This window comes from Tursiops truncatus, chromosome 7 (assembly GCF_011762595.2).
Source record: "Tursiops truncatus isolate mTurTru1 chromosome 7, mTurTru1.mat.Y, whole genome shotgun sequence".
Lineage (NCBI taxonomy): Eukaryota > Metazoa > Chordata > Mammalia > Artiodactyla > Delphinidae > Tursiops > Tursiops truncatus.
The window spans coordinates 26,056,039-26,282,175 of record NC_047040.1 but is presented as its reverse complement, the minus strand read 5'-3'; the positions used below and the strand labels follow the sequence as shown (position 1 = coordinate 26,282,175).

General features: G+C 37.2%; 1 protein-coding gene across 1 annotated transcript; it reads left to right on the top strand.

Annotated features, from left to right (window-relative positions):
- The first annotated feature begins 8,142 nt into the window (after positions 1-8,142).
- Positions 8,143-223,194, top strand: CPS1 (carbamoyl-phosphate synthase 1). The gene is made up of 40 exons (XM_019938868.3): positions 8,143-8,294; positions 18,162-18,333; positions 80,941-81,087; positions 100,077-100,186; positions 103,369-103,513; positions 104,626-104,715; positions 107,011-107,067; positions 119,373-119,465; positions 121,804-121,893; positions 124,064-124,192; positions 124,723-124,829; positions 125,696-125,834; positions 126,471-126,548; positions 128,516-128,614; positions 130,260-130,355; positions 133,292-133,481; positions 134,486-134,643; positions 136,289-136,417; positions 146,512-146,656; positions 148,362-148,572; positions 149,942-150,140; positions 152,185-152,361; positions 155,715-155,833; positions 174,488-174,629; positions 175,970-176,035; positions 176,485-176,548; positions 178,239-178,420; positions 184,795-184,989; positions 185,410-185,477; positions 187,130-187,205; positions 192,851-192,928; positions 195,357-195,464; positions 204,607-204,696; positions 206,152-206,322; positions 209,001-209,075; positions 211,808-211,906; positions 216,852-216,911; positions 217,650-217,762; positions 221,210-221,339; positions 222,067-223,194. Exons 2-40 carry the CDS (start codon positions 18,202-18,204, stop codon positions 222,163-222,165), a joined length of 4,656 nt encoding a protein of 1,551 aa, XP_019794427.3. The 5' UTR covers positions 8,143-8,294; positions 18,162-18,201; the 3' UTR covers positions 222,166-223,194.
- The last annotated feature ends 2,943 nt before the right edge of the window (positions 223,195-226,137 follow it).

Sequence of the window (226,137 nt, the reverse complement as noted above, 5' to 3'; positions counted from 1 at the left end):
TCAGTATAACTCATGGGTCCATACAGGGGACCTGTGGGAAACCTTTGGACTTGAAACTAAGTGAATCTACATTGAAATGGCCTTTTTCTTTCTTTATTAGATATCTGATTTGCTCGACAACCTTTTACTTTGGCTTGCTTGCATTATTCTTTTTTGGCTGCACAAGTTGGCTATTCTCCAAGGTTAAAAGAGAAGAAAGAAAAAGAAAAGAAAAAATTGGGGCTAAATCATACTGTTTGTTAGATCACAGGTAGACCCTTTCCTTTCGTGTTGGACGAAAAGACACACCTCCTCTGGTTTAGATGGGAGACGAACTAGTTTTCAATACAAAGAGTTATTATAATGTCTCCAGTGCCATAGTGGAAGCAGAAACATCCTTTCTATTTGAAAAGTGAGGAAGGATGACAACATATATCTGGGCCCATCATCCTCATTCAGAAAAACCCTGCTCTGATTGCAGGCTGAATTGCTCATGACCACATTTCTTTTCCAGGGCTTGACAAACTGTGCTTTTTCTAAGTCTCATTATTAGCGTGCTGCCTGTTCCTTCTGTCCACTCCTGCTGCCCTGCTGTGGTAGTGATTGTTTTGTGTGTATAGGTACTATTGCCCTCAGAGCTTAAGGGTGCATTGTGAGCAGAAATAAACCAACGGATCTATTAGTGACTGTACAAATTCTACCCACCTTTTGGACAATAACTGAAAGATCTCTTCTTGGGAAAGTTAACGTTTCCTTTGGGAATTGGGAGTTAAAACTTGTGTTTACAACTGTGCCTACATCCCCTTTCCCACTCCCTCATCCCTTTTACTTTTTATTTATAATAGCAATTAATAGCCAGAAAAATCATGGAACGTTTAATTTTTTTTTATGTTCTATAGGGAAAAAAAGGTGAAAAAATTTGCCCAAGTACGTTTACTGAGATTTTCTTAGCAAATCTAGAAGAAATCTTAGTGGACTGCAGGTTCACACTTTTCACATATATCCCTCTAATCCTTACTTTCATACAAATCTAGGAAATTAAAGATGCAGCAGATTATTAAGAAATATTGCTATTTGTTCATTAGAGAGCTTGGTAAGAAACATTATTTTAACATTTGACAAATTGTGTGGTCTAGACTGCAAATTTATAGAATGATGGGGAAGTTTGGAGGAGGCCTGGATCCGTGCAAGCAGCCCTAGAAGAAAATCTTTAGTTTGATTTACCTTTTAGGACTGAAGAATATTTATTCCAGGATTTAAAGGGAAAGGGGTCCTCCTTTCCCTCTTTGCACCCAGGGTTGGTTTGACTTGAGGGGTGAGGTATTCAACTGCTGTTGACTTTGCTTTGAATTTCTGGCTACAGAACTTCCAGAAGACAGAGTACATCTCTTGTTGGGTGCAGTATAGGTGGGTGTGTGTTGGCACTGGTTCACTCCCGGCATATCTCAGGAAGGAACACTTTCCTCCCTGCACATGGACTCCACACCAGTGGAGCGACCCAGAAAGAAGGCTGCTCCACTTCACGTGTGCGCAGGAGAGAAACTTCCCTTCCCTGGCATACTTATCTGCTAGCACTTTGATATTTCCATTGTGGAGGTCATAGGAGCAAGTAAATAAATATTAGATAAGGAACAATCAAAGATATGGAAATCTAGCTTAAGTCACACATCATAAAATGGCGAGACAGAGCCATAAACCAGTCACAGAACCTTGGTCGTACTTTCTTTTCCTTATACTATCCTATGAGTGAAAGAGAGGAAGGATGGAAAGAGGGAAGGGAGGAAGGAAGATAGCAAGAAAGGAAGAAGAAAGAGAAAGAGAGAAAGAAAGTTCAACTTTATATATAGCCTTGCTTCAGTTAGTGGTTCAGCTGTTATCAGCATTCTCTGGGTTGTGTTATCAGCACATAACAGTGTTACAGCACATAACAGTGTTATCAGCATTGTTCTGCTTCTCTGAATAGCATTTAGGAAATCTCGTAGAACTGGAGCCTTGTTGCTAGCAGTAATATTCTCAGAGATATATATAGACTTACCTCTGACCCACAAACTGTCCCCAGTATAGATTATAATTGTGCATAAACCCTTCTTTCCTTTCCTGCGCAGCCATGATGGGTTTCTCTATATGGGTTTATGTGACTTTGGTAGATCAGTCTTAGCATTGGTTGTAAAAAATAATCTTGCACCTACTATATGCATACGACTTTAATAAGTAAATGGAGAATTATGTCCTAAGTGATTGTACAATAGCATTTTTATTGCAGAATTGAAAAATTTTAAATGATGCATGTTAACATCTGAATTTGCCACTGCAGCTTGAACTCCTCTTCTGCTTGTGGAGTTAGGCGCACTGTGTCTGCAGAGATAGGATTTCAGAGTACTTGTGGAAGGTAGTGGGGATTAGGGCATTTATTGGCCTAATTAATGGTGACAGGGTATATCAAAAGTGAGAAGAAAGGCTCTCTTCTTTCAGTGGTGAGCCATGGCTATAATCAACAAAAGCTGGATTTCTTGGAAAATTAAAAGTGGGTTAGTCCAATTCTTGTACCATCAAACTGTCATCTAAAATGCGGACCACACAATACATGTGTACACAGTGAACTTCTTGGTCTGTTAATGTAATTCTTAAAAAGCTCAGTTTATATTTTTTCCTGTGTGTCTGAAATAGCAATATAATCCACAGAGCCCAACTTGAGATTCCAGTTATGTTTCTACCTCAAGAGTCTGTGGTCTCAGAGGAGTCCCTTAAAACTCCTTGGTTGCTGGATTGCTCATCTATAAGATGCAGAATATTGTGGGGCAAAGTTGGAAACCCCTCTTGAGGGCTGTGATGCTCTGGACTGGTACATCTTACAGTGCTTCCAGAGAGCTATTTCTAGAGACGATTAGTTGGTTTATAAACAAATTCTTTTGATGTGAAGGTTTAAACTGTGTATTGGCAGCAGTTGTTTGAATAGTTGACTTGAATGAGTTTAATTGGTTATAAGAGAGTGTTTTGTTTCTCCGGATGATGTAATTACTGCCTGTGTTGAGTTCCTGCAGGAATGATTTAAATGTTGGATGTATTTGAATTGCATCGGTTGTACAAGTGTGCATTTGATATCTGTGGGTTTATTTAGTTCCCCTTGGTGTTCTGAGTGTCCTGTGACAGTAGGCAGTTACCATCTCGCCACCACCATTAAGGCACCAGGTATCCACCAATTCCCTCATAAAAAGAGATGTGGGATCACCTCTAGCAGATCTAACAGCCCTGGGGAGTTGTGGATGGCTCCCTCCTAAGAGGAATCTTCTGCAAGGGGGGGGGGCCTTTTCCTCTTGGAGGACCAGGCCTTCCCTCAAGCCTATTAACCTGAGGAATAGTCATGTCGTTCCACTCAGTTCTTCCTCCTTAACTCAGCAGGGGCTTCAGTGGAGATTTAGCGGTGGTAGTAGCAGAGCTGGTGACAGTGCAACGGAGCCATTGGCAGCAACCAACGCTGTGGTATCGCGAGTTGCTGGTAATGAAGAACCTTGTGGTAGGACTGAAGCCAACAAAGTTGACTGCTACAAATTTAGGTTGAAGCCAACCCAACATGCCAATTGACGAGAGTTAGGCTTCACTATCCTTCCAGAATTCTTTTTCTGTGCTATAGCGTGTTATGATTGTATAACATTCATCATCTGGAATTCTCAAAATATGTTATAAGCAATAGCAGCATTTGATGGCTAGAGAATGCTTTAGACATAGTTATATAGTTTAATGACCTACAGCTTTTTGCTTTTTACACATAGAGAAGTAGAAGTTCCAGAAGGTTAAATTAATTGATGTAGTCCTCTAGCAAGTCACTATAGAATTCAGAAATAGGATAACTACCATGAATGGGTAGTGGACAATTTCTTTTCTTTTATAAGAAATGCAAGGAAGAGCACTTCCTATCGTCGAAGTTTGGTCATCTGCAAAAGATAACTTTAATGTGATATTTGGAATGGAGCATAGAGGTTATCTGCCTTCCTTACCCCACCATGAAGCCAAGAGGGCTAGCCCAGAGGGTAGCAAAGAATCTAGTAGAGAATATTTTGCTTCTTGTCTGCCTTGCTGATAGGAATTTTAGGATTACACACTTGGGATACATGGTAAGAGTACACAAAAGTCTAATTACAATGAAAGGAGAGGTTTATTTCAGGGGTTCTTAAATTTTTTTGTGTTGTGACTGCTTTGGCAGTCTGGTGAAGCTTGTCACTCCTCCTCAGAATAATTTTGAAATGCACAATATAAAGTACAAAGGCTTCAAGGAAAACACATCACACTGAACTAGTTATCAAAATAATTTTTAAATTGTCATAGAGTCATATGTGTGCTTCGTATGCATTAAGTAACAGAATTTAATGGCTGGCCTAGTAATCGTCATAAATCCAAGGTGGTGACATATACAGGATTTCAGTATGTCTGTAAAGACTGTAACAAGAAATAGAAATATCAGTATATTCTATCTACAACAAAGTGACATGTACTGCTGATACTACGGGGGTTTGGTACCTGCATTTATATTTGAATGAAACAGTAAATTTCAGTTAGATGTTAGTGAAAATAAGTGATGTCATTTAATTTAAGAAATTCAAGTTCACGGATCCTTTGAATTCCATCCCTGGGCCCTTCTCTGGGGGTCAAAATGAAGAACCTCTGGGTTTCTAAGTCATCTTTTTTCACCTGCTTCTCTGGGATGGTGTTCAAATAGGGATTCCCAATAAGTTTTCAAATAGGGGGCATACTGGTGGCTTCACTGGAGGAGAACTGAGTGGAGTTAGCAGAGGATTGCAGTAAGAGCACAGGCTAGATGAATCCTAGATCGAATTATAAAGTAATAAGGTTTTTTTTTCCTGCCCATTCACTGTTCTTTCTACATAATCTTCCTCGAAGTCAGGTGCTCCGTGCTTCTGAGTGACATGAACCATTCAGTTAGACGTAATTGTTAGTGGCAATGCTCTAGCTTTTACACGGGCATATTAAGTACGTATGTTTACATGTGGTCTACAGGGAGAAGGCGCTATTTATTCCAAAGGAATCCAGTGCCGGTGATGGATTCTTGGATTCTTCCGCACCTGGGGAGGTGGGTAAAGGGATACTTTTGGCCGTTACTGATACCTTTCAGCCGCTTCCTGCTTGACTATTTCTCTTGCCTACTCATAAGGCAGGTGCACTTTGGCAAACAGAAGGAAGTAGTTCTTTTGCAGCTTGCTCTTGGTTTTACTTATCCTGGCAGTAACATTTCCCTAGGGGCAGGCAAATACTTCTAGTTGAACATCTCATTTGCAGTGCTGTCATTTGAGGTGATAGCCATTTGTAGTTTGTAGAGGAATGATTCCATTCCTGTGAGTGAACAGATGGGTTAATAAAGCTGTCTGAGGTTGTAACCTGGTTTACAACCTATTTTCAGGGCATCATGGTGTCATGATCCTGAATTTTGAACCACCAATAGTCTGTTAGATTATAAGCACCTTGAAAACCAGGGTTAAACCTCACGTAAACCAGGGCCATATCAACGCGGTAGAGAGGTATGCTTCACCTCTAGGCTTTAAGAGGTAAAGGTGGTGTGGTGTATGTTGCTGTCATGTAGCACAGAGAAAATATTTACGCTCTGACAATACATTAACTTCATAAAAAAGAACTAAAATGAGTCTTGTGCTATTTTATTCTAAATATGTTTTCTTTATTGCCTAACTTGTCTAACTATAAAATGACTTTGGCATCTTGAAAGAAATGATCACATAAGTGCAAGCACGTTTTTTAAGGAATTGACGCTTTATGAGCCTTAGATGAAGGCATTCTTTTAAATTTGTTGTTTTAATTATGTTCTCAAGCTCTCCTACTTTTTGTAGTGAGCTTGGTTTTGTTTTATGGTTCACAGCAGTGTGCACTGAGACTTGTTTTGAAGCCACGTAAGAGGGAAGATGGGGAAGACAGTGGGGGCAAGCCACCGTTCTGCTGGACCTCTGCTAGGCTCAACTGTCAAGAGTGTACACTGCAGGCACCATTGATGCTTAATAGCATAAGGCAGAGGTTTTCAGTCCTGGCCGCATGTTAGAATAATGTGAGGAGCTTTTAAAACATACCAATTAAGTCAGAACCCCTGGTGGTGGGGCTCTGTCTTTGGTATGTATTAAAACACACCAGGCGATTCTCATGTGCAGCCATAGTTGAGAATTATTGGTATAATGGGTGTGAATATCAGTCTACGAATGCAAATGGGCAAGAAACTGAACTCAAACTATTTTTTATTCCTAACCTCAAGTTCGCTATTAACCTCAATCTTTCTTATGGTTTACTTAACCCCCCCCAATAGTTCAAAGTTGTTACATAATGCAAAGTTTGGGGGGTCAGAGGTGCCTCTTTATTTGTAGGTCATCTGCCCTCTGAGGTTACCATTGTGTGTCCACCCTCCCATTAGGATGGCACTTGGGGTCTAGTGGTGTAGGACGCTTGGAGCACTTGTGTCTTTCTGTGTTGTGCTTCACCAAGTCACCAGGACTAGGGCTAAGGGGGTGCCACAAAATTCAGTTACCACACAAGTCATATTTTAATGCAAAATTCACAAATTCTAAATTAATGCAAAAAATTCACGATGAACAATATCAGAATTTTAAAGAAAGATAGGATCTGTATATCCTTCACCATCAAGCATTTTTTTTTGGTGGGAATTACAGCCTCTCTAGCAACACAGGATTTTCTTCCCGCCTTCTAGTTGAAGAAATCTCATTTAATCCAAGGAAACTCCTTTTGGCATCACGACTGCATATTTGGCTTGCATATTTGATCTCTTCAGGAGTATTTCCTCTTAGCGCTTTCCCCAAAATGGTCTTAGACTTATGGAAGCAAAATATATGAAGAAAGGTATTTAGTGGACAACTTTGAATTTTCTTCCATTTGCCACACCTCTCTCTGTCACTGAGCAGTGAACTTACTACCTGAGGTATGTGTGAGTGTGTGTGTGTGTAGTTTGTGTGTGTGTACATGTGTATATGGGGGAATAGGGTACCATAAGTTAATTTTCCTCTTTCTTTCTTCCTCCCGCCCTCCCTCCTTCCTCCCTCCCTCTCTCCTTCCTTTCTCCCTCCCTCCCTCCCTCCCTCTCCCTTCCTTCCTTCCTTCCTTCCTTCCTTCCTTCCTTCCTTCCTTCCTTCCTCCCTGCCTTCCTCCCTCCCTCTCTCTCCCTTCCTTCCTTCCTTCCTTTCTTTTTCTTTCTTTCTTTCTTTCTTTCTTTCTTTCTTTCTTTCTTTCTTTCTTTCTTTCTTTCTTTCTTTCTTTCTTTCTTTCTTTCTTTCTTTTCTTTCCTTTTTCTTTCTTTTCTTTCTTTCTTCTTTCAGGCTATTTGATGGGGAACACCAAACATTTATTTTTCAAAACTTCAGTTCCTTGTCATCAAAATGCCCTGTCTCTGATACCGAGTATTTCTTTGAGTATGTCTTATATAGGTTCCTCACCAAAAATTTCAACCCAGCAGGGCACTGCCAATGCACTAGAAGTGTCTATGGCATCTGCTGCCCCCTTAGATGCTGTGATGTACATGAGAGAATACTCAACTTTCCCACTCCACATTTTACTATTTGAAGAATTAAAAAACCTGTGTATGTCTGTGTCTCCAGGGCAGTTTGGGGAAACAAGTCCTCCATCCATCTCTCAGAAGAATTTTGTGGTTCCTGCCTCTGTTCCCTGGGTGTTTGTGAATAAAATATTCCTCCTCCTCTGGCCACGTGGGAATTAAGAGCCACACAGGAGTTAACTCATGCAAACTGAGTCTTCTCAAGGAGCCCCTGGGCAGGAATGTCCAAACATCAGAAGCTCATCTATCTCGGCTTTAAGTTTCACTCTTCTCATTCTCATGCACTCCATCTACACCTCCTCCATAAAACTTAACTCTAACTCAGGATGTATCCAGAATCCTTTCAGTTTTCAACAGCTCACCTGTCATGGCCCTGGTCCTGGTCAGCACGACCTTCCCCCTGGGAAACTGCAGTAGCTTCCTAACTGGTTGCGGGCAGGAGCTGCTAATGCTCATGTAGGTGCCTATTCTTCCTTTCTTGGTTGGCACAGCACTTGGCAAATTGGCATCCAGGGAGAGCTGTATGACTGGTTCTCATCATGGGTGTGAACCTAGATGTGGAGGCACCAGCCTCCTCAGGTGGAGGCGTGTGTGCCCTCCCCACACTCTTTCTCTTTCCACATTCTCCAGCTAAATGCGGAGAAGAACACTGAGGACCTGGGGGACAGATAGACCACAAGATGGAAAAGACCCTGAATTACCATGTACCCTGAATTACTATATGGATCACAATCATCATGTGAGTAAAAAATAAACCTATTGTGCTGGTAGATGCTTGACTCCATGCCTTGTCTTCTCAGCAACACCTTTCCTGGCCACCCCATTTAATTTATGTAATTTGTTTATTTTGTTTACTTGGTTATCTTTTTTTGAACATCTTTATTGGAGTATAATTGCTTTACAAAGGTGTGTTAGTTTCTGCTTTATAACAAAGTAAGTCAGCTATACATATATACATATACATATATATACATATATATATATATATATCTCCCCATATCTCCTCCCTCTTGTGTCTCCCTCCCACCCTCCCTATCCCACCCCTCTAGGTGGACACAAAGCACGGAGCTGATCTCCCTGTGCTATGCAGCTGCTTCCCACTAGCTATTTTACATTTGGTAGTGTATATATGTCCATGCCATTCTCTCACTTTGTCCCAGCTTACCTTTCCCCCTCCCCGTATCCTCAAGTCCATTCTCTATGTCTGCATCTTTATTCCTGTCCTGCCCCTAGGTTCTTCACGACCATTTTTTTTTTTCTTAGATTCCATATATATGTGTCAGCATATGGTATTTGTTTTTCTGTTTCTGACTTACTTCACTCTGTATGACAGACTCTAGGTCCATCCACCTCACTACAAATAACTCAATTACGTTTCTTTTTATGGCTGAGTGATATTCCATTGTATCTATGTGCCACATCTTCTTTAACCATTCATCTATTGATGGAAATGTAGGTTGCTTCCATGACCTGGCTATTGTAAATAGAGCTGCAATGAACATTTTGGTACATGACTCTTTTTGAATTATGGTTTTCTCAGGGTATATGCCCAGTAGTGGGATTGCTGGGTCGTATGGTAGTTCTATTTTTAGTTTTTTAGGGAACCTCCATACTGTTCTCCATAGTGGCTGTATCAATTTACATTCCCACCAACAGTGCAAGAGGGTTCCCTTTTCTCCACACCCTCTCCAGCATCTATTGTTTGTAGATTTTTTGATGATGGCCACTCTGACTGGTGTGAGATGATATCTCATTGTAGTTTTGTTTTGCATTTCTCTAATGATTAATGCTGTTGAGCATTCTTTCATGTGTTTGTTGGCAACCTGTATACCTTCTTTGGAGAAATGTCTGTTTAGGTCTTCTGCCCATTTTTGGATTGGGTTGTTTGTTTTTTTGATACTGAGCTGCATTAGCTGCCTGTAAATTTTGGAGATTAATCCTTTGTCAGTGGCTTTATTTGCAAATACCTTCTCCCATTCTGAGGGTTGTCTTTTTGTCTTTTTTATGGTTTCCTTGGCTGTACAAGAGCTTTTAAGTTTCAGTAAGTCCCATTTGTTTATTTTTGTTTTTATTTCCATTTCTCTAGGAGGTGGGTCAAAAAGGATCTTGCTGTGATTTATGTCATAGAGTGTTCTGCCTGTGTTTTCCTCTAAGAGTTTATAGTGTCTGGCCTTATATTTAGGTCTTTAATCCATTTTGAGTTTATTTTTGTGTATGGTGTTAGGGAGTGTTCTAGTTTCATTCTTTTACATGTAGCTGCCCAGTTTTCCCAGCACCACTTATTGAAGAGGCTGTCTTTTCTCCATTCTATATTCTTGCCTCCTTTTTCAAAAATAAGGTGACCATATGTGCATGGGTTTATCTTTGGGCTTTCTATCCTGTTCCATTCATCTCTTTCTGTTTTTGTGCCAGTACCATACTGTCTTGATTACTGTAGCTTTGTAGTGTGAAGTCAGGGAGCCTGATTCCTCTAGGTCAGTTTTTCTTTCTCAGGATTGCTTTGGCTATTCAGGGTCTTTTGTGTTTCAATACAAATTATGAAATTTTTTGTTCTAATTCTGTGAAAAATGCCATTGATAATTTGATAGGGATTGCACTGAATCTGTAGATTGCTTTGGGTAGTAGAGTCATTTTCACCATGTTGATTCTTCCAATCCAAGAACGTGGTATATCTCTCCATCTATTTGTATCATCTTTAATTTCTTTCATCAGCCAAACACTAATATATACTTTTAAAAAGCTCTCTAGGGCTTCCCTGGTGGCGCAGTGGTTGAGAGTCCGCCTGCCGATGCAGGGGACACTGGGTTCGTGCCCCGGTCCGGGAAGATCCCACATGCCACGGAGCGGCTGGGCCCATGAGCCATGGCCGCTGAGCCTGCACGTCCGGAGCCTGTGCTCCACAACAGGAGAGGCCACAACAGTGAGAGGCCCGCGTACCGCAAAAAAAAAAAAAAAAAAAAAAAGCACTCCATATGATTCTTTTGTGCAGCCACAGCCTAGACCATTGGTCTTGCTAATGTCCCTCCCAGCATTGACATCTTGTGACTGGGTGGATAATTTAGGTCTTTCTAATTCTATGGAAAATAAAGTCAGAATCACTAGTGATTTCCCGTGATAACTTCTTGGAGGTTATGTTACATGCTGCCACTAGATGGTAGTGGCAACTCCTGGGATGGAGGTGATTCTAGTTATTTGGGATTTTTCCCTTCCCTGTGTAAGATACTTGAGACACCTAGCTTAGGAAGCTTTGTGGGGACTTGACAATTTAGTTCCTTTCCCTGAGCCAGAGGCCCAGAAGTGCAGCTGTTTTTCTTGACAAGCTGATAGTGACTCATTAAATAAACCTTCTATCGTCTGAAGGGAGAAAGTGAACCCCTGCATAGATATTAGCTCACATTTCTCTTATTATTTCCAGCAGGTGTATGCTCCTTCCTTGTTCTCTGTATTCTTCTCTCCCTTTTTCTGTCAATGGCTTCTCTTTTCCTTTCTTTCTCTTTTTTCTTGGTTTCTACCTCTAACCCCTATGTATAATTTGGTTATAATAACTAATGAGAGAATACATTTTATTTTGCTACCTTTGTGGTTGATAAAAATTTCAGGAATCTAAAAATGATTCAGACCCAGCATCCTTAGAAGGGTGAACGTATCCAGGTTACAATGGGGAAATTCTTATTCAGGGGACTTCTTCTGTAACAGCTGTGGCAGCACCAGCCAAATCTAGGAAGAAAGGAAGAATTTTATGTGCCTATCAGAGAAAAACAGGCAAAATCCTCTTCTTTCTACAGCACAATTCGGGTGAGGGCCAAAGCTCTGGGTGTTCATGTAAGTAGGGGTTTTGTACAATAATAGGGTGTGCTTCTCCAATGCTTTTCATCCCAAGATCTCAAAGCACACTTGCTGCTTTATTCTGTATAGCTGCCTGTTTTCCCTGGGCTGTCAAAATAGGAAGATGTGCTGTGATTTTTTTTTTTTTTCCCCAAAGAGATTGCATTCCTTCCCTGGCTTTGTTCCAGCCCAGCTGCTTGTTGTTCAGGGAGATGCTGTGCTGTTGGTGCCAGTATACCACTGAGCTTTCTTCTTCCCTGAGTGACATATTCTGATGGGTCATTGCCTGGAACAGTGGAGCAAAGCATAGTGTGTGTCCATCTGTGAAGAGCTCTTCTTGTTTACTATTCTCTTATTTCCTTCTGGCAGCATCAGATACCAATCTTCATTAAAAAAACAAAACAAAACAATCAACCAACCAACTAAAAAAAAACAAAAAGAACCCACCAAACAATGCAAAAAACAAAAAATACTTTAAAAATCCTTTCTTTAAATTAATAGTTAATGTTTATTGAGTGCCTACTCTATGCCAGGTACTGTTTTAAACACTTGACACATATCCTATCATTTAATCCTCACATCAATGTCATGATCTAGGGTCTATTATTATCCCCAATTTACAGATGAGGAAACTGAGTAAAAGCAGGGGTAAGGAAATTGCTCAGTGCCACACAGCTGATACATAGATGAGCCAAACTCTGAGCTCAGGCAACCTGACACCAGAGGTTATGGTCACTTAACCCTACATGTAGACTCTAAGGGTTGGGTATTAGAGTCCTACTGAAATAAAGGATACGTTCTCCAATTGAATAGTCATTAGGAAAGGGTGTATTTCCTGTTAACATAACTATATTTTCTTTGGTGTAAGATTGAATAGATGCTCCAAACCCAGTCTTTCCCCATTCTGGAGGAACTAAGTGCGTTCTGGTATTCCCACTTCTTATTGGTTAGGCAATCAAAAGGAGGGAAACTTCTTTCTTAATTGTGATTGGCATGATTCAGTGGGTCTACACAATCTTAAATAAGTTTGAGAAACAAGCAACTGGGAACGTGATCCTTGTTTGGATTTTGGTGACTTACTTCTGCATTACCTGAGAGGGGGCAGAGATAGGGACAATATATATAAAACTCTAACAGATGGCATTTGGAAGCTTTCCCTGCTAGCCATACACTAACTGCTTTAGGTCGGAAGAATTCAAGAGGAGAGACACAACCACAGCCTAGGAGAGTGCATTCTTAGTGTAATTCATGTGATTTGGGGCATGAAGAGAGCAGACAGTAGTACTTCTCTGAATGAGTGACTTTTGGGGGCATATAATAGTATTATAAATGGAGAATCTAGAAGGAAGAAAATCATGATCTTTGGGGTTTTGAAATCCCTTCAATCAACATATCATGAAGAAACTAGCTACTAAAAAGAGGAAAAGAGCACAGTCCCTGCTGTAGAATAATAATGGTCTCAATAGAAGAATCCAAGAGCCAGCATCACTGTGCAGACATCCAAGGGAGCTGCTAGAGACTCAGTATTCAAGGACCTTCATGACTCCATAAGCAAAGATCGAGGCTTAGAAATAAGCTTACGTCACACTGCTAGTTTAGCCACATGGGACAAGGGCAATATGCTGTATGTCTAGAACAACATGGAAAGGCTTTTAGAGCGGCTGTTACCTGAGCCACACTGATTGAGGGTCAATACCAATTCCTTAGTGAGAAAGGACTAGACGAAACTCAAAAGTGACTGACACTTTTACTGTTAGGGGCATATTTTTTTCATTTATACGTTGCAGTTTTGAGGCTTCTCAACAAACTTATGTCAGTATAATTCTCTAGTTAAAAAATTTCTCTCAGTTTTGTTCTGTGTGAGTCTCTGCATCATGAATTATACTGTTTCCGATTCACAATGAATTGTCCCCTGACCACCCTAATCAAAACTAAACTCACCATCTTTCCCCTAGGCCTCTTAATTTTCCTGGAAACCATATTTCAGAGAACGACAAAACCAGCTACCTTGTTGCTCGAACCCAGAATGTGGTTGGTAGCTTCTTAATGCTACTCTCACCCCTTCATCCAGTCAATCTACAAGTCCTGTAGTTTCCATCTCTTAATGCCTCTTGAATCTATCTTCTTTTCCTCTTTAAGTGCCTTTAAGTTCAAGATCTCATTGCTTCTCATTTGTATTATTGATCTTTGTTTCTCCTCTTTGACTACATTCCTGTGTATCCTTCTCTTTGGTTTAATGACTTTTTAAAAAAATGCATATCTGATCATGTTACTTCTCTGCTTAAACTCCAGCAGTTCCATAGAGCTTTCAGCATAAAGTAAACTCTGCCTTAGTAAATGGAGCCCTTGAAGATTTGAACACTGGCCTCCTCTCTACCTTTATACCCCCGCTTCACCCTTGCATGCAGTTTGTCAGATAAGTTGCTGTGGCACATCTGTCTTCACACATGCTGTCCCTCTATCAGCGCCTACTTTTCCCTCAAAAGTCAGCTTATGCCTCCTCCTCCAGAAAGCCTTTAAATGATAGACCTCACCTGTACAGTTAAGACTTCAATTTTTCTTTTTTTCTCCAATATTTTTCATTCCTTTCTTTATCATTTCCTTGGTGTCAGGCTTTTCTTCTTTTTTTCAGTTACTTATTAAAATATTAAGTTCCTTTCTTTCTACTATTCTTTTATTGATCTCTCTCTTCTTTACCTTTATGCATAGATTAATATATACTAAGTTTTGGTCTACTCTTTTCTGTGTCCTTACTTTATTTCTGTACATATTTGCCCTATAATCTTTTGTGAAAAAGGAACTATTTTACAAAGGAATTTTTAGTCCTGCTTTATCAATGACATTAACCTAAGGAAAACCCAGGAAGAAACACATTGAACTTTTCTACCTAATTCCTTTAAATTAGTCCTCTTACTGTAATAATACTGTTCCCAGCAGTTAAAGGTTTGTCTGTATCAAATATTAATACAGTTTATTGTTGTATAATCTTCAAAGAGAGTCTTAAGGTCTACAAACCTTAAGACTAGAGCGAGGATGGGTCAGAAGTCCAGGGTGCACTCATGTGTGTGACTTATGGCAAGGTAAAGGTTTCCATTTGTCAGTGATAAGATGGGTAGGCCAAGAGCAGCCCCTTTCATAAATTTGGTCTGGGTCAAATCCAATTCATAGATATTCAGCCAACAGAAGTATGAGTTGCAATTTTTCGTGGCCTTGAACTGCCCCACCTCGGATCCTGGGAAATCAATGTGGTTTTGTTCAGCAGTGACTGCCTGAAAGGACCATAAATCAGGAGCTTCCATACAAAACTTTTATTGTCAAAGTAATGGCAAAGAAAAATGATAGCAGTTATTACACTTGCACAGTTTAGCCTTTTTTCTTTCTCATTGATGTTTCTTTCCAATTTTCTTTCCTTTTTTTTTTTTAATCTGACTGATAAGAGCATGTAGATTTTGAATTTTTTCTAGAGGACTATGTGATACAAAACAGCACACAGTTCAGAGGGATGTCTTAAATAATTTTATTTGTTGAAACTCATTCTGGTTATGCTTCATTTTGAACTTGTCCACCAAGTGATTATCCAAAATGAGAGTTTTTCATTTTTGATAACTGCAAGCCATCTTTTGCAATTTTGTATCATAATTATATATCAGACTCAGAACATTATACATGCTATCCATGGGATTTGTTCATCTGCCACTATACAAAGTGATTAGTAACTTCATATGGTGGTGCTGTGACAGTTTAACCACCATCAATGAGGTTCTGTGTACTCGTGATGCCCTGACAAGTTGATATGTTGAAATCTGTTGTGTCTTACAAGTAATTGGTCACTAAAGATTGTTAAGATACCCAAGATTGTGAATGATTTTGTTTTATAATTAGATTGGATTCACAGTGATTCTTATGATGATGCTGTTACTGCCACTTTTTTTAGTGGAAGAAATAATAGTGCTAGAGCCATTTGTCCTAGGTTTTTTTTTTTTTTTTTTGCAGTACGCGGGCCTCTCACTGTTGTGGCCTCTCCCATTGCGGAGCACAGGCTCTGGACGCGCAGGCTCAGCGGCCATGGCTCACGGGCCCAGCCACTCCGCGGCATGTGGGATCTTCCCGGACCGGGGCACGAACCTGTGTCCCCTGCATCGGCAGGCGGACTCTCAAACACTGCGCCACCAGGGAAGCCCTCTGTCCTAGTTTTTTATGCTAAGTGCTAATTACTACCCAATATCTGTTCACTTCCTTTCCTTAAAGAAGCCATGATTTTTAGCTGAGTACATGGGTGGTTAGAATAAAGACCATATATCCCAGCCATTCTTGTAGATAGGTGTAGCCATTGACTAAATTCTGGCCAATGGAATGAAAGTAGAAGTGGTATGTGCAATTTATAGGAAGTGTCTCTAAAGGAAGGGGGCATGCTCTTTTGTCTTCTTTCACTTTTCTGTTGATTGGACTATGGATATGATGGCTGAAGCTCCAGCAACCTTCTTGAGCCACAAGATAACTTTGGGAAAGGAAGTCACTTAAGAAAAGGAACTGGGTGCCTGATTCTGTGGAGCCTTCTACCAGACCAACTTCTGGACTTATTGGATAGGAAAGAGAACCATGTTTCTAATTTGTTAAACTTCCACTATTTCTTTTTTTCTGAACCTAATTCTCATTATAATAAATTCCAAACAAAATAAATGTTGAGAATTGAAGTAATGAGTCCATGATTCCTAAATTCCAGACCAAAACTTCTGATTTCTGAACCTTTCCATGTGGATGACCCAAATTTAACTTATTAGTTTCTTCTCCAGATTCACTCCTATTGTGTTTTTCTTACCTCTGTTCATTCTAAACTAAACCTTGAAAACATCTTTAGTTCCTTTCCTTCTCATGCTATTATGAGAGAATCTACCACAGTCAAGAAGATTTTCTCCCTGAAATGGTCTTGAAAAATCAGAATACATTCTTCACTGAGTTTCCTGATCAGTTTCCATAGAAAAGTAAATTTACTTATTAAGTTGTGCCAAGTTGTTACTTGTGATTTGTATATGTACACCATTTTTTTCCTGCATCGTAAATTAATTCTGCCTAACCAGGCAGAGTTGCTATTTAATACTTTAATTCAGTGTCTGGAGACCTGATTTCATTTTGCCCAAGGTGTGACCACTGCTTTCTGAAATTACAAATAAGTTACATGAAAATCCCTGAAAGATGTAAAGAACTTATGCATCTAAGTTATTCTATTTCATATTTTTGATGCAATTCTGAAAGTAAAACTTTTATCCATCTCTCTAGCATCACTTATAAGCATTAAATTAAGAAGAGTGTTATATCTAAAGTTTGAAGTATTGAAATTTACAAAATTTTCTTTTTAGAAAGTGATGTTTAACAAAATGTTAGTAGTTTGGCTGGGGTCTAATCTGAATAATAATTGTAGTGGACATCCATCGTTATTTATAGCTGCCCATTATTTTCTAAACAGCTTTTCTGTCTATGGAAAAACTAATGCATCAAAAGCATTTCCTATTCTAGTTGGATTTTGAACTCTAATTCCCAGCCTTACATGTAGCTGAGTACCAAACATGTGACCCAGGCCTCACCATCAGGTGAACCTGAATAAGACTTCAGTTCAAAAATGGGCACTACGAGGCATCAGTGGAGTTTACACTTTTCTGATTCAAGTATTGGCAGCAGTATTTGGCTTTAGGAAGGGGCAGTGAGTTTTGGAAAAATTCCTTATGAAAAAGTAGCATTGGTTCTAGTGGTTATAGTGATATTGTCAGAGACAAGTTTCAGTGTGCAGTGTTCAGAGGCAGCAGTTACAGCTGTGGTTTCCTCACTAGCCCAAGTCTCTGTTATGTTCCTGGAAGCATAGCCACATGTTTATTTTTATTTTTATATCCTTCAAAACAGTTCTGAGGACTACAAATTATTATTTATTTAGTTATTTATATTTTATCAGTTTTAGAATTTATTCTTTTATCCTAGTTCATGCTAAGATGCTAAGATGGTGATATACGCTTTGGTATGGATTTTGGCTAAACTTATGAGTTTAAAATACTGATATATACATATAAAACATATATATATATTTATTAAACACATTTATTGAGATATAATTGATATCTAATAAACTATATTTAAAAAGTATTTAATTTGACATATGTTTACATATGTGTAACTGTAACTGCAATCAAGATAATGAATATATCCATCACCCCCAGTTTCCTCACACCCTTTTGTAATTCCTCCTTCCCACCTATCTTCCCAGTCAAATCCTGATCTGTTTCAGTCACTATAGATTCATTTGCATTTCTAGAGTTTTACATGAATTTAATATGACTGTCTAGCTTCTTTCACCAAACATAATTATTTTGAGATTCATCCATGTTGTGGTGTGTATCAATAGTTCATTTCTATTCATTGTTGTGTTTGAGTATTGTTGGGCTTATTTGATCTATGGGTTTATAATTTTATCAAATTCAGAAAATTTCAACCATTATTTTTCAAATGTTTTTCTGTCCCTATGGTTCTCTCCTTTGAGGACTCCAACTACTTATATGTTAGACCACTAGAAGTTGTCCAACATCTCATTAATGCTTTATCTGTTAAAAAAATGGTTTTTCCTTCCATGTTTCATTTTAGAAAGTTTCTGTTGCTATCTTCAAGTTCGTTGATCTCTTCTTCTGCAATATCTAGTTTGGTGTTATCATCTAGTGGATTTTTAATATCATTCTGTTTTGTTTTTTTTTTTTTGCGGTACGCGGGCCTCTCACTGTTGTGGCCTCTCCCATTGCAGAGCATAGGCTCCGGACGCGCAGGCTCAGCGGCCATGGCTCATGGGCCCAGCCGCTCCGCGGCATGTGGGATCTTCCCAGACCAGGGCACAAACCCGTGTCCCCTGCATCGGCAGGCAGACTCTCAACCACTGCGCCACCAGGGAAACCCCTGACATTGTGATTTTCATCTCCGTAAGTCAATTTCTGTTTTTTAAAAATATCTCTCATGTCTCTACTCAACTATTTGAACATATGAAATATAGTTATGATAATTGTTTTAATTTATTTACTGCTAATTCTAATATCTTTGTGAGTCCTGGATCAATTTTAGTTGATTCATTTTATTTTCTCTACATTATGGGTCAATTTTCATGCCTCTTAGTATGCCTGGTAATTTTTGATTGGATAGCCGACATTGTAATTTTACCTTATTGGGTTCTGGAGATCTTATAATTCCTATAAATATTCCTGAGCTTTGTTTTAGAACACAGCTAAGGTACTTGGTAACAGTTTGATACTTTTGGCTCTTGCTCTTATGATTTCTTAGGTGGAACCAGACCTGTGTTTAGTCTAGGGCTAATTATCCCCTCCCCTCCCCACCCCATTAAAGCAAGACCCTTATGACACTACCCAATGCACTGTGAATTCTGAATATTTTTAGTCTAGCTATTCTCTCTGATCTTTTCAGGTCGTTCTTCTCCTGGCCTTAGGTAATTTCTTTGCATACCCATGCTGAGTACTAGAGAGAGACCCTTTGTAGAGCTCCAAAGTTCTCTCTTTGTATGTCTCACTCCTCTCTGACACTCCATACTGAGAACTATAGCTGTATTTATCTCCCCAGCCTCAGCTTCATGTCCTTAGAGACAGGGAGTCCACTGGACTCCCTGAACCAAAACCTGAAAAGTCTTCAAGACAGTAAGCTAAGGCAATCACAGGGCTCATTTTTATCCAGTCTGTCTGAGACCCCCTGATCTTGACTACTTTTTTCCTTAATGGTGAAAGAGAGTTGTTTCATACATACTGTTTGTTTTTGATTGTTTCATGTGGAAGGGTGTATCTAGTTCCTCTTACTCCATCTTAACCAAAAAAGAAAGCCTTCAAAGGGAATTCTGGTTATAATTTTTTTTTAATTTAATTTAATTTTATTTTATTTAATACAGCAGGTTTTTATTAGTTATCCATTTTATACATATTGGTGTAAATATGTCAATCCCAAACTCCCAGTTCATCCACCCACCCCCCAACTTTCCCCCCTTGGTGTTCATATGTTTATTCTCTACATTTGTGTCTCTAATTCTGCCTTGCAAACTGGTTCATCTGTACCATTTTTCTAGATTCCACATAAATGTGTTAATATATGATATTTGTTTTTCTCTTTCTGACTTATTTCACTCTGTAGGACGGTCTCTAGGTCCATCCACGTCTCTACAAATGACTCAAATTCATTGCTTTTTGTGGCTGAGTAATATTCCATTGTATATATGTACCACATCATATTTATCCATTCATCTGTTGATGGGCATTTAGGTTGCTTCCATGACCTGGCTATTGTAAATAGAGCTGCAATGAACTTTGGGCTGCATGTATCTTTTTGAATTATGGTTTACTCTGGGTATATGCACAGTAGTGAAATTGCTGGGTCATATGGTAATTCTATTTTCAGTTTTTTAAGGAACCTCCCTACTGGCTGTATCAATAGTGGCAGTATCAATTTACATTCCCACCAACAGTGCAGGAGGATTCCCTTTCCTCCACACCCTCTCCAGCATTTATTGTTTGTAGATTTTCTGATGATGGCCATTCTGACCAGTGTGAGGTGATACCTAATTGTAGTTCTGATTTGCATTTCTCTAATAATTAGTGATGTTGAGCATCTTTTCATGTGTTTGTTGGCAAGCTGTATATCTTCTTTGGAGAAATGTCTGTTTAGGTCTTCTGCCCATTTTTGGATTGGGTTGTTTGTTTTTTTGATATTGAGCTGCATTAGCTGTTTATATATTTTGGAGATGAATCCTTTGTCAACTGCTTCATTTGAAAATATTTTCTCCCATTCTGAGGGTTGTTTTTTCATCTGGTTTATGGTTTCCTTTGCTGTGCAAAAGCTTTTAAGTTTCATTAGGTCCCAGTTGTTTATTTTTGTTTTTATTTCCACTGCTGTAGGAGGTGGGTCAAAAAAGATCTTGCTGTGATTTATGTCATAGAGTGTTCTGCCTCTGTTTTCCTCTAAGAGTTTTACAGTGTCTGGCCTTACATTTAGGTCTTTAAACCATTTTGAGTTTATTTTTGTGTATGCTGTTAGGGAGTGTTCTAATCTCATTCTTTTATATGTAGCTGTACACTTTTCCCAGCACCACTTATTTTCTCCAGTGACTGTCTTTTATGCATTTTATATCCTTGCCTCCTTTGTCATAGATTAGTTGACCATAGGTGCGTGGGTTTATCTCTGGGCTTGCTATCCTGTTCCATTGATCTATATTTCTGTTTTGGTGCCAGTACTATATTGTCTTGATGACGGTAGCTTTGTAGTATAATCTGATGTCAGGGAGTCTGATTCCTCCAGATCTGTTTTTTTCCCTCAAGATTGCTTTGACTATGTGGGGTCTTTTGTGTCTCCATACAAATTAAAAATTTTTTTGTTTTAGGTCTATAAAAAATGCTGTTTGTAATTTGATAGGGATTGCATTGAATCTGTAGATTGCATTGGGTAGTATAGTCATTTTCACAATATTGATTCTTCCAATCCAAGATCATGGTATATCTCTCCATCTGTTTGTGTCATCTTTGATTTCTTTCATTCTGTGTCTTACAGTTTTCTGAGGACAGGTCTTTTACCTCCTTAGGTAGGTTTATTCCTAGGTACTTTATTCTTTTTGTTGCAATGATGAATGGGATTCTTTCCTTAATTTCTCTTGCTCGTCTTTCATTGTCAGTGTATAGGAATGCAAGAGATTTCTGTGCATTAATTTTGTATTTTGCAGTTTTACCAGATTCATTGATTAGCTCTAGTAGTTTTCTGGTGGCATCTTTAGGATTTTCTATGTATAGTATCATGTCATCTGCAAACAGTGACAGTTGTGCTTCTTTTCCAATTTGTATTCCTTTTATTTCTTTTTCACCTCTGATGGCTCTGGCTAGGACTTCCAATACTAGGTTGAATGATAGTGATGAGAGTGGACATCCTTGTCTTTTTCCTGATGTTAGAGGAAATGATTTCAGTTTTTCACCATTGAGAATGCTGTTTGCTGTGGGTTTGTTGTATACAGCCATTACTATGTTGAGGAAACTATTCCCTCTATGCCCACTTTCTGGAGGGTTTTTATCATAAATGGGTGTTGAATTTTGTCAAAAGCTTTTTCTGCATCTATTGAGATGATCATATGGTTTTATTCTACAATTTGTTAATATGGTGTATCACAATAATTGATTGGTGTATATTGAAAAATCCTTGCATCCCTGGGATAAGTAGTACTTGATCATAATGTATGATCATTTTAATATGTTGTTGGATTCTGTTTGCTAGCATTTGTTGAAGATTTTTTGCATCTATGTTCATCAGTGATATTGGTCTGTAATTTTCTTTTCTTGTAGTGTATTTGTCTGGTTTTGGTATCAGGGTGATGGTGGCCTCGTTGAATGAGTTTGGGAGTTTTCCTTCCTCTGCAATTTTTTGGAAGAGTTTGAGAAGGATGGGTGTTAGCTCTTCTCTAAATGTTTGATAGAATTCACCTGTGAGGCCATCTGGTCCTGGACTTTCGTTTGTTGGAAGATTTTTAATCACAGTCTCAATTTCATTATTTGTGATTGGTCTGTTCATATTTTCTATTTCTCCTAATTCAGTCTTGGAATGTTATACCTAAGAATTTGTCCATGTATTCCAGATTGTCCAATTTATTGGCACAGAATTGCTTGTAGTAGATTCTTTTTTTAAAAATGTTTATATATTTATTTTCTTTTTAGTCATCCATTTTATACACATCAGTGGAAAAATGTCGATCCCAATCTCCCAGTTCATCACACCACAACCCCCACCCTCTGCCGCATTCCCCCCTTGGTGTCCATACGTTTGTTCTCTACTTATGTGTCTCAATTTCTGCTCTGCAAACCGGTTCATCTGTACCATTTTCGAGGTTCACATATATGCGTTAATATACGATATTTGTTTTCCTCTTTCTGACTTACTTCACTCTGTATGATGGTTTCTAGATGCGTACACGTATCTACAAATGACCCAGTTTCATTCCTTTTTATGGATGAGTAATATTTCATTGTATATATGTACCACATCTTCTTTATCCATTCGTTTGTTGATGGGCCTTTAGGTTGCTTCCATGATGAAATTTGGGGTGCATGTGTCTTTTGTTTTTTCTTCTTTTTTTTTTTTTTTTTTTTCGGTACGTGGGCCTCTCACAGTTGTGGCCTCTCCCATTGCGGAGTACACAGGCTCTGGACGCGCAGGCTTAGCGGCCATGGATCATGGGCCCAGCCGCTCCGTGGCATGTGCGACCTTCCTGGACCGGGGCATGAACCTGTGTCGCCTGCATCTCAACCACTGTGCCACCAGGGAAGTTCCAGCCCATTTTTTGATTGGGTTGTTTGCTTTTTTAATATTGAGCAGTTTATATATTTTGGAGGTAAATCCTTTGATGATTCATTTGCAAGTATTTTTTCCCATTCTGAGGGTTGTCTTTTTGTCTTGTTTATAGTTTCCTTTGTTGTGCAGAAGCTTTAAAGTTTCATTAGGTCCCATTAGTTTATCATTACTCGAAGAGGTGGATCAAAAAATATCGTGCTGTGATTTATGTCAAAGAGTGTTCTTCCTATGTTTTTCTCTAAGAATTTTATAGTATCCGGTCTTATATTTAGGTCTCTAATCCATTTTGAGTTTATTTTTGTGTATGGTGTTAGGGAGTATTCTAATTTCATTCTTTTACATGTAGCTGCTCAGTTGTCCCAGCACCAGTTACTGAAGAGTCTGTCTTTTCTCCATTTTATATCCTTGCCTCGTTTGTCATAGATTAGTTGGCCATAGGTGCATGGGTTTATCTCTGGGCTTTCTATCCTGTTCCATTGATCCATATTTCAGTTTTTGTGCCAGTACCATACTGTCTTGATTACTGTAGCTTTTTAGTATAGTCTGAAGTCAGGGAGCCTGATTCCTCCAGCTCTGTTTTTTTCCCTCATGACTGCTTTGGCTATTCGGGGTCTATTGTGTCTCCATACACATTTTAAGATTTTTCATTCTATTTCTGTAAAAAATGCCATTGGTAATTTGATAGGAATTGCATTGAATCTGTAGATTGCTTTGGGTAGTAGAGTCATTTTCACAATATTGATTCTTCCAATCCAAGAACATGGTATATCTCTCCATCTGTTGGTATCATTTTTAATTTCTTCCATCAGTGTCTTATACTTTTCTGCATACAGGCCTTTTTGTCTCCCTAGGTAGGTTTATTCCTAGGTATTTTATTCTTTTTGCTGCAATGGTAAATAGGAGTGTTTCTTTAATTTCTCTTTCAGATTTTTCATCATTAGTGTATAGGAATGCCAGAGATTTCTGTGCATTAATTTTGTATCCTGCAACTTTACCAAATTCATTGATTAGCTCCAGTAGTTTTCTGGTGGCATCTTTAGGATTCTCTATGTATAGTGTCATGTGATTTGCAAACAGTGACAGTTTTACTTCTTCCTTTCCAATTTGTATTGCTTTTATTCCTTTTTCTTCTCTGACTGCGTGGCTAGGACTTCCAAAACTGTGTTGAATAATAGTGGTGAGAGTGGACATCCTTGTCTCATTCCTGATCTTAGAGGAAATGCTTTCAGTTTTGCATCATTGAGAATGATGTTTGCTCGGGGTTTGTCATATATGGTCTATATTATGTTGAGGTAGGTTCCCTCTATGCCCACTTTCTGGAGAGTTTTTATCATATATGGGTGTTGAATTTTGTCAAAAGATTTTTCTGCATCTGTTGAGATGATAATATGGTTTTTATTCCTCAATTTGTTAATTAGGTGTATCACATTGATTGATTTGCATATATTGAAGAATCCTTGCATCCCTGGCTTAAATCCCACTTGATCAATGCATATGATCCCTTTAACGTATTGTTGGATTCTGTTTGCTAGTGTTTTGTTGAGGATATTTGTATCTATATTCATCAGTGACATTGGTCTGTAATTTTCTTTTTTGTAGTAGCTTTCTCTGGTTTTGTTATCAGGGTGATGGTGGCCTCATGCAATGAGTTCGTGAGTGTTCCTTCCTCTGCAATGTTTTGGAAGAGTTTGAGAAGTATGGGTGTTAGCTCTTCTCTAAATGTTTGATAGAATTCACCTGTGAAGCCATCTGGTCCTGGAATTTGGTTTGTTGGAAGATTTTTAATCACAGTTTCAATTTCATTACTTGTGATTGGTCTGTTCATATTTTCTATTTCTTCCTGGTTCAGTCTTGGAAGGTGATACCTTTCTAAGATTTAGTCCATTCTTCCAGGTTTTCCATTTTATTGGCATAAAGTTGCTTGTAATAGTCTCTTAGGATGCTTTGTATTTCTGAGGTGTCTGTTGTAACTTCTTTTTCATTTCTAATTTTATTGATTTGAGTCCTCTCCCTCTTTTTCTTGATGAGTCTGGCTAATGGATGATCAATTTTGTTTATCTTCTCAAAGAACAAGCTTGTAGTTTTATTGATCTTTGCTATTGTTTTCTTTGTTTCTTTTTCATTTCTTTCTTCTCTGATCTTTATGATTTCTTTCCTTCTGCTCACACTGGAGTTTTTTTGTTCTTTGTTTTCTGGTTCCTTTAGATGTAAGGTTAGATGGTTTATTTGAGATTTTTCTTGTTTCTTGAGGTAGGCTTGTATAGCTATAAACTTCCCTCTTAGAACTGCTTTTGCTGCATCCCATAGGTTTTGGATGGTAGTGTTTTCATTGTCATTTGTCTCTAGGTATTTTCTGATTTCCTCTTTGATTTCTTCAGTGATCTCTCGGTTGTTTAGTAAAGTATTATGCAGCCTCCATGTGTTTGTGTTTTTCATGTTTTTTTTCCCTGTAATTGATTTCCAATGTGATAGCTTTGTGGTCAGAAAAGATGCTTGGTAAGATTTCAAGTTTCTGAAATTTACTGAGGCTTGATTTGTGACCCAAGATGTGACCTATGCTGGAGAATGTTCCGTGCGCACTTGAGAAAAAGTGTAATCTGCTGTTTGTGGATGGAATGTCCTATAAATATCAAGTAAATCTATCCGGTCTATTGTATCATTTAAAGCTTGTGTTTCCTTATTAATTTTATGTTTGGATGATCTGTCCATTGGTGTAAGTGAGGTGTTAAAGTTCCCCACTATTATTGTGTTACTTTCGATTTCCTCTTTTATAGCTGTTAGCAGTTGCCTTATGTATTGAGGTGCTCCTATGTTCGGTGCATATATATTTATAATTGTTATATCTTCTTCTTGGATTGATCCCTTGATCATTACATAGTGACCTTCCTTGTCTCTTGTAACATTCTTTATTTTAAAATCTATTTTATCTGTTATGAGTATTGCTTCTCCAGGTTTCTTTTCATTTCCATTTTCATGGAATATCTTTTTCCATGCCCTCACTTTCAGTCTGTATGTGTCCTTAGGTCTGATGTGGGTCTCTTATAGATAGTATATATATGGGTCTTGTTTTTGTATCCATTCAATGTGCCTGTGTCTTTTGGTTGGAGCATTAACGCATTCACATTTAAGGTAATTATCGATTTGTATGTTCCTATTACCATTTTCTTAATTTTGGGCGGTTTGTTTTTGTAGGTCCTTTTCTTCTCTTGTGTTTCCCACTTAGAGAAGTTCCTTTAGCATTTTTTTTAGAGGTCATTTGGTTGTGCTGAATTCTCTTAGCTTTTGCTTCTCTGTAACGCTTTTGATTTCTCCATCGAATCTGAATGAGATCCTTACTGGTGAGAGTAATCTTGGTTGTAGGTTCTTCCCTTTCATCACTTTAAGTATATCATTCCACTGCCTTCTGGCTTTTAGAGTTTCTGCTGAGAAATCAGCTGTTAACCTTATGGGAGTTCCCTTGTTTGTTATTTGTCATTTTTCCCTTGCTGCTTTCAATAATTTTTCCTTGTGTTTAATTTTTGCCAATTTGACTACTATGTGTCTCGGCATGTTTCTCCTTGGGTTTTCCTGTATGGGACTCTCTGTGCTTACTTAACTTGGGTGGCTATTTCCTTTCCCATGTTAGGGAAGTTTTCGACTATAATCTCTTCAAATATTTTCTTGGGACTTTTCTCTCTCTCTTCTCCTTCTCAGACCCCTATAATTCGAATGTTGTTGCACTTAATGTTGTCCCAGAGGTCTCTTAGGCTGTCTTCATTTCTTTTCATCCTTTTTTCTTTATTCTGTTCTGCAGCAGTCAATTACACCATCTGTCTTCCAGGTCCCTTATCCGTTCTTCTGCCTCAGTTATTCTGCTATTGATTCCTTCTAGTGTATTTTACCTCTCAGTTATTGTATTGTTCATCGTTTGTTTGTTCTTTAATTTTTCTAGATGTTTGTTTTTTAATTTTTCTAGGTCTTTGTTAAACATTTCTTGCATCTGCTCGTTCTTTGCCTCCATTCTTTTTCCGAGGTCCTGGATCATCTTCACTATCATTATTCTGAATTCTTTTTCTGGAAGGTTGCCTATCTCCATTTCATTTAGTTGTTTTTCTGGGCTTTTATCTTGTTCCTTCATCTGATACATATCCCTCTGCCTTTACATCTTGTCTATCTTTCTCTGAATGTGGTTTTTGTTCAACAGGCTGCAGGATTGTATTTCTTCTTACTTCTGCTGTCTGCCCTCTGGTGGATGAGGCTACCTAAGAGGCTTGTGGTAATTTCCTGATGGTTGGGATTGGTGGAGGGTAGAGCTGGCTGTTGCTCTCTGTAGTAGACTCCTATGATGCCTTTTATTTCTGCAGTGTTCATTGTAACTTCTCCTTTTTCATTTCTAATTTTATTGATTTGAGTCCTCTCCCTCTTTTCCTTAATGAGTCTCACTAAAGGTTTATCAATTTTGTTTATCTTCTCAAAGAACCAGCTTTTAGTTTTATTGACCTTTGCTATGGTTTTCTTTGTTTCTGTTTCATTGATATATGCTCTGATCTTTAGGATTTCTTTCTTTCTACTAACTTTGGGTTTTGCTTGTTCTTTTTTCTCTAGTTCCTTTAGATGTAAGCTTAGATTGTTTATTTGAGATTTTTCTTGTTTATTGAGGTAGGATTATATTGCTGTAAACTTCCCTCTTAGAGCTGCTTTTGCTTCATCCCGTAGGTTTTGGTTCATCGTGTTTTCATTGTCATTTGTCTCTAGGTATGTTTTGATTTAACCTTTGATTTCTTCAGTGATCTCTTGTTTATTTAATAATGTATTGTTTAGCCTTCATGTGTTTGTGTTTTTTATGATTTTTTCCCTGTAATTGATTTCTAATCTCATAATGTTGTGGTCGTAAAAGATGCTTCATATGATTTCAGTTTTCTTAAATTCCCTGAGGCTTTGTTTGTGACCCAAGATGTGATCTATCCTGGAGAATGTTCCATGTGCACTTGAGAAGAAAGTGTAATCTGCTGTTTTCAGATGGAATGTCCTATAAATATCAAGTAAATCTATTTGGTCTATTGTGTCATTTAAAGCTTGTGTTTCCTTATTAGTTTTCTGTCTGGATGATCTGTCCATTGTTGTAAGTGAGGTATTAAAGTCCCCCACTATTAGTGTGTTAATGTCGATTTCCTCTTTTTTAGCTGTTAGCATTTGCCTTATGTATTGAGGTGCTCCTATGTTGGGTGCATATATATGTGTAATTTTTATATCTTCTTCTTGAATTGATCCCTTGATCATTATGTAGTGTCCTTCCTTGTCTCTTGTAACATTCTTTATTTTAAAGTCTATTTTATCTGATATGAGTATTGCTACTCCAGCTTTGTTTTGATTTCCATTTTCATGGAATATCTTCTTCCATCCTCTCACTTTCAGTCTGTTTGTGTTCCTAGGTCTGAAGTGGGTCTCTTGTAGATAGTATATATATGGGTCTTGTTTTTGTATCCATTCAATGTGCCTGTGTCTTTTGGTTGGAGCATTAATGCATTCACATTTAAAGTAATTATTGATATGTATGTTCCTATTACCATTTTCTTAATTCTTTTGCATTTGTTTTTGTAGGTCCTTTCCTTCTCTTTTGTTTCCTGCCTAGAGAAGTTCCTTTAGCATTTGTTGTAAAGCTGGTTTGGTGGTGCTGAATTCTCTTAGCTTTTGCTTGTCTGTAAAGCTTTTGATTTATCTGTCAAATGTGAATGAGATCCTTTCCATGTAGAGTAATCTTGGCTGTAGGTTTTTCCTTTTCATCACTTTAATTATATCATGCCACTCCCTTCTGGCTTGTAGAGTTTCTGCTGAGAAATCAGCTGTTAAACTTACAGGAATTCCCTTTTACATTATTTGTCATTTTTCCCTTGTTGCTTTTAATAATTTTTCTTTGTCTTTAATTTTTGTCAATTTGATTACTATATGTCTTGGTGTGTTTCTTCTTGGGTTTATCCTGCCTGGGACTCTCTGCTGTTCCTCGCGTTGGGTACCTATTTCCTTTCCCATGTTAGGGAAGTTTTCTACTATAATCTCTTCAAATATTTTCTCAAGTCCTTTCTCTCTCTCTTCTCCTTCTGGGATCACTATAATGCAAATGTTGGTGCCTTAAATGTTGTCCCAGAAATCTCTTAGGCTGTCTTCATTTCTTTTCATTCTTTTTTCTTTATTCTGTTCGGTGGCAGTGAATTCCACCATTCTGTCTTCCAGGTCCCTTATCCATTCTTCTGCCTCAGTTATTCTGCTATTGATTCCTTCTAGTGTATTTTTCCTTTCAGTTATTGTATTGTTCATCTCTGTTTGTTTGTTCTTTAATTCTTCTAGGTGTTTGTTAAACATTTCTTGCATCTACTCGTTCTTTGCCTCCATTCTTTTTCAAGGTCCTGGATCATCTTCACGATCATTATTCTGCACTCTTTTCCTGGAAGTTTGCCTGTCTCCACTTCATTTAGTTGTTTTTCTGGGGTTTTGTCTTGTTCCTTCATCTGGTACATAGCCCTCTGTGTTTTCATTTTGTCTGTCTTTCTGTGAATGTGGTTTTTATTCCACAGGCTGCAGAACTGTAGTTCTTCTTGCTTGTTCTGGCCGCCTTCTGGTTGATGAGGCTATCTAAATGCTTGTGCAAGCTTCCTGATGGGAGGGATTGGTGGTGGGTGGAGCTGAGTGTTTCTCTGGTGCGCAGAGCTCAGTAAAATTTTAATCTGGTTTTCTGCTGGTGGGTGAGGCTGGGTTCCCCCCGTTGGTTGTTTGGCCTGTGGTGACCCAGAATTGGAATCTATAGACTCTTTGTGGGGCTAATGGCGGACTCCTGAATGGCTCACGCCAAGGAGTACTTCCCAGAACTTCTGCTGTCAGTGTCCATGTCCCCGCGGTGAGCCACAGCCACCCCCTGCCTTTGCAGGAGACCCTCTAACACTAGCAAGTAGGTATGATTCAATCTTCCATGGGGTCACTGCTCCTTTCCCCTGGGTCCTGATATGAACACTACTTTGTGTGTGCCCTCCAAGAGTGGAGGCTCTGTTTCTTCCAGTCCTGTCAAAGTCCTGCAATCCTTTACCGCTAGCCTTCAAAGTCTGATTCTCTGGGAATTCCTCCTCCCATTGCCAAATCACCAGGTTGGGAAGCCTGATGTGAGGCTCAGAACCTTCACTCCAGTGGGTGGACATCTGTGGTATAATTGTTCTCCAATTTGTGAGTCACCCACCCAGTGGTTATGGGATTTGATTTTATTGTGATTGTGCCCCTCATACCATCTCACTGTAGCTTCTCCTTTGTCTTTGGATGTAGCATATCTTTTTTGGTGAGTTCCAGTGTCTTCCTCTCAATGATTGTTCAGCAGTTCTATAAGTTATAATTTAATTTCCATAAAGTTCACCCATTTTAAATGGTGTACAATCATCATCAATATCTAGTTTTAGAACTTTTCCATCACTTCAAAAAGATATCATATCCATTTGCAATCAATCATCTTTGTTTCCACCACCAGTTCAGAAAACTGCTAATCTTTATTCTGTCTCAAAGTATTACCTTTCCTGGATGTTTACATAATGGAATTAGACAACATTTGCATTGGTTTCCTTTAGTTAAAATGAGTGGTTTGAGGCATAGCCATGTAATAGCATTTATCAGTAGTTTGTTCTTTTCTTTTTTTTAATTAATTTATTTATTTATGGCTGTTTTGGGTCTTTGTTTCTGTGCAAGGGCTTCCTCGAGTTGCGGCGAGCGGGGGCCACTCTTCATCGCAGCGCACGGGCCTCTCTTGTTGCGGAGGACAGGCTCCTGACGCGCAGGCTCAGTAGTTGTGGCTCATGGGCCCATTTGCTCCACGGCATGTGGGATCTTCCCAGACCAGGGCTCGAACCCGTGTCCCCTGCACTTGCAGGCAGATTTTCAACCACTGCACCACCAGGGAAGTCCAGTTTGTTCTTTTTTAATGACTGAATAGTATCTTCTTGGATGCATATAGCACATCTTATTTATCCAATTAATGGGCACTTGGATTGTCTCCACTTTTAGGCTATTGTGAATAATGTTTCTGTGACTATCAATATGTTTTTGTGTGGGTAAATGTTTTCATTTCATTTTTCCTGAGTATATATTTAGGAGGGTTATTGTTGAGTCTTATACTAAATTTGTGTTTAAGTGTCTAGGAAATCAGTAAAATGATTTCAAAGCCACTGTACTATTTCACATTCCCACAGGCAATATGTGAAGTTTCCAGTTTCTCTGCATTTACATTGTTTTTACATCTTTATTGGAGTATAATTGCTTTACAATGGTGTGTTAGTTTCTGCATTATAACAAAGTGAATCAGCTATACATATACCTATATCCCCATATCTCCTCTCTCTTGCATCTCCCTCCCAACCTCCCTATCCCAGCCCTCTAGGTGGTCACAAACCACCGAGCTGATCTCCCTGTGCTATGCAGCTGCTTCTCGCTAGCTATTTTTTTTTTTTTTTGATAGTGTATATATGTCCATGCCACTCTCTCACTTCGTCCCAGCTTACCCTTCCCACTCCCGGTGTCCTCAAGTCCATTCTCTACATCTGCATCTTTATTCCTCCCTTGACCCTAGGTTCTTCAGAACCAATTTTTTTCTTCTTTTTTTTAGATTCTATATTTATGTGTTAGCATATGGTATTTGTTTTTCTCTTTCTGACTTACTTCACTCTGTATGACAGACTCAACGTCCATCCACCTAACTACAAATAACTCAATTTCGTTTCTATTAATGGCTGAGTAATATTCCATTGTATAAATGTGCCACATCTTCTTTATCCATTCATCTGTCGATGGACACTTAGGTTGCTTCCATGTCCTGGCTCTTGTAAATAGAGCTGCAAGGAACATTGCAGTACATGATTCTTTTTGAATTATGGCTTTCATGGGGTTTATGCCCAGTAGTGGGATTGTTGGGTCGTATGGTAGTTCTATTTTTAGTTTTTTAAGGAACCTCCATACTGTTCTCCATAGTGGCTGTATCAATATACATTCCCACCAATAGTGTAAGACAGTTACCTTTCTCCACACCCTCTCCAGCATTTATTGTTTGTAGATTTTTTGATGATGGCCATTCTGACTGGTGTGAGGTGATACTTCATTGTAGTTTTGATTTGCATTTCTCTAATGATTAGTGATGTTGAGCATTGTTTCATGTGTTTGTTGGCAATCTGTATATCTTCTTTGGAGAAATGTCTATTTATGTCTTCAGCCCTTTTTTGGATTGGGTTGTGTGTTTTTTTGACATTGAGCTGCATGAGCTGCTTGTAAATTTTGGAGATTAATCCTTTGTCAGTTGTTTCATTTGCAGATATTTTCTTCCGTTCTGAAGGTTGTCTTTCTGTCTTGTTTAAGGTTTCCTTTGCTGTGCAAAAGATTTAAGTTTCATTATGTCCCATTTGTTTATTTTTGCTTTTATTTCCATTTCTCTAGGAGGTGGGTCAAAAAGGATCTTGCTGTGATTTATGTCAAAGAGTGTTCTGCCTATATTTTCCTGTAAGGATTTTATAGTGTCTGGCCTTACATTTAGGTCTTTAATCCATTTTGAGTTTATTTTTGTGTATGGTGTTAGAGAGTGTTCTACTTTCATTCTTTTACATGTATCTGTCCAGTTTTCCAACACCACTTATTGAAGAGGCTCTCTTTTCTCCATTGTATATTCTTGCCTGCATTATCAAAAATAAGGTGACCATATGTGCATGGGTTTATCTCTGGGCTTTCTATCCTGTTCCATTGATCTATATTTCTGTTTTTATGCCAGTACCATACTGTCTTGATTACTGTAGCTTTGTAGTATAGGCTGAAGTCAGGGAGCCCGATTTCTCCAGCTCTGTTTTTCTTTCTGATGATTGCTTTGGCTATTCGGAGTCTTTTGATTTTCCATACAAATTGTGGAATTTTTTGTTCTAGTTCTATGAAAAATGCCATTGGTAGTTTGATAGGGATTGCATTGAATCTGTAGATTGCTTTGCATAGTATAGTCATTTTCACAGTGTTGATTTTTCCAATCCAAGGACATGGTATATCTCTCCATTTGTTTGTGTCATCTTTAATTTCTTTCATCAGTGTCTTTTACTTTTCTGCATACAGCTCTTGTCTCCTTAGATAGGTTTACTCCTAGATGTTTTACTTTTCTTGTTGCAATGGTAAATGGGAGTGTTTCCTTAATTTCACTTTCAGATTTTCATCATTAGTGTATAGGAATGCAAGAGATTTCTGTGCATTAATTTTGTCTCTTGTTACTTTACCACATTCATTGATTAGCTCCAGTAGTTTTCTGGTAGCACCTTTAGGATTCTCTATGTATACTATTATGTCATCTGCAAACAGTGACAACTTTATCTCTTCTTTTCTGTTATGTATTCCTTTTATTTCATTTTGTTCTCTGATTGCTGTGGCTAAAACTTCCAAAGCTATGTTGAATAATATTGGTGAGAGTGGAAAACATTGTCATGTTGCTGATCTTAGAGGAAATGTTTTCAGTTTCTCACCACTTAGTTGGTGAAGTTGGCTGTGGGTTTGTCATATATGGCCTTTATTATGTTGAGGTAAGCTCCCTCTATGCCTACTTACTGGAGGGTTTTCATCATAAATACGTGGTGAATTTTGTTGAAAGCTTTTTCTGCATCTATTGAGATGATCATATAGTTTTTTCTCCTTCAGATTGTTAATAAGTTTTATCACATTGATTGATTTGCATATATTGAAGAATCCTTGTATTCCTGGGATAAACCCCACTTGATCATAGTGTATGATCCTTTTAATGTGTTATTGGATTCTGTTTGCTAGTATTTTGTTGAGGATTTTTGCATCTATGTTCATCAGTGATATTGGCCTGTAGTTTTCTTTCTTCGTGATATCTTTGTCTGGTTTTGGTGTCAGGATGATGGTGGCCTCCTAGAATGAGTTTGGGAGTGTTCCTCCCTCTGCTATATTTTGGAAGAGTTTGAGAAGGATAGGTGTTAGCTATTCTCTAAATGTTTGATAGATTTCATCTGTGAAGCCGTCCAGTCCTGGACTTTTGTTTGTTGGAAGATTTTTAATCACAGTCTCAATTTCAGTCCTTGTGATTGGCCTATTTATATTTCCTATTTCTTCCCAGTTGAGTCTGTCAAGATTGTGCTTTTCTAAGAATTTTTCCATTTCTTCCAGGTTGTCCATTTTATTGGCATATAGTTGCTTGTAGTAATCTCCCATGATCTTTTGTATTTCTGCAGTGTCAGTTGTTACTTCTTTTTCATTTCTATTTCTATTGATTTGAGCTTTCTCTATTTTTTCTTAATGAGTCTGGCTAATAGATTGTCAATTTTGTTTATCCTTTCAGAGAACCAGCTTCTAGTTTTATTGATCTTTGCTATTGTTTCCTTCTTTTCCTTTTTATTTATTTCTAATCTGATCATTATGATTTCTTTTCTTCTGCTAACTTAGAGGGTTTTTTGTTCTTATTTCTCTAATTGCTTTAGGTGTAAGGTTAGGTTGTTTATTTGAGATGTTTCTTGAGGTAGGATGGTATTGCTATAATCTTCCCTCTTAGAACTGCTTTTGCTGCATCCCATAGGTTTTGGGTCATTGTTTTTTCATTGTCATGTGTTTCCAGGTATTTTTTGATTTACTCTTTGATTTCTTCTGTGATCCCTTCATTATTTAGTAGTGTATTGTTTAGCCTACCTGAATTTGTATTTTTTACAGATAATATTCTGTAATTGATATCTAGTCTCATGGCGTTATCATCGGAAGAGATAGTTGATATGATATGAGCTATTTTCTTAAATTTACCAAGACATGTTTTTTGACCCAAGATATGATCTATCCTGGAGAATGGTCCATGAGCTCTTGAGAAGAAAGTGTATTCTGTTGTTTTTGAATGGAATGTCCTATAAATATCAAGTTCTTCTTGTTTAATGTATCATTTAAAACTTTTGTTTCCTTATTTATTTTCATTTTTGTTGATCTGTCCATTGGTGAAAGTGGGATGTTAAAGTCCCCTACTATGATTGTGTTACTCTCGATTTCCCCTTTTATGGCTGTTAGGATTTGCCTTATGTATAGAAGTGCTCCTATGTTGGGTGCATAAATATTTACAATTGTTATATCTTCTTCTTGGATTGATCCCTTGATCATTATGTAATGTCCTTCTTTGTCTCTTGTAATAGTTTTTATTTTAAAGTCTCTTTTGTCTGATATGAGTATTGCTACTCCAGCTTTTGTTTGATTTCCATTTGCATGGAATATGTTTTTCCATCACCTCACTTTCAGTGTGTATGTGTCCTGAGGTCTGAATTTGGTCTCTTATAGGCAGCATATATATGGGTCTTGTTTTTGTACCCATTCAGCCAGTGTATATCTTTTGGTTGGAGCATTGAATCCATTTACATATAAGGTAGTTATCAATATGTATGTTCTTATTACTATTTTCTTAATTGTTTTGGGTTTGTTATTGTAGATCTTTTATTTCTCTTGTGTTTCCTTCCTAGAGAAGTTCCTTTAATATTTGTTGTAAAGCTGGTTTAGTGGTGCTGAATTGTCTTAGCTTTTACTTGTTTGTAAAGGTTTTAATTTCTCTGTTGAATCTGAATGTGGTCCTTGCTGGTAGAGTAATCTTGGTTGTAGGTTTTTCCCTTTCATCACTTTAAATATGTCCTTCCACTCCCTTCTGGCTTGCATAGTTTCTGCTGAAAGATCAGCTGTTAAGCTTATTGGAATTCCCTTGTATATTATGTGTTGTTTTTCCCTTTCTTTTAATATTTTTTCTTTGTATTTAATTTTTGATGTTTTGAGTAATATGTGTCTTGGCATGTTTCTCCTTGGATTTTTCCTGTATGGGACTCTCTGTGCTTCCTGGACTTGATTAACTATTTCCTTTCCCATATTAGGGAAGTTTTCAACCATAATCTCTTCAAATATTTTCTCAGTACCTTTCTTTTTCTCTTCTTCTTCTGGGACCCCTACAAATTGAATGTTGGTGCATTTAATGTTGTCCCAGAAGTCTCACACTTTCCTCAATTTTTTGCATTCTTTTACTTTATTGTGCTCTGCAGTAGTTATTTCCACTCTTTTATCTTCCGGGTCACTTATCTGTTCTTCTGCCTCAGTTATTCTGCTATTGATTCCTTCTAGAGAAGTTTAATTTATTGTGTAGTTCATCATTGTTTGTTTGCTCTTTATTTCTTCTAGGTCCTTGTTAAATGTTTCTTGTATTTTGTGCATACTGTTTCCAAGATTTTTGATCTTCTTTACTATCATTACTCTGAATTATTATTTTTTTCTTTTTTTGTGGTACGCGGGCCTCTCATTCTTGTGGCCTCTCCCGTTGCGGAGCACAGGCTCCAGACGTGCAGGCTCAGCAGCCATTGCTTACAGACGCAGCCACTCCGCGGCATGTGGGATCCTCCCGGACCAGGGCACGAACCCGTGTCCCCTGCATCAGCAGGCGGACTCTCAGCCACTGCGCCACCAGGGAAGCCCACTCTGAATTATTTTTTAGACTGCCTATTTCCTCTTCATTTGTTTCGTCTGGTGGGTTTTTACCTTGCTCCTTCATCTGCTGTGTGTTTCTCTGTCTTCTCATTTTGCTTATGTTACTGTGCTTTGTGTCTCCTTTTCACAGCCTGCATGTTCACAGTTCCCTGCAGTGTCTGCCCCCAGTGGCTAAGCTTGGTTCAGTGGGTTGTGTAGGCTTCTTCTTAGAGGGGACTTGTGCCTGTGTTCTGGTGGATGAGGCTGGATCTTGTCTTCCTGGTGGGCAGGACCGCGTCCAGTGGTGTGTTTTATGGTGTCTGTGACCTCAATATGATTTTAGGCAGCCTCTCTGCTAATGGGTTGGGTTGTGTTCCTGCCTTCCTAGTTGTTTGGCGTACGGTGTCCAGCACTGTAGCTTGTGGTCATTGAGTGGAGCTTTGTCTTAGCATTGAGACGGAGATTTCTGGGAGAGCTTTGCCATCTGATATTACGTGGAGCCACGAGGTCTCTGATGGACCACTGTCCTGAACTCGGCTCTCCCACCTCAGAGGCACAGGCCTGACACGTGGCCAGAGCATCAAGACCCAGTGAGCCACATGGGTCAGAAGGAAAAGGAGAAAAAAAGAAAGAAACAAAGAAAAAAATAAAATAAGTTATTAAAATAAAAGAATTATTAAAAATTAAAAAGTCGTATCATAAAGAAGACAGTAACCAAACAAAATAAAGAAATCCACCAATGATAACCAGCGCTAAAAACTATACTAAAAAAATAAATAAAAATGGACAGACAGGGCCCTAGGTCAAATGGTAAAAGCAAAGCTATAAAGACAACATCACACAATGAAGCATACCGATACACACTCACAAAAAGAGAAAAAGGAAAAAAGTGTATATCTATATAGAAAGAAAAAAGAAGGAGAAGAGCAACCAAATCAGTAAACAGATCTGCCAATGATAATAATTTCTAAATACTAAACTTAAATAAACATAAAACCAATAACAAATTAGATGCAGAAAGGAAACCCCAACTCTACAGTTGCTCCCAATGTCCACCACCTCACTTTTGGAATGATTCGTTGTCTGTTCAGGTATTCCTAAGATGCAGGGTACATCAAGTTGATTGTGGATATTTAATCCACTGCTCCTGAGGCTGCTGGGAGAGATTTTCCTTTCTCTTCTGTCCGCACAGCTCCTGGGGTTCAGCCTTGGATTTGGCCCTGCCTGTGCATGTAGGTCACCTGAGGGCATCTATTCATCGCTCAGACAGGACAGGGTTAAAGTAGCAGCTGATTGGGGGGCTCTGGCTCACTCAGGCCCGAGGGAGGAAGGGGTACAGAATGCAGGGCGAGCCTGCAGCAGCAGAAGCCAGCGTGATGTTGCAACAGCCGGATGCATGCCATGTGTTCTCCCGGGGAAGTTGTCCCTGGATCACAGGACCCAGGCAGTGGTGCGCTGCACAGTCTTCTGGGAGGGGAGGTGTGTATAGTGACCTGTGCTTGCCAACAGGCTCCTTGTTGGCTGCAGAAGCAGCCTTAGCATCTCACACCCATCTGTGGTGTCCCTACTTTTAGCTGGGGCTCACGCCCGTCTCTGGAGGTCATTTAGGTGGCGCTCTGAATCCCCTATCCTCGTGCACCCCGAAACAATGGTCTCTTGCCTCTTAGGCCGTTCCAGACTTTCTCCTGGGCTCCCTTCCAGCTAGCTGTGGCACACTAGCCCCCTTCAGGCTGTGTTCACACAGCCAACCCCAGTCCTTTCCCTGGGATTTGACCTCCGAAGCCAGAGCCTCAGCTCCCAGCCCCCACCCGCCCTGTCGCGTTAGTAGACAAGCCTCTCGGGCTGGTGAGTGCCGGTTGGCCCTGATCCTCTGTGCAGGAATCTCTATGCTGTGCCTTCTGCACCCCTGTTGCTGTGCTCTCCTTTGTGGCTCCAAATCTTCCCACCCCCCCCCCACCCCCGTCTCTGCCCATGAAGGGGTTTCCTAGTGTGTGGAAACTTTTCCTCCTTCACAGCTCCCTCCCCGAGGTGCAGGTCCCTTCCCTATTCTTTTGTCTCGTTTTTTTTTTTTTCTTTTGCCCTACCCAGGTACGTGGGGGGTTTCTTGCCTTTTGGGAGGTCTGAGGTCTTCTGCCAGCGTTCAGTAGGTGTTCTGTAGGAGCTGTTCCACATGTAGATGTATTTCTGATGTATTTGTAGGGAGGAAGGTGATCTCCACCTCTTACTCCTCTGCCATCTTGAAGGTCTCTGTCTTCTCTGCATTTTCATCAACACTCTTATTGCCTCTCTTTTTGTTTATATCTTATCTAGTGGGCATCAAGTGGTATCTCATTGTGGTTTTAATTTGCATTTTCCTAGTGACCACTGATGTTGAGCATTTTTTCATGTGCATATTAGTCATTGTATATCGTCTTTGGTGAAACATCTATACAAATATTTTTATCCATTTTAAACCAGACTATTTGTCTTATTATTGAGGTGTAGCTGTTCTTAATATTTTCTGGGTACAAGGCCTTTACCAATAATATGATTTACAAATATTTTCCTCCAGTCTGTATCTTATCTTTTCACTTTCTTAATGGTAACTTTTTTTTTCATGTTTTATTCTTTATAAGTGTGGTTTTATTTTTTTTAATTTTTGGCTCTGACCAATTTTAATTTTTATTTATTTATTTATGTTTAACATCTTTATTGGAGTATAATTGCTTTACAGTGGTGTGTTACTTTCTGCTTTATGTTACTTTCTGCTTTATAACAAAGTGAATCAGCTATATATATACATATATCCCCATATCTCCTCCCTCTTGCATCTCCCTCCCACTGTCCCTTATCCCACCGCTCTAGGTGGTCACAAAGCATTGAACTGATCTCCCTGTGCTATGTGGCTGCTTCCCACTGGCTATCTATTTTACTACAAAGCTACTGTAATTAATGGTAACTTTGTAGTGCAAATGTTTTTAATTCTGATGAAGTCCAATTAATCATTTTAAAGTTTTATCATCATGTTTTGGTGTAGCTGAAATTTTAAGAATTTTAAGAAATTAGTTTTCTATTTAAACTAGTCAGAGTAGATTTTATTGTTTATATCTAAGAAAACTGACTGACATGATAATTTAGAAAGGAGACCAAAAGAATTATATTCCTAATCCAGAGATTTTGCTTCCAGGGCGCAAGCTAGTGTGGAATCATAAAACTTTAATTGGACAGTTATAATTTTTCTTGCTTGCCTTTGCTGCTGTCAACCAGAGAGAGCTATAGGCTCATGTACCAAGGGGTAGTTAAATTTTTTTAAAAAATTGAACTATAGCTGATTGACAATGTTGTGTTAGTTTCAGATGTATAGTAGTGATTCAGTTATACAAACATATATATCTATTTTTTTCAGATTCTTTTCCTTTATAGGTTATTACAGAATATTGTGTATAGTTTCCTCTGCTATACAGTGGGTCCTTGTTGGTTATCTATTTTATATATAGTAGTGTGTATATGTTAAGCCCAAACTCCTAATTTATCCCTCCCCCCTTCTTGCCCCTTTGGTAACCATCAGTTTATTTTTTATATCTGTGGGTCTGTTTCTGTTTTGTATATACATTCATTTGTATTATTTTTTTTCTTTTAGATTCCACATATAAGCAATATCATATAATATTGTCTTTCTCTGTGTGGCTTACTTCACTTAGTATGATAATATCTAGGTGCATCCATGTTGCTGCAAATGGCATTATTTCATTCTTTTTTATGACTGGGTAATATTCCATTATATAAATATACCACATTTTCTTTATCCATTCATGTGTCAGTAGACGTTTGGGTTTCTTCCATGTCTTGGCTATTGTAAACAGTACTGTGATGAACATCAGGGTGCATGTATCTTTTCAAACCATGATTTTCTCCGGATATAACTCAGGAGTGGGATTGCAGGATTATATGGTAGCTCTAATTTTAGTTTTTAAAGGAACCTCCATACTGTTCTCCATAGTGGCTGTCCAAATTTACATTCCCACTGACAGTGTAGGAGGGTTTCATTTTCTGCATACCCTCTCCAGCATTTACTATTTGTAGACTTTTTATATTGGCCATTCTGACTGGTGTGAGGTGATACCTCATTGTATTTTAGATTTACATTTCTCTAATAATTAGCGATGTTGAGCGTCTTTTCATGTGCCTCTTGGCCATCTGTACGTCTTCTTTGGAGAAATGTCTATTTAGTTCTTCTGCCCATTTTTTGATTGGGTTGTTGTTTGTGTTTTTTTTGGATATTGAATTGTATGAGCCGTTTGTATATTTTGAAGATTAATCCCTTGTCAGTCACATGATTGGCAAATATTTTCTCCCATTCTGTATGTTGTCTTTTTGTTTTGTTTATGGTTTCTTTGTTGTGCAAAAGCTTTTAAGTTTCATTAGCTCCCATTGGTTTACTTTTGTTTTTATTTCCATTACTCTAGGAGACCGATCCAAAGAGATATTGCTGAGATTTATGTCAAAGAGTGTTCTGCCTATGTTTTTCTCTAGGAGTTTTATAGTATCCTGTCTTACATTTAGGTCTTTAATCCATTTTGAGTTTACTTTTGTGTGTGGTATTAGAGAATGTTCTAATTTCATTCCTTTACATGTGGCTGTCCAGTTTTCCCAGCACCACTTACTGAAAAGACTCTCTTTTCCCCATTTTATATTCTTGCCTCCTTTGTCATAAATTAATTGACCTTAGGTGCATGGGTTTATTTCTGAGCTTTATATCCTGTTCCACTGATATATATTTCTGTTTTCTGCAGTAGCATACTGTCTTGATTACTGTTGCTTTGTAGTATAGTCTGAAGTCAGAGACTCTGATTCCTCCAGCTCTGTTTTTCTTTCTCAAGATGACTTTGGCTACTCAGGGTCTTTTGTGTTTCCATACAAATTTTTAAATTTTCTGTTCTAGTTCTGTGAAAAATGCCGTTAATAATTTAGTAGGGATTGCATTGAATCTATTGATTGCCTTACCAAGGGATATTTTTATCTAAATGGTTGAAGTTGTTTTGATCTAAAACACTCTAGAGATCATAGTGGACATTTTATGTTACTTCTTGGATCCATGGATCTCATCATATTCATAGATAATTAGGAAGAAAGAGCATATCATGTTGGTGAGGCCTCAAATGGAAAAATAGCACCTCCAAGTTAAAACCTCTTATGATAAACCCATGATTTTTGTCCCCATGGTTCTTAGGAGAAGCTAGTGCTCTGTTTTATTGGGTAAAATTTGGATTGAGAAAAACAGTTCTGGGAGACAGAGGTGAATAATTTAAGCAAGTGTAAAAATACTATTTAATAAACAATTAAGGTAGTTAATCTACCACTTTTTATTGTAAACAACTTAAAGCCACCATGGAATCTCAATGTCTGAGCAAACTTCAGTGAAGTAAGATAAGAACTGCATTATGAGATGGGAGACCCACGTTCAAGGCCTCAACCCAAGGCTAACTAGCTTTGAGATATTGAACAACTCACTTTTCTTATCTGAGCCTCTGTTTTGTCATCTCCAGCATGGACTAGATATTGCAGAGTTCTTTAGGCTTATAACTGTCTATAGATAATCGTCTGGAAACATTTTCTTTTCTACCTCAAAACAGCAGTCTTTATTTTAAGACAGAGTGACCTGGATTTTTTCCACTTTAGGTCCTAGAGTAGAATGAAGTTCCTAAAAAGGTGAGCTGACTAATGTCTGCACACATTTAAGGAGAGATGCTTATGTAAACATGGGTATCATATGCTTGGTGTTATTTCCTGCAGTGGGTGTGGTTGAGAGTGGGGCAGAGATGGGCTGGAAAATTGTTGTTGTTCTAACCTGTGATGTTGATCCTTTGCTGTTTATTGGAGACAAGGGCCCCATTGTGCAAAACGAATATGTACTTAGTGGAGGTCAAAAGCTAGCCATACACACAATTATGAAGTAACTAAATTTGCATTCTGCAGTGGTTATTATTTGTATATTCCCTAACGTTTTGGTCATCATATTTAGTGAGACACATATGTAAAACTGCCTGCCACGATAGCTGTCAGAAAGTAGGCATTCAATGAATATTACTTTCCTACCTCATCTTTCCTATGCCTTGTCCCACAACATGTACTATGCTATTTATCTTTCATTAATATTGTTCTCTGTTTATCCATGTTTCTCAATTAAAATCTGCCTCAGGCTTTGATTCTTTTTTAAACTTTTGCTTTTACTCCAAATTTACCACTGTATATATTTTTGCTTCTTGGACACACTAGGTAACTAGCTAATAGAACCAAAGGGCAATTTATTTAGAGACAAGGTATTAATTTAACACATACTTATTGAGTGCTTACCATATGGTAGGTAATATTCTAGTGATGAAGATACCTTTGAGAACAATGCAAATAACAGGTTATGTCTCCATGGAGCTTACATTCTAAACAGTGAAAAGTAGGGATATGAACCAGTAATAGATATGTCACTTTTGCTGTCCCCATGTCCATTTATCTATTTTCTTATTTCATGGTAACTGCACCTCAATATTTCTATGGAGAACTTGTCATCTTCCTTTGATTTAAAATCTTAGTGGAACTGACTCTCAAGTTACTCCAATCTCCCTTAGCCAATTTGTGGACACATGGCAATGTTGGACCAATCAGATGCTCCATCAGTTTTAGTAACAAAAGGACTGAAAATTACTGGAGTGAATTCAGCTCACAGATGGCACTCCGACAAAGGCCATTGTTTCCTGTTATCTAGAACTTCAGATCTTGACTAATTCCTGTTGGTTGCAAAAGCCTTATTTTTTGACTATTCCTTCCGTGCAATTCTCCTTCAATATTTCTTGTTTAAGTTATTGAGTTTTGTGTTGCTTAGAACCCTGTAAGCCTAACTATACTAAATTGGTTAAGTAAGAAGTATTACATTTCTTTACCTCTCTTTATTAACTTAAGTTCAACTCTGTCTCATCCACTGTGTTGGCAGGAAATTAATTTTTATTAGTGGGTCCTCCTTCCCTTTAGGGATAAGAACTCAGGAGGTTCCTGTTTTCTTCAGTCACTTGTCTGCATGGGTCACTGTTGAAATATCCACTATCCCAGCATCTGTGCAATACCAGGGGTAAGAAAATCTTTGATGTGGCTGGACACCTTGAGTTAGGGTTCAGTTTCTATAGGTGCACCATGTAAAACTTAGTATATGAAATAGATATAATTTTTCTGAAACTTTGTACTCTCCAGCTAATTATTCTGGTGCAAAACCTCCCTCAGACAGTTAACTTATCTGAGAGTCTATGCAATCTTCTAAGAGCAGAGGGCAAGCTATCATGTTCATTCTGTCTTGTTCACTCACCTGTCTTCTTTTAATGACCTTGAGTTTGTGTACTGAACTCTAGGGAACAATTCAATTATGTATTCATTTAGCATGCATTTATTAAGTTTCTGCTCTGTCCCAGGCCCTCTATGAGGCTCTGGAATTACAAAGAATAATTTATTACAGTTTCTGCTTGACAATGACTCACAGTCAGGGGAAGGGAAGTTGGTTAGCAGTGGCGTGGTGGCTAAATAAGCAAATAATTATGGCAGTGATAAGTGCCACAATAGAGGTATAAAAACAGACATGATGGGAACACAAAGGAAGGTCTTGAATCTGACTGGAGATGTCCAAGGATGGTGTGCAGAAAGAGAGAACAATTGGGTGAGTCTTAGGGAGCAAATAGAAGTTTGATTAATATACAGGTAGAATAGGAGTAGTACATTCCAAACAAAGTAAAAGAGAGAGAGGGAGAGAGAGAGAGAGAGAGAGAGAGAGAGAGAGATGGAGGAGGAAGAAGAGGAGGAGCTTGGGAAGGGGAGATGGGGTGAAAGGAAAAGTAGCCTGTGCTAGAAAATGCAGGTAGTCCAATATGACTGATATGACGGGAGTGAAGAATTCACTGGGGGACTCGTGGAAAATGAGCCTGGAAAGGTAGGCAGACGACAAAGCATAGTGTGTAAAAGACGTGTTTTGTAATTAAGATATCCTACGTGAAAATTCAAGTTCTGCCCCTTTGATACTGTCAAATCAATAAAGTCACTTAACCTAGAGTCCTTATCTGTAAAAGGGAGAAGGTAGCAGTACCTCTTTTTTAACATTGTTGTAAGGATTACATGGATTCATGAATGTAAAGTACTTAGAATGGTGTCTGCCATGTAGCAGAATTCAAGAAATCTTTCTTTCTCACCCACCCCCCACCCACCTTGAAATTTATCACAAAAGCCATAAAAGCTGAAGGTTACTGATAAAAAGTGCTTGGTGGATGCATTTGGAAAGTAGTGAAAAATTGATTGAAGAGAGAGGATGAAGCTGGCTTAAAGAGAACCTTTGAAGCTGAGTAGAAGCTTTTGTGAGCTAAAGTCACAAGCTTAAACATTACTTAATTGCAAGCTTAGTATTAAAAATGAAAACAGAAACCAATGATACAAATTGCTACAATCTTGTCAGCTAATCAATCAATACTGTCATTTATCCCTGATATTTCTATTTGGTAAAGACCAAAATTCTACTATTTTCAACTTTTACTCTTTTGTACAAATAATATAGATGGGATATTTACATTTGAAGTTTTACTTAAAATTAAGCCATGATATTTTTCAGTTACTCGATAGCCATTTTTCTTCTTTATTTTTTCCTACTTTCTTCCTTCTCCTTAGGAAATCATTGGTAACAACTTGATGTATTTCCCTCCCATATATTTCTCTATGTTCGTAAAACTGTATACAAACAAAAACACCTATACTAAACTGTTGTTATTTTCCTAAAAATGGAATAACAATATACATTTCTTTGTTACTTACTTTTATTACATAAAAATACATCAGAGACATCCCGTTAACTGCAGGACTCCCATAATGTGGAACATTATGCACATATTGAAAAATACTTATAGAATCTTTAGATCCGTAATAGACCTTAGAGATCACCTAGCTTAGTAACTCGCAAAGATATGTCTCCCCAGTTTAATTATTTTCCTAGTGGGCAGAGATTTTGAACATAAGAGAAGCGTGGAAACCTCTATTAGAGATTACTCTGGCAGTGGTGGGGAAAAACAGTTTGAAGGGATGAATCTGAGACCATCTTTCAGGACACAACTCTAATGGTATTTCCCTTGGGGAAGTGTTCCCTGATAACCCCGACTAAGATAAGTCACCCTCTTATATGTCCACATAGAATTTCTATTTGTTATTTGTTGCATAATATTAGTAAATTATTACTTATTAATAAGCTACTTACTGTCTATCTTTTATGCCCGCTGTATATTTATTACCTAATACAGTGCTTGAAAGATTAAAAAAAGACTCAGAAATGAATGAATGAGCAGGGCAATTTTTTCAGGGGTGGCAATTATGCAGATGTTGAAATTTGATACAGCAGAGCAGAAGTGAGGGATGAGCGTCCGTGACAAGAAGGTTGCATCAAAGACTCAGACACTGATATTTTCCTTGTGAGTTCATGGCAGTTAAAGTTATGTTCCTTACTGTTTTAGAGATATATGCTAGTCTTTATTGGTCCACTCAGAAATAATTTGACTCTTAGAGACTCACAGTAACCAAATGCATAGAGGCAGCGTTCATTTAAAATAGGAGCTGTCCCTTTAAAGTGCTTACATTCTCAACACAGGTTAGGTCACCCTGTTGCCAGTGCTGAGGTATGTGGGGACTTTAAATCCTATTCAGCTGATTGTTTAGTGGAGAAAAGAGAGGTGATGATTTTGAGGCCTATTTTATGTGGGTTGTTTTACCTGACTACAGTCTCTCTGATGTACACAGTGCTACTTTAGTCCCCTTAAATGTTTCAACACTGGCTTCCACTTAACATTCATGCTTTTTTTGTGTCAAAAGTATCAATTAGGGCTTCCCTGGTGGTGCAGTGGTTGAGAGTCCGCCTGCCGATGCAGGGGACACGGGTTCGTGCCCCGGTCCGGGAAGATCCCACATGTCGCGGAGCGGCTGGGCCCGTGAGCCATGGCCGCTGAGCCTGCGCGTCCGCAATGGGAGAGGCCACAACAGTGAGAGGCCCGCATAACGCAAAAAAAAAAAAAAAAAGTATCAATTAAGTTATAGCAAAATATTATGGATCTGGAAGACATTCTATCTCTTCTTATTGTTTGTTGATTTAATACATTTAACTCTCAATCTTATTTCCCTTTTTATTGGTTACACTTCTGGTTGCAAGCAACAGAAATCATTCAATTAAAAAAAGGTAATTTATTGGAAATATACCAAGGTAGCTCAAAGGGGAGGATGAACCAAATAATGGTGCCTCAGGAAAGGCAGGAATGATGTTGACCTCAGTGGTGAAACTTGTGAAGCCATTCCAGCTGCGTCTACTACATTTTTATTCATTTAATTTCAAGTTCATGGGTGTGAGGCAAGTCCCTGTCAAGCCATGACTATAATAGACAAAGGTCAAGGGAACTTGAATTAAGGCTCAGTTAGTAGTAGGATTGACAGAAAAATATTGTTATGAGGTAAATTCCTCAGGAAAATTTGACAGGACACAGTGGCTAATTGAATATGGGATAGGAAAGAAAAGAATGAATTTTAAAAAATGTTAACATTTACAGTCTGGGGTGATTGGGAAAATAGTGGTGCCAAGAGAGAAGTTAAAATGTAGAGGGATTTTTATGGGAGGAGGACAGAGGGAATTATTATATGTTTGGCTTCATACATATTTGAATTTATCATGATGGTGACATGTCCAAATTAAGATTTTTAAAGGGAGTTATGGTGAAGATAAGGAATGGAATGGATAAAGAAGATGTGGTACATATATACAATGGAATATTGCTCAGCCATTAAAAAGCATGAAATAATGCCATTTGCAGCAACATGGATGGACCTGGTGATTATCATACTAAATGAAATATTCAGACAGAGAAAGAGAAATATCGTATGATATTGCTTATATGTGAAATCTAAAAAAATGATACAAATGAACTTATTTACAAAACAGAAACAGATTCACAGACAGAGAATGAACTTATTGTTACAAGGGGGGAGGGGTGGGGAGGAGGGCTAGATTGGGAATTTGGGATTGACATGTACATACTGCTATATTTAAAATAGGTAACTAACAAGTACCTACTGTAGAAAAAAAAATACTGGAAACATAAAGTCAGGTGTTGGTGTAGCCATGAGATCAGAACACTCCACTTCCTGGAGTGAAGTCTGTGCATCTCTGATTCTTCTAGTTTCCTTGAACATAGGAAACATGCCTTAGCAATCTTTCAGTTTGCTAAGGCTTAGCACTTAGTAGGTGCAAGAGAAGTCATTCTGACAATAAATGTAATTAAAGTTTAGAGGGGAAAGAGCGGAGTGCTAAGGAATTTCCACTTTCTCCTGGAACTGGTTCAAAATTTCACCTTCATTTTTTAAGGCTCAGCCAGCATAAACCTATTTTAAAGGCTACCTTTTTCGATAAACAGAGAGTCCATTTACACCATTTATTTCCTCCTGTCAGATATATATGACTAGGGAAGGATTTTTTTCATTTGCCTTCTCTTGGTTGCTGGGTTTATTGCATTACAGATGCTTAAGCCCTAAACATTAGCATCTTGAGAGAAAACAATGAGAAGCATTGAAGTCTGAGTTTTCCTTTGATTCTGAAAAAAAGATCTGGAAAGATAGTATTCCAGAATATTTTTGCTTACTCTTCACTACTTAATCAATACTTCCACCAGCAGCAGGAGACAGGATGTTTTCCTTCACAGTGAAAGTAGAAACTAAGTTAGACACCATGATAATAAGCAACAGTATTGTGGAGATGAATGGGGAGGGATAAAATATGGATTTTATTTGGTTTCATCTTAACTACATTTGTTCTATCTACATTTTATTGCCCACTCATTGCTCCATGTCAGTTCAATTCTATTCTATTTTAACTTGAGATATACACGCAATATAATGCTAGGCACTTTCACTCAAAAACATTTTCCGATCTTGTCACCAGCTAAATTCTCTTCCTATGGATTTCAAGTTTCCTGTAATGAGTTAGGGATTTTAAGCTCCTATTTTTTAAACTTGTAGACTTTAAACATTTTATTAAAAGTGTATTACTATAATATCTTGGTAAGGGTTACCACTTTATAATTATTTCCATGATAGTTGATATTAAAGGCAATTTAGGGACTTGCATAAAGGATGAGGTCACTTATCTAAAAGTTGTACAAAATTATCAAATTCCTATACAAAATCAGTTGTTATACTATTAAATGAAATACAGATTTTGATGAGTGGAGTTACTAGGCTCTTTAAATGAGTTTGACTCTTCTGGAATCATGTTTTTGGAAAATGACAACAATTTGCTTTCCTAAATGCCATTGATTCTTAATAAGGTAATTTGCATCATCTTTTCTTCTACCCTTACCTATAAAATTATTCACTCTTCTCCATCACATTCCCTTTCATATGTTGCAATAATAGCAAAATGATTGCGCATTGACTAGAACTCTGCTAATCATTTTACATGAGATAGGTACTCATTATGCTGGTTTTACAGAGGAAGAAACCAAGGCCCATAATTGTTCATTAATTTGCTCAAATAAGCAGTAGCATTAACATTCAAATTCAGATGGTTTAACTATAGAATCAGCGTTTTTGACCACTGTTGTCTCCCATTTCTGAGACAGCTGTCTTTGATGTACACATGAACGTGAAAGACATAAGGATGTACATCACAGTTCCTAAAGCAAAGATTTTTTTTTTTTCTGGCCTGCTGTGAAGGGTGTTCAATTTGATTGATAGTAGCTATCTTTTATCGAGTGTTTTCAGTACTGTAAAGCCATCCTTACAATAGTGCTATGAGGTAGGTATTAGTGTTTTTAATTCCTCAGATGAGGAAACCGAGCCTAAGGAGAGTGAATAGCTTAACCTAAGGAAGTAGTTGTGACTGGTGATGGTAAAGTCTGTAGAAAGCCAAGTTTCAGAATCTCCATTCAGCATCACAAATACTATTTGTTTTGACTTCAACCTCCCTTCATACTCTAGTTCTGGTGATGTATGTGTAGCTGACAACCACCTACTTCAGTGTCAACTGGGGTGCTGGTTAAAAAAGCAGCTCCCAGTTCCAACTGTAGCCATTCAGATTCAGTAGATCCTGTGAGTGGCCCAATAATTTGTATTTTAAACTATTATTCCTTGCCCTTTTTATGCACAATAAGCTTGGAGAACAGCAGCCTTATTTAATATCAGGAAAACGTTCATGAGAGAGATAATGGCTTTTTAATCTTGATTGTTACTTAACTCTTACGTATGCATTTTGAAAAATAAGTGGTAATATTGTACTGAAAACTCTTGCCATGTCACCAGTTAAATAAAACTACAAGGCTTGAAAACTCTCTAAGACCTGACTTAAAATTTCTGGTTTCTGATATAGGAAAAATGATGACAGGAGGAACAACTTGTATGCCAGTTGAAAGATCATGGCCTTGGGGCTGAAAGCCCCAGGGAATTAATTTTAGCCAGAATGGGCAAAGACAGGGAAAAAAAGTATGAACTCTGCAGAACAGATAATTCTATGTTCAGTTTGAATTTTGAATAGAACTCTTCTGCCAGCCGTTAGCACCTGTGGTTTTTATTTAGCATTGTGTAATAGTCTCTCAGTTGTCCAGTGATTTACCAGTTATTTTAGGATTCCTATTTCTTTGGTACTTATCATCCCTACCTACTGAAAAAAGTGAACAATAAGAGTAATCAATTGGGAACATTTTAATAAGGCAATCCAACTCGAAGCTTTGCATTCAAGTATTTGTACAAGTTTGAGGAAGTTATGCCTCCAGCTCTGTTTAACTTGGCCTAATGAATGAGAAAAGATAAAATGATTGGAGAATTTTTGGTAACTTTGAGCAGCAAAAAAAAGTCGTTTATGGGGAGGAGTTTATAGTAGAATGCTCTATGAACAGATGGTTGGTTTAAATTGTTTACGGTGCACTACCAAAAAGGACATGGGAACAGGATTATAATTTGGTCTTGATATGAGGTGAGATTTTAGTCATGTTGTAGAATGTCCTGAATGTTAAGATTTAAGCACAAATGGATGATTATAACCCTATTTTTCTGTTCTTCTGCGTGGTACATGGTTTTCTAGACTGCATTGTTCTCGTGAGGTGGAGACTCTGAATATAATTTTCCCTATTTAATTGCTGGAAAAATGTACACTTGTACATTAGGTCAGCAGTTCCTGGTCCCTAAGGCAGTTAAAAGAGCAAACTCTCCTGATTGGCCCATGTGATGCTGTCTTCCTAAGGTGCAGGGTTTTGTTAACTCTGAACACAGTCCTCTGATAATCTTATTTAGTTAGGTCTCTGAGTACCATTATATTTTTATATCATGGTTTTAGTTTAGGGCCCCTTGGATGAAACTTTAAGCATTTTGTTAGTCTCAACTATATCACAAAGAACTATGAGGCATTTTAGAGAATGTGTAATTAATTTTGGAAGATTATATGACAACTCTAAACTTTAAAATAAGACAACAAGGTGTGTGTCATTGCCAAATTTAAAGAGAAAATGTTCATTCGTCTTTGACCTTAGAGTCTTTGGGAAGGGGACTATGGTACTTGGAAAGTAGAAGATTAAAATTATTCTGAAGAATGGAGAGAGAACCTGATAAAGTGCTAAATGAATAGCTTTCTACTTAGCAGTCCTAAATTGTGAATAACTCTCTTGTTTTGAAATAGTCTTACATAAAACTGAAGTAGATGTAGCTTTTTCTTCTTTCCATCCTCCTGTTAAAACTGGGGTGGTGACTAGAAAGGGAGACTTGTGCACAAGAAATAGCTAATAGTTATGCCTTGATTTTTATTTCTTTATTGAATTTTATTTGATTTTTTTTATACAACAGGTCCTTATTAGTCATCAGTTTTATACACATCAGTGTATACATGTCAATCCCAATCGCCCAATTCATCACACCACCACCCCACCCCACCCCCACTGCTTTCCCCTCTTGGTGTCCAAACATTTGTTCTCTACATCTGTGTCTCTGTTTCTGCCTTGCAAACTGGTTCATCTGTACCATTTTTCTACATTCCACATATATGTGATAAAATACAATATTTGTTTTTCTCTTTCTGACTTACTTCACTCTGTATGGAAGTCTCTAGGTCCATCCACATCTCTACAAATGACCCAATTTCGTTCCTTTTTATGGCTGAGTAATATTCCATTGTATATATATACATCTTCTTTATCCATTAGTCTGTCGATGGGCATTTAGGGTACTTCCATGACCTGACTATTGTAAATAGTGCTGCAATGAATATTGGGGTGCATGTGTCTTTTTGAATTATGGTTTCCTCTGCTGGGATTGCTGGATCATATGGTAATTCTATTTTTAGTTTTTTAAGGAACCTCCATACTGGCTGTATCAATAGTGGCTGTATCAATTCCATTCCCACCAACAGTCCAAGAGGGTTCCCTTTTCTCCACATTCTCTCTAGCATTTGTTGTATGTAGATTTTCTGATGATGACCATTCTGACCCGACTGAGGTGATACCTCATTGTAGTTTTGATTTGCATTTCTCTAATAATTAGTGATGTTGAGCAGCTTTTCATGTGCCTCTTGGCCATCTGCATGTCTTCTTTTGAGAAATGCCTATTTAGGTCTTCTGCCCATTTTTTCATTGGGTTGTTTTTTTAATATTGAGCTGCATGAACTGTTTACGTATTTTGGAGATTAATCCTTTGTCCGTTGATTCATTTGCAGATATTTTCTCCCATTCTGAGGGTTGTCTTTTCGTCTTCTTTATAGTTTCCTTTGCTGTGCAAAAGATTTAAAGTTTCATTAGATCCCATTTGTTTATTTTTGTTTTTATTTCCATTTCTCTAGGAGGTGGGTCAGAAAAGATCTTACCGTGATTTATGTCAAAGAGTGTTCTTCCTAGGTTTTCCTCTAAGAGTTTTATAGTGTCTGGTCTTAATTTAGGTCTTTAATTCATTTTGAGTTTTATTTTTTTGTATGTGTTAGGGAGTGTTCTAATTTCATTCTTTTACGTGTAGCTGTCCAGTTTTCCGAGTGCCACTTTATTGAAGAGACTATATAACCTTGCCATTGTATAACCTTGCCTCCTTTGTCATAGATTAGTTGACCATAGGTGCATGGGTTTATCTCTGGGCTTTCTGATCTATATTTCTGTTTTTGTGCCAGTATCATATTGTCTTGATAACTGTAGCTTTGTAGTATAGTATGAAGTCAGGGAGTCTGATTCCTCCAGCTCTATTTTTTTGTCCTCAAGATTGCTTTGACTATTCTGGGTCTTTTGTGTCTCCGTACAAATTTTAAGATCTTTTGTTCTAGTTCTGTAAAAAATGCCATTGGTAGTTTGATAAGGATTGCATTGAATCTGTAGATTGCTTTAGATAGTATATTCATTTTCACAACATTGTTTCTTCCAGTCCAAGAACATGGTATATCTCTGCATCTGTTTGTGTCATCTTTAATTTCTTTCATCAGTGTCTTATAGTTTTCTGAGTACAGGTCTTTTACCTCCTTATGTGGGTTTATTCCTGGGTATTTTATTATTTTTATTGCAATGGTGAATGGGACTGTTTACTTAATTTCTCTTTCTGATCTTTCACTGTCAGTGTATAGGAGTGCAAGAGATTTCTGTGCATTAATTTTGTATTTTACCAGATTCATTGCTTATCTCTAGTAGTTTTCTGGTGGCATCTTTAGGATTTTCTATGTATAGTATCATGTCATCTGCAAACAGTGACAGTTTTACTTCTTTTCCAATTTGTATTCCTTTTATTTCTTTTTCTTCTCTGATTGCCATGGCTAGGACTTCCAAAACTATGTTGAATGATGGTGGCGAGAGTGGATATCTATGTCTCATTCCTGATCTTAGAAGAAATGCTTTCAGTTTTTCACCATTGAGAATGATGTTTGCTGTGAGTTTGTTGTATACATCCTTTATTATGTTGAGGTAGTTTCCCTCTATGCCCACTTTCTGGAAAGTTTTTAACATAAATGGGTTTTGAATTTTGTTGAAAGCTTTTTCTGCATCTATTGAGATGATCATACGGTTTTTATTCTTCAGTTTGTTAATATGGTGTATCACATTAATTGATTGGCGTATATTGGAGAATCCTTGCATCCCTGGGATAAACCCCACTTGATCATGGTGTATGATCCTTTTAATGTGTTGTTGGATTCTGTTTGCTAGTATTTTGTTGAGGATTTTTGCGTCTATGTTCATCAGTGATATTGGACTGTAGTTTTCTTTCTTTGTGACATCTTTGTCTGTTTTTGGTATCAGGATAAAGGTGGCCTCGTAGAATGAGTTTGGCAATGTTCCTCCCTCTGCTATATTTTGGAAGAGTTTGAGAAGGATAGGTGTTAGCTCTTCTCTAAATGTTTGATAGAATTCGCCTGTGAAGCCATCCAGTCCTGGGCTTTTGTTTGTTGGAAGATTTTTAATCACAGTTTCAATTTCAGTGCTTGTGATTGGTCTGTTTCTATTTTCTATTTCTTCCTGGTTCAGTCTTGGAAGGTTGTGCTTTTCTAAGAATTTGTCCATTTCTTCCAGGTTTTCCATTTTATTGGCATAGAGTTGCTTGTAGTAGTCTCTTAGGATGCTGTGTATTTCGGTGGTGTCCATTGTAACTTCTCCTTTTTCATTTCTAATATTATTGATTTGAGTCCTCTCCCTCTTTTTCTTGGTGAGTCTGGCTAATGGTTTATCAATTTTGTTTATCTTTTCAACAAACCAGCTTTTAGTTTCATTGATTTTTGTCATGGTTTTCTTTGTTTCTATTTCATCTATTTATGCTCTGATCTTTAGGATATCTTTCCTTCTACTGACTTTGGGTGTTTTTTTGTTTGTTTGTTTGTTTTTGAGGTACACGGGCCTCTCACTGTTGTGGCCTCTCCCGTTGCAGAGCACAGGCTCCGGATGCACAGGCTCAGCGGCCATGGCCCACGGGCCCAGCCGCTCCGTGGCATATGGCACCTTCCCGGACCGGGGCACGAACACGTGTCACCTGCATCGGCAGGCGGACTCTCAACCACTGTGCCACCAAGGAAGCCCTAACTTTGGATTTTGTTTTTTCTTTTTTCTCTAGTTCCTTTAGGTGTAGGGTTAGATTCTTTATTTGTGATTTTTCTTGTTTCTTGAGGTAGGATTATATTGCTGTAAACTTCCCTCTTAGAACTGCTTTTGCTGCATCCCATAGGTTTTGGATCGTCGTGTTTTCATTGTCATTTGTCTCTACGTATTTTTTGATTTCCTCTTTGATTTCTTCAGTGGTCTCTTGGTTATTTAGTAATGTATTGTTTAGCCTCCATGTGTTTGGGTTTTTTATGTTTTTTTCCCTGTAATTGATTTCTAATCTCAGCATTGTGGTTGGAAAAGATGCTTGATATGATTTCAATTTTCTTAAATTCATTGAGGCTTGATATGTGATACAAGATGAGAGCTATCCTGGAGAATGTTCCATGTGCACTTGAGTAGAAAGTGTAATCTGCTGTTTTCAGATGGAATGTCCTATAAATATCAAATCTATCTGGTCTATTGTGTCATTTAAAGCTTGTGCTTCCTTATTAATTTTCTGTCTGGATGATCTGTCCACTGGTGTAAGTGAGGTGTTAAAGTCCCCCACTATTACTGTGTTACTGTCCATTTACTCTTTTTTAGCTGTTAGCATTTGCCTTATGTATTGAGGTGCTCCAATGTTGGGTGCATATATATTTGTAATTGTTATATCTTCTTCTTGGATTGATCCCTTGATCATTATGTAGTGTCCTTCCTTGTCTCTTATAACATTCTTTATTTTATTTTATCTGAAATGGGTATTTTATCTGAAATGGGTATTGCTACTCCAGCTTTCTTTTAATTTCCATTTGCATGGAATATCTTTTTCCACCCCCTCACTTTTAGTCTGTTTGCATCCCAAGGTCTGAAGTGGGTCTCTTGTAGATAGCATATATATGGATCTTGTTTTTGTATCCATTCAGTGAGCCTGTGTCTTTTGTTTGGAGCATTTAATCCATTCACATTTAAGGTAATTATTGATATGTATGTTCCATTTACCATTTTCTTAATTCTTTTGCTTTTGTTTTTGTAGGTCCTTTTCTTCTCTTTTGTTTCCCACTTAGAGAAGTTCCTTTAGCATTTGTAGTAAAGCTGGTTTGGTGGTGCTGAATTCTCTTAGTTTTTGCTTGTCTGTAAAGCGGTTGATTTCTCCATTGAATCTGAATGAGATCCTTGCTGGGTAGAGTAATCTTGGTTGTAGCTTCTTCCTTTTCATCACTTTAAATATATCGTGCCACTCCCTTCTGGCTTGTAGAATTTCTGCTGAGAAATCAGCTGTTAACCTTATGGGAATTCCCTTGTATGTTATTTGTCGTTTTTCCCTTGTTGCTTTTAATAATTTTTCTTTGTCTTTAATTTTTGTCAGTTTGATTACTATGTGTCTGAGTGTGTTTCTCCTTGGGTTTATCTTGCTTGGGATTCTCTGCACTTCCTGGACTTGGGTAGCTATTTTCTTTCCCATGTTAGGGAAGTTTTCTACTATAATCTCTTCAAATATTTTCTCGAGTCCTTTCTCTCTCTCTTCTCCTTCTGGGACCCCTATAATGTGAATGTTGGTTTCTTTAATGTTTTCTAAAAGTCTCTTAGGCTGACTTCTTTTCTTTCATTCTTTTTCTCTATTCTGTTCTGTGGCAGTGAATTTCACCATTCTGTCTTACGGGTCCCTTATCCATTCTTCTACCTCATTTATTCTGCTATTGATTCCGTCTAGTGTATTTTTCATTTCAGTTATTGTATTGTTCATCTCTGTTTGTTCTTTAATTCTTCTAGGTGTTTATTCTTTAATTTTTCTAGGTCTTTGTTAAACATTTCTTGCATCTTCTTCATCTTTGCCTCCATTCTTTTTCCAAGGGTCTGGATCATCTTCCCTATCATTATTCTGGACTCTTTATCTGGAAGGTTGCCTATCTACACTTCATTTAGTTGTTTTTCTGGAGTTTTATCTTGTTCCTTCATCTGGTACCTAGTCCTCTGTCTTTTCGTTTTGTCTCTCTTTCTGTGAATGTGGTTTTCATTCCACAGGCTGCAGGACTGTAGTTCTTGCTTTCTCATGTCTTGCTTTTTAATTTGGAGTTTGTTAGATTAAGGAAGATAGCCAGATATTTAGATTTTCTTGTAGTAGTATATATTCTGATGCTCATAATTCTGAATTGTTCTGTTCAATTAAATAGTTTATATTTAGTTTGAAGTTATGTATTTAAAACTTTGGTTCAGGAGATAGCTATTTCTAAATAAAAATATATGTTTACAAACAAAGTTAGTACTAAAAATTTTTCCTATACATGTTGCCTTATACCTGGTTAACAGTTCTATGAATCTGATCACAGATCTGGCTCACAGCTGAAATGGGAAGATTTTTGGTTTTTTTAATGACAAAATGTTGAGCCTTAAAGATCACACTCTCCGAGGGAGATTGGCCAAGTCTTCTAGGTTAAACAGGTCTTCAAGAAGATGATCCTGCAAGAACTAATCTCAGTTATTATCAGACTCAAGTGGCAACCCTCTGAGACTTAGTGACCAATGAAGTTGAGAAAGGTAGGGAAGAGCAGCACCAAGAAGGGAAGTAACTTCAGGTGAAAGATGTTCTTGCCGAGTGGCAGGACCACGAAGAACAAGAAGCTCACATCAGCAGGCCTGTCATCATCATCCCCACACTGCCTCATATGGATAAATCTTATGGACTCAGAGGAGACCCTAAGAATGAAAAGGGTTTCTCATTTTCTGAAGGCTTAAATTTAAGTCAGAGGTTTGGAAAACTGAAAACTTTTCATGATTAGGGTGTCTTGAGATTGCAAAAATAACAGTAGTGACAATGATAAATAAGCTAACACTTCTATGGCACTAACTATATGCTGGATATTGTTGTAAGCACTCCATCTATAAATCACTCATTTAATTCTCCGTATGATCCTATTGGATAAGTAATGTCTTTTTTTATTGGAGTATAGTTGATTTACAATGTTGTGTTAGTTTCAGGTGTACAGCAGAGTGAATCAGTTATACATATACATATATTCATTCTTTTTTAGTTTCTTTTCTCATATAGGTTATCACAGAATATTGAGTAGAGCTCCCTGTGGTGTAGAGTAGGTCCTTATTGGTTTTCTGTCTTATATATAGTAGTGGATAAGTAATGTCTTTATTCTGATTATACAGATGAGAAACAGGCACAGAAAAGGCAAGTAGGCAGTTTTCCGGAGTTCACGCATTTAGTAGGTGGTGGAGTCAGGAACTGAACCAGGCAGTCGGACTCCCAGGTCTGTGTTCTCAGTAACAAACTGCACAAGGAACCAGATTCCTAAAACATATTGCCACCAAGGGAGGCTGTGCATGTCTAGATTCAAAGTGCTGGAAGCAGTGGAAACAGGCTATGTATCTGGCCTTCTAAAACAATAAAAATTCATCTGTTTTCTGGGAAGGAATCATTTTGGGCTATTTCCTATTTAGGGGCTTCTTGATATCTATTTCTGGAAGGCACCTGAGGGGTCATGCACCAGCTGCCAGTGGCGAAGGGGTATTAATCAAATGATCATTAATAAGCACCATAGGAACAAGTTCATTTCAGAGTTATCAAAAATGATCTTTTGTTCTTCTCTCTCTTCAAAGGAAAGCCATTGAGGGACAGGGAAACCAACTGCTAGAACTCTCTGTCTGGTTTAATCAGACAATGAGCCATTGAATCAAGCCAGTGTCCTTAGCTGCCCTTTTTTAGCTGCTCCTTGATTAGGCCAAGTGTAATGTGAGTGACCGAGACATGTTGGATGTTTGAGCCACATATTCTGATGAGTTAGCAGTCAGTTGCTGCTGTCACACAGCTTCTTAAAAGGAGCATTAGGATATCCTGTGGGGAAATAAGCAATGTTTCAAATGCCAAAAGGCTGCTTGAGGAGGGACTGCCCACAGTGGCACTCACTTGCTTAGGCACACAGCCAGCCCTTCCGTGACTGACAGATATACTTTTCCCTTCATTTGTGATACTGCTCCTTCATTTGTGCTGGGAAAGGTATGAAGGGAACCTTTGAAGGAGGAGGGACCATACATAATCATGTCATCTTTCTTTTGTTTAATGCAAATTCGTTATGGAAAGAAAAATGACAGTCCACTCTTGTAACCATTACCAAAATCTACGAATACACATTGCTGTGCATCGGATTTGTATGTTTCTAGGATTTTTCCATGGGGACAAATTCATTGGCATTGATTACATGCTTTTGTTAACTTGAAAGTGTCTTAGGAGAAATAGGCAGTGAATCTCCAAGAGTTCTCAGTGGATCTACTTTACGTGGAAATACATAATTCCTAAGGTATTATATAGTAGGGTTAAAACGTACAGTCATAACTCGGGTGTATAGAAATGATTGTTTATTTTTCTATTATTGACTAATTAATCCCTTACTCGCTCCACTGGTTGAAGACTGTTACTCTTGCCTCTTAAGCTTAGTTCAGTTATTTCCAGTTTATTCCGTCAAATTCTGAGATTATCTTTCTGGCCCCATTCTTTGATTGTCTCTGGAGATGATCTGCTGTGTGGTTTATAACTCATCCTGCCATTGGGAGAGAAGTGTCTTGGTCCTTGTTGGCTTCCACTGAGGTGTGCAGCATCTGGTGCTGATGTACTTGGCCTGGCTCTCTTAGGTTCTCTTAGACCACAGGTCCTCTGAGCACTTCCTTGTTTTTCCTTAGAGGATGCTCAAGTACTCATAGCGGCTTTGTATTGCAGAAAGTGACTTTGTGGCACTCTAGGAGGCTGCCTGTGGCTCAGCTGTCTAGAGCCTTCCCCAGCCATTGTGCTGGCCCTTGCACCATGTTGCTTTGGTGTCATGCTGAACTTTCCTAAGAACTTGCAGGGTTCCCTGGCTATGCTTTGAGAAACAAAACATTTGCATCCCTGCTATGGGTGTTTTAATTGCTCTTTTATTCTGGAGTTTTAATCATAGTGGGGTGGCTGGGTATGTAGACTGTAAGTTATTCATCCACCCGTGTCAGCGTGCTACAATATGCCCGATCTCTGTAAGCCTCGCATAGGGCTCATCTCCTCTCGCCCACCCACCTCCCATTGAAGGCTTTATCTACCTTTTAGTGTTGGAAAAACCTCATGTTTCACCCCTGCTCTAAGTTTTGTACTATAAATACTATGCTGAGTCACTTGAGCTCTGGCTTATTGGGACCCACAAATCGGTTTTCTCACAATAATAGCTGAAAGCCTTGCTTTTCAGACTGTTGTCTCAGCTACTGACTTTTAAAAAGCCAGTTTTGAATACCAAAGCTGAGGAATGATATTTTGGTTCTCTCCTGGAAGGAAGGAATTCAGTGGGTAGAGTAGCAAACATGAGGGACACCTGGGGAAGAAAATGCATCAGTTACTATTTCAAAAATATTATCCTAGCTATAACACTTTTTTTTTTAACTGCATGCACTTAAAAAAAAAGTTCAGTCTCTCCTCTTTTATTTTCTTTCTCTATTCTTTGATGACATTGAAACTTCTTCATTACTGGGTAAAGTTCTGTGCAACTGCAACTTAACCCCTGCTCCCCCAAATCAGAGTGCTCCCCATCTATAGACCATGTAAAATGGGTGCTGACTATGAGGGAGGTGCTATTACGATTTTTCAGATGAGAAAACAGATTTAGAGAGATTATGTCCAGATTAACTTAGCTAGTAAGTGATGAAGCTGGGATTCAAACTCAGGTCTGTAACTTCCTATCTAAAATTTCTAAAGTTGACATTATACTGCCATTTCCAATTTGAGTCTATTTCAAGCTTATCAAACAGACATTAAGCTAAGTCCATTTGAATACATTACATGGAAATTAATTTCCTACAAAAGGATTTTATATGTATACAATTAGAAAATTACATACAATTTTTATATTTGAAAGAAAATCAGCTCTCTAGTTTCTAATAATCTCAAAGTTTTTTCTGGATAGCTAAAAAAAAATCATGATTATGGGGCTTACCTGGTGGCACAGTGGCTGAGAGTCCGCCTGCCGATGCAGGGGACGCGGGTTTCATGGCCCGGTCCGGGAGGATCCCACGTGCCATGGAGCGGCTGGGCCCGTGGGCCATGGCCAGTGGGCCTGCGCGTCCGGAGCCTGTGCTCTGCAGTGGGAGAGGCCACAGCAGTGAGAGGCCCATGTACCGCAAACAAACAAACAAACAAAAATCATGATTAAATAGTGCTTAAGTGGTTCTTTAGGTATAAGCCCAGTTGTCTGGCAATCTAAAATGTGCCAGTAGGTCTTCAAAGAATACTGGAATTACAAATACCAATTGTATGTTTTTCCATATGATACCTTTGTAGAGAATTTAATTTGCCTGATAGACCTTATATCCATTAAGAAGGAAATGAAAGTAAAAGAGAAAGAACATAAGAATAAATTATTGGATGGAAACTTTGAATAGTTTTTAGATTACTTCTAAAACTAAAATTAAATAGTACAAGATAAATAAACATGAGTAGAAAAAAGCTCATGTAATATTGACAGGTGATTTCATTGTTTCAAGTAGTAGACATGTCAGCAGTTGATATCTGTGATAAATTTACGTCATACTCATAAACACACCAGAAACCCTTTCTTAATAATACCAGATGCATTTTAATAGGAATTTTTAAAACTCTTGTACTTTGAAATGCTGATAAGCCCCAGAGGTGTATCCTACATTAGCTAAAAATGAATTATCGATTTTGGATTTCTATTTCCTCAAATCACCACCAAGTTCAGTTACAACACATTGCTAAGGAGTTAATTTTCAAACCAATGAGTGGAGAGAAGGGCTAGTGATAAGAGAAGGAGACAAAAGCAATTATAACTGGTAAAACTCTCTCCATGTGAATATTGTTTTTTCTTTTGTAATTGCTGTGTGTTCCAGCAGGAATGACAACTGCCTAATTCAGTTTGGTTGGAGTAACAGGCATGGGGTTTCAGTAAAGACTTTATGTACAGGACAGCAAGTTTGCTCCAACATGGAACTGCCATCCTTCTCCAGTGGTGAGCCTGCCACACACAAATAACATACTTAGCACCTGCCAAAAGAGCCCCCTGAAGTATTGAGTAGTGACATACCCGAGTGTTCCCTACGTTTTACAGCAGCAATATTCAACTCTGTTCAATTGTAGTGTTAATCAAATATGATACCCTGATTCCAAGGTGGATGTCTTGTACCATCCATTTGTAGTAAGCTACCACATTTCCCTGAATGGTGTTTCATTTTATATGAAAACTGTAAGACAGCAGTGATTCTTTTAGGATCAGTGGTGAAGTGATTCATCGGGTACTGTTGACAGATGATGTGCTTGTGCTTAGTCTGGTCTTGCACTGAGGCTAGAGCAGTCTGTTATCCTACAAAACACATGCCGTTTCCTCTTCCACACTACTCTCCAGTACTACTAATCTTTGCAGGCTGAAAGAACAATACTATAGCAATTGGTTCTCTTCCCGTAGAATATGGTGCTTTGATCCTCCTGGCCTGGGGGAAGGCAGCATAATTCACAATCCTTTTTTAAGATCCTCTTGCATGATCCATTTTTGTTTATGGCAGGATCTGAAATAACATAAGAGGTTGTATAATTATATAATGAAATTATCTTCCAAATTAATAAGGTGCTATTTTCAGATTTCTTATCTTGTCTCAATATGCTATTCAAGTTCTAAAGGCCATTGTAAATTTTATAGGAGCCTGGATTTCCTATAATAACAATAGCCAGGACATGCAAGCAACCTAAGTGTCCAACAACAGATGAATGGATAAAGAAGATGTGGCACATATATACAATGGAATATTACTCAGCCATAAAAAGAAATGAAATTGAGTTATTTGTAGTGAGGTGGATGGACCTAGAGTCTGTCATACAGAGTGAAGTAAGTCAGAAAGAGAAAAACAAATACCGTATGCTAACGCATATATATGGAATCTAAGGAAAAAAGAAAAAAAAAGGTCATGAAGAACCTAGGGGTAAGATGGGAATAAAGACACAGACCTACTAGAGAATGGGCTTAAGGATATGGGGAGGGGGAAGGGTAAGCTGGGACAAAGTGAGAGAGTGGCATGGACATATATACACTACCAAACATAGAATAGATAGCTAGTGGGAAGCAGCCACATAGCACAGGGAGATCAGCTCGGTGGTTTGTGACCGATAGGGAGGGAGACGCAAGAAGGAAGAGATATGGGAATATATGTATATGTATAACTGATTTACTTTGTTATAAAGCAGAAATTAACACACCATTGTAAAGCAATTATACTCCAATAAAGATGTTAATAATAATAATAATAATAAAGCCTGTATCCTTAATTCTTTCCATATTTATGTATATATGTATATAATGATGCCACACTTGAAATGTTCAACTTTTATATATTAAAGACTTTATAATACAGCCCAATAGTGAAGGTTCATTTGATCTTTGAAAAGAATCAGGAAAACAGAATTTTATAGTGGGTAAACTAATTCATTATATTAAAACAAGGTGTCCTTATGCATTTAAGTAAAGATATGCATTTTAATTTCAATAATTAACTTCACATTCTTTTATTTTTTAATAGAAATGATCTTGTCTCGAGGAACTGTTTTTGGCTGTGTTAGTGTTCTTGGGAGAATGCCATTGATCCCTGTTTAATTACTACTGCATGATTAAAAATCAGTCTAATGACATCTGGTGAGGATGGTAGGATGAATGTTGTACAATTTATTAACTTCCAACATTACCCAATACATATGCTTGCATTCTCTTATAATTTATTATAATATATGAATATTGCAGATAAAGTAGAAAATAAAAACATTACATATCATCATACCACCATTTTTAGTATCATATATTTTGTCAACTTAGCAACATGAGGAGTGCATTGCTGTAGCCTCAACGTGAAAATTAAAACATTATGGATAAGGCTAAAATCTTCTTTGACAACACTCCTCTCTATGCAAAAACTCTTCCTGCTGCAGAGAAGAATATTATTACCAGTTTGATTATATCCTTTCAGACCTTTTTCCAGTTGTTTACAGACAAAAATCACATGGTGTTCGTTTTTGCCTCTGTGTGTTTTATTAATGTTATACGGTAGGTATTATTCTGTAAATTGCCTTTCTCACTCCCCAGTATGGCTCAGAAATCTTTCTATCTAGGCCTTAGCACTAATTAGTAGGGGAATCTTGAGACGACAACTTAATATTTGTGCCTCAGTTTCCTCATACATAAAGTGAGAGTAACAACGGAATCAGCATGTCAGGCTTGTTGAAAGATGAAGTGGGTTAACACACATGAAGCACTTAGAACAGAGCCAATACACAAAGTAAACGCTGTGTCAGTGTTTCCTCTTTGTGCGTAAAGATCTACTTTAATCTTTTCACCTGCTGCAAAATATTCCACAAAATTGGCACACTCTGTCATATCTCCATTAGGTATTTTGAAGAAAAGTTTGGAATTACCCACAGAAGGCTCAACTTTATAAAAAAAATGTAACTTTTTTTTTGTTTTTATGACTGATCTGATCTATTTCACTTGCTAAAAATTAAACTTTAAGTTTAATCTGCTCAATGTTGTATTGAGTCCAATGCTGCAGTTCAAACACGCCTTTTAGGTAACTCTGTCCATGCTTGGTTGACCTATGTAGATGCTCAGTTTTTCCACATCCCATCTGCTCACCCTGTTCCTCTTCAAGGTGGCATCTGGTTGTTTGGCTTACATGATTTGATGGTGGAGAAAGGAAGGGGGCCCGGATTGATGTAGTGTCTCTGGATCCTTGTTGATACCTACAGAGGGACTGAGCTGGTCTGCTCTCTGTGCTGTCTGTCATTTTGCTCATGTTTTAGTATTTCTCTAGATTACATACTGAGAAAAGTAATTACCATAGAGTATGCACATTTTACATTATATATTTTACTATATAATGACAAATTATGCTACAAAGTGGCTAGACCGATGTACACTCACATTATGAATGACTTGAGAGGATCCTTTACTCACCAGTACCAGACATTTTACGTAACTTACTCCGCTTACATTCTCTCAACAATCCTCCACAGGAGGGATTCTTATTCCCACTTTATATATGAAAACACTGAGGTTCAAAGAGTTAAAGCAACGTGTTCAAGGTCACACAGATAGTAAGCGGCTAATTTGGGAACCTTTTTAAGCAAAGCATAAGACATCTACTATTTAATCCCTCCATTCCAGAAATCAGTCTCTATTTTGGGTTAAACTTTATGATACTGATTACAATTGTTTTCTCATGTCCTAGTTAATAATCTATGATAAAATGAAAAATGATATGCAAGGACGGACAAATGATGCTATTTCCTTAGTTAGCTCAGTTTAAACACCTATTTACCGGTCAAAGGCAAATAGTTGACCTCACATGTTTTTGACTTGCAGTCATTAGTGATACAGAAGAACACAACTCAGTTGGATGAAGGGCTGATCTGCAAGTAGGTTTAGCACTAGGAATTGTGAGGCCTGAGGCATAGCCCCAAGACTCTAATCATCAGGGGTGCACTGGTGCAGAGGGACACACACCTTCAGAGTCTATATCACCTGCTATTACAAGCATCTTTACTGAGACTGACAGAATTCCTCAGGTCAGAAAACAGAACTCTTTCAGCTGGGTCATGATATTTAAAAATCTCTCCTTTGGTCTCTTGCCTGGCCAAACTCTCCTCGGCAGAACAAACTGTTGGATAATGAAACGTATATACTGTAGTTGGAAAGTGATGTCCTATTTACAGCAGCCACTTCAGCCCGAGGCACATCTCTGGCTGCTCCATTTCTATCTATAAGTTAAAGCAATGGCCTCGGCAAGCAGTACACTCTGTACAGCAGCTGCAACTCGTTATCGGCTTTGTCCAGAATAACAAACAGAACAAACACATTTTGCAAGGGCTTTTTCCCCTCTTATGTAGAGAAGGAGGAATTAAGCAATCAGTGAAATGCTGATTGATCAGTTGTGCTGACTTAGAGAAGTTCAAGGCCGCATTAGTACTATTAACCCCTGAAAAACAACAACAAAAAAGTTTTTAGAACTTTCTTTGAACCAATATTTTTGAGCTAAAAAGTTATAAATTTCCCCAAAGGGAAAAATGGGAAAATACTTGTGCTTCACTTAGCATAATTTACTCATCCAGATTGCTTTGTAATGTAATGATGGTTAATTATTTTTGTAAAGAGAATTCATGTTATTTGGCAGATGTTGGTTGACCACAGAGGACTGGAGTTGCATGAACTGAAGGGTATAATGAAACTCAATTTTAGCAAACCATCCCATTCCTATGCCTTAACTTTGACTTCAGCCACCAACTCCTGTGGCCACATTTAGACCTCTCTTTACCAGAAATTGAACCACCTCCAAAATTCAAGCATCCCTCTTTCCACATACCCCTTCCTTATTCTTTGACCTCATGCACTCAAGTATTCCCACTGTTAACATTTTTTTGAGCATCTCTCTTTTTTTTTTTAACGTAGCTTAGATTAGGGTCTACCATTATAATCGTTCCTTTGCAGGTATTCTCAACTTCCCCACCCTTGTTTCTCTCTAACTGAACTGGCAAAACTCAGACCTTTGGTGAACAATCCTCCATCTCCATGCCTGTACTCATATATTTGAACATGGCTGGAGAAAACCACATACATGGACATTCTGGTGTCACTATAAATTCATGATCACCAACCTCAAATGGGAATCTTAATACTACTGGATCTCCTGCAGTGGTTCTTTAACGAGAACATGATCTGACTCTTCACAGGAATTATTTTAAACCTTTCCATCCTCAGTTAAAAACCATGCATCTTATTTCATTGTAAAGTAGGAACTATCAAGTGACCATGCTCTCATCTTTATACCACCAAGTCTACCCATCTTCAGCTAGAGAAGGGATATCTCACACATCTACTCCTACTGCCCTCCTGTTACAATGGTGGAAATGTGCCCCTTCCTATGAGTCCTTTTCCATGTTCTCTAGATTTCATCTTGACTCTCCCAAAGTCATCACCTTTTAGTTATACTCTGATGCAAATTTACCCCTCCCTTTCAGATAGAGCAGTCTCATCAAGTGCAGGTATGCCCTGGTCACTTTCCATTTACACACACACACACACACACACACACACACACACACACACACACACAGCAAATAAACTCTCCCTTGCTTCACATTCTCATCCAGTTTCTATTATTTTACTTAACTGCTTTTCTTCCCATGTTGTCTCCATTTCTTTATGTCCCATTCACTCTATGCACTTCAATCTGGCTTCTCCCTTCACCACTAAAATTAAATTAAATATGTGGTCTCAGATAAATTCTAGCCTTGACCGGATCCACAGGGGAGGGCTGTGGAGCACAAATCACATGACAGAGTTGTCTGCTCTTGAGGGAAAGGAGTTTGGTCTTTCATGACCCTATGATGGAGCAAGGCAACATTGTCAACCAGGGCAATTCTCTGGAAAAGGTGTCAGATGTGACTGATTAGCAGGCAGCCCACAGTGGCTGGGAGATGGATATGCTGGCCTGGTAGAGGGTCTCTGAGCAGGGCACACAAACAGGTCTGCCACAGTTAGCTTTTTGTGTGGACTTACCTCATATGCAATGCATCCTCTCTAAAGCAATTGAATTGATCTTTTTATAACATAAACAAGATAATTTAACTTTCTTTGTGCTACAGGCTGAATTTTTATGTCCCCCTCACCCCCCTGCAAACCCACCCAAATTCATGTGTTGAAGCTCTAATTCCCAATGCCATGGTATTTGGAGATGTGGCCCTTGGGAAGTAATTATGTCATGAGGGTGGATCTCTCCAGATGGGATTAGTGCCCTTGTAAGAAGAGACACAAGAGAGCTTGCTTCCTCCTTCTTTCTTCATTGTGAGAAAAATAGGAAGAGGGTTCTCAGCAGAACCTGAGCGTGCTGGCACCCTGATATCAGAACTTCTAGCCTCCAGAACTGTGAGAAATCAATGTGTGTTGTTCAAGCCACCCGTCCATAGTATTTAGTTTAGCAGCCTGAGCAGACTGACACCATGTTAAAATCCCTCGGTGGCTTCCTATTGTACTATGAATGATAAATCTACACCTTAACATGTCCTACCAACCCCTACAGGAGCTGGAGTCTGACTATCTCTCAGTTCTCTTCATGTCATACTCCTCCCTTGTTCAGCATCCTTTTATCCCACCAGTCAGTCCCTGGAAGGTATCATCAATTCCCAACTCAGAGTCTTCATGAATGGTGTTCCCTCTGGCTAGAATACTTTTCCTCAACATTACCCATTTAATTAATATGAATCATTCCATTTCAGCTTAAATATCATTTCCTCAGACTGTTTCTAACCACCCAATCTAAATTTTGTTCTCCACTATTATTTTCTAGTTAAATACCCTGCTTTTCTCCTGTAGAGTTGTAATTATGCATTGTAATATAATTTGTAATTATATGCTATGTGATTAATTACTAAACCGTCTTAATACACTGAAAGCCCTGATTCATTCATATTTGCAACCATCTCCTATGAGGTATCATGAGGTTTGGGGCCATGTCAGTTCACTTCATCATTGCCTAATGGAGTATTGGGTATGTGGTAAAATATACTCAACTTGTTGAATGAATAAATGAATGAATGGATAAATGATGAATAAATTAGACATACAAAATCAGAGGATCAAGAAACACTCACTTGTTCTCTGGTTATCCCTTAACAATTCTATTAAGGCTATTAATATAAGGTCATTTGATGTTTAATCAAATTGATGTTCTTCTGTGCTCTCTTCTGAGATCATAGCCTTGGTAGATATTCTCTCATTAACTCACGTGTCTCTGTCACTTATGTGGCATTGACTTGCCCAGTTTTTAGAGAAACTGGGAGATTGAAAGGTTAATTGACTTGGCTAAGAATAGAACAAGTTTACAACAGAGCCAGGGATAGAATTTGCCTCTACTTCTTAACTAGTTTAGCATTTTGCACACTTGTTAGTGGTTAAAGAAAACATATTGGGAATATATCCACATCAGTAGGTTTGTAAAACTGGAAAATTCCTTCTGAAATGTAGTACTATAAATATTCCTTCTCTGCACATAGCATATTTGATGAGATACACCTTTAGGCCAAGAACTCTTTTTTTCATGGTCATTAATCTTTCTCAATTTCCTTATGAGAAAATGATAAGGACAAAGGTTAAATAACTCAGTCACTGTGGTAGAATTAATTCATGTTAAAGCTTCATTCTGGGGCTTTGAGTTGACTTGTATAAACACTCAGTTATGTTTTTCATCCTCATTTGAAGAAAGGTTTATACACTTAATATTAAAAATCCTAATTCTCCTGATTGCTAAGACTTTAACATATGGAAGGAAGATTAATAGGAACAAGAATGCTTTGAGTCCTTCTAAGGAAACATTTTGTGTAACCTTTTACTTAACTCTTTAGGTACCATTCATACATGAAAATATTACTTAAAATATGTTTAAAGCCATAAATTATTTTCAACTGGCTTTAATGAGAATTTTCCTCACATTAGTTTGAATATATAGATAATCCTTGAAGTAGAAAAAAAATGACATAATTGCAAATAAAATTGGAGTGAATTTCTGCTGGTTAAGTCAAAGTGTGGTGTGATATTTTGAAGTATAATATATTAAGTATGTAAAAGAATGGTTGTCATATTTCACCTTGAAATTTATCGGGATAGTTAGGAATGTATCTACTGAAGAAATATGCTGATTTGAAGAATTTTTTTAATTGAATTAAAGTGTCTAGTACTTTTTATTTTTTTCGCCCTCCCTACTAATTCTAGGTCAGGTGATCTGGCAAGGCCTCTAATTCTATTGGCATTAGAATATAACCTGTCTCCTGGACTTTGGAGCCATGTATTTTCTTCAGAGGAGATAAGGAGAAGTCTCTTATCTTAGGTCTGGAAGAAGCACAGAGTCCAGCATCAAGGTAGTGGAGTAGGTATTTTCCCAGACATAGCACAAGGTTTTCAAGCCTGAAGAAAGAGATTAAGCTCCTTAAAAAAGGACTTTGCTGACTTGGGCCTGGACATGGCAATCCTGTTTCCAGCCATCCTGTGTATAAGCTTTAGCAGCCAAAAGTTTGTTTGTTTTGATTTTGATGTGGCTCATCTTTTCTTAGCTGCTCATATTCAAGATTTGGAAAAGAAGGAACAGTGGTGAGCTGAGTAATTCATTGGATTCTGATGAGGCGCTCTTGAGAAATTTTATTATTCCTGAGTTTTAAACCCTTGTAACTTTAATATAAATTGGGTACGAGCCTTTACTTTTTTCTCTACTATTTAGTAATTAAATATATTTTGGTATTCCTATTGAGTGTTACAGTAGCTATACATTTATAATTTCATGGGTGTTTGGGATTTTATTTATTTTAAAATTTGCTGTTTTTAAATATTAGGCCTTAAGTGTTTGTAATTCAATATTAACCTAAACTTATTTAAAATGTGTTTTATCATAAATTTCTCTTCCATGTGTTTTTCAGAAAGCATTTGGTTTCTTAAAGACATTAATGTGAGAGTTCATGGTTTATTCCTTGTTCTTTGTAGTTACATGTGGAGTGGGTATTCAGTTTTCTCTCGTTAATTAGTTCAGTGTTGATCACTACACCCTTTAGCCAAAATTGGCTGGTGAAGAAGCGTTATTCTTTTTGTTCTCTTGAGAAGTTGTTGGATCTGAAGTGGCTTCTAAGGTGTGGGTCAACTCCTTTGGAAAGTGAAAGATGATATGAGGGGTTTTTACTTCACAAAGTGCATTAACAGGTGATCCCATTTCATCCTGGGAGTGCTGCTGGAGAGGAATATTGATTTGGAATGTTATGCTTGGGTCTCACAGGTCTTGAGTTTCTTAGGTCTTCAGTTCTTTTTGTTATTCTTTATTGCTCAGTCTTGAGAGTAGAAAATAGATGTCATATCTCTTTTTAAGAATAAACCTGAAAGGCTTTTCAAGAGTGAGCTTTTTGGGGGACAAGTCTGTGTTCGAGTCTTATTTCTATTCTAAGATTTAGCATTGTCCTTGGCATCTAAATGGCCTTCAGTAAATATTGAAGGAAAGAGTTATGACCTATGAGAGGTCACAGTTGCTACTATTTCCAATTTGTTCATATAAAACGGAGACAATGGAGAAACTACTTTGGATCATACAACATGAATGATGTATAAAAGAGCCTAAAATAGCGGAAAAGAGTATATATTGTATTTTTAGCTTTATACTGTAGTCAAGAAGCAGTGTGGAGCTGTTTAATGATTTTAATCAGGAAAATATATGAAATAAGAGTATGTAAATAGCAACTTAACTATGGTACAAACAAGATATAGATAAAGTTCGTGAAGTAGGATTTCACATGGCTTTGAAGGATTGACAGGATATAAACAAGTTGAGAAAATTAATCTAACAAATGTACAGCCTCACATTTCTTCATCAGGTAAAATACTGCATCATCTTATGTTGGCTAAATGATTCACAGTCTGTTTTGTTAATTATTCCTCATAGTTTTCTTTATCAACTCAACTTTATAAAGAGAAAACTTCAGTTGACAGAAGTTGTGTGGTCTTTGACACCTTTGGCAGTATGTCAAGTCACTGTGACATCTATTTACATATTTTAAATGTATAGTCTTATAATCAAACATTCTTCTTTTGACTCCTCTTTTCTTCTTGTTCCTTGTACTCGTTCTATCATGTTCTAAGCATTTTCTCTGGTGAAATTTGTGTGGCAGGATGAGGAAAAGAAGAGAAAAAGGTAATCAGAGATGGGGAATACTAAGATGTCTCGGATTCTAGCTGGTGGCCATAGCTGAAGGTGGTAAATGAACATCAGCAAAACTGCACCCTCCTATTACTGAATGGCTCTAGTCTCTGCCAGGAGTCAGTCTTAGCCTTCAGTGTTAATTTTTTTTTTTAACACCTTTATTGGAGTATAATTACTTTACAATGGTGTGTTAGTTTCTGCTTTATAACAAAGTGAATCAGCTATACATATACCTATATCGCCATATCTCCTCCCTCTTGCATCTCCCTCCCACCCTCCCTATCCCACCCCTCTTTTGCATAGGATTTTGCTTTTATTCCTTATAGTACCATTGTGAAATAGCTGTATGTCCTACCTTCAATGTTCAAGAGCCATCTGGGCCCGTTACCGTCCCTGCCCTACATCCTTGTGTCTGCCCAGGAACTGAGCCAAAGACTCTGCTTATAAACTGCAAGAACTGAAAATAACAGCTAAAAAAATGATGGTGCTTCATAGACGTATTTGGTCATTTTTTGTCAGTTAACATGATAAACAATTTTTATTTAAAGGTAAACATTATTTTAAAAGAAGTATTTTCTCTTTAAAGGACTGATTTTCATTGAAATTGATTCTGGTCTCTAAACAGAGAGTTAAAGGCAAAGACAATTTGCAAAATATGCACCCCATTCAGGAGTTTAATTTTGAGTCATTAAAAAAGTTTATTCTTGGGTTTGAGTTCTGTTTTCTCAGTTCACTGTGATATTTCAATTGCTTTTAAGTATTAGCAAGATATGTATCGGGATATCTTCACAATAAAGAAATTTCCAATTTTTCTTACCCTGTACATTAAAAAGATGAGAGTTATGTAGTCTAGTGAATAGCAATTCTTTTCATATAATGTTAACAGAGTGGTCATTAGATCACAGGTGCTCTGATTTGCATGTGAACGGGGAAATTAAATGACACCCCTAAAAGAACTTTAGTTGAAGGTTTCAGTAATTTTCATTAGCTATTAATTCTTCAAAACTTATATGAATAGAAAAATAAGAAAAAAATTATGTCCTAATAAAAGACCTGTCTTTTATTTAAAGTTTTATACACAATAAATTTATCTAGAGGATGTATAATTTTACTATTTGCAAATTTGGAGAAGAACGAGATATATTTTTTTTCTTTTTCTTTTTTTTTTTCGAGATATATTTTTGAGAGAATCCTTGGTTTGTGTTGGGAGTAGCAATAATTTATAACTAATCTATGTCCCTAAAAACTTGCTTTGTCTTGTTATAATAAAGAAGTATTGATTAATTAATCAAGTACTAATTGATTCAGTTAATTAATGGTAGAAAAACAGACATGTACGGACAAGTGACTTTTTAAGTCAGGGTCTTTAATAATTTGAGGAATGCAGTCACCAATTTTAGTACAAATATTTTCTAACTTGACAGCCCTTTTTTTCCAAGTTACATATTGGTGTCCCGTCCATAGTAAGTAACATGGTGATAATACTTCTTCCTTTATACAACTTTATTTCTTTCATTTGTCTTACTGTTTTTTACAAAATGTCTAATCATTTCTTTTGTCGGATTTTTATTATTACTGATTAACTTCAACTTCTAATCCCAGTCAATTAGCTTTTAAAAACAAATTTTTGAAACCTTGACACAGTCTGCAGCTTTTTAATGCTCAATCCCTTGCTTTTTTGGTCTGCAAAGCTTTCAAGAGTGTTCTCTTGAAATAATCAATCCCTTGAGTCCAATAGCAAAAACATTATATATCCCCTCTTCCTTTCAGCTGAGGATGATCTTGATTAAGTCAAGTAGAGGTTAAAAATAAATGACATCAAATAAACAATACCAGAATAAAACACTTAATTCTTCAACACCCCAGGGAATGTCAGCAGTTAAAATCCAAATAGGCATTTTTGACTGTTAGCAGTTTGTAGCATTGAAGGATGAGGATGGTTTTTATCCTCCTTTCTCCCCTTCTGTGTCTCCTTCTTGTTTTTCTTTTTTCCCTCTACAGCATTACTTTCCCCCCAAAATTTTTAACCTTGATAAAATAAAAAAAGGCCCCCCACCTTTCAATCACTCAATTTAGGAATCTCCAAATCTGGAAGAAGAAATAGCTGTATGGTCCATTCATGGAAATTTGCAATACTAGTTTAGAAAGATGGAACTTTACTGTTTGTGAGAGTGGTGATCTGATTGTTAGGAGGGCGGAATATATTTTCCTGGACCAAGTTCCCTTGAAAGCGAGAGGTCGTGAAAGAAATCAGATTTAATGTAACAAATACACTACAAAGGGAGTAGAGTAGGAATGTGCGTGGGTGACCTGTTTTTAGTTTAGAAAAAAAAGTCTTCTACGTCATTCCCATGTAACCGGCCGCCCCTTACTTCACGAGGTCAGAAATTTCAAGACACGTTGCACAACTTGCTTCTTTGTGATCCTCAAATATATTTAATTTAAAGAGGATCCAATACGCTCCCAGCACATGACCTGGAGTACCATGGGTAACCCCTCCTCATGGCTAGGGTTGCTCTTTAGAGCCTTGCAAAATCTTTTGTGTTTACTCTTGGCAAAAGTTAAGAATTAACAAGCCCATCAGAGCTGTTCTGTTCAGCAAAAGACGATTTTGTTGCAATGATAATCATTGTGCAAAAAAGGCTGGTGATGAATTAAATTTTAAAATTTTCCTTAGAAATATTTTACTCTTTAGAGTGACAATTGCCTAATGATTTAGTCATTCTATTTTATGAAATTTATGTTGTAGGCATGTTTAGGCCAAAATTTAAGGAAATGCTTAGGCCAAAATTAAGTGTAGAGTTTGATTTATGTAGTTGTTAATTTCTTTCACTAACTGTTCCATCATTTACAAAATTATTTCTATTGGAAAGGTAGTAATTGTTAGGAACTTACTTTTCTACAGCGATTTCTACTAAAGGCTTTAGATTTGATATTAACTCAAAAATAATGAGATAACGTTGGCTTATTTAGATATCTATTTCTTATATCTATAAAACAGAGCAATTAGAAAAGATGATTTTAAAAATCACTTTCAACTATATAAAACTATCTATTAGATAATTATTATGTTCTCTGTTTGATGATAGTTTAGGAAATACATTTAAAAAGAGATTAATTTCCTACAAAGTATCTTTTAGTTGAAAACAATCCTTTTTCCTGTTGTACAGCACCTGATACATAGAAAGCACTCAATAAATAGTTCCTGAATAGGTTATTCTTTTAGCAATTCTAACTTTATGAGCAATTATGAAAATTCAATGGCATTAAATTATTCAGATTCTGAAATAAGTAACTTAAAGCAATAGGATGTAACAGAAAAATATAAAATTTCCTTTGCTATTTTAGGTAAGTTGGGCTGAATCAGTTAGCCAACTAGAAGTATGACTCCCAGGACAATTAGTCCCACTAGATAGATTATTGGGAAAAGTTTATAGTTTTATTTCTATATTACCTTCTTCATTTTTTATATTATTTTAATTTTAAACATAACAATAAATCAGAGAAGTTATGGATACTTTCTTCTTTCTCATTCTTTGATTTTTACTGAAGTTACATTTTATCCATTTCCAGGTAATGTCATAGTATTTCTGAGCATTGCAACTTCTCCAATCATGTATTCTTTCTGCAAAATTCATCTTAACCAGCCTACTCTTTCTAAGTCATTTCATGTTGTTGCCTCTGTTTTTCCCAGGTATACTTGACATGCTGGAAAAAGAATGGACGTTGGCTGAGACCTGAGTTCTGATCTTGGCTTTGCAACTTATTAGCTGTGTGATCATGGGCAAGCTAAACTCTCTGGGACACACTCACCATCTTCATCTATGACATAGGGATATTATTAGCTACATTTAGTACAGAGATTGCTTTTAAGATTAGCAAAAAAGGCATTCCAAGTGCCTAGCTCAAGGGATGGCACTTAGTAGGTGATCAAAAAATGACAAGTACCTCAACTGTCAAGCAGGATCATATTTATCATCATTGGACTCATTAAAATTGATTTATTTAAATACTTATTTGCACTTACTGGCATAATAGTAAGTGGTGTATATATCTCTATATATAGATATAGGTATATGCTAATATATTGTGGTTATAAATTCCAATGTTTTAGCTTCTATTGTAGGTTTTTAAAATTTATACCCAAGAAATTCCTCTTTAAACATTTTTTAGACTTTTAGGAAGATTGAAAGCTTTTGATTAGGAATCCTACATGACATGATTTTAAATTTATAGTTATCTCAATGTCAAAATTTTATTTTTTGTGTTTCAAGTTATTTAATATTTAACTTTCTAGTGACTTTGAGTTTTCTTTCTTAAATTTCACTCAATTCTTCCTTCTTTGTATAATTTATGATTCAATGATTTACAACTTTAATGATTACAGCTTATTATGACTAACTTTGGGCAGTTGCTATACTGTATGACTGCTACATATGCTTTTTGACCTACTTCTATATAATCAGTCCTCTACAACTTGTATTTGTAGCTTGTTTTTCTTCCTCTTTTTGGACTAACTTACACTTGACCTCCCTTTGCTTGTACTTTAATCTGTTTGTGTTTGACTATGTCTTCAGTTTGCCAAGGTCACTGTGAATTCTGAATCAGCTTTCTAAGGCATTGTCCACTCTGTTCTTCTAATCCCACAAATCATAGAAAGCTTGTTTTACTCACTGGGTAATTCACTACACCCTCCTACATTTATATACATTCTCCAGCAAATGTGTATGCACCTAATAATGGTCTAGAATATATACTCAATGCTCTTGAATTAAAGTAGGTTACGTGTAACGTTTCTACATAGTCTGGTAATAATGTCTCTTTTTTAAAGGCAGGAAATTGGTATGATAAGATTTACTCTTTACAAACACATGCTGCTTGTACCAACTAACCTGTTCTCTTTAAGTTTTTTTTTTTTTACAAATGGGGTCTTATAAATGATTGCTTTTTTTATTATCCTAGAATATAATCACTTGTGCCTTGGATTTTAATGTGTGAAATCATTTTTTCCAGGTCTCTTTTCCAGCTTCATTTTTTCACCTTCCTTTGAATCACTTCAAGCTTTATGCTATCAAATGTTAGATTGATAAGCACATTCATGAACTTGGTTCTTCACCTTCTGTTCCTCAAAATGCCAATTGGACCTTAATGAATGTGTCTTACTTGATTGGATTTTCAAAGACATCTGGTTATTTAAAAACCTCATCATCTAACAACCTAACATCTATTGTCATTATTGACAAATCTTCTCCCTGGCCAAACTTTATTTGAGGAATCTTTCTACCAGCTTATCCTAGTTTCTATGATGAGAGAAAGTATATGCTTTTTTATGTAGGTACAAATCCACACCACTTTTCTTCAAAGAGTAGCCCTTTTTTGTCCATATCCTCACTTGTGATAGTGTTCCTTGTTATATTAGGCTAATAAAAATCAGAATTGAACCATAATAATCATGTCTACCTTTTCTATTCTGTCTTCATGCATCCCTGCTCAAACACAAAATAGAACTTTTGTTTTTGAGGGGGGTGGTTCTTTATTTTCTTCTACTCTGAGTTTATTTGCTCTCCAGACATACCTTGCTTCTTGCCTTAAATTTATCGTCTTTTGTATAATTCTTAATTGACAGCTGTCTTTTCCTATTCCAAAGCATCTTTACTTCCTCTTATGTTCATCTGACCTAATTTTATTTGCTTCTGCTTAAATAAACGTCATTGATCAGGCAGGAACTTGGCACACAGGAACCAATTCATTCATTCAGTCATTTTTCAGAAGCACCTCTTGCATGCTTGCTATATTAGAGACTTTTTGAAAAATGCATCACTTTCTTAGAGTTGTCTCTATTCATTCCTTAGTAAGACACACTTCAAGAAAGCTGTTGGCAGTTTCTGTACTTTTTAAGAAGGAATTACTAATGTCATTATTTTCTCTTTATTCCAAAACCTAAAGCCTTTATTATCCAGGATGAGCTGGTTTGATTTTTCCCAAATGGTAGCAGGTCTCCCTTACTTATATCAATGGATCGTCCAAATGAAGAGGACACTTGAAATTAGTACAAATACAGGCTATATCAATCAGTGTTGCTTTACGTTTCCTTTTAAGAGGCTTTCTTGATCATTAATGGGAATGGATTAATGGGAACAAAAAGATGTAAGAAAAAAAGGAGAAATAGTACTAAGTAAAGGTATATGGAAGTGTTTGACTTCACGAGTTATTTAAAATTCAAATGAAAACAAAATACCACTTCCTGTGCTCAAATAAGCAAATGAAAGATAACACCTAGAGTTGGCAGGGGTGTATTGAAAGGGACATTCACATTGTGATTGGTATTGGGTACATTCTTTTTGAAGAGAAATTTGGCAATGTTTATAAAAAATTACAATATTGATATGCTTTGTAGCAACAATAGAAACAATGAAAATGAAATATTTTGTAGCCATTTCAATTAAGGTTTGAAAAGAACATGTAATAACATTGAACATACCAAAATATAATATTACCTCACAAAAGCGTAATGCAAGTTGATCACTGTTTTCAAAATTATGACTTGTATATAGAAATAAATGCTAGAGGAAGATATGCTAAAATATTAACAGAGGTTATGTTTTGGGAGTAGGCTATTATCTATTTTTCAGTGTTTTCTAAATTTCTTTAAGTAACAGGAAAATAACTACCACTTAGTGCTGGATACAGCACCATTTTCAATACCAGATATCCTAATGACAAATTCATCAAATTAAGTCTTCTCAGGGATTTGGGAGGCTGAATGCTTCCATTTCTCTTAAGAAATGATAAATAATTGTATTAGTTAAGGATGCTTTTCTTGCTGTCTCTCTATATGTACATACATATTTTAATCTCTCTGCATACACATAAATACATATTTATTCATATATATAGAATACATTTTCCAATTTATGGAAGAAATAAAATGCTTTATTAGCACTAGATTAAAGAGTACTAGAATGTTACTTACTCCATCAAAACTGAGAAATGTTTAGTTTCAATAATTCTTAATTTTCCATATGGGGGTGTACAGAGGAAAATAGCCTAATGCTGTAAACTGTGATAACTATAATAAGTGTATCAGTAGAAAAGAAGGGCTAAATTCATAAACAGTATTTTGCTGTTTTGAGAGAGTGACTTATAAGATTAGAGAACCCTTAATGACCTGACTCATACAAAATACATTTCAAATACAGATTCCCCCAACCTTCTGTGTGTACATGTGTTCATGCTTTTACCCTGCTTAGTTGTATGCGGATAGCTTATGTGAGAGGAGGACCATGTAAATGGGATCAGAGAAAAAAATCATTCCAAACTGAAAAATACTTTCTTTTAAAGTGTGCTGAAAAAATGTCTTTCACAAAACTGTAATATTTCTACTGTCTTTATGTCTTTCATATTCACTACTAATCAACTCTTATCACCTCACCCCTTTGATCTATCCAAATGTAAACTCCCTAACTAACATAATTTTCTTTTTCAGTTTGGTTGTAGATTTCAGTCCACCCTGAACACTCAAATCTGAAACTACCCACCATTTAATTTATTGGTCTTTCCAATTCCTGAGATGATTGTAGAATCATGATGGATGAATTTTCAGAATATTTAACCAAACTCTCCAAATCTTCTGCCCTTTCCTCTTTTATTATGGTGACTAGAAACATGGACCATAGCCTACATCCAGGACCTTTTACTGAAAAAAGTGAAAGCCCATTACAACTCTCAGGCTTATATTTTTCTTTAGGTTCTAGAGTTATGGAATTGTACCCTAAAGTTGTTGACATCTTATTGGGAAACCATGCTCAGTTCACCATGCTTTTTGGTCAACTGTTAAAAGTGGTTATGAAGTCACTTACTAATGTCTTTCCTTCTTTAAGTTCTGGACTCCTTAGTACCCCAAGGCGTAGAGAATAAAGGGAGGAAACATACCACAGTGTTCACTGCATGGGTACCTCTGGGTAATGGGACTATGACTGATTTAAATTTATTGTGCATCTTAAAATTTTTTTGTGATAAGTACATGTTATTTTTCTTATTAGAGAAAGACAAATCCTCACTATGTATATATTTTTATGTATATAGACAAGGATGAGTCCACGACCTAACGTACTTACTGGTCTAAACCAGTAAGCTCTGTTTCTAAGCTCTTAGTTCTTTGAGTTGGGAGTTTTTCTTCTGTTAGTTTCATCCTCCTTCAGTTCACTTTCCATAATCTTTCTTTCACAGTAATTTCACCTTTGTTCAAAACACTTTCATGACTACCAGGAACACTATTTATGGATTAAGACCAACCATTTTAAAGCACACATAATCTTCCTTGTTACGGTTCCTCTTCATTTCCCCAACCTGTACTGTGCACCTAGGCTTTAGCAGACTGTTTTAGGTTTTTTTTTTTTTTTTTAATATGCCATATGGTTTAATGTATCTGTGCTATTGCTCATGCTGTCCCTTCTGCTTTTTTCCCCTCCATCTACTTGGTATACTCTTTGAATCCGTCAAGATAATATGGTTCAACATAATCACGTATTTAAATTTTACTGAACATGCACAAGGGAGTTGATCTTTTCCTTCCTTCCTTCCTTCCTTTCTCTCTCCCTTTCTCTCTCTCCCTTTCTTTCTTTCTCTTTCTCCATTGTATTTGGACACACTACCATACATTACTTATTTTATTAATTATATACACTAGATTGAGACTGTTTTTTCAGTTTTCTAGCACCAGGAGCTGTGAAGCAGTTTGGCTTCAGAGAATGTTTATACATGAATACATTAAGTAAGGCAGAAGAAGATGGAGTTTAAACTTTGTTCCTTAAAAACAAAAAAATCCTCAAACCCTCCCCCCCAACTTAATTCTAGCACTCATCCTACATCATGAAGTTTACAATCTCTGTGCCATTCTATGTCATCTTTTCCATTGTGAAAAGTGCTAGGAAAAAGCCTTTATTTCTTGGCCTCCTTTGCAAGGATATCAAAGGATAATACTGCAGAGTTTCCTAACCTACATAAACACATGACTTAAGTGAGAGCTTCCTCCAGCCAATGAGACCCTTTGACTGCCTGATTAAACATGGGATTGAGGGCTAAGTGAATCAATTTCAACTCAGGTTGAAACACAAATATTCACGTTTTGAGAATTTTATATGTAGCAATTAAACAACTAAAAAAATCTTGACTTAGGAATGTGTTCTCATTAAAATCAGTGTTTACCATTATTTCATATACTTTTTACAAATTGAAAAATTAAGAGGGATAGAAATAGGCTACTTTGCTCCAGTTGTGTTTTAGTTGATATTACTGATTGCTTTAAAATTTGGAACAAAGAACAATGCAATGGTAAGAATGTAATACACTATTAACTAAAAAAAAAAAAAAAAAAAGCACAGTGTAGAAAGGTTTGTTCTCTATTTGTGGAGAAAAGCTTATTCTGATGTCCTTTTTACTCTATGTGATTTCCATTGTCTTTTCCAAGCAGAAAGTCGCAAGTCTTCAGATTCTTTGGGAATTCAAAATGTCTTTTAAGGCAAATTAGGCATTACATCTCACACAAGCAAAAACCTTTGATCCTTAGCATTATTCGAAAGTTGCTACTCTTTAGGGCAAGTGATATTCCTGAGGGTGTCCACTGCTTCTAGATCATTCTATTCAGCTGCATAAGCAATTCCTTTGACAGATGACTGTTTTTCCACAACACTAACATTATTTCAGCAGGAGCAGGTAGTGTTTGATGTGTTGCAATTTGTATTACATGTCCATCTCTGGACATTACCTCAGGAGGAGGGCTTAAGAGAAGGAGGAGCTATGGCCGAAGACATTTAATGACAGAATGAATGGAATTTCAAAGATCACTGTGCAGTCAGCCTTAAACACTAGATTGCACACCCCCAGCTTTCTTCACATTAATTTAAAAATCTTATAGCAAAATTCTCATAAAGTATATGCAATTTCATTTATTTTTAGTCACAAATCAGCATCTTCAAAATGATGAGGATTTTGACAGCTTGCAAAGTGGTGAAGACCCTGAAGACAGGTTTTGGCTTAAACAATGTGACTGCACACCATCCATGGAAATTTTCAAGACCTGGCATCAGGCTCCTTTCTGTCAAGGTATTATTCCCGTATTCATTGTTTCCAATAAGATTGTATGGGGTGTAGTTTATCATGAAGCAAAGGTGTCACTTACAAAGGAAAAACATAGTTCTGAACTACTAACTTACTAATTTTCACCCAACATAAAGAAGGATCACAATTCCTGTGAATATGTAAAAATGTAAGTGTTCTGTTTAGAAAACAAGTTTTTCAAAAGGCTATCAGGGCTCTGCTTGTGCCCAGACACTATTGCTCACACTTTGGGTTCAAGCATGGAGTTGTTTATATGTACGTGAGCCACATGGCTGTAGGTAGTGTGTTTAACCCCTATTCTGTGTTGGCTCACCGTAAAGTTTTCTGGGAAGAAATGTTGAGAGGAAAATATCTACATAATTTTGATATTTACAGATCATCATGTAGACAGTTCCTTTGCTTTTTCCTTTTCCCTCTTAGCTCTTCTTTTAGAAGGACAAATTTATTATATTTATTTTGCAGATTAAGACACTAAGGCAATTATCAGCTGATGAGCCTGTCTCTCTGAATGTGTCTGTAACTGAGGAGCAGGTTCAGGAAGAGAACATTAAGTGCTCTTCCCCCGCCCCCACCAGTGAGTTATGAAATTCCTGTAGGAACTTCTGTTCCTTCCTATACCTTTATGAAGACATTTATTTCCCAGAGAAATCTGAAATTACTACAAGGGAACTTTGCTACTGAAAATCATCTTTAGTGAATATAAAATTTAAGTAATCACAGTAGCTTTAAATATATTGCTTCTATAGTAGTAAGAGCTGTAAAAAGTGCAGTAGGAAAAAAAAGCCCCAAACAACCTCTAGCTGTTGATGTAAAAATAGGTTGTAATAGTTTTGAGTGTACTGCTTATACTTTGTGTGCTCAGTGAGTTGGCTAAAAATCCTCCAAATACTTCCCAGCTTCTATTGCTTAGATTGCTCAAGGAAGGATTCAGTATGATTTTAGCCCAAATGATATCTGCAGGGCTAAACAACACCCGTAGATTCTTGTGACCTCCACTGACTGGAGTGGGAAAGAAATAGGGGTGAATAAAAAGCAGAAAGAAGAGGGAGACAGAAAGAGAAAGGAGGTCTGAAGGAGTAGGAATGGTGGGGAGAGAGAGAGAAAGAAAAAGAGATCTCAAGATCTCAAGAGAAAGTATAAGATACTACCATTCTAAATTAAGAAACCCAGGAACAGCCATTTTCTTGGGTTCAGTTTAATTGTACCAAGAGAGCCAGAAAGGAGATATGTTCTAAACCATCATCAACGATAGAGTGACTACATGTAAGCTATGAGAGTGAGCATTTGCTTTCAGTTTAGTGTTAGTAATATCTCAAGGGTACTCCTATATCACTTCAGAGAGAATAACTAGTGATGAATTATATTACTTAAAGTTAGACATGTCTTTTAAGACTTTGAAGTTGTGTCCCTTGGAATATCTTTTTCTTCTCACAAAAATAGGTAGATAGAGTTAGGTGTATCTCCATCAGACATCAGAAACAAAGAAATTGAGTAACTACTTAAAATGGCATAGATGTGACTGATACTAGAAGCCAATTCTCCACTATCATAATAAGCACTCTATACAACCACAACTACAACAAAATGGTTTAATTACGTGGATGGTCCACTGTGAAAGTAGTTCTAGTTCATGGTGGCAGATCTGTTTTAAGGGTCTGCCAAAGTTCACAGCTAAGAATGACAAGTTTCTAGGAGGAATAAGCCATCATTTCACAGTGTAAAAGCCATTACTCATACTCAATCATTTCTGGCCAAAGTTTTGGAGGAATGCCAGGCATGAAAAATAGAAGTTCTTGAACTTCACAGTAGTGAATTAAAATTCTATACAGCAATCTAAGGGAACTTGTGTTACTATTCACTTATTTTGAAACAGTCCTCTACCAACTTTTCTTCATGCCTTCACTTTTAAAACTCAATTCTCTTAGCAAGATATATTTAAACTTACTCTTTTTATATGAGTATCCTATTTAAAAGATAGTTAAAATCATTAGGGTATAGTTATATATGGTCAGTGAAGGGCAATGAGACTAGTCACTAAAGGTTAATAACATTATAGCCAGTTATAGATAGTAAATGGATTGTGGACGATACCCTGGGATCAGATATATAAGCACTGCAGTGTAAATGGGTTGCCTTTTCAAAGTCTTTGGAGGTCACTTTCCCCTTGGTGAGGGACAAGGAGAGTGAGTTTGACGACAGCAGTGACGCACTTGTACTTTTATGTGGTCCTTCCTCATGCGTTTGTTTGTAGCTAATATTTATAGAGTGTACCTTGTTAATAGGCACAGTTATATTTCACGTATAAGGAAGAAGAAAGAATTTCAAGGTACTCTACATTTTAAAGGAATTTGATATCAAGGGTATAAATGATCAACCACCATAAAATATGAAATCTCTAGAGACAGTAATCTTTTTCTATTAGTATCTAAAATTTTCAGTGCTCATTATTACATTCAGCCTTGCAGTGGAAAACACACTGGATAGGAATAAAAGGACCTGGATTCTAACCTTTCTTATGCATTTTTCAATGCTCTGAACTTAGTCAAGTCACATATTCTCTCTGAACCCGAATTTTGTCATCCATAGTATGGAAACAGTTCTTGATTTACTCCAAGAATTGTGTGACCATCACACATGATCAGTGCTTAAAAATCTATAAAATACTTTAAAAGTAAAAATTATTCAGCAAGGTAGCAGGATACAAGATTAAGATACAGAAATTGGTTGCATTTCTTTGCAATAACAATGAAATATCAGAAAGGAAATGTAAACAAACAATTCCTTTTAAAATCACATCAAAAAAATAAAATACTTAGGAACAAACCTCACCAAGGAGATGAAAGACCTATATACTGAGAACTACAAAATATTAATAATGGAAATTGAGTCATCCCTCAAAGAAATGGAAAGATATCCCCATGCTCTTGAATTGGAAGAATTAATATTTTAAAATGGCCATACTACCTAAAGCAATTTACAGATTTAATGCAATATGTATCAAAATACCCATGATATTTTTCACAGAACTAGAACAGATAATCCTAAAATTTATATGGCATCATAAAAAACCCAGAATTGCCAAAGCAATCCTGAGGAAAAAGAACAAAGCAGGAGGCATAAACCTCTCAGAGTTCAGACAATACTACAAAGCTACAGTAATCAAAACAATGTGATATTGGCACAAAAACAGACATATGGATCAATGGAACAGAAGAGAGAGCCCAGAAGTAAACCTACACACCTATGGACAATTAATCTTCGAGAAAGGAGGCAAGAATATACAATGGAGAAAAGACAGTCTCTTCAGCAAGTGGTGTTGGGAAAGTTGGACAGCCACATGTAAATCAATGAAGCTAGAACACACCCTCACAGCATACATAAATATAAACTCAAAATGGCTTAAAGACTTAAATACAAGACAAGACACCATAAAACTTCTAGAAGAGAACATAGGCAAAACATTCTCTGACATAATCGTACTAAAGTTTTCTTAGGTCAGTCTCCCAAGACAATAGAAATAAAAACAAAAATAAACAAATGGGACCTAATCAATTTTATAAGCTTTCGCACAGTGAAGGAAACCATAAACAAAATGAAAAGACAACCTATGGACTGGGAGAAAATATATGCAAATGATGCAGCTGACAAGGGCTTGATTTCCAAAAAGTAAAAACTTGATACTTAAAAAACATTCAATTCTATACATTTTAGTAGAAGGACTTAATAGAAAGTTAGATCAGAGTTTCTTCATGTTTTTGTAGGCTATAAATTATTACAATGACAAGATATCTGATAAAAATTCTTAAATATCTTTGATGATTTTTTCACCTTTGCCTTAATAGCAAGCCTATCTCTAGGAAGATATTGCTTATAATGAATTAGACTCAAGGACTATGAAGCAGATATTTTTTTTCCACTATGTTGAATTCAATTCCAAAAGTTAGGATGTACATCTTACTATCCTATTTATTTATTTAACAAATAAACATGAAGCTTGTACCCTGGGAGTATACAGGGAGAATAATAAGTTGAAATAAATGGATAATAAGTGGATAGTCTCTGACTGCAGGAAACTTACAAATTAAAAAATTCTGAGTTCACAAGTCTTAGAAAGTCACTAAGACTAAATAGTTTTATTTTTACTTGCAAATGAATTTGGGAATGAAAGGTATTAAGTTGAAAAGGATAAGTTCCTTATGAATAGAAAAGGATTCAATAAGTACTGCTTCTAACATTAATCCACTCATTTATAAAAATGGTGACCTGTGTTACGATTAAGCCGGGAACCTAACAGTCCAAGTGTCCTTCACTCTGGTACTTCAGATATGAATGAACCCCCAGAATCACTATTCCTTTTGAAACGTTTTCATTTTGTAAGATATTATATTCTGATTGTAACATAGAAATAGCTATTTAGCTCAACCTTTGAGGAGCTGTTGTCATTTGATTAGAAATTGGCAACTACAAAAACTCCTACAATTAGAATCATTTAATTATATTGTAGTAGCTTTAAAGACATTCATAGGAAATAAAATTCATTATTATATAGGAGCCTCTTTATACATATTAAAGGTGGGGGTATGGGTAAATTTATTATGCATCTTCAAGACTAATTATTGTATTAGACTTTTACCACATATAGATACATTTATTTATTCATTTATTGGCTGCGTTGGGTCTTTGTTGCTGTGCGTGGGCTTTCTCTAGTTGCGGGGAGCAGGGGCTTCTCTTTGTTGCGGTGTGCGGGCTTCTCATTGCAGAGGCTTCTCTTTGTGGCGTCGCACAGGCTCTAGGCACGCAGGCTCTGTAGTTGTGGCTTGCAGGCTCTAGAACGCAGGTTCAGTAGTTGTGGCGCACGGGCTTAGCTGCTCCGCGGCATGTGGGATCTTCCCGGACTAGGGCTTGAACCCATGTCCCCTGCACTGACAGGCGGATTCTTAACTACTGCGCCACCAGGGAAGTCCCTAGATACATTTTAAGGATGGATTTTATCCATGATAATCCAAATTTTTGAAATAATAAATTGTGTTCCAATCCCAAATGAAATGTTGTAGAATTAGTTCAGATGATTTAGCAACTTTACATATTTTTGCTGGACAATATTTCATTAACTGGGAGGGGCCCTCTCTTTTGAACATTCTTGTTTTATGTACTCTACCATTCATAACCTCCCTTTCTGAGGTATAGACTCATTTGTTTGTCATCAACAGTGTCTTGACATTTTGAGCTTCTTGCCATAAAACCCTTGAAAAAGCTATAGTCGGACAGGACCTAGACTGAGGTAGGCGAGTGGGATGTCTATTGTACAACATTGAAGGAGGCTCTCACTACCAGGCCCACGATGTGCCTCGTCTGATATTGTGCCTTGAGCACCTCACTCGCCTCACCCTGGTCCCAGCCCTGGGTCGGAAGCCAAGAATTCTGGCTGGGGAAATGCCAGAAGAACTGGCACTAGTCTTGGCGTCAGGCAACCCTCTCCTGTTGACGGCACCTTGAGTTTCTATTTGACCATGTGTGGCCAGACTTACTGATAGTTTAAATGCAAATTTAGATCCTACTGCTGTGGAAATAAAGAACATTCCTCTGCTTTCAGGTCTTCATTAGACTTCCTTCATATTTCTGACTAGTACCAAAGGTTGGAGGGTGTAGTAGAGAGTTTCCAAGATCTCTTGGGCAATGGTCATACCAGAGCTCACTTCAAGGCTTCTGGAATTTGCTACGCAACACTGAATGTCCTTGATGTGACCAGTATTTCCTAGGGTCTTTTCAATGACTGAAGGTTGAAGAAAGCTACATGGGCCAAGGTCAGGCCTGGTGTTGGACTGCTCAGCCCTAGCAATCCCTATCTTACACTTGATTTCCTTCATCTGGTCCAAATGAGTTCAACTCATGAAAATATTTTCAAGGCTCCTCTCTTCTTTTTCTTTTTCTTTTTAACTTAATAAATGCCACATATTGATCTTTTAAATTTCACAGGGAGGTTATTGGCTAATGTGAGGTTCTTATAAATGAATCAATAGAGTTGCTGTTATCACTAAGAATTTTACTGAATAAATTTCTTCTATGATGTAGAACTAAACATAAGATGCATAATAATTTATAACCAGAAAGTAAACATTAGCTAACAGTATTGAAGATTCCTCCCAGATTCAGAACGATTTACCACATGGCAGATGCCCATTAAGTGCTTGTTAGTAAACCTATACTTTATACATGTATTTTGTGGTGGAATTTTTCTGAATGTTTTATTTATAATAAGAAACATAACTAGAATAAAAATTACTTATGAATCTGACTCATTTGTTTATAAATGTTCAGAACATAGAAGTACTCAAGTAAATTAACCGTGTAATTTTTTCCCCCAACATTGGTTTATGTTTAACCAAAGGCAGATGACTTAATATTAACTTAGGATGTTGTAAGGCTATTAACTTAAGATGTTGTAAGGCTTAATTGATTACTGCTGTTACAGTACTTTGAAATCCTGAAGTGTTAGGCATTGTAACTGCAGAGAAGTCTCATTAAATATTCTAGACATAGCAAATTGTGCTGTAATACTGAATCTTAAGTATCCATATTTTGAAAGTATTAACTCTAAGAATAAAAAATAAGATTTCATTTACCAATAAAGAACACTTCAAGATTTTAACTTTTTACCATATTATCTGTGCAATAATAAACTAAAATTCTGGCTGTTAAGGTTCCTACCTTCCAAAGGTTGGTTCAGATTTATTTTATTTCTTAAGAGGATGAGTACTGATGTCAACTAATAGCTGAGAAACCTCAGGTGCACCAGAAATCAAATATTTTATATAGCTTTAGGCCTGGGTGAAAATGGAGATAAACACATGGGGCTTCTATCTTTTCTGATATGCAAATAATTTACATAGACAGATGATTTAACAGCAATACAATCAGACTCCCAGAGTAAATAATTTTCATTTCCATTACTAGCTTAAGGGGATTATTGTAGCTATAATGTTTTATTCAAATCTTTTATGGAACTTATTGCTAAATTAGCTTAAGCTTTACCTCCAGAACATTTTGCTGGTGAATTCTCACACTCAGGGGAAGAAACAATGCTGTTCTTCCCATTTCATAGATGTGTAAGTGCTGTAGTTAATACAAGGACACATGGATGTCTGTTTCTGCACACAAAGTGAATATACATGTAGCAACTCTGGGTAGAATTTTAATTAGGCCTCAAACATCATCTGGATCTTTTAAATTTGGCATTTTGTTAGTGTGCTTATATGTATACCTGAAGCCGTATTTGTTGTTTAACCTGGCTTCAGAATGATCTAAACAACTTCTCCTGCTGGATTTTATTTCTTACTCAAGAGCTCATATGCACTGTACTTTATCTCAATACAAAATAAATCAGATTTTTCTTTTCTTTTCCTTTCCTTTATTCCTTTTTCGATTCCATTTTGAGAACAGGTTGTTTAAATCAAAGAATCAGCGAGGATTCCTGCTTTATATGGACGTTAGTAATTCTATAAATACGATATTTTAGGGCAGTGCTGTTTTGTTGACATATTTCTTCCACTTCAACCAAAATATTGTCATGTGTTTGTAACAAAACAGGCTGTTTTTCAATTTCTTTCTTTCTTATATAGTCCTGTAAACTCCACATATACAAAAGTCTAATATGGTAGGTTACCTGGTGTGGGCTACTCCAGGAAGGGCAAGGCAGCTCTCTGCAACTGAGGTAGATCCTGAAGGAACTGACAGCTGGTGACCATCCACTGACCTCACTCCTTGCAGCAGGATGGCAGGTTCTTCCTGGAAGGGGACTGAGAAGAGCATCTCCATGTTTACAGCATCTTTGGTCCTAATAGTCTTGAGAGCTTGAAAATTCAAGGGCCTGGAATCAGAGTGAAGAGTTCTTAAAACCTGCTAGTTCTGTTCAGATTATAGGTTGTAATTAATGACTTGACGTTTTCACTCTGATGATTTACAGATTTACAGGTAAGTCATTCTTGGTTGACCTGGGCATGTTGCAGCTTATCTGTGGCAGTTTTGAATTAAAATTCTTATAAATAAATTTAAGTACAGTCTATGACTGAATTGCTTTTTATCCCCATTTTTAAAAGATTAGAAAACAGAAATAGAAGTAAGCTTAGAAAAAGAAAAAGAGGGGTAATATGTAAGTCAGTTTAGGCTGAAATTTTCTACGTAATGGCTCCATGGGAAGGACTACCGTAGAGTGATGGAGGGTTGTGGATTCCAAGCCACACTGATTGGGTTTAGAAACCACTACTCCTGCATTTACCAGTGAAATGATCTTGACTACTGTAAGCCTCAGTTAGCTCAACTGTAAAATGGAAAGCTTAATTTAATCTACCTCAGTGGGGGGCGGGGGAGGGTTGTGAGGATTAGAGAAAAATCCATCAATAGCTAGAGAGACAGTGCCTAGTACATTTATGTTAACTATTATTAATGATGTCTTAAGGAAGGGATCAGGGTGGGGTTTTCAGTGAGGGCAAAGTGCTCCCAAAACATATTTTTCCAACATAACTTCATGGTTTTATTTGAAGTAAGATACCTTTCTCAGAACAGTAGAAATTTCTCATTCAAATATATATACACAATTTATCTGTGCAACTGCATATAGACTTTAATAAGCATTGGTCACTATGTATGCAATCTTGTTAATGTCTTAATAGGGTCTCATTAAAGCAATGCCAAAGCAATGCCAAATGCCGAAGGGTAGAAATAGGACAGTGATAGGTCAATCTACTTCTATAAGGCATGCTTAAGAAATGTTAATGCTTTACTTTTTTCAAATATAAGGATTATTCCAGAATTAAAAAATAAAACAAAACAAAATGGGATGTGCTTTAACACATGAACTCAAACTAGAGAAAAATTGAAGTATACATGTTGTCCTTAGTTACTCTCCTCAAAATTAATTATACAAATATTTATTGAGTGTCAAGTATGCATCAGTACTATATGTAAACCTCAGTAACAATAACAATAGAAATATAGCAGCCTCAGGGTTTTTTTAGTGGGGGATAAAAATGGACTAATTATCAGTTGTAAACTATTTGGGAATTTGGCATAGAGTTGGAATATTATGAGACTGCATCAGTAAAGGAAAACAAATTTGCTACTGACATACAGTAAAATTGGCAAGCACTTTAGATAAAAAGTAAAGAGAGGAAAGAGAATAATTGGGTTATGTATGCTGAATTCAATTTTCTTTCTTTTCCCCAGTGATGGAAGGTTAAATTTCTGTTAACATAAAATAATAAAATTTTACTTTATTGTGGTAAGAGCACTTAAGATGAGATCCACCCTCTTAACAAACTTTTAAGTGTACGATATATACAGTCTAACAAAAAGTACAATGCTGTATAGCAAATCACTAGCACTTATTCATGTTGAGAACAATTGAGATTTTATGTCCATTGGTTAGCAACTTCCTATTACCTCCTTCCCCTAGCCCCTGACAACTATAATTCTTCTCTCTGATTCTATGAGTTTGACCATTTTAGATATGTCAGATTAGTGAAATCGTGCAGTATTTGTCCTTCTATGATTGGCTTATTTCACTTAGCATAATACCCTCAAGGGCCATTCATGTTGTCATATATAGCAGGATTTCCTTCCTTTTTTAAGACTGAGTAATATTCCATTGTGTGTATGTGCCACGTTTTCTTTATCCGTTCATCCATTGATAGACATTTAGTTTGTTTCACTATCTTGGCTATTGTGAAGAGTGCTGTGATGAACATTGGAGTGCTGATATCTCTTTGAGATCCTGATTTCAATTCTTTGGATAAATATCCAGAAGTAGGCTTCCTGGATCAGATAGTTAATTTTTTTGAGGAATTTACATACTGTTTTCCACAGTGGCTGTACCATTTTGTATTTCCATCAACAGTGGAATTATTTTTAATTAGAGTAGTAACTATTTAAGTAACTTTATTACCTAGCCTGTAGGCCCAGATATGATTTGAAAGTTTCACTCCCAATAAATGTTAGGAAAAGATGTCAAAGGGAGAGAGACTGTAACTCTAATATCTTACTATTAGAATTAATATCTGTGGGTTCGAAAGATTTGTAAGACTAACCACTACTAGAAAAATATTGAATTAGAAATCTATGTTTTAGAAAAGAGTTCAACCAAACATAAAACAATTAAGTTTAATTTTAAATGTGGTTACAAATAAATATTATATCAAGTATGAAATGAAAAAAATAAATGTTTAATATTTTAAGTATGAAAAGTAATAATGGGGAAGATGCATGTAAGGTAAGAGAGTATATACTTTTACTGTTTTCTGTTGTAATTTTCCCTCTTTCACTGAGTTCATTATTTAATCATTTAGCTGTACTCTGCTAAATAGTTAGTAGATTATCTAACTAAATTAACTTTACTAAGGTGTGAATAAAGCTTAATTATTATATAATGGCTTTATAAAAAGGAATTGCTGTACCGACTTACATCCCTACTTGGTGGACTGTGAAAGAGAAAATACTATTAAAGTGGGTGTTCTTTATTCCCTTAACTAGTTTCCCAGGAAATAAACCACGTAGAATTAAATACAGCTATAAATTGCCCATTTCTTCTCATGTTTGTGAGCAAAGCCTAAGAGGAATAGTTAAAATACGACTGGAGTAAAGCAGGAGTGCAATTTGCAAGCCAGTTATGTCTCAGAGAAAGAAAAGTAGAATTATGCTGCATCTTTGCCACCTGATAGCCATTCATTCATTCATTAATTCATCCATTCATCCATTCATTCAACCAATCAGTATTTGCTAGGTATCTACTACAGGTAGGATTCTAGGAGTGATAATTAATCACACCTCCTTCTCAGCCTCTAAATTTAGAATCAACAAGACATAGAATTCAAAGAGATAGAGATCTGAATATCAGCTTGATTACTGTTAAAGCTATTTGGAAAACAGGGTCTAGATCTGCAACCAAATGGACTTCTTAGAAATCCCCATTCCCTGAGTCAAATGTATTTGCTCACAACTGCAAATCTCCCACCTTGATGTGCACCTGAAAACAGACTTCTTTGAAAAGACTGTTGAGAAGAGTTGAGCCAGTCTTGCTCAGTTCTATTTCCCAAAGTCACCCATCATACCTGTTACTCTTCCTTGTGGACCCGGGGTTAAATGATCTTTCCAAAATCCCTGAAAGTTAACTTCATGGGCCAAAGTATGAATTCAGAGAGATGCAAAGTGGTTTCCCCAATCACCCACTAAGTGCCAGATGCTGTGTTATGTGCTAGTGATACTGTGTTGGACACAGAAGGCAGGGTCTCTCTCCTTGATGTTGTCTGGTGTTGACTATGATCTTATTGGAGAAATTAGTCAAATAGTTGGGTATACAGCAGTAAATTCTAAGAGCCAATTTTACTTAACCTTAAATTTAGAAGTGACGAATCCTTCAATACCTGTTTAGTTAGTGTACAAAGATGATCAGCTTGAGTTCCTAGCAAGAGGTAGAATTGGGATATGTGGAAAGAAGAGAGGGCAGGAATGAGGTGTCAGGACCTGGGTATATCTGAGTCATTATGCCTAGTGATCTTCAAGGTTTGTTTTTCTGACAAAGTCTCCAAAGACATCTGCAGAACTGACCTTTAATATACAACAATTGATCAAGAGTATAAAACCAAAATCCCAAACTAAGCAAACAAAGAAGCAAACCCAAAACGAGTGAAATCTGTATTTCAACAGGCAGGGTATGGGAGGGAAAGAGAAACCCAGATGGTGAAAGGTGGAAGAGATTATCAAAAGTGCTGTCTCCAGCCCAACCTCATTCATACCCCCTTTCCTTCCCTTACACAGAGCACGATTTCAAACAGTTCCTAATGGATAGGGCTACATATAGATTGGAATAATGGGGCCAGGGTAGAGGAAGTGATTGCCATAGTGTATGAATATTCTTTTCCCCTAAAGCATCTGCTCTTCTCAGTGCTTTTCTCCAGAAGTCTGCCCTCTTTATACTTAAAATAATTCCTCCCCGGTTGGATAGAAAATTATACTCTACTCTTATGTGGAAATGTCTTTCTAAACTGGTTTGCAATTTAGATTATGAATATATAAGCAAATTTGGGCAATAGTTATTTAGGGAATAGTGAGATATATATACATATATATAATGGATAGTTATTTTATCTTTCAAAATCTATGATCTAAGCATTTGCCAAACCCAATGTGCTTGATCTTATTGAAATAAGATTTCCAGATAGAAGCTTAATGTTTCCACTGCCCCTTGTGGTAAGGTTTCCCTTATTATCTTTATTGGACTATGTATATTTGGGTTGATAAGTTACATTGAGTGAAGGATTTATTTACATGTGATTAATGAAAGCAGTTTAAATATCTCTTAACTTCTAAGTTGAAGACTAGTACGATGGAACTCGAAACTTCTTTGTTATATTTCAGCATTTTGTGTCTATTTGGTTGAGTCAATATGAATAAAAGCAACATCAACATCTAACTAGTCCTTTGACTCTGAGGCACTTAGATCTAAAATTAGGTAATGAACTAAAAGTTAAATTTTTCTAATTGGCTATGATCTTGAGAGTTGAAGAATATTCTTATAACTTCATATGCACTTAAATAGTGATGAAGAATTAGACTATAATGAAAATGAGGACCCAGTTAAAATTAAGCCACTAAGTGGATCCTGTCACACATGGAATTTAATTTACATGAAGGTTTTACTGAGAAAAGTTATTGGAATATTAGTAAGAGACCCAGAGGGGAAAAAGTGAAATGAAGAGCTGTAAGGACATATTAAAAGAATTGAGACTGCTTATTCCAGATCAGGGAAAAAAATAAAACAAAGAAAAAAAACCCAAAGTAGTCATCTGCCAATAAGGCTTGTATACATATTCATATTTCGGAAAGAGAAAAGTTCTCTGTGTCTCGTGAGAGCAAACTGAACAAAATCTTTCTCAATTCCACTAAGAGGGAGTCAGATTAAACTCACCTTAGAATTTATTGCTTGCTTGTATTGCCCTGTAGTGATTGACCTAGAGAGAGGCAGCAGCTAGTTAGACTCAAATTTCAAGTTGAACTGGGTGAATAATAGTCCATGCTTATTCAACTAATTTTGACGATTAAAAAGTTAATAGCTTTCACTGTTCAAAATAACTTTTGATCTCTTTGAATTTGACTTAGACCTGTCACTTGAATTTGCTATGGCAAAAATATGTGAGAATAATATGAGAAATGTAAAATGTTTTTTCTGCGAAATTCATTTGTATAAGCTATTCTAAAACTAAGTAGAAGAATACAGCATTTTCTTTCCATACTCCTATATTTTAGAATACACTGGGTAAGGAGAGCTTTCTCGTTTTTTCTATATTTTCAAAGTGAAAAGGGACTGAAACAGTTTGTTATGTTAATTCAAGCACTGTCATCCTCTTTCATGTGAAATCCCTAGGGAATTGATATGAATGATCCTTTTGTTTTGAATTACCATGATACTTGTTTTAACTCTGCATAAGATGTATTTGAACACTCACATGCAGCATACTCAGTATGCATATCCTGGGCTAACCATCCACTAACCTTTCTCCCTCAATGTCGCACACATCTCTTTCCCACCATAATATCTCCACATTGACTACACTTAAGGTATTGTAGAAAGGCACTGTTAAATAGTGAAAAGGCAACTCAAAACAGATATTTGCTATTTTAAAATATATATCTAGAATAAACTAAAAACCGAATGGATAATTATGTCTTTCAGTATTTTTAAAATAGTATTTTATTTCTTTATTTTTTAATTTTATTTATTTTTGGCTGCTTTGAGTCTTCCTTGCTGCACGTGGGCTTTCTCCAGTTGTGGTGAGCAGGGACTACTCTTCATTGTGGAACACAAGCTCTAGTCACGTGGGCTTCGGTAGTTGTGGCGGGTGGACTCAGTTATTGCGGCACGTGGGCTTCAGTAGTTGTGGCACGTGGGCTTCAGTAGTTGTGGCACATGGGCTTCAGTAGTTGTGGCACACAGGCTCTAGAGTACAGGCTCAGTGATTGTGATGCACGGGCTCAGTTGCTTCACGGCATGTGAGACCTTCCCAGATCAGGGATCTAACCTGTGTCCCCTGCATTGGCAGGCGGCTTCTTAACCACTGCACCACTAGGGAAGTCCCAGTATTTTTCTTTAGATTGTCACTTAGTGATGCTTTATTAATCCAACAAAAATTAAATGACTACCTACTCTGTACCAGGCACTGATGTTGGCCCTGGAGACAGGCACATCAGTGAACAAAGCAAACCCAAATACTCTGCCCACATAAAGCTCACTTTCTAGTGGGACAAGACAGATGTTTTAAATAAGACACTGGATGATATGTTAGAAGGCAATAAGTGCTATGAAGAAAGAGTAGACTAAGTAGATAGGGTGCTGAGGGGTATATTGTAATTTTATTTATTTCCACTATTTTTCAGATTCTATTCCTGTATAGTTCATTACAGAGTATTCAGTAGAGTTCCCTGCACTATACAGTAGTTTCTCATTAGTTATCTATTTTATATTTAGTATAATATATCTAGTATAATCTGCCAATTTATCCCTCCCCCCCTTTCTCCCCCTGGTAATCATAAGTTTGTTTTCTACATCTGTGATTCTATTTCTGTTTTGTAGATAGGTTCATTTGTATCTTTTTTTTCTTTTTTAGATTCCACTTATAAGTGATATATGATATTTGTCTTTGCCTGACTTACTTCATTCAGTATGACAATCTCTAGGTCCATCCATGTTGCTGTAAATGGCATTATTTCGTTCTTTTTTATGACTGGGTAATATTCCATTGTATATATGTACCACATCTTAATCCATTCCTGTTGATGGACATTTAGGAATATTGCAATTTTAAATAGGTTTTGCCAAGAAGATGGATGACATTTGAGTAAAGACTTGAAGGAATCTTTAAACTTTAGATTCAAAATTTGATGCGTTTCTCTCTTAAAATTTTAACTTTATTACTGAAATCATGAATGGGAAGGAAAGGGTGAATTATTTTTGTAAAGAGAAATCTCTGAAAGGAAAGGATATTTTATTTATCTTTGTGTTTCTAGGTGTTTCAAAGATAATCTTCTTGAGGTTCCTCTATTTTACCATCCAAGCACATAGCTGGCCCTTTTACTACATTGAGGGTGGAAGGGGTGGGGGGGACTGGGGATATTTATCCATGTAGCTCCAAAGCCTAGGATGAAACTTGGCACATGATGGGAGCTAAATGATGTTGTGACCTGAAGGTCTAAACTGTCTTATTGGCATATACATTTTTTGTTAAACAGTTAGGGACCATGTCATGATATAGGTCATTTATTTTGTAGAACTTACACTTATATAGCCTTTGGTTACTTTTCCTGACATTCTGTGAGTGTACAGACTTCTCATTAAGGTTTCCTGTGCACTTTCAGCATTCAAACTACCAAAGTGCTCTGGCAGTAGGCACTTAAATGAACCCTTAAGGTTATAGTATAATTCCTAGACTATGGTCCTCTTTCTACTAGGACTGAGGCTACTAAAATATCTTACGCTGGTAGCAAGGTGATTTCTTTTAGACTCGTTGGAATGAAATAGCATTTGGGAACTTATTAGCTAGAAGAGGGGATTCCAAATAATAGCTCTTTGTTCAGAGTTTCTCCGTCAATTCATAGATAAGTCAATTGGCACCCATCATTTTAGACTCGTTGGAGGCCAATGTAGTTAAGTGAAATATAAAGGGTACTATAGGCAGTAAATAGAAGCCTTGTAACAATATAACGTGCAGTGAAAAAAGGATTGGGAAATCTATAAAAGCTGCCGAAAAGAACAAAAAATATAATTAAAGGAGCAAAAAAGACGTATTGAACACAATCTCAGGGACTATTTCGGGCAACAGTAAATGTCTCCTCAAATATATCTTTAAAGGACAGAAAGCAAAGTAGAAAACTAGTCCCATGGAGAGAGGAAGAAAAATACCAAATAGAATTGTACGAATAGGCTAACAAGAGTCAGATTGCTTATGCTAATTTTTACCTTTCTTTAAAATAATTAGATGTTGTCAGATAGATCAGAGAATTTGAAATTCTTAGATGAGAATAGGATAGAGAAAAGCAAAAGGAACAAAATAAACAGAGGTGATATTTTACACAGGTATGGCTCAGAGTAGGGTAGATAAATTGGTATATAGAAGACAATTGAAATATGCAGTTCACACGTCAAGTTTTGCCAAATAAGTACAGTTATTTTAGGTTCTATCAAAGTTAAATATTATTTAAGAAAATGTTTCCTACCTCACCTCCATTTGGTGAAAGCGTGTAGGCTACACATGACTTCCTCAAGAACAGAAAATAATACTTTCAGTAGAAAATATTTTTTGACAGTGAATTTCCATTACTTGGACCAAAGGTTTTCACCTAGTGAAACATGTCAGAGATACCTAGGAAATTTTCCCAATAAACTTAGCCCTACTGAGAACCATCACCATAGACATTTGATTAGTTTATAATGTTCTTTGGAAATACACTGAACATAATCACACTTACTTCCTAAAATCAACAACCTCTGTCTTGAATTATAAGTAAAGAATGATTGACAAATTAGAATAAAATATAAAATAAGAAAATTGTGTTATTAGAAGAAGTGACGTGCAAAGGTGACTTCCTGGATGCAGAGGCAGAATTCAGAACTTGTGTGTTAAGCCAGTCTCTGTCAGGGAACTCTTGTCATCATGTGTATTACATTAATTACTTATTGTGCTTTCCTCTGTGCTGAGTAATTCCAAAAACTTTTTTTTAATTTACTGTCTGAGAAGGTAAACCATGACTATTTAAAGAGAAAGTGTCAAGCTTGAGATCTTGAACACTGGTTCCAAGGCTGTAGATAAAACAGAACTTTACCTCAAAGATTATTTGATAAGCTGGGTGAAGGACAACATTCTTTTGGCTAACTCTGCCCATGGGCACTCACATACAAACTCACATACACAAACACATATAAAATGTGCCAGACAGTACTTTGTCCAACTTTCTTCAAAATATAAATTGAAATCCATGCATTGTACCTCCAATTAAAAACTAAACTTACTGTTGAGAGGAGTACCATAAACATATCAATTTTAATAGGGAATACTAAAATAGCTTTGGGTGTAAATATAAATTAATGTGTATGCACTACACATAAACAATACATAGGCACATGGTCTATTGATTTGAAGATAAACACTACATTGAAAAGCAGTCATTCCAGTGTCAAGGGACTTGTGTACTTTACAAGTAAAAGAGGCATCGTATTTCTAAAGAGAAGGTTACTATAGAAAAATAATGAGGTTTTACCATTTTAACTCTTGAAAAGCTGAGTGCTTGTAAAGCTAGAGGAACATAGAGACAGAGGTCTAGAAATCATGTATTGCCTTCCTGCTGTATACTGAGATTGGTGTCTGTGTGTGGTAAGACTGGAGGTGGGTGATAGGATAGAAAAGGATTAGACGCTATGGGATCCAGAGCTAAAAAAGTAAGGAAAGTAGTGAATTAGTATGTTTCTATCTTTAATGGCTGCACTTAGCCCTTGCAGAGAGAACAGCACAATGATCCTCCTTACTTCAGCAATTTCAACTCATGGCCAGATTTGTTTCATTCATATCCCTATTCATTCCCCCTAACCTCTGATTATTTTGAAGCCAATGTCAGATATCATATTAGTCTATGCTTAAGTATTTCAGTGTATATCTTTAAAAAATGAAAATTCTTAAAAATATAACCATAATGCCATCATCAATCTTAAAAATTACACTGAATACAATAAAATATCAATTTATTTTCAAATTTTCTAAATTATTGCAGAGATGTTTTCCTTTATAGTTTTTTTTTTTTTTTTGCGGTACGTGGGCCTCTCACTGTTGTGGCCTCTCCCGTCCGGACACGCAGGCTCAGCGGCCATGGCTCATGGGCCTAGCCGTTCTGTGGCATGTGGGATCTTCCCAGACCAGGGCACGAACCCGTGTCCCCTGCATCGGCAGGCAGACTCTCAACCACTGCACCACCAGGGAAGCCCTATAGTTTATTTTTAATAAAATCAAAATTTTCCCGTTATTTCGTCCCATAGAGTTTTTTACAGAGTCTAGATTTTGCACCCCAAAGTGTGGTACTTCTCTCCCCCCTGAATTGTATGGAAATTGAGAATTAGACCCAAATTGTTTCAACAATAGAATTTAGAGTATTTTTGAAGAGTAGATGATGCCTGCTTCTGAGATAAGTTTCTGTAATTGTCCCTCTTTTTAACCAAGAATTTTATAGAAACTGGTTCAGAGATTAGTATGGTGAAGTAGTCAAATTCAGAATGCCTTGTAGTCTAAAGGGAGAACCAGACATGTATATAACTAACTCTACTAAAAAGCAAAATGCAATATATTTTCAGAAGTTCCACAGTGCTTGCTTTTGTATCAGTATTAACAGAATGGTAAAGTTTCAGTTTCTTTATGATCCTAAAGCTCAGGGAGGGGGCAGCCCCTGAGACAACTCCATCAAACACAAGAGCTCTATGGAACGCAATTTGATGTATAACTTTGAAGATTCCTTCTAGCGCTAAGCCTCAGAGTAATGAGGAGCTGTATGGTAAAATTCACAAAGTTTTTGCAAACTCATGAATTTCCCTTAAGCTATACTTGACAAAGCTAGGGAATATTAAGAGGGAAAAGACAGACACATAGCATTACAGCTAAACTGAAGTATTTCTGGATTGTCAATAACTCTACAAGTAGACTTAGGATAGACAGTGTATCAACATGCTTCAGTTCCTCTTTCAAGCAAAACAAAATAAAACACCTGCCTGTGACAAGAGCCATACGTTTGAAGAAAACAGGAGAGTGACTCAGAATCTATATAGTATGGTTTCATCAAATATACTGTTCATTTATTTAATATATTTATGTAGTGTACTTTTGGAGTTTTTCAACTAGTTGTACTTTATATTTTGTATTCTGCTATGATTCATGAATCTGTTTCTTTAGGCACAGACAGCGCACATTGTCCTGGAAGATGGAACTAAGATGAAAGGTTACTCCTTTGGCCATCCATCCTCTGTTGCTGGTGAAGTGGTTTTTAATACTGGCCTAGCAGGGTGAGTAATGCTTCTATTCCAAGGCTTTATTCTTCCTCTATATAGAGGAATAACTGGATGATCTTATTCATGGTGGGAAATTGAAATCACCACATCATCATCATCACACTACACATTGTCCTGACGTTGCCCTGTGCTTGTACATAGCTTGCTCAAGCCAACCCTGAAAAGGGCCATAGACACAAACTCCTCCCTGTGGCTGTAAATGGAAGAGAATACAGACACTGGTGTTCCCCTGCTAAAAAAGAACAAAATTAATTCTAGAAACTTAGGATACAAAGACACAAGTTATGTGAGATTACCAAGTGGCTTCTGTAAGGTGGGGGGTCAGTATCAATCTGATTTAAGGTGAAAATCGAACAGGGAGAAGGATGGGTAGCACTCTCTAGTGCCATTCCATTAGTGAAATTAAGAATCAACTTTGCACATCTAATATGAACTATTATAAAGAGCTAAGAAGTTCCTTAGGTATTATAGTGCAAAATTATATAAAATACAATATATAATTTGCACTCTAATAAGAAAGGTAAAATAACAGATACATTTATTATCTTAAAGTAATACACAGGAGAGCAGGTTCATAGATCGGATATTTTCAAAATTTATCAACTGAGACTGAATTCAGTATTTAATTTCTGCTAATAGGTGTAGAGCAACAAAGGTAAGAGTTGCTACAGAAATCATGTAGCTGTTCTTATCTAGCCAACAAATGTTCATCTGGGAACCAGGTGGCTGAAGTTCTGGTCTCAGTTCTAATGGTAACTGATTATGTGATATTGAGAAAATCACTTAACCTTTCTGAATCTTAGTTTCCACATGTAAAGTGTGAGGGGATGGGATTAGATAGTAATTTATGGCTAGGAATTTAAAAAATTACATCTTAAAAAATTAGATGGTTTCGAAAGGTTTCCATTAGAGATTCAATAGACTAAACTGTAAAATATTTGATGAATTCTTTAGGGAAATTCAGTTAGCCTTTTAAAGACAAGGAGGCATTGGGTTAACTGGTATTGAAGATATTGATTGACCAAACTTCCATTATATTATTAATGTGCATTGTCCTCTAAACTCTTAGCTCTCTGTTTGAAATAAAGAATATTAGATCGTTTTTAAAATAGTTCCACTGGTGAGAACATTAAATTACAGTGTATGAAAACTGTTTGCAAAGTTTTGCTTCACCAGGCAATTATTTAAGCCTTTTGACAGCACTAATTACTAACTGTGTTAATATACCTGCCAACAAACAGCTGTTTAATATAGATCAGAATGATGGAGGGCACTCGAGTTTTCTTCTCTGTGATAGATTATGGGTAATAAATCTTGTCACATCACAGATGTCAAACAGGACCTGATGGATTAATTTTCTTCCAACACTGCAGTTCTCTAGGACAAGCTATATTTATTCATTTTCTGGAGAGAGCATTGTAGGCATATGTTTAAAGGGAATGGCCAGTTCTTTCATGGGAAGAAAGAAGAAAAGAAGTAAAATTAAATTAATTAAAGACTTCTTTTGATGTAGAAAAATGCATTCATTAATAAGATTAGTCCACACATCCTATTTTCCATCGAGAAATGCTGCTTTTATTCATGCGTGGCTCACTCAGCAAGGGGTTGATAATTAAGGGAGTTATTTTGTTTTTCATCTTCAAGAAATGCATTTATATTATGTGTAAGCCTTGGTTAAAAAATTATTAGTTACTGACAAGTGAGAGGGAATCTGAGAAATTAGCTGATGGAGGTGTGGGTAAATATGACAGCATCTTAGTCACTTTAGAGGTTGCTGAGCTGAGAGACTAAGTATTCTGTTGGCAAAGGGAGTTCTGGGAGAAGTTAGTCTGGATGAGGGTTGAAGAATTCGTGTTGACTACTGCTGGAGCTGCATTTTATTGCTTTCGAGGTTGTCAGTCTGTCCCCCTCAGCACCTAAATTCACTTTCAGTAGTAATCCACAAGAAAGATTAGGTTTAACTGTCTCTGTGGGAAGTGAAAATGTTAAGAGGGTGGGAAAAAAATCTCATTGCAATGCATGGAATAGCTGTAGATAGATCCTGGTATTTATGGGAATCATGTTTCTTATTATTAAGAATAGAAATTTTATATATAATTTTATTTATATGTAGAATAAAAAAAGAATACATGTATTCTTTTTTTTTTTTTTTTTTTTTTGCGGTACGCGGGCCTCTCACTGTTGTGGCCTCTCCCATTGCGGAGCAGAGGCTCCAGACGCGCAGGCTCAGTGGCCATGGCTCACGGGCCTAGCCGCTGCGCGGCATGTGGGATCTTCCCAGACCGGGGCACGAACCCGTGTCCCCTGCATCGGCAGGCGGACTCTCAACCACTGCGCCACCAGGGAGGCCCAAGAACACATGTATTCTTATTTTTTCCTCCCCACACTTTAAAATAAAGCTCTTCTGCATTTCTTCTTAATTCCACATCAGTACTTTAAAATAGTTACTTGGAATCTTTTAATTTAGAAGACAGAAATGCTTTGGGTCAATTTTTTGGGGATTGATTTTTTTCTGTAATAAAATAATAACTATCAAACATACTATCAATGATAACTTGATAATAACTATCAAACATACACCTCTCTATATAACTAAAATATTAAAAAAATCAACTTTATTAAGTATTTCTTTCATAGAAAATAAATCAGAGTTTTAAATGCTCAGTGAATTTTAATAAACATATATACCCAGGCAACCATCACTGACGTAATCAGCATGCTCTTCAGTATCCTCAAAGATATTTTTTAAAAACTTTTCAATTTTTGACAGTTAATATTTTGGTGAAACTGTCAGCCCTCAGTAGTAAATATCATTTTGGACTCACTCATGTCTGGTAGGCTAGGGGATTCTTGAGGATATCTGCAAACTTTAAATAGAGCAATATTTAAAAACTTAAGACCCTGTGAAGAATTTTTCAAGGAATTAAAAAATTTAAGAAATTGAGGGAATGAAAATTAAATGAGAATATGCCATATTACTTAAGAGTCTTTTCATATCAGTAATATCATGGGATAAATTTCCATATTCTATCATAAAATCCTTAGGTTTGGCAAAATCTAGAGACGAGCTTGTAGGATTTTATTCTCATGTTCTCTAATTTTCAAGGGTTCAATAATTAAGATCATGTATGTAGAATACATTTTTTTGTTGATAATTTCTTGGCATCTTTATCTAGGTACCCGGAAGCTCTTACTGACCCTGCTTACAAGGGGCAGATTCTCACCATGGCCAATCCTATTGTTGGGAATGGTGGAGCCCCTGACACTACTGCACTGGATGAACTGGGACTTAGCAAATATTTGGAGTCCGATGGAATTAAGGTAGTACCAGTGATGACTATTTAAAAAGCATAGTTGATTTATTAAGAATCTAAGCTGGACAAAATTTCGGCCTCAATCCTATAGTACAAATCATTAAATTTATATTCTCAATCTTACTCCTAGGTATATGAAAATAATCTTTAACATGACATTATTCTGAGTTTCATTTCTCAGGGCACTCTGGATTTATTTTTAATGCTGTGGATAAAACTGGCTTCATTTGGAAAAATGTTGTTATAAGTTCAGATAGCAACTATGCTGCAAGAATTCGAGTTGAATCACCTTTTAAATGGATTTTAAGAATCAACTCTGTATCAATTATTTACCTTTTAAATCTTATCCTCTTTGGGAGATGAGTAAAAGATAACGTGTATGCCAGCCGAAAAGTAAACACAATTAAAATTTCCTATTCAAGGCAAACTTGAATAATATCTTAGGGATGTGAACCATATAAACGATTCAAAAATTTACACTCTAAATTCACCACTCTATTTTTGAATGACTTGGACTGATCATTTAATTTAGTTTTATATCTCACCATTTCCCCCCAATATTTAGTTTCTTTTAAATGTAAATTTAAAAATTGTCTTATTCTCTACGTACATTAAGCAAATAATTATTAATTAGATTATCGATAAATGCCATTGTGGAAAAGTACAGGGTACTGAGAAGGGGGACCTAGTTTACTCTCAGGATTTGGAAAACCAAGTAAGACTGTTCCCCGCATGGTAATTAAGATAACAATTATTATATTTTACGAGAAAACTTTTTAATCACATTTTTTTTTCAAGTTTCAAAATTTTAAGTGTTGTATCAGCGAATATAATAAAGCTTGAAGAATGCAAACTGACTCTTAAGTCATAACAGAGGGGATAGACTGGGAATTTGGGATTCACATGTACACACTGCTATATTTAAAATATATAGATAACCAACAAGGACCTACTGTATAGCACAGGGAACTCTGCTCAATATTCTGTAATAACCTAAATGGGAAAAGAATTTGAAAAAGAATGGAAAAAAATAAATTTATTAATTAAAAAGAAGACAAGTCACAAGAGTTGGGTAGTATTTTGTGATCACATTTTTAAAATGACTGCCTGTCTTTCTAGGTTGCAGGTTTGCTGGTGCTGAATTATAGTGATGACTACCACCACTGGCTGGCTGCCAAGAGTCTAGGGCAATGGCTACAGGAAGAAAAGGTGAGAAATATGATAGGTCATCCAGCATCACCTAAGGACGATTGGTGGGGCCCGTGGAAAGTTGGGAAGGTGTATGTAATTGAAAAGGGCCAAACAGATAAAGCAGATCAGGCAGTTTGGGACCCTTTTGTTTCAGAGCGCGATTCCTTCAGGCTGAACTGTTACTACTGTCCAGAACTGTCCAGAACTCATTCTTTATATAAACACTGAGGACCTTATATTTTCAGTTTATCCACTAGGTGGCACTCATACATGCTTGGTAGACAGACTTTCTCATTCTGGAAAGGGGTTAGAGAAAATTTTAGAATTTTCTACTCTCCGGAGCAACATAACCTCCCCCTTTTAACGAGGATCTAGAGATGTAACTTGTGTCGTGGATTCTAGTACCAGCTCTACCATTAACGAGCTGTGTGACCTTGCTCAGGTCATGTAATCATACCATACATTCTTAGTTTTAATTCTTAATTAATATAAACTGATTGCCGTCAAGTCTCTTTGGGCTTAAACGTTATGACTATGACGTATAATTAGATATCACTTCATTTGAAGTAATAAATAAGTTACTAACCTTATATCTTCCTTACTTTATTATTTTCTAATCCGATAAGGGGATTCTCCTGGTTTGAAAGTCAGACCTACTTAAAGTTAACAGACCTAATATACTAAGCTTTATTTCCAGGGTTACTGTAGCTGCTTTTTGTTAAGTTGCAACTGGGCCTGTAATTGACCGAATATTATTCTGAGAAACTCTGTCTCTCTGAGGAGCATCTGCCAACTGAGGCTAAACGATTCCTCTTTCTAACAAAGCAAAAAATCTTGATCTTTGTTTCCTCATTCTTGCTAAATTTTTACAAGAGAGAAGAAGGCATATGTATTGTCTCCTAGGTCTTTGCTAGTTTCTTCTCAATCATTATCTGAATTTATCTCCTTGTAATCATCATTCAGGAGACACCTCCCTCTTCCCCTTAATGTTTCCTTTGTGTTATTTAGACACCTGATATTATAGCTGCTTTGTGTCAGAACTAATAGTTGAAGTATAAACTTAATCCATGTTTTGTTAGTTTGTTTTTAAAATGTGCTTTGAATCTTCTTCCATGATCATAGACACATAGAGTAGAAGAGTGTCTAAAATAATAACCAGTTTACCTCCTTCTATGTACAGGTAATGGGGAAACATCTTGCTCAAATATCACTCAGATAAATGATGGAAGAAAAGAAACTAAAACCTGTTTCCTCATTCTTAACTTGCTGCTCTTTCCCCTTTTATCCACGGGGAATACATTCTAAGACCCCCAGTGGATGCCTGAAACCATGGATAGTACCAAACCCTATATCTACTAAGTCTTTTCCTATGTGTACATACCTATGATAAAGTCTAGTTTATAAATTAGGCACAGTAAGGGAATATCTGAATTGCCAGCGTCACTACTCTTGCAGTGTGGAGCCATTATTAAGTAAGATAAGTGTTACTTGAACATAGAACTGCCATACCGCAACAGTTGACCTGACAATCCAGGTGGCTATTAAATGACTAATGGGTGGGCACCGCTGGACAAAGGGGTGGTTCAGCTTCTGGGTGGGACAGAGCATGATGGTGGGAGATTTCATCACACTATTCAGAGTGGTGTACAATTTAAAACTTATGAATTGTTTATTTCTGAAATTTTCCATTTAATATTTTCAGATTATGGTTGATCACAGGTAACTGAAACCACTAGAAGCAAAACTGGGGAGAAGGGGGAACCTACTGTACTACATCTGTCTCTATCCAACCTAGTCAAAGAAACTAAAACAAATGGTGGTGCCTGATTTACTAATAGATTGGGCAAAATTTTAATACAGCATGACTACCTAACAAGCACCTTCAGGAAAACCTTCAGGATTGCCTACCATGTGCCAGGAACATGTGGCTCACAACATGGATTTGCCTATTAATTACATATCTTTGCTTATGAAGTTCACAGATTCCATTTTTTAAAAATATATATGTATCTATAAAATTATATTACTTATTTAACATCCTGGATTAAAAGCAAAAGAGCTGTAGCAGAAGACTGATGTTCAGAATTTCTCACTTTTCACTCTGAGGAAGGGTCTGGATATTAAGAGTCCTGTGCCCAACTGAACAGCAATTTACCTTGTTCTTGTGACACAGACACCCTGGATCAGAGAAAAGGAGTAGGGAAATTATTTACTGCTCAAGAAGATAGATGATGTTAAGTTTGTAACTTGAAAACACTCTGCTGGACCAAATTTCCTCCAATTTTACTGTCACTACAATTATTTTCCTTACAGATCCCTGCAATTTATGGAGTGGATACAAGAATGCTGACTAAAATAATTCGAGATAAGGTATGATAATCATATTTAGCCAAATCTATGTTTACATATATATATGTTTTTTTCCCTTTGCCCAAGGAGCCCATTGGTGTGTAAAAGAACAGATCTGGTCAATTTCTATCATTTGGGTCTCTGCCATCCTGTTTTACTGTTTTTGATGTAATTTTCAAGACTGAATACTTGATTGGGATGTTTGTTACTGAATGGTTTTAAGAATACTTCACTCAGCAGTAGTTTATTGAGTGCCCACTCTATGTTCACTATTCCAAGTGACAAGTTAAAGCCGTTATAATTCAGCTCATGTGATAGGGCTAGTAAACAAGTGGAGAAGGTAACTAGGTGCGTAAGAATTTTGCCTAAATTGAATACCTACCTGCTGAAAAAGGAAAACCAGGAAGTGTACAGCACTGGGGCCATTATTTGTTTAGTCCTCTTGGAGGAGTTTTTGAACTTAGTGAGTTATAGTTCATGGGTATATTAAATGAACCCTGCATGTATTACCTCAGTTATATAGTCTTTCTTGAAATTGTTCCAATGACCAAGATGAAGGTAAGTTTATCTTTTGCTTTCATATCTGCTAGATGAGATATTTGACCCTTCTTCTGAGAATATCTCAGCCCCATCTACTTCCTTCTTGTTATAAGAGGTGGACACTTGTTTTAGAAACCTTCATATCCCAGAACAGAAAGAAACTTTATCTCATGAATGTTAACTAAATTCCCTTAATGCCACCAAAGTTTTCTCATTAAATTATATATTTTTTCTTAAAAAAGAAAAAAAGATACAATTTCAAAGTGAAAAGGATTCTTCAAGAAAATCTATTGTAGATTGTTGGCATATGTGTAGACACAGGATCTCTATAAACAGAAAGAACAGCTTTGAAAATAAGAACATGGCCACATACCCATGACCAGAAGAAAGACACTGAGAATTTATGCAGTCCTTCTACTCTATCTCTGATTTTATTCCCTCCTCCATGATATTCCTGAGAATAGATGTTAGTGAGATTATATGTCCCAGGTAGATTTTTGTAGCCCAATGATGTTGTGGGAGCAGTAAACAATGATGAGGATACCAGAATGGGAAGGGAATAAAATTGGGAAATTCAATTCAAGCTGTAGATTTGGCAGGTTGAATAGAATATAATCAGTCCTAGTATTTGGGAAAACACTTTACAAGACCATATCATGTTCTTCATGTGATAGGTTAGTTTAAGGTGAGCCCTTCTTTTATCAGAGGCAGTTAGGTTTTCAAAGTTTGGCTGAATAGATTAGCACAAACAAAATAGTGGTATTGCCTATTATATTTGATTATGAGTGATATGGGCTCATATTAAAAACATATGTTGAGGGGGAGACCTTCAAGATGGCGGAGGAGTAAGACGTGGAGATCACCGTCCTCCCCACAAATACATCAGAAATACATCTACATGTGGAACAACTCCTACAGAACACCTACTGAATGCTGGCAGAAGACCTCAGACCTCCCAAAAGGCAAGAAAGTCCCCACGTACCTGGGTAGGGCAAAAGAAAAAAGAAAAAAACAGAGACAAGAGAATAGGGACGGGACCTGCCCCTCTGGGAGGGAGCTGTGAAGGAGGAAAGGTTTCCATGCACTAGGAAGCCCCTTCACTGACGGAGGCTGCAGGTGGCAGAGCGGGGAAGCTTCGGGGCCATGGAGGAGAGCGCAGCAACAGGGCTGCGGAGGGCAAAGCGGAGAGATTCCCACACAGAGGATCGGTGCCGACAAACACTCACCAGCCCGAGAAGCTTGTCCGCTCATCCACTGGGGCAGGCGGAGGCTGGGAGCTGAGGCTCGGACTTCGGAGGTCAAATCCCAGGGAGAGGACTGGGGTTGGCCGCGTGAACACAGCTTGAAGGGGGCTAGTACACCACAGCTAAGCAGGAGAGAGGCCGGGAAAAAGTCTGGACCTGCCTAAGAGGCAAGAGACCATTGTTTCAGGGTGTGCAAGGAGAGCAGATTCAGAGCACCACCTAAATCAGTTCCAGAGACAGACACAAGCCACAGTTATCAGAGCAGACACCAGAAACGGGCATGAAATGCTAAGGCTGCTGCTGCAGCCACCAAGAGGCCTGTGTGCAAGCACAGGTCACTCTCCACACCTCACCTCCCAGGAGCCTGTGCAGCCTGCCAGTGCCAGGGTGCCGTGATCCAGGGACAACTTCCCCAGGAGAACACACAGCACACCTCAGGCTGTTGCAAGGACATGTTGTCCTCTGCCGCTGCAGGCTCGCCTGACATACCATACCCCTCCCTCCCCCCCCCCCCCACCCCCCCGCCCCCCGGCCTGAGTGAGCCAGAGCCTCCTAATCAGCTGCTCCTTTAACCCTGTCCTGTCTGAGCGAAGAAAAGACGCCCTCAGGCGACCTACACGCAAAGACGGGGCCAATCTAAAGCTGAACCCCAGGAGCTCTGCGAACAGAGAAAGGAAAATTCCTCCAAGCAGCCTCAGGAGCAGTGGATTAAATCTCCACAATCAACTAAATGTACCCTGCATCTCTGGAATACCTGAATAGACAATGAATCATCCCAAAATTGAGGGAGTGGACTTTGAGAGTAACTATATATATATATATATATTTTTTTTTTTTTTCCCCTTTTTCTCTTTTTGTGAGTGGCCGTGTGGTTGACAGGGTCTTAGTGCTCTGGCCGGGTGTCAGGGCTGTGCCTCTGAGGTGGGAGTGCCGAGTTCAGGACATTGGTTCACCAGAGAACTCCCAGCTCCACCTAATATCAAATGGCGAAAGCTCTCCCAGATATCTCCACCTCAACACTAAGACCCATCTCCACTCAATGACCAGCAAGCTACAGTGCTGCACACCCTATGCCAAACGAATAACAAGACAGGAACACAACCACACCCATTAGCAGAGAGGCTGCCTAAAATCATAATAAGGTCACAGACACCCCAAAACACATTACTGGATGCGGTCCTGCCCACCAGAAAGACAGGATACAGCCTCATCCACCAGAACACAGGCACTAGTCCCCTCCACCAGGAAGCCTACACAACCCACTGAACAAACCTTAGCCACTGGGGGCAGACACCAAAAACAACAGAAACTACAAACCTGAAGTCTGCGAAAAGGAGACACCGAAAACAGTAAGTTAAGCAAAATGAGAAGACAGAGAAACGCACAGCAGATGAAGGAGCAAGGTAAAAACCCACCAGACCAAACAAATGAAGAGAAAATAGGCAGTCTACCTGAAAAGGAATTCAGAGTAATGATAGTAAAGATGATCCAAAATCTTGGAAATAGAATGGAGAAAATACAAGAAATGTTTAACAAGGACATATGAGAACTAAAGAGCCAACAAACATGATGAACAACACAATAAATGAAATTAAAACTTCTCTAGAAGGAATCAATAGCAGAATAACTGAGGCAGAAGAATGGATAAGTGACCTGGAAGATAAAAGAGTGGAAATAACTACTGCAGAGAGGAATAAAGAAAAAAGAAGGAAAAGAATTGAGGACACTCTCAGAGACCTCTGGGACAATATTAAATGCACCAACATTCGAATTATAGGGGTCCCAGAAGAAGAAGAGAAAAAGAAAGGGACTGAGAAAATATTTGAAGAGATTATAGTTCAAAACTTCCCTAATGTGGGAAAGGAAATAGTTAATCAAGTCCAGGAAATGCAGAGAGTCCGATACAGGATAATTCCAAGGAGAAACAAGCCAAGATACATATTAATCAAACTATCGAAAATTAAATACAAAGAAAAAATATTAAGATCAGCAAGTGAAAAACAACAAATAACACACAAGGGAATCCCCATAAGGTTAACTGCTGATCTTTCAGCAGAAACTCTGCAAGCCAGAAGGGAGTGGCAGGACATATTTAAAGTGATGAAAGGGAAAAACCTACAACCAAGATTACTCTACCCAGCAAGGATCTCATTCAGATTCGATGCAGAAATTAAAACCTTTACAGACAAGCAAAAGCTAAGAGAATTCAGCACCACCAAACCAACTTTACAACAAATGCTAAAGGAAATTCTTTAGACAGGAAACACAAGAGAAGGAAAAGACCTACAATAACAAACCCAAAACAATTAAGAAAATGGTAGTAGGAACATACATATCGATAATTACCTTAAATGTAAATGGATTAAATGCTCCAACCAAAAGACATAGACTGGCTGAATGGATACAAAACAACACCTGCATATATGCTGTCTATAACAGACCCACTTCACACCAGGGACATAAAGAACTGAAAGTGAAGGGATGGAAAAAGATAGTCCATGGAAGTGGAAATCAAAAGAGAGCTGGAGTAGCAATTCTCATATCAGACAAAATAGAGTTTAAAATAAATACTATTACAAGAGACAAAGAAGGACACTACATAATGATCAAGGGATCAACCCAAAAAGAAGATATAACAATTGTAAGTATTTATGCACCCAACATAGGAGCACGTCAATACATAAGGCAAATACTAACAGCCAAGAAAGGGGAAATCGACAGTAACACAATAGTAGTAGGGGACTTTAAGACGGCACTTTCAGGGCTTCCCTGGTGGCGCAGTGGTTGAGAGCCCGCCTGCCGATGCAGGGGACACGGGTTCGTGCCCCGGTCCGGGAAGATCCCACATGCCGCAGAGCGGTTGGGCCCATGAGCCATGGCCACTGAGCCTGCACGTCCAGAGCCTGTGCTCCGCAACGGGAGAGGCCACAACAGTGAAAGGCCAGCGTACCGAAAAAAAAAACCCAAAAAGACCACACTTTCAACAATGGACAGAAGATCCAAAATTTTAAAAAAGAAGGAAACACAAACTATAAATGATACATTAAACAAGATGGACTTAATTGATATTTATAGGACATTCCATCCAAAAACAACAGAATACACTTTCTTCTCAAGTGCTCATGGAACACTCTCCAGGATAGATCATATCTTGGGTCACAAATCAAGCCTTAGTAAGTTTAAGGAAATTGAAATCATACCAAGTATCTTTTCTAACCACACCTCTATGAGATTAGATATCAATTACAGGAAAAAATCTGTAAAAAATACAAACACATGGAGGCTAAACAATACACTACTTAATAACCAAGAGATCACTGAAGAAATCAAAGAGGAAATCAAACAATACCTAAAAACAAATGAGGATGAAAACATGATGACCCAAAACCTATGAGATGCAGCAAAAGCAGTTCTAAGAGGGAAGTTTATAGCAATAAATTCCTACCTCAAGAAGCAAGAAATATCTTAAATAAACAACCAAACCTTACATCTAAAGCAATTAGAAAAAGAACAAAAACACCACCAAAGTTAGCAGAATGAAAGAAATAAAAAAGATGAGATCAGAAATAAATGAAAAATAAATGAAGCAAAGATCAATAAAACTAAATCTGGTTCTTTGAGAAGACAAACAAAATTGATAAACCATTAGCCAGACTCATCAAGAAAAAAAGGGAGATGACTCAAATCAATAGAATTAGAAATGAAAAAGGAGAAGTAACAACTGACACTGCAGAAATACAAAGGATCATGAAAGATTACTACAAGCAACTATATGCCAATAAAATGGACAACATGGAAGGAATGGACGAATTCTTAGAAATGCACAACCTTGCAAGACTAAACCAGGAAGAAATAGGAAATATAAATAGGCCAATCACAAGCATTGAAATTGAGACTGTGATTTAAAATCTTCCAACAAACAAAAGCCCAGGACCAGATGTCTTCACAGGCAAATTCTATCAAATATTTAGAGAAGAGCTAACACCTATCCTTCTCAAACTCTTCCAAAATATAGCATAGTGAGGAGCAGTCCCCAAATCATTCTACGAGGCCACCATCACCCTGATACCAAAACCAGACAAAGATGTCACAAAGAAAGAAAACTACAGGCCAATATCACTGATGAACATAGATACAAAAATCTTCAACAAAATATTAGGAAACAGAATCTAACAGCACATTAAAGGGATCATACACCATGAGGAGGTGGGGTTCAGCCCAGGAATGCGAGGATTCTTCAATATACGCAAATCAATCAATGTGATACACCATATTAACAAATTGAAGGAAAAAAACCATATGATCATCTCAATAGATGCAGAAAAAGTTTTTGACAAAATTCAACACCCATTAAATGTAAAAAACCTCCAGACGATAGGCATAGGGGGAACTTACCTCAACCTAATAAAGGCCATATATGACACACCCAAAGCCAACATAGTTCTCAATGGTGAAAAACTGAAACCATTTCCACTAAATCAGGAATAAGACAAGGTTGCCACTGTCACCACTATTATTCAAAATAGCTTTGGAAATTTTAGCCACAGCAATCAGAGAAGAAAAAGAAATGAAAAGAATCCAAATTGGAAAAGAAGAAGTAAAGCTGTCACTGTTTGCAGATGACATGATAAAATATATAGAGAATACTAAAGATGCTACCAGAAAACTACTAGAGCTAATCAATGAATTTGGTAAAGTAGAAGGATACAAAATTAATGCACAGAAACCTCTTGCATTCCTATACACTAATGATGAATAATCTGAAAAGGAAATTAAGGAAACACTCCCATTTACCATTGCAACAAGAAGAATAAAATACCTAGGAATAAATCTACCTAAGGAGACAAAAGACCTGTATGCAGAAAACTATAAGACACTGATGAAAGAAATTAAAGATGATACAAACAGATGGAGAGATATACCCTGTTCTTGGATTGGAAGAATCAACATTGTGAAAATGACTCTACTACACAAAGCAATCTACAGATTCAATGCAATTCCTATCAAATTATCAATGGCATTTTTCTCAGAATTAGAGCAAAAAATTTCACAATTTGTATGCAAACACAAAGGACCCCGAATAGCCAAAGCAATTTTGAGAAAGAAAAACGGACCTGGAGGAATCAGGCTGCCTGACTTCACACTACACTACAAAGCTACAGTAATTAAGACAGTATGGTACTGGCACAAAAACAGAAAGAGATGAATGGAACAGGATAGAAAGCCCAGAGATAAACCCATGCACATATGGTCCCCTTATTTTTGATAAAGGAGGCAAGAATATAGAATGGAGAAAAGACAGCCTTTTCAATAAGTGGTGCTGGGAAAACTGGACAGCTACATGTAAAAGAATGAAATTAGAACACTCCCTAACACCATACACAAAAATAAACTCAAAATGGATTAAAGACCTAAATGTAAGGCCAAACACTATAAACTCTTAGAGGAAAACATAGGCAGAACACTCTATGACATAACCCACAGCAAGATCCTTTTTGACCCACCTTCTAGAGAAATGGAAATAAAAACAAAAATAAACAAATGGGACCTAATGAAACTTAAAAGCTCTTGTACAGCCAAGGAAACCATAAAAAAGACAATACTCAGAATGGGAGAAAATATTTACAAATGAAGCAACTGACAAAGGATTAATCTCCAAATTTACAGGCAGCTCATGCATCTCAATATTAAAAAAACAAACAACCCAATCCACAAATTGGCAGAAGAACTAAATAGACATTCCTCTAAAGAATATATACAGATCGCCAACAAATACATGAAAGAATGCTCAACGTCAGTAAACATTAGAGAAATCCAAATCGAAACTACAATGAGATATCACCTCACACCAGTCAGAATGCCCATCGTCAAAAAATCTACAAACAGTATATACTGGAGAGGGTGTGGAGAAAAAGGGAACCGTCTTGCACTTTTGGTGGGAATGTAAATTGATACAGCCACTGTGGAGAACAGTATGGAGGTTCCTTATAAACCTACAAATAGAACTCCCATACGACCCAACAATCCCACTACTGGCCATATACCCTGAGAAAACCATAATTCAAAAAGAGTCAGGTACCACAATGTTCATTGCAGCTCTGTTTACAATAACCAGGACATGGAAACAACCTAAGTATCCATCGACAGATGAATAGATAAAGAAGATGTGGCACAGAAATCTCTTAGATAACCTCATCCACCAGAGGGCAGACAACAGAAGGAAGAAGAACTACAATCCTGCAGCCTATGGAACCAAAACTATATTCCTAGAAAGACAAGCAAGATTAAAAAGCAGAGGGCTATGTACTAGGTAAAGGAACAAGATAAAACCTCAGAGAAGCAACTAAATGAAGTGTAGATAGGAAAACTTCTAGAAAATGAATTCAGAACAATGATAGTGAAGATGATCCAGGACCTTGGAAAAAGAATGGAAGCAAAGATCAAGAAGATGCAAGAAATGTTTAACGAAGACCTAGAAGAATTAAAGAACAAACAAACAGAGATGAACAATACAGTAACTGAAATGAAAAATACACTAGAAGGAATCAGTAGCGGAAGAACTGAAGCAGAAGAACGGATAACGGACCTTGAAAACAGACTGGTGGAATTCACTGACATGGAACAGAAAAAAGAATGAAAAGAAATGACGATAGCTTAAGAGACCTCTGGGACAACATTAAATGCAAAAACATTCGCATTACAGGGGTCCCAGAAGGAGAAGAGAGAGAGAAAGGACCCGAGAAAATATTTGAAGAGATTATAGTCAGAAACTTCCCTAACATGGGAAAGGAAATAGCCACCCAAGTCCAGGAAGCCAGAGAGTCCCAGGCAGGATAAACCCAAGGAGAAATTCACCGAGATACATAGTAATCAAATTGACAAAAATTAAAGACAAACAAAAATTATTGAAACGAGGGAGAAACGACAAAGAATATACAAGGGAACTCCCATAAGGTTAACAGCTGATTTCTCAGCAGAAACTCTGTAAGTCAGAAAGGAGTGGCATGATATATTTAAAGTGATGAAGGGAAAGAACCTACCACCAAGATTGCTCTACCCGGCAAGGATCTCATTCAGATTCGACGGAGAAATCAAAAGATTTACAGACAAGCAAAAGCTAAGAAATTCAGCACCACTAAACCAGCTCTACAAGAAATGCTAAAGGAACTTCTCTAAATGGGAAACATAAGACAAGTAAGGGACCTACAAAAACAAACCCATAACAACTAAGAAAATGGTAATAGGAACATAAATATCGATAATTACCTTAAACGTGAATGAATTAAATGATCCAACCAGAAGACACAGGTTCACTGAATGGGTACAAAAACAAGACCCATATATATGCTGTCTACAAGAGACCCACTTCAGATCTAGGGACACATACAGACTGAAAGTGAGGGGATGGAAAAGAATATTCCATGCAAGTGGAAGTCAAAAGAGAGCTGGAGTAGCAATACTCATATCAGATAAAATAGACTTTAAAATAAAGAATGTTACAAGAGACAAGGAAGGACACTATGTAATGATCAAGGTCGTTCTTGTCAACTAAGCTATGACAAAGGAGGCAAGGATATACAATGGAGAAAAGACAGTCGCTTCAATAAATGGTGCTAGGCAAACTGGACAGCTATATGTAAAAGAATGAAATTAGAACACTCCCTAACACCATACACAAAAATAAACTCAAAATGGATTAGAGACCTAAATGTAAGACCAGACACTATAAAACTCTTAGAGGGAAACATAGGCAGAACACTCTTTGACATAAATCACAGCAAGATCTTTTTGGATCCACCTCCTAGAGTCATGGAAAGAAAGACAAAGATAAACAAATGAAACATAAAGCTTTTGCACAGCAAAGGAAACTACAAACAAGACGAAAAGACAACCCTCAGAATGGTAGAAAATATTTGCAAAGGAATCAACGACAAAGGATTAATCTCCAAAATATATAAACAGCTCATGCAGCTCAATATTAAAAAAACAAACAACCCAATCCAAAAATGGGCAGAAGACCTAAGTAGACATTTCTCCAAAGAAGACATACAGATGGCCAAGAAGCACATGAAAACCTTCTCAACATCAGTAATTATTACAGAAATGCAAATCAAAACCACAATGAGGTATCACCTCACACCAGTTAGAATGGGCATCATCAGAAAAGCTACAAACAACAAATACTGGACAGGATGTGGAGAAAACGAACCCTCTTGCACTGTTGGTGGGAATGTAAATTGATACGGCCACTATGGAGAACAGTATGGAGGTTCCTTGATAAACTAAAAATAGAATTACCATATGACCCAGCAATCCTACTACTGGGCGTATACCCAGAGAAAACTATAATTCAGAAAGACACATGCACCCCCATGTTCATTGCAGCACTATTTACAATAGCCAGGACATGGAAGAAACCTAAATGCCCACTGACAGACAAATGGATAAAGAAGATGTGGTACATATATAGAATTGAATATTACTCAGCCATAAAAAGGAACGAAATTGGGTCATTTGTAGAGACGTGGATGGATCTAGAGACTGTCATACAGGGGGAAGTAAGTCAGAAAGGGAAAAACAAATATTGTATGTTAACGCATATGTGTAGAACGTAGAAAAATGGTACAGATGAACCAGTTTGCAGGGCAGAAATTGGGACACAGTTGTAGAGAACAAACGTATGGACACCAAGGGAGGAATGTGGCGGCAGGGTGGTGGTGGTGTGATAAATTGGGAAATTGGGATTGACATATGTACACTAATATGTATAAAATGGATAACTAATAAGAACCTGCTGTATAAAAAATTAAATAAAATTAAATTTTTTTTAATTAAAAAAAAAGATGTGGCACGTATATACAATGGAATATTACTTAGCCATAAAAAGAAATGAAATTGAGTTATTTGTAATGAGGTGGTTGGACCTGGAGTCTGTCATACATAGTGAAGTAAGTCAGAAAGAGAAAAACAAATACCGTATGCTAACACATATATATGGAATCTAAAAGAAAAAATGGTTCTAAAAAACCTAGGGGCAGGACAGGAATAAAGATGCAGACGTAGAGAATGGACCTGAGGGCACGGTGAGGGGGAAGGGTAAGCTGGGACGAAGTGAGATAGTGGCATGGACATATATACACTACCAAATGTAAAATAGCTAGTGGGAAGCAGCTGCATAGCTCAGGGATATCAGCTGGCTGTTTTGTGACCACCTAGAGGGGTAGGGTAGGGAGGGTGGGAGGGAGACGCAAGAGGGTGGGGATATGGGGATATATGTATATGTATAGCTGATTCACTTTGTTATGAAGCGGAAACTAACACACCATTGTAAAGCAATTATACTCCAATAAAGATGTTAAAAACAACAACAACAACAAAACTATGTTGTGGCTTTCAGTTCTATTAGTCTTAGATTGAAAAGTAAGGGTGTTTGTCATTCAGCATGCTTTGAGAAAAAGGGAATGAGAACTGAAAACGGAATTTCAAAATTAGGGATCCGTAACTATAGTCAAGGACTTCTGTGATTTGGATTATAAAAGTAAGTGGAGATCACTATGAAACTTAATAATCCAGTATGGAAGTGCAAGGTGATTTTTACTATTTTTCCCAGAGTGTGAGGTAGTACTCTGGTTTTAATAATCACATTGAAATAACCGTTTGACCCTCTAACCATGTTGCTGGTACTCACTCACTCCCAAGTTACTTCTTCTCCTAAGGAATGCATTTCAAAGGGAAATAAAGGCTTTCCTTTATTTCCTTCAGTGCAACAATTTCGTTGGAGAAAAGCAAATCAATGAATTATTTTGATTTGTTCTCTCCCTCAATAAAGTCTTGATTACAGAATATACCATTTTCTAAATAGGTCAACGTAGACTTACTAACAAATAAGTAAATCTCAAGACAGCTAAGAATAATACAACATTTGCCACGTTCAAGCTAGCAAGGTTAATTTGTGAAAACTTTACAGAGGGTTAAGGGTACTCTAAAGTTCAAGCCCTTATTAGCATGTCTAAAGCAGCGAACCCTTTCATTGCAACTTCTCAAAGTTTGTGACTTATACAGCATTTCACAGTTTTTTGTTTGTGAATTTTGCTCTCTAATAAGTTTGCATTCTTTTTCAATTTTCAGCTATTTTTAGATTTCTTTTTTTCTTCTCAATCGATTATTTTGTCGATGTCACCCACGAAATAGCTTTAGGTCATAAGTACTCTAAATACTCTGATTTGCATCTACTGGAGACCTGAATTCTGTTGCCCTTTGACTTTGCTTACCCCAGGTGACTGTCTCAGCCCTAAAAGAACTAAGGTAAAGTTTTCACAGATTAACCTTGCTAGCTGGTACCTTCTCATAGTGTTTCCCAAAATGTACCATGCACACTGCTTCACCTTTCCTAGTTGAGAAGATGAAGATCTCTTGCTGATGGTTATGAGTATGTTCTAAAGACATCTAAATAGTGGAGCAGCTGTGTAAGTCCCTGTGAATTTAACTGTCAGCACCTGCATCATTGCTCCCTGTTAACTGTCTAATTTTTTAATTTGATAGGGTACCATGCTTGGGAAGATTGAATTTGAAGGTCAGTCTGTGGACTTTGTGGATCCAAATAAGCAGAATTTGATTGCTGAGGTTTCAACCAAGGTGAGAAATTTTCCTTCATGTTTTGTAGTTTTATTTTATTCCCTTTAGACCTTCCTCTTTTGTAATATCAAAATCTTCTTTTAGGTAGAGGTCATCTTCCAGAAGCATCAGAGAGGGAAGGAGAAAAGGGTCTCATAGCAGTTAAAATTGATATATTACAAAATCAGTGCATTTAAAGTTATAACTTTTACTTACAGAGTGATCTTCATGGCCTGACTTAGAGGCTGTTTACTGTTGTTTTAATTTTTCTTCTCTCCTCTTGTGGTTCCTTAGCTCAAGACTTTAACAATGTCAAATAAAAGGGCGTTCAATTGAATATCAGGAGTCAGAGCGAATGGTCTGCCAGAGAGTCAGGAACACTTTATAGAAATCAGACCCAGTACAGTAATCAGAATCTGGGGTCATTCTGTGCAGGGAAAAGTATTCCTGAGCACACTGAAGATTTAGTGTATTATAGCTCAGTTCAAAGGGTAGTATTCAGGATGATGACTGTATCACCCCAAAGTAAGATATGTTTATTGTATATTTACAGGAAGGTATAGAATACATCTTAGAAAGATGTGTTGCTTTTGATTGAATATCTGTTAATGTAGTTGTGAGTCTCTTGGGCTACAGCCTCTGTCCTTGGGGACCATAGAGATTGGTGGGGTAGGCAAGCAAGTAGGCACCATGGAGAGAATACTATGATAAATGCTGTCCTTGGAATATGCATGAGGTACCATAAAGGCATGTGTGGGGAAACATCCAATGAAATAGGTGGATCAGGGGAGGTTCTGCGAGGAATTAGGCTTGTTCTGAGGCATAAGGAGCAATTTGGTAGATGGAGAACAAGGAGAACTTCGTTTCAGGCAGAGGAAATGGCATGTGTTGAAAGGCACAGAAGTATGAGACGATACGGTGTCTTTGAAGAGTTATGTGTAGTTTGGTGTGGCCGACCTAAGGGTTCACACATATAGGTTCTCGCATTTGGCCAAAGATGAGTGGAGATGGACGGCGCTAGAGCTAGATGGTTTAGTATCGTTGGCTAAATAAATCAGCTAACTTGGAGACTACTGGGAACCCATTTGGCATCATTTTGGAGCAAAGTAAACTGGATAAAAGAGCAGATAACTAGAAAGTTATTGCAACTAATTAGGACAAAACTCGTGAAAGCCTAGCCTGAGCAGTAACAGCAGGAAAAGAGACAGCAGGGTGGCTCAGACAAATAGGAGAAAGAGGTTTTAGCATATTTTCTTATGAAGTGATTTTGTTTGAGACACAGCATGATAGAGGGCTATTTTTATAGAATTTTAGAGTTTAGAACTACCTTGGGGATCTAGTCTAGATTTTCCAAATGTGAGAAGTATTGGCCTGGAGAAAGTCACCTTAAAAAAATTCTGTGGTCAAATAAGGTTGAAAAATACTGCATAATATATTCCTCTCTTGGAGATTCCTAGCAAATTCATATATCCCAGTGTCTGTGAGGTCTTGCTTACTTCTGTCATTCTGTACAGAGAGTGTATGGTGTGTTTGTGTAGACACCAGGTTGCAAATTTCATCTAAAACCTTTACTAAACTTTGAAATCATTCTAAATTCAGAATGTGCTAGCTGACTCTTGAAGCTGGGACCAGTGTGGGCACCCAGCCCTCTAGGCTTTCTCTCTCTCTATATTATTTCTTCTTTTATGACTTTGGGGAACTACTTCTTGGGTAAATGCCTGTGAAAATGGATCTGACTCCAAGCAGTGCTTAAAACATAGGTAATGATTATGATATGCTCTGGGATCCTTTTATGAAGTCTACCATTTAAATGCAAATGATTGCACAGTAACCTAAAGGGACCAGGGGTCTACACTAGCTTAGCAAGTCCTCCGACTCAGACTGATTTTATCCATTAGCCCCACTGCATAAGCCTAACGCACAACAGCGCTATCTCATCCAAACTTTATTGCAAGTTGAGGATCAAATGGTATTTAAAGCATGATATATCTATCACTACATCTGTTTAGTGCTGAATCAGGCAATAATACTTGGAAATTCCATTGCTACTGGTTGTTAATGAGGCCAAACATGGAAAAGATATTTGTTAATTATGGAAGCAACCAATTTCTTAGTGATAACTGTTATTACTGTAATCATTTTATACAAAACAGCAAGGTACTTTGTTCTCATGAAGAAGATAGAGTTTGTGGCATTTGCTGTGCCTTTCTTACAAATTGATTGTTAACTGCCAGCCACTCCCTAGTAGTTAGCAGTCAATCTGTTACCAAGTGCAGAGCATCCTGAGATGTGTTTATGATATTGGTGTGTTGCTCATAGCTGGACCTTCTCTCTTACTCTCTGGTTTTTAAAATGGCAGGATGTCAAGGTGTATGGCAAAGGAAATCCCACGAAAGTGGTAGCTGTAGACTGTGGGATAAAAAACAATGTAATCCGCTTACTAGTAAAGGTAAGTAATTTGTTCCATCTCAAGGTTGGGGGTTTCTAATATTGATCATTAGTGTTAATCTGATTTCCTCTATCTGTTTCAGAGAAAGCTTGTGTATTCTGTCAGAATGTCAGGGGATATACTCTCTTCTTGTTGCCTTTGATCTATTAGATAACACATTTATTCCTGTTAAAATTAGAGATGTAGATTTCTGTTAAAAAAAAACCAAAAACCTCAAAGGCCACAAAAACACAGAAGGAAATGAAGACTGTTCTTTTCACTTACTGACGGACATTCTGAGACAAGACACACTCAATTTCTTGGGGTTTAGAGATAACCAGAAAGGTAGTCAGTAGGAGAACTCCCCCTTTGGGTTACATTTATTATGTACCACATGTTTGTAGGGATTATGCCCTGATATAGTACAGACTTGCACATTGCTTTATATCAACTCTTAGAGAACCAACTAAAATTAGACCTTAAAAAATACTTGAGGAGAACGTAACCATTATTACAATGTTTTCTTTTTTCTTTTTTTTTTTTTTTTTTGCGTTATGCGGGCCTGTCACTGTTGTGGCCTCTGCCATTGCGGAGCACAGGCTCCAGATGAGCAGGCTTAGCGGCCATGGCTCATGGGCCCAGCCACTCCGTGGCATGTGGGATCTTCCCGGACCGGGGCACAAACCCACGTCCCCTGCATCGGCAGGCGGACTCTCAACCACTGCGCCACCAGGGAAGCCCACAATGTTTTCTTAAACATTGTTTTGTTGAGATTTCTCCTTCTCTTTCTCTCTCTGTCTCCCTCTGTCTCTTTGTCTTTCTATTTCTCTTATACACATGTACCCCACCCCTAGATATATTTGCATAACACCAAATTAGCATGGGTAAAGGAGAATTCTTCAATTCACTTTTTTTGTTATAGAATATCACCAACATCCAGATCATGATTTTGAATGCTGGTCAATTTTATTAACAAAAATGTGCGTGGACCCTTAAATAGTAGATGTGGTGGTTGGCCTAGCCATATCTCCCTCTCATTTTATCATCTTAAGGCATTTTGTTCATCTTCTAATTGCAAGTGTCTGCATCTTATTGCCTCAGAGCTCTCTTTGGTTGGTTGGAGGCTGCTGGCAGGCAGGAAATGACATAGAATTAATGGTCCCTGGAGCAGCCCCAATCAATGACAGAGTAGAAATTCCCCAGCTCCTTTGCCACATTGCTAAGCTGTTGTTAGGTGAAATATGCTACACTGGCTCTCAGAATTCCCCAGTGGGCTGAAGCTCCTTTTCTTCATTGTGGTAACTGCCCCAAAATGCACACTTTATTAGGGTCTTTCCCCATGTTGCTTTCTATTGGTATTTCCTGGAAACCCCTCCAAAGAAACTTCTTTCTCTCAAATTCTTATATCAGGAAATGCTTCTAGCAAAATAATCAAAGACATCTTCCCATCCACTTTTGTATAGAAAAGTTCTAATTTTTCTATCAGAATATAGGTATTATAGATAATATGAAAAATCCCTAGGAAAGAAGTCACTAAAATTTGGTCAGACAAAAAATACAGAATTGAGGGCTTCCCTGGTGGTACAGTGGTTGAGAGTCCGCCTGCCGATGCAGGGGACACGGGTTCGTGCCCCAGTCCGGGAAGATCCCACATGCCACGGAGCGGCTAGGCCCGTGAGCCATGGCCGCTGAGCCTGCGCGTCCAGAGCCTGTGCTCCACAACAGGAGAGGCCACAACAGTGAGAGGCCTGTGTACCGCAAAAAAAAAAAAAAAAAAAAAAAAAAATACAGAATTGAAAAAGGTGAGAGGTGGACCAAATTAAATTTTGGAGAAAGGAATTTATCTTCTCTTTTGCAACTCCCTCTCCCAGAGCTAGGGAAGATAAACTGTATTCCTGTGTGCCCAGTCATGAAGCCTTTAGGTCTAGAACCTCCTGAAGTGTGGGGAAATGCATTATGTATTTTTTCAGAATCAAAATGTAAATAGTGTTTTTTTCCTCCACTTTCTATCCTAGGGTCCATTTACATCACACAAAATATGAGTCAACAGAGAGTTTTTTGCTCAGCATTATTTATTTGAATCGTGGACTCTGTTTCCCTTCCCTTTCGGGGTTAATTAGCCAAGAGAAGGTTTACCACTTTGGCGAAGAAAAATGTTATTAAATTGACCATTCTTGTGTTTCTTTTCCAGCGAGGAGCGGAAGTGCATGTAGTGCCCTGGAATCATGATTTCACCAAGATGGAGTATGATGGGCTTTTAATTGCCGGAGGACCTGGGAACCCAGCTCTTGCACAACCACTAATTCAGAATGTCAAAAAGGTGCAGTGAACCTGGGATAGTCTGTGTCTGTGTGTGAGGTGGAGAGAGTCTGCTCTGCATGGCCGAAAAAGCTGTAATATATTTTATTCATACAAGTAATTTTTTAGTACTCCTATTTGTGACCTCTGAGGCAGGGGAACCAACAAGGAGAGGGTTCAACAGGAAGAAGAACAAAGAACTTTAGACAAAGTGACTGGGATTGTGTCCTTGAGTGCAGAGAGCTGGAGTCCAATCTCCAAATGTGTTGTCTGTACAACTGGAAAATGACAACTTGGGACCTATAAGACCTTCAAGATTCCAGAGAAATATTAAATTAGATGTGGTTTAGTCTGGATGTTAAGTACATTCTATTGAACTTCAATGCTGCAAATTGTCAATCCCGTCCTTATTTATCGTCTAACTTTTTATTCAATTACTATTCTCTTTACCTTGTAAATTAAGAAAAAAAAAGAATGCTTCATTTTATTCCTTCAGAGATTGCATGTTTTGGAATCGTTCTTCTGGAGTAATAAAATTTTTCCCTGACTTAGATCTTGGAGAGCGATCGCAAGGAACCATTGTTTGGAATCAGTACAGGAAATTTAATAACAGGATTGGCGGCCGGTGCCCAAGCCTACAAAATGTCTATGGCCAACAGGTAAGGCAGTTATGCTTCTGTTTACATGTCAAACTGGCTCTGAAATACTGGTAGTAACTAAACCGAAAAGACTTAGAGAACTTACGTGCCATTTTCTTCAGAATAAATCGATAAGCACACTATTACACGGTTCACAGTTGTCTGACTACCTGATACCACTTTTATTGCATTTTGGAAAGGCAGCCTTCTCTAACGATAACTTTGCTGTAGTTTAAAGTTATTTTCCTTTCCTTGGCATACATTGAAGTTATAATACTCAATCAAATAACATTCCAAGGGAAATTGTTCTGATTTTAAGCTTGATTTCAGAGCACTGATAACATTGTAAAACTCTAGTGTGACTTAAGAACCAAGAAATCTTCAGTTCCTCTTGGTTTTACTTCCTTACCCCAAATGATGTTAATTTATTCAACATGGAACTTTCCTTCACAGTCCACCCTCCACATAAAGTATAATTCAGGTTGATTCAGGACTGAGTAGTTCTCTCTTTATTATCCCCCAAGAACTCTTCTTTGGCTTTAAAATTACTGTAGCTCCCTTAAAATAAGTGGCTTATATGTGTCTCTGTTAAGCTAGTGAGCAAATCTTAGCTTTTTGTTATGAGTGCAATTCCCCTTTTCTAAAACTGATTACAGAAGTTTAATAGAACTGATATTTAACACACAGCAAAGCTTCCTGAATTGAATTTTTTCCTAAAATTATTGGGCTTAACAATCTGTGACTTTTCTCATGCAGTAATTTTCACTAAGCAATTGAAACATTTGAATTTTAATAGGCTTTTCTTGCTCACTATTTTACAACTAATGCATTTATATTCTTTTCTTCACTTTTCCTTTTCCATATTCTTTTTCCCCTTTTCCCTCCAGAGGGCAGAATCAGCCTGTTTTGAATATCACGAACAGACAGGCTTTCATTACTGCTCAGAATCATGGCTATGCCCTGGACAGCACTCTTCCTGCTGGTTGGAAACCACTTTTTGTGAATGTCAATGATCAAACAAATGAGGTAAGTGCTCTCAGTAAACCCATTGAGTGTGTGATGAGAAGTGCAGGACTTTTAATACTCTGTTTTACAATTACCTTTCCCTTGTTTATGTGGGCTTTTCTGGGGTGTGTATGTGGAAGAATTCTTGTCACAGATTATTTCCCACAGCCCTCTGCTTTTTAAAAAGTCATTTCTCTCTGTCTTATTCTCTTATCGGTTGACTCATTAAGATCCACAATTTGAGTGGTTAGTCAATGGCTGTCTTACACATTCATTGCTAATGGGTGATTGGTGGAGGTCTGTTTGAGCCTAGTCTACGTGGGTCTCTGGGACTCACTTGCACTGACGTAGCCTTTGAGAAGACCCTTGGAGAAGTAATTTAGGAGTTGGAGAAAAGAAGAGGATTTGAGTTTATTCTGAACCAGAGCCTAGAGGGGCCTCAAAGGCTATAGACCAAATCAGTTGTTTTTAGTAAGGGAACGACACCAGTTGAATCTTTATTGGCCTATTTGTATTAGTACTGTTTGTTTTTAGAATGTTCTCAAACTTTTAACTTAGTTTTTAAAGTTTGGACTTTATTGTCCACTGAATCATACCTAGTCCTGGTTGACATTCTTTGCTACTGAAGGAATTTCTTCCCGTTTCTTTTTCCTTTAGGGGATTATGCATGAGAGCAAACCCTTCTTTGGTGTGCAGTTCCACCCAGAAGTCAGCCCAGGGCCAACAGACACTGAGGTATGTCAGAAAGATGAGGCCCATTATGTATTAAAATTGTTTAAATCAGAAATATATTTATGTGAAAAATTGAGAAACCAAAATAATCACCTGGGTGGTCTTAGTACAGAACATTCTTAAAAAGGGTGCTTTGGGGCTTCCCTGGTGGTGCAGTGGTTGAGAGTCCGTCTGCCGATGCAGGGGACGCACGTTCGTGCCCCGGTCCGGGAAGATCCCACATGCCGCGGAGCGGCTGGGCCCGTGAGCCATGGCCGCTGAGCATGCGCGTCCGGAGCCTGTGCTCTGCAATGGGAGAGGCCACAGCAGTGAGAGGCCTGCGTACTGCAAAAAAAAAAAAAAAAAAAAAGAGTGCTTTGATAATGCCTATATTGTAAGAAAATTTCCCCGTGAATATCATGGAGGAAATTTCTATCGTTTTAAACAGTTAAAGTGGGAAAGCGCTTAAGAAACTGATGCAATGTGATTTTTATTTAAACGAGTATCATTCTAATATATTTAGTTCTGAAATTTACAATTGTGGTACTATGCAAATGAATTCCCTCTTGCTATCTCATTCTCATAACTGAAATGAAATTTTAATCCCCCATCTGTGACTTCACAAAAATCCCTATGGCAACTGTTTGCGTAGCCACGAAGGGAAAATAAACAGCAGCAGGAGCAGGAAGGAGGTCAGGGGTGTCGGGGAGGGTATACACGCACATGCATACGAGTCAGATGGCTTAAGAGAACCATAAGGAATGCTTAGAGGAGTTTTGTTTTTAATTTAAATATTTTTACTTATTTTGTAAGCTTCTGGTGCAATGTTTAAGAACATCTTTCCAAACAAGAGCTTGTGGTGATACTCAGAAAAGTCTGGGAAGTCTGAAGTGACTCTTCCTCTCCTATACCCTAGGGCCTCCAGTAGTAATGCTGACAATTCTTCCTTATCAGCAGATGCTCTCAGAATAGACACCTGGGTAAAACAAAGAGGAGAATAAAAATTTTCCCATTGTAGACTCTACTTCCTCATCCCTGAGTTGCCTCTTCAGATATTTGTATTTTGTTCTTGTTTTAATATTATTAGGAAAGAATGGTTCTTAATAGCCAAAGTCACTACAACATTACCTACCCATGATGACACTCAAAAATAAAATTTAGTTTCATATATCTATTGCCTAATGCATGTTAATAGTTTTTTAACTTAAAATTTAAATTATTTGCCTATAGTAGGACTTCAGATTAGGAACACTGAAATTAAGATATGTGATATCCAGTATCACTTAGTTCTTTTTTTCTCCTGTCCTGCCAAATAGTTGCAAAATAAATATCTTTGTTGAAATTTGTCACCTCTAGTGCAACAGTGGAAGTAAATCATTGATAAAGTTTAAGAATAACCTTAGAGATATTTTAATACATAATACAATCTTTAGAGATATTTTTGACCTGATAGAAAATTTAAATATCCAGTTATTTCTAACTTTAGGGTGCATAAGTAATATAGCTTCATTTTTTTTGCATAGTTAGAATTTTATTTAGAAGAAGAAAATGATTCATAATTAAGGGGCTGAAAATGACATTCTCAGAAGGCATTATTTGAAATGTTCATTCTCTGCTGAAAACTTTTTTTTTACATCTTTACTAGATTATAATTGCTTTACAATGTTGTGTTAGTTTCTGCTGTACAACAAAGTGAATCAGTTATATGTATACCTATATTGAAAACTTTCTTTTAATAGGATTTGACATGAGCAGTTAGAAGTGTTTATTTGATCTAATTCTTATAGTAGTAAATATTTAGTTTTGCCAGCTTTGGCAAAACAAAAACAAAAACAAAAAAAAACAAAAAACAAATACTGCATAGCAATACTCATCCTAAAAAGTTATTTGTTACTTATCTAAAGTTCAACTTGAACTGGGTATATTGTATTTTATCTGAGAATTCTGTGAGTTTTGAAGCTTCTAACTAGTTGGCTATATTTTTTTTCTAGTACCTGTTTGATTCCTTTTTCTCACTGATAAAGAAGGAGAAAGGTACCACAATTACATCAGTTCTACCGAAGCCGGCCCTAGTAGCATCTCGAGTTGAGGTCAGTATATGTGGGCTTCCTTTTCGTTTATGTATTTTGGATTTTCTCTATTGTGTGATGACTTCTTTTTTAAGTGAATGATGTAAACCTTTTTGATGTCTATGAAAAATGATTGGTAATATTGCAATCACCCATCATTTTAGCATCTAATTATTTGGTCTGTTCTAGATGATTCATTGGATGTTCATTGGGATCTTCATGTTTTGATTTAAAAATCGTATCTTTTAAAGTTCACTTCTTCTAGAACATTTGTAATGAAAATAATTTAACAGAGAATAAGGTTTAATTTAGTTTCAAATTTGATATATTTTCCATTACTCAATAAACCACCGCCCTGTGTATGCTTGAGATACAGTTCAGGCTACAGAATCATTATAGATGATAGAAATTTTTGTTTCAACGAAAAACCCAAACGAACTTTTGGACAACCCAATACCTCTAAAGAGCAGATAGATAAGGATTAATATAGTGTAAGACTCGACTCCGTATTTGTTTGAATATGTATTTAATATGGAAAATTTCCTTCATAGTTAAGGCACACCCACACCCGCACCATTATTACATAAAATTTAGAAGGGTGTATGTATATTTTTAAGTATATACATACATATATATATATATAATCCTCTTTTTATGAACAAAAAGAATTGATTTATATGTTTACATGAAATGATAAATTGAGTTAGATGGTTTGTTTTAGATTTCTGTGACAGCCTTTTTTCCTGAGATGGAGAGATGGGAGGTAATCCAGCCACTCAATGTGGATTCTTGGTAGCTAAAGAAGCCACCCCACCATACAGTGTATTTCTCAAAATATCAACTCATGTTTTTCAGATGCTTTTCTTTTTTTAAATAGTGAGGGAAACGTGTAATTTGGGATTCTACATTGCATTGCACATAGCAGGCACTCCATAAATACAAAACAAGTTTCCCAAGTCCTTGTCTCTTGCAGTGACCTACAACATTTTTCTCCTCTGAAGGGCTTGGCAGTTGTGGTTAAAAAATAAGCAGAATTATTATTTGCTTGAAATCATATATACAATTTGTATGAATTTCAGTATGCTGCCAAAACATGATCTTTTCATTACTGTATTTTCTGTAAATATTTCCGGACTGAACTGCAAAGTAAAGGCAAAATGTTAATATGAAGGTGTCCCTGTGTCCCCTTGCCTCCTGTGTTTTCTCTTCGTTTGTTAGGAAGGGCTTGTTTGTATTTATGCCTATTCTTTGTCCAGTAGAAACCCATGGAACAGTAACACATTTAGTCAATTAAATTTTAAGGAGATTTTTATCTAAAAATTATATATATAAATTATATTTATTATATATACACATATAGATATACATTTCCATATATATTTATATAGTTATTTTTAGATATTTATATATGTTTAATTAAAATGTAGACCTCTTCCAAAAAGTTTTTACTTAAGTGAAAAAAACCATGACCTTTGGAAATTCCTTTTTGAAATTAGAGATGTTTAAATTGTTGGTCTTTTTACTCATATATTATGTATATTTCAAAACATTGTACTTTAAATCACCACATAAACACAGACAATATAGTTTATCTTTCCCATACTTAACAATGACTAATTTCCCCATCTTAATAATAAAAGCAATGCTATCTTCTTATTGCTTACAGGTTTCCAAAGTCCTTATCCTAGGATCCGGAGGTCTGTCCATTGGTCAGGCAGGTGAATTTGATTACTCGGGATCGCAAGCTGTAAAAGCCATGAAGGTGAGAGACTCTGATCTTTGCTGGAATTAATATACACTCCCTTTATGAGTCTAATTAGTATTTTATAATTTAGATTTATGACACTACCTCTTTTCAAAGTCACTATAATTAATTTCCTTCCACATCTTATATGAAAGGAAGTTTGATCACAGACAAGATTTTTAACCTAAATGTGCACACCTGCAAATTAAGAAGTTTGGATTGATCTCCAGAATTGTCTATGTTATCACCTATTTATATTGAAAACATAAATCTACACTTATAGATGTTACTCAATGAGGCAGTGAGCTTTTAAAACATATTTGTCTTTTGTGTGAAAGAGGGAATTTGGGTATCCCTGGTGCTCTAAAGTACTTCAAGTGTTCTACAGGATGCTTCAGGCATCTCTTTGGTTGAAAGGGGGAAGATCCAGCTGGAGGAACAAAGGAAACAATGCCTTTTGTTCAAGCTTTAGAAGTTATTGCAGGTCACCTAATTCCCCCATCTGTGACTTGGACTGGATGACTTACCAGCAAGGTATGGCTGGATTTTCCAGTGGAATAGAGGGTTTGATACCTAAGTTGGGAAGAATATCCTCCCTGTTTCTTCAGAGTCTCTCGAAATCTCCCCAACCTTTATCATAGTAAAATAAACCTTTAGAAAACTGACACTGTAAGTGTAAGATATTTCTATTGAAGAGCTAACTTGGCTTCTCTTTGGTGTCCTTATTTTCCACGACAGTCCCCATTTTGGTGCTAATCAAGCCATCCAAAGTCAATGTGAGTTCTCTGTGACCTTGCCACAGGCTTTGTGGAGTCAAGCCACTCTTACCAAGAGACCTGGCTAGGAGAGAGCAACATAGGGAAGGAAGCAGGAGACTAGGACAACCGACAAGAGAAACAGTTGGCCAAAATTTTCCTTTTTTTCTTTGCTTTATTGAGTATTCTATATACAGAGATTTTCACCTGACAGATGTCTGTTGAAAACAGACACAACCCCCCAATTACCTTACTCTTCTTCCCATTCGTTTTTATTTTTAATAGTCTTCTCCATACACGCATGGATGTCCACCCCATGCACACATGTTTTTTGTGTACATTTTCAAAGTGTGCTTTATTTCATTGTATTAAGATTCAGTTTTTCTTTAGATAGATAATTAGTGGGTATCCAATGGTTCAGATCGGTTAGAACACAGTCTAAGTGTGTTAAGGGTTTAGAACACATTTAAGTGGCATGCAATTTTTTATCCTATTTGGTAGTTTTATAAAGAATTAATATTTCCATAGGTTGTATTTTTTATATGCATTACATCCAAAAGGTGAAGTTATTGATTTGAACTGAAGAATAGGAATTATTAGATATAGTATTGAGATTAAGAGGTTAATAAAGGTGAATTTATGAACTGAGTATTTTTTAAAACTTAGATTATGCATAAATTATAGCTGGAATTATATTAGAAAAAAATTATGTAACATTTATTAAAATGGTTTGAATAGACACTCATCACATGAATTTATGGGACCTTTTCCTATGTAATTTGATTTATAAAAATAGCTATATTCATTGTACAGCACATGCAGGAAAATATTTAACAAATATACCTATCCATTGGTACTTTTCTCTAGTAGTGAGACAGTCTATAACTTCTGTTTATGATGTGCTCTCCGTTTGGACTCAATTATTTAAATTCTAACCCATATTTTAAATGCATTTGCTTATCTATATGTATCTATTCAATATTTTGTTAACAGTACTCTTTAAAATGTTCCTTACAATCTTAGAGAGGGCTCATATTGAGGAAAGGGTGTAGAACTTGAGTCATAAGACTTGGATTAGAGCCCTAATTTTGTCATTTATCAGCTGTATGATCTTTGGAAGGTCACTTAACCTTATTGAATCTCAGTTTCTTCATCTGTAAGGTGAAAATTTCTTTTATAGTCTTGCTATAAAAATCAAATAAATTAACAAAAAAGTACACTACAAGTTTTAAGGCACTATTTGAATTTAAAGTAGTATGAAATATATTTAATTTTTCATTTGGATTCACCACACCCCCAAGGATATGTAGGGCTTTCAATGATGATTTCTATACTTTCATATGAATATTTTGTTGAGTTTTTAGAAGACTTCAAAATTGACATGCTAATAGGTAAAAAAATAAGAACCATCTGGCCAGATTTCATAATAATTATTTTACTAAATGTCACCCTCATCCTGGTCTATAAAGCTATTATCCTTAGTAGCCTACATGAAGAATTATTTTAGGGGTCTCTCCAGATGTCAGGAATGAGATAGGGCTATGAATATCTTCACACACACACAAATTTTTATTTTTTATTTTTTGCCATATGGTCATTTTCTTTTTATATAATATGTATAAACAGTTGTATAATGGTCTTTGTCAAAGCGCTACAGCAGGCATGAAAATCTAAAGAAAATGGAAACCAGCAGAAGGCTCTCAGTGCTCCCAGCTAGAAGGGAAACACATTATCTTGCATTTAAAACGTATGCTCAATGCTGTTCTTCAATAAACGTTAGAAAAGGAAGCAGCTTTGATGCTGCCTTTTTTCCATTTTATGTTTTACTCATTCAAAAAAATTTGGAATATTTTATTCTTTTAAGGTCGACTGAGCTGTAAAATTGAGTAGTATTTGTGGACCTCCAGTCAAATTCTATAGAAAACATCTCCAGCTTTCCTTGATACCTACAGTGACAAGGAATTCAGGGTGATCCTCATGAGGTAGCCAGCTCTTTTTGGATAGTTTTATTTTCAAGCAGTTTTCTTCCTTCCTTTTACCAAATGTTTGTCATCCTTTAACTTCCATTCACACTGGTCCCATTACTGATCTCTAGAGCCCACAGAATAACTTTTTGTTACCTGTTAATACCCTTCATTTGAATATGATTTTTCTCTTTAGACCATATATTAAGATTCTAGATCTTTTTCTTTATTTCAGGAAGAAAATGTCAAAACTGTCCTGATGAACCCAAACATTGCATCGGTGCAAACCAATGAAGTGGGCTTAAAGCAAGCAGATACTGTCTACTTCCTCCCCATCACCCCTCAGTTTGTCACAGAGGTTATCAAGGCAGAACGGCCAGATGGATTAATTCTAGGCATGGGTGGACAGACAGCTCTGAACTGTGGTGAGTTCTTTTAAGTTTAATTGCAGAGTTTTGGTTCACACACTTATATACAATATTTTTTTGTTTGAATTTATTTAGCAGTTGTGCTCTGTGTGTTCATAAAAGTTTTCCACTGTGTGAGGAAGCTTAGTAAACAGCCACCTGAAAATGTCACATGATGAACATTACCAGTTTATTTCACAGAACAGCTGGGGGACAAAAAGAAACCTTTTGCTTTAATGCTGCATGGTGACTGAGTAGGTTTTTTGAGTCCCCCTCCTCCGTCCCAGGATACTGCTTTTCTCTGTTACCAGTGAAACTCTGAGAACTATTATGAGTGAAAAAGGGGAATTAACATTGATTAAGTGCTCTGTGCTCTTAGGTATCAGCCCTGTGGCATTTGACTTTCACATATATTTTCATGTTTACATAGATCAGTCTCTCTACCATCCCTTCATGCATCTGCTGAGTCCAATGCTCTGTCCTATTTAAAATATTTCAAACCTTCAGAATTAGATCATGAATGAGAATCTCACTGGCTAGTTTGGGTAAGCAGTTGGTGATATAATTTGTATGTCAACTATAAAAAACAGCCAAAGTTAGAAGTTAAGTTAGTGGGAACACAAACGATTTTGTTAATTTTTAACCTAGATAGATACCCACATCACTGAGATTATTTACACAAGAGAAGCTCATTATAGGAATAGACCTTCCTTAGAAGGAAATGAAATATACTAAAATCTTAAGGCTCACTGTAATTCTATGATTTTGATTAATGAGAATAATAAAAATCATTTGGAGAAGGTGATAATATACATAATAGTAGCACCAGCAAGATGTTTTGCTAAAACGTCTTCAGAATTTTTCTTGCAAAAATTTTTTTACTCTAAGTGCAATTCTGTTGTGGACTCTGGTGGCTTTTTGGAGTTAAGATTTTTTTTTAAAAAAAGTTGTATTCAGATGTCTATTATAGAAAACATAAGAGTTTGATATGTTAAAAATTGATTTATTTTGTTTTTCTGTAGGAGTGGAACTATTTAAGAGAGGTGTGCTCAAGGAATATGGCGTGAAAGTCCTGGGAACCTCAGTTGAATCCATTATGGCCACAGAAGATAGACAGCTGTTCTCAGACAAACTAAATGAGATTAATGAAAAGATTGCTCCAAGCTTTGCAGTGGAATCGGTAAGAAATCTTTGTTCTGGAGAAACAGGACCATTATGTGTCTTGTGTTGTAGAGAGAATGATTTGTCATGCCTAAAAATAATAAAGTATTATATTTGTATATGTTATCTTCCAGAAATGTGTTATTACTTCAGAGACACTGTGTATTATTTGTGGCATTCAATGCTAAAACATTAGGGACAGGTATTAATAGTTTATTTTTATGAAAAGGGAAGCATAATCTCAAAGGTGATGTGGTTTATCAATGGTTGATGTGACCTGAGTATCAAATCTCCTGAATCAAAACAAAGAACCATACCAACTTGCAATGCCAAAGTAATTTTTACCTTCTTCCTGGGATCAGTCACACATTTTGTAAGTGCGAATGTCCTGCAAATGGGAAATGGTTGAATTTAAAATTTCTTTTAGGGACTTCCCTGGTGGTCCAGTGGTTGTCTCTGTGTTTCCGCTGCAGGGGGCACAGATTTGATCCCTGGGTGGGGAAATACGATCCTGCATGCGTGCAGCATGGCCAAAAAATAAACGAACAAATTTTTTTTTTGTTAGAATGGAATAAACATTTTACAATAAAATTATCTAGAAAAAAAAAGCCATTGGATCTAATCAGTAATATTTATGACTGAGAAACCTGTGGCTTAGATGGTTAAAGAGGACAGATTGTTTTGCATTTCTCTTAATCATTTTCCATCGTATCCTGTGCCTATTGATGGGCTATTACCAGGTGCCAGGAAAAGATCAGCTTCCTGTACATCTCTTTTTGTCCCTGACTTTATTCCTGATTTCAGTCAGTGAAATGGGGGTACTGGAGACAGTTTCTGATGCAACTTCCTCAGTGTAGAAATAGGCAAATCCTCTGGGATAAGGCAAGTACTGCTGGGACAACTAAAAATGGGCTATGTATGTTTTCAGAAAAGCGTGCTATCAAGTATATAGCATGTTGCAAAGCTGTCAATCAGGAACAATCCCAGGATAGCTCTGCTGAACACGTGGAAAGCTCCTGCCATATATTTATTCTTTCATTGCCAGATTTAATTATGTCCTTGCTTCCTTAGGATGAGAAACAGGCATATGGGAAAGGTATAATTACATTCCCATTGGTAGTGTAATAATATTCCATGACAGAAAAATATAGCCAACATATGCTGTATTCTGTAAGTTAAAAAAAAAAAAAATCCCAAGCTTCCGAGACTACTCTCTGACTGAACTTGAAAAATGAAAAATCTCTTTCTATATAATATTCCAAATGGCTTATTGCAGTAATATCAAGTTAGATTCTGTAGTAGAAAACCTTGCTTTGTTAAGAGATGAAGACTTTTAAACTGAACTTAAAAATTCAATATAGCGCTCATTCTCAAATTAATGGCAACTATCTCACGTCTGGCCATTGTTTTATTTTTTATACTGCAAAATAAAATTTACCCCAAAGATGTTAAAAAAATGCCTTCACTGTATATTAAAAAATTCTAAAATTTAACTTAAAATTTATAAAATAACACTTGTTTTTCAGAAGGAGATGAGGGAATAATAGAACATTTTCATAGTCATTTTTTCCAAATAAACTGATTTACCTGAATTACCAGACTCTCTTGGTTGGTCTTTTCTACTGTCAGCTTTTAAAACTTTGAGTCCTTGTTCTTGTTGACAGATTGAGGATGCACTGAAGGCGGCAGACACCATTGGCTACCCGGTGATGATCCGTTCTGCCTATGCCCTGGGTGGGTTAGGCTCAGGCATCTGTCCTAATAAGGAGACCTTACTGGACCTCAGCACAAAGGTATGTATTTTTGCAGACCAAATTCTGACCAGCCAAGAAAACTCCCTGATATAGTCTTTCAATTAGAGAAAGTTATGTAGATAAGAAATAACCTTTTCTCTGTTTATAAATCACTGCCACATCTCTAAATTGTTGTCCAAGAGGTGACACTTTTGAAAGGGAAATACAGTGCAATTACTTACGCTGGAACATAGCATTAACCCAAAGTCCGTCTTTACTGTACTGTCTATTGATTTCATTGATAGACAGTCAATCCAGTTCCATCTCCCTCTGCTACAAAATCTGCTCCAAAACACCCATCATGCTAAAATATATTTTAGTGGTTTAAAAAAAAAAACAATATAATGTCACATTTTGCCATTATCTTTTGAAACAGTAAGACATGGATGACATCTGGTAAGGGAAATAAAACACATTGAGTAGTTTACCTTTACCTCAAATTCAGGTGTTTAACATATATACAATATAAACCTCTTAGTACTATGAATGAGTGATTACTCTGCCAACTGCCACACACATATATAAGCAAAAGTGAACGCTGAGTGCTTACCATTTACATAAAAATCACTTTATTTCTGAATATTCCTTTTAAGTATTAAAGGGAAGATCTTGAAAATTAAGATATGCTCCAAAAAATAAATTAGAAATTAACACAGAAGTCATGCTTCATGAAATCAGCGACTTTTGCCCACACTCTATTCCCATAGAATACAGCAGTGCCTTGCAATACTGGGGCTCAGTAAGTGCTAGTTGAATGAATGAATATGTGTGTGGGCAAAGAGACTTATGTAACTTTCCATGTAGCAGTTATGGATGTGAAGCTGACAGAATTATTGTGATGGCTATTTTTAGGGGTGCTGAGTAAATATCAAGCAGAGTTTATACCCTTATCATTATTTACGTTTTAGAGTGAAAAAGAATGAGCCCTTGAATTATTGACGCAAGATTTTGAGAACAAACAGATAAAATTAAATGTATTTTAATAACTGCAATGACAAACGTACATGTCTACAAATTGGATTGAGTTTTTCTAAAGTTGCCAAAAAAAAACTCCAAAAGGGAAACATATCTAATATAAATGTTCCCTATTTCCATCTGGACTTCTGAATCATGTATTTAAAGAAAAGACATGTTTGTGGAGGTATACATTTTTTTCCTCTAGCATATTAGATGTTCCCAATCTTTTTATTTAAAAAATTTTTTTAATTTTTTTAACATCTTTATTGGAGTATAATTGCTTTACAATGGTGTGTTAGTTTCTGCTTTATAACAAACTGAATCAGCTATACATATACATGTATCCCCATATCTCCTCCCTCTTGCATCTCCCTCCCACCCTCCCTATCCCACCCCTCTAGGTGGTCACAAAGCACCAAGCTGATCTCCCTGTGCTATGTGGCTGCTTCCCAATAGCTATCTATTTTACATTTGGTAGTGTATATATGTCAATGCCACTCTCTCACTTCGTCCCAGCTTACCCTTACCCCTCCCTGTGTCCTCAAAGCCATTCTCTATGTCTGCATCTTTATTACTATCCTGCCCCTAGGTTTTTCAGAAACTATTTTTTTTTTAGATTCCATATATATGTGTTACCATATGGTATTTGTTTTTCTCTTTCTGACTTACTTCACTCTGTATGACAGATTCTATGTCCATCCACCTCACTACAAATAACTCAATTTCGTTTCTTTTTATGGCTGAGTAATATTCCATTGTATATATGTGCCACGTCTTCTTCATCCATTCATCCAATGATGGACACTTAGGTTGCTTCCGTCTCCTGGCTATTGTAAATAGAGCTGCAATGAACATTTTGGTACGTGACTCTTTTTGAATTATGGTTTTCTCAGGGTATATGCCCAGTAGTGGGATTGCTGGGTCATATGGTAGTTCTATTTGTAGTTTTTTAAGGAACCTCCATACTGTTCTCCATAGTGGCTGTACCAATTCACATTCCCACCAGCAGTGCAAGAGTGTTCCCTTTTCTCCACACCCTCTCCAGCATTTATTCTTTCTAGACTTTTTGATGATGGCCATTCTTATGGTGTGAGATGATATCTCATTGTAGTTTTGATTTGCATTTCTCTAATGATTAATGATGTTGAGCATTCTTTCATGTGTTTGTTGGCAATCTATATATTCTTTGGAGAAATGTCTATTTAGGTCTTCTGCCCATTTTCGGATTGGGTTGTTTTTTTCTTTGTTATTGAGCTGCATGAGCTGCTTGTAAATTTTGGAGATTAATCCTGTCAGTTGCTTCATTTGCAAATATTTTCTCCCATTCTGAGGGTTGTCTTTTTGTCTTGTTTATGGTTTCCATTGCTGTGCAAAAGCTTTTAAGTTTCATTAGGTCCCATTTTTGTTTTTATTTCCATTTCTGTAGGAGGTGGGTCAAAAAGGATCTTGCTGTGAGTTATGTCATAGAGTGTTCTGCCTATGTTTTCCTCTAAGAGTTTATAGTATCTGGCTTTACATTTAGGTCTTTAATCCATTTTGAGTTTATTTTTGTGTATGGTGTTAGGGAGTGTTCTAATTTCATTCTTTCACATGTAGCTCTCCAGTTTTCCCAGCACCACTTATTGAAAAGGCTGTCTTTTCTCCATTCTATATTCTTGCCTCCTTTATCAAAAATAAGGGGACCATATGTGCATGGGTTTATCTCTGGGCTTTCTATCCTGTTTCATTCATCTCTTTCTGTTTTTGTGCCAGTACCATACTGTCTTAATTACTGTAGCTTTGTAGTGTAGTGTGAAGTCAGGCAGCCTGATTCCTCCAGGTCCGTTTTTCTTTCTCAAAATTGCATTGGCTATTCGGGATCTTTTGTGTTTCAATACAAATTGTGAAATTTTTTGTTCTAATTCTGTGAAAAATGCCATTGATAATTTGATAGGAATTGCACTGAATCTGTAGATTGCTTTGTGTAGTAGAGTCATTTTCACAATGTTGATTCTTCCAATCCAAGAACAGGGTATGTCTCTCCATCTGTTTGTATCATCTTTAATTTCTTTCATCAGTGTCTTATAGTTTTCTGCATACAGGTCTTTTGTCTCCTTAGGTAGATTTATTCCTAGGTATTTTATTCTTCTTGTTGCAATGGTAAATGGGAGTGTTTCCTTAATTTCTCTTTCAGATTATTCATCATTAGTGTATAGGAATGCAAGAGGTTTCTGTGCATTAATTTTGTCTCTTTCTACTTTACCAAATTCATTGATTAGCTCTAGTAGTTTTCTGGTAGAGTCTTTAGGATTCTCTGTGTATAGTGTCATGTCATCTGCAAACAGTGACAGCTTTACTTGTTCTTTTCCGATTTGGATTCCTTTCATTTCTTTTTCTTCTCTGATTGCTGTGGCTAAAACTTCCAAAACTATGTTGAATAATAGTGGTGAGTGTGGGCAACCTTGTCTTGTTCCTGACCGTAGTGGAAATGGTTTCAGTTTTTCAGCATTGAGAACGATGTTGGCTCTGGGTTTGTCATATATGGCCTTTATTATGTTGAGATAAATTCCCTCTATGCCTGCTTTCTTGAGTGTTTTTATCATATGGATCTTGAATTTTGTCGAAAGCTTTTTCTGCATCTATTGAGATGATCGTATGGTTTTTATACTTCAGTTTCTTAATACAATGTATCACATTGATTGATTTGCATATATTGAAGAATCCTTGCATTCCTGGATAAACCCAATTTGATCATGGTGTATGATCCTTTTAATGTGTTGTTGGATTCTGTTTGCTAGTATTTTGTTTAGGATTTTTGCATCTATGTTCATCAGTGATGTTGACCTGTAGTTTTCTTTCTTTGAGACATCCTTGTCTGGTTTTGGTATCAGGGTGATGGTGGCCTCATGAAATGATTTGGGGAGAGTTCCTCCCTCTGCTATATTATGGAAGAGTTTGGCAAGGATAGTTGTTGCTCTTCTCTAAATATTTGATAGAATTTGCCTGTGAAGCCATCTGGTCCTGAGCTTTTGTTTCTTGGAAGATTTTTAATCACAGTCTCAATTTCAGTGCTTGTGATTGGTCTGTTTATATTTTCTATTTCTTCCTGGTTCAGTCTCAGAAAGTTGTGAAGTTCTAAGAATTTGTCCATTTCTTCCAGGTTGTCCATTTTATTGGCATATAGTTGCTTGTAGTAATCTCTCATGATCCTTTGTATTTCTGCAGGGTCAGTTGTTACTTCTCCTTTTTCATTTCTAATTCTATTGATTTGAGTCGTCTCCCTTTTTTTCTTGATGAGTCTGGCTAATGGTTTATCAATTTTGTTTATCTTCTCAAAGATACAGCTGTTAGTTTTATTGATCTTTGCTGTTGTTTGCTTCATTTATTTTTAATTTATTTCTGATCTGATCTTTATGATTTCTTTCGTTCTGCTAACTTTGGGGTTTTGTTGTTCTTCTTTCTCTAATCGCTTTAGGTGTAAGGTTAGTTTGTTTATTTGAGGTGTTTCTTGTTTCTTGAGGTAAGATTGTATTGCTATATACTTCCCTCTTAGAAGTGCTTTTGCTGCATCCCATAGGTTTTGGGTCATTGTGTTTTTATTGTCATTTGTTTCTAGGTTGGTTTTTTTTTATTTTGCGGTATGTGGGCCTCTCACTGTTGTGGCCTCTCCCGTTCCGGAGCACAGGCTCCAGACACGCAGGCTGAACAGCCATGGCTCACAGGCCCAGCCACTCTGCGTCATGTGGGATCTTCCTGGACCGGGCCACGCACCCGTGTCCCCTGCTACGGCAGGTGGACTCTCAACCACTGCGCCACCAGGGAAGCCCTAGGTATTTTTTGATTTTCTCTTTGATTTCTTCAGTGATCTCTTGGTTACTAAGTAGTGCACTTTTTAGCCACCATGTATTTCTATTTTTTACAGATTTTTTCCTGTAATTGATATGTAGTCTCATAGCATTGTGGTCGGAAAAGATACTTGATACAATTTCAGTTTCGTAAATTTACCAATGCTTGATTTGTGACCCAAGATATGATCTATCCTGGAGAATGTTCCATGAGCACTTGAGAAGAAAGTGTATTCTGTTATTTTTGGATGGAATGTCCTATAAATATCAATTAAGTCTTTCTTGTTTAATGTATCATTTAAAGCTTGTGTTGCCTTATTTATTTTAATTTTGGATGACCTGTCCATTGGTGAAAGTGGGGTGTTAAAGTCCCCTACTATGATTGTGTTACTGTCAATTTCCCCTTTTTTGGCTGTTAGCATTTTCCTTATGTATTGAGGTGCTCCTTCATTTGGTGCATAAATATTTAAAATAATTATATCTTCTTGGATTGATCCCTTGAGCATTATGTAGTGTCCTCGTTGTCTCTTGTAATAGTCTTTATTTTAATGTCTATTTTGCCTGATATGAAAATTGCTACCCCAGCTTTCTTTTGATTTCCACTTGCTTGGAGTATCTTCTTCCATCCCCTCACTTTCAGTCTCTTTGTGTCCTAGGTCTGAAGTAGGCCTCTTGTAGACAGCATATATACGGATCTTGTTTTTGCATCCATTCAGCCAGGCTATGTCTTTTGATTGGAGCATTTAATCCATTTACTTTTAAGGTAGTTATCGATATGTATGTTCCTATTACCATTTTCTTAATTTTTTGGGGTTCGTTATTGTAGGTCTTTTTCTTCTCTTGTGTTTCCTGCCTAGAGAAGTTCCTTTAGCATTTGTTGTAAAGCTGGTTTGCTGGTGCTGAATTCACTTAGCTTTTGCTTGTCTGTATAGATTTTTATTTCTCCGTCGAATCTCAATGAGTTCCTTGCTAGGTAGAGTAATCTTGGTTGTTGTTTTTTCCCTTTCATCACTTTAAATATGTCCTGCCACTCATTTCTGTCTTGCAGAGTTTCTGCTGAAAGATCAGCTGTTAACCTTATGGGGATTCCCTTGTATGTTATTCGTTGCTTTTTCCTGCTGTTTTTAATATTTTTTCTTTGTATTTAATTTTTGATAGTTTGATTAATATATGTCTTGGTGTGTTTCTCCTTGGATTTTTCCTGTATGGGACTCTCTGCAGTTCCTGGACTTGATTAACTATTTCCTCTTCCATATTAGGGAAGTTTTTAGCTATGATCTCTTCAAATATTTTCTCAGTCCGTTCCTTTTTCTATTCTTCTTCTGGGACCCCTATAATTCGAATGTTTGTGCATTTAATGTTGTCCCAGTGGTCTCTGAGACTGTCCTCAATTCTTTTCATTCTTTTTTCTTTATTCTGCTCTGCAGTAGTTATTTCCACTATTTTATCTTCCAGGTCACTTATCCGTTCTTCTGCCTCAGTTATTCTGCTATTGATTCCTTCTGGAGAATTTTTAATTTCATTTATTGTGTTGTTCATCATTGTTTGTTTGCTCTTTAGTTCTTCTAGGTCCTTGTTAAACGTTTCTTACATTTTCTCCATTCTATTTCCAAGATTTTGGATCATCTTTACTATCATTACTCCGAATTCTTTTTCAGGTAGACTGCCTCTTTCCTCTTCATTTGTTAGGTCTGGTGGGTTTTTATCTTGCTCCTTCATATGCTGTGTGTTTCTCTGTCTTCTCATTTTTTATAACTTACTGTTTTGGGGGTCTCCTTTTCGCAGGCTGCCGGTTCATAGTTCCTGTTGTTTTTGGTGCTTGCCCCCAGATGCTAAGGTTGGTTCAGTGGGTTGTGTAGGCTTCCTGGTGTATGGCACTAGTGCCTGTGATCTGGTGAATAAAGTGGGATCTTGTGTTTCTCGTGGGCAGGTCTGCGTCCTTTCGTGTGTTTTGTGGTGTCTTTGACCTTATTATGATTTTAGGCAGCCTCTCTTTAATGGGTTAGGTTGCGTTCCTGTCTTGCTAGTTGTTTGGCATAGGGTGTGCAGCACTGTAGCTTGCTGGTCGTTGAGTGGAGCTGGTTCTGAGCGTTGAGTTGGAGATATTTTGGCGAACTGCCACTGTTTGATATTATGTGGAGCTGGGACATCTCTTGTGGACCAATGTCGTGAACTCGGCTCTCCCACCTCAGAGCACAGTCCTGACACCCAGCTGGAGCACCAAGACCCAGTCCTCCACACAGCTCAGAAGAAAAGGGAGAGAAAGTGAAAGAAAGAAAGAAAAAAACCAACAAAATAAAGTTATTAAAATAAAAAATAATTTTTTAAAATAATAATATTTAAAAGTAATAAAAAAGAAAAAAAAGAAAGAAAGAGGAGAGCAACCAAACCAAAAAACAAATCCACCAAAAATAACAAGTACTAAATTTATACTAAAAAAAACAAAAGCAGACAGACAGAACCCTAGGGCAAATGGTAAAAGCAAAGCTATAGGAACAAAATCACACAAAGAAGCGTACACATACACACTCACAAAAAGAGACAAAGAAAAAAAATATATATATATATATCGTTGCTCCCGAAGTCCACTGCCTCAGTTTCGCGATGATTCGTTGTCTATTCATGTATTCCACAGATTCAGGGTACATCAAGTTGATTGTGGATATTTAATCCGTTGCTTTTGAGGCTGCTGGGAGAGATTTCCCTTCCTCTTTGTTCCCACAGCTCCAGGGGCTCAGCTTTGGATTTGGTCCCGCCTCTGCATGTAGGTCGCCAGAGGGCGTCTGTACTTCGCTCAGAAGGGTTAAAGGAGCAGCTGATTCGGGGGCTCTGGCTCACTCAGGCCAGGGGGAGGGAGGGGTACAGAATGCAGGGTGAGCCTGTGCAGGCAGAGGCTGGTGTGACGTTGCATCAGCCTGAGGCACACCGTGTGTTCTCCCTGGGAAGTTGTCCCTGGATCCCGGGACCCTGGCAGTGGCGGGCTGCACAGGCTCCCGGGTGGGGAGGTGTGGAGAGTGACCTGTGCCACACAGGCTTCTTGGTGGCTGCAGAAGCAGCCTTAGTGTCTCATGCCCCTCTCTGGTGTCTGTGCTGATAGCCGCGGCTCACGCCCGTCTCTGGAGCTCGTTTAGGTGGTGCTCTGAATCCCCTCTCCTCACGCACCCCAAAACAATGGTCTCTTGCCTCTTAGGCAGGTCCAGACTTTTTCTCGGACTCCCTCCCGGCTAGCTGTGGCGCACTAGCCCCCTTCAGGCTGCGTGAACACAGCCCTCTCCCTGGGGTCTGACCTCTGAAGCTCCAGCCTCAGCTCCCAGCCCTGCCCGCCCCGGCGGGTGAGCAGACAAGCCTCTCGGGCTGGTGAGTGCTGGTCAGCACCGATCCTCTGTGCGGGAATCTCTCCGCTTTGCCCTCTGCACCCCTGTTCCTGCGTTCTCCTCCGTCGCTCCCAAGCTTCCCCCTCGCCAGCCCCTGTCTCTTCCAGTGAAGGGGTTTCCTAGTGTGTGGAAACCTTTCCTCCTTCACAGCTCCCTCCCACTGGTGCAGGTCCCATCCCTATTCTTTTGTCTCTGTTTTTTCTTTTGCCCTACCCAGATACTTGGGGAGTTTCTTGCCTTTTGGGAGGTCTGAGGTCTTCTGCCATAATTCAGTAGGTGTTCTGTAGGAGCTGTTCCACATGTATATGTATTTCTGATGTATTTGTAGGGAGGAAGGTGATCTCCACGTCTTACTCTTACGCCATCTTGTATGTCTCCCCCCAACAATGTTTTTAATATTAACAACCTCATTATTACTGTCAGTCGTGACCAATGTATACTTATTCTCAATTAAAAATGTATTTTTTTTACAGTATAAAAAGCATTCTAAACACTCAGTCGTATAAAAATATTTACAATGAAGACAACTTTGGAATGGGATATTTTTAAATTATTTATATTCCTCTAAAATAGTTAGTAAGCCATTGAATGGTTTTCTTTGTTGAAACCCTAGCTTTTCATTTGAGAATAATGATTTGTATTGTTATATCCCAAGCTACCGCTTACTCTCTTGGGATTATATTTAGCATTATTAGAAACTGCATTAACCTGATCTAGGTCCCTAAATTAATCTTTGTATAAAATCTGAAACTTGAAAGAGAAAGAAGAAGCTGAGGCAGCAGGTGAAGATGATCTCAATAGTCCTTGTGTCCAGTCTACTCCATTAGAATGCAAAAGCCTTCCTCAGATTCATCTCCTTTGTTTCCCAGATTTTTTTTTTCTATTAGCAGGCTATCCTAATGACAAATAAATCATTATTAAATTGTTCACACTGGCTACAGAGTTTCCTAACCACTTTGAAAACCTCACCATGGGTAGCTGTGGAGACAAATGTGTTACATTTTGAAGTGCACATGCTGGAGCCTGTAGTGTTTGCTGAGGTTAAAAAAACAGTGTTGAGACCCATCACGGAATAACTTACATTGAGTTATTATTTCATTATGCTACCTGCTAATAATTTGAAAAAATTCAAATTACTTTCCCCAGTTGCTTTCTCTTACTTTCATTGCCATAAAAAATCAAATTTATTATGAGACAAAGGGACATTTCTGTCTTGGATTTTCAGCTACTAAATGTCCTAAGGTCGGAGACCATCTTTTTCAGATTTTGGGTTCAGCATTCTACCCACCAGGGGGTACAGAGTAAATAAGGAATGATAATTATACTAATTCATATCTGTTTAATCAGGCAGGCATGATATACGATTCAGTATTTAAGCACTTAGGCAGTGATTACCCATAATAATAGTCGTGTATGGTTCTTTTAATTCCCAAGTTTCATGTGCCATCTTGGCTAACTGTTTACAACCATCATCATCTCCTTTCTTCTCCTCATCAACATCAACTGACTTTTATTGTGTGTGTTCTTTACAAAGCACCCTCAGCTATTTTAGAGAAAGACAGAATCTTTAGACTTATTTTTCCATATTTATTTGCACTTATCACATCTCTGCTTTCACAGAAGCCTAGCTGCAAAAATAATTTCATTTCCCTTTGCCTGATTGCTCAATTATTTTCTCTTTTTCCTAAATTAGTTTGATTTAATGTCATATCAGCACTTTGAATGGCAAGACTCAATAATATAAATCAAGCATATTCACTGCAGAATGCTATTCCTAGTACCTCGCTGATTTTCCGACACATTGTGCCTTCTGCAGCATAGAGGAGGATGGAGACTAGGCAGTGCAGACCAGGATTTAGGCCAGGGCGCTTTGCCAAATAGCCACGTTAATGCTAGTGCCTTTCCTTACTCTTCGATGTCTTTTGTCACCAATTTCCAGGCCTTTGCTATGACCAACCAGATTCTGGTGGAGAGGTCAGTGACAGGTTGGAAAGAAATAGAATTTGAAGTGGTCCGAGATGCTGATGACAACTGTGTCACTGTCTGTAGCATGGAAAATGTTGATGCCATGGGCGTTCATACAGGTAGGCAAGAAATCTTCAAGCATTATGGTAATGGCTTCAGCTCATATCTCTGGTGGCTCATAGCAGTCTTTATTAAGTCCCTTTCTTTAAATTACTATTCTTAGCATACACATTAGTGATAAAATTGTACACATATATAGTATTTTACAGCATTGAAAATACTCTCATATTTAATTTGATCTTCACAAAAACCCTCTGAAGTAGGGCAGATATTATTATCCTGATTTCATTTGAAGAAGGAGTAGAATATAAGCAATGCTGTGAAGGTAAAATCTGTAAGACTTGGTGTTGAGAAGTAAGGCATGAGGTTAAGAAGGCTTGAAGCAGACTGGGTGTTAGTCACCAAGTGAATGAGAAAATAGCCACAGTAAATAGAAATAGGTGAAATAAATAGGTTTCTCAGGAAGGGAAACTGGTTAGACTAGAGGGCAAAGCTGATGACTTAGGATTTAGAAATGCTAAAGTTTAAAAGTGGGCGGAAATCTCAAGAAGAGGAGAATGTAGAGCTGGAACTCAGTAAAGAGGATAGAAATAAAGAAGTTGATGCAAGGTCATTGGAAGTCTTTGAATAAAGAAAATAGCGGAAGCTGGAAGCATAGACTGAGTATTCAAGGGCATAGGTGTAGAAGGAAAGAGAATAGGGTCAAGGACCATACCCTGGGAAACATTCAGATTTATAGGGCAGAAGAAAAAGGACAGATTGGTGTTGAAGAAAAAGAAGGGAATGATAGTTACCTTATAAGCCAATGCACAAAAATATTTTATAAAAGAGCTTTGGTTTTGACTGTAGCAAATACTATGAAAGGTCAAGAATGAAGATTTAATGTTGCTTTTGGATGTTCAAGAGGACAGTTTCAATGCAAAGTTGGTTATGTGAGCCATATGGAAAGGAATTATATGACTATGAGTGATAAGAAGACCTGGTAGGGCTTCCCTGGTGGCGCAGTGGTTGAGAGTCCGCCTGCCGATGCAGGGGACGCGGGTTTGCGACCCGGTCCGGGAGGATCTCACATGCCGCAGAGCGGCTGGACCTGTGAGCCATGGCCGCTGAGCCTGCGCGTCCGGAGCCTGTGCTCCGCAGCGGGAGAGGCCACAGCGGTGAGAGGCCCACGTACCGCAAAAAAAACCAAACAAAAAAAAGAACTGGTAAATTTTCAAAAGGTTTAGTCATGTAAGGAATGAGAGAGATGGTTCTTATAACCATCTGGCAGTTCAGAGAGGGGCTCCTTGAGCCTGTAGTGATCTGAGCTTGTTTGTAGGCAGAAGGGATGGTGACTAAGGACTAAGAGATTGAAGATACAGGGGGCTATAATTGGAGAGAAGTGAGAAAATGGGAAGGGATGAGATTTAGAAAATTGATGGCTGAAGACGAGCTGATATTTTATGGAAGGATGAACTTGAAAGCTAATTCATGAGACATAGAAGGGAAATTGAAGAAGTTAATGTCAATCCAGTAAGTAGATGACTAAGCCTTGATAGCTTCATGATCTTGGGAAAACTTAGAGTGATTTCTGTAAATATGTCAGAGTAATACAGGTGAAACAATCAGAGGGAATGTGCCTTGTATGTGTTTCCCTAAGATAATTCTTTTCCCAGCAAACCCTCAGCCTGTTCTGTTTCTTGTGTCATGCAAATAGATTGTTAAGTTACTAAAGTTGGTTATTTAGATATGCTACCAAATAACAAGTGTTGCTTGGATGTACAGGTGATTCAGTTGTTGTGGCCCCTGCCCAGACGCTCTCCAATGCGGAGTTTCAGTTGTTGAGACGTGTTTCAATCAATGTCGTTCGCCACTTGGGCATTGTGGGTGAATGCAACATTCAGTTTGCCCTTCATCCTACCTCAATGGAATACTGCATCATTGAAGTGAATGCCAGACTGTCCCGAAGCTCTGCCCTGGCCTCAAAAGCTACTGGGTAAGGCCAGAACGATTGACCATGGGTTTGCAGATTGAACTGGAAAATTGAAAGCTAGTGGAAGAATGTGCTGCATTTGCAAACTATAGTCCCCATTTCTGTATGCTGACTCCCAGTCATGTCCTATGGACATGGTTATTAATGAGCTTGCCGCCAGATTGAGGCAAATGGTATTGCTAGCTGGCTTTGTTTGCTGGCTAATCATAAACTAATCAAGATCTGGGTGGTCAAAGCAGGCTGTGAAAAATCTGCTTCTTAATTGCACTTTGCAGATGTTGTTAAAAAGTACAAATTAATCCTTAATTTTAGTCCTTCACTGACTTTTTTAGGTATATAACAAATTTTGGACAAATAATAGAGTTCACTTGACTCAAGCATGCAATCACATTATTTTATTTTAGCAAAACTTCACAAGAGCAAACAACAGTAGCTTTTTTCTATAGGTAAATCTTGCAACTAAATAAATAAATTTGTATCTACTTAACAATTGCTAGCAAGCATGACTGGAAGGAACACTAATTAATATCTTTTGTTACTATTAATATCTTTAACATCTGGTATTTAAATTACATGATATTTAAAAAATATTTACCTCTCAAGCTATTTTTATGTAGCTAGACAGTGCTACATGGAGTGTGGAAGGAGTGATGAGCTAAACAAGAGTCAAGAGACCTGAGTTCTCCTTCTGGTCCTTCTACTAATTGTGGGACTTCGGATAAATCACTACTGTCTCTGTCAGTTTCTTCACCTCTTAGGTAGGGAAGTTGTACTAAAGGACTCATATGTAATTCTATAGTTCTGTGAATTAATTTTTCAAATACAATTACCCAAACTGACATTCCAGAAGAGTATGGTCAAGTTTCCAGAGTGTAAGTTGTGTAAGGAGCCCAAAGTTCAAAGATAATTTGGAAACAGAGCAAGGACCCAAACTTTCAAGGACTGCATTTTATGACCTTTACATACCCCATAGTACCAGCTAACTGCACCGTCTTCCTAGGTGCAGACATGTATATATTTTTATAAAAGAATATTTTGCAGATTCTTATCTTAGTGGAAATTATACACAAGTGAGTACTTTATTTCTCAAGGAAGCTATTGATTTTGGCTTGAAGAGGTGAAGGTTGGGAGTTGTAGCACTGCATGTCAGGCATAGACAGTGAACTCTTTTGTGATCTGTGCTTCTGTACTTTATCATGACTCACTTTATTTTATAAGGAGCTATTAAATTTTCATACAGAACTGAGAATCAGGTGTGTTTTATACCTTGATGTGAAATAATACCAGAATTTCTAAGAAAAACCAATTTATATTTTGAGCTGTTTTTAATACTTATTGCTGAAAGAAAAAAAAAATGTCTCCTCCTTTATAGCTACCCATTGGCATTCATTGCTGCAAAGATTGCCCTAGGAATTCCACTTCCAGAAATCAAGAACGTTGTATCAGGGAAAACATCAGCCTGCTTTGAACCGAGCCTGGATTACATGGTTACCAAGATTCCTCGCTGGGATCTTGATCGTTTTCACGGCACTTCTAGCCGAATCGGTAGCTCTATGAAAAGTGTAGGAGAGGTGAGTCCTTGGTTAATTCCTCTCTTTCATCCTTGTTCTCAGTTATTTTGTCCAACCCTAATGTCGTTGAAAGTCTTCAGTTTCCTTGGATACTGGGTTACTGATTGGAGGATACATATGAATTTCATTTCCTCCCTAGTGTTTCCACATAAGGCATAGCTGTTTTAAATCTTAATTTTTTTTTATCATGCTTCAAGGTGCACAATAGAATTATAACTCAAATGCCAGGAAAAGTTTTGTTGGTGGTGTTTCTGCCAAATAAACAACTGTTATTTAGTTTACATTTCATGGAAAGATTCCCCTTTCACAATGTGCATGGGGAAATTTGTAGGCCAAAGAATATGAGATAATTTTGTAATGTGTTAATTTAGGGTTTATTATCTGAAAGGTTTTTGTCTTCAGTGAATATTTAACACTTTACATTTAGTTCAACTCAAGTTAGCAGACATTTCCTGAGTTCTTACTACATGCAAGACCCTGGGATGATAAATCAGTGAATAAGATGTAGATAATTGTGACATTATCTCCAGCTGGTGAGTTCAGAATATATTCACAGAACTAAATATAATATGAATTAAACTGTGGTAAAAGTTGGAATGCAGTATTTATATGCAGGTGCTGTGAGAATGTAGTAGAATAGGGTCAGGGAAAGCCACAATAGATATTCCACTGAAAAATGGTGAAATCTTCACTTAATGAATATGAAGTTTAATAATACAAAGTATTAAAAAGGACAAATTTTGAGCAAACACTGTTATGTATTCCTTTATTATTATGTTTACTTCTCTTTTATTGAATGTACTCCATATACTATTATGTACAGTGTACTTTAATGAAAATTCATGGTGAATTACTTACAGAATTAGTTACTTTAGGGCCAACTCTTAAATATATAATACTTTAAAATTTTCTTAAATATTCCAAAAATATTTTCTTAATTTGATAGTGCCGTAAACTATCTTATATCTGGTACCCTCTCCTATGCTTAGGCTAGAAAATCTATGAATATATTGTCTAACTCTTCAAATACCACTATGCCTCATAAATTACGTATCTGAATTGGACTAATATTTTGTTTATCCCTGCTCTTGAGACTCTTCCCTTATTTCTAATTAAATTTGGAGCAGTGTGAAAAGGTTATCTGTTTGGCTTTAGTGATCTTTGTATATGTAGCTTGTCACGCAATTGACATGAAGATTTACTAAACTGACATTAATGAGAATTCAGGTCTGTTTGAGGCATCACAGAAGTTTACTGAAGGCAGTGTTATGACTGTTATTATTTTAAATTGTAGACCAAAAATGCATGGCAATCTATTATTCCATGGAAAGAATCAAAGACAGTATTTATTCACTGAAAATAACTGGGTAGGCTTCAAGGTTAATTTTAGTTCTCACTTGTAACTTGTCCAAACTAAATCACCACATGGTTTTCCTAATTGATTAGCATACAATCAGCTGCAAAGATTGTGGGACGACATGTTGAATTTGTCATGGGGAATTTAGTCTCCTATATTCAAAATCTGAATCTGTCAGTATTTGTTATGATTCTCAAGGTCCTATTAATATTAATGCTTAGCTATAAAGAAAGCCAACCTGTCTGGGATACTGACTGATACCCATTTAGAAATAGTTCTGTTTTTGTGTTAATATATGTCTGGTTTCTCTTCATTTGCTTTTTTATTCTAAAGGACATCTGCATGAAAGCAAGATCTTATTGAGGAAGGGTCTATGTTCTCTGGCCACAGATTCTTTCTTTTAATGCTATGGTCCAGAGCAAGTACAGGTGATTTCCTCATCAGTCTCAGCAAATCAAGCTAAATTCCCTAAGTGGTAAAAGAGTGACCTAATGATGTTAAAGACTCATTACATCAAAACCACAGTAAAAAGGCAAGAAAGAAAAATAACTTAAATTTGAGTAGCATTCTTTTGATATATGTCTTGCTCCTAAGTCTTTTCTGAAAAATAGTCAACTTCTAGCTTTGTTACAAATTAAAAATATGCAAGCTCTTTTTAAAAATATGAGTCTTAAATGTGTATTACAGGTCATGGCTATTGGTCGCACCTTTGAGGAGAGTTTCCAGAAGGCTTTACGGATGTGCCACCCTTCTATAGCTGGTTTTACTTCCCGTCTCCCAATGAACAAAGAGTGGCCATCCAACATTGATCTCAGAAGAGAGCTGGCTGAACCATCCAGCACCCGCATCTATGCCATCGCCAAGGTAATATGTGACAAGGGGCGGAGAGCTACCCTTTTTTTTTCTTTCCCAGAATACAATCAGCTTGGACTTGAATGTAAAACTGAATCACAAAGTGGTCTTGAATTCAGGAATTTTTGGAAAATCTTTAATTCTCTTTAATAGTATCAAACTGGAGGTTTCTATGGACTTCATCAGATTATTCTATAGCTAATGAAAAATTACCCTTTTTTATTTTCACCTTAAGCCTGGACTTAAAGGGAACACTGCAGTTTTAAAGGATGATCCCATAGATAAAATATTCTTCCCTTTTAGTACATATATTATCAATACTCTTAAATGTTTGATAATATTGACTTATGATTTCCCATCACTCTCATTACTTGCTCATTGAAAATGTGTAAAATTATATTTTAGAAAGGAAGATGCGTAAAATGGTATCACTTAGTATGTCCTGCCTAAGACTCTAGAATAATCTTTATTTGATTCTTCTTCTGTGTTTAAACAACAAACTCTAAAGAACTTCCATGATTATAGGCTTTTCTATGTAATTATTTTATTGGTCTTACTTATAGAACAAAAAAGCCCCACATTTCTCACTTCCACCCACTAGTTCCCTTTAATGCAAATTAAATGCCATATTAATCTCCTTTCATGTTTACTATGCTTAGAGTTTTGAAGTTTTAGTTCATCTGATTTTATAAAAGGTGATTTGGGCAGCTGGGATCTGTCTGGTCAGAAATCCTTGAATTGCTTTTTGACATTTAAGGAAGGTTAGGTATTAATCCTCCAACAGTACCAAACCACACTGGAGCTACAAAGTCCTCTGACCATTTTATGTGTGTGTATGTACATGTGGAATGAGTTGATGAAAATATGAATTTTGTCTTTAAAAAGGGAATCTGTCTTTGTAACTTGTCTTTGTAGCAACAGAAAAATGCTGGTCTTTGTAATGACAGAAAAATGCTATTAGTGATTTCGAACTCTGCAACTTTTATGCTCATATATAGAAGGAGGGGAGGGAATGTTTCCTTCATTGCATTTAATGTATTCTCCTCACCTTTATGGTTTCCAAATGCAGAATATTTCATTTCCATTGAAATTCTGAAGTAGTCTGAGAGATACTAGTATTTTTTGATGGACATTTCTCAAAGTTGACTTTCAAGGGAATAGAGAATTAACATTTTTCCATGGTGGTGGGAGTGATATTAGTAATGAGAGGTCATTCTAAAAAACCGTTTCACCTTCTTTATTGTTCTTATTTCAGTCTTTCGTTTAAAAAGCAACCTACAACATTCATACATGTGTATATATGTGTATGTGTGTGTCTGTATGTATACATATAATTTTTTTTTCCAGACAAAGGACAGTAAATAGATTTTTTCCTTGAGTCTAGTCATCATACTTCTGCCATTTTGAGGTGGATGAACAAGGGAAGTATTTCCAGGTTCCCAGTGAGGCTGTAAAACTCAAGCGTATCGCTCATTCTTTTCTAACAGACTTATAAGGATGAGAATTCAGGGAAAATGTGTGGAGATTCTTTCTTGCACAGAGTATGAGCAAGAAGTGCAGGGTCTGAGGTATAAATTATTGCCTGCCAGCGTGCTGGGAGAAGGAACTGATTTCTGTTTGTTAGAGGTCATCATTACTGTTCATTTCCACAGCAACCAGGAACTTGGTGATTTTGACAAAGAGTGTGAGGAGTGTGGTGGGCTGAAGGGGGAAAAGAATGAAGGGAGTGAGTAAATCTTTGCTCGCTTTCATAATTCTTAGAAAGGGCAACTTGCTCTGAGGTCTGATTTTTGCAGCAGTCTTATTTCAGGATGACTGGATCATCACCTCTTTTGATTTGGGGAGAATACAGGGCATTATTTTTGATTTGGGGAACGTTAGAGTAACCTCCAACTTGTTTGGGGTCATTACGAACTTCATTACGGCTGTGTGACATAGCAAAGCTGCAGCTCTTGAAAGACCGGCAGGATCTTGCTTTCTGTTCAGAACTGTGGATGTGATTCTAGTTGTCCTTCCTCACAGTAAAATGACTGCAGATTCTAGGTCCTTCATCAGTCGCAGGGTAATTACTGTGTGCGATTGTGTGAAAATGTCCTTTGGTCTATCAGAAGTGTCACTAACGACCTTAAGGTTCTATTCCCCTCACAGTGTTGATGGTCAAAGAGCCAATTGTCCCTTTAATCCCTTGGCAAATAAGGCATGATATTAAGTCCTTGGGAACCTGGCTATAGTTATAGGGAGAATTAAACAAAAAAACATAAATAGACTTACGAAACGAATATGTCTTTCAGTATTCACATTAGATGTCATTTTATTCTAGTCAATAGAATTATGAGCTATATTGTTTCTCAACATGTATGATGATGGTCTCTCTGATACCAGAAATAAGTAAAAGTTTTAGGAAAATTAAGCTCCTTGGTTGAAATATAACAGCAGTTATTAGTTACATATATTTCCTAATGGTATTTAAAAATATAGTGTGCCATAATAAAATATGTTGTTTTGAAATATTTGATTATCATTTTTCATTGAGTATAAATATTATCTAAACATAGAAAAGAATAAGAGTAGGCATCTTTTGACTATGAAGGTTTTGGTTTTGAGAGTTTATCTCTTCTTTCAGCTGCCTTTTGTACTCAGCTTAATGACCCATAGCTGTAATTTTACTTTTGAGAAATTGCTAAACTAAGCTTGAGGAAAAAGCTGAGCTGCCTATCAGAACAGAAGTTATTACTACATTGTTTTGGAATATATTAGGATTTTGTAAAATGCCTGTCTTAGCACGAAAGTCACAGTAACTGATTCAAAATAATTTTTTGTTTGAAGTCTTCTGTGAGGTAATATTTGAGAGAAATAACACCAAGCCAAATGTGATCCATAAATTCTCAATGACTGGTTGGTGTGAATATGGAATGAAGTGATAAAAATATGCTAAATATGCTAAAGGGTAATTATCCAAAATACAAGTTAAACGATCATTATATTGATTCTACATGTTCTTACCAATTTGGCATAACTATAGTTTCAAGAGATTCTCTTTAATGCCAAAAAGATATACCAGATTTAGAATATAATTGGTAACACAGTCATATAAAAAGCAGGGAAGCAGAGCCTGTTACAGGAATTTTTCTGAGCACACACTACTCTGATTAACTCAGAGTACCTCCTGTTCATGCCATTTGTGGATATAGTTGGCAGTATCTGTAAGTTTATTGGGAGGAACGTCAATGATGTGATATCAGTTTCATTCTCAGTCTATAGCCTCAGGCTCTCTTAACATGGAGAGGAATGGCTGCTATGTTTTCAACCAAATAAGACCTTTATAAGATGTTTGCCAAAGAAAGCATCTCTTCTCCTTTTGGCAGGCCTTGGAAGACAATGTGTCCCTGGATGAGATTATGAAGCTCACATCCATTGACAAGTGGTTTTTGTATAAGATGCGTGACATTTTAAGCATGGAAAAGACACTAAAAGGGCTCAACAGGTAAGGCACTTGTGCTCTGATTCACTCCAGGTATCTTCTGTGCAGTTTTGTCTTCCTCTTACCCTTACACATTTGGCCAAAATTCTGCTTCAATGAAGTAAATAGTGCCAATGCTGCAAAGCAATAGCCATAACCAGAAGAAATGGCAGTTTTTAGACGTTTACCTTTTTAAAGGCATCTATTAATAATTTTAATTGTCTTCTACCCCTGCCCTACCCTTGACAGAAACATAGTGATGTTTTTATTAGGTCTTCTGAATTTACAAAAATTGGTGTACATTTATGGATTGATGTGCTATTTAATTACCAGACATTACCTAGATTTAAATTTTATTAATCAATAATGAAATGAATACTATTTCTGTTTTCTATACATTTTCCAAGTTCTGAAGTCTATTCTTCTCTTTTAATATCAACCTACGTATTGCTGTGTATTGATGAGCAAACATATTCCTCTTGCATTCTACTGATATTTTTAACACTGGGACATCCAGTTCAGCATACAAATAAGCCACATTCAAATTTTTGTTAATAGACCCTTTACCTCTCACTAATTTGCATTTTTATCTCCTTTATGGCCAATTATTTTAAAAATTTGATTTCATGTTCAGAACATTCCTATAATGTCAGTGTTTTAAAATCTACTTTTTTCTATTTTCTGAGAAGATCGTTTTTTGAGGTAGCTCAGGCATATGAAGTCACAGATAGGTTTTAAACTTGGATCTGTGATAACAGGAACATGTATTACCAGTTTAAGAAAGACAGTGTATTTCTCTTTAGCTTCTCCTCTTTAAGAGGGCTTTGAAATACACTACTACTGGAAAGAAATCTCACCTACAAGCCTAGGCACATGTTTAGAGAGGGAAAAATTTTGTTTTGCAGAAATTATTCTCAAATGATTTTAGTAAATGTAGAAAAATTAATTGCTTAAAATGTTGCAAACAGTGGAAGCTCTCAGTGACTGGATTTCTCGACTATTTAGAAACTGCAACATATAATTGGGTTACTGGGTTTACTTAATCAAAATGTACACAAACCGGGCACTTGCTTCTCTTTTTGAGCAGAAGGAGGTTCTTTTTCATCTATTCAACAATCACCCACAACAAATGCTTGGTTTTGAAAATGGGGGACTCCAATCTGCCAGAAATGAAACTAGCTGTAGTTGCTTGTAAGTCATCCTTTGTAGTGATCATATAAAATGAACAGTAGGTAGAAGTTAAGAATCGAGCCTATACATTCGTCTTAGAATTTTGCTGACTTGAGGTTTCCTTTCTTGGTTTATGTTGCCAGCAGAACTTCTATGTTGAATTATAGTCTGTTCCACTGTTTTCAGTTTCAGACAACTGATTTCAAATGCCTGTGAAACCATTCCAATTAAACCACATGAGGGTGCTAGAAACTTACAGTATGCCAACCGTAGCAGTGGAGGAGTCCTGGGGTGAAAAACAGCAGATGTTATTGTGATTTAAATTTCCACTTGATATCCATTCTGATTTTTGGACAAATTCAATGTTTTAATTGAATAGTTTTTGTTACAAACAGAAGGCAGGTTGAAATTCTAACTAAGCAGAAATAAGTGTATATTGATAGTGAAAAAGCTGTTTGGAGGATTATTAGAACGACTCACAGTCGTAGATCACTTACAACATCGTTCTGACTTCAACATTTTATTGCATTTTTTGCTGTTAATTTGACATTTTAAAATAAAGTCTCCATTTTCTGGCATAAGTATAATTGTAAATAGAGATTTTTCTATTGTTCATAATCATCTACAATAAAAACTTTTTATATACAACTTAATAATTTAAAAGATTCTAAAACATAATACTTAACAATTGTCTCTTGCTTCAAGACCTCAACAGAGGATTTATGGTGTTAGTAAACCTAAACTCTGAACTTATTATTATCTGATGGACACTTTACGTCCTTTTTTTTTTGAGTATCTTAGATGCACACATAGCAATTCAATAATGACTGTTATTTAGAGGTGTTGGATAAATAGAATAAGAACAGATGGCTACTGAAGCCCCCTGTCTCAGTCATTCTGTGGCACATTGGGATCTGAAGTTGAAAGGATATTGCAACTGATGGTGGGTGAGTGCAGGACTTACATTTGTTTGTTTGTTTGTTTTTGCCCTATTTTGATTATCTTCATGATTAGCCTGGATTATGACATCTTCTGCTTTTTATCAGTTTCTAAATATCCAGAGAGGCTTGGTCATCGAGGCAGATACTGCTCCAACAGTAATAGCTATCTAATAACAGTTGGCATTATATGGTTGAGTTATATATTGGAGGAAGGTTAAGGTCAGCTGGTTCTTTTTTATCTGTGACTTGTTTCAAAATTTCAACTGCTCCCACGTTCGAAAGGCTGACTTTAGATGTAGGCCCAGGAAGTAGCTATTTATTTGGTCTGATTTGGGCCAACCCCCAAATTCTCTTGCCTTAGCATGTCTCTGGTACCAATGTGCCCAGGTCCCTTTGCAATTTTCTTATAAGTCCCTGGGAAAATGGGCAGTGGGGATCTTAATTAGGAGAAAGGAGAAACTTAAAGAGAGGGTAAAGTGTAGAATGCTAGACGTGGGTTAAGTTTCACCTGGTTCCTTCCTGTGTGCTGGAAGGAGCACAGGCTATGGAGCCAGTCAGATATGTGGGTGCACAGTATTACCAACTGCAGCATCATGGGCACGTCACCTCCCTCACTTCTCCAACCTCACGTGCTTCCTGCTAATGTCCCCTTTATAGTTTTGTTGTGGAGTTTAAATGATATAAATGCAAAGGACCCTTGGCACATGATGAGTGTCCAAGAAAGTTTTCTCTTCTTCCCCCTGAAAATGAAAGTGCCACTTGTTATACTGATATATGCATTTTAAGACTCATTTTCAGAGTCACGATTTGCATTTGCATATATATTTTGCAATGTATCATTTCTTAATTTTCTTTATGATGCATTGTCACTTATTTTAATACCAGACCTAAGAAAGCAATGATAGCTAGTGATACAAATGCTATTCTTATCAAAAGATCAATAGCACTCCGTTATAATAATGAACAAAAATTCCCACTTTACAGTTGTTAATCATGCTAAAATTCTTCTAAAATGCAATAAATACATTCACTAGCAGAAGATGAGAATAGCACTTAGATTGATGGCAGTCTATTACTTGTATTTATATATAGTCACCTGAAATGAAGTCCAGAATTTGACTTCCAAATAGAATATACCCACGTATTAGGTGTATATGTGAATGTCCACAGACTGGAGTAGAGAAAAGAAAACAATGATTGTAACAAGGTTAGCATTATGGAAATAACGTATGAGTTTTACATGTCTATGAGAAAGTAGAAATTACAGTTTTCTCACTTCCTTGAAGGGTGGAGATAAACATGTTTCTTGTTGAGGATGAAGTATGAAATCCCGTCTTCTTCAGGGTGATGGGCCAAGTTAGACAGGTGTTAGAATAATCAACTCAGTATCCCTCAGCATCCCAGCTCTGAGTGCTTGCTTCCATCAGAACTCAGTTTGTTATCTTCAATACATGATCATAGCAATGGCAACCCTCTGGAAACTTCCAGAGCAATAGCCATTCTTACCAACTTAGGTGTTAATCATTATTCAGACAGCTTCAGCAAAGAATTTCTCTTCTATACTTCGGTTCACTGACTTTCTCTTTTTCTTCTTAAACTGTTTATTGCTTCCCGAGGGCATGCTAGGAAAGTTGACTGTCCTAGGCAGTTCCCCAAATTTATAAGCTAGTGTAGTGGAATGAATCGATCTAGAGTGATAACATATTTCACTTTGGATTTCTTCAGGCTTTGAAAAGTTTCTCTTTACTCAATGTGATGTGAGTTGTATCATGGAGGATTCCAATGCCTATTATGCATATGCATTGGGATTCGTATGTTTGATCTATTAACCTCACATTACCAGATCACTTTGCAAGTAGTTTAGGAAAATTGAGCTTGTCAGAATTTTCAGTGTAATTGCAACATTTTCAAAAGCTCTCTTCATTGGCCTTCACTACCAAGCTATCCAGACTTTAGTGTATCTCTTTTCCCCATACTCACTCATCTTACCAACATTGACTCTTTTACACATAATGCTCCTCCCATATAGCATTTTCACTAGAAGAAAAATGCATTTATTTTGGTCTATTAAAAATTACAGAAGTCTTACCTCTAATCCTTTCCTCCATTAGTCCATAGACAGATTCAATTCTAGTCACGCAAATAAAACTGGATTGGAGGACAGAAGCACAGGTAGTATAAGTTAAACAGATAAATATGTCAAATGTCTTTATCAGCTAGGTTCTCTTGATATAGCTGGTTCTCTAAAGTAAAAAAAGAATGGATAATCGAGCTCTATGCGTTAATACAGAAACTTGAATTTTGATTCCATCAAACGCCTTCCAGGTGTAAGATAATGATCAACGAATTTATTGACTACATATCAGGCACTGTTCTAATTGCATTATTTCATTTAATCCTTACCACAACCTAAGAAAGTCAGTAATTATCCCAATTTTATAGGTAGTAAACTGAGGTTCTGAGATATTTAGCAACGTCCTTGATATCACATGCTAATAAATGACAGAATTGAGATCAAACCTGAGCAGGACTCTGGAGCCTAGGATGTTTTATATTTAAACCCTATACACATGCGCACACACACACACACACACACACACACACACACATATATATATATATATATTTAGGGATGTGGAAAGGTGGAAAGGTGAATTATATAACATCTGGAGGAAATCAGACTACATGTAGTAGACACTTCCAGCGTAGTGACAGTATTTAATAAAGCGATGATAGTCCCATCATCATAGAACTAGCACATTTGATAAAGGTTTCAACAATATTAGTAATAAATAGATAAGCACAGGTACAAAAATATCACAGTTGAACCCCTTTCACTATAAGTAAGGAAGTTAGTCAACTGTAGTAAATCTTCTTTGTGGGCAAGAACTATTTAAAGACACGACACCCCAAACCTTTTTATTTATAATATCAAGTTGGATTAACAATTTTGGATTGAAAGACAGTCATGATACTTAAAAAAAAAAAACCAACCTGAATATGCAAGAAAAAATGTGAATATGCTAATTACCAGCTTTGAGCACCTGCCTATCTTCTGCCTATAACTCTTTTTTACATTTTTTTTCTTTATTTTAATTTTTAGTTTCTTTTGCTATTTCTGACTGACATGTGTAGCTGAAGAACTTTATTATACCTGCCTAAGTCGTATAATTTTGCTCTTTTACTGACTGGAACTAAGTTGAATTAAGTTTTGAATCCTTCTTTCAGTGATTAGCTTAAAGAAGGCAGCCATCCACTGCTTGTGCTGTACCACGTTAAATCACCAAATGGAAAGTTTCCACCCGTTATGATGACTGCTTGTTCTTTTGCATTTCATTCAATTTGGGCAATTTTCCCAGTATGGTCCATTTTGCTCTCTGGTGTTTTTTTTGCACAATGCTGCTATTTATGTTAGCAACATAATGCTTGACTGTTTAAAAGGACTCTGTTTTCATCCATTTTAGATGTTCAAAAGTAGGGGATATGACCACTGTGATACAGTTTACACCATATATGTGGCTAAGTTTGGGGGCACCATATATGTGGCTAAGTTTTGGATTTATTTCTCTATTAATGATTGATATAAATTTAATTTACTATGGATTAATATGCAAGTTATTCAGAAATTGCTTTTGTCCACTATTCTGTAGGCTCATATGTTGTTTTTTTTAACTTTTAATTCTGATAATATTAATATTAATATTCTCTTCCCCCTTCACTGCCACTTATTGCTACAGTGTAGTAAAAAAAGAGGAAGGTGTGCTTTTGAAGGGCCTAATTTTCATCTGAACATCACTATGTTCAATGTGATAAACTACATCCATTGGTGAGGGCTGAAAAGTCATAGGTGTGCCTATAGCTTAGGAAAACAATCTGGGGCAAGCCTGGTGAGTTCCACTTGGGCATTCAAGTGCTAAATTGAGCTCAGTAAAGTTGGCCATTTCCCTGCAGCCACAAACTTCTGGCAGATGTAATAATGCAGGTGTCACCTTAGCTGGAACACTCCCTTTGAATGTCCTCTCCTACACACGTTAGTTTCTATTGACTTTTTATTTAACTTGTTCAGGAGGCGTGGCAAAACCAGACAAGAACGTTTTGTGCTTGTATTTGATTGAAGTTTTCTAGGGAAAAGTGTCACCTAAAAGTCATTAAAACTTAGGCATAACTACTATGTATACAACAGATAACTAATGAGAACCTATTGTTTAGCACAGGGAACTCTACTCAATAATCTGTGGTGACCTAACTGGAAGGAAACCAAAAAAGGGTGGATATATGTATATGTATAGCTGATTCACTTTGCTGTACAGCAGAAACTAACACAACATTGTAAAGCAGCTATACGCCAATAAAAATTTAAAAAAACACCAAAACTTAAGCTTAAGACAGAGAAGGATCAGTACTTTACTTTCTAATGATAATTTATACTTTTTGGTAGAAAAAATTAAAAGTAATCATTTAGCCTTAAAGGGTATTTAATATAGAAGCAATTTAGAGAAAAATATACATTTCACTATATATAATGTATAATCACATGTTATAATTTTTATGATCCTTTACTATGATATATGCTTGTGATACCATTTGTTGTTTTCTCCACCCCAGTCTGTGGACCTTCATATATATATGAACATATATATATATATATATACACACACACACACACACACATACATACACACACACTAATGAATGTATGTGTGTGTGTATATATATATACACACTAAGTGTTTGGGTGTTTATTATTTTGAATGTAGAATGAAAATAGAGATGGTTGGACACTTTAGTGGAACCCATTGATCTGATTTGCAGAAAATAGGTTATGTCCTCTGACTTCACTATCAACTCACACTATATTTCTAAGTCTCAGTTTCACCCTAGTTTAAAAAATATATATTCTCTTATTTTACTAGTTAGCCATGCTTCTAAGCTGAATATATATTATATATAAAGTAATTGACTCTAAAGGAAAACAATTTTATTAGTTACTACATATTAGTATCCTATGGCTTGTCTTCATACCCTAAACCATTTATCTAATAAACCTCTTCACGAATACTAAATATTGGACCTTACATAAAAAGGTTAGTTTTTCTTCTGGAAAAGAGGAACATTACTGTGGGAATTTCCGTGCCCGTGAACTAATGCCAAAAATACATTTTATTTTTAATTTGTTTTTATGTTCCATGTGATATTTTAGGCGATGTCACAGATTTGACAAGCCTCTATTAATTTTTCTAACTAATAATTTATTATATCAGGTATATTGTGAATAAAATTTTACATCAAATATTTAATGTTCTGAGAACCCTCATTGAATTAATTATTTAAACATTGCTTTCATAGTTTTGACAAATAATTTTGCATTTTGAAAGAGTGAGAGAGAACTTGAGTCTGGCATGGGCAAGATGCATGTTTCACCTAAAATGTTTTCAGAGTGATGTTTACATCATTCATAAAATAAATATTATATATTTTCTGCTTATTGATTCTTATATGTTCGATAGTTCCAAAAATCTTAAGTTGGTTTAAAATAACATATACTCATAATTTGTAGTATGTATGTATCTATTAATAGCCAGGATTTAATAGATTATCCGTATGTCAACATCTGTGATCTCAGCATGATAGGTTATTTACTTGATGACATTTCTCTTTATTAGGAGCTGTTATTAGACCAAATCGTATTGTTAGTTGCCTTCAATGGGTTTGTAATCTATTTTTGAAGATTTGTATATGCTTAGGTATACATAAGACAGGATGCTTTTAATGGACCAAGAAGCTCTAAGATCTTTGTGTACTAAGTTATCTCATATAAGTCACAGTTTAAGAGTTCTTAGAAGGTATGCAACCCTACCCCGTATTTTATAAACAAAACAGTGACTCAGAACATTTAAATAAATTTTTCAAGATTTCAGGGGAAGTGCACACGGAAGCCACGATCTGAGTTCAGGACTTTTGGAATCCAAGGATAGCATCTTTCCTTCAATATGTCTCTATGCCATGGGAACCAAGGGAAGAGAGAATTATAAATAAATAAATAGGAATACACTGTCAACAATATGTCATGGTTTGGTGAGAGCAGAGAGGGAGAGAATTGAGCAAGTCCACCAAATTTGTTGATGGGGAGGAAAGAATAGGAGCTAGACTAAAAGGACCAAATGTGCAATGAGAAAGAAGTAGGTAAATGGATGAATTGTACTCAGGAAGTGACAGATCGTGTTTGCTATTATTTTGTTATATTTATGCTGTATTTCATAAAAATGAGAACCTTCCTATAAGGAAATTAAGGCTGTGAACAGAAATTAAAGTGAATACTCTCTACCTATTTGCTCAATGTACGTTATAGTTGGAGCCACACAATTTCGCTCATTGTTCTGTAATTACTACATACTAGGAGGATGCTCCAATTAATCTGTAAATTCCATTAGGGCAAATTTCAAATACCATGTCTTAATATACTTTTATTATAAGATTTTCTTAAAAGCTTTTGCTGATTTGTGTGAATGAAGAATGGACTTCACCGTTCTAAAAAATAGTGTCAGTTCTGAAACAGATAAGAATGATTTTCAGTTCTTTATATACTATATATTTTCTTGGAAATTGACCTTGCATAGAGTAAAATCTCAATAATATTTGTATGATGATATTCCCATTAAATAAATAAAAAATATTTTTGGTAGAAAGTGAAAATCAGAATTTTTCAGTCATGCCAAAGAAGGGAGATTGGAGTGGAGGAAAATATATTACAATTCCTGGTTGCTCAAGGGACCCACAAAATTATTAATTGGAAAATGTGTAGTCCAAAATATAAAGTCTGGGGACTTTCTAGTTGTTAAGACTCTGTGTTTCCAATGCAGGGGGCATGGGTTCGATCCCTGGTCGGGGAAATATGGTCTCACATGCTGCACAGTGTGGCCAAAAAATAAAATAAAATAAACAGAATATAAACTCTGTGTTGGAAGACACTGGAAATCAGCATCTCTAGGTTTTCATTATTTAAGTGACTATATATTTACTAATTAGCTAGGAAGTCTCTGAATGACTATTTTCTAATAAAAGGGGATATATCTAATTGTTTTTTACAGTCAAATAGAAATTATATATACTGGGAGCACTATAATACTTACATGGACATTGTAAACTCTATTTCCTGTTGAGAACAAGCCAAAATTTACACAGTTTGTTTGTTTTTTGTCTGTGCCATGGTACCCCGACCAGGGATCAAACCCACACCCCCTGCAGTGGAAGTTCAGTCTTAACCACTGGACCACCAGGGAAGTCCCTACCTAGTTTTGATTTTAAAAGTTATCTAAGTTTTCAAAATTGCAAATTTCTAGAAAACTTTTTATGAGAAATATTCATAAATATGTACAATGGTAGTGCAGGCTCTGATTTAATTAACCAGCAAAGAAGATTAAGGTGAAAAATATATAATCATAACACTTATGATACAGAGATTTGTATTTCTCTGGTGACCTTAAGGTGAATTTCTGTTATAATACAGGTGGAAAATACTCACTATTCTATCTTTGTAGGTGGTGAAACTGAGTCACACAGAGGTGTGTGTCATATTTGAGGTCACACCAGTCAGAGGAAAGCAAGAAATCTAGCCCAGGGCTTCTGCCTTCAGTTCTAGTCGCTAACCCTTTTCAAAAGCTTCTTTGTAGAGATATGACTTTTAAATCAGACAGCTGGAGATCAGCTCCTCCTTAGCTGTCAAGTTGTGAGCTGCGTGTTTCCCTGCCTGAATTGTTGACCCCACTTAGAGCAGAAGTCTCGTAAGAGATGTGCCCTTCTCTAAACCCTTGTGAGGAAAACGCGGGGGCCTGGAAAGCAGAAAGCCTTGGTGAGTCACCTTTAAGAGTACATTGTAAACAGAATTTTCAAGAGAATGGAGAGCTAGCGTAAGGATTTTCTTTTTAAATTTTTCTGTATTTATGTGACAGTATATATACATGTGTGTATATATGCACACATACATACATGTACATATATTTTTTTCTTTAAATAAAATGGAAATGCCTTACTTCCATGTTAATGCGGGTGTGAGTTAAAAGCTCCTGAAGTGTACAATGGAAGTTAAATGTAGACAAAATAGTCTGCCTGAGCTATAATTACAGATGCTAGGTAATCACTCACTGGCCCTCAGGATTTTTCACCTTCTCATTCATACCTGAGATGCCTTTATGGGCGCATAACCTCCGCTAGTGCCCTGGGAGCTAAAGTGGGTGATGCGTATCTCGAGGAGTGAGGCAGTGGCCTTGCCTCCCTGACTTAAGATTCGGTCAGTGATATTGGCCCATCTCGGGTTGAAGTAGGCAGTTAGGCACTATTTGCCTATGTAAATATAGTAATGATAACATAACGGCCATCACATGGTTATGTTGATATTGCCCATACTGCCTCATACCCTACCTACCGCCTATCTTTAGCAGATGGTCTGGTTTAATTGACCATACTTAGCTCTAGGTAACTTGAAGAGGGAGCTACTCACTCGGTTCTTGAGTATATAGTTTTTAGTATGAAACAGATGAGAATTTTTGCTATCTGGGTATTATATGTCTTCTTCTGAAAAACCCTCAGTGATAAAGATTTTTGACTTCCATGTACATAGTAATCCTCAAATTATCATAGATCTAGTGTGACATGTCACCAGGAATCTAATTCTAGAATTTTTCTACATCTACATTTTTCTACATTTAATTCTACAATTTTTCTAGAAATGGCTTCTTATTTTTCCCCTTTCTAGAAAAGGCTTACATTTTCTCATTTAAGAACTAAAAATATTTGATGAAAAATTATTTCTACACAAGTTACATTTAGCAAGAAAAAAAAATCTATGCAGTAGTTATCAGTAGATAGGCTTCACTTAAGTAAATAATTTTAATAAGATTCTAAGTAATAGTTTCTAAAAGTCAAAGAAAGTTACACATTTGTTATATATTTGTTGCTTGGACAACATATGTGGTATTTGGAAAACTACTCTGTGGAAACGTGACTTGCTTTAAACAAAGATGATGGAGAAGTTTTAAAATATAGGACTTCCAAATAAACTTATTGTGACATCAAAGAATGCTCATTCAGTGTCAGTTTTCTACTGGGGCCTTGTACAGTATTTCTTTTTATCCACTGGATTTAAATTCTGGAGGTATAACAAACCTATATTCATGGGAAAATCCAGGATTTTGCTTACTGAGTACATCCTCTTAAGTTTTGAAAAAGAATACACTGAGTGTATTTTAAATTATAAATACATTTTCTAAGCAGAAATAACAGAAGCAGTATTCCATAGTATAGACTTTGCCTTTTAGCTCAGTCTGATCAGGTGAAAGCTATTTTCTTAGTAGAAGCCTGCTCTTTTGAATGTAGCAGAACACTTTTTTATATACTAATGGACAAGTCTTATTACTGTGATTAGGTGGTTTCCATTTGTTTTTCATTGTTAGCAGTCAAGGGCAGAGAAAGAGAGTCACAGCATTCTCAACTAGAGATCACTGAGATACAAAATGTGATTTATTAAGGATCAAAAATTAGGATTAACCTAACCTGTATTAGGTTATTTCCCTCATTTTCATGACTTGGTATTCATAGAATATAATTATGATGTTATAATCATCATATATTAATGAGGTATATAAATGAGCTTACCAGATTAAAAGTTATATAACAATATTTCTGGATTATTGGGATCACTAAAGATTGGTTAAAAATGAACATAGGATTCAGGAATTTAAAAATTGCCTACTTAAAAATATCTACTGTATCAATTTCTCATAAGGGTTTCTTCTAGGTTTTGATTTTGTTGTTTGTAATAGCCTTTAAGGCGAAGTATAATTTTAAGTGTGTCATCCCTTGAAAATCAGCACTTGCAATTTTATAGCATTATTGTGATAGTGCTAAGTGAACCCAAATCCTAGTAAATGCTTTTCATACTGTCATGGTTTCACATGAACATCGGATCACTGTTTGTCCCAGACATGAGAGAGAAAGATCAAGGTTTTCTTTAACTCTTCCAAAGACCTCATTGCTGTACAGAAATAAGGCATGGTGCTCTCAAAAATTAAGAGAAACTAGTGGTACTTACCCAATTTCCTGGGTTTTATCCTTTGCTTTTCTAAACGCTGCTTCTGCTTTTGAAAAATGTCTTTTTCATTTCTCTCAAGGAAAGAGGTAACAACCCGTCTCCTTGACAGAAAAAATGAGAAGACAACTTCTCCACTTGATTGCGTTATTGTGATTGTGGCATGGTCCTGAACCCGTGAAATGCCAAAAATAATCAGTGAAGCCCTGTAAAACTCAGGGGAGAGGCTGGTGAGGGGTCTTGGAACAGAGCACATACATCTTTCTCAGTTCTCTCTCCTTATTAAAACTGGTGTCATTACTGAACATCAGGCCTAGTGTTTTTCTTAGCTTCTGCCTTTTGGGGGATGTTTTAAAAGAAGATAATAATAAAATTGTAAGCCCATCCCATAACTGTAGGCCAAGTGGAATGCTCATTTTCACATTAGAATTTGTGCAATCTGGAGGGAAATTTGTTTAGTATTACTTGTGAGTTGGTGGATCAGATGAAAGCCAGTCAAGTGGAAGAGAGGACCGAGTGAGGTACGCGGGCTCCCCTGGTAATTGCGAAGCTGCAGGCGTTCCTCCAGTCAGTTAAGAGATTTCCCCAGCTCCTGTGTGCCAGGTGAAAATTTCCTCATTAAGGGGAATTTATTCCATTTCCTTTTATCATTTATTATTGAAGACTAAGTGTGAGTGGCGGAAGCTTCAGAGATGACAGGGTAGGGTAGAATTTTAAACAACAACAACAAAATCTACATCGGAAGTCGAGGAGAAAGAGAGAGGCTTGCATTGTTTATAAAACGGGGAGAACACATGAGAGACTTCTCGCTGTAGAAGCTGAGCCATCCTGTCTAACCGTTAAAAGGTGATGTCAGAGCGTGTAAACGTCTGATCTTCTATTTTTAAGACGTTTTTCCCCCTCTAAAATTTCAGACTGTCATTTGGTGCTGCTAAGTAGGGAGAAACTGAAGATTATGAAAAGGCCAGGCTCACAGCTATTTGGGTTTCTTTGTTTAATTGTTTAGAATCTGTTATGCAATGAGGAACGTGTAACCTTTGAAGAGTTTGCCCTTGAACTCTGAAAGCAAGGAAAGCTGGTAGGGGAAGGAAAATTTGTGTACGTAGTATATTTTAGAGGCCACGGTTCTGAAATATGGATTTAATGTGTTCATGTTCAAAGGAGTAAAGATAAACATACTAGTATACTCAAATACATATCGAATAACAGAAGGGTAATTTATTTATTATACGTATTTTAACACTGTGTTCTTTAGTGCAATATGTTCCATTCAGCTGAGCACATTTCTCTCTTGGTATAATGCTTCCTCGATTTACAATATAATATAAACGGAGCATTTCCTATTGAGGATTCTAAAATGGTTTTGAATTACAAATTCAGTGTTTATCTTTCTTTTAGTAATTATTCTGTTTTGAGTTTGTTCCAAATTAAGGTTTTCATTTTCCCTTGAAAAAAATAGAAATATTATAGCCCTGTCCCTAAAACAAGCTTTTACCTAGCTTGATATAAAAAAAAAAACCTCACTCTGGTGGGAATTCCTTTTAGCAGACAAAATGGGGGCACCTCAATATGGGCAGATAAAGATGAGAAGCATATATCTAAATCACATTGTTAAATGAGCTTTATGTTCATTTAAGATGATTCATCTTGTATTTGACTCTGAAGAGGTTTAACCTTATCTAAATCACTGGCGCAAAGCTAATGAATCATGTCTTCAAACTGTCTCTTCTCTTATTTTATTATAATGGAACTCAGAATAAAATTTTGTATCAGAACAAGTAGGGAATGAAGTGAATTTTCTTCTGTGTGTAATGACATGCCAGCCAACCTTGTGTTACGCAGAAACAGTGGAGAGAGTGAATGAGGGAAATAATGGAGAGCGGCCACCTACGTCCTGTCTCGGAGTTAGGGGTAACACACAGAATTAGGACCATGATCGACGTGGAAAGAACTCTAACTTGTCTGTGTCTTTGTAACTGCCATGGTGGATCAGAATCAACATCTCTTTTCTCAGGGAGGAGGATTGCAAAGTGCTTTGCACTATTTCATAAACATGTCTAAAGAGTAGAAATTAATAACCAGAGAAGCCATGAATGAAGTACTGTAGAAGATATATTACTTGGAACTTCATAGGAACATATCTACCCAATATTTGCATTCAAGTTGAAATAGATGAACATGAATATATTCATATGCCATTCCAATTTAATACACCCTAATTTTAAGATGTTGAAATATCATATCATGCTATTGATCTAGTTATTTGAATATCGAGTGAAAGTTAAATCAGTTTTTGGCTCACCAAGAAAATATTCTGAGAATCAGCTTGTGAGCTTAAAACATGCACTTTGTAGGACTAGCTTGAAGCATCTGTTTTAGAACTCTCACCTGAGCGGGTGCCTATGGAGAAGTAGTTTTCACCCCCATTCTGAAACTCTCATTCATTATTTTGTGTTACTGTTGCTTTTCTCAGCATCCCCTTTAAATAATGAAAACTCTCTGAGGTGGGGATGCTATGGGGAGCAATAATGATTGAGTTAGTCTTAGCTATTTCTTTGCCGTAGAGCTGAGCACAAAATTAATTCACTTTACTTTTGTATGCACAAGGCCAATTCTATCCATCAGCCTTCCTTTTTCTATTTTTTTTAATTTGTTTGTTGGTAAGAGTCCAATTTTATTTGGTGGGTGGAGGAGGAAGACTGTGTATATTTGCTGGAGATGTCTTTATATGCTCTACTGGACTCTTTTGGTGGAAAAGAATAAGAGGAATTATGCATATTTCAGCAATAGAAAAGACTGCATTGCTGAATGTGGACAAAACAAATGCAAATTTACTGCATCCCTAACAGAAATTTGAGGAATCTAAATGGTTTCTTTTTTTGTTTGTTTAATACCATTATTTATAATTTTTATTTAAAGCAATATAGCAGCCTTTGAAGAATTGACTGATCCTCCATATAATAAGAAATAAAAAATAAATCATTCAAAGCAAAAAAAAAAAAATCTCACCAGAAGAGTTAAAGATAAATACGTTACTTCTGGTTTCCTTTGGACTTGAAGCACTTGCATTTGTGCTAGTCCATAGTCATAATTATAGGTGTGATTGTTCTTTTCAAGGCATGTTTCTTATGTGTGTCCAGACCATCGCTGTTCAGCGTTAGCATTTAGTCATTTTAGTTAGTGTGGTTGTTGATATAGAAACATAATATAGGTTTTGCCTCAGATAGTTTTTTGCAAGAATAAAGAAATGTCTTACTGAAAATCTATTTATTTTTGCTTGTTTTTCCTTTTCCTGCCATCCCACAATGATGGGAAGATGCTCTGGCAGGTAGCTAAAAACATCTACAGGTAAGAATTGGCTCAGTGTTGTATGCACAGTGTTTCTCCACCTAACTCAAGCTTCGTACCTGTGTTTGTAATAAGATTGCAGATCACAGGGAAAATGTGTAGCCTTTCCTCATACAGGTAAACATGATTTGAAACCATCCAGGAAACTCATGATTAAAAAAATACATCATCCAAAGTTTTAATTTAGGAAAATTGTTTGTCAAACACTTGCACTTTGAGGCTGCATGCACACTTGCACATAAGCAGATGAGCGACTGGTTTAGGAATATAGTGTTGGCAAGGAGAGGAGAAATACGCCTTTATAAAACAAATAGCAACAACAACAACAAGTCCTTCCTCTGCTTTTGTCTCAAACATTTTTTTTTTTTGCTAAACTAAAGGCAAACACCATAAATTTGGGTGTTTCAAGAAGCTTAGAAGCTCAGCAGTCACCTGCTGGGTAAAGCCTTTCCAGACTTCCCCAGTAGAAGCTGGGAGCACTTCCTCACAGCACCTCACTGTGCTATCAGAGAAACGGCTATTTGTTTGCCTTCTTATATACTCTGATCTCCTTAAATGTAGAGATTTGATATTTTATCTCTCCATCAAAATACGTAGGACAGTGCTCTGATACACAGAGCACTTGTTCACTAAATGTTAAAGCACTAATGAAGGAAATGACAGTGAGTGTTGCCCCGCCTTCACCATCCACAATGTCCTACTCACTCTTTCCAACTACAAATCCTCAGTATGTTCCTATGCCTGCCACGATTGCTTCCTCACATTACTGTGAATGCAGTTGCCCTTGCCTTGTCAACTCCTTTCATCTGTATAAACCTGAGCGTACTTGATGGTTCTGTTCTCATCCCTCTACTGCCATAGTATTTCGCAAGTGCAACCACTCATATTGTTGTCTACTTTCTCTGACCTCACATTGCACTACACAGCTTATCTCTTCACAAAATGTTTGGATCACTCTCTATCACTGCATTGCCTCAGATACTGTTTTGTGTCATCTTGAGCAGCACTGTCTAGTAGAAATTTCTGTGATGATAAAATATTCTGTAATCTGCACTGTCCAATATAGTAGGCACTAGTCTGTATGGCTATTGAGCGCTTGAAATGTGACCAGTGAAGGTGTGGCTCTGAATAATCTAAGAACTTTTAAACTAATTAGCATCTAAATTTAAATAGTCATGTTTGGTTAGTGGCTACCATATTTGATAGGTAGCACAGTGCTTGGCACATAGTAAGTGACCAATAATACTTAATAGACTGTGTTCAGGAATTTGACAGGAAAATGTGTCGTTCTGAGAGAATGCTTATCAAATACTTGAGAAGACTGAGAAATCAAAATGGGAATAGGAAAAAAGAAATTAAATTCACTAGGAGAAATAATGGATTTGAGAGACAAGACAAAGTAGGCACCATAGAGAAAGTGAATTGATTAGGAAGACCTGTAGCTTCAGAAATCCAAACTAACACTGATATAAAAAAGCCAGAGAAGTAGCTATTAAATGTACCATCTTGCTTCTTCTGTAAACTCAGAATATGAGTTAATTAAATTAAGAAGATTGAAGGATAGAATGAACAAAATGCAGTAGGTTTAATTCAACTGCATTCTATTAGCAGAATTTCAATGAAAATGTTTTATTTATTATTAGATCTTTGGCAACACACTGTTATATTTTAATTTCATTGTATTGACTATCAAACTGTTACAACTGAATTTTATCATATTGACTATTGCTTGAAACAGGTTGGCCACAGCTATTTGGTTAGAGATGCTTTTATAGTAGTATTTAATTCTTCTGTAACTCGATGCTTTGCAAATTATTTTGTGTACATTTTGAATTCTAGTTATAAACTGATTTCAATAACTTCTTTGTCTTTTCTATAAAGTAATAAAACTCTAGGGTTACAGTTTCCTTCATTCATGTAATAAATATTTATTGAATGCTGTCTGTGAGCCAGACATGAGCTAAGCTTTGGGAATAATCTAGTAAATGAGCCAAACGTATTCTTTGCCCTCATGGAACTTGAATCTAGCAGGAAAAATGTCTGGCTGCTGAATAAAAGCTAACAAACATTAAAAATATCAGGAAATGATACATGCTAAACAGTATGATTCCAACTATGCCCCTAGCTCCTGTAAAAGAGTCAGTTAAGAACCCAGAAAGATGTGTGTGAGTTAGGGCAGACTAAGAAGGCTTTGAGGATGAGCCCTGGCTTTAGCTGACCTATGAAGCTGGGAGCTGGAGAGAAGATGGGTGGGTGACAGGAATGTCAAAGGCATTACAGGTGAGAGAAATAACGTGAGTGGTGTCTACACTGTGGAAATGAGCATGGGGAAAGTGAGGAGACAAATCTGGCTTCAGTGGGAAATAATCATAAAATCACAGAACTATCTTCCCAACACAGACAGATATGCAACATGAGTAAATAGAGACAGTTTATGGAGAGGGTACCCAGTCTGATGCCATGTTGGGATGTGCAGATGAAGAAATTCTCAAAGCCCATAAAGACCTGGAACACAGGTCAGACACTGGAGAAGGGGCTAAGGATCTGGGAATCATCAACTAGTTATGTAGGATAACTAGTCATTATGAGCCAATGACAGTGACTAAATTTAGGAAGGGAGAGAAAGTAGCCGGATGTAAGCAGGTAACAGAGGATAGAGCCTTGGAGAAAAAAACCAGTAAATTATTGTTGTAATAAAGTAGGGTGAGAAGCAACTTATTGCCAGAGAAAAATATCTTTTTAAAGAATGGAACATCAAAAGGGACATATACTGAAAAACTGAGAAAATGAAACTTAAGAAAGACTCCTGGATTTAAGAGGTTCTGATTATTTTTGAAAGAGCAAATTCATTAGGACACTTGGTACAGAAGTCACTTTTCAGGAATTAAGAAGAGAAGAGGGTGCATAGGGTGTGAAAGTGGGAAACCACATGTTTGAGAAAGTCAGTATTGCAAATAGTAGACTTCCTAGAGGCTAGACCATTTAGTTGGTTATTCATGTATTTTTAAAAGGCAGGAGACCTAAGTATGTTGAAGTTGGAAAATAAGGAGCCTTTGGTGATTTTGAAAGTGAATAGTTCACTTCTTCTTATTGTGTTTGGTCTAAACTTGAATCCTCTTTTTCATTAAATTCTAGTGAGTCCATTACAGAAGAAACCCTGAAAAAGGCAAAGGAGATTGGGTTCTCAGACAAGCAGATTTCAAAATGCCTCGGGCTGACTGAGGCGCAGACAAGGGAGCTGAGGTTAAAGAAAAACATTCATCCTTGGGTTAAACAGGTAAAGGAGAAAAGGAGTTTTTCTTTCTTCCCAGGATTTCTTGGGTGAAATGTAGGCACCAATTCATAGAGCCATTTTCAATGAAAAGGGGCGGAATTCGAAAGTGATTTTACTTTTTCAATTGATGCTCATGACGGCACTTATTTTATTCAGCACAGGATTGATTTATGCTTTAAAGGGGAAAGGAGGAAGGGACACTGGGATATAAAGGGAAGAGTGAGTACATGATTTTCTTGGCCTAAGTGAAAAAAAAAAAAATCAAAATGACCTCTCCTCTACTTTTTGACCCACGTGCAAATATATCTGTAGTAAGAGAAATCCTTAGCATAATAGAAGGACTTGAAATGCCCTAGTGTAGTGACTGACCCTCTTGAAAAGAATAGTCATCTCTTTTGGCACTGACTTTTTACAGGGTAATACTTTATTTTAAGTGCCCCATCATTATGGTTCATTTAGTATTCATTGTGTTAGGGTTGGGCATAATGAGCTCATCTAGTATTCATGACAATCACACAAGAATTTTCATAGGTGTACTGTTGTGATTTTTTTTGGGTCTTTAGTAGAAGAGATGCTTTGGCTTAAAGTACCACCAGCTGATTTTTGTCCTTTAAAATCATTGGCTTTTCCCCATGTGCTCAGGGGGCACACACATAACCTTAGGTCTCAGGCTTGAGGCCAAATATTTTCTACTCAGCAATTATTATCTTTCTTCCTTCTCACTTGCCTTACATTAGTTTGCCCTGTCAGCGCCAAATTCTTGCTCACTAAGCTGAGCTCCTGGCCCTTGAGAGCTGAATTGATTCACTCTTTCCAAATATGTTCAATGAGATCTTGTCCCCTTCCCTTCTTCCTCATGCTTTGTGGTATTTATGTCATCCCATTGCTCAGTGCCATAGGTAACTTAAATCCTACGCATTAATTTGCAAACCAAAGACATCCTTATATATAGGTCATTTTGCTTTGATTTTAGGTTTTATTTGCAGTTGCTTTAGACAGCTGGTTGGGTAAGTTTTCCTGATAACCAGTTGACTATATGACCACCTTGTTGTGTTCCTGAGATGTACTATGTAATGATCGGTTGCTCTGGAATGCGTATTGTCATTCATTGCCCAAGTGATAGCTAAATTGTGTCATTATTTTTTTCTCCCCTCTCACTTTTAGTATTAGAAAGCAATTGGATTGTACATACCTTTTTCTTGTCTTTATATTTGATAGTAATGGACGTTAAAGGAATATGAATGCAGAACAGAAAAAAAATCCACAGCATCCTTGAAAAATAATTATAATAAGGGGAGTAAAAATCCCTATGTATGTAAGTATTTATTTATTTTATCTTGCAGATTGATACACTGGCTGCAGAATACCCATCAGTAACAAACTACCTCTATGTTACCTACAATGGTCAGGTAGGAACTGCCAAACTTCTATAATGCAGAAAGCTCTAGATTTAGTAAATGGTCCACATGGGGGAATATACGTTTTGTGTGTCTTTGGTTATCTAGTAATAAACAGTGACATCATGTGAGTTGAATGTGATGATATGTTTCTGTACCCAATCTTTTAAGAACTGCCCTAAGATGATGAAATCAAACAAGTGAAGAGATAAAGACAGTGGTTACATGATCATACAATTATGCTGTTTTCTCATGACTATCTAATTAAAAATATTGAATAATTTTTAATGAATAAGTAGGGCTTGTATAACACTTTATACTTATGGGTTCCCAAAGACTAATAGAGGATGCTTATCAGCAAGAGGAAGAACGGGAAAGACACACTCAAAGACAGGACACAGTTTAAATAGAGGGAAGAATAATGTAATAATTTCCACATCTTAACTTTTTTTTCCCCTCAGGAGCATGATATCAATTTTGATGAACATGGAATGATGGTACTGGGCTGTGGTCCATATCACATTGGTAAAGTGATAACTTATATTTACAAAGGCTTTTTCAGTTTCATCCATGTTAATTCCATTCTAAGAACTATGTAAACCAAATGCTGTCATAATAAAAATTTTACAAATTAGGAAACAGAGGTTCAGAGACATGTAGCCCAACTTATACATCTATTAAGTGGTAGAAGTAGGACTCAAATGTGGGTCTCAACCACAGATTCCATCTTCTTTCATTTTATCATGTCATCCCTTTATCATTTTCATCCTCATGAACTAAATTGAGCCTCTTACTGGGGTTGGGGAATGAATTACACTTTGACTTTTTCTCTTCCCGCATAGTTTTTCACAAAGATCTATAGTTGCTCAAGAACTTTATACATCAGCCAGTAATTATATTTGTAGACCCATTGTCTGACCTAACATATGACTTGTGTTGACATTAGATGCAAAGAGCTCTTCTCTTTGGGGCACAGGAAGAGTATTACATAATTTAATTAAAACATTCTCACGAGAAATTGTTATATTTCTCCCAGTCACTTAAAACTGAATATTTAATAATGAATCAAGATCTATTACAGTTACAAAGTACATATTTAAATAGACAATGATGTTTCTTAATAAGTATATCTAACATTTTGTCTCTGCAAGGTGTTCTAATATGGAAATGATGAAATATATGATTTAAGTGTATGTGGTCTTGTTTTGTTACTTTAAGCATAGTTTATTATAGTTTTTACAATTAACTAAGTGCTCTAGGATATGGTAGTTTGCCAAGTTTTGGCCAGATCTTAAAGTAGGTCAAAAGTATTTATACCTTTGCCACTTCAGTTATCTTATGGCTACATGGTCTGGACGCCTTCACCAGGATCTACCCTTCTCTTCTCGAAACCTTTATGCAACAATTCTACATTACTTTAGGGCCTAGGAAAGATGAGCTGAGCTGATAATCAAGTGCATACTTAATTGATAGTGAGATTTAACATGCTACTATATTTGGACAACTTATTATTCCCATAAGAATTTTTAGGAGACAAAGTCCTAATGCAAAGGATTAGTACAAATCCCAGAACTTTCAGTTCTATGGCATCCCAGTAGAGGTGCTATTTTGAGGCATTTAGGCCATTATTATACTTCAAATTACTTCCTAGAAGGCCGCTCACTCTGCATGGGGTGGCCTTGCCAAGCTTAAAAGGATATGCTTGGAAAGGCCAGGGCTTTCCAATCAATCAAGATATGTCAGAGCTGCAAGGCACCTCAGGGATCATTGGGTTTGGCCCTCAGACAACAGGGTAAGTGGAAGGACTGAAATAAGAACTCAAGTATTTTGATCTCGAACGTAACTACTTTTGTGTACTGAGGTCAATATGTTCACTTTGAGTTTCTTTTCAGTAAATGAGGTTTTTAAAATTATTATTACAGTTATCTCCCATTAACTTTCAGATTCTGAATGCTTTGAATATGGAGATTACCTCTTGCAGAATTTAGCATACAAAACAAGCCAACGTGTCGTAGTTTAATTAGTCCCTGTTTTTACTACTAATAATATAGTGTGCATAATAGATCTCACCTTTATATTTTGGAGTTTTAAAAATTGAATTGAAAGGGCATTAGCTCCCTTAGCCTGGACTGATTGGCAATATATTTCTGCTTCTCTTTGTGTGGTAACTTCAGGCTTCTCTTCCCCCCTTTCCCTAATCTCATGGTCTCTGCAGGCAGCAGCGTGGAATTTGATTGGTGTGCTGTCTCCAGTATCCGCACTCTGCGTCAACTTGGCAAGAAGACAGTGGTGGTGAACTGTAACCCCGAGACCGTGAGCACGGACTTTGATGAGTGTGACAAACTGTACTTTGAAGAGTTGTCTTTGGAGAGAATCCTAGACATCTACCATCAGGAGGTAAAAAAAAAAAAAAAGAGAGAAAAATATATGCAGTGCATACTTTATATATGTGTATTCATGTATGTAGATTTACATTACAATTCCCCTTAGGAGAAAGAGCTGCCGGTGTCTTCCATTGTCTAATTTCGTAGTGAAACTCTAAAGAGAATCACCTAGCCTTAGATTCTTGAGGCCCTGGCACAGAGTAATTATTTTTCATATAAAATTCACTTCTTCTTTCTAAGCATTCTAGCTCTCCTGAAAATTCTTCTTGGTAACATGTGCCCGATACATATTAATTAGCACAAGACAGCCCCAATAAATATTCTGCAAAATGATGTAATTGGTCATGTAGACATATGATATGCAGCCGAGTCTCTCTAGTTCACGTGCTGTTGCAGTTTAATGATGACCAGTTCTCAGAGGAGACAGTCAGTCGTTCACAGAGGACTGGTTAATTCTTTATGCTATCAGATGAAGCCAGTAGTCTTCAATTTAAAATCAGTGAGTTCATTCTGAATGATTTTGGTGCCTTTATAGCTTGCTCTTAAGTAGCTCTTCCATCTCCACTCCAATATTATTGAGTGTATCTTCACTGTGGATTTATATGATCCCAGGTCACTGTAAGTCTGTAGAACAAGTTAGCTTACAATTTGAAAAATACGTATTTGGGGCTTCCCTGGTGGCACGGTGGTTGAGAGTCCGCCTGCCGATGCAGGGGATGCAGGTTCGTGCCCCGGTCCGGGAAGATCCCACATGCCACGGAGCGGCTGGGCCCGTGAGCCGTGGCCGCTGAGCCTGCGCGTCCGGAGCCTGTGATCCACAACGGGAGAGGCCAAAACAGTGAGAGGCCCGCGTACTGCAAAATACAAAAAACCTACTTGAAAATTTTAGAGTGATGTCCAATAGTTGTGCCTTTTGATGTTATTGTAATTCATTTCCTACTACAGAGAATTATCCCTATGTACAAAATATGGTCACTTAAGGAAAAAAATATTCTAACTTGGAGCTGCAAGACTTAAATTGTTGACTTGAAAATTCATTTTTTTTGGCCAGTTATATAAATTCTCTGGGCTTCATCTTTTTTTTTGTTTATGAATCATATGAGTGTTTAAATGTTCTACATGCAGGTATTGTGAAGGCAACATGAGATTTGTAGTTGAGATCACATTGTCAAGTATAAAGTATTGTGCTAGAACAATGTAATGATTTTATTATTATGAAGAAAAATATAGACAAATTTAAAATTGAGGTATCATCATGTTTTTCTATCAATATTTAGGCCTGGCCTACTAATATTGTAATATAATGAAACTGAACCATTAGGTAGAATATACACAATTTTTAGTTCTCTCTCTGACCTGATTTTTCTAATGATTTTTTAATTCATTTTAGACACATAAGTGGGGATCAAAACAAGTACATTCTGCAAATATTTCTTGAATACCTTTTAAAAATCAGGTTCAGCAGGATAGAGAGCTATAAAACCAGGTCCCTACATTTAAGACATTAAAATAAAACTGGAATCCATGATGCAATATGTGAAAAGTTACATAATTGTTTTAAAAATGTTAACAAGCATTACAAGCAATAGCAGCAGGCATTTTACACATAATTAATTATTTCCCCATGAAACGGTTTAAGGAAAGATGAAAAACTTCTACAACTGCCTTTGGATGCAGTTACATATGGATGATAATAAGGTCCTTTTACTATAACTGAATTCAGTATGATAGAAATAAATAAATTGGCCCTATTTGAAGCTAATTGGTTTTTATAGTGCTACTATATATAATAAGGTAATTGTAAATGTTATGTTGAAGAACATAAGAACAATATGCCATTGATGTATCCTTTAAACTACCCCACAAGAAATGTTATATATCATATGCACATATCATACACATATGTACATATATTTGTGTATGTGTTCCCTTGTTGTGTGTCTCCTTACAGCAGGCTTTACAAGCATTGTCCCTCATACCGGGTGTGCCTCAACCTTCGGAAGGCTGCCCTTTCGACCTCGGTTGCCCCTAGAGATTCTGAAGGCACTGAGGCATTCAGCTGTAAATTTGCGTAAAATTGGAAGCACGTCTAAACTTATTTAAAAGCACACATTTGAGTCACTTAGAAGGGCAATAGGCTTTCCCAAGCATACATAGCTACGTGGGATGATAGAAAATATGATAGGTCCCTTGGTCCAGGTCTCTTGGTCTAGTTCAGGAGCAAGCCTGTTTCCATGGAATCAAAGAAGCACCTCTAAAGAAACCATTAAGGGGAAGTCAGAAAAGTGACATGGGCTGTGAGTAAAGCAGGCTGCTTTGGAGGGAGGTCTTGATCAGAAGTTGAGTGAGAGGAGATACTAGAAATGCCAAAATCTCCTTCCCACTTGTTCTTTTTTTTTTTTAAGAGAAAATGTTATAGCGATATATCCCTTTGGCTGCATTTTTTTTAACTTTATAAAGAGCAACCCTTTAAACTGAAGTCATTAATTCCTTATGACTGTGCTCATGAGTTCTGCCCCCTGAGAAGAGATTTGCATTTTTATCTTTTATGTTTTGGTGTGTGAGTGTGGTACATATACACAATGGAATATTACTCAGCCATAAAAAGGAATGAAATTGGGTCATTTGTAGAGACGTGGATGGATCTAGAGACTGTCATACAGAGTGAAGTAAGTCAGAAAGAGAAAAACAAATATCATATATTAACGCATATATGTGAAACCTAGAAAAATGGTTCAGATGAACCAGTTTGCAGGGCAGAAGTTGAGACACAGATGTAGAGAACAAACGTGTGGACACCAAGGGGGGAAAGCTGCGGGGGTTGGGGGTGGGGGTGTGATGAATTGGGTGATTGGGATTGACTTGTATACACTGATGCGTATAAAATGGATGACTAATAAGAACCTGCTGTATAAAAAAATAAATTAAATACAATTCAAGTATTCAAAACAAACAAACAAAAATACCAGGCAACATATTTAACACCTTATGATGTCCCTGTCTGATTTGAGTCCTGATTATACAATTTTTCTTGCTTTTATGATGTATAATTTACTGGATCATACCCCATAGATATGTACTCTGCTTAATGATATAATTCTCCTATTTTTAACACCTAATACCATATGTATATGTAGACAATGGTACCTCTACTACAACTTGAGTTAAGTGAATGAAAGAGTGACAGACATTAATTAGTGACAGGCAAAACCCATCAGGTAATGCATCACTCTAAACCAGGATTGCGGTTCACTCCTAGCATTTGGTTTAATTGTAATTAAGTATAAGCTTAAGATTCTGTCTGAAATGTTAAAAATGTTTTACTAAAATGCAAATTACTAAAAAATAGTGCATGATCAACCTCACTGACAGAATATAAATAGTGGAGGCTTGTACATTAGAGATAATACATGAAATTACAAAAATCAAGGCTATTTTTTGATGAAGTAAATGCTATTTCTGTTAGTAAGACAAGTTTTCTTACATTGTATTCTGTCAATAATACAGCGTTTAATTTGTTTATAAAAATAAGGACTGACCAAAGAGATTAGTGTCTAAGGGAAATTGAGATGTTCTCAAATAAATTTGAAGAATTTTCTTTTCATTCCTCACTGCTAAAAATAAATTTCAGGTTAAAGATTATTTCAGAAATGTTTTTGTGCAGTGATACCTTAGCTTTGTGAGACCAGGTTTAAAAAACTAAGAAACTAAGCTGGGTAAAAATACTACAAACAAATCTAGGTAACATCGGTAGAACTTTGGGACACTAATGGAATTACTTTAGGCCTAAAGTATTTGGAAATCCGGGAAACAAATCTGAATTTTAGAATATTTTATTTCAGAAAGTTACTTGAAACTATTTGTGTGATTGTATCAATATGTATGATAATAATTTATCTGTGTGGGATACCAGATTCTCTTCCCTAAGTCCCTACAAGTTCTGTGCTTGGAGTTGGGGCCAATTTAAGATAAAATTCTTCCACAAAACTCTCATCTATTAACTTCATCCCATAAATGTTCTCTTCTACTGAATTCTCTTTGCTGTACAGGCAAAACCTGCACAAACCATCACACCATTACTCTAAAACATTCCTATGGATGTGATTTGTCTTCCAAATGATGGTCTTTATTTCTGGAGGTCAAAGACGAGAATAGGGTTTTGCAGTGAATGTTTTTCTATCTACCACTTTCCAAAAAGAGTGTTTTAGAAATTGCTCTTCTACTAACTTCTAACATTCACTACCTTTGAAACCAACCAGAAAAACAGGGTTAGCTTCAGATTCAAAGATTTGGTATATTAGGTAAGCATAACTGCTTTACAATACGTAGAATTGAGTTCAAGTAAGTCTGTATTTGCTAGATGAGAAAAATGGGCAAGTCATTTCACCTTCACCAAGCCTCAGTTTATTTAACTGCAAAATGGGGATAGTAATAACTGCCTCAAAGTGATACCATGACCATGAAAGTCAAAACATCGTCTAGGGTATACAGTAATGTACTTAGTAAATAGTAGCAGTGCATATTATTATTGTTTTTAAATGTGTTGATTTATTGATAAAAATCAATTCCATAGAGTTATTTTTGAAAATATTGATATATTTATTACTTAGAGCCTTTTTATTCAACTGTAAGTACCTATTTAGTCCAATTGACTCTGATATTTGCTAACTGGCTACTTCTCCCTTAATTTTAGAATTTATTTTGAAGTCTTTCACATAAGAGACTTTTCTATATATTTAATTGAGGAATTCGTTTCTAGGCTTCTAAAATATTAATGCTGCTAATAAACTAAAAATAATAAGCAAATAAAAATACTATAGTTAAGAGAATAATATTTATTAAAGGTTTTGCAAAAAATGGATATTGAACATAAAAAATGATGATAAAAGCAGTTTAAGTGTACTTATAAATATGCAGAAATGTGGACTGTTATTTTCCATAATGTTTACAATGAATTTAAGCACTCAATTGCAGGGTGTTTGCTTAGGCAGTATGTAATTTCTCTTATCAGAGAGAAATGAGCTTCATCCCTTTAAAAAATATTTCAGAATAACTTCAAATAATGACAAAATACATTTGGCACATAGGTATTCCTTCAGCAACATTCATTAGTAGGTCATTAAAGCAAACACAAATTACGCCCAGATCAATGGCCTATCAGATATTGTAATATTTTCTAATATAAATAATAATGTCTTATAATGTAGTAACACCTTTAATGTTTATTATCTTATTTGATCTACATACATAGGAACCTTATGAAGTAGGCAGGTATTATCCTAATTTTACAGACAAGAAGATTGAACCTCAGGGAGAGTTTCACGGAGGGAACCAAGAAGAGGAGGGACTTAAGTCCAAACCCAATTCCCCACCATCCCTCTTTGGCTCACCCTCACCTCTATAGCACTAGTCTCAAGAACATTTGAGATTTGGTGGGCTTTTAAGAAAAAAATCTTGAAGTTTTGACTGCTCATAGGAGATTAAGTTTAACGATTCAGGGACTGCTTGTAAGGCAAATAGTAAGGAAATAGGAATTAAAATGAGTTCTGGGTACTGTAGACAGGTACCAAGCAGCAGTAAAGGAGGCAAGATGTCACAATGAGAGGTAGGATTTAGACTGGACTTTAGGGATGGTTAGAAAATTGATAAGGGAAAGGAGAAGGGAGAAAGGAAACAGGCAGGGAAAGATTACGTGGAGGTGAGAAAGCTTGCTGGTGGGAATGCATGAAGGTGGGGACAGTGGGTAGGTAGTTTTCCTGGGGCTGACAGCAGTGATCATAGATAAGATTGGAAAGTCTTGATGGCCCCAGTGGTAATGAGTTAACACTATATCCTTTAGGCAAAGGAAACCTTTGGAGAACTCCGAGTATAGGAGTAACTTGGTGAAGCAGTCTTTTGAATGATTAATCTGAATGTGAAGTGCTGGGGTGGAGAGGAACAGCAGAGGGGAATGTTAAAAGGAGAGATCTGTATCCGTTTAAGAAATTACAACAGTAGTTCAAGAATTAGTTGATTATAATGTAAAGTACAGGATGGAAATGTTCATTGACTTAATTTTCTTTTAATTGCCACACATGCAAATGTCACACGTTTACATGCAGCTGTATGGAAGTCGTGCACGGTAATCACGTGGAGTTTTATGGGAGTCTTACATGGTTATCATGTGTAGTTAGTTGTATGGGAGTCTTACAAAGACTTTAGCAGGTAAGTGCCTGGAAAGTCAGGACTAAATCCGTTTACCTCTTTGTGGCATAACAATATATTCATTGATGGGAATAATGAAAATATCACAGTCGTGTTCCTTCAGCATTCTCAGGAGGGCAACAGAGGCAGCATTAGCACAGTTGTTCATTATCCAGTGGCTGATGTCGAGGACATATTTTTCAGGCATGTGGTGGCTGTATCATATCAGTCGGGGGCCAGATTCCAAACAACCTGGCAGTCCCCCTGTACAAGAACGGTGTCAAGATCATGGGCACGAGCCCTCTGCAGATCGACAGGGCTGAGGATCGCTCCATCTTCTCAGCTGTCTTGGATGAGCTGAAGGTGTCTCAGGCACCATGGAAAGCTGTTAACACTTTGGTAAGGAGAGAAACACGAGTCTGTTTTTAATGTTCCATTTTGAAGAGTCATAACCTAAATGTTAACTACCGCAGATGCTAACTGCAGGGCAGAGAGAATGCACTATGCTCAGTGAATTTACTTTAAAGTTGCTGAATTTCCATGATTGCAGTTAAATGCTGGTTATAAACTGATAGGAGTAGTCTCACTGATTCCAACAATGAAAAGAAGTTCAAACTATTTTTGAACTAGACTTGATATTTAGAATTAGAAACTAGAAGTTTTATGTATTTTGGTGTCCAGTTTACATTTTAGTGGTGTCTTTTGGGAGAAAGAATAAAAGGAGTTGGGTTACCACTTGTTCTAACGATACCATTCTGCATTTTTATTGAATATTTTAAACTATTCATGCATTTTGTTGTTGTTGTTTCTATTAATTAGAATGAGGCACTGGAATTTGCGAAGTCAGTGGGCTACCCCTGCTTGTTGAGACCTTCCTATGTTTTGAGGTAATATATTGTTTTCTAAAACTATTATTTAAAAGTCAGGAGACACAGAACTGCATTCTGTATGCTAACAGCACTAGGCTTTGATGTGTAGTAATTTGTAAATCCATCGACAATCCCCATACCAACAGAGCCAGAGTGAAGACCTGTGCACAGTTCTTCAGCCTAATGCTTTTCCTTCAGGGAGTGACAACACAGTGTCTCCAATCTTACATCTTAGGAGCATGGCTTAGGGCATCTCCTTGCCAAATGGAGGAGGATAGCTTTACATTAGAGAAGAGGACAATTTAAAAAAACAAAACAAAACAAACTTGGTATATCTCTCACCAGCATCTGTTCTCTGATACCCAGAAATGACAGCTTATCTTTGACTGTTGTCAGCACCTTCCGATGGTGCCTATGGTTTGAATTTTTTTTTTTTTGAGATTAGATTTTTTAAATAAATGAATTACAATGTTGGAGTTCATGGACAGTGTCTTTTATAATAAACTTTGAAACTAAGTTCTGTCATCAAAGGAGAAGTCGTCAATTGTCACTCTCTTCAGATGTTACCACATATAAAGAGCTACTTCACTGAACAGGGGATAATAAGAGAAACGTAATTTGTTGTGCACAATTTGAAAGTGTAAATGGAATGTGAGATGGGATCCTTTAAAATAATGAAAAATTTCAAGTGAGGTGGGAAACTTTCCTTTTTCTTTAAGTGACATTCTGTGTAAACCACAGTCCAATACTACTGCTTCTCTGAGGTGTTAATGTACGTTAATTTAAACAACACAGGCACTTAAGGGGGGGTCACTCTGACTACTGTGCTCCCTCACATCATTGCCATCTGTATCTTTCTTTTAGTTCCCTATACTGTGAATTATTAGCGTCTTTAGGACCTTAGCCTTCATGTCTTAAATAGATGAAGAAATTGAAAGCTCTTCAAGCATAAAATTTGCAATATAGTAGAAAAGGTAAAGAAAAAGTTACTTTTAAAAGGAAGTGGAAAGTGATATTTTTCTTCCTCATTTCTTCCCTTCTGCTTAGTCTTCCTTCTTTCCTCCCCTCCCATCCCACTCTGAAAATGCCAAAATTCAGAGTAAATTGATTTCAGATAGTATTCTTTCTCAAGAATTTGAAAGGACACAGCTGAATACATTTCAGTCAGATACCGTACATTTGCAAATGTTACTAAAAAGTTGATTCTTTAGTAACCCAGCTGAGATAGTAGAATGACCTGCTTTGACAGCATAGTTGTGGGTTAAGATCAGCTATGGGTAATGAACTCTGAAGACACAAGTTTAGAAAGCTAGATCCTGGGATGAATCCTGTTACAGTATAAGTGTTACCTGGAACCAGAAGAGAGTTAAAACAATAAATCAGAAAGGCTGGACCTTGGGGATGTGCCACTGCTAAGAGCTACCATGGTTCTCTTTGGGCATTATCACATGTCCCACCCCCCTTCCTCGTCCCCAACTTTGGGGACTTTTTACTTTGGTTGATTGTCCTGTTGACTACATAAAGTCTCAATGTAGAAAGAGACACCTTCTTATTTAGCCTAGTCTGGAACTAGAGGTTGCCTGGAACTGTTCTGAGAAGCAATTCTAGCATGCTTTACTTCTGAAGTGGTAAAAGAAACTGACCTCTTTTTTTTCCCCCTCCTTACCCAGTGGGTCTGCCATGAATGTGGTATTCTCCGAGGATGAGATGAAAAAATTCCTAGAGGAGGCCACTAGAGTCTCTCAGGTAGTGTCCTATTTCCTTCTGGTGACTTTTACCTTTTCTGTTCATTGCTACCTTGTTTTTATGTTGTTTTTCTTTGCACAGGATGTTATGATGTTTTTCCTTTTTTCTTCTACCCATTATAGTCCTAAATACAGAAATGAGAAAACACATATGCATTTAATTATATTTGGATCCTTAGGGTTAGTGGAAGAAGAGGAAGACCAGTGAATATTTGATCAGAACAGAGATTTATACGATTTTAGTCTCCAAGAGCAAGGCTGCATAAGCACAAACTTGTCTGTTAATGAGTTAGATGCTGGTCAAGTTATCCATGGGATTCCCAGCCTCAAGGGCAGCCCAAGCATTGTCATCACACACAAGTGAAGGCTTCCCTGATTTTTAATTCTCACACCTGGAGAGCCTTTCTTTGCCTTAGTCAATCCTGTAACTTCAATAGTAAATCCCCTCACTCACCTATTGATTTTTTTCATTTTGGTACATTCCATTTGTAAGTTAATAAAAATGTTTATAATTCTGTGTTCACTCAACCAGCTTTCTCCACTGCCCCAGCTTTTACTTTCTCCTTCGGCGTTACCTGAGTGTAATCCATTTAAGATTTACCCAGTGGGGTTATTGATCTGCAGACCTTGTACTGTAGAGGATAAAAGTAATGTTTTCTTTTTAAAAGCTTTCAAAAGCTAGATAGGGCTAAAAGAAAAAAAAAAAGGAGAGAGAGAGAGAAAACACAACTCATAGAGAAGAGTTTGATGTTAGGCAAGTGGAGTTTGGAGGGAGCCAAAGAGTGAAATCAGAGGCATTTGAAAGAGGAATAAAGAGCATGGACTGTCCTGCACACATGAAGCTGGGCTTCGTTTCTGCATGGCAGTTGCTCCCCAAGGAAATTTGGTCAGTGAAAAGAGTGCATAAGGATAAAGAGTGAGAAGAGACAGAGTATAAAAAAGAAACCAAGTGGATTTTGAATTCACTTTTGTGTGAAAGTCAGATAACTGAGGAGGGACTCTCTCCAAAGGGCCAGTTTTCATTAATGTGCTCTGCAGTGAGATACTGTCCTCTTCTCTATCTCACTCCCTGCAAGGGGTCCTGCCACACTCATCTTTTGAGAAACCAGCAGCCTGACCCAGCTGGTCTCATGTGAGTGATGAGGCAGGTGTTCTCTGTCTGGGACAGTGTATCTTATAGGGCCTCTACTTGGTAGAATATTTTTAAAATATTTTTTTTCTGCTAGCAGGTGGATAGAATCCTTACAGGGCCAAAGTTTTATAATAGAGGTGTCTTAATGGAGTACTTCTGGTTCAAGTCTCCCCATCAAACTACAGCAGAATCTGAGATTCTCAATTCAGTGAATCTAGAGTAAAACTAGCCCCCATTAATCATTGATCTATTTATGTATCCATTCATATTTAGCACCTGCTATATAACGACATTGTTCTCAGTATCAGGGGTTACATTCATGAAAAGATAGTCTCACAGAGGACTCTCTTTACTAGGGACATCAGACATCAAATAATTATAATTAAATATGATGAGCATTGCAATAGAGAAAATACATGATGTTGAAGGAGAGTGTAAAAGTATCAGGGTCCAGTCCTTGAAGAAGGGACTTTTAAATTGATTCCAAATGGTTGATTCAGAGTTAAAAGGTTTACATTGTGTGTGAGTAGGAAGAAAGAACAGCATATGTAAAGGCCTGAAGCTGAGAAAGAGCATGAAGTTTCTAGAAACTGATAAAGCATTCACTTATATGGCTAGGATGCCAAACATGGTGAGGAGTGTTGATTATAACGATGGTAGAAAGCAGAAAGACAAGGAGCAGATAAAGAGAACCTTGTCAGTTATATACTGAGGTGGATTTTAGTCATATTTTCTGAATACTGAATCACTATGCTGCATACCTGAAACTAACACAATAGTGTAAATCAACTATACTTAAACTAAAAAAAAAAGAGCAATTGAAAGTTAAAAAAAGAAAGATCACTCTTCTATGGTATAGAGAGTAAAATCTGGGACAAGTCTGAATTCATGGGAGGAGGTTAAGGGGCTGTTGTATAGCTCAGGGTAGAGATGACAGTGCCTTGGATCAGAGTAATGGTAGTAAAGATGGAGAGAAGTGCATGTGTTCTAGAAATATTGAGAATGTGTACTGAGGTTGTGAATGGATGGAGGTGGAGGGTGAGAGAGGATAAGAGATGATTCTTGAGTTTCTGCCTTAGACAGCTGGATGGACAGTGGTACCATTTATTGAAACAAGGAACACTTCAGGGAGGAATTTTAGAGGGGGAAATCATATATGTAATATTTGACCTTTTGAATGTGAGATGCCTGTGAGAAGTCCAAGTAGAGATGTTCTGAAAGCAGAGGGTTACATAGAATTGGAATTGAAGATCAAGATCGTGGCTAAAGACAGAGATGTAGATATAGATTTGGAAGTCAATAGCGTATCATTGTAATTGAAGTTTTGAGATTGGAAGCAATCACCTGGGATAGTATAGAGGAAAAGGAACAGTTAAGACAGAGATGAAAGGAGTACTGGCATTTAATGGCTGAGCAGGGAAGAAAGAACCACAAAGGAGCCTGAGAAAGAAATATGAAAAGGTGATCATGGACACCTAAGGAAAGAAGTGCTTTAAGAGGGCCAACAATGTATATAATGTTGCTGAAAGACTGAAATGTATTAAGAAATTTTCTTCCTCAACGTATTAAGGGCTATTTCATAAATGTGTTCAATTGGCCAGGATGGAGGATGCTGTTGTTGCCCCCCTTAGATCCCTTTACCAGTGGGGGCACCCATCCCCCAACTGCTGTGGTAGCTGATGACACCTCCTAGCTGTACTTCTCAGGATAACTATTCTCAGTCAAATGGGAGCCTCTGTCAGCCAGGAGGCAAGATACCTCACCTTACTACCACGCTCAAAATGCTGGACAGTGACTGCCCTTTGCCTTAAGATGGGACTTACTCTGTGCTGCAACTCAGAGCTCCCTCTGTGGTAAGGCCAAATCCAGTCCCCACTGAGACCACGAACTTCCTAGTTTTTTCCTGCTGCCCCATCCTGCTTTTCTCACTCCCTCAATATATCACTTGAACAAGAACCCCTGTCTTAGGCTGGACTAGAGAGACTAAGACAGCTGTTAAACTTTATCTTTGTTTGCAGTTATATTGTTATTATAATATATGGAAAAATTCCCACGTAAGTCTCAACACAGCCCTACCAGGCCTGCCAACAGTCAACATCCAATATTTTAAAAAAGAGAAACAGAGATGAAAAAAATTTTCCATGTCCGATAGGACTTTGAAGAAAAGGAAGTGGGGGAAATTTCTTCATTTAATAATAAATTTAAGAAGAGAGAAGCTTATTTATGGCTTGAGACATTGGTTATTTTGAATTTTTTTACAAAATTCACTTCTATTTAAAATGTTCTGTTAAAGGACATAAGATATATTACATTTTTTTAAGTTTTTATTTTATATTGGAGTATAGTCGATTAACAATGTTGTGATAGTTTCAGGTGCACAGCAATGGGACTCAGCCATACATATGGATGTATCCATTCTCCCCCAAACTCCCCACCCATCCAGGCTGCCACATAACATTGAGCAGAGTTCCCTGTGCTATACAGTAGGTCCTTTTCGGTTATCCATTTTAAATACAGCAGTGTGTACATGTTGATCCCAAACTCCCTGACTATCCCTTCCCCCCATCCTTCCCCCCTGATAACCATAAGTTCGCTCTGTAAGCCTGTGAGTCTGTTTCTGTTTTGTAAAGAGGCTCATTTGTATAATTTCTTTTTAGATTCCACATGTAAGGCATATCGTACAATATTCCTCTTTCTCTGTCTGACTTACTTCAGTCAGTATGACACTCTCAAGGTCCATCCATGTTGCTGCAAATGGCATTATTTCATTCTTTTTAATGGCTGAGTAATATTCCATTGTATAAATATACCACATCTTCTTTATCCATTCATCTGTCAATAGACATTTAGGTAGCTTCCATGTCTTGGCTATTGTAAATAGTGCTTCAGTGAACATTGGGGTGCGTGTATCCTTTTGGGCCATCTTTTTCTCCAGATGTATGCCCAGGAGTGGGATTGCAGGGTCATATGGTAGCTCTATTTTTAGTTTTTTAAGGAACCTTCATACTGTTCTCCATAGTGGCTGTACCAATTTACATTCCCACCAACAGTGTAGGAAGGTTCCTTTCTCTCCACACCCTCTGCAGTATTTATTGTTTGTGGATTTTTTGCTGATAGCCATTTTGACTGGTGTGAGGTGATATCTCATTGTAGTTTTGATTTTCATTTCTCTAATAATTAGTGATGTTGAACATCTTTCCACGTGCCTCTTGGCCATCTGTATGTCTTCTTTGGAGAAGTGTCTATTTAGGTCTTCTGCCCATTTTTTGACTGGGTTGCTTCTTTTGATGATATTAAGCCTCATGAGCAGTTTGTAAATTTTGGAGACTAATCCCTTGTCAGTCACATCATTTGCAAATATTTTCTCCCAATCTGTAGGTTTTCTTTTCGTTTTGTTTATGGTTTCCTTTGCTGTGCAAAAGCTTTTGAATTTAATTAGGTCCCATTTGTTTATTTTTGCTTGTATTTTAGATATATTTAACACATATGCATAAGATGATAAACTCCAAGGTAGTGGCCAAAAGGAGTTAGTGTTCAGAGCAAAAAGACATGTTCAGAGAAGCCTTCAGGGAGGAGGTGGCATTGAAGCTAGGCCTTGAAGCATGGGTTGAAATTTGAAAGATGAAGCTGAGGAGAGAAGGTGGAGTGCATTTGTGGAAGAGAGGCATGGAGACAGGTAAAGACAGGGTCTGGTAAGAAAACAGCAAGTGGTGCCGGTTGCTGGTGCCTGGGGCAGGGGAGAAGAGATGCCTAAACCCTGGAGGCCTTCATTCAACCACTTCTTTTAGTCTGGAAAAGCACCTAGTGATCAAGCTGTGGAAGGCATTGCAGCACTGTCATGAAGGAACTGAGTGTGGGAAGAACATCAAGAATAATAAGGGGTCTGAAACAGCTGAGAGAGGGAGAACATTTTAAGATTTATACAGAAAAATGTTTGATTTTGCAGTCACAAATGTCACACTTTAGAAGTGATTTAAAGTATGTCAATTCCATGTAAATAATTCCATCTTTGGCCTAATAAAACTGAAACAAAATGCTGCTCTCCTTCTAAGTTCATTCACAATTCTCATACAGAGAACTAACGGAGGGCATTGTAGTGCTTAGAAAAGATAAGTGTAGGAAGAGAGGAAAAACCTGAACCAATACTGATATATAATTATAAATAAAATAGAGAGCTATTTATAACTCTGGAGACAGAAAAGCAACCTCATTCTGCCCTCTCCTTAGCCTCCTCTTTTCTCTAACTCACCTAGAAGTCGATGTTTGAAATTTCAAAACTCATGTTCAATTCACTGAGAACTGAAAATTGGAGAAAGATTTCCTCTTCCTCACTGTTAGCAGAGAATGACCGTGTTCTTACCAAACAAACTGGCTAATGAGTTTGTGTAGTATGTTGAGCATTGTTTTTTTTTTTCAAGTATTGCCGTGGTACTGACTTAAGGTACACGATTTACTTGACCCCATACATGTAATTTCAACTAAAGTTTCTGCCCTTCTGTTTTCCTCGGTGACAGGAACACCCAGTGGTGCTGACAAAATTTATTGAGGGGGCCCGGGAAGTGGAAATGGATGCTGTTGGCAGAGATGGAAGAGTAAGTGCTTTATCTCCCACCCCCTCTTCCTGCCTTCCCATCAGAATTTTTTTCTTGGCAATTTAGAAATGTTAACTCAGATTAGAGTTCGTGATTTCTACAAAACAGGTCTCTAAAAATAATGGACAAGTCTGCTCAGTCAAAAAAATTGTTCCATTTCACTGACAATTCAGTTGATGTGTCATGGGTATCATATCTTCTGCTTTTCATACTGTTAGAATTTCTCTTTGATGATATTAAAAATTATCATCCTGTACTCGTTCTTTTTGAATAGATTTTCTCTCTCATTTTCTTTTGTCTTGGTGTTTCCTTTTTTGTTTCAATGGATATTAGAAAAACATCCAGTACCTTTCTTTCTGAAGTTCCTAATTGAATCCCTAGTTTTTCTTCTCTCTTGATTTTTCCATCCTTCTCCTTTTTATTGGGTTAATAAAAGCAAAACTAAACAGAGTAGGGTGGGTAAAGATAATAACATAAAATTGGCTTACCATATCACATCTTGTATCACTAATACAATGAATGCCTCAAACTTCAGTGAGAAATGAAAGTATAAGAATTCTTTCCTTTAGTTTTCAAGTTGTACTAATAAAGCATGTTAAAGCTTTTTTTGTTTCTTTGTTTTGGTCTTTTTTTTTTCTCTCTTCCAGATTAACAGTTCAAATCAAGGTTGTTTCAAAAAAATACTATATATATAGTAAGGATGACCTCTTATCCTATAATCTAGAGTTTCAGCACCCTTAGATATCATTTATTTCAACCCCTTACTCCCCAAGGATGAGAATTTTCTTCACAGCAACCCTGGAAAGTGGTCATTTGCTTTCTGTTTAACTCTTGGTTATACAGAGCATAAAAAGTTGTAAGATGACATATATATATGGTTTTGTTTTGTTTTTGCTTTTACTTCTTGGACATCCAATATATTCCTTCTCTTGAACTAAGATCTGCTGCCCTAGAATTTTCATCCCTGACCTGAGTTATGGCCTCCAGAGTTATGGAGCATATGTATATTCTTTCCCACTTGAACATTTATGTATTTGAGACTGAGGTATAAAATAAGAGGAATGTGATCATACCAATGTGGAAGTGGAGAATGTAAGACTGGCCTACAGATATTTATGTTTTTTCACATATTGTGCTGGTAAAGTAATGCTGGTCAGTTGGCCTGATTTGGTTCCATTTTGCTAGGATATGCTCCTGCCCTAAGATTCTCTTAGACCTTGACCATTGCTTATCATCCTGGACTCCTTCTTTTGGAAGTGTTCCAGGTTATTCACATAACTTTTAAACAGTCACACTCAGAAGTGGACCTAGTACTTCAGACATATAACTTTTTTTCAGAGTTCAGTGAGGTGTTGCCTCCCCATTTCTAGACAGTGTAAAAAATTTGAGCGCTTACTCTGCACTAAATATCATGCCAGGCACTGTTTATGTGTTCTGTTTCATCCTTACAAACATTCTGTGAGGCAGATACCATTGTTATTCCTATCTTCCCAGAAACCAAGGCTAAGGAGATAAAGTATCTCACCCAGGTCACAGAACTCATAAGTGACAGCAGGAGTACTGGGACTCAAATGTCACTCTGCTTTAAATCATCTATAAATCTGATAAACAAATCTTCACTGTAATTTATTTAAGTCTTTTACAGCCACCCAATTATTCTCCCCCACTCTCAGCTTTATCATTTTCCAAAGACACACATACTGTTAACATTCAGGTTATTGTGGTTGAGACCATAAACTTTGCAATCGGACAGATAAGTGTTCAAAATCCTGACTTGGTCACATAGCAGTCACATGTACCTGGATTATTTATTCTTATATTGCCTTGGTTTTCTTACCTCTCAAAGAGGACAAGAATATTTTCCTCTTGCTTCCTTCCTGTCTCAAATTTCAGTTTAAAGATCTCTTGTAGGTGGCCAGTTAGCTCAGTTGGTTAGAGTGTGGGGCTGATAAAGATCTCTTGATCTTTAGATCTTCCATTTTCTTTCTGATCCATCTAAGTTATGACATTTACCTAAGCTAGGTATTGACCTCTCCCATCTTTTCTTTTCCAGTGTTTAAAACTTAACCTGGAAGGAAAAGATAAAGCTATCTCCAGTGCCCCCCAAATGCTTTATTTTCCTATCCATTTTTAAAAGTCATTATGAGTTGGCTTAGTTGCCTTCTTTTCCTGGTATTAATAACTATTCTAATCAATGGAAGAGGGAGGTAAGCTTTCAGACACTCTCAGCTGCCCTTAGAGGTGATCTGTCACTGCACAGGGAGGCTTGGTGACGCTACCTATGCAGCTCTTTCTACTCCACTCATCAGAGACTTAGCAAAGAAACTGCTCAATGCTGGAGGCATCTGTTAGAATTAGGGGGATGGGTCAGGCAGTAGATTCTTTGAAGAAGAGCTGACACTTCTTTTGCAAATCTTCTTTTGGCCAGGTCATCTCCCATGCCATCTCTGAACACGTGGAGGATGCAGGCGTCCACTCAGGAGATGCTACTCTGATGCTGCCCACACAAACCATCAGCCAAGGAGCCATTGAAAAGGTCATCATTTATAAATAAAAGTGGAAGGGGAGAAAGATTTCAAACATTTTTTTTAATTGGGGCTGGATTGTGAAGGGTCTTCTTTTATTATGCATTTTCTCTTTTTGTTTATAAATTTATTTATTTTATTTATTATTTTTGGTTGTGTTGGGTCTTCGTTGCTGTATGCAAGCTTTCTTTAGTTGCAGCAAGCGGGGGCTACTCTTTGTTTCAGTGCTCGGGCTTCTCATTGTGGTGGCTTCTCTTGCTGCGGAGCACAGGCTCTAGGCACATGGGCTTCAGTAGTTGTGGCGCATGGGCTCTAGAGCGCAGGCTTGGTAGTTGTGGCGCACGGGCTTAGTTGCTCCGTGGCGTGTGGGATCTTACTGGACCAGGGCTCAAACCCGTGTCCCCTGCATTGGCAGGCGGATTCTTAACCACTGTGCCACCAGGGAATCCCATTAAAAACATTTTGTTAACTAGGTAGCAGTAGGACATGCCCCAGGTAAAATTTAATTTTGAGGGGAACTTCCTCCTCTGAGTCTGCTGGGTATTTTAAAGATGACAATTTCCTTCACTGCCCTTCAGAGCCCATTTGGTTGTATGCTAGCGCAGTGGTTCTCTAACTGTATGCATCATAACCACCTGGGGGACTCGTTAAAATACAGGTTACAAGACTCCTCCCCAGTTTTTAAATCTGTAGTTCTGAGCAGGCCCCCAGAATTTGTATTATTATCAAGTCCCCATGTGATGCTATTGCTGCTGGTCTGGGGACCACATTTGGATAACTACCGCTGCAGATGATTCTAATGTTTGGGCCACTTACAGGTGAGCAGCATCTAAAGCAATGTTTCTCAGAAGGAGGTATGCAGCAGGCACGTGAGAACTTTCCAGAACCGATGCTTTCACTGTCTGCCCTTACCCTCACCTCAAATAGTACCTTATGATATATCTCTTTCAAACACTCTTTTGGAACCACTGCTTTAAAGACCTTTCCAGTAATAATGACTCTGCCTCAGTACTCAATATGCATGCTAGGTGTTGTCTTTGAGGCTGTCATCTTTTTTTTTTTTTTAATCAGTCAACACATGTTTATTTGTGTACATTTTTTTAACATCTTTATTGGAGTATAATTGCTTTACATTGTTGTGTTAGTCGCTGCTGTATAACAAAGTGAATCAGCTGTACGTATACATATATCCCCATATCACCTCCCTCTGGCATCTCCCTCCCACCCTCCCTATCCCACCCCTCTAGGTGGTCACAAAGCACCGAACTGATCTCCCTGTGCTATGCAGCTACTTCCCACTAGCCGTCTATTTTACATTTGGTGGTGTATATCTCACTTCGTCTCAGCTTACCCTTCCCCCTCCCCGTGTCCTCAAGTCCATTTTCTACATCTGCGTCTTTATTCCTGTCCGGCCCCTAGGTTCTTCAAAAAAAAATTTTTTTTTTTTAGATTCCATATATATGTGTTCGCATACGGTATTTGTTTTTCTCTTTCTGACTTACTCCACTCTGTATGAAAGACTGTAGGCACATCCACCTCACTACAAATAACTCAATTTCATTTCTTTTTATAGCTGAGTAATATTCCATTGTATATATGTGCCACATATTCCTTATACATTCATCTGTCGATGGACACTTAGGTTGCTTCCATGTCCTGGCTATTGTAAATAGAGCTGCGATGAACATTGTGGTACATGACCCTTTTTGAATTATGGTTTTCTCAGGGTATATGCCCAGTAGTGGGATTTCTGGGTCATATGGTACTTCCATTTTTAGTTTTTTAAGGAACCTCCATACTGTTCTCCATAGTGGCTGTGTCGATTTACATTCCCACCAACAGTGCAAGAGGGTTCCCTTTTCTCCACACCCTGTCGAGCATTTATTATTTGTAGATTTTTGATGATGGGCATTCTGACTGGTGTGAGGTGATACCTCATTGTAGTTTTGATTTGCATTTCTCTAATGATTAGTGATGTTGAGCATTCTTTCATGTGCCTGTTGGCAATCTGTATATCTTCTTTGGAGAAATGTCTATTTAGGTCTTCTGCCCATGTTTGGATTGGGTTGTTTGTTTTTTTAATATTGAGCTACATGAGCTGCTTGTAAATTTTGGAGATTAATCCTTTGTCAGTTGTTTTGTTTGCAAATATTTTATCCCATTCTGAGGGTTGTCTTTTTGTCTTTTTTATAGTTTCCTTGGCTGTACAAGAGCTTTTAAGTTTCATTAGGTCCCACTTGTTTATTTTTGTTTTTATTTCCATTTCTCTAGGAGGTGGGTCAAAAAGGATATTGCTGTGATTTATGTCATAGACTGTTCTGCCTATGTTTTCCCCTAAGAGTTTATAGTGTCTGGCCTTACATTTAGGTCTTTAATTCATTTTGAGTTTATTTTTGTGTATAGTGTTAGGGAGTGTTCTAATTTCATTCTTTTACATGTAGCTGCCCAGTTTTTCCAGCACCACTTATTGAAGAGGCTGTCTTTTCTCCGTTGTATATTCTTTGCTCCTTTATCAAAGATACGCTGACCATAGGTGTGTGGGTTTATATCTGGGCTTTCTATCCTGTCCCATTGATCTATATTTCTGTTTTTGTGACAGTACCATACTATCTTGATTACTGTAGCTTTGTAGTATAGTCTGAAGCCAGGGAGCCTGATTCCTCCAGCACTGTGTTTCTTTCTCAAGATTGCTTTGGCTATTCGGGGTCTTTTGTGCTTCCATACAAATTGTGAAATTTTTTGTCCTAGTTCTGTGAAAAATGCCATTGGTAGTTTGATAGGGATTGCATTGAATCTGTAGATTGCTTTGGGTAGTATTGTCATTTTCAAAATGTTGATTCTTCCAATGCAAGAACATGGTATATCTCTCCATCTGTTTGTATCATCTTTAATTTCTTTCATCAGTGTTTTACAGTTTTCTGCATACAGGTCTTTTGTCTCCTTAGGTAGGTTTATTCCTAGGTATTTTATTCTTTTTGTTGCAATGGTAAATGGGAGTGTTTCCTTAATTTCTCCTTCACATTTTTCATCATTCGTGTATACGAATGCAAGAGATTTCTGTGCACTAATTTTGGATCCTGCTACTTTACCAAATTCATTGATTAGCTCTAGTAGTTTTCTGGTAGCAGCTTTAGGATTCTCTATGTATAGTATAATGTCATTTGCAAACAGTGACAGTTTTACTTCTTCTTTTCCGATTTGGATTCCTTTTATTTCTTTTTCCTCTCTGATTGCTATGGTTAAAACTTCTAAAACTATGTTGAATAAACGTGGTGAGAGTGGGCAACTTTGTCTTATTCCTGATCTTAGAGGAAATGGTTTCAGTTTTTCACCATTGAGAATGATGTTGGCTGTGGGTTTGTCGTACATGGCCTTTATTTTGTTGAGGGAGGTTCACTCTATGCCAACTTTCTGAGGAGTGTTTTTCATAAAGGGGTGTTGAATTTTGTCAAAAGCTCTTTCTGCATCTATCGAGATTATCATATGGTTTTTCTCCTTCAGTTTTTTAATACGATGTATCACATTGATTGATTTGCATATATTGAAGAATCCTTGCATTCCTGGGCTAAACCCCACTTGATCATGGTGTATGATCCTTGTAATGTGCTGCTGGATTCTGTTTGCTAGTATTTTGTTGAGGATTTTTGCGTTTATTGGCCTGTCATTTTCTTTTTTTTTTTTAACATCTTTGTGTGGTTTTGGTAACAGAGGGATGGTGGCCTCGTAAAATGAGTTTGGGAGTGTTTCTCCCTCTGCTATAATTTGGAAGAGTTTGAGAAGGATGGGTGTTAACTCTGCTCTAAATGCTTGATAGAATTCACCTGTGAATCCATCTGGTCCTGGGCTTTTGTTTGTTGGAAGATTTCTAATCACAGTTTAAATTTCAGTGCTTGTGATTGGTCTGTTCATACTTTCTATTTCTTCCTGGTTCAGTCTTGGAAGGTTATACCTTTCTAAGAATTTGTCCATTTCTTCCAGGTTGTCCATTTTATTGGCATAGAGTTGATTGTAGTAATCTCTCATGAGCCTTTGTATTTCTGCAATATCAGTTGTTACTTCTCCTTTTTCATTTCTAATTCTATTGATTTGAGTCTTCTCCCTTTTTTTCTTGATGAGTCTGGCTAATGGTTTATCAATTTTGTTTATCTTCTCAAAGAACCAGCTTTTAGTTTTATTGATCTTTGCTATCATTTCCTTCATTTTTCTTTTTCATTTATTTCTGATCTGATCTTTATGATTTCTTTCCTTCTGCTAACTTTGAGGGTTTTTTTGTTCATCTTCCTCTAATTGCTTTAGGTGTAAGGTTAGTTTATTTGAGATGTTTCTTGTTTCTTGAGGTAGGACTGTATTACTGTAAACTTCACTCTTAGAACTGCTTTTGCTGCATCCCATAGGTTTTGGGCCACCGTGTTTTCATTGTCATTTGTTTCTACGTATATTTTGATTTCCTCTTTGATTTCTTCAGTGATCTCTTGTTTATTTAGTAGCATATTGTTTAGGCTCCATGTGTTTGTATTTTTTACAGATATTTTTCCTGTAATTTATATCTAGTATCATAGCATTGTGGTCAGAAAAGATACTTGATACGATTTCAATTTTCTTAAATTTACCAAGGCTTCATTTGTGACCCATGATATGATCTATCTTGGAGAATGTTCCATGAGCACTTGAGAAGAAAGTGTATTCTGTAGTTTTTGGATGGAATGTCCTATAAATATCAATTAAGTTCATCTTGTTTAATGTATCATTTAAAGCTTGTATTTCCTTATTTGTTTTTATTTTGGTTGATCTGTCCATTGGTGGAAGTGGGGTGTTAAATTCCCCTACTGTGATTGTGTTATTGTCGATTTCCCCTTTTATGGCTGTTAGTATTTGCCTTATGTATTGAGGTGCTCCTATGTTGGGTGCATAAATATTTACAATTGTTATATCTTCTTCTTGGGTTGATCCCTTGATCATTATGTAGTGTCCTTCTTTGTCTCTTGTAATAGTCTTCATTTTAAAATATGTTTTGTCTGATATGAGAATTGCTACTCCAGCTGTCTTTTGATTTCCATTTGCATGGAATATCTTTTTCCATCCCCTCACTATCAGCCTGTATGTTTCCCAGGTCTGAAGTGGCTCTCTTGTGGACAGCATTTTTATGGTTCTTGTTGTTGTATCCATTCATCCAGTCTATGTCTTTTGGTTGGAACATTTAATCTATTTACATTTAAGTTAATTATTGATATGTATGTTCCTATTACCATTTTCTTAGTTGTTTTTGAGTTTATTATTGTAGGTCTTTTCCTTCTCTTTTGTTTCTTGCCTAGAGAAGTTCCTTTAGCATTTGTTGTAAAGCTGGTTTGGTGGTGCTGTATTCTGTTAGCTTTTCTTGTCTGTAAAGGTTTTAATTTCTCTGTCGAATCTGTATGAGATCCTTGATGGGTAGAGTAATCTTGGTTGTATGTTTTTCCCCCATCACTTTAAATATGTCCTGCCACTCCCTTCTGGCTTGCAGAATTTCTGCTGAAAGGTCAGCTGTTAACCTTATGGGGATTCCCTTGTATATTATTTGTTGCTTTTCCCTTGCCACTTTTAATATTTTTTCTTTGTATTTAATTTTTGTTAGTTTAAGTAATATGTGTCTTGGCGTGTTTCTCCTTGGATTTATCCTGTATTGGACTCTTTGACTCTTCTTTGACTATTTCCTTTCCCATACTAACGAAGTTATCAACTGTAATCTCTTCAAATATTTTCTCAGTCCCTTTTTTTTCTCTTCTTCTTCTGGCACCCCTATATTTCAAATATTGGTGCATTTAATGTTGTCCCAGTGGTCTGTGAGACTGTCCTCAATTCTTTTCATTCTTTTTTCTTTATTCTGCTCTGCAGTAGTTATTTCCACTATTTTATCTTCCAGGTCACTTATCTGTTCTTCTGCCTCAGTTATTCTGCTATTGATTCCTTTTAGAGAATTTTTAATTTCATTTATTTTGCTGTTCATCATTATTTGTTTGCTCTTTAGTTCTTCTAGTTCCTTTTTAAGCATTTCTTGTATTTTCTTCATTCTCTTTCCATGATATTGGATCATCTTTACTCTCATTATTCTGAATTCTTTTTCAGGTAGATTGCCAGTTCCTCTTCATTTGTTTGGTCTGGTGTGTTTTTACCTTGCTTCTTCATCTGCTGTGTATTTCTTTGTCCTCTCATTTTGCTTAATTTACTGTGTTTCGGGTCTCCTTTTCACAGGCTGCATGTTCGTAGTTCTCGTTGTTTTTGGTATCTGCCCCCAGTGGGTAAGTTTGATTCAGTGGGTTGCGTGGGCTTCCTGGTAGAGGCGACTGGTGCCTGTGTTCTGGTGGATGAGACTGTATCTTGTCTTTCTGGTGGGCAGGACCCCTTCCGGTGGTGTGTTTTGTGGTGTCTGTGACCTTATTATGATTTTAGGCAGCCTCTCTACTAATGGGTGGGGTTGTGTTCCTGTCTTGTTAGTTGTTTGGCATGGGATGTTCAGCACTGGAGCTTGCTGGTCATTGAGTGGAGCTGGGTCTTAGTGTTGAGACGGAGATCTGTGGGAGAGCTCTTGCCATTTGATATTACGTGGGGCTGGGAGCTCTCCCAGCTCAGAGACTGGGAGGTCCAATGTCCTGAACTTGGCTCTCCCAGCTCAGAGACTCAGGCCTGACACCCAGCCAGAGCACCACGACCCTGTCAGGTACACAGCTCAGAAGAAAAGGGAGGAGAAAAAGAAAGAAAGAAAAAAAATTTTTTTAATAAAATAAGTAAAAAGTTATTAAAATAAAATTTTAAAAAAATTATTAAATTTAAAAAAATAATAAAGAGAGCAACCAAACCAATAAACAAATCTACCAGTGTCAACATGCACTAAAATCTAAACTAAGATAACCGTATAAATCAAAAACTAGTCAGTCGCATACAGTAAACCCCAACTCTACAGTTGTTCCCAGAGTCCACCGCCTCAATTTTGGGATGATTTGTTGTCTATTCAGGTATTCCACAGATGCAGGGTACATGAAGCTGATTGTGGAGATTTAATCTGCTGCTCCTGAGGCTGCTGGGAGAAATTTCCCTTTCTCTTCTTTGTTCACACAGCTCCTGGGGTTCAACTTTGGATTTGGCCCCACCTCTGTGTGTAGGTCGCCTGAGGGCATCTGTTCTTCTCTCAGACAGGATGGGGTTAAAGGAGCCGCTGATTAGTGGGCTCTGGCTCACTTCAGGCCGGGTGTAGGTAGGGGTACGGAATGAGGGGTGAGCCTGCGGCAGCAGAGGCCAGCATGACATTGCAACAGCCTAAGGCGCGTTGTGTGTTCTCCCAGGGAAGTTGTCTCTGCATCACGGAACCCTGGCAGTGGCGGGCTGCACAGCCTTCCGGGAGGGGAAGTGTGGATAGTGACCTTTGCTTGCACACAGGCTCTTGGTGGCTGCAGCAGCAGCCTTAGTGTTTCATGCCCGTCTCTGCTGTCCCGCGCTGATAGCTGGGGCTTATGCCCATCTCTGGAGCTTGTTTAGGCGGTGCTCTGAATCTCCTCTCCTCTCACAGCCCGAAACAATGGTCTCTTGCCTCTTAGGCAATTCCAGAGTTTTTCCCGGACTCCCTCTCGGCTAGCTGTTGCGCACTAGCCCCTTCAGGCTGTGTTCACGCCGCCAACCCCAGTCCTCTCCCTGGGATCTGACCTCCAAAGCCTGAGCCTCAGTTCCCAGGCCCCACCTGCCCCGGCGGGTGAGCAGACAATATTCTCAGGCTGGTGAGTGCTGGTCAGCACCGATCCTCTGTGTGGGAATCTCTCTGCTTTGCCCTCTGCACCCCTGTTGCTGCGCTCTCCTCTCTGGCTCTGAAGCTCCCCCCCCACCATCCCCTGTCTCTGCCCACGAAGGGCCTTCCTAGTGTGTGGAAACTTTTCCTCCTTCACAGCTCCCTCCCAGAGGTGCAGGTCCCATCCCTATTCTTTTGTCTCTATTTTTTCTTTATTCTTTTGCCCTACCCAGGTACGTGGGGAGTTTCTTGCCTTTTGGGAGGTCTGAGGTCTTCTGCCAGCATTCAGTAGGTGTTATGTAGGAGTTGTTCTGCATGTAGATGTATTTCTGATGTATCTGTGGGGAGGAAGGTGATCTCCACGTCTTACTCTTCCACCATCTTGAAGGTCCCTCTCTGTCATCTTAAGTAACTTGGGGATGTTCCTTTAGTCTTCTGGTATATGAGGTTAGGCTTAGCTTTTTTAGTGAGACTTTCCAATAATCCTGCCATCAGAATCTAGGCAGGCCTGTCTGGCTAGTTGTACATTGGACTGAATTCTGAAGGTCTTACTTTGTTCTAGAATGTGAAGGTAGCAGGATGCTTTGTAACAGCAGCAACATAAAGGAACACTATCCTGGGTTTTCAAATGTACTTCAATTTTTTATATCAGGATAAATGACCTCAAGAACTCAGATTTTTCCAAATCTCTCAGAGCTCATTGTGTCGTGGACTCTGCTTCCTTTTATAACTGACTAAGTTGCTGAACCACTCTTGTAAGAGTAATGAATGAGGAACTCTTGGTTCCAGCAGTCAGTGCTCTCTCTTTGCATGAGTACCTTCTATCTCTGGTTGGATACAGGAGTTCCTATATGTGACATGCAGAGCCTCTCTGCAAGGGAACATGTTTCCTTCTGACCATAATATCTACCCTTGCAGTCTAGGGCAAAAGAAAAGCACATAAAAGAAACCTCTCTGGTCTCTTTGCAGTACCATGTAATTTTAGGACCTACACTTCTCAGCAGGTAGGTCATTAGATTGATACAGAGTTTGGACTGCAGTTTTGGTGCTAAAGCAACTAGACTGAAAGGATTCCATTTAGCCCTCAAAATAAAACCAGAATATATAACTGTAGGTAGATAAATGCATTTGGCAGAAAGATAATCCTGTAAGATTATTTGTTCTTTTCCCTGCTATCCTGTTGTGATATTTAGTACATTTGGTACAAATATTACTTTGTTAATAGAAGCCTAATAATGGCTTCTATGATTACTATTACTATTATTATTATCAGTGGAGATGTAGTTGTTTGTAAGGAGAACTGAAAGAAATCTAAATTTAAGGTGCTGTATCTTTTTTGTTGGTTTGTTTTTAAACTAAGGAATGTTCTTTAGCACTGTATCATTGTCCTTTTTATCTAGGTGAAGGATGCTACCTGGAAGATAGCAAAGGCTTTTGCCATCTCTGGCCCATTCAACGTCCAGTTTCTTGTCAAAGGAAATGAGGTCTTGGTAAGAAATGCCAAGGTGTTTGAGAGGACACCACTGCTGTGTTATGTCATGTTGGTTTGTGTCCCTCTGGTACTCTTCTCTGTGAACACCGCCACAGAGCAGCTGAGACCCCTGCAGCTGATTGTGTCTGAGTATGGGAGTTGCACAGCACATAATGCCTGCCTTGTTTGAAAGCACTGGCTCTTGGTGGCACTGATATGTCAGTCACAGCTTTGAAAAGCACTCTGATCCACTGGAAAGAAGATCACTGACTGCCATCTTCAGTACAATATAGATGGATGCAGTAACTATCATAAAGTAATCTGTCCAGGTTACTATAGAATAGTCATAAATTACATGTACTGAAGTTTACTTTACTCCTTTCTCAGAGAAGAAAGCTGTTTTGGATACCATTTACCAAAAAAATAAAAAATGTTAAGTCAACTAGGTTAGTCTTAGTTAAGTTAGTTTATTTAATGTAACTAACTAATCAGTAACCAATATTGATTCTTCACCTACTATGCAAAGTCATAAGGTGGCTACAGAGACGTATAGAGCGCAGTCTCTGCTCTCAAAGATCCACGATTTAGTGAGAACTGGGGAGAAGATGAATTTTTAGATGACTATAACATAAGTCAGAATATAATAGCTGCTAGAAGGAATTTACAAGTAAAGTGGTATCGGAGGCACAGAACAGAGAGAGCCTATCTATTAGTGTGTGTGTGTGTGTGTGTGTGTGTGTGTGTGTGTGTGTGTGTGTGTGTGTTTGTGTGTGTGTCTGTCTGTATGTCTGTGTGCCTGCACATATGTGTATGAGCATGTATTTGGCTGTCATATGCCTGATTTGGGGTGGATCATAAAAGATTTCAAGGAAGATTTTGTAATTTGAGCTGGGTCTTAAAGAATAGCTGGAATTTTGACAAGTAAAGGAAGATAGAAAGGACAGTACACATACAATATGTGTGGGTAAATTTGGCGCATTTTAGGAGATAGTGACTAGTTCAATTTATCAATGACCAGCTGATGATGACTAGCTCAGTTTATTATTTTTCCAGGGAAATCATGGAAGGTAAACTTAGAAAGAAAGACTGGGGCCAGAAAAGTGGTACAAGATAACATAGAGGCAAGAGGATAGAAGTCTTTCAAGGGCTAGACATTAATCTCATGGCCAGTAGAAATCCACTGAAGGCTTTCTAGTAGGGCTGTGACATTATCTGAACTCTGCATTAAAACAAATCTGTCAAGAGTGTGTGGGGATGGAATTGTGGAACGGGGATGGGAAAAAGTCAGAGTTCAAGGACACTGACTGAAAGGAAACCAGTTAGCAAAAGTCAAGCAGTGGGGAGAAAAGGAAGAGGCTGGCAAAGCAAGACTGGGCCCCAGTAACAGCTGGAACCAAAGTGGCCAGGAGCATATTAATATTGTCATTGTCTCTCACCATCCTTCCTCTTCTTTTGAATTTTGTTATCTCTCCAGGTGATTGAGTGTAACCTGAGAGCTTCTCGGTCCTTCCCCTTTGTTTCCAAGACCCTTGGGGTAGACTTCATTGATGTGGCCACCAAGGTGATGATTGGAGAGAACATTGATGAGAAACTCCTTCCAACATTGGAGCATCCTATAATTCCTGCTGACTATGTTGCAATTAAGGTAATATTTTCAAAAATCTTAGTCATTTTTTAAGTTCCAAAGAAATGAAAGGAATAATTTTTCATCAAAAATAATCTTGATACGTTCTGAACCTTGTAACTGAAGTGCTAGACTAGGGGATTATGATGTTTGCTTTGAATGCAGTTGCGATGCAATGTATAGCACTGCAATGCATGTATAGCATATTGCAGTGTATAGCAGTGCAGTTGCTATACAGGCAACTTTATGTGTACTATTGTGCATTTCAAAAATTAAAATAATATTTAGAATTACATAACTTCAAAACCAACTAGCTGAGTGACTTATAAACTACATTTATTTAGCTGATGCATAATGCTGCCAGTTTAGTTGGTAGACAGAAATTCTGAACGTATCTTCTTGGGATAAGGCTTCAGTTGTGCCGAGACTTCAGGAATGCATGAATCTTGTAAAAGTGTTACCTTGTGGTGGTGGTTAAATGTTTACTGCCTTGGCTTAGTTCCTATTTTCTCTAGTGGCAGAATTTTCTCACAGTGGTACTGTGAGGGCAATGAAACTGATGGCACCTTTATGAAGAGTGACCAGGAAAATTTAAGGTTTGTTCACTAACTTCAAATACAGGCATGCCTTGGAGATATTGTGGGTTCGGTTCCAGACCACCACACAATTTTTTTGGCTTCCCTGTGCATATAAAAGTTATATTCACACTGTACTGTAGTTGGTTAAGTGTGCAATAGCATTATGTCTCAAGAAACAATGTACATACCTTAATTAAAAACCACTTTATTGCTGAAAAATACTAATCATCATCTGAGCCTTTGGTGAGTCATAATCTTTTTGCAATAGTAACATCAATGGTCACTGATCGCAGATCACCATAACAAATATAATAATAATGAAAAAATTTGAAATACTGTGAGAACTACCAAAATGTGATGCAGAGACATGAAGTGAGTAAATGCTGTTGGAAAAAATGTTGTCAATAGACTTGCTCAATGTAGGGTTGCTACAAACGTTCAATTTGTAAAAATTGCAGTATCTGTGAAGTGCAATGAAGCAAAGCATCATAAAACAAGATACGCCTGTATATGTGTATATTGTGAATAAGAACTTTATCATAAATCCATTGTGTTCCTCTAGCTGCCTCAGTATACCCATGAACAGAGTATTTATAATAATGACCTTTAACTACCTCACTGGACATTATGAGGATTAGTGAGATATTATGTAAATATATTTGAATTCTTTAGATAAAGCATACAAAAAATTAATTTATATTGTATAATATATTTATGTGACATTTACGTACTTTGGATGCCTTCGCAGGTTTCCACTCTTATGTGTACTAGTGACCTCAACCATAATTGTGTTACAGCTGAGACTCTGACTTCTGACTTTTACAGTGGACGTTTTAAGTTGAAGCTATAAATCAAAAAATATTTATTAATCTTATTTAAGTTAATAATTTAGGATGCCTTGGATTTCATAGCACACTGGGATGGAATGTCACCTCTTATGTTGGGGGAGGGTAACATTTTATTCCTGGAAGCTGTGACACAACATAAATTGTTAAAAGCTTTCAGTGGGAATATATGTACATAGGATTTTACTGTTTGAGACCAATAAGAAGAAGGCCCCGAAAAGTATTTTTCCACTGGAAATTGTATATATGGATTTCAAATTCATATTTCTTTATTCTTAACCACAGGAATATACACACACATACACACACATATGTGTATGAAATAATTTCCAACTAATAACAATACTGAGGGGTAGATATGAATTTTTCGAAATGCACTGTATCTTTCAGTTTACTTCTTTCCTAGTTATCCTTGTGCATGAATCTTGACTTTTTTGTCAAATTACTTATTCAAAGTCAATCTTAATATAGTCCTAGTGAGGTGGATGGATATCAACAGATGAGATAGAGAGCGGCTAGAGGGCAGGAATATATGATAACTTGACTTAGGATGACCCAGTGAAATGACCCCAAGCTAGAATTCCCATGATGACTTAGAGGGGTACCAGAATCAAAGATGTATAGTCTAGGCTAGATAAATGGTTATATGCAAGAAACAAGAATTCGATTCTTAGTGAATTGCATTGGTAAAATAAATGAAAAGGAAGCACTGCTATCTATGTTCTAGTTCATATGAAAGTTCTGGGCAAAAGTGTTCCCAAGCAGAATGTTTTTCAAAGCTTTTACAAAGGTATCAACAGCAGTTTAATGTCTCAGAAGTCAGCTTGCAGACAGACCTTTCTGGCAATGTGGCTTGTTGCAAGTCCAAATAATCAGAACAAGAAGAGGAATGTTTTCAGAAGCCTACCAAGGAAAAAGTGTGTTTGAACTTTGTGTCTGGGGAGACCAGTGCCCAATATACTTCGTTTGAAATCACTCCAGTAAGAATATGTGTAAGCCAGGTTAGAAACACTGGCCTAGACAGGTCACTGGGGCCCTATTTACAGAAATAATTTGTGATTATTTAATCCAATTTTTGGCCCAAAGCTCAAGAAATTCCTGGAACAGAGGTTTAAAGCCACTTTTCAAGTCAGACGCTTGGACCAAAGAAATTTTTTACATGTCTACTGTAGCCTAAATGAACCCTATGAGAGATGATTCACTAAATATTTTTATCCTTGTTTATACCTTTTATACCCTCTCTCAACATATTTTTCCTACCCGTTATTTTTGACAGGCTCCAATGTTTTCTTGGCCCCGGTTGAGAGACGCTGACCCCATTCTGCGTTGTGAAATGGCTTCTACTGGAGAGGTAACTAGTTAATGATCCATGACCACCTTCATTAAATCTACTTTGAAATCTATGCTTTTATGATCTGAATATAGTAAAGCCAGTTAGTAAGTAGTTAGTGGGATACTTCTTTTGCTATCAGAGTAAGTCTGAAAGGACTTAGGCATTTTGAGCTGAGGAAAAATCTTTGACTTTTGTAGCCCAGAGTCTAAATTCTCACTTATATTTCAACATGTGTCATTCACTTCCACATTACACATTGAGAACATCTTTCAAATATTCCTCTAGATGTCTAGGTAAATATCTGCCAGGTATTTTTATTTTAAGGTTCTTAGATCTCTCTGTAACAGCACCTCTTGCTTCCTCTAACTTTCCTTGCTACTATGAAATTAGATCATCGAGATTTTACTAGCAATATGTGGAATGAATGTACAGCAGCAGAAAGATAATGGGGCCAAAATATTTTGGGATCTGCAGATATTTGCAAAATCCCAGAACCACTTTAAAAGCAACTCTAACTTCTTGGGGATTATCTAAAAACTATAGTGAGACTGGCCACTGGATGTCCCTCTTCACTTGTGTTGAGGACTCTGTCAGCTGAAGGTTTCTTTTTTTGTGGTACGAGCTGCGCAGGCCCAGCGGCCATGGCTCACAGGCCTAGCCGCTCCGCGGCATGTGGGGTCTTCCCAGACCGGGGCACAAACCCGTGTCCCCTGCATCGGCAGGTGGACTCTCAACCACTGCGCCACCAGGGAAGCCCTGAAGGTTTCTTTAAGAATGTGAAATGTGTTTCTTGTAGAAAGCTGTCAGATACCAGAGAGTTCCCTACATGTTAGTGCCAGGACATTTTATGAATCACCTAGCCCTTGACAGACTTACTAGGTACAGCCTTCAGATTCTCATCAGTGCCCATGGGGGTGGCAACATCAGACTGGGAGGCGTCATTGTTTCCTCTTGGTGTTGAGGAAAACCTGAAAGGGGAAAATACCTAATTGCAACATATACGTGATATTTTATATGGTTGCCTGGTTGCAAGCAAGATCTGTGATGAGAAGCCAAGTGAAACAGGAAGGGAGGCAGGGAGGAATAAATGGCTATCTTGTTCGTATTTGGACCGATGATTGCCTTCTCTTAGCCCCTTTGCTGCTTCTGTTAATTTAATAGATGAGAAAACCTAACTTGAAAACAAGGGACTTACATTACATTTCTCTGCTGTTTAAGGAGCTACTCTGATATTCATCGTGATCCCTTGGTCACTCAGTAGCAGGGCTGTTTTCAGCCAGCCCAGGATTCACATCAGAGAGAGATCTGTTTTCCTTCATGCTGTTTTCTCTAGTGTGGCAAATCTATTTTCAGTACTGTATCTATGTCCATTCTGCCTCCAGACATACATTATTGGAGTTGTTGAAATACGAAAATATGAGAGAATTAGAAATTCAGCTCCCCCTTACTTGTATCTGTTTCAGAAGTACAGAGAGATAATTCTTCTTCCATTAGAGTCATATTTCCAAGTGTCACTAAGTACAATATTTCAAGTTCTGTTTTATAACTGAAATCATAATAATAATTCTAGCTTAGTGAAATCTCAGTTATGCTTCAGAGACATTTTCAGTGTTAAAATGGCTTGTTGTGGGATTAAATAAACCTTTAGCTTTCCTAGTGGTGAGGTGGGAATGTTAGTCCTAATCTTTACTTACATATTTAACTACTTTTTATGTTATTTAGAAAACTGCTGAAACCTCTTGCGGGTTGTATATGCACTTATGATGGAATTGCCCAGGTTCTTTCAGTATGGTTTGGGTTCTGTTAGCTTAGGGTGACATTACTAATTTGGTTAGCCAGTTCTTGACCAAAGAAAATGTTCACTGTGGAGTAAAAAGCAGCATGTACTGGTGATCAACTGAAAATCATAGTCACGAGAACTTTCCTTTGACAGTAAGGTCGTCATTTGCTTAAAGAATGAATTTAGCCATCAGTGTTATTTACTCTAATGGTGGTTCTCCACCCGTGCCAAATGATGATGTGCAAGGCAGAACCTACTCCTATCATGCTCAGATATACTTGTTCTGTAGTTAGTGTGGGCGTTTGACTTGTAGTTATATTGTAGCACAGTTACCCTAGGGGAAGCCTCTGTATATCCCAACATTATATGTTAATTTGGAATTTTTTTTACTTTAGGCTATAATATTCAGGACTAGTAGCAAGGTATTTTGGTTCATTTTATGAAAACAATGATAATAATAAAAGAACAAGTTCCTTTGAGATTTTCATAGACTTATTGAATTTCTCTGAAGGCTTTCTCATACATATGAAATGACTCCTAACTGATTGATCAGCAGTTATGCATTTGTGCTACTGACCCATGAATTCATGCCCTGTTGCATAGCATACAAGACTTATACCGTTATTTAAACGTTAAGTCGTATTAACATTTGGTAACTCACCATATGATGGGCCAGAAGCTGTAATTTGTATCCAGATATCTCACAGTAGAATCCAGTTGCGTTGCTCCATGGAGTGTTGTTGGATAGAGAAAGAATTGCTTATTTATTCATTATGCTTAATTAAAAACACAAGATACGTCTGCCCTAGCCAGATTTTTAATCCCTGGATTCAGATTACATGGTCCTTTGGTAACTCAATAAAATCTAGCATAGGAGTCTCTGACTTTTCATTTGTGTTTGTTTTTTGGTAAGGTTGGGTGACTATCATTTGCTTTCTTTTACTTTATTTTTTTCATTTATTCTAAACAGGTGGCTTGCTTTGGTGAAGGTATTCATACCGCTTTCCTAAAGGCAATGCTTTCCACAGGATTTAAGTTACCCCAGAAAGGCATCCTGATTGGAATTCAGGTAAGTGGTGTGTGGTTGTATGCATGCCTGCGGGCACATGCTGGGAGTTGGTGGGGGAAATGACCTTAATGGTGGTATAGAAGAGGGGAGATTTGTTTAAAGTTCCACTAAAAAAAACCCAGCAACTTCTAGAAAGAATGGACGTTTGTACTCTGTCTGTTCCCTGATTTTTGCCTTTTCTCATTGCAGCAGCCAACACAAATAAGTGAATAAACAACTAAAAAAAAAAAAGAAAGAAAGAAAAGAAAAAAATCTCTAGTGAAGTGATACTTATCCTGAACAGGATTTAGGGCAACTTCAAAAGGATTCTATTCTACTCTTTGGTTACATCTTTTCTATATTTTTATTCTTAGTTCTACCTCCTTAGCCTCTGAACCTAGGCTTTCCATGAGGTTGGGTCTCAACTCTTTTTCTGAGTCTGTGTCTATGTCTATGTCTAGTTCTTTCTCTTGACTTTCCCCTTTGCCAGCTCATTCATGTCTTTGGTATCCACTCTCCATCTAAAACTATCAACTTTAAATCTTTATCCTCAGCCATCCCCTGTTTCCAACAATTTGCTGGATACCTCTATCTGGATGTCTCAAACACAGCACATCCCAAACTGAAGTCAGTATTATCCCCTCCTGACCTCTGTTCCTTCCTTCCTTACATTCATTCATTCACATTTCAATTTCTACTAAAGATGTCAAAGATTCAAAGTTGAAGAAGACATGGGCATTATTTGAGAAATTTTCTTAGCCTGACACTCCAAGACGAATTGAAAGTTCTTAAAGGGCAGTGACTTAATGGGCTTAAGAAAGTCAGTACATCCCACAGTGTACTGTGGAAGTTCTTGAAATATTGTTACTTAGTAAACCTTCTAAGTCAAAGCAGGGTGAAGTAATTATACGTGAATATCTTCATACGGTGAGAAGGACATTATTGGTTTATTATTGCAAGTCAAATGTAAATCTTAGGGCAAAATGGGAGCCAGGAAACTCTTATTACTCCTTGGAATATTATTACAAGAGTGTACAAACTGTTTGTTTATAAATTTCCTGAAAAATACTAGATGTTTCCCAACTGATCATTCACTTTCATTTGAGGTTAGTAATTCTTGGAGCCTATAATAACAATAGATGGTTTTATATATCACCCCTGCCATACTTTTAATAATTTCAAATCCTGCATGGTTACATACAAATCAATAAAAATATAATTAGAATAATACCAGGTATTTTCAAATCAGTGGGTAATTATTAGAGATGCTGTCGCATTAGAGTGCCTTAATATCAGCAAATTAGTCTCTGGAGACTGGATGGGTAGCGGCTTTGGAGAAGTTTCTGCAGAGACTAAATTGGGATTTTGCTTCATAAAGGTGCCAGAAGGGCGATGGTGAACAGTTAGAACAGAAGCTAACAAGATGAATTGCAATTGCAAAGCTTAATGGCAGTTCAGAGACACATCACACCATATGAGAGACTCATCACATTATAATGGGTATTAAGTATTATTAAGTCACAAGTATAAGAGTATTTCTCCAACTTCTAGTTATGGCTTAAAGTTTAATGTGAGACCTGGGGGCATCCAGAGGAGACCATGCCCTTAGTCCCCGTCCTCACAACTAATCAGAATAATGCTAACATTTTAAAATACCACTTTAAGAAGGCAGTGATGTATAAAATAGTGCCTTGTTTGGTTCCAGTGCTGCAGGGAAATGTAAAGCAAAAATTAATTTGATCCCCATGAAGTACTAGTGTGATTTTGGCATCAGTGAACAGAATTTTTGCTTTGTAGGGAAAAAAGGGGGTTTGTAGGGAACAAAAAGTTTTCTTAAAGCAATGAGGTTTGTCCATTAGAGTTTTACCTTTCGGTGTATTCTTTTTTAAAGAAATCAGTGTTCCAGCAGCTACATGAATTTTTGCAAAGAACTTTCTCCCTGTGCATGCATGCATAGTGTAAGGAATTTAAATATATATGTATTTTAATTACAGAATTTAAAAAGTATATTTAAAGAAATATTTAATAATAAAGTTATATTTAATAAAATATTTGCAGCTGTGGTAAAATTGATCATTAAGACTCTAAGCCTCTAGAGATATGCAGAAATCATTTTCTAACCTACTTTATATGGGAGGCAAAGAAAAGCTGCCGTCACCAACAGTCAGTGTATAATCTCTTCACTATTATATGGAGGATTTTCATTTATAGTGATTTCTTTAAAAAGGATAATCACAAATTTAACTGAACAATATGACAGAATATACTAACCCTAGAGTTAATAGCTAAAACTCACTGGACATCTTCTTAGGCAGAATGGGAACAAATCTACCTAAGCTTCATATTAACTGTGGATAAAGTAATTATAATTCCATATTTCAAGATACATTATGCTTAAAAAAACACATTTTGTTTAACATGATTCCACTTGGACAGAAGAATTCATATAAATTCATCCAAATACATAAAGTCAGAACTGAAAAGGACCTAAAATAGTACTGCTAATATATAAACGGGGTTAAGGCCGGTAAATACAAGAGAATACATTTCGTTGAGTTATGTACTAAGAAAGAAAGTCCACCATTGCATTTTGATTTCCTGAGATACACATTCATTTAGCATGATGTTATGTAGACTTCAATGACAGAAGAGCCCTGGTAGCCAGCACTGTTGCAGTTAATTTGCTTTATTATTCCTTCATGTATATATGGGGAGACTGGTCAACATCTATACCATTTATTTGAAGTAAAGGTCTTCTTTTCTCGTCATTGCCCCACCCTGACCCAGCTACCTGCTATGAGTAGAAAGATTTAATGGAAGAAACCTTACCTCTAACTTTTCACAGCAGGTTGCAAGAGAAAATTGGGGGAAAAGAGAAATATGGAGGAAAGGCAAAAGGGACGCTGAGCCGGGAAACATTTTTTCTTATTGTTGGTAGTTTAACACATATTTCAAATTTTAATGTATCCCTAGCAAGTATCAACCACGACTCAACATTTAGTAAATAGATCGTGTGTGTGTGTGTGTGTGTGTGTTCATGTGTACATGCTCATTGGTTATATTTCAGTGTTCCTAATTTTTCTTTATTTTCTCTTTCCTACCCTACTCCTTCACACACAGAGACCCTCTGTTTCTGCCTTCTCAAAGTTAATCCTATGGTCAAATTACTTGGGAAGTTTGAAATATTCATGACATCAATCTTGCGTAACTAGGACTTAGGGAAAAAAAAAAATCAAGATTTAGATTTTGTCAAAGGATCCTTGTCAGGCTTCCCTGGTGGTGCAGTGGTTGAGAGTCCGCCTGCTGATGCAGGGGACACGAGTTCGTGCCCTGGTCTGGGAAGATCCCACATGCCGCGGAGCGGCTAGGCCCGTGAGCCATGGCCGCTGAGCCTGCATGTCTGGAGCCTGTGCTCCGCAACGGGAGAGGCCACAACAGTGAGAGGCCCGTGTACTGCAAAAAAAAAAAAAAAAAAAAAGGATCCTTGTCAACTAGTATATGTACTGTATCTCTACCAAGACCCTTTCCATAAGCATAGATCCTAATATAAGAAAGACGTAATGTAGGTTTATGTGGCAACAAAATCGTCTTTGATTTTCCTGCAATATTTCCATCAGGGTTTATTTTTAGTTGCTATGAGTAGGCAATCTGCCTTGTTTTGAAGTTTTCTGGAACACCCTTTAACAATAAATGATTTACTCTAGAGTAGATCAAGAGCCCTCACTGTTTTTTCCCCTCTGATTGGGCTATTCAGTGATGCTTGTGAAGAGTACCATCCTAACATCTGCGCTTCAGCATTGCCCAGGAACACAAAGCAAGCATTTTATTTGAAAAAGACAACTCCAAGTGACATGAATAACCTTTTATCTTCAATACAGAATCATTAGGAACAACCATAGCATTGTCAATCCAGACGTCCCAGTAGAGTCCACAGGCACGACACAGCCTTAACTTGGCTTTTGGTTCTGTAGCCAGAAGTTGGATTAATGTGAAAATGATAATTAGAGGAAATATTTATTTTTATCATTTTTAAAAGACTTTCTTCCTTATAAATGTTCTCCAGGAAATAAATCAGCTTGTACTTTTCACCTTTAGTAACAAATGGTTTCTTACCCAGGTATTTTCAATCAGCTGTTAAATCTGGGGCTACTCAGATGCAAGCTGACAGCTGTAATTTCTTTTTGTAGAGAGCCTATTTTATGTGTCACAAGTGTTCAATACATGTTTGATAGACGTTTTTAATGTGACTATGAAAGCCAACACCCCAGACCAGAAGGCAGAGTAGTTCCCTGGCTGGAAACTGCCAATACTGTCATGTCGGATATTTATCTTTCCCACCTGGGGGACGACACTGAAACAGATCCATAATGAGGTTCTGACTGGTATCTGCAGGTCAGACAGTATTTGAAATGCAGCTAAGTGACTCCAGAGCCCATTCTTTTACTCTTTGCCAAACTGATTCCAAATGATTGACTTATTGTAGGGAACGGTGCGTGAACTTAGGACAGGGCCTAGTTATTGAAGTGCAGTCCAAAGTTAGAATTCAGCAATTAGAACGGGTTGAACAGCAAAACATCCAACAAGGCTGACTTGGTGCTGAGTGCCTAATCCAGGTGACTTTAAATTCTCCCTGACCAGGAGAAGGGTTCCTCCAGAACTGGGGTGAATCTGATTCTACAGGCAGAGACTAAGTGGATTAAATAGGGGGTGAAGGAATTTGAGGGGTAAGAAGTAAGACAGTAGAAAGCAAGACAATGTGGATGGAATTTCATCTATATCGGAAAATAAGTAAGAGGTTATACTCATTAAAGGAGAATAAAAGGATAAAACTTGTCATCTTTGAATAGAAAGCACTTGGCAACACATGACATTGCCTTTTATGACATGAGAGAATGCCATATTGCATGACTAAATGAATAACATGTATATCTGGAAAGTGAATTCAGTTAAATTCCTTTAATTTCAGCAATCATTCCGTCCACAATTCCTTGGTGTGGCTGAACAGTTACACAATGAAGGCTTCAAGGTATGTGATATTATTTTTTTAAGTTGTTTTCTGTCAGCATTCTATCTGCAAAAAAGAATACTGAAGAATATTAGCGAATAAAATAGCGCAAAATATAACCTCTCCACTTGAAAGATGTCTAACTTGACAGTTTCAAAACTTCAATGGAATAAACTAATTAGAAAGACTAGCTTTAAGTTTTAACACAATTACCACAAACTCAATAAAATTTGCTGGCTAAAAACTTAGAGAGTTTTGCATACACAGAATTGGGATAAAGTTTCAATGTATTTCCATATATTTTCCATTTTTCCTTTTTCTGTTTCCATACAAAGTCATAGTTTCCAGGTGTTAACAGTTACAGGCAAAAATTCTTTGCCATGAATATCTCCACACAAAGCCTGGTTCTGTAAAACAGAATGAGTCCCAAGGCTCATTGGACCTGTGGTCATGAGGGTTTGTTGGCCTAATAGCAATGAATTTTCAGCCATCAACAACTCTTTATTTTTCTCCTCTACAAAAGCAGTTACAATTGAGGTTATTAAATTTTTTCTTACTGCAAATATTTTAAAAATATTTAAAGTGCCCGTGACTCTAGATGCTGAGTCTCAATCTCTATTTCTGACATCATTTTGCATCTCATATTCACCAGTTTTTTCTGCTCTATGCTTTAAATGACACGTGTGTCCCAGTGGGTGTCTTTGTTCTGTGAAAACTTTCCCTGTGATACAGTAACCGACTTTTCCATCTTAAATGCAGCTCTTTGCTACGGAAGCCACATCAGACTGGCTCAATGCCAACAATGTCCCTGCCACCCCAGTGGCGTGGCCGTCTCAAGAAGGACAGAATCCCAGCCTCTCTTCCATCAGAAAGTAAGAACTGGGCAGAATATTCTGAGATAGCAAAACAGATGAAGGATTAACTTTGGGAACTATTGTGATGTAAATATATCACCTTACCCTATAGCAAGTCTTCTTAGTCATCCAATTTAAAATGACGAAATTGGTGAACGATAGTAAAGCTTCCTTCTCATGAACTTTGCTATTACTACAAAACACATAATTCCATATATGTACATGGTGATATGTAGCATCTCTCAAAATGTCTCCTAGTAAGTATCCATTCCTTGACTGACACCAAGATCTCAGTGGTGAGAATCATGGGCATGAAGAATGTAATGCAGCACTCTGTATTTTATGGCAAACTTATATTGTGTATATCAAGAATGCTCAGCTGCATTTCACTGAGGTTGTACATCAATGAATCAGTCAGTTTACTGAGGACTTGCAGCATGCAGGACACTAGGGGGCGTGCTATGGTAATGTCATCTATTGTATTACCTAATTTGCCATTCTTTGATCAGGTTGGTTGTTATGCCTTAGGCTACGTCATCATTAGGTTTTTTGGTTTTTTTTTTTTAACATCTTTATTGGCGTATAATTGCTTTACAGTGGTGTGTTAGTTTCTGCTTTATAACAAAGTGAATCAGCTATACATATACATATATCCCCATATCTCCTCCCTCTTGCGTCTCCCTCCCACCCTCCCTATCCCACCCCTCTAGGTGGTCACAAAACACCCAGCTGATCTCCCTGTGCTATATGGCTGCTTCCCACTAGATACCTATTTTACATTTGGTTGTATATATAAGTCCATGCCACTCTCTCACTTCATCCCAGCTTAGCCTTCCCCCTCCCCGTGTCCTCAAGTCCATTCTCTATATCTGCATCTTTATTCCTGCCCCTAGGTTCATCAGAACCTTTTTTTTTAGATTCCATATATATGTGTTAGCATACGGTACTTATTTTCCTCTTTCTGACTTACTTCACTCTGTATGACAGACTCTAGGTCTATCCACCTCACTACAAATAACTCAATTTCTTTTCTTTTCGTGGCTCAGTAATATATATTCCATTGTACATATATATATATATATATATATATATATATATATACATATACCACATCTTCTTTATCCATTCACCTGTCGATGGACACCTAGGTTGCTTCCATGTCCTGGCTATTGTAAATAGAGCTGCAATGGACATTGTGGTGCATGACTCTTTTTGAATTATGGTTTTCTCAGGTATATGCCCAGTAGTGAGATTGCTGGGTCATATGGTGGTCATACTTTTAGTTTTTTAAGGAACCTCCATACTGTTCTCCGTAGTGGCTGTATCAATTTACATTCCCACCAATACTGCAAGAGGGTTCCCTTTTCTCCACACCTTGTCCAGCATTTATTTTTTGTAGATTTTTTTGTTGATGGCCATTCTGACTGGTGTGAGGTGATACCTCATTGTAGTTTTGATTTGCATTTCTCTAATGATTAGTGATGTTGAGCATTCTTTCATGTGCTTGTTGGCAATCTGTATATCTTCTTTGGAGAAATGTCTATTTAGGTCTTCTGCCCATGTTTGGATTGGGTTGTTTGTTTTTGATATTGAACTGCATGAGCTGCTTGTAAATTTTGGAGATTAATCCTTTGTCAGTTGTTTCATTTGCAAATATTTTCTCCCATTCTGAGGGTTGTCTTTTCATCTTGTTTATGGTTTCCTTTGCTGTGCAACAGCTTTTAAGTTTCATTAGGTCCCATTTGTTTATTTTTGTTTTTATTTCCATTTCTCTAGGAGGTGGGTCAAAAAGGATATTGCTGTGATTTATGTCATAGAGTGTTCGGCCTATGTTTTCCTCTAAGAGTTTATAGTGTCTGGCCTTACATTTAGGTCTTTAATCCATTTTGAGTTTATTTTTGTGTATGGTGTTAGGGAGTGTTCTAATTTCATTCTTTTACATGTGGCTGTCCAGTTTTCCCAGCACCACTTATTGAAGAGGCTGTCTTTTCTCCACTGTACATTCGTGCCTCCTTTATCAAAGATATGCTGACCATAGGTGTATGGGTTTATATCTGGGCTTTCTATCCTGTCCCATTGATCTATATTTCTGTTTTTGTGCCAGTACCATACTATCTTGATTACTGTAGCTTTGTAGTATAGTCTGAAGCCAGGGAGCCTGATTCCTCCAGAACCGTGTTTCTTTCTCAAGATTGCTTTGGCTATTTGGGGTCTTTTGTTTTTCTGTACAAATTGTGAAATTTTTTGTTCTAGTTCTGTGAAAAATGTGGTAGTTTGATAGGGATTGCATCGAATCTGTAGAATGCTTTCAATAGTATAGTCATTTTCACAATGTTGATTCTTCCAATCCAAGAACATGGTATATGTCTCCATCTGTTTATATTATCTTTAATTTCTTTCATCAGTGTCATGGTTTTCTGCATACAGGTCTTTTGTCTCCTTAGGTAGGTTTATTCCTAGGTATTTTATTCTTTTTGTTGCAGTGGTAAATGGGAGTGTTTCCTTAATTTTTCTTTCAGATTTTTCATCATTAGTGTATAGGAATGTGAGAGATTTCTGTACATTAATTTTGAATCCTGCTACCTTACCAAATTCATTGATTAGCTCTAGTAGTTTTCTGGTAGCATCTTTAGGATTCTGTACATCACTAGGTTTTGTAAGACATTTATTTCAGCACACTACGTGAGCCTTCAGGAACACCATTACATCAACACTTATGGAGCTATGTGGCACGGGTACATGGGAGATAATTCTCAGGTGCTACAGGATGTTACAGCCTACTGAATGGCTAAGTCATACCAAATTCTATGTGATATACTATTTGATAGGGCTCTTAAGAAAGTAACCTAAATTATTATCAAATTAATAAAAGAAGGGCACATTTTTCTGACTTTAGTAGACTTCTAATGATGCTATATGCCCTCCTTAGGGCTTTGTAAAACAATACTTCATGCTTTTGACATTTTGATTAAATGTCTCCTAGTGTGTGTAGTAGCCCAGCAACAGAATGTGAAATGTTTTAATTTAAAATCAGGCGACCTGTATTTCCACACCATCAGCTAAGGCACTGGGAAACAGGCAATGGAGTAAAGTTGATCTGAGGGGGGGAGTATGGGGGCCAAATGGCCTTCAGTGCTGGAGGAACCACCTCCTGTAAAATAAATAATTGTCTATCAAATTACTAGTTCTTGCTATGGATAGATAGCATTTTAAAGAGAAACAAATATTTCCATTCGATTAATTAGGCATTCACCAGAATTCTTTCAAGAACACAACAAAAATTTATAACCCCCAAATGTGTGTAATTTGTACATCTGCTTAGGAATAAAGGAGGGCAGGTGTCAATCAACTCAGTATGGAATGGACTTGAATGGTTAAGAGAAGTAATTTACATTAGTATTTAAAAAAACTAATTATAAAATATAGTCTCCTGCAAACTTGTGTTTATTTTGTTTATTCCTCCAGGTTGATTAGAGACGGCAGCATTGACTTGGTGATTAACCTCCCCAATAACAACACTAAATTTGTCCATGATAATTATGTGATTCGGAGGACAGCTGTTGACAGTGGAATTGCTCTCCTCACTAATTTCCAGGTATGTTCTTTTTCTCACAGATAGCCTGCCTGAGGGTTTTTATTTCTGCGCCTCCCTTAAGAGTGCACATCTCTCTTCTCCCTTTCTTGTAACTTTCAGAATGGAGAAGAATTTCTAAATAGAGTCTAAAATAATGGTCTATTTTGGTAGGTCATGGCCTATCTGAGACAGTTGGTGATCAAGGAGTTGTGATAGTCAGAAGCCATGGATAGCCATGGTTCTCTCATTACCCATACAATTATCCTTTAAATAACATGTGTGGTGTGGCATGGAATAAAGATACACAGTTTTATTCCATCGTGTCTAAATGAAAGCCACCGCATAAAAGCAACAGGTTAATGATCACTGAAGATCTAGATACAGTGCAAGCACTTGTCCAATTCACAGGCAATGATCGCAGGAGGTATGTTCCCTTCTACTTGGACATGACCCACCAGATTTATCACAGGGAGAAGAAATGTTTGTCAAGACTCGTTAACTTTCTGCCCATTGTATTTTTCCCCCCTCAGTCAGTTTTAATCCCCATGGGGGGTGGGGGGAAATAAGCTTATTCACGTTGAGGTCTGAGATACAGGAGAAAGTCCCCGTTAAATAAAAATGTTTGTGTCTTCCGTCTCCTGCCCCTTTGAAAATTGGGAACAGAAACTGTGACTTTTCACTCCTGCTGCATTAAACATTCGCTTTCATTTCATATGTGTTGCTAAGATTCCTACCCTTATATTTTCAGGTGACCAAACTTTTTGCGGAAGCTGTGAAGAAATCTCGCAATGTGGACGCCAAGAGTCTCTTCCACTACAGGCAGTACCGTGCTGGGAAAGCGGCATAGAGAAATGGATGCCCCATCTCCATTCTTAAATCAACCTAAGCCAGTTTTTTATCTAAAGAAACTGATTCACAACTTTCTTTCCCAGAGATGAATATTGATATCAAGGTTTATTTCAGTTTACTTAGTTATGCCTTAATATGCTCTTCTTTCACAATTAAATTGTTGTCAGTCACTTTTTAAAAACCTTACTTAGAGAGTCCTTCACGAGAATTCCTTCATTTACTAAATGCCTTATTTTTGGTGTGCTAAGCTTACCTGCATGCTTCTTTGCAGCTAACATTTTATGGTGCTGATTAACGATGATCAAGGTCGAAAAAGTTGCTGCTCTATCTTCTGAACTCTTTCTATATATACTTTACGGACACTATTGTCATTGTTTTTAAACACCATCTGCCATACTCAGGGCACTTTAACAAAGGCAGAATACTATAAAAATGGTTCAAATGAAACATGGATTTAATTTATGAACTCCTCCATCATGATGTTTGTGTATTGCTTCTTTTTAATCATCATTCTGTCTGGCTTAACCAGGAATATCCTTATCCCCTCCCACAGTGCTGAATTTGAGACGTGTGACAGAGGTCTTTAAAGTATGGATTTCTTTAAAGGACACTGGTTTGCAGTTTTGTGTTTTGTAGTACGTCAGCAGATGGTGGATACCGCTGAGGTGGTTTATTCTTGTTGTCCTTTGGATTTGTAACCTGAGCCGAGTGAAATCCTCAGATTTATGCCATCTCTGCAACCCCCCCTCCTTCCTGCCAACTTTGGAATAACTTGGAAGTTATGTTCATTCCCTTCAGATTATAGATTCTGTTGATCTACTGAGTCCCACTCTGCGATGAGCGTTTTACACATTTTAAGCACAAGATCCTTGTTCCTTCTACATATAAGAAAAGTCCTTCCTACAGGCAGCCTTTGTCACTTTTAAACTTTTTGTGTTATTACAAGCGCTCTAATTGTGAACTTTTAAATAAAATACTATCAACAGACAAGACTGTTGTATTCTTGCTATTATGTGTTCATTTATTTTTACATTGATACACAAAATCTGTTCATTTCTCTGATGAAACAGGGTTTTGGGCCAAGATTATATCTTTTTTTTCTTTTTCTATTCAAAGCCCTATAGGATATGAACAAATTAATATTAAAATTAATGAAGCTTAAACTGTTACATTTCTCTTTTTTTTCTCCTCCCATAGCTTGCTTATCTCATTAAAAATTTATTATCTTTTTGTGTAGTTATATACTACCCTTGATCTGGACCCTTTCAAACATACAGCTATAATCACACACTGACTAATGATTGCCACACATACATAATAAACTAAACTTTTAAAAAACGTGTTGCATAACACAGAGAAAAGCACTTGAACCCAGTCAGAGGCTGATCCATATCGTCTGAAACATAGTGCCAATGGCCGTGGTGATACCATATCCCAGAAATACCACCTAAAACGTGGCTTTGTGAAACTTCTAAGATAATGAGGACATAATAGCTTTTATCCTTTACCTTGATATAGATCTACATGAAGGCTTTTAAAATTTATTTTCCCCTTCTTTCCCTCTTGTTATCATTGTGGTTGAGACGTTCCTTACTTTTTTTTTTTTTGGTGGTACGCGGGCCTCTCACTCTTGTGGCCTCTCCCGTTGCGGAGCACAGGCTCCGGACGTGCAGGCTCAGCGACCATGGCTCACGGGCCCAGCCGCTTCGCAGCATGTGGGATCTTCCCGGACTGGGGCACGAACCCGTGTCCCCTGCATCGGCAGGTGAACTCTCAACCACTGCGCCACCAGGGAAGCCCAAGACCTTCCTTACTTCTTCCCCATAATATTATATTAATATACTCCCTGATCATTGATTCATTCACCTAAAAATACTTAATGAGTTTCTTCAAGTTTTAGTGTAGAATATACTATGATCCCTCCTACACCTATTATTCTAGTACTTTTCTGATGCTGTATTTGCACCATCACACCACCAGCACAACCATAATAAGTAACTAACATTATGGAGTATCTGCTATTCCTCAGGTAGTTCTAAGTCCTTTACATGAGTTAACCCATTTAATCCTCAAAATATCCCTATGAGTAGGTGCTGTCATCTCCATATTATAAATAAACTGAAGCACCAGAAGTTAATTAACATGCCCAGGGTCACACAAAATGCAGTTTCATTTTTTTATATCTTGTATTTTAATGAAGACAGACATGTTAAAAAAAATCACTTCTCACAGTGAAGAAAATACTTGCTGGCAGAGATCAGGAAAAGGCTTTTCTGGGGAGATGGTCTCAGGTGTTGTCTTGTACAGTGTGTTGTAGTTCTCCAGGTAGACTAGAGGATAAGCACACTCATTTGAGGAAATTACAAGCAGCCTGGTATACCTGGAGCTCAAGGCATGTGTGGAGAGAAAGAGCTATGGGGAGAGGTTGAGAATGAATTCTTAGTTATGCGTGTTTAAACCACATAGAAATTTTAAAACTTTTTATTTGGAAAGAATTTTGCACTTAAAAATTTGCAAAAATAAAAATAGTACACCCTTTACCCAGATTTACCTATTGGTAATATTTTACCCCATTTGACTTAGTATTGCTTTCTCTATCAATCCTCTATCTATCATGTATTTATCTATCATGTATCTATCTATCTAAATACACATATGTATATACACACTCAGAGGAAGAGAAAAATTACACTTTGACCAAAAGTAAGCAGTTAGTGACCAATTTAGAAAAGTAACTCATACAAAAAAAAAACAAAAGAATTGCTTGCTGAAAGTACCAAAAGGTCAAAGTAATAGTTAAGTTTTGTGTCGTGGAAATTTTATAAAGGCTCTCAATTTTTATATTAATTTGAAGAAGCTATTTGTAAAATACAATAAAATGAGAAGAGTAGTAATAATTAATCAAGCAGTACTGTTTCTAAATAATCCCTATATTTTTGTTCCTGAAATAAAGGGTTTTGGGGAAACGGAAGATGATACACACTCTCTCCAAGGTGCTGAAAATGAAATTATATTAATCTTTGTTTTTGTTACCTTTGGGTTTCCTAATGTTCCAAACTTTAAGAAGAACTAAACACAAATAAATAACGCATTCAGTGGTTTGGTTGGAGGAGGGAAATGCAAGAAAATGAAAGCAGATTTGTGTTCCGATTTGACAAGGCTTTGTCCTTTTGGAACATTTGTACTCTTTTATACAAACAGGTTAACACATTTTAAAACCTCTGAATCTGTTATATACCACCAGTGCAGACAACATACGGGCTATGTCTGTCTGTAGAGCTGAATAAAAATCAAAGTAGCATTTTCCATGCTGAGAATTCAACAGTGGGCAAGGAGGACCAGGTCTACTGAGTGGGGTGTGAAGGAGCGCAGCCAGCTTGTGAAATGAAGAAGAAAGAGGACTAAAGAATGATCCAATTAGAGATGTAGTATTTTACGGCTTTGGAAAGGTAAGTAGAGTATTTTAACTGTACTTTTGTCAAACTTTCCTCTTAAACAGCATTCCTACTGGAAACTTTTTTAAAAACAGCTACTACATTCATGTGTCTCAACAGCTGCAGGTACTTGAACCTCAGCTTCTACAGTGTCCACAGCTTCTTGAACAGGGAAAGTGGAAATTATCAGAGAAACAAACCAAGGCTGAATGCAGTTAAGTGCTCTGTAATTACACACCAGTATTACCATTTGGATGCTGGTGCGGCTCCCTTGCAGGCACAGGTGCCATAAATGCTCACATACACCCAATGAAATCCACAAAGACCTTTCATTATATACCACTGGAGACACCCTTAGCTTGAAAAAGACTAGCTTAAATTTCCTTCCTTCCTGTCTTTCTCTTACCACTTCTTTTTCCTTTGTTCTTATGTATAAAAATTCTATTTTTCCTAATGAATATTACTGTGCTATTTTATGAGACGCTGTTGCAATTGGTGAGTGTGAGGGGAATGTGGCAGGAAGAAGAACGTCCATC

Coding starts and splice junctions, on each gene's coding strand:
- CPS1 (XM_019938868.3), top strand. CDS start 18,202: ATGGGCCCAGCCGCTCCGCGGCATGTGGGATCTTCCCAGACCAGGGCA. Junction 125,835..126,470: donor TCAATGATCAAACAAATGAG/GTAAGTGCTCTC, acceptor TTTTTCCTTTAG/GGGATTATGCATGAGAGCAA. Junction 174,630..175,969: donor TTCATCCTTGGGTTAAACAG/GTAAAGGAGAAA, acceptor TTTATCTTGCAG/ATTGATACACTGGCTGCAGA.